Below are 288358 nucleotides of genomic sequence, written 5' to 3'. Positions count from 1 at the left end.
GAGCTCAGTTGAAATATTGTGTGGATTTACTTGTGGGTATGTTCCTGTGTAGTTTTATATTCACCTTTACTCAAATATTTAGTTCATAAAGATGCATCTTGTCAAATTTTTTTCTTGCGACACCCCACACACCTCTGGCAGCTCTCAGCCCACCCATGCCCTACTGATCTGCAAGATTACTTTGAATTCTGTGCAGTTAAATTAATTTCCAAATGAACAGTCTCCAAACCAGTGGGATGAACATCAAATTCTCAAATTTACAGTAACCACTGGTGCTCTGCGCCTATTCCTCCATTTTCCCTTTCTTTTCCCCTCTCCCATCCTAATCCAAAAGTATTCCATCTCCCTGTCTTTGCCTTTTCCCACCCCGTCTATCTCCATATGACCCACACTCTCGTCCTACTGGTTCCCGTCTCCACCTTCCTCCCATTATTCCCTGCTCTACCTCTCTATCAGACTTCATCCCTTTGTCACTTCCACCTATCACCTCTCAGCGACTGGCGTCATTTGTTCCCTCGTCTAAAACCCCCTCACCTTGAACTATTTATCACACGATAGGTCTGGCTCCACCTCACCGCTCCACCTTCTCATAATGACTATCTCCTCTCTTTCTTTCCCATCCAGTTGAAGGGTCTCAACCTGAAATGTGGACTGTATTTCACTCCATAGCTACAGCTGACCTGCTGAGCTCCTCCAGTGCTTTTTGTGTTGCTCCAGATCCCAGTGTCTGCAGTCTCATGTCTCCACTTATTGAAGTAATTCTGCACTGTTAGTTTTCCAGGTTGTTTTGTAAATTGTGTTAAGTGATAGCAGATCCACTGCAATGTTCCTGCTGTCAGTATGAAGTGTGAAGGCTGTCTAAATTTCCCACAGTAAAATGGCACTTAACAAGCCCTCGCCCAACTCATTTTGTGTTGATGGTTTCCCTATGGCTTCTACAAATTGGGCTGCCAACCCAACGACTGACATGGCGATTTGCCTCAGTGATTTTAATCTCATCCTCAGCCAGATACACAAGTCCATGCCCATCTTTCCTCTCAATAGACATCAATACAACAGTGAAGCCCCATTTGTCTCTAAGCATGAAAATCAACTTAGAATTAGGTTCCTCCCCAATTGGTATTCCAGAATTAGCCTAGCATGGAAACTCATTCAGTAAATATTAAAAAGCCTCAGGTTTGTAATCATCCAATAGGTCAGATTAATGCTATTAAGATGATTATTTTACCCAAGTTTTTATATATATTTCAAGCGATACCAGTTTTTATTCCGAAATCTTTTTTTGCTAACGTTGATTCAAAAATTTCTTCATATATATGGCAGAATAAAAATCCTAGATTCGGTAAAATTATTTACAGAAGGCAAGGAAGGAAGGTGGATTGGCATTGCCTAATTTTAGATTTTATTATTGGGCAGTTAATATCCGATATTTGATATGTTGGTTAAAGGATTGGGATTTATCTTTTAGCCCTCATAGGGTGAACCTGGAAACTAAATCTGTACAAGGATTTTCATTGGGTTCTATTTTAGGGTCTTCTCTTCCCTTTGCTCTTTCTAAATTGCAGAAACGAATTGATAATCCAATAGTTAAACATACTTTACGTATATGGTTTCAATTTTAGAAATTTTTTGGGTTGAATCAGTTTGTTTTAACTATTCCTATTGTATCCAATTTCTTTTTTTATCCTTCTATTATAGACCAAGCTTATTCAGCTTGGAAGATTAAGGGATTACTACGATTTTCCGATTTATTTTTGGATAATTGTTTTATGTCTTTTGAACAATTATCTAATAATTATAATTTGCCTAGATTTCATTTTTTTAGATATTTACAGATTAGGAATTTCTTAAATACTGTACTTCCTAATTTTCCAAATCTTGAGTCTTCGGGTATTTTGGAGAATTTGTTAGAACTAAATCCTTCTCAGAAAGGTGTAATATCAAAACTCTACAATATAATTATGAAAATACTTTCAGAGCCCTTCTGTAAGATTAAAAATGATTGGGAAAGAGAACTTAACCTTAATATCCCTATTGAGAATTGGGATAAAATTCTTCAATTAGTCAATTTATCATCTATATGTGCTAAACATTCATTAATTCATTTTAAAGTTGTGCATAGGGCTCATATGTCTAAGGATAAATTGGCTTGTTTTTATTCCTATATAAATCCTATTTGTGACAGATGTCATTCTGAGATAGCATCTTTAACTCATATGTTTTGGTCATGTCCGCTTTTGAATAAAATATTGGAAAGACATTTTTGATATTACTTCCACAGTATTGAACATTGATTTACAACCTCACCCTATTACTGCAATTTTTGGTTTACCGATGATGGACTCAATCCATTTATCCTCTTCTGCTTGTCGAATGATTGCATTTCTTATAATAATGGCTAGAAGATCTATTTTGTTGAATTGGGAAGAAATTAATCCCCCTACCATATTTCATTGGTTTTCTCAAACTATGTTATGTCTAAATTTGGAGAAAATTAGAAGTGTTGTGTTTGACCCTTCTATTAAATTTGAAAAGACATGGAGACCATTTATTCAATATTTTCATATGATGTAATGAGACCCTGTTCCAAACCTATTCATTTTTCCAGTTTTGATTATACATATGTTGAGAGGTTTGGAGTTGGCGACACTGATGATTTTGTATTCTTTTTATAGATATTATAAAAAGCCCATTTTTTTTAAATTATTTTTTTCTCTCTTTTTTTCTTCTTTTTTTCTCTTTATTAGTTATTAGGTTGTTAGATTAGTTTTTTCTAGCATAATTTTTTTTTCTTTTTCTCTTTTTTGTTTTTTTTAAATATATATTATGATATAACCTAGTTTTGCTTTGCTTATATGTTATTTGTATCATTCATGATTTGGGAAGACTTAATTATATTGTAACTATTGCTCGTGTATCCTTTCATGTTTAGTATAAATTTGTAAGTTTGTAATCCCAATATATACTGATAATAATAATAAAAAGATTGAAAAAGGATTGTAATCATCCCGCTTCTATTAAACCGAAAAAGAGGTCAATACTGAGGCTTCTCACTGATATCTCTCTACCTTCAATGAATCTCTCTTCTTATTACCCTTCAGCTTATTTCTTCCCTCTTCCTACTTCCCTCACAGCCTGCCCTTTGCAAGTAGGGTCCAACTATCCCAGTGCCCTCAAACTCTTGTGACCTTCATTGACGAATGTATGCCAACATTGGAGAGAATGACTAATTCAGGTTTCAAATTGATCGTTGCCAATTATTTTCACAGCAACAAAACTGTTTGAAGGATACAATTTTTGTTTGGGTTACTCTTGGTTGGGTCAAACCAGTCCAATATTTTCTAAACATCCTGTTTATTTGGCAACTCTATGACAAAAAGGAGCAGGGGCATTAATAAACACAAGTATTATTCTTAAAATGTCTAAGATTAGTTGTTTTAATAAACATCAAAATTGTGATTTATTCAAAAGCTCTAAATAAAATCTTTGACAATATCCAGTTTTTACTTGCAATCTAAGTGACAGTTCTGCTGTGCTTCTCAGGGTGTCGGTCTGGAGTTCGAAGAGGAAATCTATATGTAGGGCCATCTATATGGTATCTACATTCCACTGGACACTTCCAGTGCCATGAAGGAATCTCAGGGACTATTACTAGATAGGTGCAGAGAAGGAAGGAAAGTTGATTTTTCTATGTCTTTCAATGTCTATTTCTTCAGCAGGTTTAGTTATATTTATTTACCAATTACTATTTGAGTTCTAAACCTGGAAATGACAATCTGCAGCTCGGTCAATTTCTCAGCATGTAATATGGTAAACTTGTGGAATATTCTAATAACCTGAATGCATTCAACAGCTTTTTTTTAAAAAAAAATTTATCCCCAGGTCTGATTAAATTTATCTACATACTGCTTATTTTAAAGCACAATGGATATCAGAAAGCAGTGACTGCTTACAGAAAAATGCATAATGCAGAACTCACAGAAAAATGCTGGTGTTAATACTCTAACATGATTTAAGGTCTTCAGCTCCCTCAATCAATTATTATTGACAAACTGGCATCATGCTCATCTTGTTCCAGCGTTCGTTCTGACAGGCAGGAGCCCATTATACTGAAGGTGAATTCCTGTTTTGCAAGGTCATTATTTATATCTGGTCTTTGGAAATTTTTGGTGTAATCATTTAATTGTAATTCTATAAGAACCTGATTCTCAGCACTATCCTTTTGCCAGTTATCTGAAGACTGCAATATTCCAATATGTTACAGCTGCAGTTTTGTAACAGTCATTAGTAATTTAACTATTAAGTTGTAGCTATTTAGGATTGATTTTCAAGTAAATACCAGATTTTCACATAAATTACAAAGTATATTGAGAAAATATTATCTAAATCCAATAAATGTGTTTATGTGAGCCAGTGACACATATGAAACCCTTGCAGAACATTGGCCAGATTTCAATTTCTTTAATACAACAGTTGGCAAATAAATCATAGCACAGCAGATGGTGAGACGTTGGTGCATATCTAAGCCCAAGGTGCATTTAGAATTGTTGAGTAAATGATACTTAGCCAAGAGATAGGATCCACTTACTCTTCATTTGCCATGATGCTCAATCCTAAGTCAAGACGCCAAAAGAAAATTTTTCATTTGCTCTTTTATGGGGTATACCATTATTTTCCAAAGCCCCATGCCAATAGTTTAATTTCACTGCAAGAAATTTTTAATTTTTGATAGAATAAAGCTACTAATGTTGTATTCATTAGCATTAATTCCTCAGTGAAAATTACTAAAACAGCTTTTATCATCGTGATCACACTGCTGTTTATGTGAGCATTTTGCCCAAAGATTGCTGGTTTGTTTTGCATTGTTGAAATGACCACACTTTCAAAGTATTTCATTGGCTGTAAAACAAGTTGGATGAGCCCAAGAGAGGTATGAAAAGCCCTATGTAAATGAAAGGTATTATCCTTTTAATTACAGTGGATTCCGATTAATTGAGATGCATCCGGACAGGCATATCTTAGCCCAATTAAGTGGCTGCCCAATTAGCCAAAGTTTCGTAGAAATAGTTAAAAGGAATAAAAAAGACAAATTACCATTTAATTGAGTAAAAGTTAATGTATTTAAATGAAATACAGAAAAATTAGAACAGTACCAATGCTCTACAGTACTATAAAACTGTGTATTAGTTTTTAATAGGTATCGATGGAGGAATTCATCAGCTGTGTCCCTTCCATTGACTGTAAATGAATGAGACTAGAACTAGAGGTCATAGGTTAAGGCTGAAAGGTGAAATGTTACAGGGAGCATAAGGGGGAGCTTCTTCACTCAGAGGCTGGACAGGCTGCCAGTGACTGTGGTCGGTGCGGGTTAAATTACAACATTTAAGAGAAGTTTGGATAGGCATATGGATGGGAGGGGTATGCAGGTCTCTGGTCCCAATGGCAGGATCATAGTTCAGCATGGACTAGATGGGTGGAAGGACCTGTTTCTGTGCTGTAGTTCTCTATGACTCTAATATTGCAGCTAAAACATCCACAAATATCTGATGCACGTTTGAAATGTGAAACGTCACAACAGAACCAAGAAACCTCACAAAATGCATCCTGAAGTATATGAAGAACACGCCATAAGTGCTACACCTGTCCCTACACCTCCTCTCTTACCACCATTCAAGGCCCCAGGTGCCAGGTGAGGCAACACTTCACTCGTGAGTCTGTTGGGGTAATGTCTTGCATCCGGTGCTGCTGGTGCGGCCTCCTCTACTTCGGCGAGACCCGACACAGATTGGGGGACTGCTTCGTCGAGCACCTGCGCTCCGTCCGCGGAGACAACAGACAGGATCTCCCAGTTGCCACCCACTTCAACTCTGCTTCACATTCCCATTCAGATATGTCCATACATGGTCTCCTCTACTGCCATGATGAGGCTAAACTCAGGTTGGAGGAGCAACACCTCATATACTGTCTGGGTAGTTTGCAGCCCCTTGATATAAACATCAAATTCCCCAACTTCTGTTAATTCCCTCCCTCTCCCTTCCACCATCCCACTTTCACTCTGCCTCCTCTTCTAGCTGCCCACCTCTGTCATGATTTTGTCTTCTTCTACTAACTATAGTGCTTTCCCCTTACATTCCTTCTTCGCCTTTCCGGCCTATCCCCTCCCTGCTTCCCTTCCCCCACCCCTTGATCTTTCCTCTGATTGGTTTTTCACCTTCCCCCTCCCCCCCACCTTCTTTATAGGGCCCCTGCCCCCTCCTTCTTCAGTCCTGACGAAGGATCTCGGCCCGAAACGTTGACTGCGCATTTCAACGGATGCTGCCCGATCTGCTGAGTTCATCCAGCTTGTTTGTATGTGTTGATTTGACCACAGTATCTGCAGTGTACTTTGTGTTTACTCCTTAACTCTTCATCTTCCAGCCATCCAGTTATTCAATTCCTTCAATGCTTTATTTAATCAAACCTTCTTTCAGCTACACTAAACCTAATGCTTAACGTTCAGGATGTTCTTTCAGTGTTGCAAGACTTATTTCTGAAAATTGCTGTACTTAAATCCATAGCCTCAAACAGTATTGAGTAATTAAGACCATCAAAATTCCAGGTCTGATTCCCATTCTATGAATTGGTTGATTCTACCTGCAATGTCGAAGGAAAATGGGAACTAATCTTAGTAGGTGAGGAAATCAGAAGATACTTGCACTTCTTGTTCACTGCCCATTAACCACCATTTAATGATTGAATGTGGTATTGGTCCTTACCTTGATACTTTGACTTAAATCCTCCCTTATGGCCTAAAATAACAGCCACCAGCATTCAGCATAAACTATTGACTCTATAAAGGCAACTGGTAATTTAAGATACCCATATGAGAAAAGTTTACAAGAAGAGAATAAACATAATGGTGACAATTCTTCTGTCTCCAATACCATTCAGATCTCACCTAGGCTTTATCTGTTCAATTCCTCTTCACTGGAATTGACATCTTCTAACTAATAACATCACTGTAATAAGTTGTTTAATATCTTTTCTGGTTCTTGAAACATCTCTCACTGTGGCAGCTGCCAGAAATGCTCAACTACAGGGGGCTCAACGATTAATAGACAAAACAACAACAACTTGCAAAAGCCCCGTGATCAGATGTCACGTAAGTAGATGTCCTGGAATGACTTCAATCAAAATTGGCAACCCTATTGATAATCCTCTGTTACAATTTCCAATTGGTTGCTCATTTTTGTGTGTGTGTGAGATCAGACAATGAAGCTCGAGTAGGTGTCGTAATTCATAGCCAAGTTCAAGCTGTCCTCACTTCTTCCAGAGGGAGTCATGGGCTGTGATCACGAGTGAGATGCCAGACCTTTGTTTATCCCTTCACAAAAGCTGATAACCATGGTGTCTCCACCAGCCAGAATTCAGCATAGTTTAAATCTGGAAAGGGTTTAGGCTGATATATGTTCAGTTACTTAAGATTTTTCATCATTCTTTTAACATACAAAGATAAAGATGTAATAAAATATGAGAATGTTATGTAAGTAATTGTCTAAATATTAGAGTCAATATTTGACAAAAGAACAGTGAGATGAGAGGAAATTACACAAAGGAGAGAGAAAAGCAATGACTAAAATTAAAAATTTTATCTTTTGTTCACCCTTTTCTCTTGTCTCTATTCCCTCTCTATCCTCCCACAAACCCTAATATTGTTTGTCCCTCATTTCCCTTCTCTCCTTGCTTGTCTGTTTCAAGCACTCCACCCAGCCTGACTCTCCCCTGCCAACTCAAGTAATTGTTAACCAGTATAGGACAGATATGATGTAGTGGATAAAATAGTGGTCAATTCTATGTCTGTGATATAACCAGCACAGTATGAAATTTACATCCATATCCCACACTCCCCTTTCTCCCTCCCCTCCCCATTATTCCCTCTCCCTCCTGCTTGCCCCTTCCTCACTGTTGTTCCCTACCACTCCCTCTCCACCCTTCTTTCCCTTTCCCCTCCACTCACTTTACCTGCCTCCTTCTCTCCACGGCTTTCCTTCCATCTCCCTCAATCCTTCCTGCAGCAACGTCCAACAGTTAACTGTAAAGTTGATGCATCCTGCATTGTTGTATAGGACAAACTACTTCCCACTGGAATAAGAAGTTTCTCATTCCACATGGAACTGCTGGCAACGCCAGAGAGAAAGGAAGGTGATGTATGTCTACATGGAATGCTATGTGTAAGCCTACCATGAATGTAGCAGGTAATTAGCTTGTTTCGGAATTGATTTGTTTTGTTTGGGTAATAGGAAGAGTAGAAACAGCAGAGAATTGAAGTTGTGAATTTTGATACATTTGATATATTTTGACATGGAAGGCTTGCAAGCAAATTTGAAGCCCATTGGATAAAAGTAGCAGGTCAAATACAAAAAATAGCTAAGGATGTTATTGGACCAGACGGCGTCAAATTTGGGGAAGAGGACAAATGCTGTTTTGGATACATATTAGTGAGTTAGAGACAGACAGAGCAATTGGGCATAGCTACAATCCTTTCGGCTCAATGAGTTCATCCCAACTACTGTGCCAACGCGACTGCAATTTTCCACACTCAGCTCATTTCCCTCCAAGTCAGGCCCTCCATGTACAGTACCTACCTAAGTACTTTTCAAATGATTTATTGTACCAGCCTCTAACACTTCCCGTTTCCTCATTCAACACGATTCAACTGTATGAAGCAGTTGCCACTCAAGTTCATTTTAACTCTTTCCTATCTCATCCTAGTTTTGATATCCTCCTTATTTAGATGATGAGACTTAACGTTTTCCTTATCTATGCTTCCCATCATTTTAAATATTTCTATGAAGTCACCACACAGTCTACAACATTTCAAGGAATAAAGACTTAGGTTTAGACAATTTCTCCCTATAACTCAAGCTCTCTAGTCCTGACAACATCCTTGTAAATCTTTTTTGCACTCTTCCCAGTTTAACAACATCTTTCCTATAAGGGCATGAATAAAACTGTACACAGTACACCAAGTGCAGCCTCACCAACTTATATAACTGAAGCTCCTATCCTCAGTGTCTTGTCTAATAAAAGCCATCTTGCTAAACGTTTTTTACACCCACCCTGTCTAACTGTACTGCCACTTTTAACAAACTATGCCCTTGTATTCCCAAGTCCCTCTGCTCCATTACACTCGAGTGCCCTAGCACCCACAGTATAAATCCTACACTGCTTTGACTTTCCAAAGTGCAACATCCCTCACATGTCTGCTTTGCAATACATTTGTCATTCCTCAGTCACTTTCCTGACTGATCACGGTTCCCCTGTAGTCTATGATAAATTACTTCATTATCAACAACACCTCATTTCCTGTCATCCACAAAATTACTGATCAAGCCTTGTGCATTCACATCCAAATCATTTATAAATAACAAATAAAAATGGTTCCAACTCTGACCACTGCAGCACACCACTAGTCCCTTGTCTTTTTTCCAAGAAACATCCACAGCCACCATCCTTTGTTTCCTACCTGCAAGCCAATTTTGAATCCACGTACCTTGCTCTCCTTGGATTCCATGGAACCTAGCTTACCTACCATGTCAAATCAGCAATATCCACCTAGAAACTTCACATATACCTGGGTAAATGTGTGGTGACTTGAAACCTAAAAGGATATTAAGCAGGGAGGAAGACAGTAATAAGCTTCAGGAGATCATAGATAGACTGATGGAATGGGCAATTCTAAATGATATAATTTAGTTTCGGCTGTAGAACTCTATGGATCAACAGAAGCGAAGACTCCTTGGAGCAGAAGGAATACAAAGATAGTTTGAAGTATTTAAGACCATGAACCATTAATTGAGTAAGAAAGAAACTGTTGCATCTGCCTGAAGAGTCATTGAAGGAGCAGATTAAAGCTAACTCATAAAACAGAGAATCAGTTGTTGGGTCCTGGAATGCCTTACTTAGTAGGGTGGCAAACACAGAGTTAGAGTAAGGTTTCAAGGGGAAAAAGCATTGAGAAGGATCAGTGGAGTGGGACTACCTTGACTGTTATTCAAATGACAAGGTCTAAGTTGTGGGGAAAAATGGTCTGCTCTTGCACTTTGCTATTCTATTAACCAAACAGGGGGGCTGATGCAAAAAAAAAAGATTTAAGTCTCAAATTGTGACCTTCCAGAACATGAACAAACCTGGAGATTCTCTGAATCTTCTTCAAATCTTCCATTGTGTGGACATGAGCATCATTGTGAGGCCCATGTTACTAGGGATGGGACATGACAAGGATTCTACCTTCATGACTAATAATGGTCTAGATCCGGTGGTGAAGAATTGACTGTCTCATTCACTATTTCCAATTATACAAGTTTTTTAATGCTCTTTATAGAAATCACAAGTATAGAGGACCCTGTCCAAGGAATTTGTGATGCAAGTGAGAAGGGGAAACAACTAATCAGATTTATAAACTCCTCAACTAATTTGCACTAGCCTGGATATTCTTTTATGAAGTAGTTAGACAAATATCTATGCAGATCGAAAGAGATACCTGTTATTTATGGTTTTCCCTTGCAACAATTTACCAGACCAATAAAGATTCACTGCATGAGTGTGTGGGGTCTGATAGGCAGGTATGCAATGGACGAGTGTCACATTAATGAAAACAGGTCGCTTGACAGAAAGCCAGTGTAAAGAAACATGTGAAGGAGCAGGGATAATTGAACAAATTTCCATATCTAACTAAACATCTCTGGACACCACATGTTGCTTATTCTGGATGTTGGATGTATATTAATACCTGATAAAAAAAAAGTACCAAAGGTCCCTTCACCAATTCTATTACTGAACAGTTGAGATTTAATCAACTCAGTTTCCTGCAGAATTTCTATTGATTAACCTTATCTATGAATAACTGGAATCCTTCCCCAGTCTATTACCATATAACTGTAACCCACATCCCAAAATAATCCAGGACCAGAGTTTGAATTTATTTTTTAGGACAAGGTTAATTGGCACACCTAAATCATTTTCTTCCTCCAGTGTCGCTGAAGAGTAACCATCTGCCATTACTCGTGTCATCTAATTAAATTGTACAGAGCCCTGTAATTATTATAAACCTGACCAAGCAGCAATAACCCCTGCAATTTGATATGATGAACACTGCCTTTCTCCAGATGTTTAGAAACAATACACATTGCAGAGCACCTAAGACGATACTATTGAATTACACTGGCTTTTACTACCAGTCTTTTAATGATTTACCTCACACTTGCACTTGCAAATACAGTGGGTTAATTTACCCTTAATTCTATAGAATTGGCTGAAATCTCAATATTAAACGCCCTCCTTAAATCAAGTTTGCTACCCGCATTGCATAATTGTCATCCTTTAATTTTGACCCCCTGAGTTGCTGTGAGGTATGAACTTCTTGTTTCTAGGCTCACCATCCAGCATAAGAAAATTCTTTAGAGAAGAGTCGCCATACCCCCTAGCCACTGGCTAGATTGCTATGCAAGATCCTGATTTACTGGCCGGTTGGATGTCATGGTGATTAGGAAAGCAAAGATTCTGACCCTCCTTGCACAAGACGCTGACAAAGGGCCTCCTGGGATCAGACTGTGCCCCAGCCCACTGCAGCTGTTGCACAGGCCCTTCCCTAAGCTACTTTGAAAGGACCACTGTTTCCTCGTCACTGGCACCAAATCCTCACCTGAAGCCACAGCAGGGATCTCGTCAGATTGACCTTTTCTGAGTGGGGCTGGAATCCTACCCAGTGAAGGTCAAGTATGGTATTAAACAAAGTATCCAGCATAAGCCCTGCCTTTTGTGTTCCAGCGACACTCCCGACTGCCCATTTAAAAGGGACAGAGCACATTAGAGAAATGGTGTGAAGTTGCCATTTTTCCCATTTTCCACCACTTGTTCTCAAATTTACCCAAACCCAAAGCCAGCCAACTCTTCACATGCACTCTTCATGAGTAAGCCAAAGAGATAGGGTTTACACAGAACAAAGTGTTGGCAAGGAAGACATCCTCCTCCCACTCCATATGGCTGAAATTCAGGTGAGGAAGACCCCAAGCCAGGGTCAATCCACGCAAAGCTGAGGGGCCAAATAACATACCAGGTCAGGGTCTGAAAGACTGCCCAGCCCAGCTAACTGAGGTGCTGATGGGTATTCAACATCTCCCCATTGGACAGTCTGTGTCCCCTCGGTTTTCAAGGTGGGAACCATCATTCTAGTGCTAAAGAAAGGAGACAGTAACCTGACATAATGACAATAACATCAACCATTATGAAATGCTTCGAGCAGCCAGTCATGGAGCACATTAGCTCTTACTCCTGGCTACACTGGTCCTTTTCCAGATCACTTATCACTTGAATCGATCCAGTGACGATGCAATAGCCTCTGCCTTCCATTCTGTCCTGTCATACCTGGAAAATGGGATCTCATATGCCAGGCCACATGTTTATGGACCAGCTTGGCATTTAACACCATCGTACCCCAGAAACTGATGGGGAAATGGTCCTCATTGGGTCCCAATACCTCCCTCTGTAACAGGACCCTGGACTCCGGAAAGGCCATAGTTAGTCCATGTCCCTGGTCCCATTACACTGTGCACTGGCACTCCCCAGGGCTGTGTGCTCAGCCCACTGCAGTTCACACGGCTGATGCATGACTGTGAATGCAGGATCCAGTTCAAACTGTGTCATCAAGGTTACGGATGACACAACAGTGTTGGCCTATCGAGAACAATGATGAAACAGAGTATTGAGAGGACATGGAGCGGCTGGTGGATTGGTGGGCAAAAAACAACATAAGTCTGAACGTGAAGACCAAGAAAATGATTGTGGACTTTAGGAAGGTGCAAATGAACCATCCCCCTCTGCGAATACATGGCTCCTCTACAGAAAGATTTAAGTGCGCCAAGTTCCTGGGAGTTCACATCACCTCAACTGATCCCTCAACATCACCTCCCTGAGCAAGAAGACACAGCAGCGCTTTCACTTCTTAAGGAGATTGAGGCAAGTGAGGGTCCCCGCCCCCAACAAAATCTTAACTGAATTTTACGGGAGCACCATTGAGAGAGCCCCCTGACGAACTGCATCTCCATCTGGTATGAGAGTAGCCGAGCATCAGACTGGAAGTCTCTACAAAGAACAGCAAGAACGACCAAGAGGATCAGAAGGTCTCCCCACCATCCATCGGGGACATTTATCAGGAGTGCTGCGGACACAGGGTGCTTCGTATTTCAAGGATTCCACCCAACCATCCAGCATCCTCTTTGAATTTTTACCATCAGGCTGGAGAGTCCGATGCATAAAAACAAGAGGGGACAGTTTCTTCCCTCAGGCCATTAGGCTTCTGAACTCCCTGCCGCATCGTATTCGAAGCGTCACCGGTTAATCAGTTCTGTACCTGACAATATTTAATTTATGCACTTTACTTTGTTTGTCTATGCGTAATTCATCTGTAGATTTTATCTTTAATTATTTCTAAATGCCTTAGTTATTTCCTAAATTGCTGTGTGTTATATGTGTGCTGTGTGTGCTACCCTGGTTCAGAGATCCGTTATCTCGTTTGACAGTATACACGTATATAGTTTAATGACAATAAACTTGACTTGATTGGATGGATTGGAACATTCAGCTTGTACACACTGCAGGCAGAGAGCTGAAGCTCACTGCTAGAACTGTCTTGAAAGCTAAATGCTTCCCCAGTTATTGTGTTACCGTCTCTGACAATGCTGTGAAAGGACTGGGGTTCCACTTCGCACTTAATCTGCCTTGATATCAAATTTTACCTTAACCTTTACCTTCCTAAACTGTTTTTGTGAAACTGCCTTCAAGGTAATGTGCTACGTTGCAACATAAATCTGTAACTCTCTTATTTGCCACCAGCAGCCATTGCAATTGCACAAATATCTGTTCTCGACCCCCATTGTGCAGGAATACTCCCTATTGGGTTTATTTGCTTTGTATGCCATTCTTGTGCTGCACTGTAGCAGTAGATATACAAATTTTTAAAAATTATGAAACCCCCTAATCATCTGGTTACATTAGCTTTGTCAATAATGGAGGATAGTCGCAAGGATCGTAAGCCTAGTATGCTGCCGAAGCTTTTAATAGATGGGCAAGGATCTGTGTATTCCTGATTCAAGATCACAAGTGCAAATCTATAAATCATAGTCATTGTTTACAGTTTGAAACTCCAGTGAAATTTTAGATGCCATCAGCAATCGGCTTTAGTTTCTTTAATCATCTTTGGACCTTGGACTCATCATTTTCTTGCATATTTAATCAAGCAGATGATTAAATTGAATAATAGGCAGTAATATGACAACTGCTCTAAAAATTAAATGTGACACCTATACTCCAGTTGGGGCATCAAGCCTCTGCATTCGGGGTTCCCAAAGTCAGTCACTTTGAAAGAAACTTGATTGCTGAAATATTAGATCCTGTCAGGTGGGGTTTATTTCAGTACAATGAGATCTAAAATGGAGTGGTGAATGTTAAAATGGCAGCAATGTTTTGTTACTTTTAGCACTACAGAAGTTCATTTGGGTATTCCAGCTCTGAATCACCTGGTACTTAAAAGAGATTAGCTTTATTTGTCACATGTACATCGAAACGTAAGGTGCCGGGGTGGAGATACGTCTCTACCAAAGGAGGTGTAAAGCACTCCTTCCCTCTGCTATCCTGCAGGTCACCCTTGGGCAAGGTGTATCACTCACTTAGCCCCCGATCGGGGTCAGGTGGAGCCATGGGAGCAGGTGGTGGATGGTCGTCTGAGCAGCTGGTGCAAATCACAAGTCCTGCTGATGCGACCATTAATGCCAGGCAGACAACCTCCGAAGAGTGTTGATAATGCTGGGGTCACCCGTCTTGTGAAGGCAATGGCAAACTACTCCCGTAAAAAAATTTGCCAAGAGCAATTGTGGTCATGAGACCGTGATCACCTACATCATACAACATGGCACATGATGATGATGACATCAAAACATAGAGTGAAATCAATTACTTGCATCAACAACCAACACAGTCCAAGCATGTGCTGGAGGCATCCCACAAGGGTCAACACACTTTGGGCACGAACATACCATGCCCACAACCTGTAGATCTTTGAAAAGAGGGAAGGAAGTTGAGCACTTGGAAGAAACCAGCATTTTGTGGGCAGAACATACAAGTTCCTTATAGACAGCAGCGGAAATTGAAACTAGTTCATTGGCAATGGAAGGTGTTACACTAACCTCTATGCTGCTCTACCATCGTACCCGCTACTCTGATGTCATTTGGGAAAAGGAATTACATTGTTCTAATCCTGCTGGAAGACACTCGAAAATAAGAGTAGTAGAGCTACTAGCCCCCTTAAATACAGACCTGGCCTCACATGGGGCTAGAATTTCCCTACCACCTGTTGCTCTGACAACCAGTCACTGCCTAATGATCACTTTCTGATTCTCCATTCATCCCTAAATCCCCACCATTCTCCTACCAGCCAATCACAATCACCATCAACTCCTGGTCACCGTTAACTCCACAATTCTGTACCTAATTCTCAGATGCCCATGAGCACCCAATCAGCACAACTCCTCAAATCTGTCACCACACCCCCACTCCCAATCCTACCCAACTCCTTGATCATACCCCATTCAGGAATAAACCTTGACACTTTAACCACACCACAACTCTGTGACTATTTCCAGACACCCCAGTCAGTCACAGACACTAATTAGTCACACCCTCCAATCACCCTTGGGCTAGCAGTCATCCACGGTAACGTGGTGGTAACATCGTTGCTATTACAGCATGGGGTGTGGGAGTTTGGAGTTCAATTCCAGCACACTCTGAAAGAAAGTTTGTACTTAAATCCCTTGTGCCTTGGTGGGCCAGAAGGACCTCTTCTGCACTGCACCTCTAAATAAATTTCCCAGTCGTACTTAAAGTAAAACAGAATAAAATAGAACACTACAGGAACAGACCTTTCAGCCCACTGCTGCAGCTTCCAGAGGATTGGAAAATGCCAAATGTCACTCCACGCTTAAAAAAAGGAAGCAAGGCAGAAGTAAGGAAATTATACACCTGTTAGCCTGTTCAGTGGTTGGGAAGATTTTGACGTCCGTTATTAAGGATGGATTTTTTGGGGTACTTGGAGGTGCATGGTAAATAGGCCAAAGTAAGCATGGGGAAATAGTCCCCTGATAAATCTGTTGGGATTCTTTGAAGAAATAACACTCTGGATAGACAAAGTAAAGTCAGAGGATGTTGTCTACTTGGATTTTCAGGAGGCCTTTGACAAGGTGCTGAAGATGAGGCTGCTAAACAAGATAAGAGCCCATGGTATTGCAGGAAAGATACTATAATGGACAGAAGATTTGCTGACAGGCAGGAGGCAAAGAGTGAGAATGAAGAGGGCCATTTCAGGCTGGCTGCCGATGACTAGTGGTGATCTTCAGAGGTAGGTTCTGGGACTGCTTCTTTTCATTTTATATGACAACAATTGATGCCTTTGTGACCAAGTTTGCAGATGATGCAAAGATAGGTGGAGGGACAGAGAGTGCTGAGGGAGCAGGGAGACTATAGAACAATTGAGAGAATGAGCAAAGAAGTGCAGGGAAGTGTGTAGTAAGGCACTTTTGTAGAAAGAATATAGGCATAGACTATTTTCTAAAGAGGGAGAAAATTCAAAAATCAGAAGTGCAAATGGATATAGGAGTCCTTGGCACAGGAATCCCTAAAGGTTAACTTGTAGATTGAGTCAGTAGTAAGGAAGGCAAATGCAGTTTTAGCATTCATGTTGAGAGGACTAGAATGTGATGCTGAGAATTTATAAAGCATTGGTCAGACTGCAATTGGAGTGTTGTGAGCACTTCTGGCCCCTAATCTAAGAAAAGGTCCAGAGGAGTTTCACGAGAATGATTCCAGGAATGAAAGGGTTAATATATAAGTAGCGTTTGATGGCTCTGGGTCTGTACTTGCTGGAATTTAGAGGAATGGAGGTGACCTCATTGAAACCTATCACCTATAGAAAGGCCTAGATAGAGTGGATGTGGAGAGGCTATTTACTACAGAGGGCGAGTATAGGGCCAGAGGGCGAGTATAGGACTAGAGGGCACAGTCTCAGATGAGAAGGATATCCATTTAAAGTAGAGATGAGAAAGAATTTCTTTAGCCAGAGGGTGGAATCTGTGGAATTAATTGCCATGAACATTTGTGGAATCCAAGTCATTGAGTATATTTAAAGTAGAGGTCCTTGGTTAGTCATGTTAGATATACATTTATCTCACAAACAACAGAAATCCCAATACCAACTCCCGTGGAACACAAACAATTACAGACCTCCAGCCAGAAAATGTCCCATCGACCACCACCCTCTGTCTTCTATAGACAAGCCATTTCTGAATGCAAACAACAGGTTCATCATTGGTCCCATGCATCCTAACCTTCTAGGTGAGCCTCCCATGAGAGACCTTGGCAAATGCCTTTTACAGAAGATCTACTGTTCTATTTTATCAATTGTATTCATCACTACTCATCAAAAAAAACTCAAGCATCAATAAGACCCAACTTGCCTCACGCAAAGCCATACAAACAGTCAGTGATTAGGCTATAGGTTTCTAATCGCTCATCTACCTTCCTCTCAATCTGTCCACTTTGTCCTGGTGCTCTGCTTCCCATCCCCCTGCCAGTATAGTTTAAACCCTCTCAAGAAGCACTCGCAAAACTGACAGCCGGGACGAAATTTCAGCAACAGTTAAGGTGCGACACCTCCTCACTCAGGTCATCTCTGCCCTAGAAGGGATTCAGCAATCTAACTTGAAATCCTGTCACTCCTCCCTCATACTAGTCTGTCACCCACTCAGTCATCTGTTTTTTGTCTTTCTATTCCCACCCTGATCAAGCACGCAGCACCGGGAAAAACCCCATCATTACTACTTTCAAAGTCTGCTTTTCAGCCTCTTTCCTAATTCCCCATACTTACTGCAAAGGACCTCTTCCCCCCCTCCCCCACTTTCGACCTATGTCGTTGGTAGCAAAGTGTATGACAACCTCTAGATGCCCCTCCTTCCCCTTGAGAATGGTCAGCAGCCACTATGAGATATCCTCGACAATAGCAACCAGGAGGCAGGACACTACCCTGGTGTCTCTTTCACAGCCACTTAATTTCCTGTCTGCCCCCACTCCCGCCCCAACTAACAAGCCTATCACTATTGCTCTGCCTATTGGCAAAGGGGAAAAAACTACTCCCAAAATATTGAGCATGGGTGTTTAGAGGGGTTTGTCTAGGTGGGTGAGTGGGGGACAGGGATGGAAAAGTGGCTGTTTTGATGCTGGTGCCTTGTTTGTTTTTGCTGTCTGTGTCATTCTGTGGTGCATAGTGGGCATACTATGTTGTCACCGGAATGTGTGGTGACATGTGGGCTGCCCCCAGGACGTTCCTGCGCGCACTGGTTGCTATTGCAAATAACACATTTCAGTCTTTGTGTAAATGTGATAAATCAATTAGAATCAGGTTTATTATGTTGAGAAACTTGTTGTTCTGCAGCAGCAGTGCTGTGCAATACATAAAAATACTATAAATTATAATAATATACCATTTATACTAATTAATTAGTTGGAATCCTCCGTGATGGTAGTACTGATAAGAGGGAATATCCCAGATGCCACACAGAGCAAATGAAAACACAAGTAAGACTTCCAGAAGCAGCAGGGCTAAGAATGAGCGGGGATACATAATGATTGACTTAGAAATCAGTAGCCTTGGTGATTGATGTATGGATCTGCTGGAAAAGGATGCCAGCTTCTGTGTCGTCAAGGGCAGCTGAAGAAAGCAACAAGAATGATGATGGCCATGCAAAACATTTGTTTCAGTGAGCTGTAACTTTTCCTTATGCCTAGGATAGGAGTGCGGAGATGACTGTCATTTGCATATGTAGAGAAGTGAGTGGATTGATGGATTGATGGGATTATTCTGAATGCCAGCATCGAATGGCCTCTTTCCATGTTGTAAGGAAATTTAAAGTATGAAGGAATATGGGAAGTCTGGAGATGATGCCTCTGAGTGGTAGAAGGCAGAAGAGGAAATTGAAAGGATTAAAATTATTCCTCAGAGGATTTCTTAAGAGGGGAAGTGATGGAGATGCCATCGCTGGGGTCACTCTGCTGTCTTCACAGGAGCAGAGAGACAGAATTTTTACTTTCATGGTATTTGGTGGAGAATTATATGGGAATAAGATTCACCCAGCGTCTTTGAATTTAAAATGTATCATATCATCAGATCAAAGTCTACCATGTAACCATAGTTGTGAGATAGATTATTTAAGGTATTATGGTTAATTTTTCATTAGCGCTGGACATTGAGGCATTCTATGTGTTTGATATGTGCACATCACAGAGCACTCCAGGATATCTAAGACTCCAAAATACAGATAGATTAGCATCGTACTCCTTGGGGCGGCTGGACCATTTGAACAGGGCTCCGGTTATGTTCTTAGTATAATTTCTTTGGACTGGTCAGCATTTACAGCGTTTACTTCTACTTATTTTAATGTATCCAGCCACTGACCCATTTTCCTATTTTCTCTTTGCCACACAAAACCTTGTGTTCACATGTTAGAGGGTCTGAGAGTGTCATATACCTCCATGGTACCTTTATCTTGGTGGTGTAGTGGTATCAGCACTGGACTTCGAGGTGAATGGTCTTGAGTTCAAATCTGGCTGAGTCCCAACCTGGGCAGCAGTAGTATCTACACAGAGGAAAGGGCTGGCAATCTACTTCTGTGGTCAAGTCACTTTTTATTGTCATTTCGACCATAACTACCGGTACAGTTGATGCACCATCAATAACTCTCTGAGATGTGAGGTGAGATATTGGCTTTTATTGACTGGAAGAAAGAACAAGCAGTAATTGAGCACCATGCTACATCCTTGAGACTGAGGGCAGGGCTCAGGCCTCATTCGCCTTTATACCGGGGTCTGTGGGAGGAGCCACGGTCAGTGGGAGGGGCCACAGGAGCAGTCAGCAGTTGGGGGGGGGGGGGGCGGGTCCAGACAGGTATATGTAGTTCACCACAACAGTACACAGTAAAATCGAGACAACATTGCCACAAAAACCCTCTGAGTCGATGATGATGACTCAATGGCACTCAGCAACAACCTTTATCTTATCATTTGCAGAGATATTTAATTAGGTATTTATTTGCATTTTATAGTTAACAATTAATAGTGGCTGGTGAAGTTTAATAATGTATCCGGCAAAATGTTTCCAAAATCTTCTTTAAACCTCCATAAGTAAATGAGCTATTCAATGTGACACACAGAATAGTTAAGTTACATTCAAAATTCTACACTTAATCACTACTAGGAGAAAATAGCAAGGACTGTATAGCAAAATGCCACCCACAGAACGTGCCAACAGGCTACCTTATTGGCAATAAGTCAGATAATGATTCTGTAACACATGTTTCAACTGTGTCTTGCATGAAACATAGGCTAAAGCAGCAGTTGAGCTTAAGCCGCCACTTTTGCCATCTTGGCTGTTCTTTATCAGCAGAAGCTCTCAAAGTCATGACTGTACAGCGAATTAAGCTTTCAAGAAGAGTTCCTCATCAGATTGCAAAATAACTAGTAAGGCTTGAAACATCCAATGTGTAACAGAGATTTGCAGAGATTCTCAATACATCCCAATACATTTGTCATATAAACTGCTGCCTGCATTGACCACATTTGTATATCAAGATTCACTTAAAACACTGCAATTTTCCACAATTTACTTTATTCTGTTGCATCACTTAACCCATATTTTATGTCCATTAACAGGGTGTGATCCAATCACACCAATGTATTTTGCTCTGTGTTTTCCCTTAGGGTGTGCTAAGTGGTCTAAGTGGGAGGAGAAAGTGGAGTGGATGATTGTCTCCTGGGATGGAGGTCCATTAGCAGTTTATTCTGGGCCAGTTGATTATTGTGTAACTGAAGGTGCCACGGGTATTGAGGCAGTGGCTGCTTATGTGCTATAACCTGAATGGAGCAGATGGTTATCACAATGCAATGTTGTCCTGAAAGACAACACTATCATCAGAAAAGGCTGAATTTTGTTGGACAGATTCAAAGAAAACTGAGAAAGCAAAAAAGAAAAGAGGGATACTTAAGTTTTTTATTGATAAATAATGTCAAAAAATCAGTAAGACTGAAATGGACAGAGATATGAGATTATAAAAGTTAAATCAATAGAATTCCATATAGTGGGAACCAGAGAAAGAAGTGTGCAAATGAATCGGAAAATGAATGAGACCACATAAAATAAAACTAGTGGTACTTCCACCTGTTTCAGATGTACTAGGCCACAGGATACCATCGAAGCTCTTCAGCTAGAGTAAGATGTTAGATTGGTGGCAATTTTGTCCCCTACTCTACCCTCTGACGCTCATGACTGTGTGGCCAGAACTGCTCTACCCACGTCTACAAGTTTGCAGATGACACCAACTTAGAGGTTCATATCTCAAGAAGTGATGAGCTGAGGTAGAGGAAGGAGATAGTCTGGTGACAAGGTGTCATGACGACAGCATTTCCTTTAATGTCAGTCAGCAAAACAAAAGAGCTGGTCAATGCCATTAGTAAGGGGGACTGTGCACATCTCCTGGTTATATCAATAGTGCTGAGAGTGAAGGGTAACTTGAAAAAATCCGCAGATGCTGCAAATCCAAAACAACGCACACAAAATGCTGGAGGAACTCAGCAGGTCAGGCAGCATCTATGAAAAAGAGTAAACAATCGATGTTCTGAGCCAAGACCCTTCAGCAGGATGATCTTGGCATCATCTGCAAACTTTCTGATCCAGTTTACTGCATTATCATTCAGATCGTTGATATAGATGACAAACAACAATGGACCCAGCATCGTCCCTGTGACATATCAGTTGTCACAGGCCTCCAGTCAGAGAGATAACCTTCCACTACCGTTCTCTGGCTTCTCCCACAAAGCCAATGTCTAATCCAATTTGTCACCTCATACAGGATGCCAACTTGGAACTACTTTATTAACTCTGAGTTATATTACACATAACTAACATTGTTAATAACCATTAGTATAGTAATGGTTAAGTGTTAAAGTTCACATTCAAGTTTATTGTCAGCTGATGTACAACTATACAACCAAAAGAAACCATGTTCCTCCAGACCATGGTGCACCCACAAAACATATATCACACACGGCACACAAAGCAAAATATTACCATGAGTAAGTTAATAAAACATTGTTCAAAATGCATATGAATTGCGCAGCACAGATAAACAGTAAATAGCTCACTGTACTAGTAATGAGACCTTGCTGGTGGCAGGTTATTCACTATTCTCACATCCTGAGGGATGAAGCTGACTTCCAGGCTGACAGTCCTGTACTTCCTTCCTGACGATAGAGGGTCAAAGAATTTGTGGGGAAGGTGGTAGGGATCCATTATAATGCTTTGGGCTCTTCGTATAAAACACATCCAGTAAATGTCACAAGTAGGAGGGAGGAAGACCCCGGTGATCTTTTTGGTGGTTTTTAGACCCTCTTTAGCATCTTGTGGTCCAACACATTTGCAGCTTCCTTACTACACAATGATGCAAGCAGACGGGACACTCTTGATGGTGCTCCTGTAGGAAGGGTGTTAGAATGGTGGCACAAAGCTTCAGTCTCCTCAGAAAGTGTAAACACTGCTGTGCTGCCACGACTAATACAGAAGTGATGTGCAGCAAGGTTAGATCATCCGTTGCGTGCTTACCATGGCTCTGCTGTGGAGACAGTGCAAAGAAGTGGACCACAATCACCTCTTGTGCTCTTGTCCACATTGAGACCCAGGCTGTTGTTCTCAAACCACTTGACAAGCCGATCTACCTCTTCTCTGTATGCCGACTCATCACTGTTACCGATCAGGCCAACCACCATCTTCTGTGAACTTGATTCAGTGGGGTCTGGCAGTACAGTCATCAGTCAGCAGTGGAGTGAGGACACGACCCCGGTGGGACACTAGTACAGTCATGAGTCAGCAGTGGAGTGAGGACGCGACCCCAGTGGGACACTAGTACAGTCATGAGTCAGCAGTGGAGTGAGGATGCGACCCCGGTGGGGCACTAGTACAGTCATGAGTCAGCAGTGGAGTGAGGACGCGACCCCGGTGGGACACTAGTACAGTCATGAGTCAGCAGTGGAGTGAGGACGCGACCCCGGTGGGACACTAGTACAGTCATGAGTCAGCAGTGGAGTGAGGACGCGACCCCAGTGGGACACTAGTACAGTCATCAGTCAGCAGTGGAGTGAGGACACGACCCCAGTGGGACACTAGTACAGTCATCAGTCAGCAGTGGAGTGAGGACGCGACCCCGGTGGGACACTAGTACAGTCATGAGTCAGCAGTGGAGTGAGGACACGACCCCGGTGGGACACTAGTACAGTCATGAGTCAGCAGTGGAGTGAGGACAGAACCCCGGTGGGACACTAGTACAGTCATGAGTCAGCAGTGGAGTGAGGACGCGACCCCGGTGGGGCACTAGTACAGTCATGAGTCAGCAGTGGAGTGAGGACAGAACCCCGGTGGGGCACTAGTACAGTCATGAGTCAGCAGTGGAGTGAGGACGCGACCCCGGTGGGACACTAGTACAGTCATCAGTCAGCAGTGGAGTGAGGACAGAACCCCGGTGGGGCACTAGTACAGTCATGAGTCAGCAGTGGAGTGAGGACAGAACCCCGGTGGGGCACTAGTACAGTCATGAGTCAGCAGTGGAGTGAGGACACGACCCCAGTGGGACACTAGTACAGTCATGAGTCAGCAGTGGAGTGAGGACAGAACCCCGGTGGGGCACTAGTACAGTCATGAGTCAGCAGTGGAGTGAGGACGCGACCCCGGTGGGACACTAGTACAGTCATCAGTCAGCAGTGGAGTGAGGACTCGACCCCAGTGGGACACTAGTACAGTCAACAGTCAGCAGTGGAGTGAGGACTCGACCCCAGTGGGACACTAGTACAGTCATCAGTCAGCAGTGGAGTGAGGACTCGACCCCAGTGGGACACTAGTACAGTCATGAGTCAGCAGTGGAGTGAGGACACGACCCCGGTGGGACACTAGTACAGTCAACAGTCAGCAGTGGAGTGAGGACTCGACCCCAGTGGGACACTAGTACAGTCATCAGTCAGCAGTGGAGTGAGGACGCGACCCTGGTGGGGCACTAGTACAGTCATGAGTCAGCAGTGGAGTGAGGACAGAACCCCGGTGGGACACTAGTACAGTCATGAGTCAGCAGTGGAGTGAGGACAGAACCCCAGTGGGACACTAGTACAGTCAACAGTCAGCAGTGGAGTGAGGACACGACCCCAGTGGGACACTAGTACAGTCATCAGTCAGCAGTGGAGTGAGGACGCGACCCCGGTGGGGCACTAGTACAGTCATGAGTCAGCAGTGGAGTGAGGACAGAACCCCGGTGGGACACTAGTACAGTCATCAGTCAGCAGTGGAGTGAGGACAGAACCCCGGTGGGACACTAGTACAGTCATGAGTCAGCAGTGGAGTGAGGACAGAACCCCAGTGGGACACTAGTACAGTCAACAGTCAGCAGTGGAGTGAGGACACGACCCCAGTGGGACACTAGTACAGTCATCAGTCAGCAGTGGAGTGAGGACGCGACCCCAGTGGGACACTAGTACAGTCATGAGTCAGCAGTGGAGTGAGGACGCGACCCCGGTGGGGCACTAGTACAGTCATGAGTCAGCAGTGGAGTGAGGACAGAACCCCGGTGGGACACTAGTACAGTCATGAGTCAGCAGTGGAGTGAGGACGCGACCCCGGTGGGGCACTAGTACAGTCATCAGTCAGCAGTGGAGTGAGGACGCGACCCCGGTGGGACACTAGTACAGTCACCAGTCAGCAGTGGAGTGAGGACACAACCACGGTGGGACACTAGTACAGTCATCAGTCAGCAGTGGAGTGAGGACAGAACCCCGGTGGGACACTAGTACAGTCATGAGTCAGCAGTGGAGTGAGGACGCGACCCCGGTGGGACACTAGTACAGTCATCAGTCAGCAGTGGAGTGAGGACGCGACCCCGGTGGGGCACTAGTACAGTCATGAGTCAGCAGTGGAGTGAGGACAGAACCCCGGTGGGACACTAGTACAGTCATCAGTCAGCAGTGGAGTGAGGACAGAACCCCGGTGGGACACTAGTACAGTCATGAGTCAGCAGTGGAGTGAGGACGCGACCCCGGTGGGGCACTAGTACAGTCATGAGTCAGCAGTGGAGTGAGGACAGAACCCCGGTGGGACACTAGTACAGTCATCAGTCAGCAGTGGAGTGAGGACAGAACCCCGGTGGGACACTAGTACAGTCATGAGTCAGCAGTGGAGTGAGGACACGACCCCAGTGGGACACTAGTACAGTCATGAGTCAGCAGTGGAGTGAGGACAGAACCCCGGTGGGACACTAGTACAGTCATCAGTCAGCAGTGGAGTGAGGACAGAACCCCGGTGGGACACTAGTACAGTCATGAGTCAGCAGTGGAGTGAGGACGCGACCCCGGTGTGGCACTAGTGCTCAGCGTGATGAAGCTGGAGATACTGCTGCCAACTCAGATTGACTGAGGTCTTTCCGTCAAGAAGTGCAAGATACCGAGGGGTGTTGAGTTCCTAAGAGGATAGATTACCCACCAGCCTCTGAGGGATGATCACGTTTAATGCCGAGCTGAGACAGAGGAACAGTACCCTGGTAGATGGGGCTGTGTTTTCTAGGTGGAACAAGACAGAATGGAGGGCCGATCCCATGGCATTTTCAGTGGACCGGTTTGAATGTTAGGTGAACTGGAAAGGGTCCATTATAGCTGGAAGGTGAAATTCTATATGATCTTTTATCAGCCAGTCAAAGCACTTCATGATTGTTGAGGTCCTGGGCAGTAATCATTAAGGCCAGCTACCATCGTTCTCTTCGACATCGGAATGACGGTGGCTGTCTTGAAGCCTGCAAGATCTGCGGATTGCTGCAAGGAGACAATCATAAAGATATTTGTTAAGACCTCTGTTAGCTGAGCCACACAATCCCTCAGCAGCTGACTGGGTATGTTGTCTGGCCTTACAGATTTGTATAGGTTTACCCAGGCTAGGATCCACTTCAGCTGCAGCCAGACAGGGCACCTGTTCCTCACGGGGGAGAGGGGGCTTTCTTCGGTCATCATTCATTGCATCAACTCATGCGTAGAAGGCACTTAGCCTATCAGGAAGAGAGGCGTTGCTGTCACTGATGCACAAAGAGGACTTCTAATCTATTATGGTTTGTATACTTTGTCACTTGCGCCATGTGTCCTTGGCGCCACAAGTGTGGCTGTCAATTTCCTGTGAGTACTCTTGCTTTCCCTTCCTGATGTCATGGGACAGCATGGCTCTTGTTGACCTTAGAGGCGTCCTATCCCCCAACTTGAAGGCAGGAACGCTATCCCTAAATAGCGCACGAGTGCATGGTTTAGTCAAAGAACTAAACCATAGCTTGTTTGCTTTAGTGATTTGCCATAAGACAAGTAATTGTTTGCAGGAAGGTCTTTATACATTTGCAATGGGATTATGATCTGTAAACGGAGAAGACATTCTTATGCTCAGTTACTAGGAGTTGAGAGGAATAGAAGAAGTGTGAGGATGAAGTTTTGCTGAAGGAATTCTTGTTTCTTGGATCACTTCAGTAGACTTTCATTTTGAAGTGTGGATATGGGTTCTATTAAGGACCATTGATGACGCTTGTATGGGCATTGCTTAGGGATCTTCACTAGGACAAGGGCTGTGAGACTTGTTTACTTTAATGGCTTCTCTTTGTTACTAATTGCTTATTACAACTATTTTTTTCAGTCATATTGATTGGATCAGAATTATTGTGCAATTGAACCAGTGTTTTGCAAGAGACGTATAGACACAATGTGGGTATGGGTCTGCAATGGCAGAAGATGGCAAATGGCAATGCTCAGCTCTCCTGAAAACTGTTAGCTTGCAGGTAGTTTGTTTTTATGAGTTATACAAATAGGTTAGTTGATCTTAGGAGACTATGCCATTGGGGCTATTTCTCCTGGTACTGGATACTGCAGAGCACCAGATGTCCACTACAAAAAGCCTCATCTTTTACCAAAGCTGGAGGGAAAAGGAATTCAGGTCAATGCTGATATTTAAATAGGAAAAGAATGGATGGGGCTTGAGGGGAGTATTTCTTCTTCCATAGCGGGCTGTATCACCCTTTCTTACTTTGTGCATTAGATTCCATGACTTCTGCTATTCCTTGCAGTGCCACACTTCTAAAGCATGGCAGGAGATCTGTGTGGGACTAAGCAACTGGAGACACCTTCTGACTGTCAGTCTACTTCCACTAGTTAAACATGATCAGACATCTTGTCTCACAAATCTGTTGGAATTTTTTGAAGAAATAACAAGCAGTATAGACAAAGGAGAATTAGTCAATGTTGTGTATTTGGATTTTCAAACGGCCTTTGACAAGGTGCCACACATGAAGCTGCTTAACAAGTTACGAGCTCATGGTATTACAGGAAAGATTCTAGCATGGATAAAGCAGTGGCTGACTGGCAGGAGGAAAAGACTGGGAATAAAGAAACCCTTTCTGGTTGGCTGCTGGTGACGAGTGGTGCTCCACAGGGCTCTGAATTGGAACCGATTCTTTTTACATTATATGTCAATGATTTGGTAAATGGAATTGATGACTTTGTTGCAAAGTTTGCAGAGGATATGAAGGTAGGTGGAGGGGCAGGTAGTTTTGAGGAAATAGGGAGGCTGCAGAAGGACCTAGATTAAGAGAATGGGCAAAAGTGGCAGATGGAATACAGAATCGGGAAGTGTATGGTCATGCACTTTAGTAGAAGAAGTGAAAGGGTTAACTATTTTCTAATTGGAGAAAAATACAAAACTCTGAGGTGCAAAGGGATTTGGGAGACCTTGCATAGGACTCTCTTAAGGTTAATTTGCAGTTCAGTCTGTGGTACAGAAGGCAAATGTGATGTTAGTATTTATTTCAAGAGGACTAGAACATTCTAGATCCTGGAAAGGTGTAATAATAACAGAGTTGTCATGGTGGGTGATTTTAATTTCCCAAATATCGACGGCATCTCCCTAGAGCAAGGGGTTTAGATGGGGTGGAGTTTGTTAGGTGTGTTCAGGACGCTTGACAGAGTATGTAGATAAGCCTACAAGAGGAGAGACTGGACTTGATTTGGTATTGGGAAATGAACCTGGTCAGGTGTCAGATCTCTCAGTGGGAGAGCATTTTTGAGATAGTGATCATAATTCTATCTCTCTTACAATAGCATTGGAGAGAGATAGGAACAGACAAGTTAGAAAAGGGTTTTAATTGGAGTAAGGGGAATTATGAGGCTATCAGGCAGGAAATTGGAGGCTTAAATTGGAAACAGATGTTCTCAGGGAAAAGTACGGAAGAAATGTGGCATATATTCAGGGGCTATTTGTGTAGAGTTCTGTATAGGTACATTCCAATGAGACAGGGAAGTTATGATAAGGTACAGGAACTGTGGTGTACAAAGGCTGTAATAAATCTAGTCAAGAAGAAAAGAAAAGCTTACAAAAGGTTCAGAGAGCTAGGTATTGTTAGAGATCTAGAAGATTATAAGGCTACTAGGAAAAAGCTTAAGAAGGAAATTAGGAGAGCCAGAAGGGGACATGAGAAGGCCTTGGTGGGCAGAATTAAGGAGAACCCCAAGGCATTCTACAAGTATGTGAAGAGTAAGAGGATAAGACGTGAAAGAATAGGACCTATCAAGTGTGACAGTGGGAATGTATGGAACCAGAGGAAATAGCAGAGGTACTTAATGAATACTTTACTTCAGTATTCACTATGGAAATGGAAAAGGATCTTAGTGATTGTAGTGATGACTTGCAGCAGACTGAAAAGCTTGAGCATGTAGATATTAAGAAAGAGGATGTGCTGGAGCTTTTGGAAAGCATCAAGTTGGATAAGTCACCGGCACTGGATGAGATGCACCCCAGGCTACAGTGGGAGGTGAGGGAGGAAATTGCTGAGCCTCTGGTGATGACCTTTGCATCATCAATTGGGTCAGGAGAGGTTCCGGCAGATTGGAGGGTTGTGGATGTTGTTTTTTTATTCAAGAAAGGGAGTAGAGATAGCCCAGGAAATTATAGACCAGTGAGTCTTACCTCAGTGGTTGGTAAGTTGATGGAGAAGATCCTGAGAGGCAGGATTTATGTACATTTGAAGAGGTATAATATGATTAGGAATAGTTAGCATGGCTTTGTCAAGGGCAGGTTGTGCCTTATAAGCCTGATTGAATTTTTGAGGATGTGACTAAACACATTGATGAAGGAAGAGCAGTAGATGTAGTGTATATGGATTTCAGCAAGGCATTTGACAAGGTACCCCATGCAAGGCTTATTGAGAAAGTAAGGAGGCATGGGATCCAAGGGGACATTGCTTTGTGGATCAAGAACTGGCTTGCCCACAGAAGGCAAAGAGTGGTTGTAGACGGGTCATATTCTGCATGGAGGTCGGTGACCAGTGGTGTGCTTTAGGGTTCTGTTCTGGGACCCTTACTCTTAGTGATTTTTATAAATGACCTGGATGAGGAAGTGGAGGGATGGGTTAGTAAGTTTGCCGATCACAAAGGTTGGAGGTGTTGTGGATAGTGTGGAGGGCTGTCAGAGGTTACAGTGGGACATTGATAGGTTGCAAAACTGGGCTGTGAAGTGGCAGATGGAGTTCTACCCAGATAAGTGTGAAGTAGTTCATTTTGGTAGGTCAAATATGATGGCAGAATATAGTATTAATGGTAAGACTCTTGGCAGTGTGGAGGATCAGAGGGATCTTGGGGTCAGAGTCCATAGGACACTCAAAGCAGTTGTGCAGGTTGACTCTGTGGTTAGGGTGTATGGTGTATTGGCCTTCATCAATTGTGGAATTGAATTTAGGAGCCAAGAGGTAATGTTGCAGCTATATAGGACCCTGATCTGACCCCACTTGGAGTACTGTGCCTCACTACAGGAAGGATGTGGAAACCATAGAAAGGCTGCAGGGGATATTTACAAGGATGTTGCCTGGAATAGGGAGTATGCTTTATTAGAATAGATTGAGTGAACTCGGCCTTTTCTCTTTGGAGCGACGGAGGATGAGAGACGCCCTGATAGAGGTGTATAAGATGATGAGAGGCATTGATCGTGTGGATTGTCAGAGGCTTTTTTCCAGGGCTGAAATGGTTGCCACAAGAGTGGTGAGTGCGTGGAATGGGCTGCCAGTAACCGTGATGGAGGTAAATATGATAGGGTCTTTTAAGAGACTTTTAGATAGGTACATTCTTAGTAAAATAGAGGACTATAGGTAAACCTAGTAATTTCTAAGGTAGGGACATGTTCAGCACAACTTTGTGGGCTGAAGGGCTTGTATTGCGCTGTAGGTTTTCTATGTTTCTGTAATAGGAATGATGTAATGTTGAGACTTTATAAAGCACTGGTGAGACCTCACTTGGAGTATTGTGAGCAGTTTTGGGCCCCTTATCTTATAAAGTATATTCTGAAACTGGAGAGTGTTCAAAGGAGATTCACAAAAATGATTGCAGGATTGAATAGTTTGTAATATGAAGAGAGTTTGTTGGCTCTGGGCTTGCATTCACTAGAATTCCGAAGGATGAGGAGTGACCTCATTGAAGCCTATCGAATAGCGAAAGGGCTTGATTGAGTGGATGTGAAAGACCAGAGGACAGCAGAGTAGACGGGTGTCCTTTTCGAACAGAGATGAGGAGGAATTTCTTTGGACAGAAAATGGTGAATCTGTTGAATTCTTTGCCACAGACAGCTGTGGAGGCCAGGTACATGTATTTTTAAGGTAGAAGTTGACGCATTTTTGCTTGGTCAGGGCATGAAGGGATATGGGGAGAAGGCAGGAGATTGGGCCAGAGAGGAAAATTGGATCAGCCATGATGTAACAGCGGAGCTGACTCAATGGGCCAAAAGCTCCAATATCTCATTGTCTTATATTTACAATATTACTGAAATATTAAATAAACAACACTCTCCATTGTTATTGTCTATTCCTGCAACTTGCTAACTGATACCTTTGAAGCACTGTGTCCCTGTATGAGTAGAGGATGCTACATAGTTTAAGATGCTTGCCTAAAGCTGGCTATCGGACTCCGGCATTGTCTCCTCATTAGCATCTGGAAGATTTTCACCTTTTGTGAACTGCATGCTCAGCATTTATTGCCTGTAACATTTATTGGGTCAGAGAGCAATTATTGCCAGAAGCACTGTGCACGAGGTGAACGTGCAGTGACAGGAGACAAGCAATTAAGTATCATTAAGATGCCTTGTCATATAAGACTGTTAAATGACAGTGTGGGCATGGCTACTTTAGCAACAAACAAGCTGCTGGAGGAATTCAATAGGTCATACAATACCTGAAGGGGTAGCATCAATGTATGGGGCTAAGATCCTGAATCAGGACATTTCCTTTGGCAATGTGGTGCAGTTGAGGTAAAATATGTCACCACCTGCAACCTTAAATAAAAGATGCATAATTTTTTTTAAGTCTTGGTAGAGTGCCTTTTTACAGTTGCCTATTACTTCTGCTATCTTACCAAATTGGCCAAGTTTCCCCTTTAAACATAACCAACAGTCGCTTAGAACTTTCAAAGAACAATGGGATCAAAATATTCTGCTCTAGGCACAGCAAGGAGCAGAGTGGGTTCCATTGAATCAGGACCAGAGATGCACCTTCAGATATATATAAAACAATATGAATTATAGGAAGTCCAATTAAGTAAATGACCACTACAGTATCTATGTAGAAATATACTGTGATATTAAAATATGTAACTGGTTCCAAGGAAGTTCATCAAGAACAATCTCGAATAAAGATGGGACTTGGGGAAGAAAGGAAAGAACAGAAGTAAGATTATTGCAGTGATCATATTGACTTCCTCTGCAAAATGTCACAGGCATTTGCCGTAATATATTATTAAAAATTCTGCATGTGCACTCTGTGTCCACAGACATTAGTTCCTGTAATCCATCTTATGTCAACATTTGTCATGGAAACTTTAAGCATTTATAATGGCTTCAGTACGTCAACATGTTTTCATAGGAAAACCATATGTAAACATTTGACCCTAATGGTTTATTGATGAAATAATCAAATTACCACAGAAAAATTTAAAATAAAATTGTCCACTGTTTTCCAGGGAACCTATTCCTTTTTAAATTTTAAATTATGATTTTAAAGAAACGCTCTAAATTACATATTTCAGAACTTTATTGAATTGTTACATATTCTATTGTTAGGTTTTGAAGGCTTCAGACATCTTGAGCTACATATTGTATTTAATAATTTTGTCCAAAGTGTTGGCCTGTAGACTGAGTATGTCCAACCATTTTAATTTTCCGGGAAATCTTACTGGCATTTACCCAGATAAGAGACATAAACTAAACAGGGAAAAAACAGGCGATAAATTTCCAGAGCTTTTATCTTTATTCATTTTAAATAGTTGCTTTTGATACGTGTATATATGAAAGATGGGTGAGCATGGTTTAATTTTCATAAAATATGTGAATTGATGTTCAAATTATAAACAAATACTTCAGAAAGTTTAAGGTGAGGATATTTTGGTTTACAATTTCCTTTTTCAAAAAAGAAAGAAATTTGACTCCTTATTCAATTAAATCCTTAAAACACGAGCGGAATTAGTTTATCTGGCCCATCGAGTCTGTTCTGCCACTTAGTCGTGGCTGATCCTTTTGTCCCCCTCCTCAGCCCCAGTTCTCGGCCTCCTTGCAACTTTTGATCCCGTGGTCAATCAAGAACCAATCAAACTCCACCTTAAATACACCCAACAACCTGGCCTCCAGAGCTGCCTGTGGTAACAAAATTCACAAATCCTTCTGGCTAAAGAAACTTCTCTGCATCTCTGATTTAAATAGCCGCCCTTCTATCCTAGGTTGTGCCGTCTTGTCCTAGACTCTCCTGCCATGGGAAACATCCTTTCTACATCTGCTCTGTCTAGGCCTTTCAACATTTGAAAGGTTTCAACGAGATTCCACCTCCCTCATCCTTCTAAATTCCAGTCAGTAGAGACCGCGAGCTATCAAACATTCCTCATACGATAAGCCTTTCATTCCCAGAATCATCCTTGTGAACCTCTTCTGAACCTGCTCCAATGCCAGCACACTTTTTTTAGACGAGGAGACCAAAACTGTTCACGGTACTCAATGTGAGGTCTCACCAGTGTCTTATAAGGCCTCAGCATCACATCCCTGCTCTTGAACTGAATGCTAAGATTGCATTTACCTCCCTCACCACTGACTCAACCTGCAGGTTAACCTTTAGGGTGTTCTGCACAAGGATTCCCAAGTCCCTTTGCATCTCAGATTTTTGGATTTTTTTCCCATTTAGAACATAGTCTGCATATCTGCAAACTTGGCAGCAAAGCCATCTATTCTATCATCTAAATAATTGATATATAGAATAAAAAGCAGTCCCAACACCAGTCTCTGCGGAGCACCACTGGTCACTGGCAACCAACCAGAAAAGGATCCTTTTATTCTCTTTCAATGCTTCCTACCTATCAGCCAATGCTCTAACCATGCCAGAAACTTTCCTGTAATACCATAGGCTCTTAACTTGGTAAGCAGCTTCATGTCTGACACTTTGCTAAAGACTTTCCTAGAATCCAAATATACAACATCCACTACATCCCCTTTATCTATCCTACTTGTAATCTCCTCAAAGAATTCCAACAGGTTCGTCAGGCGAGATCTTCCCTGAAGGAAACCACATTGACTTAGTCCTGTCTTGACTTACGTCACTGTGTACTTCATAACCTCATCCTTAATAATTGACTCCAACATTTTCCCAGCCACTGAGGTCAGGCTAACTAGTCTATTACTTTCTTTCTGCTGTCTCCCTCCACTAAAGAGTGGAGTCACATTTCTATTTTTCTGGTCCTTCACAACCATGCCAGAGTTCAATAATTCTTGAAAGATCATTACCAATTTCTCCACAATCTCTACTGCTATCTCTTTCAGAAGCCTAAGGTGCAGTTCATCTGGTCCGGATGACTTATGCACCCTTAGGTCTTTCAGCTTTTTGAACACCTTCTCCCTTGTAATAGTAACTGTACTCATTTCTCTTCCCTCACACCCTTCAACACCTGGCACACTGCTCGAGTCTTCCATTGTGAAAATACATATTTAGTTCATCTACCATCTCCTTGTCCCCTGTTATTATTTCTCTGGCATTTTCTGGTGGTCCTATATCCACTCTCATCTCTCTTTTACTTTATATACTTGAAAAAGCTTTTTCAATCCACCTTGATATTGTTTGCTAGCTTTCCTTCGTATTTCATCTTTTCCCTCTTAATGATCCTTTTAGTCACTTCTGTAGGTTTTTAAAAGTTTCCCAACCTTTATCTTCCACTAATTTTTGCTTTGCTGTACAGAGCTTTTACTTTTACAGTAGCTTTGATTTCCCTTGTCAGCCACATTTATACTATTTTCCCATTTGTTTGGGATGCATCTATCCTGCACCTTCCTCATTTTCCCCAGAAACTCATGCCATTTCTGCTCTGCTGTCATCCCAGCCAGTACCTCCTTCCAATTTACTTTGGCCAACTCTTCTGTCAGACCACTGTCATTTTCCACTGAAATATTGCTACATCAGACTTTACTTTCTCCCTATCAAATTTCAAGTTGAACTTAATCATATTGTGATCATGCCTGATCTCAGCCTGTGGTTGTTCCATAATCTTTAATGCAGTGGTTTCCAAATATTTCAAGCTTTTGAGTTCTGGTTGCACTTCTCTAACCAGGACAGAAATAGACACTGTCAAAAGTGTGTGCTTTACAACCCATAATAATAGATTCTGCAGATACTGGAAATCCAGACTGACACACACAAAATGCTGGAGGAACTCAGATGATCAGGCAGAACCTATGGAAGGAATAAACAGTCAAGCCAAGACCCTTCATTCAGTTTCCAGCATCTTGTGTGTGTTACAACCTACTCATATCTGAGATCTTAGTAAAATAATTTTCAGTTACCTGAAACAAATTTTCATGTTCTGACTCACAGTTTAAAGGCCTTTGCTAAAGGAGAGGGTTTACTTTTTTTTTTGGCCCTATATCTGTTGGATTTTAGGGTACTTTATAAAGCCAGATTTCTGAGGTGATGCTCCATTTTATCAGACAAACTTTCACTACAACTGTTTGCTCAATCAGTCCCCAATGAATGTTTTCTCACCACTAAGGTTAGACTAGCTGCTCTAAATAAATTAGTATTTATCCCTACATTCTTTTTTTGTATAACAACATAACATTTACAAATCTTCAGTCATCGTACACCAATTCTGAATCAAGAGATATTCGAAAGATTACACTCAGGGCCTTGATAGTTTTCTCTCTGTCTTCCCTCAACCACCTTGACTGTGTTCCATCTGGACCTGGTGATTAAATGCAGAAAGCCATTCTAATATCTTTTTTATATTTAGCCCTTCCAGAATCTCAATTATACTTTGCTGTGACTTGAGCAGCATCTCTTTCTTAGTGAAAGTTGATTTGAAACACTCATTCCGTACCTCAGCAATGCCCTTTGCCCGCGGATGTACATTCCTCTTTTGTGTCAGGTCATCTCTGCTTTTCCAAAAAACTTCTTCCTGTTCGTATGCTGACTGAATATATTTGGATTCCTGTTTACACTTGTTGCCAGTCTGTACTCGTATTTCTGTCTGGTCTTGTTTTGCTTTTCACTTCCCCTTTGAATTTCGGTAATGAACCCAGTACTTGTTTGTATTAACAACTTGGTATTTGTTAATTGCCATTTTCTCTGATCTATTATTTTGGTCACCCATGGAGCTCCAGATTTATTTTCTGTACCCTTTCCCTAATGGGAATTACCTGGACTGCAGCTAAAACATCTTTACTTAAAAGGCTTTCTATTCTTCGATGAGTTTACCCTGCTACCCTTTAATAGCTATGTACTTACGTTAATTCAGATTGACTTTTTTCCCTACTGACTGTATTTTCCATTGGAAATATCTATATTCTTTTACACAACCCTACTAAACTACATGAAAGTTTGGTCACTATTTATCAGATGTTCTTCCACATCCACTCCCACCCCACCATACATTTTCCAGTCAGCAAGATATAACGAGTGGAGTGAAACACAGATCAATGCTGCAACCTCAAAATGTTTGAAAATGATTTGGAGAGCATTGATATAAACTTGATGACCAGGATAGGAGGGAAAACAAGTTGGGAAGAGGATACAAGGGGACCACAAAGGGATGTGGACAAGTTAAATGAATGGGGGAGAAGATCTAGCAAATGGAGTACAAGGGGAAAATGTGAATTTGTCCATTTTGGAGGAACCTCTCCAAAACCTCAAGACAGTCTTTAAAATATCAGAAGAATATTGGCTCAGACCACAATGCAACAAGTGTGAATTCTTTAAACCAAACATCACTTACTATGGTCAAACCACTGGTGCACAAGTGACCAATAGTGTTTCACGGGTATTGGGACCAGTGACCAATGGTTTTCCATAGGTCTTTTTATATTATATATCAGTGATTTAGATCACTGGAATTGTTAGCTTTCTGGCCATGTTTGTGGATGATATGAAGATAGGTGGTAGAGTTGAGGAAGAAGATAGTCTGCAGAAGGATTTAGACAGATTGGGAGAATTGGCAAAGGAGTGACATATGGAATATAATGCAGGGAAGTGGATGGCCATGCACTTTGGTATAAAGTTGTGGACTGTTTTCTAAATGGGGAGAAAATTCAAAATGCAGAGGTGCAACTGGGGAGTTTATGATCAGGATTCCTTAAAGGTTAACTTGCAGGTTGAGTTATTGTTATGGAAGGCAAGTGCAATGTTAGTATTTATTTTGAAAGGACTAGAATATCGAATCAAAGATTTAACACTGAGGCTTTATAAGGCATTGGTTAGGACATATTCGGAATACTGTGCAAGTTTTGGGCTCTTTATCTAAGAAAAGGTATACCAGCATTGGAGAAGGTCCAGAGGAGGTTCATGAGAATAATTTCAGGAATAAAGGCTTGACATATGAAGAGCATTTGATGTTCCTGGGCCCCGACTCACTGGAGTTTAGAAGGGGATCTCATTGAAATCTATTCAATATTGAAAGGCCTAGATAGAGTGGATGTGGAGATGATGTTTCCTATAGTGGGAAAGTCTAGGACCAGAGGCCACAGCCTCAGAACAGAGGGATGTCCTTTTAGAATGGAGATGAGGAGGAATTTCTTTTGCCAGAGGGTAATGAATCTGTGGGATTCTTTGCCAGGAATAGCTCGGGAGAGCAAGTCATGGAGTCATACTTAAAGCAGAGTTTGATTGGTCCCTGATTAGTCCAGCTGGGGAGAAAGTAAGAGAATGTGTTTCAAAGGAATAATGAATCAGTCATAATAGAATGGCAAAGCAGACTCAATGGGTCAAAGAGCTCCTATGTCCTATGGTCTTATTAGTCATTCTCCAGATCTCCATAACCTCATCTACAGCCAAAGATGAAGCAAACACATCTGCAAGGGCCTCCATAACTTCTTCTCTAATGTTCCATGTTCAAGAAATGCAACAGCCCAGATCAGAAAGATAGTAAGAGATTTGAAAGTAGTGGGGGGAGGAGGAAATGCGAAATGATGAATTGGGAATTTCACATTTCCCCCTCCCCCCGTTACTTTTAAATCTCTATCTTTCCTTTCAGTTAGTCCTGATGAAGGGTCTCGGCCTGAAACGTGGACAGTGCTTCTCCTTATAGATGCTGCCTGGCCTGCTGTGTTCCACCAGCATTTTGTGTGTGTTGTTGAATTTCCAGCATCTGCAGATTTCCTCATGTTGTCCCTTAGCCGCCATTGATTTCTATAGTTTCATAGCTTTCATATTTTTATATAACTTTTTAGATCCCAGCAAATTCTTTCACCCTGCTTTCCAGACCCCCCTGACCTCAACCAGTTACTGTCTATAAGTCTACATTCTCCACCTCCAATGGGCTATTTTACAAAATCATAGGTTCTTCCCTTGCAAGTGTTTCAGATCAAAAGAATGCTAACAGCTTTACTGAAGTCTAGAACCCCTTTCAGTGGAAGTTCTGCCCCATTTTCTCCCCTCCCCCCACCAATACTGGAATAATTTCACTCTGGAATTTTTAGGGAGATTACTGTATGCAAGGCTAAAACAGAACTATTACCTTCCCAATTACTAAGAATGTGTTGGGACGCCAATATTTTGATTAGAGCTTTCGGTGGAGACCCGGACAAAGGCATTCTGCTTCTCCTGACTTACTGCCTGGGAAACAGGCTGCCGCTTGAGGCTATGAACTAGCTCTCCCTTCATTTTCTGTTAAGGTAAGTTGAAATATGCACTGACACTAACATCTTTTGTGATAAACAAGATTGAAAATTCTGCTGCAGGAACCCTGCAAACTGAAACAGGACATTTTTTTTTTATCCTGACAATTGCTCAATTGCTGCTTGACCCACAGAGTTCCTCCAGCAGATTGTTTGTTCAGATTCCAGAATCAGCAGTCTTTTGTCCTGCCAGAATAACTGCTTAAATGGGTTTAAAAATCATTCTGGAGCAGGAGCTGATCCTTCAAAATATTATTTATTTTGAAATGAACAAATATTGAATTTTGTTTTCAATATCAGACAATGTCAAAGTATTTACTTAAAGCTATAGTTTTTCGAAGGCTCTCGCCTCTGTGAACATGTTTTTCTTCTGTATATTTACCACCAAATTGAAAGTCAACAGTATGAATTTAATGTGGGATAACTGTTTTCCTTGGGTAACCATAAATTGTTTGAGTTTCTTCACCAAGGAAAGAAACCTGTAATGTAAATAGTAGTGTACATCTCTTGAATGTATTGAAATAGTAAACCCAGGTCATATGCAGCCCAGAATTTGGAATGTCTTATAATTAGCTTTCTTCCCTCAGCTGAATAATAATACAGACAGTTCTATTAGCTGTGATCATTGACCACTGCAGAACAGGCCAATGCTCTGGGCTAGTTCTGCTGTTTGAAATTGAATATTTCAGAAACATACAAAATTAAAAGGAACCAGCACAATGAAGCAAAGTGAAAACATTACCGATTGACAAATATTTGCCTTTGGTAGGCCGCACCGACTCTAACAATACAACTCTCCAATTCAATAAATTGGTGGTGTTATCTTGTCTGCTGATATTAACTACTTAATGTGTTAACATTTGGATATCATTGAAGGAATATTACAAATAATTGACATAGGCAGCAAAAGGATGCTGACTGCTGCTGCCAGCCTATATTACAGCTATTTGTACAGTGAGATCTATCTAGAGATGGACCTTCTCGATGGGCATTGGTTAGACCACACCTATAGTTTTGGTATATAGTAGCAGTTTTGGGCTCCGTATCTAAGAAAGGATGTTCTGGAGAGGGTCCGGAGGTTTATGAGAATGATCCCAGGAATGAAGGGATTTATGCACAAGGAGCATTTAATGGCTCTGGGCCTGTACTGGAAAAATGAAGGGGGTGGGAGATTTCATTGAAACTTATTGAATATTGAGAAGGTTAGTTGGAGAGGAAGTTTCCAATTGTGGAAAAGTCTAAGAACAGAGAGACAGCCTCAAAATACAAGAACACCCCTTTAGAACAGAAATAAAGAGTAATTTCTTTAGCTAGAGGATGGTGAATGTGTGGAATTCACTGCCATCGACAGCTGTAGAGGCCTAGTGACTGGGTATATTTAAAGTGGAAGTTAATAAGTTCTTGATTAGTAAGGGAATCAAAGATTACAGGAGAATGCAGGAGAATGGAGTTGAGAAGGAAAATGCGACAGCCATGATTGAATGGCAGAGCAGATCCGATGCGACTAGTTTTGCTCTTATGACTGATGTTTATTCACTTGGCAAGGTGAATTCCTTTAGAAAGCATGCTGCACTCTGTGCCACTATGCTTGGTTTGCAGTATTAAGTGCCTCAGAAATACAGCTCCTTCAGTAACCTTGATATTTTTCTTATGATTTTTATTCAGTTAAAATTAATTAACAATGGCCTCAACATGCTGAGCAGATATGACTGCCTGTTGAGAGATCTTTTGGCCTTTACCTCCCCCTTTGGGCAGCTTGTCCTACCCTGAATGTCCTCTGTTCATTTACCCAGTCATTCTGCTCTCCAGGGTAATGTTTTCTTGTCACCCATCTAGAAACTCTGCTTCAGGCAGAAGGTTTAAAATAAAAAGTTCCTTCCTGCATGCCCTCTTGATTTTAGCACCTCCACCGTGGGGGGAAACAAACTGGTATTTGACCTGAACTGATTTTGCCGGGCCTACTGATTCTTCCTCCCTACATTTTCAGCTTATTCCAAAACTCATTCTATTGACCTTAATAGAAGTAATTTAAGAGGCATGACTAAAAATATTCCAAACATTTGGAATTTATCTGGACTACCTTTAGTTATTTTGAACCAATGCAGCCTAGCAGGTCTCTTGCAAAGCAAATGCTGGAGAACTCAGCAGGTCAGGCTGCATCTATAAAGGGACATTGACAGTAGACCTTTCGAGTTGAGACCTGAAATGTGGACTGTCCATTTCCTCTACAGATGCTGCCTGACTCCTGAACTCCTGCAACAGTTTGTTTATTTCTGTGACCTTGAAGATATTCACTGTGCTCCAGTTTCCTCCACCCCCAGTCCAAAGGTTTACCAGTTGATAGGTTAATTGGTCACTGTAAGATGTCCTGTTAGGCTGGGATTAAACCAAGGGATTGATGGGTGGCATGGCTCAACAGACTGGAAGGACCTATTTTGCATTGTATCCCAATAAATGAATAAATAAAAATTAAGTTGTGCTTCTCATAAACGTGCTATCAACTACACATTCTTATTACTCACTTTTTCTTATTCTGTCCAAACGTGAACTAAGTTTGTTTCACTGCATCTCCGCTTCCACCCATCTGCCCCAACCCATCCCAGCTAAAGTACTGCACATACTGTACCACAGTGGGAATAGGAATAGAGATGGCAGAAGTTGGAAGCAGATTTAGAGAAGGATAGAATGACATCCATCTGTTGCTAAAATACTATTCCCCAGTTTCTCCTCACCCCAATATACCAGTACAGCTCTGCCAATGTGCAAACTCAGTTTCTCCCCATCAAAGCAAATTACATTTGCTTCCACTGAGTTTGCTGAATGTTCTTGGTGCTGTGGTTCCATTCTTTCCGAAGTTTTACTGATGTTTAATAGTTCGCATGATTTAATGGTGGAGTTGATGTCCAAATTATTTTTCAGCATTTCTGTGAGCAGACTTTTACTAGACCATCAGTGAAATGAGGTTTATATTCAAAAGACTTCCCTAATGAAGAACAGGATAAATTCTGCAAGAAGCTTCCGTCAAGAGGGAATGAGAGCCATTGGGCAATCTTCCAAGTGTAAATAGCTCAAGAACCAAGGATTAACTTAATTCATCAAATACATTTACACATACAAGGAGATACTGGTTGTGTTGAATTGCACTGATATGTCCAGGGGAAGATACACTCACTTGCCCATCCATTCAAATATTCCACAACCAATGATCTCACTTTAAGGACTCTTTATCTTATCTCATTCTTCTTATTTATTGCTACTCACCTATATTTGCATTTGCAGTTTGTTGTCCTCTGCTCTGTAGTTGATCTTTTATTGATCCTGTTACAGTAACTATGCTATAGATTTGCTGAGTATGCCCACAGGAAAATGAACCTCAGGTTTATATATGGTGACATATGTACTTTGATAATAGTTTTTCTAACTGCCACAAGTAGTACATTCTCTGCCCAACCTTTTTCTTACTGGAGGAGATAGGGGCACCATGGTTGCATAGCAGTTAGCACAAACTATTACTGCTCAGGGTGTCACAGTCTGGAGTTCAGCATTCAATCCTTGTGACCTCTGTAGAGTTTGTATGTGCTCAAGAACATGTGGGTTCCCTCCAGGTACTCCAGTTTCCTCCCACAGTACAAAGTTGTACCAGTTAAAAGATTAACTGGTCATTGTAAATTGTCCTCAGAGGCTAGGTTATGTGGGTGCTGGATGTTGTGATTTGTTGGACTAGAAGCACCGTATCTCTAAATAAATAAATGTGGTTCTGCCATGAGGTCATGCAAAATGATGGCCAGGAACTGTGCAAACCGTTACCCAGGGTTTTGATGGCATTCAGCTCCAAGTTGTTGGGATTCTACCAGGACACTAGCTTGTTTACTTCCTGGTGGCATTTGGATTTGTTGCCTCTGCTTATTAATTAGTCCTGTTTCAGTTTCTGCAAACTATTATTTCACTGGAGATGCAGTCATTGATGTATAGAAAAAAGAGGAAAGGGGAGAGAACACCCCCCACACCAGTGCTGACCAAGTAGGATGTGGAGCTGTGCTTGCCTGGTTTCACATACTGCTTCCTGTGAGAAAGGAACACACAGATGGGCGAGTTCACCTTAGACTTGTTGGTATTTTCTGGGTTACTATTTAAACAAAGACTGAGGTACTGAGACAATTTTGACTGTTTTGCTTCCAATTCTAATATTTATAACAATTGCTCATTGTGCTATCTAGTTTACAACTATTCATTGCCTTGCAGCCAAATCAGATCCCATTACAGGTTAAGTGCTCACCTTGGGGTAATAACTAACACAGTAACAAGAAATGAATCTGGTATATAAATATTTATCAAGCCTGCAAAGACAAACAGCTGATTGTCCTTATGTTTAAAGTTATTTTGCTTGTCTTCATTTTTCTTTCAACTTTGAGTGGTGTAGGGCAGAATCAACAAGCCAGAATAGAATTTGAAAAACGTATCTATTAAACACCAGAATTTGAAGCTTCCAGATCGTTTCAAACTGAGGTCAGACAATTCTTCCCACAATATTTACATATCCTGTCCTACCTTTTATTCCAATTTTTAAAAAAGAATGATATATTATCAAGTTTCAATGAGTGAGGTAATTTTTACAGTGATGTCCATTACACCATGCCAATATCACATCTGAATTGTTTGAGAGGCATTTGTGGTAATATGTATGCATTAATTCTACCCAGTAATCTTATCAAAATGTTGTGTGTGTAGAATACACCACACATACATTTTAAAAAACATACATAAGCACCCAACTCTTCATATGATTTAATAAGAAAAAAAGGCTGTGTAAATACATAATTCTTTAGCAAAGAATTTCTGTAACAATTATTCACTGCTAGGCACTGCATGGGTTAACTATGGTGGTACAATACAGGAAGACGTTGGAGTTGTGTATAATTTGCTGATAGATTTACAGCACACGTACATGGAGCCCTCCTAAGAAAAGTGCTTGTGGTTGCAAGGCACAACACAACCACAATAAGACATTGCCAAGGATATTTTGAGAAAGGTGTTTGACTTCAGCTTACATGGAGGTAATACATTGAAAAGTTTTGCATTTACTACATTTGAAGTACTGTGATGAACACAAGGCAAATAAAGTAATCAGGTTACTGCTATGTATATAGACCAAGATGAAACGTATTGCACAGCGCCAAACAACCTGCAGAACCCTAAAGTTAACAAGACTTGTAGGAGGTAAAAAAAAATTATGGACAAATCAGACATCCAGAGATTTTTAACTATTTGCTTGCAGCAGAACTTATTGCGAGATACAGCATAAATAGGTCCTTCAAGCCCAATGAGCCACTCTGCCCAGCAACCCACCTACTTAACTAAAGAGAATTTAGAATGATCAACTGATCTATTAACTGGTATGTCTTTGGGTTGTTGGAGGAAACCCACAAAGTTATGCGGAGAACAGACAAACTTTACAGGTGATACCAGAATTGAACTCCAAACTCCCAACACCCCAAGCTGTATGGGCGTTGCTCCAACTGCTCCCATTAAGACCAACTGAGCCTTAGTCAATGTCTTTTCTGTCACCATCTGAATAGAAATGAATGAAGTTATGTCTGATTTGCAGATTTTTGCTTTTTCAATAAAGTTTCATGACTAAAATTGCAAGATCTTTGCTTAGTGCATTAAATGGATAGCAAAGTCAGAGCTAACATCAATAGTTCATGTTATACAATAAAGAAAGGAGCTTGAAGCTCAATTGGTGTTGGGTATTGGAAAAGACCAGAGGCTACACAAGCTACTATTTTCGTATCGAGAGCTGAACTGGCTGAAAAAGTCATACAGAAGTTGCATGAACATGAATAGTGTAAAACATCAATACTTAAGTAATACACCTATCAAATACCATTAATCAGCTTCTGAATACTAACAGAGTGACTATTTTGGCCTATTTAATTTTCCATCCCACTGATTTTGGCTCAGTTTTACTCGTTTCATTAGTACAGTCTAACCACTGGTTACATCCCACAGCTCTGCCATTTCCCATAATCACCTCCATACATTCAATTACAGGCATTACCTTGTCCTATCCACACTGCTCCTCCCACACCAGCTTAATTAACTTTAATTTGTTTCCTACATTCTGCTGGTCTTCAACCAAATCTGCATCACTTTCCACAGATACTGCCCGGTTGGTTGAGCATTTCCAGCAATAATTTTGTGCTGCTTTAGTCAAAGCATTGCAACAAGTTTCCTATAATACAATAACAGTTCTATTTATGCACAAATAGAGATGCTTTACTTTTTCATAAAGTATGTAGCTTCCCAAAGGATCTGAATATGCCTGCATTTATCAGAAGTTCTGACAAAATAGTGCTCATCTGTGTTGAATGGGGCACAGGCTGTAGCTCATTTATATGGCACTGAAGTACTGTTCCAATTATTGCTCACAAGGCAAATTTTTTACAAAGCTAAAGCATGAACAGGACATTGAAGCAATGAGCTGAAGGACATGATTGAACTAGTGACTTGGGTATTATCACGAATATTCTACTGACCAAAGCTTAGTTATTGGCCGTGCACAGAAAAAGTTCTGAATTTTAAAAATACGCTATTTAGTGTTTATTTCCCTCATATTTCATCATCCATAGTTTTAAATGTGCATTAAAATATCGAATAATTAAACTGGTCTTTTCTCAGTGGAGCGTCATTTTAATTTTTGATATTTTAGAATATTAAACCAAATTATTTTCAGATTTAAACCTCTACATCAACTTCCACACATTAATTAGCCAATCCATACTGTTAATGATCACTTTCATAATTCCAGCTGTGGGCCAAATTTTTACTCCTTCCATTGGTTATGTTCTAGAGATAATATTAGGAATGAATAATTGGAGCACCTCAAATTCCACAATGAATTTAAAACTTGCACTCCCCCCCCCCCCACTCCAAGTTTTCGATTTGTTAAATATTTGGCTTGCCCTCATCAAATTCAAACAAAGGCCATTTTTAAAAATTCTCTCTCTTGATGCCAAGTAATTATTCCATACAGTTGTCCTTAGTAGTTCTTATGTTCACCAGTTTATTTAGATTGATTTGAAGATGCACACTCAGACTTGTCAGTTACTCTGGTAACACATTTCTTGTGTGTAGAAATTCTGCTCTCAAACATCTTTTATTGAGGGTTAAAGCTTCAGTTTCTCTGGAGAGTAACATGACCAGGAAAATCTTGTGGCTCTGGTCCTATTTAATATTTGTGAAGAAGGGAGCTGGAACTCAATGGATAGCACCCAGGCTCCGACCGCAAATGTTTTCCATTACATTGGTGACTTCATTAATACAGCCTCCATACAGAACTCAATCAAAATTCATAACCTTTACTGTCTATTTCTACCCTGCACTCACCTTCACTTAGCCCATTTTGTTTCTCTGGGTGAGTAAGTATCAACCAAATTTGCATTACAAAACTTTCTGTAAGGACTCCATTCTAGTCTCCCAAGTTTCTCCATTTCCATTGTATATACACTGAAGAAACTTTTCATACCAACAATGTCTTGTAGTCTTTTTCCTTAATCAACGAGTTTCTTCTACCAGTCTACAGTATTCTCAACTGCAGTTTTTCTATTTCTTTCATTTCAACTCTCAGCCATGCTTCTCTCAACTTAAGCAAGAACCGGGTTTCTTGGTTCTCAGTTTCTTCTTCATCAACCCCCACATACAAAGATCTTCACAATATTAAGAAGAATACTCGGTCTGAGACTTCCTGCTTCACTTTTTTTCCTTAAAAAACAGAGAACTTTTCCATGCATATCTCCTCCCTTTAGAACTTCTGGGTGAAAATAGCAACTCATTTGCACTTCTTCCAATTTGTATATAGTGCTTACAATATGATCTCCTGTACACTGGAGGAACCAAACATAGGTTAGGTAGTTACTTTGCGGAATACTTCCTTTCAAGCTGCATGATCCTGAACATCCAGTCATGTGTCACTTTAATTCTTGCTCCACTCCAACCCGTCATCAATCTGCTATATTCAAAAATGTCTAATGTATGCCTGCATAGAAGCAGTTTCATTGCAGCCACCAGGACTCTATAACTCTTGTCCTTAGCTGATAAAATTTAAAGTAAATGTTAGAACAATGATCTTGGTCTGCATCATATCTCTGCAGTCCCTGTCCCTCAACCTTGCTGCACCTGAAAACAGCCTTGTTTTCCCACTTTACCACTTCATCAATCTAAACATTGATCCTGCTTTTCTATTTGGATGTAACTGTATCCTTGATGGATATCACCTTTTACAATTATAGTGGATTCCAGTTAATTAGGGCACATTGGGAGCAGTACATTTTGGCCCAATTAGCCAATTTAATGGAAATAGTTAAAAAGGCATTAAAAAAAAGACGAACTAGACGAACTGAGTAATAAATTATGTATTTAAATAAAATACAGAACAAATTACAACACAGATGTTACTACAGTACTACAAAACTATTAGTTCCTAATATTTATCAGAGGAATTCATCCAGTGCATGTTGCTGTTCTTTTGACTGACTGTAAATGAACAAAATCAGTGCAAACACAATGAACTGCCTTCAAACAATACTTTTGATGAGTGTATTCTTCAAATCTTCGTTTTCATTGTAACATTCAAGATGATTGCTGATACCTTCAAATTCTTTGTAGTTCCTAACTTATAGTGAAATAATTTCACTTTCACTCTCGTTGTTTCTGGCTTCTCCAAGCCTGAATGCTTGAAACTGCAGAGAGCAAAACAGTTTCGAATTGTCTTACTGCTAATTCTTCATCGTACATCAGTGACAAAAATCACTGCTTTTTGAACACAAACACATGCAACACTTTTTGAAAACTGTTCACTCACAGCATAGAGTAATGTCTAATGGCCACACAAGTGCATGTGATTGACGCTAGTTAGAAACTGTTCAGCAGGAGTCTCCTGTCCCAATTAAGCTGCACAGTGTCCCAAATAAATGAAAGGAATCCCAGCTATTTTCTTGATTAGCTTTTGTTCTTTAAGCCACAAATAAGTGGCTACCCTGATTAACCCTATGGCCCAATTAACTGGAATCCACTCTGCTTGAAACCACGAGCTATTTGAGATCTACTTCTGGCTTAGGATTCAAATGGGTATAAGTAGTCTCTTTTGAAAAACTCTCATAACAATTCGACTAAAAGTCTTTTCACAAATAACACTACTTGAAGTTTGCTGTATTTTAACTTCCAGTTGCTGTACTAAAAACAGGTATCAAATTCTCAACAGATTGAAGCTTAACTAAGTATTTGATTCTGGTGCAATTATTGCTTTAATGTCTCAAATTTATATGATACAACATTTATATAATTATACCCTCTTTCTCTCCCACTCCAGCATTACATTACTATTGCTTAACGGGCTGCATCCAGAAGCCAACTTGCATAAACTTAATTTGTGTTGAATTAAGATTAAAGTTGTAAAGCATTTTGATGAGAAACAGAAGATAGAGGATATTGTAGATCAACTGAGCTCAAGAAGTCACAGATTCAACATCACAAGATATTTTGCACATCGAACCAGAGTGTGACCAGGCTTGAAGTAGCCTACTCCTGGGTTCTCTCAGTACAAGGAACTGCCTTACCCCAAAAACTGTTCCTCATTTATGAGAATGGGTAAAGTATTGGCAGAGATCCATCTGCTGCCATCCTAACCTGATGGTTACAGCAGGAAGTCATAGCAAGCAGAAATAGGCACTTTAATCGATTGTGTGCCTTTTTTGCCCAAGCATATTTGCCTCTGATCAAGTAATCCAACAGTTATTATGAATTTGTTTGGTTTATTCACCAAAACTCCAGAAGGAAAATAAATCACAAATGCTGATGGAGGGATAACAATCAATTATTGCTGATAATGATAAACTCAAATTATACAATGAGAGAAAATTAAAAACACTGATATCATGCTATTGGAAGCTGAGTTTCAGAATCATCTACAATTGAGGATGATAATTTAAGACATTCATGACAGTATCAATAAAATAATGAAAGTTCTAAAGTTTTAAATTATAAGCTGTGAAAAATCAAAGGAAAATCTTCCCTCACATGCTAATCCACCACAGTACCAGGAGAATACTGCAATAGTTTTATAGCTCCTGAGAAGCCCAACAGGATTAGGGGAACAATGCAAGATTTACTGATTGGGACAGTTGGCATTTTAAATAGTTGAGAGGAATAATATTAGAAATTACTTTTGCTGCTTTCCATAACAGACTAAAATATAAATCAGTTACTAATTTGTCATTTTTCACCAATGTTTATGACACTTGGGGCTGAACTGTGAAATATTTGTCTGCTTATTTAACACTCTCCTCTCCCCTTACCCCCAAATATTGCTGCTTGAATTAATTTCTAAATACTTAGTAGGAAATTTTCAGGAAGCCAAATTACTGAAGGAAACTGATCAAAAGCATTGGCAATAACTGAAAAAGTGATGATCAGAAACAAATTTATGGAATTTATTTCAGCAAAGTGCAGTAATTCTTTAAGGCATGACACTGTGAAGCTAAGGGTAAATTTTCTAACCACTGCCAATAACACAACATAAATTATACTGGCTATCAAATAAATTATTTTTAATAGCTCTCCTTTAATGTAGACCTGAAGAGCAGTTTTGCAAGAAATAGTTAGCATTAGTATATAAAGGGACAGATTTCTAGGAGTGAAAATCCCAAGCTTCCCACTTCCAAACAGAACAACTCCTTTAGAAAGCTGCAATACTGGATTTATTATTCACTGATTGTGGAAAAAAACTCACATCACACAAGATATACTGCATTACAATTCCAAAATTTCTTCAAGCAGGTTACTGTAAGAATTGAATTGCATTGTTGAAAATTAAGCCAAGGCTAATGAAATTTAAAAATTCGATTCCATAACAATTTTTTCACTACCTGAAATGAATAATTCCACCAGTTGTCATAAAACAGGATGGCGTTACAGCATAATGAAGTGTAGATACTCCTCACTCTACTTCATTTACAATCCAGCTCATCCACAGTATTCACCACAATTGCTTCTTCCAGCTATGCAATGTGGCACCTGCTCAATGAGAAAGACTTAATTTCTGTTGCTACCAACATTATCGTTACAATGATGCCGTGCAGTATACCATCAGCATTTCTAATAGGTAAGGATAGAACAGAACATAATGAAACCAGGATACCTAATACTGAATTGGTTTAATAATAAAGCTAAATTTCTTTGCATTTTAAGTACATGTATTGTCCATTTGTAAACATTTACTTCACCAATAAACCAAAAAAAAAATTCCAGGAGCCAGAATATGGTATGTGTTTCTATTGCTACTAAGCAATGTAACTAGTGAACACCAATCATAATTTGGTTTCTCTAGAATTTTGCTTTTCTACAGTACATGTCACTGCATATCATGGGTCACTTTTATTAAAAGCATCGTTACTACAGTTGGCAGCAATTTACATCTTATCTTACATGATAGCAGTTTTCAAATTTTTTAAAAAACATCACAACAAAGAAAACATACATTTACAAAGTCATGTTTGTAAACTTCAATGCTAGTAGAACTGAGGTAATGCTGTTTAGCTTTGTGGCTAAAGTAACAAAGTCCTTTCTTTAGAGAAATGTACCTGAATTTTGTTTACAACAGTGCATTACAAGAAAAAAAATCATGAGACAATGCAAATCAACTGTAGTTTATGTCAGAAATTGTGTCACCCTTCAGGCTTTTTATTGTCCAGATTTTTAAAAAAAACATTCAACAGCTGCCAAGTTATTGCTGTGCCTCCGGGGTGAGACCTTCACACTATTGTGGGGATTGTCAGTGTGGACTCTTTTATATACAGTCAAATCTATAGGCAAGATATGTTCTACAATGACTTTTGTCCATCTGTGCTCTTCACAGCAATGTTAAATATACATCTTCATTATTCCTTTATCAGCAGAAACGGCTTCGGTCACTAACAATCTCATGCCATGATCGAAGTTTGTTGCTTATCACAAATTACCATTGGTGAAAAACAAAAAGCAGAGCATTTATTTTAACTTCATTCCTTAAATTCAGACACATTTTTGAACTTGATATCGCTTCTAGGATAATAAATAATGCACTGCATAATACTTATGACCAAGACATCTTTGACATCTGCATAACATGACTTGGAAATTTGCTACACTATGTTACAGAGATAGCTTAAAAAACTATGTGTGGACATTTAATGAATATGTAAACAGTAGGACTACGACTTGAAGAGTTTTAAAACACTTAAGTAACTGGAAATGTAATTAATCCTCATCTTCCTCCTCTTCTCCCTCAACTGAGTCCAACCCTGTTGCCTGTACCAATTCATCTTCCACAAGAGACGAATCTGCTGGCTTACTTGGGCTTCCCACAGGATCACTGTCATCTGAATTGGCTTCTCCTTCAATAAAACTGCTGTCTTCAGTTTTGCCATCTGTCTTATCCTCCTTGTCCTCACTTGAGCTTACAGTGCTCTGCAGTCCAGCCAGTGTAGTAGGAGGAAACCCAGACAAGGTCATTCCCAAGCCAGGAGGAAGAAACATAGATGGGTAGAATAATCCAGGAGCCATAGTGGAAAGCAAGAATGGGTTGAATGCTAGAGGATTGTTGGACAGTCCAGTGGTTGCAGTAGCTGTGAAAGAGCTCGAACTTGCACTATTAGAATCAACTGCAGATTCGGCACTGTTTATTTCTTTATCTTCATTTTCTTTATCATTTTCTTTATCATTTTCTGTCTTAGATGAAATACCACTTTCACTTGGACCCGGCGCTGCTGAAGAAGTACTAGCTGTAGCAGTCAAGGGGTTGCTTAACAAGCTTCCTAGTCCAAACATATTGGGTAGTCCTGCCATACCTGGGAGCATCAGTGGTAGTAATGAAGCAGGATTTTTTGTATCTCCTCCTGTAGCAGCTGTAGCCAGGCCTGACGGGAAGCCCATCAATCCAGCTAACTGAAGACTCTGCAGGTTTTGTAAGTTCTGCAGGCTTGCAAGATCCATTCCAGCAAAAAGACTGTTCATCAGTAGTGGGTTTATTCCTGAAGCCGAAGCAGCAGCTGCAACTGCAGCCTTGGCAATCTCACTCTTAGGCCGTCTTCCCCTCCTACTTGCTCCCTCCTCTCGAACAACTGGTCCAGTAAGAACACGGTCAAACATGGACTCTGGTAAAAATCCCTGGGGGGAGGGGAAAAAACAGGGTCAATACAATGAATTATGAGCAATACATGCAAAATGCTGGAGGAACTCAGCAGGCCAGGCCAGTACTCTTTTCTATGGAAAAGAGTACTGTTGAAGTTTCAGGCAAAGATCCTTCATCAGCCCTGACATTTCGGGCCAAGATCCTTCATCAGTCTTGATGAAAGGTCTTTGCCTAAAAAGTCAACTGTTTACTCTTTTCCACAGATGCTGCCTGGCCTGATGAGTTCCTCCAGCATTTTGTGTGTGTTGCTTTGGATTTCCAGCATCTGCAGATATCCTTGTGTTAATGAATTCTGAACTGCAACAAACTCCTTATCATTGATTTACAGTTTAAAAAATAAATTTTGATTACACACCAATATCTCTTAAGATATTGAAGGCCTCTATATTATTTATTCAATTCCAAATACTGTGCACCTAAAGATAAATGCTTCAGTGCTGCAGTGACAAGATAAGGCTACAATTTCATATCTAAACTCTGCCAACAGTCAACAATGCCAACACTTAGGGAAAACCAATTTCAGTCAAAATTTGATGGATAGCTGCCAAATGTGCCTGATCAGGAACATGATCACATACAGACGTAAGCAGAGAAAAAATAAATTCTATAATCAGAGTATTTTAATAGCTTCCATAACAGTCTGAGCCACTGTTGAATTATCATTCATAAATCACTCCTTTGTTCTACCAAACAAGTTATGACAATGTACATGTCTCAGTGATGGCATTTAAAAATAATCTTAAAGGATCTGCAAACAATTACAACTTGATTAAAAAGAAACACCACTTGATTCACAGCAAAAGGATTTGAGTCCAGGAGCAGGGAGGTTCTACTGCAGTCGTACAAGGCCTTGGTGAAACTGCACCTAGAATATTGTGTGCAGTTTTGGTCCCCTAATCTGAGGAAAGACATTCTTGCCATAGAGGGAGTACAGAGAAGGTTCTCCAGATTGATTCCTGGGATGGCAGGACTTTCGTATGAAGACTGGATCGACTAGGCTTATACTCACTGGAATTTAGAAGATTGAGGGGGATCTTATGGGAACGTATAAAATTCTAAAGGGATTGGACAGGCTAAATGCAGAAAGATTGTTACCGAGATGAGGAAAAACTTCTTCACACAGAGAGTGGTGAATCTGTGGAATTCTCTGCCACAGGAAACAGTTGAGGCCGGTTCATTGGCTATATTTAAGAGGAAGTTAGATATGGCCCTTGTGGCTAAAGGGATCGGGGGTATGGAGGGAAAGCAGGTACAGGGTTCTGAGTTGGATGATCAGCCATGATCATACTGAATGGCGGTACAGGCTCGAAGGGCCGAATGGCCTACTCCTGCACCCTATTTTCTATGTTTCTATGACTTTGATCTGGCCTAACGACTGGGTGATCCATTATTAATCTTGAACAGAAATAAACTCAATTTCCGAAGTCAGAAGGGTAGGAATTCATCCCCTGGCCTACGCACAATGTATGTATTGTGCTCCACTTCTGGAAGTTTGTCCCACTGACTTCAATGGTGCAAATGAAGCAGAGCATAAAAAATACTATCGTTAGAGCCCAATGCCAAAACAAATTTTACCCCAAAACAATTTGTAAAACTCATGACTAATACATTCCTACCTGTGAGTTCTACATTGTTAGAAAGAGGTTCTCAAACACAATTATTTTATTTTGTTAAAACTGGCCATGATGAGAAAAGGCACACTTACAGATTGCTTGACCACATCAGCCCAATCAGGTGCGACAGCAAACTCAGGGTTTTCTTCGAGCCATCTAGGCAATTCTTTCATTGGCGGGGCCATGGCACCACCCATCTAATAAACATGGAGAAAAAAGTTTTAATAGCTTGAATAATGCTTAATATATTTAATTCCAGTTTACATATTTAATGTCACAGAGTACAGAAATAGGCCTTCTACTCATCACATACATCCACAGTGGCCATTAACTACTGGATCTACTCTAATTCCATTTCCCAGCACTTGGTTTGAAACCTTCCAAAGGCTTAGTTTATTTAATGTTGCAAGTCTACTCACCTCCACCGCCCTCTAAGGCAGTGCATTTTAGACTACAAACAGCTGCCGGGTTAAAATGTACTTCCTCATTCGCTTTAAAACAAAGCTCTGGCTTCTAGATTTTGACAATGGTGTTCAAGAGGAAAATAGTTTCTTAGTACCTAGCCTGTTAATGCCCTTCATAATTTTGCATTGCCCTACTATTAACACCCCTCAGCCTCCTCCACTCCAAGGAAAACAAACCTAGTCCTTCATAACTGAAACACTCCACCCCAGGCAACATTTCTGCAAATGTACACTCCATTCCAGGTCCTCTTTTTAGTGTGGTGACCAGTACCGCACGTGTACTCCAGTTGTAGCCTAACAAATTTTACATAAACCTGTGTCATAGCCTCACTGCTCTTATAGAGTTGCTGGGAAAATGCCACCAATTTACCTGCATGTGCTGCCACCTTCAAAGTGCTCCTGTTCCTCAGTGGGTCCAGCTATTCAATGTTTATGTCCTATAGTGAATCATCTTTCATTTATCAGGATCAGATTCCATCTGCCATTGTTTTCCCCATTTTACCAAATATCTGGTAATTTCTTGTAACCTGACACTAAGCTCCTCACTCCACAACACCAATTACTACCTGCATCTGTAAATTTACTAATCAGATCTACATTCATATGCAAATTATTAATGCATACGACAAACAAGGCCAATTTCTGATGTAATATTGTTTAGAGGAAAAGGAGTACATAAATCTTGTACATTCAAAGCCTGTGTGAAAAGTGATCATAATGCAGAATCTTGTAGTAAAAATTAAAGCATGTTAGTTTCATGTGAAATGAGGGTCTTGAATCGCAACAAGACAAGCGGCTGTACAATACACTGGTGAAGCTGTACCTGGAGCACTTGCTAAATTTTGCTCACCATACTTAGGAAAAAAATTTACTAAAACTTTAGTAAACTGGAAACTGTGCAGAAAAGCTTCAGAGGATGTGGCCAGTAGATTAGCTTTATTTGCCACATGTAAATCAAAACATATTGTGAAACGTGTTGTTTGCATTAACAGCCAATACAGTCAAAAGATGTTACCAATAAGTCCAGTGTTGCCATGTTCCTGGCACCAACACAACTTGTCCACAACGTACTAAGCCTAACCTGTATGTCTACTTACAAGGATGAGGGACTGAGTTATAGTAAGTGGTTGGACAGGTTAGGACTTTATTCCTTGGGGTGTAGGAGGCCAAAATGTAATCTCATAAGTGCATAAAATCATGAGGGGCACAGATCTTTCTCCACAGCATTGGGGAATCAGGAACTAGGGGGCATAGGTTTAAACTGAGAGGGGACATATTTAATAGGAATTTGAGGATCAGCAATAAAAAAAAGGGTATATGAAATGAGCTGCCAGAGGAACAGTACGAAGCAGGTCCAACCAAAACTAGAGAGGTTACTGATAACTGACTGCATTTGGTGCTTGCAGACTCTTACTATGCTATAAATTCTGTGGATGCAAAATAAGTACAGTCCAACACAAGTAATTTGTTAGGTGCAAACCATCCTGGCAATTTATTAATAAAATCTTTTGTGCATTGTAAATTTGGCTGTAGTAATACCAGGATATCAGCTTTTGTATTGTTTGGGTAGGTGTCTAGAAACCTCAATATAGTTTAGCATTAACAATAAGCATCAACTGTCTAAAGCAAAATGATCCTGGATATCTGATCACCAATTTTATCTTCAAATAGCGATACCTTTTTCCCATTTCTTTTGTTAACAACAGGCACTCTTTCATCTCCTGTCAAAGTGTTAACATCCAGTTTGTTTGGATTTCTGCAGCGATGCCTCTTCTGTTTAGGTTTCTGAAATGGGGTCAACAGCACTTCTCCACTCTTCTGAAAAGAGAAAAATGTTATATTTTCACTATTGATCATTTTGGTGTCTTACAAAAATAAATTCACATGGCCAAAATTTCAAGACTTAATAGTTGTTCACATTTAATAGTCATTTATTCCATATATTTATTAGATGAGAAATACAAGCATTCCAACTGCTGATTTCCTCTAGCGTTTTTTGTGTTATTCCAACTGAGTGGAACTTCAGTTCTATGTAATTATCATTCATACAAATGTGGAACTTCTACTTTTTAAAAGGCTTGTAAAAGCATATATTCTCAATACATCAATGAGATTTTGGAATGATCGACTGAAATTTCTAAGTTAATGAAGGAACAGAGTGCAGAAAACTGAATTATTGCGATTAAGTTCAATTGATGTCTATGAAAGTAAGTGAGATTAAGGCCTCTTTATGCTTGAGTCTGGGATCCTGCAAAGACAGATACTGCAAAGAATTCCAGGGCAGGTTTTTTTTTGTTAGGCTTTAACACAAATGCAAAGTGTTTTTAAGATTCCCTTGCCAAACCATCCTAACTGCATGCAGTGATGTTTCTATTTACCAGTCACTTAAATTCTACATTACAATACTGAGGATCATCATCTCACCCTACCTTCATAATAAGAACTAACAATACAGACTTTGACAATTGCAGATAACCAGCCATTCCAAAGAGTAGCCAGCAGCCATCTCTCTTCAAAGATGCTGGCTGCCTCACTGTCAGACAGTTCAAGCAATCTCTTTTTCTATCCCATCCCTTTCTGCTGTCTTCCCTCCTTCATCTGTCTACATCTCCCCTATTCAGATCATCTGCCATTAACAAACCTTAAAATCCTTTATCATAGATAACATCCTTTATTCTTTCCACCACTTCTATACAACTTTAAAAGTCTCCTAGTTCTGCTGAATAGTCATTGAAACATTATGTTTTATTCTTTATCGAAGCTGCCTGACCTGTAGATGTTTTCAGTTTCATCTGCTGTAATTTCTAGCATCTGTAAACTTCTGCATTCTCATCAATGGACTGGGAACAAATTATTTTCCAAAAGTGGGAGTCACAAAATCAGCAATGAATGAAAAATGTTATTCAATCTAAATTGGACAAGCCTGAATATTGTTTCAGCTCTTGCTTCATGAAGACTGGCTTGCTGGTTTTTGTGATAAACTGATAATATCTTCCAAACATGACACCCAGTAAAATTTGTACTGCAGTACTTACTGGTACATAACTAGGCATATCCACTGTATAAGCTGGGTGAACTTTCAGCCATTCCACCAAATCTTTATTTTTAGGGGCAGCTTCGCCTACAAGCCTGGTCCCATCTTCCAAGTTAACAACAGGTATGTGTGCCTCTGGGTCCAATTGACCAGGAGATGGAATGTTTCTTAGTTGTGATGCTGTCTGCATGCTCTCTTCAAAAGCTTTGGCCACTTCTGCATCATCCTGCATGTAGAAATGCATCATTACCAATACTATGACAAATAATTGCTTGTCTATACTATAAAACTCAAAAATGCAGTAAAATATTTGGTGCCTTAAATATCTAGAAATGTGCACTGCACACAGTTTTCACCAGTCGATGGATTTTGCTTTACTGATATTGGTCCTGTACAGTCACTCACTACAGTGGCTAGGGTTCAGGAATTAGAACACAGATGATTACAGAGATCATGAAGCAAATCGAGGGAGTGAAGCACTAAAACAGCTGCAGAAGGACATGCATCACTGAGACAGTGAACTCATGCTTTAGAGATCGTTAGTTCAAATCCCATCAGGGCAGTTAGAGAATTTGGATTAATCTGTGAAAGAAAATTTGGAAAGGAAAATCTGAAATCAAGCATCTTGTGTGTTTTTGGCATTTGTAAAACTAATGTAAATAATTATTAGGTTAAGCAGACTGTGGAGAGATAATTTAATGTTGATGGACCTTTCCAAAACAAAAGACCTGAAGGATTCTGGTAATACCTATGCCTAGTAAGATGGCGTGGATGCAGTGGGATCTACAGACCACTAATAAAGACTTTTTTTTTAAAGATGCAGGACCCTGCTGTACATTAAGAACTTAAAGTACTGCAGGAGCTAGGCTTAATACTGACCATGTTGCTGCCTACTACAGAGGTGCATCAGTGCATGAAGGCGGTGTGAGTCCAACAGTGAGTGATTGTCTTGGCTGCTTTCTTTGTGATCACAAGACTCCATTGGTCAATGGTAATGTGGAATTCTGCAAGTCACTGGTTTATTGGCTAGAGAGCTGTGTGGCCTCAGTCATAGCGAGGACTAAGCCTCATGCCACAGTGTCCGCCTGTTTACTGCCATCCAGGAGAGTTGGTGTGCGCAATGTCCAGGCTGGTATCAGTGCTGCCCTCCAGTGTTTGCTTGGTGGAAGACGAGCTGTATTGTATTCTACTGCAGACTGCTGCAACATTCAAGGACACCGGGACTTGGACTATTTTTTATGTGTAACTGTATGTTTGCAGCTATCTTATATGTGCCTTGTGCTGTGTGTGACTGTTGGTACTGTTTTATACACCTTAGTCCCAGAGTAAGGCTGTTTCTTTTGGCTGTATTCATGTCCAAATGAATGACAATTAAACTTGAACTTTAACTTGAAGAAAGGTCACCAACTTGAAAAATTAACTCACATCCCTCTCCAAAGATGCTGCCCGTCTTGCTGAATATTCATGTTTCCATTTTAACCTAAATCAAACTATTGAGAGTGAAGTTTGGTTTTCCTTTTAAGAACAGGCATAAACAGCAATCCAACACATTAATTGAAACAGAGAATTGCAACATATTTATAAAAAATTATCTGGACAATCTAGCTTTGCAGCAACCTGGTAAATCATCTATCATTACTGCACTATATAATAATTATCCAATTAAAATGAACTACTACAAAACTCCAGGGAAGTAATATGTAATCTCTACCCAAGTTGGCCCATGCAATTTCATATCCATAGCAAGCAATCAACTCCTAATTGCTGCACATAATACCCAAATAAGTAACTCAGTTGAATCAAACTACAGCGGTGAATAATAAGAAGAAAACAGACATCAGCCACTATTGACTCGAGCACCAAATACAATAAAGCATATTCAGCCCTATGCCCCTACAAAGTCCCTTTCTTCCTTTTCAAAATAGGGAGAACTGATGCACAGTCTAATCAAGCAAATGTCTGAGAGTCCTACTCACAGCAAACTTATCCATGACCTAGATATAGCCTACCACTGTAGCAAGGTGGGCTGGCTGAAATGGCCATGTGCAAGGAAATCATCTGCTCATTACTATTCACCATCATCCTCCAGCTGTTGAGCCACAACACCTCAGAATATACTCTTGGTGAGGAACTCCAAATGTACATTACCTAATTGCAGCACCATTATTAATTCTGAATAAACAGCAAGAACATTGAAAAAGGATCTAGTGTACACATGGTCAGACAGCGGAACTCTGATTTGAATGAGGACTAACCAATCAGGAGCAACAAGCAATGGTGATATAAATACCACCAGACTAGACATGCCCAGGCATCATTCCGATAAAGATGGCAGAGTTTGTCATCGAAACATTGGTTAAGCTGATACCTGTACTCGGCTGGAAGCCCGAGAAGAGATTATTAGCAAACACATTACCACAACCTGTTACTTCATGTTTCAATATGGTTCTTATTAACATTACCATCAAGTTAGATGGCCAACAGCTGTAGAAGAACACTAGGAGTATCACCAGGTTTAAATAAATATATCGAAAGCAAATTGATGCTAAACAGTGGCAGCAGAACGCTTACAGAAAAAGCTCAGGAGCCCCACAAGTGATGAATCAGATCAAAGCTCTGCAATTCTGCCATATGCAGTCATGAATTAAGCTCAAGGAGTACAAGTACTCTCAGTAACGCCAAGCCCAACAAACATGAGAAGACCATCTTCAGCTTCAGATATCAAGTCGATGACCCATCTCTCCCTCTTCTTAAGGTTCTTACCATCGCAGCATGCAACCTGATTTACACCAGATTAAGAAACACGGTGAATAAAAACACTCTGGTATCCTGATGGTATGATAACAAGAGTGGGATTCTGCAGTTTTCAATGGGTGGCAGTAATGGAGACCTGCAAAAGAGATCTTGCTGTACCAATTACCAAAATTGTTCCACCATGAGAAACTCTTATTTTTGCCCGGCAACAAATCAAATTGAGTCAATAATCATTTCTAATTATCAGCAAAATGATGGCAGATACTGCTGACATGGCTATCAAGTAGCACTTTTTCCACCATCAGATTTGTTAACCAACACAGGGTTTGGATCAGGCAGGCAATAGTTGACTCTAGTTGTCATCATAGTTTTGGCTCAAACATGAACCTAGAAGCAGGATGAGAGTGACATCAAGGTAATATTTTCAGAGTTTAGCATCAAGAACCTAGAGGAGCACTGACATTAATTGGAATTATTGGGAGACATTTCTTTGATTTAGGAAGGAAGAGCTATGTTTGATTGTTTTAAGAGTACAGTCATCCCAGACTCAAGATTTCATTGCGAGATATTGCCACAGCATTGATAGTCAATGTCTTCTGCTTTTCAAAAACTTTCTTTCCATCAATTGAGTTGAACAGTGATGCTCAATGATGAATGCCAAGTGTTTAACTCCATTCTCAAATCCTCACATAATTTAACAATATTGTCCATGTAGTGAGAGCTGAACAACATTCAGGCTTAGGTTAATATGAAGCTGGTAACATTGTATCAAATAGCACTGGTAAACTTCCAAGTCTAATCACTTCCTATTGATATTGAATAATAATCTATCATCACATCAAGATCTTAAGGATCAATGCAAACTGAACATTTAATATTACTGTAGTGCAGTATACAAATTCTGTGAGTCAGTGGGATTCTGCAGTGAGTGAATTGCCTGTTGTCTCTTCAAATCTTCATCCACTTTTTAAAAGACACAAGAATACAATGGAACACTCTGCACTTGTCTGTTAAAACACTTATGAAGCATGACGTCTTTTAGTACAAAACAGTTGACTCGACAGGCAATCTATTATCAGCTAAAATATTAACTCCTTCCACGAGTTCAGCAACTCGCTGACATCTTTGACAAAATACCCATTTCAGACCAATGATCACTGCAACACAGTTGCGGATGGGAATATCATCATCACCAAGTTTCCCTTTAAGCAACTCATGATCTTGACAGAAATATGTCACCAATTCATCATCACTGCATTAAAATCCAGAAAAAAAAACCTATCCAATTGCATTGTGAGAATATATTCAACAAGTTACCTATAAGGTGTTCAAGGTGGTAACTCAGCAGGGTGTTCTCAAGAGTAATTGTGGGTTAGTAATAAATTGAACAAAACAAAAATATATACTTAGGGCAAAAATCAATAATGACATTTTGGCCATATATAATTTGAATATAAAATGTAAAATATTCTTTACATTTATTTTGGATTTCTTTAGAAAGCAGCCCAATTTCAGTGCATTTATTGCCCAAGTTTCTGATTAGAATACACCAGTGCTTCACAACATAACTATAGCCTGAAGCAGAGCATCTTTAGTGGCAAAATGAGAATACCAATACAAAAAAATAAAAGCTTTACAAAGGATGACATAGCATAAAATAGCATGCTTTGTTACCTTTAGCTCTAAACCCATGAGATTCATAAAAAAGTCATAACCATTGCTGATGTCGCTCTGAATCTCTGGCAAGAGTTACAAAAAGTGGAGTGAGAAAAATTTTCCCACTTATTTTCAAATGAGATCTTAAACCGAGACACTGAAAATAGCGCGATACAGATAAAATAACCTACAGCACCATTTCAAAAAGGTTATCATCTGCCTTGGCCAATGGTCTTCAATAATCAACTTTACTAAAACAAATTAACTGATTATTTTGAAGTTGCTATTTGTGGGAGCTCACTGTCTGTAAAGTGCCATATTTTCTATAACCTCACTGTAGAACTTAATTAGCTAGGAAGCACGTTGTTTCATTCCAAACAACTACCTTTTTACAAAGCATTAAACCAAAAATATTTTCTGCCCATCATCTCATATTTACAAAGAAGTGAAAATCCTGCTTAGATTCTAAGAACATGTTCATAGGAAAAAGAAAAGCCATGTTCATAACTTTGAATTGATTTCACTCAAGATGGGGTTGGGTTAGGGAAATTATGAACAAGAAATTCAAAAAAATTCCAAGATTTTTTCCCCTTTAAACATTACTTACAGCATTTAATGTTGTCCGTTTGTTGTTCATAAATAAGAGATCAAGCCCCTCCACATTTTTCCTCCTTCCTCTTCTCCTTTTTATTGGCATTTCCCCATCAACTAGTGAACCATTAATCATAAGTCCAGTTGGTGTTCGTGAAAGGCCTGCTTGCAGCATTTCAACATGGGCTTTATAGGCATCTGATACTGGCACAGAGGCATTCGGCAAAACGTACTTGGGATTAACAGAAGGGTTACTGACTGAGGTAGAACTTCTTGCCTCTCTGGAGGCTTTTGATAAATCCACAGCTCTTTCCTGTCCACTATCTGAGGCTGCCTGGGACTCACGAAGCTGGGCCACCATCTCCATCAGATTTCTTCGTCTTGCAGCTCGCTCAGCTTCTATTTCAATCTTCTTTCGTCGTCTCCTCCGTTGTCTTGGAACTGACAGGTTCATTGCATCATCCTGCAATGAAAAACATACAGATTCAGATAGCAAAGGCAAACCTACTTTCATTCTATTGCATTTACTACCTTAAACAATTGCAAGGGCTCTCTAGTTTATCTGTTTGATTTCAAGTGAGGAAATTAGAGCCCTATTAAAAGTCAATCTTTTTTAAATACAGCCAAATAGGAGCAATAAAGGAGCTGAATTAGAGTACTTATACGTTAGCTAGTTATTACTCTAAAGTGAACACAATGAAAATTAAAATTTCAATAAGCTCATGGCAATATATTGGAGTGGGTTTAATATCATTGGCATATATTGTGCTTATGGTGGTGCTGGTGAAGCTCAGTGACTACTTGCTGATGACAAAAAAAAAACAAAGAAAATTACTATTAAAGCACACTTTTCCTGGTAAACGATCACTGCATTCAATAGCCTGTTACTTCCCTTTTGGAGTTGAGCTTTTGAACGGCCCATAAGACCTGGCATTATTGCAGTGTGAACTGAAGTCTTAAATGTGCAGGATGGTTGCAGTGGCATGACATTTATGGGCCAAATTGAGATGGCACAGGAACAGGGAATGAACCAATATTTAGATATTGCTGGAGCAGATTTGGAGGTGACTCAGTGAGGCAAATTCGAGCAAAGTCCAGGCCGAATTGAAAAGGACAGGTGTGAGTTGAATTGAGGTGGTGGGACCTGGACCAGAGAGCATATCGAGGCACATTGGCATGTCTGAAAGCAAAGAACAACCTGAGGTTTGGACAATTTAAGTGCTAGGCCAGATTGAAAAGGTCAGGGTGTCAGGGCTGGAGACAAGGGATCAGACTGGTTCAGCTTACTATTCCGCAAGGTTTACTCGTTTCTGCACTGAATTGAGGCTGTGGTCTGCAACTAATGGGCTCCTGAATCAGCTGCTGGGTTTGTATCTTTCGTGAATTTCAGTTCTGAATGCTATTTGCTTACTTTTATTGCTTGCACAATTTGTTTTTTTTCTGCACACTGAGTGTCTGATAGCTTTTTAAAAATGGGTTCCATTGGGTTTCTTTATTTCGTGGCTGCCTACAAGGAGATGAATCAACGTTGTACAATATATAGGTTTCAATGGGTACATTTAATGTCAGAGAAATGTATATAATATACATCCTGAAATTCTTTTTCTTCGCAAGCATCCACAAAAACAGTGCCCTAAAGAATGATAGTTAAAACATTGAAACCCCAAAGCTCCCCTCAGTTCCCCCTTCCCACGCACAAGCAGCAGCAAGGCAATGACCTCCCCATCCCCACCAGCATAAAAGCATCAGCACCCTCCACTGAGCACTCGAGCAAGCAGCAAAGCATCAATAAGGACACAGATTTGCAGTACTCCAAAGACTACTCATTCACTTGGTCATTCATTATACCTCTCTCTCTCCCTAATTAAGGGAAAAAGAGATGTCCCCATTTTACAGCGAGAGGGGAGATATAACAAACAACTCGCTGATTTACGATGTTAAAAGACTGTTGTGTCGCTTTTTCCGAGCTGTGCCCAGAAAGTCGGCACCATACTTTGGCATATATATACTTCAATAATAAATGTACTTTGAACTTTGAAATCTGTTGTTTTGTGACAGCAGTACGTTGCAATACATAATAAACTATAGATTACTACATACGTACATTTATAAAACTGCAATAAGTAGTGCAAAAGAGGAACAAATAATAAGGTAGTGTTCATGGGTTCATTGTCCATTTAAAAAAAAATTGATGGCAGAGGGGAAGAAGCTGTTCCTAAAATGTTGATCTTGTCTTCAGGCTCCTGTACCCCCTCCTTGATGGCAGCACCAAGAAGGTGGCACGTCCTGGGCAATGGACTGTTGCCCTTTTGAAGCATCACTTTTTGAAGGTGTCCTCAGTCCTGGGGAAGCTAGCGTCCATGATGGAGATGACTTGAGTTTACAACTTCTTGCTGCTTTTTCCAATCCAGTGCATTGACCCCTCCATTCCAGATGATGTGACCAGTTACAATGCACTGCAAGGTAAATCTGTAGAAATTTGCACGTGCCTTTAGTGACCTACCAATTCTTATCAAACTCCTAATGAAATATAGCCACTGTCATGCCTTCTTTGTAACTGCATCAAATATGTTGGGTCCAGGTTAGATCCTCAGAGATACTGAAGCCGAAGAACTTTCCACTTCTGATCCCTCGACACGGACTGGTGTGTGTTCCCTTGAGTTAACCTTCCAGAAGCCCATAATCAAATGCTTGGTCTTACTGACATTGAGTGCAAGGGTTGCTGTTGTGACACCACTCAATGAGCTGATATATCTCACTTCTATATGTGTCCTCGTCATCATCTGAAATTCCGGTAACCATAATTGCAATTAACAAATTTATAGATAGTGTTTGAGCTGTCTAGGCACACAATCGTGGGTGCAGAGTAGAGCAGTGGGCTAAGGACTCATCCCTGAGGTGCAGTTTTGATTGCCAGCGAGGAGATGTTATCTCTGATCCACACAGACTGTGGTCTCCTGATGAAGAAGTCATGGATCCAGCTGTAGAGGGAGGTACAGAGGCCCAGGCTTTGGAGCTTGTTGATTGGAACGGATTATGGTTGACTATGGTTATGTTGAATGCTGAGCTGTAATCAATAAAAAGCAACCTGAGATAGTTATTACCATCATGGTGCTCCAAGGCAGAGCAGAGAGCCAGTAAGATTGCATCTTTTGTAAACCTATTGCTTCAATAGGCAAATTGCAACAGATCCAAGTTCTTGCTTAGGCAGGAGTTGAATATAGCCATGGCCAACCTCTCAAAGCACTTAATCACAGTAAATGTGAATGCTATTGGGTGATAGTCACTGAGGCAACTCATTGTGTTCTTTTTGGGCACTGTTAAGATTGTCACCCTTTTGAAGCAGGTGGGAACTTCTGAATGCAGCAGTGAGAGACTGAAGATGTCTCTGATCACTCTCACAAGTTGGTTGGCAAAGATTTTCAGAGCCCTACCAAATATACCATCAGGGCCTGCCTTGCGTGCATTGACTCTCTTGAAAGTGTTCTGACATTGGCTTCCAAGACAGAGATCACAGGACCACCAGATACTGCAGGGACTTATACAGATGTAGTTTTAATCTGCCTTTCAAAGCTTGCACAAAAGATGTTGAGCTCATCTGTGAGTGAAACATCATAGTAATTCATGTTGTTAAGTTTCACTTTGTAGGAAGTGATGGCCTGCAAACCCTTCCAGAGCTGATGTGCATCTGATTCCATCTCTAACCTCAATTGAAATTGTTTTTCACTCTTGAAATAGCCTTCCATAGGTCATACCTGGATTTCCTGTATAGTTCTGGATCACCTGTCCTGATCTAGCCCTCAGCAGACTACAGATCTTCTGGTTTATCCAGAGCTTTCGGTTGGGTCCAGTATGTTTACAAGAGGTATACACTTATCCACAAAGGACTTCATGAAGTCAGTGACAACTAGAGTGTATTCATTCAGACTCGAAGATGAATCCCTGAATAATGCCCTGTCTAACGACTCAAAGCAGTCCTATTACAGCTCCTCTGCCTCCCTTGAAGATACCTTCTTGGTCCTCACCACCGGTGCTGCAGTCTTTAGTCTCTGTCTATATGCTGTTATTAGAATTTCAGCCAAGTGATTGGGCTTTCCAATGTGTGGGCATGGGATAGCATGGTAAGCATGGTTAGTGGTGGTTTAACAGTGGTCAGGTGTGTTGATTCCTCTGATTCCACAGGTGATCACTGGTGGTAGTCATTCTGACTTAAGTTGGCCTAGTTTCAATCTCCTGCAAAGATAGGGAGGGTATCAGGATGTGCAGTTTTGTGCCTGCCAATGATGTTGTTCAACTGCCCCAGTGCCTGCCTGATGTTGGCCAAGGTGGAATGCAGACTGCTACCAAGATGATGGTGGAAAATTCCCTCAGCAGATAAAATGGACAACATTTAGCCGCTAGATGTTCCAGGTTGGATGAGAAGAACTGAGACATAACAACCAGGTTTGTGCACCATGATGCACAAATGCACAATCCATCTCCTCTGCCTTTAAAAGACTGAGTTTACTACCTTTGCAGAGAATGGTGAAGCACTGTGTCCAAAATTGCAGCTGTAAGCCACGTTTGCACAGGGAACAAACACAGCAGTCTTTGATGTCCCTCTGGTACAGCAATCTTATTGAAGTCTTCAATTTTATTTTCCAGAGATGGTACATTCGCTGGCAGGGCAGTCAGGAATAGAAGTCCAAAGCCTCTGTGTCTCAATCATATCTGTAAGACCTGCACGCACCTCCCCCCCACCTTCTGTTTTCTTAAAGTATTGGTAACATTTTTAAATACCTTAAAATAATGCTGCTTACTGAAGTGCCCATGGCTGTGACTGTGGACTTCAGCTGTAGTCCTAAATGGGAATATTTGATAATTCCCATTGGAGCCACACACAATAACACCATCACACCAAATGCTTTATCACTATGATCTACGACTCCAAACAGAATAAAATCTTACTCTTTAGCCCTGTTATTACTACCATGTGTCAATCTTAAAGTAGGAATTACTGTATCCATTTGTTATTCTGATTAGAAACTTGCCAGGAAATCTTACCACTTCCCAGTGATTAGTTTTATTTGCCTAACTCCATACTGTTTCCTTTTTCACAGATGCCACTTCATGTGCTGAATGCTTCCAGCATTTTAAAATTTTGTTTTAAAAAGATTTTGGTTTGCAGCATTGCCCTACAATTTCCTGCATCACTATCTATTTTTCTCTCTCCGTATTTAACCAATTATTTGTGAAACCAACTGCTGAATTTCTTTCAGTCATTCAATCATATGATGCGCTCAAGTCTGATCTATTTGTGCTTTGGGCTCTTTCAGAGATGAAGAATTTCTTTACCCAGTGGGTGGTGAATCTGTGGAAAACAGTGACACAGACAACTGTGAGGGACACATATTCCAAATGTAAGTTGAAAGGCACTTAATTAGTAAGGGCATCAAAGGTAATGGGAATATAGCAGGAGAATGGAGTTGAGGAAAAATAAATCAGCCATGAATGTATCAGGCTCAATGGGTTGAATGGCCTAATTTTGCTCTCATGTCTTGTGGTCTTATAACCCCTCAGCATCATGTAAAAGTATGTTTCAACTAACTTACTTTCATTATTTGAAGGTAAATAGATGCTGATAGAATGAGCAGTAAATTAGGTGCATTTAAAGTGCTAAAGTAAGCACCGAATAATATCTACATATACTGGACTAACTGACTTTGTCCTCTAATTCCTTAACCCATAGGTGTCAAATTCAAGGCCCGCTGGCCATATCCGGCCTGGCGTACAATTACTTCCGGCCTGCGAGATCATTTTAGATAGATCTATTATTTTAATTATTAATGGCCCGGCGATATGAAGCCTATGATTGTAAGTTAATACCAATCATAAAAATAATGCTTGCTCAGCAGTCTTCCTCATAAGAAACGGAATTTGTGAAGTGAAACACTTTGTAGTTATAGCAGAGACTGAGACACATGAGAACAGGCTGAAAAAACGGAGGCAATGAAAGCCGCGTTCGCACGCGCCCGACTGATCCGGCTCCCATGAAGCTGCATTTTGCCCAATCCGGCCCGTGACCTAAAATGAGTTTGACACCCCTGCCTTAACTGAAAGGCTTCATTTGGTTTCAACTTGGGTACAGTACACAGAAAATTGCAAGCACTCATGGAGCATCAGTGCTTGGTTTACAGGTTTTAGAAATTCAAGGAAATCCTGAAAATTGAAACAGTTGGCATCAAGGAATTAAGGATTCAAAAGCTTGTAACAAATATACATGTTGCCATAAAATTATGCACAGCCCAGAGGAATAGAACACATTGTTAAATTGAACTAAACAACTCATAGTTTATAAAACTCTTGACAAGCTGATACTATTCTTCCCCTACTTGTAGAAAGAACTTCATGGTTACCAGGATGACTGCTGATTGCAAGAGGAATCAGGCACTCACCCACAGCTTTAGCACCAAGAGTCTGCATCATATCCTTCAAAACCACGAATTGTTTAAAGGCTGCAGCACGACCAATAAAGTTCACAATCTGATTAAGTGATTAAATACTCTCAATGGGGAACTGATACAATGGTCTGACTTTCAATTTTGCTATTTTTCTCCCCCTACCAAACAAACTCAGTTGACTTGTATAAACTAGGACAAGAATGGCAGAAATTAAGTTTTAGCTCCCCCTCCCTAAATATAGAATTTTATTGCTATAAATGAAAATATTTTCAGCAAAGATTTGCTCAATATTAAAGTGCATACATCTGATATAATAAAACAATATTAAGTACTTACCCTTGACACCTGAGGAGAACCTGCTATATCTTCACAGGTACTGAAGCTCCCTTGACCAACAATGGAGAGTTCAGTAAAACTCCTCCTTGGTAGAGGGCTTTCCACTGAAGTAGGGGTGTAGCTGATTATACCATGAAAATCAAATGGCTGGCGCCTATTTATAGGCCACTTTCCCTTGATTATTGCTTCACATATGTTGTCCAAACGATTAATCATTACTCGATCCTGTAAAACAACAATACATTGAATTATATACAAGCTTGCATCAGGGCTCTGGTAAACATCCACTCACACATGAAATTTTGTGCAAATGTACTTAAATCAGGGTTTTTCAAAGTTAAAAGTATAACATGTGCACCCAAAATATAAAAAGAACCACACAATTATAGAAATTTGACCTTTCTAATTGGAATATCAAGGAAAAGCACTATATAAACATTAGATGAAGCGGTCAAATGTAAATACTACTTTTGCATTAGACATATATGGTCTCAGTTTTCTGAGCCTGTTTTCTCATCTCCCTATGTTATCTTGTCCAGATCTTTATCAGATTTTCTGACTTTTAGATCAAGCTTAAGAGAATCTATGCATTTATGCAAATGAATAAAACATAAATCATGCAAATGACTGCAAGCATATTATGTAAGCATTTTATGTATCCAACTGACTCAGTACAGGAAAACCAGTGTGTGATAATATATACACAGATACATAGTCAGAATAATAGAATATCTTCATATAAATGCTATGCTGAAGATTTGCAATGCACTCCCTGACCTACTGTTAATACTCTCTTCTGGTTTGTGATAAAAACAAAAGCATTGTCCAGAATGCAATTTTAAATATCATGGAACTCAATCTTTTTGGTCTTTTAAGGAAGCAATGAAGGTGAAACTAACTGAGCCACAATATATTAATTATGGATAGACAACACAAAAGAAAATGAGATCCTATCTTACTTTGTAAGACTAAGGTAAAGTTGATTGAATGGAAATAAATAGAAGTTAGCAAAAACTTTATCATATTAAATGTAAAAAGAGTGCTATATATTTAGAACAATTTATTGAGCAACAAAACAAAACCATAAGGCGCTGCTCCAAAATACAGGTGTATTCTATTTTATGGCAGTAGTAATGAGTTGTACTGGGTTACGTGTTATTTAGTCTATTATTAAACTGATTTATCATATCACATTACAAAAGGGTTGTTCAAAATTAAATTTCAATAAGTATTTAATATTTAGATTTACCATGCAAGAAGAGATTCTAAAATTCAAGATCTCAAAAGCAGTGCTTTGCAATGGAGTGTGATAAGCAGTTGGGACACTTAGCATCATAATCTATTAAGAAACTCTCAATAATAGAATCTCTCATTTGTCTGGCTGTGGGAACCACATTCTAGCCTACTGGGTTTAGAAACATAGAAAATAGGTGCAGGAGTAGGCCATTCGGCCCTTTGAGCCTGCACCGCCATTCAGTCTGATCATGGCTGATCATCCAACTCAGAACCCTGTACCTGCTTTCTCTCCATACCCCCTGATCCCTTTAGCCACAAGGGCCATATCTAACTTCCTCTTAAATATAGCCAATGAACCGGCCTCAACTGTTTCCTGTGGCAGAGAATTCCACAGATTCACCACTCTCTGTGTGAAGAAGTTTTTCCTTATCTTGGTCCTTTCTCCTTTATCCTTAAACTGTGACCCCTCATTCTGGACTTCCCCAACATTGGAAACAATCTTCCTGCATCTAGCCTGTCCAATCCCTTTAGAATTTTATACATTTCAATAAGCTCCCCCCTCAATCTTCTAAATTCCAGTTAGTATAAGCCTAGTCGATCCAGTCTTTCTTCATATGAAAGTCCCGCCATCCCAGGAATCAATCTGGTGAACCCATCAATCTGGTTTGATGTGGGAAGGGTGGGGTATAGGGTAAGAAGAGGTAGTAGCTCGAAGAGAAATAACTCCGAAAAACTGGTATACTGAGGACAGTCACCTCAGTTGTTTGCCTGCACTTGATGGACTTTTTACTGTAAAAGTTGGGGAGAAAACATGCTGTACTAGCTGAATGTGGAGACTGACAGGCGAATACATCTAAAATTAAAGCCATATGCTTTATTGCAGCCATTTTATGTTATTGTAAACAAAAAATGCCAGACTCTTAATATTGAAAGGAACAAATGTGATTGGATTAAAATATGCATTTCTAGAGACAAATAGTTCCAATTTCATATTTGCAAAGCAAAAATAATAAATCAAAAATAATACATTAAATCTACACAAACCTTTGGCCAGAATGAGAAGGAATATGTTCTTTCATGAAGTAGCTGAGCTACTGTGGGTTCACTATCTTCCATGAAAAACCCATCACGAGTTTCATCACGAGCAGTGCTCAAAGAAGCAATGCTTTCTTCATCAAAATGCTTGCCTTGAGAAATAGTACCAGCTGTGAAGAACATTATGCAATTTAAATACAACAACATTAACCCTATGACCCTGTCATTGAATGAAGCATGAAATTATGAATGGAAGAAATTATTTTATTCAGTTTTATATGAAGTTCAATAGCAAAATAAGAATATAATTTACCATCCAATACTTAAATTACCTTGGCATCATGACTTTCCTACTAGATTGTTACACTGGTATGTCATAAAGAACTGTTAAGCCCTAATGCACTCACATTGAAACAAGGGAATTGCTATACTATCATTTAACTATTTGTGGAGGTTTATTGAGATGCACATGTGAAAGTGATAACTAATCTGGCAGTTCTCATTTTTAACATTATTTCATATTTCCAAATGATGGATGCATCTACTTCAATCATTGCTGGTTCACAGAAACATCACATTTTCTCAGTGTTTTTTTCTTATAACAAGTCTTTTCCAACTTTCCATCATTCCTCCATATTCAACATCTCACCTTGCACAATACTGGTGATTTATAGTATCTGGTTAACCTCTCAATCGGCATATTTTTGGAAGTTGGGGTGTACCTTGGGAAACCCAGAGAGTCACAACGAAAATGTGTAAAGTCCATACAGGCAGCAACTCAACTGTGCCACGCAGTCCTAAATCTAACTTTCACTGATGTTGTAATTATAGAATTCAAATTTCAACAGGGACAATATCTCCAAGTAAATGTTTACAAAGCAAGTACTTTGATTTTACTGGATTACTATAAAATCTTTGAAACTTGAAAACGAAGCAAAAGATTATTTAGCAAGTTCAGCATGCACACAGTTTAATAAAAGCAAATTTAAGATTCAGCTGAGGCAATTTAATAGTGTTCCACTTAGGGATCACTGGATTGTTACACTCAAAAGCTTACAGCAACCTTGCACACTACTCTGCTACATGGAATTAATCTACATGCATTTATTATGGAAGTGAAGTCATGTTCTCTTGACACTTTATGTAACTCTTGTGCACAAGATGGAAATCAACATTTAGTTAACCAGATTAAGCATTATTTTGATTACAATGATAAATGTTTCAAAATTTCAATGAAATCAATTTTAAACATGATTTTGTGTATGATTCATCAGAATGAAAATTTTTAAATATAAAAATATAGAAAATGGTTCCATGATTGTCGTATGACTGCTTTTCTAATTAGCTGAAATAACACAAAATTACAATTAAATAGCTTGCCTCTGAGAGCAGAAGGCACTTACACAAAGCAACAAATCCTTTATTAGGAACACAATTTGTTCACTCACACATAGTACCTTCTGGTTGGGATGATTCTTCTGACTTATCATCAATATCGTCGTCGTCCTCCTCATCATCATCATCATCTTCTGACCCTTTCTCAAATGGTAATTTAGGTCTGAATTCCTTTTCCTCAGACTCAGCAAGCATTTTAGTACCCAGGGCTGAAGTATCGTTAGCATCATGCTCAACTTTCACAGATAAGGGCTCAGAGGTATTCTGACAATCAGAATCAATTTGTATGTTCTCTGCACAATTCGATTCTCCATCATCCTTAGAAAGCTCTGCACTTTGCTCAGCCTGCACTGTTGGTAAAGGACTTTTTAGTTCACCTTCAGTTTTACTATCATCATTATCAGTTTGTTCTGTACATTTTCCTTCCGGAACTGGTGTGGCTGGAGCAACAGAGGATACTTGGCTCACACAAGTTGGTTGGTTTTGGAAAGGTGTACTGATCCGCTGGTTGGCCCCTTTGTTTTGAGCAAAATTTTTATGGGCCTCCAGGAAAGAAAGCTCAGGGTCATTTAGAATGTGATAGTCTGTCCTGCTAACTCCATGCTTTGCAGCACCAATCAATAAATCTTTGTCATGTTTGCCACACTCCCACCATTCAGGCAGGTCCATGCTTGGCTGGCATAACTTGAGTCGCTCATCCAATTGTGCATGGAGCAACACCTGCTCTCGAACCTTCCGGAGAAGTTCTATTCGATACAAGGTTCTAGAAGCACGCTCTTCCGTGATGGGCTCAATGAAAATGGTAGAATCAGGTTCTTTAAGGAGAAAATAAAACAAAAACTGGTTCAAGTCTCCATATTGGTAGTTTCCTGTGCGCAATTCATAAGAGTTAGATTTTATGAATATCCTGATGCAATGAACTCCCACACAATGTAACACAGACCTAGTGCCAGATCAGATTACTGATTAAAGAAATAGATGCAATGACTAGAATATTGGAGTTACACTGTACAAGGATAGGATGAACTTTCATTTAAAAGACAAACTAATCACTTTTAAAAGTCAAATTACCTGAATAATGTTCCATTTCTGCAATACAGCAAAAATCCTGCATAATAATAATGTGAGTATACATATAAAAATATTAACTAAAACTGGCTGGTAGCTGCATTAAAGAGGCATAGCCATTGCCTACATTCAAAATCAGCCTCAACAGATTTCTGGATGTTGGAGAACATGGGAATAGGGCAAAAATATGATACTGAAATAGATGCTGCATCAGCAATGATTTTGTAGAATGACAGAGCAGCCCTGAGAGTCTTGTATGGCCTACCTCTGTCATCATTTCTTTTGATCTACAAAGAAACAATGCTATTCATTTCTTTCACCTTGCAAATGCTGAAAATTTGAAACAGAAAGTGCTAGAAACACTCAGGTCAAACAGTACATCTTAATCAGACTTGACAATTTCTGACCAAAATCATCCATCTAGGATAGCAACTTGCCACTCTCCATTACTACAGCTTGATCTGCTGGGCATATCCTATAGTCCTGCTTGTCAACAACAAAAAATATCATTCCTTTCTAACGGCCCCTTAACCATCTGACCTGATTAGATATTTCAGCCCTCCCACTACCTTAAAAAAAAAGGATCAGTCAGGTTTGCCATCTTGAAACATCAACTGTTTCTCTTCTCATATTTGCTATTTGACCTGTTGAATGTTTCAGCATTTTGTTTTTATTATACATTGTGCATTAATCATCTGCTTGCTTCCGGTCACCATAGTAACATCTTACCTTCATCTGGATTAGGAGGCATACGACATACTTTTCTACACATTGTCACAAAAGAGTTGAAGTACTTTTCCAAACTATCATCAGACTTTTTATCCAGTCTAGCAAAGGCACGGAATTGGCTCCAGTCAAATTGCTTCTTTGTTGGATCAAAAACTATCCCAAAGGTTGATACTACACGGTAGAAGTCTGCCTCCTCCCTCCTAGTCCACCTAGACAACAAAGATATGTTGATAAAAGCATTTCAACATTGAAGTCATGTGGGAACTAACTGATATTGGTATGTTGTCACATGTGCTAAGGTACAGACAAAAGTTTCAGTTTGCATATCATTCAGGCAGATCGACATACAAGTACATTGAGTTAGTAAGAAAAAACTTTAGCTGTCCATTCAAGATTCAGGGAACAGCAGGAAAGCTTAGTGTTAAGATATTGTACGGTTAAATTCAAACCTTGATTGCACTGCATTTTAAGAGTCTAAAGTACCAATGATACTGAATAGTATCAATTGAGAGATGGTGAGATAAATTTTTACTCCAGAGAATTGATAATAAAAACTAGACGTGAACTAGACTGAAACTCTGTTGGTGGTGTTACTCTTTGTGCCTTGCAACGATGCTGAACTTTAAAAACAATAAAGCTCTTTGGGTATCAAGAGCAGGAAATCCACACTGATTTTTTTTTTGGCTTGTATAAGGCAGGAGACAACATTTCCAGATTTTCCACCTTGGTCACTGTTTTGCTTCTCCCAATTTGCAGAGGGATAAGTTTTTGAGTTAACATTATTAGCAAAACCACAAACCCTTGCATATAGACTAGTGATTCACTGCAGAGCCACTGGGCTTTGATCCAAAATTGACTATGAAAATTAATTATTTGAAAGTTAACATTTGATGCAATATCTGCCATGAAAACTAACTGGAAATCAAATCATTGCTCATTCTTTAAACTTTTGCAGGCTTTAAAAGTTTCATTGATTTCTTCTCAAAGAATTAAAACAGAACTACACGATATTCACAGAGTGAATAAGTCCAGACTAGAATGCAGGCACATATAGCATAAAGCAAAAGAAAACCATGTTACCTTACAGCTTTGTTTTAAGAGGTACTAGCTAAAATATTGCTGGACAAAATGGAAACTTTAAGGGAGGAGTGTGGGAAGATGGGAGTTGAGAAAGAAGATTTAGAAGATTTTTCTTAATGTTTGGTTTGATTCAAGGAATTAATGTTTACTAATGGACCCGTTTCTAATGTTGTTAGAATGCTGAATCTCAAATATTATTTTATAACTTATACCCATTACTGAAAACCTGACTTTTGTTTATTTTCCTAGTCTTTACTGAAAGATCTACACAACCAATTTCTACTAAATCCACAAGGTCATTTATAATTATTTTCAGTTTTATCTTGGGTGTCACTTTACTTTGGATTACTGTAATGCTCAGCATGATTTGTTTTTGAGATTTCTGAAAGTTTTCTGTTCTTAAGAAGTAGTTTTCTTCTCAAAAGTATTTTCTCCATCCAACAGCTTCCTTGAAAAAAAAATTGCAGTCTAGGGATCTCTGATTCCAGAACTTTAGAATGAATTATTTTCTGTCAATACATTTCATTAAGAGCTGGACAACGTCACAGTAAAGTATTCCAAACCTTGATATGTACATTGGAAATAGAGTAAAGTGCATAATTCATGGTCTTACCTTTGACGCTTCTCAGATATGGCTGCATTTCTCTCTGCCTCCCGAGCTCTCACTTCATCTCTTGGCCGACGTCTGCGACGGTCACTTTTGTTTAGTGCTTCTAATTTCATCTGCTCCCTCTTGTAACTGCGCTGATAAGCTGTGATAAGCCGGCGCAGGCGTGTTGTTAGAACTGAGGTGCTGGGCCAATAGAGTTTATCCGACTCATCATCTCGATCAGGTTGTTTGTCTATAAAAACATTATATTCAGTAATGCTACTCATGCCTAATCTGTGGATTGCTTAAATCCTGTATTATGACCAAGCAAAACCAAAATCCAAAATCTATTCTACTATTGTTTGTGCAGTTTTTGCTTTATTTGAGTTGTGGAACTCAGTTAAATGTTCATTAAATATGTACTGATATCAAAGTACTAATGATTTGATTAATATGAATTTATAACACAGCTTTAACTTATTTACACATTTTAATAAAAATGTTGTACATGAATTAACTCAAAATATGAAGCCAAACTAAAGCAAAACTAAGTGAATTTAAAATCACAACGTATCTGCATTTTGTTGAAGTTTGGTCAATGCACATGCTTGTGCGCACCAATTAAATGGTGATTCAATCTTTCCTTGGCTATGGAATCTTTTATCATGATTACACCAGCTACAAACAGCAATCCTCTGACATATCACCCATACCATCCAGCTTATGGGTTTCTGCTTGACATCTTGCAATAGCATTCTTGTTTTTAATTCATATTTCAAAACTTGTAACAAGTTTTGCAGACAGTTCTCTAATAACCTTGGACTACACATTCAAGTCAAACTAAGTCTAAGAAAATCAAGAGAGCATTTTTCAAACAAAAATAATGCCTCATTTGATGTTAAAATGAATCCCATTTGAAAATTGCAGTTCTTATGTAAGTTTGTTTATCAGATCGCTATAAAATTGTACATAAATGACTTCAAACTCATTTATCCATGTAGCCACATTATTTTTTTGACTTACCAGAAATATAGAAACTATTTTGGCCTACAAGTTCAGCTTTGGCTCATGTACTTGAACACAAAAGTTACAATAAATTATACAACATGCCTATCAATAACCTTGATACAATGTTAACTTATTTATGCAATTTTAACTTAGATATTTATTTTATGCACATCATAGCCTATTCCGATTTCACATTTTCATTTCACTTTAGGTCTTCTTTCTCACCTACTTTTCTCCTCATTTTCTCACACTCTCTCCTCACTTCACCCCACCGCCACTACCTGTTTTGTCATTAAAAAGCTGAGATTTCTGTCAGGATACCACAGCTTCAAGGTTTAAGATGCTTGTATCAGATTCAGCTCTTTGTTGAAATAAGGAGACTAAAGAAAGAATTAAACTCTTCAACAGATTAACAGCAAGAAAATTTACTAGGATTATATTAAAGTTTAGGATTTTAATCTTCCATTATTGCATCTTGTTAATTCTTGCAACAATACAAAACTAGAAGCAGTTATATGAAAATTTGATTTTAGTATTTTAGATTTACGCACAATTGAATCAAAGAGTTAATTAAATCCAAAGTAATTCCAATTGACAAGCTAAGCTCTAAGGTAGTCTGGTATTCAGCTAAGGGTTCCACACAAACATATGCAGGCTTAATAATTTAAATTACTAGGGACAAACATCTGTAAACAACAGTTGTGAATTCCATGTATGTATAGGGTTGACTGCTTGATGTAAACTCATTTGGTCTAAGCCTGGGGTCACGAGTCATTGGTTACCAGAATGTTTCAATAATTCCCTCATCCTTATCACAAAACCTTACCTGTATTCACAGTATCCACACATTCATCCTTGTCATCTTGTGGTGAATTCTCAAATTCCTGCAAAGAATTAGCTATTAATATTTTTGGAACATAATTTTCTCAAGGATTGTTACACCTTATTCCAAAGTTTATGAAGTGGAAAACACTTAAAGATTCAAAGCAGTATTTTCAAAATATTAGTACATGTTCCTATCAACAAGAATAGGTAAATCAGATAATTCAAATCAAATCTTGCAACAAGAAGCTTATAGGTTCATTAGCAATACTCACATCCATTTCATCTTTGAATGGAATTCGGCCAGGTTTATATTCTGGATCTTCTTCTTCTCTGTCAAAATCAACACTGAAATAGCAGCATTAATTAGAAGTCATATGTTTGATGCTACCGCTGCTTATTGAATACTAGATTGGGGGATTTGGGGGGATGGCAGGGATGTTGGATTATAAAGGTTCTCAAAAGCACAACTTACCCATCACTAACGTCAGCCAGCACATCTGTTCCCCTCTGTTCAGCAGCCATGGCCTTTGCATCAGGCATTCCTACTCGCTCCAGGAAACAGAATAAAGGATCTGCCCTTATAGAATTGTACTTTTCATAGCCTACACAAAAAACGCAAATTTTTAAAACCACATTTTAATCAGGGAACATAACTGTACATAAATCAAAGTTTATCAATTTTTGCAGAATAAAGTATTGATGCACACGGATAAAAAAATTTCCAGGAAATTGAAATGAATAAAAGTTATGATTTCAATAATTCAGTTTACCTCAGTTTGATCATAATTACTTGCAGTGAAATACATAATTACAGTTTGACATTTTCTTGAATATACTTGCCTCTGAAATTAAGAATTAATACTGAAATAAACACTCATTTAATACTTTGCAAGGTATTTAAGTCTGAAGCTAATTACTGAAAGGGAACAGAGAAATGAAACAATATAGCAACAATGATGGAGTCATTGGTGGAGCAGACTTGATAGGCAGAATGGCCTAATGCTGCTCCTATATCTTATGGTCTAATGACTTTACAATAATTCCCTTAACAAAATTTGTGTATAACTAATTAAAACTGCAAAACTTCAGGGGAATTGGCCAACCAAAAAATTAGTCTTAAAATAAGGGGAAATTATCAGCATCTTTTGAGCTAGTTATAGCGCTTCAATTAATACAGAACATTAAAAAATTTGCATGTTCCAGAAAAAAAACTGAGAAAATGATTATCAGGCTAGACTTGCTTCAGTTGGACCACAAGCAATACTGCCTCAGTCAACCAAAAACAGCATAATTCAATTAGGTTCTGCACTGTGACACATTGTTCTTAAGTACTTTTGAGCCTCAAGCCAAATTGTAATCATGAAAGGTTTTATAAGCCATCAGTCTACCCCCCTAGTCAGGACACACACTAGAGAATTCCACTGTGACCTCGAGTGAATTTGGATTATGATTAGGAACTGCTCTTTGTATACATCATGGCTGTTCTGCATCCCAGTGGTTCAGAGTTAACAAGACAGTATTCCACAACAGGGAATGCGAAAGTCTCAGTGCTGACATTTGTGAAATACTACTTGGAAAAAAGCCCAGGAGGCACTTATACAGATTAATAGCAAAGGTTAAGCTACTATTCACTCCAATACAGGGCTAGAGCAGAGAAGCAGAACAAGAGGAGCAGAGCTGGAAGCAGAGATAGTTGCAGTTTAGTAACATAAACATGGATTGAATTTTAAATTATTGAAACAGGTGCATTTTGCAAATAATTATAAAAAGAGCATTTGGAAGATATCCTTCATTATTAGAGTTTCTCAAAGTATTGTGCCTAGCATCCAAGTCATTCAACCAGAAGCATTTAAACATTTCAACAAGAGGCAAAAAACAAATTGTTCAACTTGAAATTTATCACATTTTACACATTAGGTCAATTCGATTCAAATCAGTCTTTTCCTAATCTGAGATTTTATAGGTTGCAGATCTTTCAGCTGTTAGTTTCATTTCTTGCACTTCTGTTCCCAACTTCATCCTCCCTCAGAGCACTGTGAGGATTGCTAGTAACTTTCACATTTATTCGGCATCTTATATTCACCAATTTCTGTGAGAATCAGAATCAGGTTTATTATCACTGGCATATGCAGTGAAATTTATTGTTTTGCAATAGCAGTACATAATACATAGTAATAAAAACAATAAATTACAATAGGTATACATATAAATAAACAAGTAGTGTAAATAGAGAGGGGAAGAAGCTGTTCCTGAAACTTTTGAGTATGTCTCTTTAGGCTCTTGTACCTCCTCCTTGATTGTAACAATGAGCAGAGGGCATGTCTTGGTGATGAAAGTCCTTAGTGATGGACCTTTTCACCTTTTTAAAGACATTGCCTTTCGAAGGTGCTCTGGATGTTGGGGAGGCTAGCTCCCATGAGAGACCTGGCTGAGTTTATGATTTCCAGCAGCTTTTTCCTATCTTGCGCAGTGTGCCCTCCATACTAGAGGGTGATGCAACCGGTTAGAATGCTCACCATGGTACCTCTGTAGAAACTTGACAGTACTTTTGGTATCGTATCAATTCTCCTCAAACTGTTAATGAAATCCAGCCATTGTCGTGTCTTCTTTGTAGTTGTATCAATATGGTGGGCCCAGGATAGATCTTCGGAGATGCTGACAACCAGGATCTTGAAACTGATCACCTTTTCCACATCTGATCCCTCGATGAGTACTGGTGTGTGTTCTCTCGACTTCCCCTTCCTTAAGTCTACAATCAATTTCTTGGGCATACTGACATTGAGTGCAAAGTTGTGGCTACGACAAGACACAACCACTGTATAAACCCTCATCACCATCTCAAATTCTATCAACAATTGTTGTGTCGTCAGCAAATTTATAGATGTCATTTGAACTGCGCCTTGCCACACAGTCATAAATGTAAAGACAGAACAGAGCAGTGGGCTAAGCACACATTCTTAAGGTGCACCTGTGTTGACTGTCAGTGAGAAGATGTTATTTCTGATCCACACAGACTGTGGTCTCCCAGTGAGAAAGTAAAGAATTCAGTTGCAAAAGAAGGCACAGAGGCCCAGGTTTTAGCTGTAGTCAATACACAGCATCACGGCAGAAGTATTACTCTTGTCCAGGTGATCCAAGTGGATAGCCCATCGACCTATTGTGGCAATAGACATATTGCAACAGGTCGTCCTTGCTTGGGCACGGGTTGATTCTAGCCATGACCAACCTCTTAAATGTGAGTAAATGTGAGTGCCACTGGGTCACAGTCATTGAGTTAGCTCACCCTGCTCTTTTTGGACACTGGTATGATTGTCATCCTTATGAAGCAAGTGGGAACCCCCAAATGCAGCAGTGGGAGACTGAGGATGTCTTTGAACACCCCCACCAGTTGGTTAGCACAGGTTTTCAGAGCCCAACCACATCAGAGCTTGATGCTTTGAGGGTTCACCTTCTTCAAAGATGTTCTGACGTCGGCCTCCGAGACAGAGATCACAGGGTCACCAGATGCTGCAAGAATACATATAAAATTCTAATGGGATTGGACCGGCTAGATGCAGGAAGATTGTTTCCGATGTTGGGGAAGTCCAGAACAAGGGGTCACAGTTTAAGGATAAAGGGGAAGCGTTTTAGAACCGAGATGAGGAAAAACTTCTTTACACAGAGAGTGGTGAATCTGTGGAATTCTCTGCTACAGGAAACAGTTGAGGCCGGTTCATTGGCTATATTTAAGGGGAAGTTAGATATGGCCCTTGTGGCTAAGGGATCAGGGGGCATGGAGAGAAAGCAGGTACAGGGTTCTGAGTTGGATGATCAGCCAAGATCATACTGAATGGCGGTGCAGCTCGAAGGGTCGAATGGCCTACTCCTGCACCTATTTTCTATGTTTCAAATAGATATCATTTTATTCTCCTTTTCAAAGTGTGCACAAAAGGCATTGAGTTCATCTGGGAGTGAAGCATCAATGCCATTCATGATTTTAGGTTTCACCTTGTAGGAAGGAATGGGCTGCAAATACAGCCAGAGCTGAGGTGCATCCGATTCTGTTTCTTGCCTCAATTGGAATTGTTTTTTTACTCTAAGATTGCCTTCAATTGGTCATACGTGATCTTCTTGAATAATTCTGGAGTATCAGTCTTGAAAGCCACAGATCCACCTTTCAGTAGACTACAGATCTCAAGGCCATCAACATGGATTTGGTGATCGTAGCACATCTGCCTCTTCACTCTTTGAAAAGTCCATTCCTTTCAGAACTCCCAAATTGCTAAACAGCTCCGTTCAGTCTTCAAATTTCTGTATGGAAGCTCTGTGAGACCTTCTCAAACTGCTCCTCTTCTGTGTTTCTGCTGACCTGATGCAAAGTTTCCTGAAACTTCAATGATCCTCCTCCCAACCCACCCCCCCCAAAAAAAAACCCATACAGATGTCCTTTGACCCATTCACTTTCTCCAACAGTTGTTCCACAAGCTTAATGTTGAGTTGAGTGTCAGGACACCTGCCACTTGGTTTATGCTATCCACTCCACTCACAATAAAATCCAATCCTCACTGCAATTAAAATTCAACCTCAATAACTGAAAATAGCTCTTTTGTCCTTCCATGAATGGTATCTGGTCCAATGAGTTATAGGCATCTGTTAGTCTCGTGAGACCATGGATTTGCGCCTTGGAAGGTTGCCAGGCCACAGGCCTGGGCAGGGTTGTATGGGAGACCAGCAGTTGCCCAAGCTGCAAGCCTTCCTCTCTCCACACCATTGATGCTGTCAACGGGAAAGGCACTAGGACCCAAGCAGCTTGGCACCGATGTCATCACAGAGCAATGTGTTGTTAAGTGCCTTGCTCAAGGACACAACACGCTGCCTCAGCTGAGGCTCAAATCAGTGACCTTCAGATCACTAGACCGATGCCTTATCCACTAGGCCACCTGCCAACACAATAAGTACTTCCATCCTTTCCTATTTTTATTCTTCAATTTATCTTCCCATTTTCAAATAATATATTTGACCTTTAAATTTGTAAACTTTTTTTATCAATATGAATTATGGCTACAATTTTTCATCTGATTATTTACCTCATAATTCCCTCACCCACCCTAACCTTGATATTTAAGTCATTTCAAACCCCGGGCCTTGCATCTTCTTCCCAACATCCACAATATGCAAACCTTTCTGTAATAGTGGCTGGACATGAGCCTGCAGGACTGAAACAAGCTTGTATTCCTCCTATTGCCAAAGATTATGTTTTTTTCCCTTGAAAATTATGATTTAACTTAAACATACCTAGAACTGCATTTGGAGCTATTCCAAGTGACACACTTGGAACATGGAGTGACACATTAAGTATTTACATTTCACACTATGACTGGGGTATTAATAAACAATGCAATTACATACCATGTTTAAATACTCCAATAAGAAGGCATTTATCAGCCTCCCGATCCCACCAATCAGTTGGAAGTTCACCGTGATCGATTTCTGGGATCCAAATATCTATATCACTAAATAGATAAAGTCTCAATGTGTAAATGAAAGCGGTTTCTCAAAAAACAAAATTAAGCTATATATTGAATTCTAAAATATTCAAAAATGCAAGCTTAAAGAGGCAAACACTTTTTCATTTTCATTAATATTAATGTCAAAAAAAATTCAACACAACAAAAGATCAACTACAATTTTGAAAATTATGCCAGTTTCAGTTTTCACATTCGAGTGATTTGACTCCCTTCTCACAGCATTTAATGGAATATAGCATCTAATCAACAACATTTATTACTAAGGTTTTACATTCTTTGATAGAAAAATATTCAGTGTCACTCAAAACATTTCTTAAGTAACAATTTCAAAACATTCTGCTACTGAAGAAAATTGCATCTTATTAAAAAAGCATCTCATTTAAAATCCTTAATGTAAACATGTTCACGACAGCAACATTTATGGAGATCGAGATAAACTTGGCAGAGATTTGAATCAAATCCAGGACTTTTCTGATACATTAAGTACTGTGTGTAGCCACCTTTAATATTAAATTTAATTGGAAACTACTCTAACAAGCAAACACAAGTTAAAGCTGAACTGTGGAAAAGGCTGACACAGGTTGCAGTGTAGACTCTGCTAGCAAGAAGGAATAAAAAGGATGCTTGGCAGCCAGTTTCAAGTCAATTTCAGCTCATGTCAGAAACCTGGCACCTGGCTCACTCTCGGTTCTACTTCAAGTCCATCTGTTTTCCTTTCCACAATTGAACTTAAGTCATGTAAAATGTCTTGCTTATAAGTTTTATGATACACGTGATCAGTCATCCCAGTTGACCTTTATTTTGCACCATCTTCAAAAACGGCAGCCTTTAACAATTATTCACATCTCTGACTGACTAAGCCAGTTGCACATATAGACTGCATATATACACACACACACACACACTATATATATATATATATATATATATGTGTGTGTTTTCAGTTTCTATTGCTAGAAATAAATCCCAATATACCGATGCATTCATATGTCCTTACTAACCTGCACTGCCACTAAAGTATACCTCATTCCGGTTGTCTATAACTCATTCTTTCAAGAAAGCAAGTAATCTCATTTTTCTCCAGCAAAATCAACTTCACGTTTACAGTATACACTGAAATTTGCAGGCTACAAATCCATTCTTAGAATGCATTCTCAAAGGTATACATACATTTTGAAACTGCATTTTCAGTTTACATTTAGGCAAACAATGAACATTAACAGTTCCAGTGCTAATTATACAGCATGTTTCATTACTTATCAAATATAAATCCCGTGAAAATAAAAGAAGCTGCAGATGTTTGAAATCTGAAATAAAAATACTTTAATGTAAACTTTTAGCTGGCCAGGTAGCATCTGCAGTAAGATAAGTGATGAACATTTCAGGTTCAATACCCTGCATCAGAACTGGAAAAGGAAACTATTTTTACATTGCAGAGAAGGTGGAAGAAATATGGGTAGGACAAAAGGAATCTCTCTGATAAGGCAGGTCTAAATAAGTCATGGGTTAAGTTGTAAAGGTCACTCAATGGGGGGGGGGTCAATTGGAACAGTTAATAGAAGGGAAAAGCAGAGCAAAAGCTGAGCTGAGCTGAGGGTAATGAGGGAATGAGTTACAGACAAAGGAGATAAGACCAAGTCCTGATTCAGGCTCTTGACCTGAAAATCATCAAATGCTACAACCCCCCTCCCTCAAACACACACACACACTGCTCGACCTGCTGAATTCTCTCGGTAGTTTGATGTCTTTTAACAAAGGGGTGTGAAAACGTGCTAAATCCATCCCAAATGTCAGAGACTAAACTAATGGAAGGAGTAAAACTGAGCCAGGATCATTTACTGCAGAAATGGCCAGCTCTCAGTTACACATGGTATTCCTCTTCAAACTTACATCGAGCATCAATATGAGAGTACAGGAGGCCACAAGCAGGTCACAATGCAAGTAGGTTGGACAATTAAATCAGCAAGCAACTGGGAGCTTGGAGCTGCTCCTGCAGACCAAATACCAGTGCTCCCCAAAGCAGTCATTTGAGTTTGGCTGTATAGGAGTCCACACCACGAATCCATACATAAATTCAGAGAACTGACATCGGTGGTGGGGAAGATGCTAGAGTCCATTATTAAGGGTGAAATAGTGGCATATCTAGATAGCAGTGATAGGATTGGGCCGAGCCAGCATGGATTTACCAAGGGTAAATCATACTTGACTACTCTGTTGGAATTTTTCGAGGATGTAACCAGGAAGTTAGACGGGGGAGATCCAGTGGATGTAGTGTACCTCGATTTTCAGAAGGCATTTGATAAGGTCCCACATAAGAGATTGGTGGGTAAAATCAAAGCTCAGGGCACTGGGGGGGGGGGGGGGGAAGACATTGACATGGATAGAAAACTGGTTGGCAGATAGAAAGCAAAGGGTAGTGGTGAATGGGTGTTTCTCGGAATGGCAGGTAGTGACTAGTGGGGCACCACAGGGCTCGGTATTGGGAACACAGCTGTTTACAATTTATGTCAACGATTTGGATGAAGGCATTGAAAATAACATCAGCAAATTTGCTGATGATACTAAGCTGGGTGGGAGGGTGACATGATGAGGATGTTAGGAGAATTCAGGGTGACTTGGATAGGCTTGGTGAGTAGGCAGATACTTGGCAGATGGCGTTTAATGCGAATAAGTGTGAGGTTATCCACTTCGGGAGTAAGAACAGGAAGGCAGATTATTATCTGAATGGTGTAGAGTTAGGTAAGGGAGAAATACAAAGAGATATAGGAGTCCTTGTTCATCAGTCACTGAAGGTGAATGAGCAAGTGCAGCAGGCAGTGAAGAAGGGTAATGGAATGTTGGCCTTTATTACAAAGGGAATTGAGTACAAGAGAAAGGAAATCCTCTTGCATTTGTACAGAGCCCTGGTGAGACCACACCTGGAGTATTGTATACAGTTTTGGTCTCCAGGGTTAAGGAAGGACATCCTGGCAGTAGAGGAAGTGCAGCGTAGATTCACGAGGTTAATTCCTGGGATGTCTGGACTGTCTTCCGCAGAGAGGTTAGAGAGACTGGGCTTGTACACGCTGGAATTAAGGAGATTGGGAGGGGATCTGATTGAAACATGTAAGATTATTAAGGGATTGGACAAAATAGAGGCAGGAAATATGTTCCAGATGCTGGGAGAGTCCAGTACCAGAGGGCATGGTTCGAGAATAAGGGGTAGGTCATTTAGGACAGAGTTAAGGAAAAACTTCTTCTCCCAGAGAGTTGTGGGGGTCTGGAATGCACTGCCTCGGAAGGTAGTGGAGGCCAATTCTCTGGGTGCTTTCAAGAAGGAGCTAGATAGGTATCTTATGGATAGGGGAATCAAGGGATATGGGGACAAAGCAGGAACCGGGTATTGATAGTAGTTGATCAGCCATGATCTCAAGATGGTAGTGCAGGCTCGAAGGGCCTACTTCTGCACCTATTGTCTATTAACTGCAAGTTAATTACTGAATTTGAATGACTGGATTGATGAATGGTGGGAAGGAAAGAGGTGAAAAGATAGGTGTGGTATCATCTGAAGCTGCATGGAAATTTTAATAACAGGTGAGACCTTGGAGGTGAAGAGGGCCTACGATTTAGAAAGAAAATGCCCTTTAAAAATGTTGAAAAGAAGATAAAGATCTATGGGTGGTAGAATCTTGCTGAATCTGGCAGAAGTCATCAAAACTGAGCTGTTGATTGTGGAGGCTGACATAAAGAGCTTTTACCATGAGAGCAGAGTGAGAGGAGTGAGAGCAGAGGTGTATGCAAAAGATGAGATGCAGTTAAGGACTTAGTCAAGTACGGCAGAGTTAAAGCCCAGGTTTAAAAAGACAGATTTCAGAGGCACCTATGTGAGAAAAGAACGCAGTCCTTAAAAACTGCAAAGTAGGAGGAAGGTATTGATGAGATAACTTACCTGCATTTTTATCTGGATTCTCCCCAAAAGTCAAGGATGGACCACATGAAGGTGGAAAATAGCAGCTAAAGCCATGATCTTTTTAAAAAAATTTGAGTGCATGAAGCACTATCCCACAAAGGAGCATCAAATATCGAGCCCACACCAAATCCCATAGTTATATATTTAGTGATGTTTAAAGACATGATGGCAAGGCGATGATGAATTCAGCTGGATGAATGAGTCAATTCAGGGGAAATGAAGAGATCTTTATTCAAATGCGGGGTTCTCAGAATACTGTGAAAGAGAAGTGTAGAAATATTGGATATTCATGGTTAAGGCAAAGAAAACCAGAAAAAAACAATGTGGAGGGCACAAAGATATAGATGGGAAGGGACAGGACAGAGAGAAAGGATGGAATCAAAGAGGAAGAAATTGGTTTAGTGGGGCCAAGCAGGCCAAAACTATAATTGTGCCCAGACTGCTTGTGGATCTTTGACAAGATACAGTGAGGTGTGCTATGGAGGGTAAATCTCCCAACAAAATGAGATTTCTGATGGTCTGGGAGGCTATGTCCTGACTTTCATTTGTGGGATCATGGTCTGGAGGGAAATATGAGGATGAGTTTGAGAGCTAATGCTTGGCTTCTGCATTGATAGGCCTGTGTGACGTGGTGTTCTTTGTCCAGACTTCCATCCTCCACTAACCATTCTCTTTCTTTTTGCTCATTGTCGTGCAGCTGCAGGAGATGTCATACCTATCATTTAATATTTTCCATTCTAACTATCCAGAACACAAATAGACCTTTCAAATGTAGCAATAATTGACGAATGTTTTTCAACTCAAGAGTCCTGGATTTGGTATTCACAACATGGTCTTCATGACATACGAAGAATCCATTCTAACCTGTGACCTGCAACCCCTTTTTTATGACACCAAGACAAGCTTGGTGAACAGAACCTCATCATCTTCCAGACTTGATCCTCAATTCTACAACTTCAGATAACCAACTCACTTCATCTGTTGCAAATTATCCACCTGTGAGCTCAGTTTCTCTCTTCAATTAGCAGCCCCTGATCTCTATCACATTACAAAAACCCAACTTAACTTTCTTCTTTAATTAAATGCTTAGGATATTCCAAACAGTGAAAGATGAAGTCTTCAATACTTTCTTATTTCTATAATTCTCCGGATATTCTTTCTTTTGAAATATAGCAATTACATTGCCTGCCGATCCATCTGAGTCTTGTAATGAAAAGTCTATTTTTTTCACCTCATTAATTTAAACACTGGATGGAATAAGCATCCTCTAAGAGGACCACAACCTTGTCACAGAGTTTGGTGGCTTGCGTGCCTCAATGAACCGGAAAGTTATGTTAGCTGGACTCAGGGCCTTGGTGCTTTTAGCAGAGGTCTGGCTAAGATTCTCCAGGTTCGAGGGTTCAGCTCAGGACTAATAATCCGAAATGGTTTAAAAAAAATCGTTACGGAAACAGCAATGAAGAATCTTATATCTTCGGGATTTGTATAACTGATAGCATTGAAGACTGAGAGGAAGCTTCTGGCTGGATGAAGGAAGCCCTGAACTTCGGCAAGTTCATGACCTGGAGCACAATAGAGAAGATGGATAAGGACAGACGGAGATGGAGGACCTCCATTGCTGCCCTAAATGCCAGTGGCGTAAGTGGCATTTGATGATGATTATGTTGGAATTAGCTTAAAGACAAAGTTTGTTCAATTCCATTAATATTGCATTTTGATTTAAAGTATATAGGCAAGCTTACAATCAGTTGGTAAAAAGCAAATCTGCAAGGTTTATCAGATTTGGATTGGACTTTATATTTGCATCTTACTGAGTACAGAGTCACATAATGAAGTGTGTGTCATTCGAACATCCTTGCTCAGGAAAAACATGGACAGAGAGACATGAAAACTAAAAGGGCACTGGTCAATATGAAAACTTTTAATTCATAAGCCTATGATTTAACAAATTTAGTATTCAATATGACTAAAACGAGTTTTGAATTAAATTTACATCAGTAACACTAGGAATGATTAGCAAACCTGGCAAGGACTTTTTTTAGGCAGTGCTCCACCTGGTAACTGGTTATCACCATTCATATTTTAAGATCTAGAAGTTCTTGCATATTAAAAATCTGTTTAAATTTTACCGTAACTTAGATTTTAATGAAAATATATCTATTGATAAAGATTAAATGAACATCAAAAACCATTTTGGATCATCTGTCAAGTTGAGTTTGCAACAGCGCGCAGTCAGACCGATAGAAAAGGCACCAGGCTATAGATCAATTCAGCATTACATGGCCACATGTTCCATTGAAGGATGATGAATAGAGAGTCAAATCAGTAAACTTTGTTTCTTATTCTCAAAATTTTAGACTTAACCAATTAGAAATTTCAACAGAAACTGCTGGCTCGTTTCCCCAATATTTATCTCAGAAATGTAGTGCCAGATCAGTTTGAACTGGATTGCATCTAAGGAATTGGTTTTTAACCATTTAAGCCTCCAGATTGTTCATCACAAATAATGCACTAGATTCATCAAAATTTTTACACTCAAATAAACTTTGCAGGATTGTTAATTCTGCTATTTAAAACACTATCTTACAATAATCATGCCAATCACCCACAATCCCCATTTGTAGATTTCAGGCTGGACAGAGTACCAGAGTACCAAATACATTCAACTATTAGAAAATCTTTCTTTAAACAAAACTAAATATGGGGGCTTACTTTAAATCAAGGAATTTTTTTTCTGTGTCTACATACCAATCAAAAACCACAATAAAGATCCCACTGACACATTTCACTGACCTTGCATCTGCACCATCAAATATCTTGTCTGCTACATCGCCTATCACTTCCTGCCTCAAATAATACAGCATCCGCACCCGCAGTAGGACTCTGTAGAGGAAGAAAGTTTGAACATTAGCACTGTTTGCCAACACTAGCTTTTGGCAGCTGCTTCTGTTCATCCATCATTCTGCCAAGGCTGATTAGCTATGCTGTATGGTAGGCTTGAAGCATGACAGATGGTGGCATATAATCACCTCTGTGTGGTGCTTTTGCTGGCTTTCAACAGCCATGCTTGGCAACCACTTTCAACATACTGAGCACAGTGCTGTGCAGCCCAGACACATTTCTTTCAGTAATGCCTAATTCAGTTTGTGAAGTTTAACGTGTATGTTGCCAGTGCTTCTGAAGTGTTCAAGTAAGTTTGTAAACAACCGAGCAGATGGCTTGCAGTAGGCGTTCTGCTCCATTATCTCATGCAATTTCCTCAGCTGTTGCATACTATCTTCTGAAGCAGCTTTATGTTTAGAATAATGAGCAGCTACATTAGTAGCTGAAAAAGATAGATATGCAAAAATCTAATTTCAAGTGCCTCACTACAAACAATGGTCTATTTTACACCTTTATTGAAAACATGGGTTTTCAAGCAGTATTTAATGCACATTTCTGAAGTAGTTTCCGAAGACAGTAACAAGAAGGCACTTTATTAAAATACTAATCAGAAATACAAATGAATTGTACAAATGAGTCAAAAACGATTAAACTCTTAAATTTAAAATAATGAAAATAAGATTCAAGATCCTTCCTTCAGTTGATATTTACTTTGCCCGCAAACTGTAACTAAAACTCACTTGTTGCAGTGGTGTTTAAGGTGTTTCTTGTAACCATCATCGTGCAGCAAGATATCTGGGTTGCAGCTCGAAAGCCAATCAGCATTTTTCATGATCGGCTGAGTGGACTGGCTTTTAACTTTCTTTCCTTTCCTCCCTCTAGGCACTGGCGCAGACAAACCTATCAGAACAAATGTACAAGTTACAATCATCCTAGCACAGAACACACAAACCCACAAACTAATTAGTGCACAGATTGCATAGTTTTCAACTTCCTGAAATAAAATGTACTCATTGCATTGCTCTTGCTTTAATCTCTTTATTCCTTCCTCAATGCAGCTGTTGTAATATCTTTATTTCTTGATTTTTTTTGTTCTCTCTCCATCAGTATTTGTACTTCTGCTTCTGGAAACTATCTGCTTACCCTTTTTGACTTTGTCAGTTTATCTTCATCGGTTCCACTGATTCCTCAGTTTTTTCTTCACCTGTTCTTAAAATCCACACTTTTCTATCAATCCTGGTCAAGCAAGGTATGTATATCATGGCATCTCTTGCTCCTTTTCTTTCCATTCTCTCCCCTTTGGTCCTCTCAACAAGCTTGATTTTCTTTTCCCTTTATTTGATGTCCTACCTACTTTCTCCTGACTGTTGTTGCCTCTCCAATTGTTCTGCCCACTCTTTCAGATTCACATCTCAAACTGACGACAAAAGCCTAGTGAAGTTGTAACAGCTCAAGAAAATCTATGCTTTTTAATTGATAGCCATTAACTGAGAATTGCAATGAGAAGCAGTAGGAAGGGCATCGGATGAGGCAACAAGTGGGTGGGTGAAGGTTTCAGCAGATATTTTGAACGTGGAAATAAGCAGCCTTGGTGATGGTCTGAATCTCACTTCAGTATCAAATGTGATAGCAAGACTGCTAATGGTCTAGTTCACATTTCAAGATAGCTGCCAAGAGGAACATAATCAGCAGAAGGAATTAGAAAAATCATTAGAAATCTCAGCCCAAAATGTGAACTCTTTATTCCTTTCCGCAGATGCTGCCAGACCTGCTGTTCCTCCAGCATTTTGTGAATTAAAAATGATGGCATCATATTTATGAATACTTCAGCGGAGTAAACCTCATCACATTAGTAGAGTAAGCAAAGTGACCAGTCAGGCGATTTAGAGACTGGAGTCATGTGTCACCATCTTGACATGAAATATACTGCTGTTTCATTGTCACAGATTATAATTCTTTGGCCCAGATTAAAATTCTGGAAGTCCTTGCCTACTACAGGTACTTAATTACCTCCAGAAAGATTACAGAATTTCAAAAAGCTGACATACATCCACCACTGGAATGCAATTAGGGCCAAAATTAGTCAGCGATGCCCACATCCCATGACGGAATATGTAGTGCAGGAGGGAACCAAGTAGGAATTCATGTGGGACACCACTAGTAATTGTGTGGATACAGGAAAATAAGAAAGAGCAGAATGAAGTGTAGTCACACTCAAAAGGACAACAGTGAGCATGATCTCAAGAATATGGCGTAAAACTCAAAAATCAAACGGCACTATTATGGATAGACACAAAGCAGAATAACAATGTAAATCATGGAACAAGATCACTTTAAACAACACAGCAGTGATGTAAGGGCTTCCATAAATATGAATTTTTGTGACATGGCAGGAAAATCCTAAGAATTTTATTATACTTAGATGATGTAATATTAAAACTAGCATGCTGGCATTTAACAAATGTACAATAACTTAATTGATATTCATTGTTAATTAATCAGAACATATTGTCCTTTTATGGTTAAAATAACCTTTTTTTTGTTATTGAAATGAGACTTTACCCATTATGTCCAAATCTTCACTAAAAATATAGTGCCTGATTTGGACACCTCAACCTCCCTCATCATGCTGTTTGTTTACAAAAAATAAAAAAATTTCAACAAGCTCAGTACAGGTGGTCCCCGCTTTTTGAACGTTTGATTTACGACAACTGGCTGTTATGAAAGGCTTACATTAGTACCTGTTTTCGCTAACCAAAGAGGATTTTCACTTTTACGAAATAAAGACGCCCGCTTTATACGTGTGTTTACCCCGACAAAGACTACAATGACTGTAAAGCCTTGTGCAGGCAGTTGTTTGTGCTTGCATGTACACGCGTATACGTGTACGTGAGTGTGCATGTGTGTATGTATGGGTGTACATGCTGATTTTTATTCTCTCCAAATCGATTTTGGTCGCTGCCTTCCCGAGTTTGGTAAGTGAAACTACACCGTACCCACAATATTTCTACTTTATATAGGGTGTAAATTTATATCATTCCTGCTTTTACTATATGTTAGTGTTATTTTAGGTTTTATGTGTTATTTGCTTTGATTTGGTAGGTTATCTTTTTAGTGTCTGGGAATGTTCAAAAAATTTTCCCATATAAATTAATGCTAATTGCTTCTTTGCTTTATGACATTTCGGATTACCAACTGTTTCATAGGAATGCTCTACCTTCGGATTACGGGGGAAACCTGTATACTTTTCATAAAAGGTGGGGTTTTGCACTAAAATTATTAGATTTTTAATTACTAACAGTAATTATTTTTTCTCTAGCAATGACTGTTGATAAAGCGTCCTTGTTATACAGCAATCAGAAATATAGTTGTATAAAACTTATACTAAGAAATTTCATACGTTGCCTGAGTGCCAATGGTTACATGCATGATAGCCTCATTCCACAAATACCTAACCTCGTTGCTTCTTTCATCTGCCCTTCACCTATTCCACCTATCACAACACAGCTTCTTCTTCACCTCCCCTATCTTCTCTCTCATCTGGTCTCACATATTCACCTGATACAGCTTTCTGGATATGGAATTTCATGATTTATTAATGACTCCAAGCTTTGGACCACATAATTGCAGAAGTTTTTTTACACATCCATTTATCACCTAATAACTCTAACCAGTCTGTTTGATCTTTCACAACAGTTCCATTTGACAGATTAACTGGATTTAAACCAGAACTGTTAATCTATTTTGTACCTCTTCCTGTGCACTTACATCCTTTCTGTAATAGACCCGAATTCTATAATATGAACTGAGGGGTCATTTACTATGGATTAGACAAAGACAAATCGGAATATTTACTGATACATTGAGAGAGTTGTAACCATGCAGTAGCAGAAGGATTGAATATCCATACACTTAGATCATTACATGTTCATTAAACACTGGTCTCTCTTATGAGAGTAAAAATTAAATGTTGAGCAAGTTTTGCTCATCTTGTCAGATGGTGCCTGGAGGACTGAATTCAGTTTCAGTTTCACTGAAGCACAAGAATTTATGAGAATGCTGTGATGACTTGACTGTCTGAGTTATGAAGATTGGGAAGGTCAGTACTTCTTGCCCTTCATGATTTTATACACCTTTATATGGTCGCCTCTCAGTCTCCTACGCTTCAAGGAATAAACAGGGTAAAAGCACACAGCCTTTCTCCAAGGGGAGCCAATCAAAAACTAGATGGCAGCTGTTCAAGGCAGGAGGGATAAGATTTATTTTACAAGGGACCTGAGGGGCAAATTTTCAAGCTGCTGGGGGAAGTAATCAAGGCAGGTACAATAACAACAGTGTACGAATAGGAAAGGTTTAGAGGGACATGACCAAATGCATGCAAATAGAATTAGCTTAAGACAGGCATCTTGCTTGACATGGACAAGTTAGGCCTGTGCAGTATTATGCTATGATTCATTTTTGGGCATCAAAGATATTGTATAGATTTATCATAATTGTGTCAGGACCTAAATGACTAAATTCTGAGGTCAAGGTGCAAAAGTTTGGTAGCATTCTCAAGTCAATAAAATTGATTGATCTTATCTGGATTTCAAATAGATAAATGGCTTTGATTTTTCTGGTGAGAATTCAGTACAGAGATCATAACCATAAAATTAATGTATGGTCATTAGCAGCTAAATAATTAAGCATTTTATTCTTCTGCACGGAACTTGTTGAAAACCTCACCGAAGCACTTCACCCAATTGATTGTGAAAGCCACATCAACAGAAATTTAAAATTAGAATCAACAGCTTTAAGAGTATCGAGGGGTGTAAATCAAAGGAGTAGAGATGTATCAGTAATTATTTAATTATCTGATTAATCAGCTCAAGGGGTAAATGTCACAGCCACTATACCTCTTTTTATTATTACAGCTGAAATTTATGAAACATTCTCTTCTGGTTCGTAACTAAAATTTACTTATTTAACTTCTTGGCATTCACAAATGTTCCCTGGAAGCTCAAGATCTGATCAAAGTAATTTAAAAATACCCGAGTGGTTTTGCAGCGCTCGAGTCTGTCCATCCTCAGTAGGAGTAATCAGATCCCATATAAATCCTTTGATCTTCTCATCTCCTCTGTAATGGTTTAAGCAGTACACAAGGATAGTGCGGCAGATGGTCTCCACATCATGTTCTGTCAACTGCCGTTTAAAACGACCATGTGATAGTATGTCACTCCATCGGCCCCAACTGTGGGGAAAAAATAATAATTACATTTAGTCATGTACACTTCATACAGTACAACTTTGATACGGTAGGTATCAAGGGGACCAGAGAAGAGGTGGACCAATTGAGAAGAAAAATGAAGGGTTTGGGAAAGTAGGAGCAGTGCAAGTGGGTAGACTATGCACCCAGATCAGTAAGTTTTGGTGACATGGGTAATGGTAGTGATTTTGAATGGGTACACCAGGGCATCCAGATCAGTAAGTTTTGGTGGCAGAGGTGATGGTAGTGATTTTGAGGAAAAAGGGAGCAAGAGGAAGCAGTGAATGAGAACACAGCTGGAGCAAAGGAAAGTGGGACAGGGATAGCAGCTACAGCAGAGAGTGGGCAAGGAAGTGGCAGTGAAAAAATTCAGGGCAAAAGAGAGCAAACAGAAAGCAAGTGAGGAAGATTTGAAACTAGGTGGACTGACCAAGCAAATGTAACAGCCAATTTATGCACAAGATCCCATAAATCCCAGCATACACAGATCAACTGCTGCCTTCAACTGCCATCTTGGAATCTTGTCTCCATTTACATCTTACTGAGTTTTGATTTAATAATTCATCAAAATCTCTCAGTGCAATGGTTTTTGCCTTTCAAAAAGACTACACCCTTGAAGCTACTTTGTTCAAGCTTTCCACTAACCAAAAAATTTGTTACTATGTTTATTTCTGTTCCTCCATGGTTGCAGTTCCTCCATGGTTGCACTCTCAAGCTTTTTTTAAAGCATGGAACAGTACAACACAGTACAGGGTTTTCAGCCTGTTACACTGACCTTCTATCCTATTCTAAGATCAATCTAACCGTTCCCTCCTAGACAGCCCTCCATTTTTTGATTATCCTTTGGCCTGTTTTAAATGCCTGTAATGTATCTGCCTCTACCAGCAACTGTAGTAGGTGTTCCATGCACTCACCTCTGTGTTAAAAAAATATTGCCTTTGACATTCCCACTACACATTCCTCCAATCAACTTAAAATTGTGCCCCTTTATTAGCCATGTTGCATTGGGGAGGGGGGAGAGAGGAGAATGTCTCAGCCCAACCACTTGATCTATGCCTCTTATTTTGAGCACCTCTATCAAGTCATCTCTCAACCTCCTTTATACCAAAGAGAAAAAAGTCTAGTTTGCTCAACATATCTTCATAAGACATGTTCTCTCACGCAGGAAACATCCTCTCTGAAGTGTCCACATCCTTCCTATAACATCACTACCAGAACTGAACACAATACTCCAAGCCATAAACACAAGAGAGAACGCTGACACTAGAAATTCAGAGCAACACACAAATTGCTGGAGGAACTCAGCAATTCAGGCAGGATCTATGGAAATTAATAAACATTAGACATTTTGGGCTAAGACACTACATTCAGCGCAATACTTCAAGTGTGGTCTAACCAGGGCTTTATAGAGCTGCATGGATATTGAACTCAATCCCCTGACCAACACACCATGCACCTTAACAACTCCATGAAATTGTGCAGCAACCCTGAGTACATTTCCAATTTATGCTCCCAAGTTCTTGCCTATTATATCTTTATTCATTCTCTCCCAAATAAATACTTTTCTATACCCATTTACCTATCCCTGTCAAAAGCTAAGAGACAGCACACCCTGATGCCTTCCAATCATGCAGAGACTTCAACCAGGACGACAAGCTTCTGACAAACTACCACCAACATGTCACATCAAGAACCAGAGAAGCCAACACATTTGATCACAGTTACGCCACCAAGAATGTTTACAGTGCCATCCCAAGCCCACATTTTGGCATATCTGATCACCTGGCTATGTTTTTACCGCCACCATATAGACAGAGACTGAGGACTGGAGCAGTATTGGTGAGAACTGTGAAGGTATGGTCAATGGAGACAAAGGAACATCTGAATCAGTGGACTGGACCGTATTCAGGGATTTATCTTTGCATCTTAATCTGCCACAGCTATCACCAACTTCGTCAAATGTAAGTGGGTGAGTGTGAGCCAGGTACTGAAAACCTGTGCCGACCGACTGTCTGGAGTGCCACCTTCAATCTCGCCCTGCTGTAATGGGAGGCTCCAGCCTGCTTCAAAAGGGCAGTAATCATACCGGTGCCCAAGAGTCTCAACTAATATTGACTAGTGACAATCAGATCTTTCATAATGAGTTCTGCTGAAACATTTACTGTACTCTTTTCCTTAGATGCTGCCTGGCCTGCTGAGTTCCTTCAGCATTTTGTGTGTGTTGCTTGGATTTCCAGCATCTGCAGATTTTCTCTTGTTTATCATAATGAATTCCTTCTTTGGTTGTAGTTGGAATTGACTCTTGCTTGATTATTGCTCAGTATTCAATACAATTAACCCCTTGATATTATTCGCCAAGCTTTTAAACCTTGAAATCTGAACCTCCTGCAAATGGATCCTCGACTTCCTCGATGAAGTCACGACTGGCATGGATCAGTGATAAGAACTCCTCCTCAGAGACACTCAACACAGGTGCACCTCAAGAATATATGCTTAGCCCATTGCTGTACTCTCTCTCATAATTGCAGTGCTAAGCACAGCTCAAGCACCATCTCTGCCCTATTGTGGAGTCATGGCCACTGATTCATAAAATAAGAATAAATCAATTTCTGTGTGGGATAGAGTATGTAAATGGTATGATTTTGCTGAATAACTGAGTGGCTTAAAGAGCTACTACTACTATATTTTATTTAGCTTCAAATCTAGCCAATTTTTCTTGATTTCTCTTTTCACAGATTAAATCTGATCCCTGAAATATATCTAGTAAATTCATCTTACACAAAATACAAGACCTATGAATTCTCTATGAAAATGTGTACTCCAAATAGTAATGATATTATATCCAATAAGGATTCCATTACCTTTGAAGTCCAATTCCTTTACAGTAAAGACCACCATATAATTTGCCTGCTTATCTGCTTGGTGTACTTGCATGTTCGTTACGCAAATAATTATAATGAACAATAAACCTGCATATTATGCATAAACCTCCCTCTGCATATTATTTACCTTTTCTTTCTTTGAGGGAGAAAAATACTCATGTTCATCTTACAATTAAGTTATGCCTGTAACTGCTAGAGTGTTTCCATATTAACAAATGCAAGGTCAGGAATTCCACAGGAAAGTGGAAGTTCTGAACTTTTGATTGGCTGACCTTTGACCCAGAGACAACGGCATTCTTCTGGTGGACTCCTCATGAAACCAAGGGAGGAAGTCTAAACTTTCAGAGATTTCCCAGCCTTACGCAAAAAAATCTTCCTGTACAATCTGTGCAAGTCCAGCAGGCCGATCATTTCAATTGGAAGGAATGTCAGTGCACAGTAGCTCAAATACAGGAAAATCCCATTTTTATTTAAACTGTCTTAAAAAGTGGTCTAGTATTTATCCATGTTGTACTTTGGGCTTTTGCAGTTAACGCTTCCCCTTGATCACAGGCTGAAGTAAAACTGGTACACTTCTCTATAAGTTAACCAAATTATGGCTTTCAGTAGATATGCAATCAAACAAAGACAGAAGGTTCAAACAAACTGCTGAGTGGAAGATCACAGTGAAAATTTTTTGGCACCTTTTAAAAGAGCATTTCTGGCTGCATTAGGCACAGAGCCATACTTGCTGAAACTGACTGCTGTACAAGTTGTCTTCTCTATAGTCCTGAAGTTAACAGTGATACTTCTCAGTTATTATTGTCCAATTCATGCAGATCAGCTCATTCTTTATGGCTAATGATTATAAGGTGTGAAAAATGGGAACATGATATTATGCTTGCAGAAGATAAAATAAAGACCTCAGCAATCAGTTTGTTTACTTCCTGGTAAATTGCTAAGGATCAGTATTCAAAACTGATTTATTTCACATTCCCTTCTTGGTGGTGCCATGTTCTTGGACTCTTACCACTACCTCTCCATTATTCTGTTATTGTCACTTTAGCATTTCTTTTTGCACTACTTCAATTACACTGCAATTTCTACACCCAATAAAAGCTTGTCATTGTATTTATTGGTGTATTGATTATTATAATATACACTGTTTACCCTGTGAACTTCCATGCAATCAAGGACTTTCATTGCATCCTGGTGTATATAAATATAAGCTGACAGCCCTCTAAGAAAACCATCCAGGGAGAGGACATAATTTATAAATTGGGAGTTCTCACTTCAATGCATTCTGTAACTCACCCATATACCAACAGGTTCTTCTCCACTCTAAAACACTCAGTCCTTGGATAACCATGGGACCTGTCCTGTGGTCTACGAGGCTTCCCAGTTTTTTCTTCAGACTCGCTTTCCAAATCAGAAAATTCCATTAGTTCATCTTCCTTGATAGCATTGTAGTGTCTTGTTTGCTTTCTTACTCTTGGCGTATCAATCACCAAATTGTTCTACAACAGGAAACAGCACACATGAGCCAAAATATATCAATCAGCTTTTTATTTTTAAAGTATGATACACAAGACTCAATGTTGCTTACCCTTCCATTTATTGCATCAATATCCAGTTCTGCTTTCTTTGCCCACTTTTGCCAAAAGTTAGGATCATCAAGGGAAATATCTGTTCTATTCCCTGAAGCCACAAAGCTAGCCTGAATAAAACAAAATCTTATTGTTATGAGGATTCTACGCAATTTATTTCACAGCAACTTTATTTAGTATCTTGATCTTTGTACGTTTTTTGATATGCTTCTAACACATCTCCAGATTTATTCTTGGTTAACTATATTTACCTTGGCAAAAGTAGACCCTTTTCCTTCAGACTCTATAGTAATTGTATGAGTACGTCTTAAAAGAATCTGGTCAATATCTTCCTCACAGAATTTTGACCCTTCATCTTCTTCATCCATCAGGGCACCATATGCTCCTTTCCTCAGAAGATCCTCAATTTCCTTTTTGGAGAGTTGCTGCATCTGCATATTTTAAATTTTAAATAGTGCTCTTAATATTCAAGCTACTTACAAATCCAATTGCTTGAGAAATTTAGTTTGAAACAGTGAAACATTATACAAAAATGCATACCCCATTAGCACTATTTTCTCGTCCACTCATTGATTGTAGAACAGCTTTGTCCAATCCAAGCTTAAGACTGGCTTTATCAAACATCTCTCTTTCATAAGAATTCCTTGTTATTAATCTATATACCTTCACTGCTTTACTTTGCCCAATTCTGTGACAGCGAGCTTGAGCCTGGTTGGAATGGAACATTTTTTAGTAGACAATGTCAATCTATCGTCAGGATATAGCATCTTGCTAAAACATCATCAGACAAATGGAAATCTGCAAACAATTCTCACCTGGAGATCATTTTGTGGGTTCCAGTCAGAATCAAAGATGATGCAGGTGTCAGCAGCAGTAAGGTTAATCCCTAAACCTCCAGCACGAGTGCAGAGCAGGAAAACAAAACGATCCGAGTCAGGTTTTGAGAAACGATCTATTGCTGCCTGTCGAAGATTCCCCCTCACACGACCATCAATGCGCTCATACAGGTGTCTGGAAAGTAATTTTTGGATTAAAAATTAACATTCAGCTAATATACTGTATCAAAGTTCAAAAGCTGCTACTTGCCAGATTTTGTTAATATTTATGGTGCACGTAGAAGCTCCCCCTCCCCCATCACCCTCTCCTAGCTTTGGCAATTTGGAATGGGCAAGGCAGGCTGTTCTTCCCAGGAATGAAAAAAAATTTTAAACTTTCCATAAAAGGAAGAATTTTAAATGCCCTGATCATTAGATTTTGAACACAACAATATCTTTGTATACTCAAATTCAACTACAACACATCATTGGTGTCGCCTTAATATAGTATTATAAACATTTAAGAAACTTCTCGATAGAGAACATCTTCAAATTTTACTTCTATTTTAACTGTCAACATTTTTTTTTAAAGAATAAGCACTTGATATGCATCACCAAGTTTGCCATTTATCTGTCTGAATTTGAGGGGAGTATTTCACCTGATTTACACATGAAAGATTTCCATAGTGGTGTGTAAGAATTGCCTGCATTATGAACCTTGAGTTATCAGAACTGTAAAGGACAGACTAAAAATGGACAAAGGTCTCCTCATATCCAACATTTTTATAGGGACATGGAGTGTAGAAATTGTCATAGTTTTACCATCTTTAATAATATATCAATTTAAGGCCAAAACAGTTAGCATTGTTGACGCCTACTACTTGAAAAGTCTTGATACATCTTGTTCTATTCAATAGGAGCTCCTGTTATACTTTTAATAGCAGCTTACATTAACTTCTACCAAAATATCATTTCCTAGTATGTCTTGAGTAAATGCAAAGCCACAGTGAGGATGATCAGTTAATTCTCTTGTCAATTAATGGAAAACAGAACTACAGATGCTGGAATTTGACGCAAAAACAAATAATGGAACAACTCAGCTGGTTGAGCAGCGCCTTTGGAAAGAGGGAGTTCTGAAGAGGGGTCATTATCACTAAACATTCACTGGTTTCTCTTTACACAGATGCAATTTACTGTTTTTTCCTGCATTTGTTTTTTTGTCCTTAAATATCAAGATTGACGAATGCAAGAAATTTGAAATAATTTTCCATTCTTTGCTTTCTTTTACAAAATGTAAACACATTTTTTGTTTCCTCGGGTTTTAAAAAGAGTATTTTGAGCAAACTTACCAAGGTTCTTGAGAAACTTTGGTCTGAGCTTTATCTGCACACAACTTTAACACTTTCTGGCTAAAATAAATTAGTCAATAAATACTTCCATTTAAAAAAAATGGGTACAGGGAAGTGCAAAATGCATTCCAGGGGCAATAACATATTTGAGTTTTTATTGTATTTTACACCTCATTTTGCAATCAACTATAAAATGTACATCCCCCTAAAGCAAAAAGTAAACATATTCCAAACTGGAAACAATGCTTGTACCAGCCTAAAGCAGACCTTCTCACCATGCAGTCCTTCAACACAGCAAAGACAAAACTGTAAAAATCACAAAGGAGCACAGCTGGTGCAACTTTATAATGTACCAATGTTGAAAATTAGTTTTGTGACTTTTTCACCTCTGCAGTCCTGCTAATTTGATTAAAAAAAACTACAAGTTTTTTTTTTGTCCTGGACCATCTTAACAGTTCATCATAGTCTTTTCCATATGCTTTTCATTATCGATAATCTTATATTAAACCTGTACTTTTATCTGAGAAACTACAAATACAAGTTGTTTTGCATACTTTAAGCATCCATCAGTTAATTTCATGCAATTCTTAGTGGTTTCCTGTTTTGCAACCAAGAAAAACTATTAATTTGCCCACAATATCATAAGGCAACTTTAAGAACATTGAAGTTTAAATTGGACACAATGAGAATTATTTTTGTTCCATTTGCCTTTTATGCTGCATGATAAAAGTTTAATGATGTATTTCAACAGCATACTGTACATTGTCAGATTTAAAGGAACTCAAATTATTACTGTGGATGTAGGGATTGGAAATTAAGCTAATGAATATCCAATCTCATAAGGGAAAAATAAATAACATTAAAGCTTCAAATCTATTCCCCAATTCAAATGCTGGACTTGTGCAGTTACAAAATTAGCAAGCAGTCATGAAAAGGCACCCTAACTTCTTAAAGTAGCACTGAAAGGTACTAAGTTTATTACTTGATATTTTTTACTTCAACAGCACAGATCTGATATTGTGCTTCTTTAAATAAACAACGTATTAAAATTTTAGTTTTTGGACCAACTCACAGGCATCAATTAATAATTTTCATTTAGAACACCACTAGTCTCACCTTCTCTGAATGAGGTAGTCCTCAAGAATATCCAAGCAGCGCACCATCTGGGAAAATATAAGCACCTTGTGGCCACCAGCCTTCAGTTTTGGCAGCAACTTGTCAATCAGCACTAGCTTACCAGCAGCTTGAATCATAGCTTGAAGCTGAAAATCTGGTGCATCAGGATTATGAGTTTCTTTAAATTCTTCCAAAATCTTCTCTTCAGCACCTATGTAAACCAAATATGAGAAAACAAAACCAGAATTATATTAGAACAAACAAGTTATCAGAAGCCAATATCTTGAGACAAATTTACAAAAGCAACAATCTATATAATTAGTTCCTGTAGTACATCCCCTCATTCATAATACATTCATTAGGAGGAATTAAGTGGAGTAAAAATTCAATATATATTTAATAACTTTTCACATATGGGGCAAAAATGATTGCCAGTGCTGTCAGCAAAGAAGAAATTGCCAAGCAAAAATCTGACTCGAAAGGCACTTAATGCAAGTCACCCATTTAATTCAACTCCAGCTATTAAACCAAAAAAGCCCAAGTCCAAGTTGTTCTAGTGCTATTGAATGATGTTGTAGCGGTGTGCTACAAACAGCGCTAAAATTACGACACGGAGTCGGTAACTGCAGTCGAAGGAAAAACTTTATTCGAAAACTTCAGCCTCACTTTTAAGCCTCTGTCAACCGGCCCCCCATGGCGAAGAGGCTCCAAAGCTCTGTGCTCGCAAACCCCCGTAGGCTATCTAATTGTGAGTCGGTTCGCATACGCTAGGAAATGAGCCGCCACATAACCCCCCCCCAGAACCGGCGATACACCCCCCAATGTCCACAGCCTGGGCCAGAACCTGCTTGGGAGGTCGGCCTCTGCGCCGAGGCGCCGGAAACTCGGCCGGTTGCGCCAGGTCCACATGGGCCGGCTTGAGGCGGTCCACCGTGAAAACCTCCTCCTTCCCCCCAACGTCCAGCACGAACGTGGACCCGTTGTTCCGGAGCACCGTAAACGGCCCCTCGTATGGCCGCTGCAGCGGTGGCCGATGCCCGCCCCTTCGTACAAACACAAACTTACAGTTCCGTAGGTCTTTGGGTACGCAGGTCGGGTGCCGCCCATGCTGTGAAGTGGGTATGGGGGCCAGGTTACCGAGCTTCTCGCGAAGTCTGCCCAGGACTGCAGCGGGTTCTTCCTCTTGCCCCCTCGGGGCTGGTAGGAACTCCCCGGGGACGGCCAGGGGCGCGCCGTATACCAACTCGGCCGACGAGGCGTGCAGGTCGTCCTTGGGCGCTGTGCGGATGCCGAGAAGGACCCAGGGAAGCTCGTCCGCCCAGTTGGCTCCTCGCAGGCGGGCCATGAGGGCCGACTTCAGGTGACGGTGGAAACGCTCCACTAGCCCGTTCGACTGTGGGTGGTAGGCAGTGGTGTGGTGCAGCTGAGTCCCCAAAAGGCTGGCCATAGCTGACCACAGGCTGGAGGTGAACTGGGCGCCTCTGTCGGAGGTAATGTGGGCTGGTACACCAAAGCGGGATATCCAGGTGGCGATCAGGGCTCGGGCGCAAGATTCGGAGGTGGTGTCGGTGAGCGGGACCGCCTCTGGCCATCTTGTGAACCGGTCCACGATAGTCAGGAGGTAACGCGCTCCGCGCGACACTGGCAGGGGGCCCACGATATCCACATGAATGTGGTCGAAACGCCGGTGGGTGGGATGGAACTGCTGCGGTGGGGCTTTGGTGTGCCGCTGAACCTTGGCCGTCTGGCAGTGCATGCACGTCCTGGCCCATTCACTGACCTGTTTGCGGAGTCCGTGCCAAACGAACCTGCTGGAAACCATCCGGACAGTTGTCCGGATGGAGGGATGCGCCAAGTTATGAATGGAGTCGAAAACCCGTCGCCGCCAGGCTGCGGGGACGACCGGACGGGGCTGGTTGGTGGCGACGTCACAGAGTAGGGTCCTCTCACCGGGGCCCACGGGGAAGTCCTGGAGCTGCAAACCAGAGACTGCAGTCCTGTAACTCGGAATCTCCTCATCTACCTGCTGTGCCTCTGCCAGTGCCTCAAAGTCTACCCCTTGGGAAAGGGCATGAACGGTAGGGCGAGAGAGCGCATCCGCCACGACATTGTCCTTACCCGAGACGTGCCGGACATCCGTTGTGTATTCAGAGATGTAGGACAGGTGGCGTTGCTGGCGGGATGACCAGGGGTCGGATGCTTTCGTAAACGCAAAGGTAAGCGGTTTGTGGTCCGTGAACGCGGTGAAGGGCCGACCTTCTAGGAAGTACCTGAAATGCCGGATTGCCAGGTAGAGCGCCAACAGTTCCCGGTCAAAAGCACTGTACTTGAGCTCGGGTGGCCGCAGGTGTTTGCTGAAAAACGCCAGGGGTTGCCAGCGACCTGCGATGAGCTGCTCCAGCACCCCACCGACTGCCGTGTTTGATGCGTCCACTGTGAGGGCGGTAGGAGTGTCCATTCTGGGATGTACTAGCATTGCGGCGTCAGCCAAAGCTTCCTTCGTTTGAACGAAAGCGGCGGCGGACTCCTCGTCCCAGGTAATGTCCTTGCTCGGACCCGACATCAGGGCGAACAGGGGGCGCATGATCCGGGCAGCTGAAGGGAGGAAGCGGCGGTAGAAATTGACCATACCTACGAATTCCTGAAGGCCTTTGACCGTGGTGGGTCGGGGGAAGTGGCGGACCGCATCTACCTTAGCGGGCAGAGGGGTTGCCCCGTCTTTAGTAATCCTGTGGCCCAGGAAGTCAATGGTATCAAGTCCGAACTGGCATTTGGCAGGGTTAATTGTAAGACCGTACTCACTCAGTCGGGCGCAGAGTTGACGGAGGTGGGACAGATGCTCCTGACGACTGCCGCTGGCTATGAGGATGTCATCCAAATAGATGAACGCGAAGTCCAGGTCCCGTCCCACCGCGTCCATTAACCGCTGGAACGTCTGTGCGGCATTCTTCAGGCCGAACGGCATGCGGAGGAACTCGAAGAGGCCAAACGGGGTGATGAGAGCCGTCTTGGGGACGTCGTCAGGATGCATCGGGATTTGATGGTACCCTCGGACAAGGTCGACCTTGGAGAAGATCCGGGCGCCGTGCAGGTTTGCCGCAAAGTCCTGAATGTGCGGCACAGGGTAGCGGTCCGGTGTGGTAGCCTCGTTCAGCCTGCGGTAGTCGCCGCACGGTCTCCAGCCCCCCGTCGCTTTGGGCACCATGTGCAGGGGGGAAGCCCAGGGGCTGTCGGACCGCCGGATGATCCCCAATTCCTCCATTCTCTGGAACTCCTCCTTCGCCAGTCGGAGCTTGTCCGGGGGAAGCCGCCGAGCACGGGCATGGAGGGGTGGTCCCTGTGTCGGGATGTGGTGCTGTACGCCATGCCTGGGCATGGCTGCTGTGAACTGCGGTGCCAGAACCGATGGGAACTCCGCCAGGACCCTGGTGAAGTCGTTGTCGGACAGCGTGATGGAGCCGAGGTGAGGGGCTGGCAACTGGGCCGCGCCCAGGGAGAACGTCTGAAAGGTCTCGGCGTGTACCAGTCTCTTCCTGGGCAGGTCAACCAGCAGGCTGTGAGCTCGCAAAAAATCCGCACCCAGAAGCGGTTGGGCTACGGCGGCCAGTGTGAAGTCCCACGTGAACTGGCTGGGGCCGAACTGTAGCTGCACCTGACGGGTGCCATAGGTCCTTACTGTGCTGCCATTCACGGCCCTCAGGGGGGGACCCGGTGCCCTGCTGCGAGTGTCGTAACTTGTCGGAGGTAAAACGCTGACCTCAGCCCCAGTATCGACTAAAAAGCGGCGTCCCGACCTGCTATCCCACACATACAGGAGGCTATCCCGATGGCCAGCCGCCGTAGCCATCAGCGGCGGCTGGCCCTGGCGTTTCCCGGGAACTTGCAGGGCGGGCGGCAACGGCGGGCTTCTGCGCCCCACCGCTGGTGGTAGAAGCACCAGTGGTCATTGGGCCGGGGGTTAGTGGGCTCTGCGGCCGGGCCTGGACTGGTTTGCTGCCGGGAGCGTGGCTGGGAGATCTGTGCGATGGACGCCCCGCTCACCTTTTTGGCGTTCCACAGCAAGTCCGCCCGGGCTGCCACCTTCCGGGGGTCACTGAAATCCGCGTCGGACAGCAGCAGGCGGATGTCCTCGGGCAGCTGCTCCAGGAATGCCTGCTCAAACATGAGGCCTGTGTGTCCCTCGGCCAGAGACAACATCTCGTTCATTAAAGCCGATGGAGGTCTGTCGCCCAAGCCATCCAGGTGCAGTAAACGGGCAGCCCGCTCGCGCCGTGAGAGTCCGAAAATCCTGAGGAGCAGAGCTTTGAATTCCGTGTACTTGCCGTCTGTCGGGGGCGACTGTACGAACTCCGCGACCTGGGCAGCTGTGTCCTGGTCGAGGGAGCCCACCACGTAGTAGTAGCGGGTGTCTTCTGAGGTGATCCGGCGAACGTGGAATTGGGCTTCGGCTTGCTGGAACCATAGGTTCGGTCGCTGTGTCCAGAAACCCGGCAGTTTCAACGAAACCGCATGAACAGAGGCGGCGTCGGTCATTTCTGGTCCAAAAATCGTTTGGACCGTCGGGGTCACCAATTGTAGCGGTGTGCTACAAACAGCGCTAAAATTACGACACGGAGTCGGTAACTGCAGTCGAAGGAAAAACTTTATTCGAAAACTTCAGCCTCACTTTTAAGCCTCTGTCAACCGGCCCCCCATGGCGAAGAGGCTCCAAAGCTCTGTGCTCGCAAACCCCCGTAGGCTATCTAATTGTGAGTCGGTTCGCATACGCTAGGAAATGAGCCGCCACAATGTAACGATTTTATATGCTACTTACAGGCTCCTACACTTTTGCTAAATCAAGTCAATTAAGATCACTCAGCAGAAAAAGATACTTAATTATTAGTAGACAATAAAATAATTTAAATAGAATGCTGGTCAATAAGCAGTAAACCACAAAATCACTATAAGTTGGCAGAACATCTAAACTTTACAAAACTGACTTCTTTACTAAACCAATTGAAACCCACTTTTCATTTATTGGGTAAACCTACTGAAAATTTCTGGAGTATATAAGTGAGCTCTTTAAGCACAGCTTTTGCTCTGAAGAAACTAAATCTAAAATTTCATGCTACTTACACCAATTTTTCCTGGTGGTTTATTTGACTTCACTGTCAATTTCATACAACATAAATCAATATTGCTAATTCAAAATAGTAAAATTTCAAATGGCAAATTGTTATTCTTGAGTTCTTTTGACAGTTTTATGGGACCACTGAAGGCTTTGTCGAAAAGATGAGGTTCAAGAAGGATTTAGAGTGGAAATGAAGCGAAATTCAAGAGGTTAGAAGGGTTCTTTCAACAGTGAAATAGCATTGACATTAAAGGCAATTCAAAATATCAACTTGAAGCTTTCAAGAACATCTGTAACTTTTAAAAGCTATTGTGCTCATTTTAACCGCTGCTGGGACCTGCTGCCACAAAACGGCTTGCCACGGCTTTTGGCACTCTGCCTTACAGACGATATGGTTGGTCTCAAATAAAATTACAATGGAACTATTTTGTTGTGGTTTAATCTCAACCTATTTCTAGCAGTGACTCTGTTTTCACTCTTATTCCCCTTTTTCAAATTAAAAAATGGCTAGGAGGGAGGAAGTACTAAAGGCATCAGTGCTCAAATTCCCTCATGAATACATTTAACCACAATTAGCAAAGCCTAACCCTAAAATGCAGGCCTGTCACAATATTGTCATTCAGTACAGAAACTAGCCCTTCAGCTCAACTTGTCCACGCTGATCAAGATGCCCATCTCAGATAGTCCCATTTACCAGCAATTGATATGTATCCTCTAATCTTTTCAGTCCATGTAATTGTGCAAATGCCTTTTAAAAGCTGTTATTGTACTTACCATAACCACATCTCTGGCAGCTCACTGCATATGTACATCACTCTCTGTGTGAAAGTGTTGCCATCCAGGTTCCTATTATTTTTTTCTGCTCTCACCTTGAACTAATGTTCTCTAGTTCTTGATTCCCCAATCCTGGGAAAAAACTCTGGATTTTGTGTTCCTGATGATTTTACGTACCTCTAAGAATACTTCACAGTCTCCTATGCTTCATGAAATAAATTCCCAGCCTGCCCTTGAGTTCAGGGAACATCCTCAAATATTTTATTTACTCTTTTCAGCTTTATAGCATCTTTCCTATAACATTGTGACCAAAACTAAGAACAATGAACAATACTCCGGGTGTGGAGTATTACCAATATCTTGTACAGCTGCAAAATAACATCTCACTTTTGATACTCAATACCCTGACCAATAAAGGCCAGCATGCCAAAAGCCCTTTTCATCATTATACGTTACTTTATCTGTCTTGAAAAATTGCAAAGAACACCAAAACAACTACAATATTCAGGGAATGAGGCATTGCATAATGCACAAACTTCACCACCCACTGGCCCCAATTACCAACCCAGTTTAATAAAACTAATAAGATCTGATGACACCTATTTACTAAAGGAAAGTAAATACTCTTGCATCAACATCCCCAAAAAAAATCCAATCATTCTGAGTATATGCAAATTCTCTGCCACCATCACCCCCTTAATAATGGACCCTCAAAGCAGCCTGTAGGATTTCAAAATCAATTTGTTGTGAAGTCCTTTAAACAGAAGTTTCAAATTTAATTTCTTTCCATCTTAAAATTCAGCAGAGAAAGAATACATATAAAAGTATGCATGTTCAAAGTAGATTTATTATCAAGTACATACATGTCACCATATACAACCCAGAGACTTATTCTCTTGTGAGCATACTCATAAATCTAACGACCATAATAGAATCAATGAAAGACCACAGCCAACTAATGTGGAAAAGACATGAAACTGTGCAAATACAAAAGAGAAAACAAATAAGCAATAAATAGAGAATACAAGATGACGAGTTCTTGAAAGCAAGTCGATAGGTTATGGGACAGTTCAGTGATGAGCAAGTGAAGTTTAATGAAGCTATGTCCACTGGTTCAAAAGCCTGATGGTTGAGGGGTACCATTTCCAAAAACTTTAGATTTTGGTTTTCTGTGAATACAATTTTCCTCTCCACATATATTAACACTACAAAAGTACGCTGGTCCAGCTTATAAATTAAAACATGAGTTTAGCTTACTTACAGGTGGAATATACATTGTAACCTTTAGAAATAGTGAAAACCATCCTTTGAATTTAGTTCTTTTCAGAGCTACAGGTGGCCCCCATTTTTCGAACGTTCACTTTATGACATCTTGCTGTATGGAAGACCTACATTAGTTACCCATTTTCACTAACAGAAGGTGTAATCACTATTATGATAAAAGGCAGCGCATGCCCTGAGCAGCCAAGCTCCTCCCCCGGAACTGCATTCAAGCCGCCAATGCTTAAACACGTGCCTGTGAGCATCTGTGCTTTATGTCCATTTATTTTGTGCATCCATTAGCAAGGTGAGTTCTCAGGTATCGGAAAAGCCTAGAAGAGCTCGTAAGGGTGTTACACTTAGCGTAAAACTTGACAGAATTAAGCGTTTCGATCGTGGTGAACGAAGTAAGGACATAATGAGTTTGGTTTGTGGAAGTTGATGAAGATGATGTTGAAGAGGGTTTGGCACCCCATGACCAAGAACTGATAGATGAAGAGCTGATGCAATTGCAAGAGGAAAGGGTAACAATCGAAACCAAATGCAGTAGTGAATGGCCCGAAAGTGAAGTCATCCAGGAACTGAACGTGAAGCAATTGCGTGAGATTTTTGCTGCGATTGACAACGCTGCAATGATTGCAGAAAAGTATGACTTTAATTTTGAAAGGATATGTAGGTTTAGAGCATATTTGCAGGATGGTTTGAGTGCTTACAAAGAACTGTATGATAGAAAAATGCACGATGCCTTCCACATCAGCCACAGCAGATGATGAACTTCGACCTTCAACATTGAGGCAGGCAGACATAGAAGGTGACCTGCCTGCCCTGATGGAAACACATGACGATGAGATGACACCCCAGTCTCCTCTACCTCTCACCACCCCAGCCTCCAACGACTCAGCCTAACACACCAACATCAGTTTGCTCACTGTCTTCCCGATTCTGGTAAGTGTAACTACACTGTACATACATTATTTCTCTTTTATATAGGCTGTGTATTTTTGTGTTATTTGGTATGATTTGGCAGCTTCATTGCTTAAAGGTTATTGGAGAGAGTGCTTCTGTTGAGAGTGCGTGTGTGAGATTTTCGCTACGCTAGACAGCGCTGCAATTATTGCAGAAAAGTATTTCTACTTTGTATAGGCTGTGTATTTATCATATCATTCCTGCTTTTACTATATGTTACTGTTATTTTAGGTTTTATATGTTATTTGGCATGATTTGGTAGGTTATTTTTTGGGCCTGCGAACACTTACAAATTTTTCCCATATAAATAAATGGCAATTGTTTCTTCACTTTATGACATTCTGGCTTATGAACCATTTCATAGGAATGCTCTACCTTTCGATAGTGGGGGAAACCTGTATATTAATATACAGTATACCCATATGTAAAAATATTAAAAAATTTCTACCCATCAAAGGCTTCAAATAGCAGAATATGTTTTAATCCAGCACGGATGCTTGGATGCAGCGGACTTGACGCACTCTTGCTTTTCCGAGCTGGAAAATCTAATGTGCACCATTGAGTGCATCTACATGGAGCACTTCTGCAGAAAAGCAGCATCAATCATCAGTGACCCCTATTATCCAGGCCATGCTCTCTTCTTGCTTCTGCCATCCAGAAGGTACAGAAGCCTCAAGATCCACATCTCCAGGTTCAGAAAAAGTTAATACCCCTTAACCATCAAGCTCTTAAACTAGAAGAGATAACTTCACTCGCTCCATCACTGAACTGTTTCCACAACCTTTGGACTCTTCATCTCATGTTCCAGATATTTATTGCTTACTTTTTATTATTACTTTTTTTCTTTGGATTTGCGGTTTGTTATCTTTTGCACATTGGTCACTTGACCACCTTGTTAGGTACAGTCTTTCACTGGTCATTGATTCTATTGTGTTTCTTGTATTTAATGTGAATGCCTGCAAGAAAATGAATCTCAGGGTCGTATATGGTGACATATGCACTTTGATAATAAATTTACTTTGAACTTGATGCAGTAAAATTTCCCAGTAATCAGGGATCCTTAGACATTTGACAGTGTCAAACTAGACTTTCCAATCCACTGGATGCTATTCTTATTAATACCCAAACACTTGCAGATCACTTTTTTAAAACCTGTTACAGAATAGTATATAAAAAATTCCACTGAACCCAGTGAGTTCAAAAGGTGTAGGAAACATTCAGCACCTCTATTTCCTCAGAAGACTAAGGAAATGACCCTATGACCCTCACCAATTTTGTACTGATGCACCACTGAAAACATCCTGTCTGGATGCATTATAATTTGGTATCACAACTGCTCTGCCCAAGATTGTTGTGAATGAATCTCAGTCCTTCATGAAAATCAGCCTTCCTTCCATTGATTACATCTACACTTCCAGCTGGCTCAACACATCAGTCAACATATTATACAAGGACCCCTCTCACCAGGATCATCATCTCCTTTCCCCTTCCCATCGGGCAAAAGATACAAACGCTTGAGAACACATTGCACCAGGCTCAACGACTGCTTCGATACTGCTGTTTTAAAACTCTTGAGTAGGGTTTTCTCCAGGTGCTCCAGTTTCCTCCCACATTCCAAAGACTTAACAGTTAGTAGATTAATAGGTCAATCTTAATTGTCCCATGAATAGGCTTAGGTTAAATTGGGGTTTGCTGGGCTATGCAGCTCGAGGGGCTGGTAAGGACCAATTCCTGCTATAACTCAATAAATAACGATGAACTTTCCATGTCTGGCCACTCCGTCATGGCCTTTACACTTTGTCTACCTGCACTGCACTTTCCCTGTAACTGTTAGAATATATTTTGCATTCTTTTCTTCTCTCTTTTGTAATGTAAATGAACAATCTGCCTGGATGGTACACACACAGAAGCTTTTTCTGTATTTCAGTATATGTGACAATAACTATAAGCTTGATTTTTTGGCTGTAGCCATACATCTCACTTGCATTCTGCATCCCCGGATCTAGACTGACGAGAAAGACAGGTACTGAACAGCTGGGATTTCCAAATAATCAGACGCCACATCACTGGAATTTTACTGTATGTTTAGTGTCATTTAAAGAGCTGATGTACCAGAGGTATAAAATTGCTCATAGAATGGTCAGTAAAAAGGAGCTTACCATTAATTAGGTATGGATGATTACAACATTTTCTCAATTCCATCATGGTATTCAGAAGGTTCGGCACATTAGTTTGACCAGCTCCTTTAGAGAGAAAAGCGAAGTTTCTCTCCAAAATAGCTCGGTAATATTTCTTTTGAATGTTGGTCAATTCTACTTCAATTATGGTTTCTTCTTTTGGAGCCAAATTTTTCTCCACATCTTCCTTCAAGCGTCTTAACATCATAGGTTTCAGAATAGCTTGGAGTTTTTGCACCTGTAATAATTATTCAAAAAAAAAGCAGAATACCACTTAACAACATCGGAGGGAAATACACGAAGACAAATTACAGAATGCTGGAAGAACTAGGCAAATAAACCAGCACTTCAGGAAGCAAAAGGAGCAAATCAGCTTTCTGTTTCGAGACCCTGCACCAGGACTTGCAGTTATTATGTAAGCATTTCAAAGTTGATTTCTGGAGACCAAAACCTTTTGCCCCTATAGATACTGCTTAGTTCTTACAGCATCATTTATTGCTCTGGAAAAAAACAAAATAAACATACTTGAAGATAACAAAATGCTCTGATCTGACTTTATTGCTTGAGTAGTAAAGGAAATTTGAAAAGTTTGGATAGACAAGAACCGACAATGGGTTATAGATCACATTTCTTCAATTTATCCCACACCTCATTTCTAAAATGCCATACACCATAGATATTACTAAATAAATGCTCCAAATACCATGTTGTTTGTAGAAATACTGTATTGTGATGATCTTATAATAATTTAGTGACTATTGCAGATACTTCTATATGAAATATTAAGTCATATACTCCAGCATTTAGCATTGTCCTGAAGGAATTAAAACTTATAGGTAGAACCTTCACATAGATTTAAAACTATCTTGGGGCTCATTTTCTGTTACCATTAAATCACTACTTGTTTGCATCCACTGGACAACACCACCTGCAAAACTAGCCCTGCCCCCCAATATGGCAGAGTGCAGTAGGGAGGCTTTTTCAAAGAATACAATACAGTATTGACAATAGTTGAAGGCTCATAACTGCAAAAGGTCCCCCTCATTGCTGAGTGCCTAAGAACCTCTGACTTTCAAAAATACAGAATCACTAAAATGTCATGCTCAATGGCTAAGCGATGTTACGTCATGCTTAAATTTAGAGAAGATTCATTGTTCAATTTCTGAATCAAGACTAGACTTTCTAACATTGTGGGTACCTTTTTTGAATTATTTTCAAAATCTCTGATTTGTTATCGTGCAGATGTTGGCTAATAATATGTTTTACTATATAATAAGGATTTTTTTTTTTCCTTTTTTCTTTCTTTACCAAACAGCTTTTCTTGGTAGTGGGTTTAGATTTTTTTTGAATAATAAAATTATTACTTTTGAATAGTACGATTTAATTTATATGAATATAGGGTAATGAGACTATAAGTTTGATTCACATATATTGTAATTGATATGTGATATATATCCTCCTGTATTCTTTTTTGTATCAATAAAAATATTGAAAAAGAAAAAAACAATTATTATTTTATTTAAAATGAACTAGACATTATATTTAAATGATTTGAACTAAGTCAAAAGCTCCACTTAGTTTCTCTCACCCTCAGCAGCTTTTCTCCCACTCATTAAGTGGGATTACTGGATTTGCACAAAGTCTTTCTCTGATTCACTGAGATCTCTCAACCTGCGACATGGGAAAGCCTGCAATTGTTCTTGCAGCACAAATTCACTGGGTGGGAAATACTGTTGCTGAAATGAACACATATCATTGGACATTTAGTTACAGAGCTTTTGTAGAGGAAGTGAGGATAGGAAAAGTTAAGGTGAATATGGACCAAATTTGGGAAAATGGAACTAACTTAGATGGGAACCATGATCAGCAGAAACTAAATGGGCATAGGGACTTGTTTCTGTACAAATGTCTTTGAGTCCCAGCATTAGTGTGATCCACCCTATTATAATGGAAATAGACTTGAGATATGATCAGATGCTCACTGGTTGCTCCATTTTATTCCATGAATTGCAAAAGACTTTGCCATAGTGAATATACTATAATAACATCCTCAGAAATAAATTTAAGATTCATTGAATACCTGTTCTTCAGTTTTCAAATCACCAAACTCTTGCAAGAAGTTAGTCTCCGAGGGGAATCTCGAGGGTTCCAAGAAATTCAGCAAACTGAAAAGTTCTTCGACAGTGTTTTGTAATGGTGTCCCTGTCAGCAGTACCTTGTGCTCCTGCAGCAGCAAAAATGTCATTACATTCATACCTGTTAAATAACTGAACCTGAATAACATAATTAAAAATGCTGTCCATGTTCAACAAAATTACAAGCTAGATATTATTTGTCAATAATATACAATTCATTTATCACATGCACAAGGAAACATAGAGTGAAATGCACCATTTCCATTAACAACCAACACAACCTGAGGATGTGCTGGGGGCAGCACATTCTGGCACCAACATAGCATTCCCACAATGGTCATTATTACAGAAAACATACTAACCAGATCCATTAGCTTTAGTCCTTCCAAAAGCTTGCAGTTTCTGTTCTTCAGTCTGTGGGCTTCATCAATTATCACACAGCGCCATGCAATATTGCGAAGTTCTGGGCAATCAGTTAAAATCATTTCAAATGTTGTGATGATGGCATGGAACTTGTATGCTCCCTGAATTATACGACCCTTAAGACAGGAAATGTTGAATTAATTTATTTTCTGAATTCAGAACTTTGATTAAAAAGCTGCTGAAAATAATTAATTTACTATATGTATATTAAGCAAGAGACCACATGACCGGGTCACCATTTATCTATTAAAGACGTTGGACAAGAAAAGTTACTTATCAGGTGTCTCATCCCTTATTGCTGCATGTACAATGACCTACTTAATGTTCTATGGCCAGATATAATTAGTTTACAATTGTACAGAAATAAGATTTTCTGGTGATGTAAGAAATGAAACAGCATCTCAACAACTTTTCAAATGCTCTTAACACATTTGTAAGATATTAAAAAAACACTATTTTAATCCACTTATCAGGCATTACCATTCCAATATACAGTATATTATTCCCCATTACGAATCCTTAAGTCAACTTTGAAAGTCATAGAGCTAGAGCAGCTGCATACAAAATAGGCTAAGGGAGTGAAAGCAAGGAGTCATACTGAAATCAATTCTCTTCTTTCAAGTTGGAGAGAAAATAGAGATTCCATCATGGGTCACCATTAAGACATCTTCAGGGATTAAAGTTTTCTGATTAGATAGGGAAAGTGAAAGCAACAAATTTCAGCAAGTTATGGGTGAGGCAAGGTAAGGCAAAACAGATGGAACTTAATACTTGTAAGAGTTAAGAAATTCATTTTTATAGGGAGAAGAAATAGAGAAACATAAAATAAATAAATCATTAAATAGATGAAGGAATAAAGACACCTGGGCATGTACAGAACTCTGAGTGAACCTGGACAAAGCCACAAAGTAAGCATTAGGGAAAAATCAGAAAATTTTCAACACTACAATCATGACAATATCTCAAAAATGTTTAACTGGCTGCAGGTGCATTGAGACATCCCAATGTAGCTGTGAAGTTGATAAATTCAAGTCTGCTTCAATATTAATGGAGAAAATTTTGCTACTGGCAGTAAGCTTAGCAACCAAAGTAGATGGGGACAAAAACAGAAAAAGCAGCATGACAACATTTACTGCATACCAGGCAGTACGATTTGCAATACACTGAATGAAGAGGAACTAGATTGAATAGCACCTTCCAAAAACAGACTGTACATACATTTGGAGGAAAAGAAAGTGGGACTAGTTGTATAGCTCTTTTAAAGACAAATGAGCATCCTTCTAAACTACATCATTCTATCAACACTTGAATGCTGCAGGTGACACAAAGCTGGGTGGCAGTGTGAAATATGAGCAGGATGTTAGGAGAATGCAGGGTGACTTGGACAGGTTGGGTGAGTGGGCAGATGCATGGCAGCTGCAGTTTAATGAGGATAAATGTGAGCTTATTCACTTTGGTGCCAAGAACAGGAAGGCAGATGACTATCTGAATGGTGTCAAGTTAGGAAAAGGGGAAGTACGATGAGATCTAGGTGTCCTTGTTCATCAGTCACTGAAAGTACGCATGCAGGTACAGCAGGCAGTGAAGAAAGCTAATGGCATGCTGGCCTTCATAACAAGGGGAGTTGAGTATAGGAGCAAAGAGGTCCTTCTGCAGTAGTACAGAGACCACACCTGGAGTATTGTGTTCAGTTTTGGTCTCCAAATTTGAGGGGGGACATTCTTGCTATTGAGGGAGTGCAGTGTAGGTTCATGAGGTTGATTCCTGGGATGGTGAGACTGTCATATGTTGAAAGATTGGAGTGTCTAGGCTTGTATACACTGGAATTTAGAAGGATGAGAGGGGATCTGATTGAAACACACGAGATTATTAAGGGATTGGACACGCTAGATGCAGGAAACATATTCCCGATGTCGGGGGAGTCCTGAACCAGAGGCCACAGTTTAAGAATATGGGGTAAGCCATTTAGAACAGAGTTGAGGAAAAACTTTTTCACCCAGAGAGTTGTGGGTCTATGGAATGCTCTGCCTCAGAAGGCAGTGGAGGCCAATTCTCTGGATGCTTTCAAGAAAGTGTTATGGAGCTCTTAAAGATAGCGGAGTCAAGGGAAATGGGGAGAACGCAGGGACGGGTTACTGATGATCAGCCATGATCACATTGAATGGCGGTGCTAGCTCGAAGGGCCAATTGGCCTACTCCTGCACCTAATCTCTATTGAAAGGGCAACTTTCCACAGAGTTTTCATTTTAAAAAAAATTTCAGCTCCCCAGTTATACATTATAGACTTCCAACTGCACATTAAGACTCCAATAAAGCCTGCACTACAGGAAGATACTGATAGCATTACTTTATCTACTCCATAGCTCAGGAAGTATGTATGAAACGAGAAACAGTTAAAATTTGTAGCACAGTTGGAACTGAGTTCATGTAATAGAATTCAAGGTTGATGCTCCTACTAATTCAATAACCCTGACCTGGGAATACTTCAGTACCAGATAAAGACGTACAAAGAAGCTGGATGAACTCAGCAGGTCGGGCAGCATCTGTTGACTGCTCCTTTCAATGGATGCTGCCCGACCTGCTGAGTTCATACAGCTTGTTTGAATGTCTTTATTTGAGCACAGCATCTGCAGTGTACTTTGTGTTTACTTCAGTACCAGAACCTTTTTTCATCCACAGATTGTTAACATCCTTCAGTACTAACATAATTCCACTGTACATATGGAGTGCTCCAATTCTGCAATACATTAAGATGAATCAAACCAATTCGCATGTGAAGAACACTGCAAAACATTTTTGCATGAATTTAAGACAATTTAATGTTTGCAATCCATCCAGTAGATGGGCTCAACATCCAGTAGCTCTTTAATTAGTGTGGCACAGTAGCACATCACTTTACAGTGTAAGTGTCCTGGGTTCAATTCCTGGGGTTGCCTATAAGGAGTTTGTACATTCTCACTGTGAGCTTATGGGTTACCTCTGGGTATTCCAGTTTCCTCCTACAGTCCAAAGATGTACCAGTTAGTAGGTTAATTAGTTATTGTAAATTATCCTGTGATTAGGCTCAGATTAAATTGGGGGTTGCTGGGTGGCACAGCTCAAAGGGCTGGAAGGGACTATTGAGCACTGTATCACAATCAATCAATAAATAAAATGTTGAAACTTTTTATATATGCGCAAATCAATCAGTTACAAAAAGGATGTGAAATAAAGACATTGGAACGGTAAGGACTGAAAAATATTGATAATGCCAGCTTTTGATAAAATGTTTGTAGCACCAAAGTAACAAATTGTTTTAATAGTTAAGTAAAAGTATTGGATAAAGTCAACTTCCCCTTTGACCTACATGACTCTTGCCAAAATATTTTAACAACTCAAATGATAAGGTTGAGAGCTAATGCAAGATAAATAGCTGAAGAGTAGTTACAGAAACACTTTTTAATTACAAAATTCAGACAAATAATGGCTTTGTATTAAAATAATATGTAGAACAATTGAACGTCTTGACTGAGGGGGAGATAATGTAAATGAAATCAAAAGACTACACAATTTTAATTTCTGATTAGTGCACAAGAGGATAAACATTTCCACACTGGTTATCAACTATTCAGTCATAAGAAAGAGTTCCTCCAAGTCTGAAATCACTTATTTTTGAGCATTTAAATCTTGCTGGCATTTCCTACTTTTATGCAAACTACTGTTTCTGAATATCTTGCTAACTTTATTTGGACTATTTTTGTAGATCAATTTTTAACCATTCTAAGGATTTCTCCCTATTCTCACATATAGTTTACAATATCATACCATAACTGGGCTGAAATAGATGCTCTGCTGTTTCCTCATATTTCTAGAAATAACTGGGTAAGTTACACTCGTTTGCATAGCTAGTTTTTTGTATAGATATTGCTTCATTATCTGCTCCTTCACCCCAAGCCAAAAGATGATAAGCCATAAAGCACTTGAGCACTCATTTCTGGAATTAGTATCCTATAATTGAGCAATGGAGATTTTACGGTAGTTATTCAGTTCGCCTGATCAGATAAACTTCCCTGAAGTCAGTTTGGCCATCAAGGACAAGAAAACATTCATGCCTAAAAATAATGCAGAGAAACAGACAGAAAGTTGACCATCAGATCAGGTAACAGGAAAAAAAAAGGGCAGGAAAATATCTGTCTTCAGTTTTGAAAGCAAATGAACTTAAAAGGAATTCATTAAATTATAGTAGATTAGTAGAAATAGTAAATATTTAAAGCAGTAAACTTGAAATTCATATCTCCTGGGAAAAAAAGGACATAACTATAAAGTAATAAAACATAAATTCAGAACTGGCATCAGGAAACAAAATGCATTAAGTTCTTGAAGGCAGTAAGAGTTAGCAGTAACAGATTTCATTTTTGTTACCAGTTCCAGTTTTTCTGTGAACAGCAAATGTAGTACAATTATAATTTAACAGATTTACCAAGTCACATAATTGAGTTAACAGAAATAGCTATTTACTAGCTGTAAATATTTCAATGCTGGACGGTGGTGTAATGGCATCAGCATCGGATTTCAAGGCAAATGGTCCTGAAATGCTACGGAAATTGCAAAAGTGCAATTTCGGCCCAATGTGCCACAAGGTGCGAAAAGAAACAACAAGTATTTCAATAGATGAAGTTTTACAAAACTAATCATTTGAAATAATAATTATGCCCTAGAATCTCTTAACAATACAAGTATTTACCTCAGATTTAATAGTACACATACTGAAAGATTTTATAATCTGTTTTCCTTACCTCAGCATCCCGGAAATACATCTCATATGCCTGAATCATTTGGCGGCTAGCCTGGCTGCCATGGTACACGGCCACATTCATTGCTGTCCATGTGCGGAATTCCCTCTCCCAATTAGTGATGGTGGAAAGGGGTGCAATAATCAGGAAGGGGCCTTGAATTCCCTTCAAGTACATTTCATACAGAAATGTAATAGATTGAATAGTCTTTCCTAATCCCATTTCATCTGCCAAAATGCAGTTTTGGCTGGAAAAAAAAACAAAAATTATGTTGATATAAAAATAACAGTGTATAAACTTAAAATTATTTTATGATGTGTAACTACAATGCAGTACAAATATATGCAGTTCCTCAGTACAGGTGATTCTTGGCCTGCTTTTCAATTTAAGACAGAAACCAAACATTATCAAAAGCATTATATTTAATACATTTAAATCAATCTTCAATTTTTTTTTCAACATAGAAGAATTTTAAGCAGTGCAAAACAGTTTGAAGATGGAGGGAAGGAGGAAAAAGAAGTTTACCTCCACATTGACAATAGGAAAATGTAATTCTATACAAGAATTCTATTGATAGCTACGCTTTTCCATTGCGTAGTCCATTACTCTAAGTTTCCTTCCTTTCATAAATATGGTTTTCTGATTCTGGCTGCACTTACTTAATAAAGGTAACACGGGACAGCAATTTTTTTCCCCCAAAAGTGTTGCTTCCTCAGAATTTTTTGTGTGGTTATGATAGACAACTTGAAGCTGAACACAAATACAAGTTCAGACGAGTTGTATCAGTTAGGAATTTGGAGAGTCAAGAATTGAACTTTTATTGAATATAATGCATTTAATTGCATAACGGTGCTACCACTTTGCTATAGTTCAACGAAGCTAAAAGTTTCTTGTTGATTATTTTTATTTGTACTCAGTTTCTTCTGCTTTTGGTATAAGTACCCAATGATTATCAGACATCTTTGATAGAGTCCAGTGGCCCTGATACAATTTTTCATGACAGTAATGTCTTGGTGAAACCTTTCACCATGCTCATCACCTGATAGCGGTATGATTTGAAAGGAGGTCTAAATGGAAATGCAGAAAATTAATCTTTAGTGATATTTTTACACTTTATGGTTTTGCATACTTGAAGCATGTTGTCAACCAGCTGCACTTAGTTTGATGTTCTGTAGTTGCAAAGAAAATTTTCAACGACATCTTTAATGTCTTCCATGCAATTTTCCCTGGTCCCACTAGAGCAAGGGTCGGCAACCCGCGGCTCTGGAGCCGCACGCGACTCTTTGATCTCTGTGCTGCGGCTCCCCGTAGTTTGTTAGTTTTTGAAATGTAATTTGAAATTTGAAGATTATGGTGATCTTGTACAATCTAAAAACGTTCTGGAGACCCCATTTCCTGGCACATCCGAACTGGCTCACAATTAGCCACTGTTCCGGCTAACGGGGGTTTGTGAGTACGTGTCTTTTGGAGCATCCGCGCCCACGGAGACGGGTTGAGGGAGGCTTTAAATCAAGGCTGTTTAGTTCGAATAAAGTTACCTTTGACTGCAGTGTCTTTACTTTAGCGCTGCGTGTAGCGCTACACTGCTACAATGTGTTTTTTATCACTATTAATATACATCACCACTGCCAATGCCTGACACCCGCCAGTGCGCGCTTTCTTTTAATTTTTCGATCCAAGGTAGGCTACCTATGGAGTAACCTTCAACCCAACGTCTTTTTTTCGGAGTTCAAAATGTTTTTGTTGCATGCAGAAATGTAATTTTGTTTTCTCTGCAGGAGTTCATCAATTTCATAAATGCAACACATTATAGTTTGTTTATACATAGCATAAAGGCAAAAAAAAAACCATTGTATGCAGTGTAATTTCATTTTAAATGTTAAACGGGTTTTGTGGCTCCCAGTGTTTTCTTTTCTGTGGGAAACGGGTCCATATTGGCTCTTTCAGTGGTAAATGTTGCCGACCCCTGCACTAGAGGCTCCTCAAATTGCATGTCATTGATGACCTGTTTGATTTGTGGACCAACAAAAATGCCTTCCTTAATCTCGGCATCAGTTATTTTGGAAACACTTGTCTCAAATTTTGAAATCCTTCACGGAAATTTTTGTGCCTGGTGAGAGCAGATTCCATCCTTGCAGTCTTGAATCCAGTAATTCTGCTTTTGTCTTCGACAAATCAAAGCCTCTGACCAGGACATTCAACTCAGATCAATGTGTCAGATGAGGCTTTCTTGTTCAGAATCTGTATCAGTGTCATTTTCCATTCCTGGCTCATGCATCCTGGCATCTTCATCTCTCTCCTCCAGTCTCCATGTCTTTGGTGGCTTCAGTACTGGAAAACAATCGTAATGTGGCACTGGTCTCATGGCCGAAGAGATTGGGGTATTCAATGGATTTCTTGCTTTTAGCAGACACAGTGGTCAGACAGAAATAGCAGTCTGTCATCCTTCTGCTCTTGCCATATCATCACTCCAAGATTGACAGCGCATGTTGCGCAACAAATGTGAGGAGCCCAGGCTTTGATTGTCACCAACTTTACACCCAAAGTAGAGCTCATAGGCTTTCTTAATAAGGGGAGTTATGCTTGATCTTTGAAACTTAGGCACATACTTGCCACAAATACAACAAAGGATTGTAACTGTTGCAACAGTGGTGAGGCACTTTGCTATCACAAATGTTCCTGAAAATAAATTACTTTATTATGAGTACACACAATATGGGATGCACATAGAGCATGCACATCAATGTGATCGCCGATACAAATGTAAATGCAATGCGTAGCACAGTGTGTGCATGATGCTGTTATAGCCGTTCTAAAGCCTGTCCTGCTATGGAGCATCTTCCCTGGACAAGACAGAAAACTTTTCAGTTTACATTGTGGGCAACATTTTAATTGACTTGAACTATGAATTGAAAGATCAAATATAGGCAATATTTAAAAAGACGGTGATGTGGTTTTCATGATCTGCAAACCAAAATCCATAAGATATACCCAAAAGTATTTGGGAAGCAAAATATTTTTTTCCAGTGTTTTGTTTCATCCAATTTCACTTAAAACTCAAGCAAGAATCTACTAAGATTTAATTCTGAGAGTTTTTTTTTGAAAGCTTCAGACTGCCAAATAATTTGAGAGGGTTCAAAACCCTCAAAAAATAATTGGAACGATCTGGAAGATCCACATTTTTGCTTCAAAGTACAATGTTGTCGGCATCACAGAGTCATGGTTGAAAAAAAGATCGTAGTTAGAAGCTTAACATCCAAGGATACACTGTATCAAAAAGACGTTTAGGTAGGCAGAGGGGATAAGGTGGCTCTGCTGGTAAAAACTGAAAACAAATCCTTGGAAAGAGTTGTCATACAATCCTTATGGGTAAAGGTAAGAAACTGCAAGAGTAAAATGAGTCTGATGGGAGTTAGATACAGGCCTCTGAACAGTACCCAGGTTGTGGGGTACAAATTGCAATGGGAGATAGATAAGGCATGTAAAAAAGTCAGAGTTACGATAGTCATGGGGAATTTCAGAATGCAATCATGGGGTCAACCATGGATGTTGCATCCTACGCAAGCCAGAGCACTATGAAAAGGAGAGCATGTTGTTGCCCATGCAGCAGGCTCACCACGCAGCTGATCAATCTAAAGGATAGGCAGCATTTAGCACCAGCAGCATTGCAGAAGCTGTCAGTCAGCATTGAACTCAGCATACGATTTCTTTGGGACTCCAACTCTGGATATTTCCTCGGGGTTTACTCCCTAAGTTTTCCCCATGAGTGGGTATAACTGCATGGCAGCAGAGCATTGAGTTCAGACATGAGCTGCCCACTATGGCTGACAAGCCTCATCTGCCCGGAGCAACTGGTTTGAAGGTGCCAGTAATCCACCTTTGCCCCTTCTTCTGTCTGTAGAAACTGTTCTGCTAGGCTTAGAAGTTAAGCTACACATGAAGGCCAGTAGCTGGGCCTGGTTGTCAGAGGCTATTTAAGATAACACGCAACTGGGAGCACTTAACAGGTAGTGGGAGCTTATCCCTACTACTCCCCTTTGTTATGACAAACTTAAGGAATATGCAGATAGCTGACAAGATGGCCTTTAGAATGGCTGATGGTTGATCCCACTAGAGGAAAGGAAATCTGGATTGGATGTATGAGTGAGGAGCAGGTTGACGTTGATTGGAAGGGGATACTAACAGAGATAACAGCAGAGCAGCAATGGCTTGAGTTTCTGGGGACAATTCAGAAGGTGCAGGGTAGATACATCCAAAAGATGAAGTAGTATTCTAAAGGGAGAATGATGTAACTACGACGGACTAGGGAAGTCAAAGACAACAGAAAAGCAAGAGTGGGCATACAATATAGCAAAGAGTAGTGAGAAGTTAAGAGGATTGGGAAGTTGATAAAAAACAAAGTAACAATAAAAGCCCGAGTAAAGAAAATATAAAATATGAAGATAAGCTGACCTATAATATAAAAAAGGGCACAATTTTTCCCCCACAGATATACAATAAAAAGAGACAAGCGTCGATATCAGGTAGCTGGAAAATGGAGCTGAAGAGATAGTAATGGGGGGGGGGGGGGCAGAAGAAATGGTGGATGAACTAAATGTTGCCTACATGAATTTTAGCAAGGCCTTTCACAAGGTCCCACATGGGAGGTTGGTTATAAAGGTTCAGTTGCTTCCATTCAAGTTGCGGTAGCAAATTGGATTCGACACTGGTTTTGTCAAAAAGATCAGAGAGTATTTGTTGATGGTTACCACTGACTGAAGCCTGTGACTAGTCATGAGCCACAGGAATTGGTGCTGGGTTCATTGTTGTTTGTCACCTATATCAATGATTAGATGATAATATGGTAAACTGGATCAGCAAGTTGGTGGTGACACCAAGATTGGGGATGTAGTAGACAGCAAGACAATCAAAGCTTGTCTTGATTGGAAAAGGAAGATAGAATTTAATGCAGACAAGTGTGAGGAGTTGCACTTTGGGAGGATCAATAAGGGTAGTTTACTGAGTGCAGTACAACAGAAGGATCTGGGAATACAGATCCACAATTCCTTGAAAGTGGCACCACATGCAGGTAGGGCTGTCAAAAACACTTTTGGCACATTGGCATTCATAAATCAAAGTACTGAGTACAGGAGATGGGGTGTTATGTTGAAATTGTGTAAGACCTTAGCGAGGCTTAACTTGGAGCACCGTGTCTAGTTTTAGTCACTGATCAATGGAAAAGATGTAAATAAGATTAAAAGAATGCAGTGAAAATTTATAAGGACGTTGCTGGGTCTCAAGAACCTGAGTTAGAGTGAAAGGTTGAATAGGTTAGGACTTTATTCCCTAGAATGTAGAAGATTGAGAGATTTGATAGAAGTCTACAAAATCATGAGGGGTATAGAAAAGGTAAATGCAAGTAGGCCTTTTCCACTGCGGTTTGATGAGACTTCAACTAGAGGTCATGGGTTAAAGGAGAAAAGTGTAACATTTAAAGCAAACATGAGGGAGCAATTTCTTCACTTAGAGCATTGAGTGTGGAATGAGCTGCCAGCATAAGGATGCAGGGTCGATTTCAACATTTAGGAGAAATCTGGATAGATACATGGATGAGAGGAATGTGCAGGGCCATGGAATGGGTGCTGGTTGATGAGACCAGGCGGTTTAATGGTTCAGCATGGACTAGATGTGCCAAAAGGCCTGTTTCTAAGCTGTAGTGCTCTATGGTTCTGTGACTCTAAGTCACCTGGACCAAATGCACTATACCCCAGGGTTCTGAAAGGGGTAGGATGTTGAAGCATTAGTAATGATCTTCCAAGAATCACGAGATTCTGGAATGATTCTGGAGGACTGGAAAATTGCACATGTCACTCCACCCTTTAAGGGAGGGAGGCAGAAAAAGTAAATTATAGGCCAGTTACCTTGACCTCAAAGGCTGGGAAAGATATTGAAGTACATTATTAAGGATGAAGTTTCAGGTACTTGGAGGCACATGATAATAGGTCAAAATCAGCATAGTTGCCTTAAGGGAAATCTAGCCTGACATACCTATTGGAAATCTGTGAGAAAATAACAGGACATATAGACAAAGGAGAGTCAGTGGATATGGTTTATTTGGTTTTCAGAAGGTCTTTGACAAGGTGCTGTACATGAGGTTGCTTAACAAGAGCCTACGGTACTGCAGGAAAAATACCAGCATGGATAGAAGACGGGCTGACTGGCATGATTAAAGAGTGAGAATTAAGGGGCCTTGTCTGGTTGGACGACAGTGAATAGTGGTGTCCACAGTAAATTTATTATTGAAATACATATACGTCACCACATACAACCCTCAGATTCGTTTCTTTGAGGGCATGCTCAGTAAATCCAAAAACCATTAATAGAATTAATGAAAGACTACATCCAAAAGGGTGGACTAACAACCAATATGCAAAAAACTACAAAAAAAGACTTTGTTTGCGAACAAATAAGCAATAAATAGAGAACATGAGATGAAGAGTCCTAGAAAGTGAGTGAATAGCTTGTGGGACCACTCAATGATGGGGCAAGTGAAATTGAGCAGAATTATCTTCAGTGGTTCGTGGGCAATAACTTCATGAACCTGATGGTGTGAACCCTGAGGCTCCTGTACCTTCTTCCTGATGGAAGCAGCGAAAAGTATCCATAACCTGGGTGGTGGGGGCCCCTGATGATGGATGCAGTTTTCCTGCAACAACACTCCGTTTAGATCTGATCAATAGTAGGGAGGGCTTTACCTGTGATGGAATGGACCATATCCATTACTTTTTTTTGTATGGTTTTCTATTCAAAGGCATTGGTGTTTCCAGACCAGGCTGTGATGCATCCAGTCAATATACTCTCCACCATACATCAATAGAAGTTTCTCACGGTTTTACATGCATGCCGAATCTTCGCAAACTTCTAATGATCCAGAGGCACTGCCATGCTTTTTTCATAACTGCACTTACGTGCTGCGCCCAGGGCAGGTCCTCCAAAATGGTAACACTAAGGAATTTAAAGTTGATGAAACTCTCCACTTCTGATACCCCAATGAGGATTAGCCCATAGACCTCCAATTTCCTCTTCCTGAAGTCAATAATCAGCTCTTTGGTCTTGCCGACATTAAGCAATGAGCATTGACATTGAGGATGTTGTTGTGGAATCATTCAGCCAGATTTTCGATCTCCCTCCTATATGCTGATTCATCACCACATTTGATCCAGCCAACAACAGTAGTGTCATCAGCAAACTTAAATATGGCGTTGGAGCTCCGCTTAGTCACACAGTTATATGAGTAAAGTGAGCAGAGCAGAGGACTAAGCACACAGTCTTGCAGTGCACCTGTGCCGATGGAGATTGTGGAGAAGATGTTGTTGCCATTGTTCTGTAGGGGTTGGTGTCGGGACTGTTTCGTTTCAAGTTATCTGTCAATGATGTGTATGACGGAATTAATGGCTTTGATGCCAAGTTTGCAGACAATGTGAGTAGTGTTAAGGAAGCAGAAAACTCAATCTTCAGAAGGACTTAGACAGAAATAATAAAGAAGTGAGGTACTGTTCATGGGCTCAATGTCCATTTAGAAATCAGATGGCAGAGGGGAAGAAGCTGCTCCTGAATCGCTGAGTCTGTACCTTTAGGCTTCCGTACCTCCTTCCTGATGGTAACAGTGAGAAAAGTGCATGCCTTGGGTGATGGGGGTCCTTAATAATGGGCACTACCTTTCTGAGGCACCACTCCTTGAAGATGTCTTGGATACTACAGAGGCTAGTACTCATGATGGAGGTGACTAATTTTTCTACTTTCTGTAGCTTCCTTCGATCCTGTGCAGTAGTCAACACCACCGCCCCCCCAGTGATGTAGCCAGTCAAAGTTCTCCACACCACATTTGTAAAAGTTTGAGTGTTTTCGTTGACAAACCAAATCTTCTCAAACTCCTAATGAAATATAGCCACAATAGGTCTATGGCAGAGGCATTCTTGATAGTTGCATTGATAGGTTGGGACCAGGTTAGATCCTCAAAGATACTGACACCCAGAAGCTGGAAATTGCTCACTTCTGATCCCTCTATGAGGATTGACTCGAGTTCCCTCGTCTTACCCTTTCTGAAGTTCACAATCAGCTTTTTCATCTTACTGACTTGGAGTACAAGGTTGTTAATGCAACACCATCCAACTAGCTGGTATATCTCACTCCTGTATGCCCTCTCCTCTTCATCTGAGATTTTGCCAACAATGATTGTATTATCAACAAATTTATAGATAACGTTTGCGTAAAAGGCATTAAGAATGTCTGGTAGTGAAGCACTGTTGCCATTCATGATGTTGGGTTTTGCTTTATAGGATGTCCTGCAAACCCTGCCAGAGTTGACGGACATCCGATGTCACTTCCAAACCCACCTGGAATTGTTCGTTTGCTCTTGAAAAAGTCCTTCACAAGTCAACCTGGCCCAAACTTGCAGGAGTTTAGGAAAAAAAATGAAGGGGGTGGGGGGGGGGGGGGAATCTTATTGAAACCTATTGAATATTGAAAGGTATAGAACAGAATGAATGTCAAAATTTCCTACAACGGAGGAGCTGAGCACCAGAAGGCACAGCCTCAGAATAGAAGGCCATCCATTTAGAACAGAGATGAGGAGGAATTTGTTTTGCCAGAGGGTAGTGAATCTGTGGAATTCATTGCCATGGACAGCTGTGGAAGCCAAGTCATTGAGTATATTTAAAGCACAGCTTGACAGGTACCTGATTAGTCAGAGCATTAAAGGTTACAAGGAGAAGGCAGAAGAATGCTGTTGTAAGAGAAAATGGATCAGCCATGATGAAAAGGTGGAGCAGACTTTGTGTCTTACTGCCTATTTGTGAAAAAACCTGTCATAGATGATGCTTGATAGTTCCAAACTATTAATTACTGCAAGTTTTTGTTGACAGAAGCAATTATTATTACATTCCGGGCATAAGGTCCACATTCTCACCTCTCTTTAAAAAAAATTTTGACCATCAAGTTCATGCTTTGCACCCAGGTGCTTTGCCAAGTTAATAGAGTAATTGTATTTTTCATTTTTTGAGATACATTGTGGAACAGGCCTTCCAGCCCTTCGAGCCAGGCTGCACAGCAAACTCGAGTTAACCCTAACCTAACTCAAGGAACAATTTACAATGACCAATTAACCTACTAACTGGTATATCTTTGGACTGTGGGAGGAAATACAGATTCCTTAGAGATGTCTTCAGAATTGAACTCCAAACTCTGATGCCCGAGCTGTAATAGCAGCACTCTAACAGCTACACTACTGTGATGTTCCCTTATTAATGTGAGTTGTTAAGTTTCTGTCCAATACTGTAGCCAAGCAATACTAGTCAGGTTTTAGCATTTAAGTTACCAAATACGAGTCTTCAGCAGAACTGAAGAGATTAAACAGTTTCATTACATACTCCACACTATTTTGAAATCAAAACAACCCACCTGTTGTACCAATTGAAGAGTAGCCAGTTTACGCCCTCCAGCTGGTATTCCCTGAGTTGATTGCCGTTTTTATAATCTCTAGAATGTTCCAACTTGGTCCAGAATTCTGGACGTGGTCGTTCCTTTCAGACACAGGCAAATATTAATATTTTTATGGAACTGGGCCAGACATGTAAAATTAACAAGGGTGTCTCTTTTTCATCAGTACACATTACTCTCTAATCAGCTTCCGACCAAGTTCCTTAATTAATTTTCCAAATCAGAATCCAAAAGCTTTTGACTCCTTTAAGCTCCCTTTCTGTCTGGTTTACTGATAACTTTCTCAATTACTGCAAAAGCCTAAGTATTTCTATACTACAACCAAGAATGCATCATCATTTCAATAATATTCTAAGCACAGCTGGCAAATATGTGCTCCATTAAACCAAAGCTAGGTCTTCAACTCAACTTACTAACCTTACTTTGCCATTCTCAAGAAATCCTTTGAAAAGTTTATCCAATAACAAAATGCTTTTCTTTCTCTCATTAGCGCTTATGAGAAAGCATTCCATGTTCTAATAACCTCCAATAAAGACGCAGAAACCAACTTCTGAATATTCTTTTGACCATTACCTCTAAAAACTTTAAAAACCTCTTAAGATCATTATTCTTTTTCAAGCCTCGGCCTTGATACCCAAGTGCTCCTAAATGGCATTCAAATGATTTAAACCAAATCATTTTCAGGACATTAATCACTCATCCATTAAAAGTTTCTAGAACCGTGTAGAATATTTCAAGATCTCAATTGATGGCATGTAAAGCTTTAATAACACTTCCTGATTTTTATCTCCTTCAGAGAAACTCAATTCTCTATTTTCCCCCCAAAAAGGACTTCTTTAAAAGAAAAGATTTCTTGGAGCTTTAGCAGGAAGCAGAGTTGGCTGTTTACTTCCTTGTAGCTGCGTGGCCAATAAGTAAGATAATGGCTATCTTAATTCTGTGCCATCTTTCATCATTAACACAAGAGCATAATAACAGAGGAGTGGGCCACTCGCCCCTAACCCCACCATGATGAAAGCTTATACGATCCAGGTTCACTCAGTGCCATTTCCTAAGCCCTCAATTCATTGATCTTTCCAAAAACTTGTCCGCTTTCTCATTAATACAGCCTCCATAATGCTCCAGGTAGAGGTTCATCAGCCCATACAAGTGATCCCAACATGCTTAGTTTCACATTGCAATACTCCAACTGTGTCACTTTATTTGAGATATTGCCACTAATGAAAATAGCGACATTTACCATGTCATACAGATCACCTCTCGTTCTTATAAACTTTAAAACATATAGGTTTATTTACTTTAACTGTTGTATTAACACCACACTCAATTCTATTAATTTCCAAAAGTTTATCAAATCAGTTGAGCAGCATCTGCCTGGGTGGTATTTATCTGCAGTGTGCACCATCTACAAAGTTCAGTAACACCTCATGAGCTTATTCAGTGACTAAGCCAAAGTGTTTCAGGTTCCATTTCAATAATGAATGAGCACCACTCAGGGAGAAACTACATCCACAATTTCTAGACTTCCCAGTTATTAGAAACCTCGGCCCAGTCTACTTAATCTCTTCTAAAGGACAAACCATTCCACTCTATCCCTAACTCTATGCTAGGAATTAAGGTAGTTCTTCCTTACGTTACCTCAATCACATATCCTGGTATATTCTTCCCAGAATGGGGCAGAAATTTTCTTTTCTTTACATTTAATCAACTCTACCTCCCTCTCCAAAATACCAGCAGACCCCTGTTTATTGAATTTGTTCAAATCTTATCACTTCAAGTGGAGGTGATTAATACCTCAGGATCAGAAGGATTTTATAGGAAAGCCAAAAGTCAACTATGTGCAACGACATAGCAACATCACACTAGCGGAATGAACGACAAAACATTGTTGGAATGGATGGTGCTAGACGAGAGTGGTTGACCTAAGCAGTTGGTCTTTTGCTGGAGTTTAATTAAAATGGAAAACTTGTCATATGTTTAAATAACAGCATTATCACAAGGATTTTAAATATCGTGCCCCACTAAACAAAATCTGCTGCCACTGTAGATCCCAGAACTTTGCATTCTAACCCTTAAGTTGAAATTGCAATCCCATATGCTGTAATTGTTGTAAGTGTCTTATCTGGCACTTATGAAATACATTAGTTCATGCTCAGTAACAAACAATTGATGTAAAAAACAATCTTTAAGCACATTTTACAAATTCACAAATACATTTAACAGTGCTTAGCTCACCCTTTAAGCGTTGAAAAAAATACAATTTTTGTTATGAATAAACATTTAATGTCAAAGATTATTTTTTTATGGTGCCAATGATTTATTGATTGGTCATTATTTACTCATTTCCACAAGACTCTCTTTTCCCATTAAACCAACTTCTGTTCATACCCAAATCAAACCTTAAGTTTTAAAAAAAAAGAAGCCTGAAACACAAACACAGAATTTTGATCTTACCATATACTCTGTTCTTGGTGTCATGGCTTGTAGCTGCTGAAATTCTTCAATTTTGTCTTGGTCTGTGTCAAGTTTCAGTTCCCAGGTGCTTTCTTCATATGGAAGAGAACACCACTTCACCAAATAATGGGTGACTGGCTGTTTTGAAGACCATTAGAATTAATCTATTTGGGATTAATAATCTTATGTGCATACATTTATTTTGCCAATATTAGTTGAAACTACAAAGCAAAAGTTAAACTATTTAAGAAATCACAAAATGAAAAGGAAACATTTTTGGCAGAAAATTACAAATAAATTTGTTGTATAGGAATATTTAGAAGTTCATGAATAGGGAACTTATTTTGCTCTAAAACTGTTATAGATTCTATACGATTTAATCAATTCTTTACCTTCCTATAATTTTCAAGTGACCAACTTTCTCTATTTTGAAGTATAATTGTAACCATTTAAAATTGATTTTCTTTTTATTTATGAAATTAATATTTTGTACATCTCACTGGCACTTGTGGATCAAGTTCAGTTCTCTTCCAGTCCATTATCTCCAAATAAGACCACAGCTAGGTGAAATGTTAATAACCTCAACAAACATGCTTGATTTGCTTTCACTTGAGAAAGTATAGGCATCTCAGAAAGAAAATATCCAATGGACATCCAGTATGAGAGCATAAAAGTTGGGAAAAGTTAGTTGTACAAAATGTTGGTTGGTATGCACCTGGGAGCATTCTGTGCAGTTCTGGTCTCCAGACTAATGAAATATGTAATTAAACTAGAGAGCGCAAACAAGATTAACATGGAAGTGGCCTGGATTAGAAATCTTGAGTTTAATTGTCCTGCAATTAGGACATGATTTCATTAGTGGGCTGCTGGCCTTCATAGCTCAGTGGGCTGGAGAGTCCTTAACTGAACTGTATCTCTAAATAAATAAAAATAAAGAGAGATTGCATGGACTTTGTTCATTTTCCCCCAGAATGAAGAGACTTGGACAGGAGTAGTCTGAATAGTGGCCCTTACTTTTAGTAGTAGAGGTGTCTAAAACTGAAGGGCATAGGTTTAAGTTGAGTGGGAGGAAGTCCAATGGGATCCGAAGTATATATTTTTCATACAAAAATTTGTAGTTTTCTGGAATGAACTACTATTTATGGCAGAGGCTGGAACAGTAACAATACTTAAGACTTGAATGAGCAGGGTGCAGGGGATTTGGAATTAATGCCATCAACTAGGATTAGTATAGCATCAGTTGGTGCATTAGTAGACCTTGGAATCCAGGAAGGTCCTTAGCAGAAAAATCGTCTACACGATTTCAAAATACCCTAGTAATTCCTGGTCTTAAAGATAATAAAGTCAATATGTATTTGTTCAATTGATAGCCATTGATGTGAAAGCAAGAATATATCAAGCTCAATGAGACACAGCAATCTCTAATATTCAGAATTGCCCATACTGATCATTGAGATTATCAAACTACATCATTAAAGAAAATGTTATACATCTTACTAAAGCACGTAAAAGAATAATATCCTTGCAGATGGCAATGCTTGTAAAGCAAAAGTGAAAAGTAATTAAATACATCACTGCTGGAATGACCACATCCTTCAAATACTGTTTTAAAATAATCATGAAATATTTTATTCCTTAAACAAGAGAAATCATTAGCTGGAACACAGATTGGTATGCATATATAAAGCCCATGACAATAGTGAATGGGATTCTGTAATTGCTTTCATATTTGCAATTACAAGCCCAAAGGAGGTATATCATAATTGCATTCGATAGTATCTGGATTTGTCATACATGCAGTCCTGCATACCCCTCTATAGAAATAAAAAATCATTAAAATGAATGCACAAATTAAAAATATTAAGGTGTGAAATATTGGAGCTTTTAAAGTATTCCAGAGATTATTTATAGCCTACAAAAAGGGATATGAATGCATATGGTTTGACCAGCATTTATATTTAAAGTGGTAGATGGTCCAGACCTCTGCAGTCTTAAGGATATAATTTCACAGTAACTTTCGATGTTGTTGCTGGTTTAAGACCAATAATTAGGATACATTTTAAAATCAGGATGCTGTGAAGCTTGAAGAGAATTTACAGGTGATAACACTCCCATGCATCTTTTAGTTTTTCACGAAATAAACAGCCATGAATATCAGATGTTCTACTGAAACCTTCATGAGGTGTTACTTATCTTTGTAGATGGTGCACATGCAGTTAACTACCACACAGGCAGATGCTGCTCCTGGCCCAGTTTTCTAAACTCCTCCAGGGCTGCTCAACTGATTTGATGAAAAAAGTTGCAAATTGAACTCTAGTGTCATCAGTTATTATGGAATATACAGTGCCTATAAAAAGTATTCACTCCACCCCCGTAAGTTTTTCATGTTTTATTGTATTACAACACTGAACCAGTGGATTTAATTTGGCTTTTCTGATACTGATCAACAGAGAAAGACTCTTACTGTCAAAGTGAAAAACAGATCTTGGCAAAGTGATCTCAATTAATTACCAATATAAAACACAAAATAATTGATTGCATAAGAATTCATTCACCCCCCCCCCTTAATATAACACAAAATTATCACTGGTGTAGCCAATTAGTTTTAGAAGTCACATAATTAGTTAAATGGAGATCACTTGTATGCAGTCAAGGTGTTTCAATTGATTATAGTAAAAATACACCTGTATCTGGAAGGTCCATATACTAGTGAGTCAGTAGCTTCGCAAAAACTACACCAAGATGACAAAAGAACATTCCAAGCAACTCTGCAAAAAGGTTGTTGCAAAGCACAAGTCAGGAAATGGATACAAGAAAATTTCCAAGTCACTGAATATCCCTTGGAATACAGTTAAGTAAATCAGTAAGAAATGGAAAGAATATGGCACAGTTGTAAATTTGCCATCAAAAACTGTATGACTGTGCAAGAAGGGCATAGTGATGGAGGCCACCAGGAGACCTATAGTATACAAGTTTCAGTAGTTAAGATGGGAGAGTGGTAAAGAGAAAGCCACTGTTGGAAAAAAAAAGTCCAGTGAAGGCATGTGGGAGTCCCTGAAGTCAGCTGTAAGGTTTTACGGTCTGATGAAACTAAAATTTAGGTTTTTGGACATCAAACTGAACTCTTATGTTGGCATAAGCCAAACACCGCACATCATCAAAAACACACCATCCACATCCCTAACACCATTCCATCCCTAAGCATGGTGGTGGCTGCATCATGCTGTGTGGATGCTGTACTTCAACAGGCTCTGAAAGACTTGTGAAGGTAGATGGTAAAATGTATGCAGCAAAATACAGGGAAATCCTGGAGGTAAAGCCTGATGCAGTCTGCAGGAGAACTAAGACTTGGGAGAAGATTTGTTTTCCAGCAAGACAATGACCCCAAGCATAAAGCCAAGCTACACAGGAATGGCTTAAAAACAACAAAGAAGGTCCTTGAGTGGTCAAGTCAGAGTCCAGACCTCAATCCAATTGAGAATGTGTGGCTGGACTTGAAAAGGGGTATTCACTCACAATCCCCATGTAATCTGACAGAACTTGAGCAGTTTTGTAAAGAAGAATGGGTGAAAAATTGCTGTGTCCAGATGTGCAATGTTGATAGAGACCTATCCACACAAACTCAAGGTTGTAATTGCTGCCAAAGGGGCATCTGCTAAATACTGACTGGAAGAGGATAAATACTTATGCAATCCATTATGTTGCTTTATATTTGTAACTAATTTAGATCACTTTGTAGAGATCTGCTTTCACTTTGACATGAAAGAGCCTTTTCTGTTGATCAGTGTTGAAAAAAAACAAATTAAATCCACCGTGATTCAGTGCTGTAAAACAATAAAACATGAAAACCTCGGGGGGTGGGGGGTGAATACTTTTTATAGGCACTATAGTTGTGCTGTTGCTGATGATTTACACTGGATCATGAACACATAGCTTTGAGTTGCTAAATCTATATTGAATCTATTTCACTCAGGATGATAAATGCCACATAATAATGCCTGCAGTTCACATCGCAGTATTTTGTCTCCAAGGTTCGTTTAGTAATCACTTTTATCAACCATGCAAGATAGATGTACCTAGAAAGGATGAAGTAAATTTATCCCATGTTGGTCCTCCTGACTCCTGCTCCAGACTCTGCCTCAGCCAGCTCAGGTTGTGTTGAAGACATCAATGTATTTTATTAACTGGAGGGCAGCAAGTAACCATCACATGATTAGATGGTCTTCTAGGGTTTGAAGTCAATAACAACAGTTTGCAGGATTTCTCCTAAAATCATCTCTGGTGGGTCTACCCTAACTGTGAAGCAGGATGCATCCAGAAATCATGATTAATAAGTTGGAAAGCAAGTTGAAAGGTATAAATCTGCAGTCGCTTGATGAGTATACAGCAGTCTGGGTACTAGTTCACAGATGCTCAGCACCCTGAAAGTCCATTAAGAGATTCTCTCAAGATTGCATAACATGCTACTTAGACAAATTAGACTGCGTAAATATTTTCTATCTGCATATACTTTTGTGGATAGGTATACAAAATTGAGAACTACTAGAGCTCATGAGAGTAGGTAGGGTATATAATTATTTTTATGCCACTGTCTGTTGTGGCTGTTACACAGATAACTGCGTGAGAGGATGAAGCAATTTCAACTTTTCCCTTTGTAAACATATGTGAAGGGGGAAGGAAGAAAGTATCAAATAATCACAGTAAGGGGAAAATATTTTATCAGTGACAATACATTAGAAATATTAACTAGATGTTGCCTGCTTTGGGTTCAGCCACATTCATTCTGAATGATAAAGAATGGATTAAAGAACATGAAAGCTCAAAGCCAATAAAATCCAGTGCAGATATCAAGCCCCAATCTCGTGTTTCTGGAAATTAAAAAAAATTGACTCAATTGCGAATCAAAATAAACAGTTTGTTTCAGGATGTTCCATGAGGTTAAAAAACCTGAGAATTAAGGATAAAACAGAAAGTTTTGGCAAGTCAAGGATTTTGTTGGTTAAAGGCTCATGTGGATTTGTATAACATGAACAAAGTAGTGAAGCTGTTAATTATGATTAGGAGGCATCCAAGGAATTTATAGAAGTGTTGGCTGAAATTATTTGAGAATTTTCTTTTTCTGCCTAGACAAGTGCTTAATTGTAACAAGGCAGGGTTATTTTTGGAACAAAATGTCACATCCCTCTCACATTGATTGGAGGTGAAATGAATGCCCAGATTAAGAGCAACCAAGGACTGCTACAATTTATGGTTGGGCAGCAATGCAACTAGGAACTAACTACATGTTAAAGCCCCATCAGTGTACTATGCTGAAATTTCTCGGTTATTGAAAAGGATTAGCGCTCTCCTTTCAAATGGGTGTCTTTGTTATCTTCTTTATTATTCAAGGGATGCTGGGTTAGCCTGCGAAGCCCCACATCTAGTTGCCCTTGACAAATTGATGGCAAGCTGCCTTCTTGAACCAGTGCAGTCAATGTATGGGTTCTTACCTACGAAGCTGTTCTGGAAGAGCTGCAAGGCTTTGACCCACCAGTGAAGGAATGGCAATGTACTTCTATGTCAGGAAGATGTGTAGCTTTGGAGGTCAACTTGCAAATGGCGGTGTTTCCACTGTCCTTGTGACTGGTAGTGATCATAGCTTTGGAAGATGCTGACTTATTGCTGCAGTACATCCTGTGTATGGTCCAAACTGCTGCTACAATGTGATGGTGGTGGTGTGAATAATTGTGAATGATCATCAATCAGGCTGCTATGCTCTGAATGGTGTTCAGTTTCTTAAGTGTTATTGAACTGATCCAAGTAGGGTACTCAATAACACCCCTGGCTTGAGCTTTGTAGGTGGTTGCCAGGCTTTGGGGATTAGGAGGCAAATTACTCACCAGAGCATTCCTAGCTTTCCATCTTCAACGGGATCCTAACTCATCTTTCCCTCCGCCCAACTTTACCCTTTCTACAGGGATTGCTCCCTCCATAATCCCCTTGTCAATTAGCTCCTCCCCATTAATTTCCCTCCTGGCACTTATCCCTGTAAGTATAAATGTGACACCTGCCCCTCCACCACCTCCCTCACCTCCATTCAGGGCCCAAAACAATCCTTCCAGGTGAGTCAATGTTTCACCTAAGAATCTGTTAGGATTGCCGACTGTATCCAGTGCTCCCAAGAAAGCTAATGGCATGCTGGCCTTTATAACAAGAGGAATTGAGTATAGGAGTAAAGAGGTCCTTCTGCAGCTGTACAGGGCCCTGGTGAGACCCCACCTGGAGTATTGTGTGCAGTTTTGGTCTCCAAATTTGAGGAAGGACATTCTTACTATTGAGGGAGTGCAGCGTAGGTTCACAAGGTTAATTCCCAGAATGGCGGGACTGTCATATGTTGAAAGATTGGAGTGACTGGGCTTGTATACACTGGAATTTAGAAGGATGAGAGGGGATCTGATTGAGACATATAAGATTATTAAGGGATTGGAAACACTGGAGGCAGGAAACATGCTCCCGCTGATGGGTGAGTCCAGAACTAGAGACCACAGTTTAAGAATAAGGGGTAGGCCATTTAGAACAGAGATGTGGAAAAACTTTTTCACCCAGAGAGTGCTGGATATGTGGAATGCTCTGCCCCAGAAGGCAGTGAAGGCCAGTCTCTGGATGCATTCAAGAGAGAGTTAGATAGAGCTCTTATAGATAGCGGGGTCAAAGGATACGGGGAGAGGGCAGGAACGGGGTACTGATTGTGTATGATCAGCCATGATCACAGTGAATGGCGGTGCTGGCTAGAAGGGCCAAATGGCCCGCTCCTGCACCTAATGTCAATTGTCTATTGACCTCCTCTACCCTGGTGAGACCCATCGTAGATCGGGGGACTGCTTTGTTCCATCCACAAAAGGCAGGATTTCCTGTTGGCCAACCATTTCAATTTCAAGCCCCATTATGACATGTCAGTCCAGGGTCTCCTCTTCTGGTACAATAAGGCAAACCTCAAGTTAGAAGAACAACACATTATATTCCATTTAGATTAGCTCTAACTTCCAGTAAGTTGTCTCCTCTCTTTTTTTTTCATACCCTTACTCAGGCCCTCCTCTTAACTCTTCTTCTCACCTGGGTATCACATCCCCCTTTTCATTCTTCCATTGTCTCCTCAAATTAGTTTTTCTACGGCCCTTTGTCTTTTACACCTACCTCCTCCTTGTTTCTTAATTCATCCCCCCGCACCCACCGACCTTCACCTATCACCTTCTAGATTGTAAACTTGTCCCCCCCACCTCCTTGTTCTGGCATCTTCCACCTTCCTTTCAATTCCTGATGAACGGTCTTGGTCTGAAATGTCAGTTATTTATTATTTCCACAGATGCTGCCTGTCCTGCTGAGTTCCTCCAGCATTTTGTGTGTGTTGCTCTGGATTTCTAGCAGCTGCAAGAATTTTTTATGTTAACCACTTCATGCTTGTTTTGAACCCCACCCCCCCACAAATCTCCACCCATCTCAATCTTTGATTCCACCACCTCATTTTCTTCCAGATTTGTTGCACACTTTTGTTTTTGAGGTTTTACTTAGGCATTATCTTATAATGATGTTAACTAGTTAAGCTCTTCTTCACAAGTAGAAATAATCACTCTGCATCTTCTAGACCCTTGAGAATGTTATTATTTTATGTTCGTTATTAACCTAATTTTATAGATTGTGTCTTCACATTTATTTTACTTCTCCCAAATCCCCTCACGTTACACAGTCCTTGGCTACGTACATAATATAAGCTTCTTTTCTTATCCTTAGTTATTGCCCTATTTCTTGATTGAGTCATGAAGCCCTATTATTGCTGTTTGTTCCAGTCTTATAACAGAGAATTTTTTTTACTGCACCTCTGAACTCCACTTTAAATGTTTGCCGTTATCATACTACATTGATTGTCAATATTTTATGCTGATGGCTGGTCACTTTTCTGTTAATAAGTTTATGTCAAGACCCTCAAAATTATTATTTTATCTAGTTTATTAACATTATGCTTCTGATATTTGTGTCTATCTCCATGATCATTTTATGGCCTTAATGTCCACCTACTTTAACTTCCTTGTTGCACTGGTTCATTCCTCATTATGGAATCCAGTGGAAGACCCTCCATTATTGAAAATACGTAAAAAGAATAATTCTCTTATATATTTTATCTGTTTTGATGACTTGACAGAGGTGTACAAGGTAAGATGCATGATAGAGTAAATAGCCACAGTCTCTCTCCACCTCCCATTCGCTACTTCTTCTAGGTCCTGTCTGTGTAAGTCCCATCAGTTAATGGCATAAAACGGTTGGGAACCCCCTCGTGTAAATCCTTCCGCAGACTCACTGCTTTCTCAACACTAACTACCACTCCACCTATTTTCATAACATCTGCTAATTTGTCCAAAAAGCCATCAATTCCATCATCCAAATTATTGACATAGAACGTGAAAAAAATTGGTCCTAACTCCGTCCTCTGCCAGCAGCCAACCAGAAAAGGCACTTTCTATTCTCACCCTGCCTCTTGCCAGTCTGCCAATCTTTTATCCATACTAGTATCTTTCCTGCAATACCATGGGCACTTATCTTGTTCAGCAGCCTCATGTGTACCACCTTGTCAAAGGCCTTTTGAAAATTCAAGTACACAACATCCACCAATTCTCTATTATCTATTCTGAGTTTTATTTTTGCATAAAATTTCAACAGATATGCTAGGCAAGATTTTCCCTTAAGGAAACCAAGCTAACTTTGGCCAATTTTATCATATTCTCCTAAGTACCCTGAAATCTCATCTTTAATAATAGATTCCAACATCTTCCTAACCACTGAAGGCAAGCTAACTGTTCTACTATTTATTGTCTTCTTGCCTCTCACCCTTAAGAGAGGAGAACATTTTGCAATTTTCCAATCCTCTGGAACTATTCCAGAAACTAGTGATTCTTGAAATATCATTACTAACGCCTCCACAATCACTTCATCTAGCAATCTAGGATTGGGGTGCATTCCACCTGGAATGACTTAGCTACCTTCAGACTTTTCAGGGTCCCAAGTACATTCTCCTTAGTAAAGTAATCACATTAATCACATTTACTTCTGCCCCCTGACACCCTCACACTTCTGACATTCTGCTAGTGACTTCCACTGTGAAGACTGATGCAAAATATTTAAGTTTGTCTGCCATTTCTTTATCACCCATTATTTGCTCTCCAGTGGTCCAATATCCAATTTTACTCTTTACCTATTGGAAAAAAACATTTTGCATCTTCTTTTACATTATTAGCTAGCTTACTTTCATATGTCATCTTTTCTCCCCTTATGGCTTTTTAGTTGCCATCTGTTAGTTTTTAAAAGCTTCCCGATCCTCTACCTTCCAGCTAATTTTTGCTATATTATATGTCCTTTGTTTTGATTTTAATCTTTGACTTCTTTTGCCAGCCACAGTTCCCTTATCCTCCCTTTAGAATACTAATCAATCTTTGGGATTTATTTTTTCTTCACCTTCCTAATTGCTTCCAGTCTTCGCTGTTCTTCTGTCATCCCTGCATATCTCTCATTCCAATCAATTTCGGCCAGCTCCTTGCTCATGTCCCTTTTCTCCACTGTAATACTGATACATCTTACTTTACCTTCTCCCTCTCAAACTGCAGAGTGAATTCTATCATACTATGATCACTGCCTCCAAAGGATTCCTTTACCTTAAACTCACTAATCAAATCTGGGTAGTTAAATAACACCAAATTCAGAATTGCTGTTCCCCAATTAGGCTCAACCACAATCTGCTCTAAAAAGCCATCTCATAGGCCCAACACATTGATGTAATTACAAGGAAGGCACACCAGGAGCTCTTTGTTGGGAATTTGAGGAGATTTGTAATGTCATCGTAGACCTTTGCAAATTTCTGGAGAACATTTTGACTTTTTAATCGTACCCTGTTATGGAACCTCAATGCACAGAACTAAAAGAAGCTGCAGAGGGTTACAGATTCAGCCAGTTCCATCACGGGCAGAACCCTCCCCTACCAGAGAACACTTTCAAGAGTTGGTGCCTCAATGTGGCACCATCATTAAGAAACCTTAGCATCTGGGACATGCCCTCTTCTTGTTACTGACTTGAGGTACAGGAGCTTGAAGACACTCAAAAATTTAGGAACAGCTTCTTCCCCCACCACAATCAGATTTCAACATACTACCATATAACCATTACAACATGGAAACAGGTAATCTCGACCCTTCTAGACCATGCCGAACACTTTCTCTCACCTAGTCCCACCAAGCTGCACTCAGCCTATAACCCTCCATTCCTTTCCTGTCCATATACCTATCCAATTTTACTTTAAATGACAATATTGAACCTGCCTCTACCACTTCTACCATCCTATATTCTTTGCACTGTACTGCTGACCCAAAACAATAAATTTCACATTGTGTCCATAATAATAAATCCGATTGATTCAATTAAAGAGTTCAATTAAGTTAACAAATTAATTTACAATGAATACAATTTCTTTTTAAGTATGACATAATGTTTAGGTCATCCCATACACAAGATTTAAGTGATAAATGAACACACTGCTTCAAGATCAATTTCACACCAGTCTTTTCTTCAAAACATTTATTGCCTTTTTTCCAGGTTTTTTCATAACTTGCTCTAATGGAAAGATCTTCGTTTTTCACAACAATCTTATTCTTCATGGAAATTCAAATTTGATCTTCACCTACTCACTGCATAAACAGCCCATTTTGGGGCTTTCATGTACATACTTCCAATTGAATTCTAGCAACCTGAAACAGTAGTTTCTCATTCCTAAAATTCAGACAAAACTAACATCCAGTCGAGTGCAGATGAACTCCACCTGAGTTCGGCACAAATTAGCAAGGTAAAGATTTTCTTGCTTATTCACACGATATGAGTACTGCTGAATAGGCAGTATTGTTTACAGTAATTCTAATTGATCCTGAACTGAATAGTATTTGAAGATGGGTTGACAGTCATCTGTTTTGTTACAGGTCTTGGGTCATCAATGCCAGATTGCTATGCAGTGTTTTATTATTGCATTGATTCTTATCATAACATTTATAATAATGATCTCTTTACATCAACACAGCAAAAACTCCATGCTATATTTTGAATGCATCCACAAGAGACATACAAATAAAAGCAATAATCCTAGATATAGGCTACAAATGAATGGCAACAATACTACAAGTTGGAATAAAATATACACTCAAGTTGAAAAAGTATTGAAGTTGATAAACAATTGAAAGTACACTTCAAAATTAATACTGATCTTCAATTCCTGACTATGGTTATTGAGTGAAATTCTCATGTGAACCATCCAAGAATTTTAAAGATGCTTAGTTGGGAGTCATGGGGAGAATAAATTAATTTAAACAGTATTTTTCAAGAGGAAACGTTTGTTAACCAATATTGTTCACTGCTCAACCACATGTAAAAAAGTGAAAATAATGGCCTTTGGACTTCAGTACACATTAATATAAGATTTAGTTCATCCTAAAAATAAGATAATTCTTTCAATTGTCACTTCAATGAAACTGATCAAATTGCACCACGCTTAATGAAGTCAAAGAACTACACCCAAATAGGGGAAATGATATATGAAAGCACCTTTAATTCTTGATTTCTTGCAAAATAACATTCAGAAAAGTCAGTAAAAATGTAAGTTACCTCTCCACTATCTTTATCAATGCTATGTGAGACATCAAGTATTCGATCCACTTCCACATAATCTGGATTAAAAGGCTCATCCTCAACCTGAAAAAATAGGTGGGACAACAAAGCACAAAGAATTTATTTTTCTTATTTTGCTGTGCATATTAGCTTTCAACAATGTGGACATGGCTACAATTCAGCATGATCACTACCCATGAAACACACACCTCTTCCAGATTTGTGTCCTATACCACTTCATTACTCTACAAATTTTCTCAAAAATTAAAATATTTTACATGCTGTGAATTATAATACATGAATGGGCAACATTTGAGAAATTATGCAATTTCCAAAAAGCTGAAGCCTTTAGAAGTTAGTGCTATGACTGTCAAATCTAAATGATGCCCTGGAGTTAATTATTTATATCTATATGGAATTTTCACCATTATGAAAAGATTTGTTACAAACATTCATATTGCCATTTAAATTTCACAATCAAAAATATACTTTCAGTCATGGTAATTAGGATAAATACACTTCCCAACTATTGGCAAAGATTGCAACTATATTGAGAACACCCAATACAGTAAAAGATCATGGTTCAACTCAGCTTGCAACTGCTGTCATTCCTCCAGTTTCTTTACTTCAGTGTGCACAATGTACTGCCTCTATACTGGAGGAACCGAACACAGACTGGGCAGTCACTTTGCAGAACACCTGCATTCAGTCCACTGGAGTGACCAAGTTTCCAGTTGCTGGCCACTTTAATTGCATATCCCGCTGTGACCAATATACGGCCTCCATAATGTTACACTGAGGTTCTAAGCAAGCTTAAGGGACATTTATACTCCCATATGACACAATGCAACTTTCCAGACTCTATATTGTATATTGTTAGGTGACTAACTTTTTCTTCAGAACTTTTTCTATCTCTTCCCCTCCCCCCCCCCTTTTAGTAGAGCTAGATCTGCTGGCCACTTCATAGCCCTGCAAATAGCAATACATACCACAAAACAGCATTATCACTTGCCATTTATCCTTTTAACCTATTTGATCTGGTCTCACCTTTTCAGATATGCCCTTTGTCCATTCGCTCCCTCCTGACACTTCTCAGCAATTTAAAATTTCCTGCTTTTTTTTTTTAAAAAAATCACTTTTTCAGACCTGAAAAATTCTCTGACCCGACATGTTGACTCTTCACTTTACAGAGATGCTGCCTGGCCTATGGACCGTTTCCAACAGTTTCTGATTTTATTTCAGATTTACAGACTCAACTTTAAGAAAATCAAAGATGTCCATTGCCTGCCATGTTGCTATCCACTGACCAGTCTGTGATATCCTATAGCGTCACATAGAGGCACAATACACACAAAGTACAACAACTCGTTGTCGGTTTCGGCATGTTGTATCCTTCTAGAATTAAGAAACAATTCCACAACTTCGGATAAATCAATTTTCCTACATATATCAAATGTCCATCTGTGATTTTGGCTGTCTACCTCTGCAAGGAGGACCTGTTGACATGTCTTTTGGCTCTACATCAGGGGTGGGCAAACTTTTTGACTTGAGGGCCACAAAGGGTTCTAAAATTTGACGGGGGCCGGACCAGGAGCAGATGGACGGAGTGTTTTGGTAATACACCTCATAAGAGAAAATAAAATATCATGGTATATGTAGAAAACATGTGCTTTAATTTCAATTGAAGATGAACAAATGCATTACAACAAAATATCTGTCTTTGAAGTCCCATGGTATTTAGCTATTTATTGAAATGACTTTTAAAACACTGAAAATTAAATGAATAAAATACAGCTTTTTTAAATTGTAACAGTTATTATTTTAAAGCACTGAAATTTCTGTTATCCTTCAAGATATTATCATCATCACTCTCCTCCTGACTGTCTTTATTTCAAAAACGGTAGGAGATGCAGGTCTACTTGTCCTGCTCCTTCTTATTCAATTGTCCCCTGTGCCAAAACTCAACAACGACCCGCAGAATGACAAAGCAGGGAGAGCGCGCCGGTATGCGGAGCTCTGTGCTCGCAAATCCCCGCAGGCTATCTCTCTTAGCCGGAACGCTGGCTAATTGTGAGCCGGTTCGGATGTGCCAGGAAATGGGTCGCCACAAGGTCACAAAGTAAAGCGCAAATGTGGAGTAATACGCTGCACCTCAACAAAGGTCAATGTATAAAGAGTGCGTCATCTATTGGGAAAACGTCAGAATTGCGGGGAGAAAACGTTAACAAGGTTTATTAATATAATTTCATCAAGTTCTGCGGGCCGGATTAAAAAGCTTAACGGGCCGCATATGGCCCGCGGGCCGTAGTTTGCCCATGCCTGCTCTACATCCTCATTCTCTAATGGCTCCTATTCACTCAATAACCAGATAAACTTGTTTGCAGTTGATCCCCACAGGCATCCCAGTTTCACCCTCCTATCTCCACAATGTAGTTTCCTCTCTCCTCCTCAGTTCTGAGAAATATTAATTGCTTCTCTTTGGAGAAATGCAGCCTGACCTGCTGAGCACTTCCAACATTTTGACTTCATTACAGCCTCTGCATATTTTGATTTCAATTGTCTTGAATAGTGATGGACAATTAAATGGCTAAAAAGGGAATTCATGAATATTGCAACTCTGAATGACAGCAGGGCCCAGCACGCGAGTGCTAATGGCTGAAGCATTCACAACCATGTTCAGCCAGAGGTGGAGCAGAGTAAGTAATCCACCTCAGCTTCCTTCTGACAAACCATACCCTTGCAAAAGGTGCTTTCCTGCCAATTCAGTTCATTCCACCTGCTTTCAAGAAATGGATGAGCGTGCTGGATACAGCAAATACAAAGAACACCATATCACTGATGGGAAGTAAAGACACTTGCTCCCGAACTAGTCAAGACAAGAGATAAGTTCCAGTACAGTTACAACAGAACAATCTACCTTGTGAGGAAAATTTACAATGTTTCATGGCCCATTCAGAAAAGGCAGGACAAATTCAATCCAGCTAATAACGAGAAGGAAGCTGTCACCAATAGTGCTTTTAAGCAGCACTTCATCACCAATACCCCGCTCAACAATATCAAGCCTAGTTGTTATTACAACCAATCTGCTCCAGATGTGATCACTGCCTGGGCCAAATATGCAGTAGAGACCTGAGTAATGCAATATGGAAAAATTTAAAAGATGTTTTGTGTGGTTAAAAAATTGCACTGGCTGAATTCATATTTCATAGAAAAGCTGAGTATGCTGCTTGGAGCACCAGGACATCAATGCACGAGTTTTTCAGAGCAGTGTTCCGGGCTAATCATGTTCAGCTATTTGATAAATGACCTTGCTTCTCTCATGAGCTCTTAAGTGGAATGACAGCAACGTTCAATATAGTTCACAATTCCTTACTCAGCAAATGAAGCAATCCATGCTGATGTGCAGCAAGACCTAGACAACATTAACACATAGTCTGAAAAGTGGCAGGTAACATCCACACTACATAAAGCACCAAGTAATGATAATCTCCAAAGAAAGTGGCTAAGCTTCTGTGTCCCTTTCAATAATATCATTACAGATTGCCCACCATCAACTTATTAGGATCACCACTGTCTAGAAACCCAATTGAACCAGCCAGAAATACTGTGGCTAAAGAATAGATAATAGAGCTGGACATCCTGCAGTGAGTGACTTACCACCTCGTATGCTAAAAGCCTCTCCACCATCTACAAAGGCACAAACCAGGAGCTTAATGGCATACTATCATTGTGTCTTAATAAATGCAGATCCAACAATTCATATTAAGCTATTCAGTATTAAGCAATCCAACTATCAGCCACCTACCACTCTAACCATTCAGCTCCTTCATGAGCACAGTGGCAGCAGAAATCACTGCATAAACTTGCCTCGGCAAGTCCAACAGCATCTCCCAAACCCATAACCACTCACTCGCCTCAAGGTGGAGGAAAATGGTATAGTAGGTGCTGGGAACACCAACATTTAAAGGTTTCTCCTGTTGTATACCGCCCTGACTTGGAAGTATATTGCTGTTCCTTCATCCTCACCCAATCTCCAGAACTCATTGCAGAGCTGCTGGAGTACCTCACACGAAAGGCCAGAAGAGCGAAAGGCAGATCACCAGCATCTCAGGGACAGTTAGAGAACTATGAATGCTGAATTTGGAGTGACAACTGTATCCTGGAGAATGAATAAAGTGGTGAATAGGCTCCATAAGACCATAAAACATGGGAGCATAATTAGGTCATTCAGACCATCAAGTCTGCTCCACTATTCCATCATAGCTGATTTATTACCCCTCTCAACCCCATTTTCCTGCCTTCGCCTTGTAATCTTGGACTCACTTACAACCGAGAACTTATTAACCTGTATTTTAAATAGTCAATAACTCGGCATTCACAACCATCTGTGGCAATGAATTCCACAGATTCATCAGCCACTGGCTAAAGAAATTCCTCCTCATCCCTGTTCTCTGGGACATCCTTTTCTTCACAAGCTGTGCCCCCTGGTCCTGGACTCTTCCACTATAGGAAACATCCTCTCCACGCCAGGTGAGAAAAGCCCAATACTGATCTGGCGTGCTTTTATTAGATTGTATTTGACAGTTAATAGTGTGAGACACTTAAAACCTATTCAAAAGAATTCAAGTAACAACATCAGGGAATATTAAAATAAATTTAGAAGCTCTTTTACAAAATAGAAATAGTTAAGTCTGTTAAAATTAGGTAGACTAAAGTAAAATACATTATCTGCAGTTACCCTTTCAATAAAAATAGAGGCTATGCCAACAGCTATTTCTTGTATAATGCTCAAGAAAGTGAAATGCATTTGGAGCCTCAGCTTAAGACACTGCATACTTGGCAAGGACTGAGTGCTAATTCTAGTGGTGAAGCACAAGGTTAGATGTAGCAGAACCTGACCTCTAGTTCATTTCAAAATTCTAACAAGGTTAGATGTAGCAGAACCTGACCTCTAGTTCATTTCAAAATTCTATGCTGCAAAGAATAGTCATGGAATGACAGAACTGACATAACTGATGTTCTAATACAAAGCCACCAGCTGGAAAGTAACACAATCCAGCTCATTAAATTATTTTGTAAGTGTACTTCTTGAAGCAGTACCAAAATTGCACTTGCTACTTGAACTGAATGTTTTGCTTCAAATCTCAAGCATTTCCATTCTTTTCTCTTTTCTGATCTCTGTCCAGTTCTGATGTAGCTCAGTTTTTCTCTCTCCACAGAAGCTGACTCACTTGGCTTTCCTAGCATTCTTGATTTCACATTTCCAGGAACTGCTTCACCTGGGTTCCAGCTTTTTATTTTTCTCCTCTGTTCTTCTATTAAACATCTTCCCTGAAAAGGTTTATATTTCAAGAATATGCCTTTAGCATATCCTCAGGGTTGACAATAGACAGTGTCACTCATCTTGTTTCTATCTTATCAAATATTATTCACTCCTTTTCCCCATTGCTCTCCACTACCTCTTGCTTGTCTACAAGTTAAATATATCAGCTTTCAAAATATGTCAACATCACACTGAAATGTTAACTGTTCCTTTATTCACAAACGACATCTCCAAAATGTTTATCTTGCATCTCCAGCTTCTGCAATTTAGCCTACAATTTTTAATTACAATATGCTAGATAATCCCAGCTATATTTTAAGAAAATATATTACACAGTCATCTTATGCAGGAGTTACACCAGATTCATCAAGCCAAACAGTAAAATGTTACAGATCGAAGCTAACATTGTGAACTGCATTTTGACCTAAAATGAATTGTTGTACCAAAAACTAACTAATGAAGTGACTGCAGAAAATTGCCCATTCTGGTAAGTTTATTAACAAAAAAACATAATTAATTCAATGAATTAGATGTGTACAAAATGATTTTCTTTCTCATTAGATTTTGTAGGTTCTGTTCCCAGCCACAAGTCATTGCTGGTGTTTCAAAAGCAACAAGAAACATTTTACTTTATTTTACTGTGGCAAGTGCACAGTAAAATAAAATCGGAGCAAGTATTATTACAAAATTTGCAACAGAAACAACTTTGGCACAGTAATTTGAACATGGGCTTTAAGTCATATATAGTAAAAACAGAGGGCTGTATATGCTTTATAATGCCATTGATATTAATATAGTGCCTCTGGATTGCATAATTTCCCAAAGGAACACTGCAGATAAAAACTTGAGTTAACATAGGTAAAGGAGAGACCAAAAGTCCAAGTTAAAGAAAGGCTTTTAAGTTTCTAAGAAAGAGATGCAGTAACATAAAGGTTTAAGGAGTGAATTCTACATCAAAGCAGCTAGCAGTCTGAAGCCATGATCAGCTACCCTGAGTGAAGACAAATGACAAGTACTGAATAAGAGGATGAGGGGAAGAGGGGTGAGTGCATGTAAGGCTTGAGGCTATAGGAAGAACATTGAATACCAAGATGCAAAGCATGCGATATTTGGAAGTAATGTATGTTAAAACAGTCATGGGTAATGGATAGTCGGGGCTTGATGTTGTGTTGGGATATGTTCAACAGATTTTCTGATGGAAGACAAAGGCTAAGATGTCTGCAAGGGGGGGCAATGGAGACTAGAAGTAATGGAGACATAAATGAGAGCTTCAACAGGTGTGCTGAGTCAGGGCAGAGAAGGTAACATTACAGAATTAGGCAATCACAGATGCCAAGAGATATCATTGATTGAATTTAAATGGACAAGGTTGTAGTTCAATTCCAACCAAGGCTGTTGAGTGAGATAGGAACGATATGGCAAGAATGCCAGGCTTATAGCATGGAGCTACAATAATAACTTTAAAATTTTAACTAAAAAATAAATGGCACTTGATGAGTAGGAGGCATCCTCCTATGAAGGGCAATGTTACAATAGTCAAGGGGGATTTTAATATACAGACAGGTTCAGAAAATAAGGTTGGTACTGGATCCCAAGAGGAGGAATTTGTAGAATACCTACAAGATATCTTTTTAGAGCAGCTCATGTTGAGCCCACAGGAGATATACTATTCTGGATTGGGAGTCATGCAATGAACCAGATTTGATTAGAGACCTTAATGTAAAGAAACCCTTAGGGACCAGTTCTCATAATATGGCAGAGTTTACCCTACAATTTGAGGAACAGCTAAAGTTAGATGTATTACAGAGTAAAGGGAATTACAGAGGAATGAGAGAGGAGCTGGCCAAAATCGTCTGGAAGGAAACTCAAGTAGGGATGATGGCAAAGCAGCAATGGTTGGAGTTTCTGGGAGCAATTTAAAAGGCACACAGGATAGATACATCCCAAAGTAGTAGTAGTATTCTAAAGGCAGCATGATGCAATTGTGGCTGACAAGTCGAAGGCAACATAAAAGCCAAATATAGCCATATAACAGAACAAAAATTAGTGGAAAGTTAAAGGATTGGGAAGCTTTTAAAATCCAACAGAAGACAACTAAAACGTCAAAGTATAAAAAGGTGGAATATGAAGGTAAGCTACCCAACAATACCAAAAGATATATAGAGTATAAAAGAGGCAAGAGTAGAAATCGGACCACTGGAAAAAGATGCTGGAGAGGTAGTAATGCGGGATGAACTGAATAAGTATTTTGCATCAGCCTTCACTGAAGATACAAACAGTATGCCGGAAGTGTCAGGGGCAGAAGGGACTGAAGACATTGTGGAGGCATTAGTAATGATTTTTCAATGGATTCTAGCATGGTTCTGGAGGAATGAAAATCGCAAATGTCATTCCACTCTTCAAGAAGGGAGAGAGGTAGAAGAAAGGAAACTATAGCTCAATTAGTCTGACCTCAGTAGCTGGGAAGATGGTGGAGTTGATCACTTAAGGATGAGATTTCGGGGAACATAAAGGCATATGATCAAACAGGCCAAAATCAGCATGGTTTCCTCAAGGGAAAGTCATGCCTGAAAAATCTGTGGGAACTCTGAAGAAGCAACAAGATAGACAAAGGAGAATCGGTGAGTTTCTTTGCCTTTGGCAAAGTGTCCCACTTGAGGCTGATCAACAAGTTAAGAGTTCATTCTATTACAGAAAAGATATGAGCATGAGTAAAGCAGTGGCTGATTGGCAGGAGGCAAAGAGTGGGAATAAAGGGAGCCTTTCCTAGTTGGCTGCCAGTAACTAGTGGTGTTCCAAGGGTTAGAACCACTTCTTTTTATGTTGTAAATTAATAACTGAATGGTGCAATTGACAGCTTTGTGGCCAAGTTTTCAGATGATACCAAGATAACTGAAGGGGCAAGCAGTTTTGAGAAAGTAGAAAGGTTACAGAAGGACTTAGATTAGGAGAACGGGCAAAGTAGCAGATAGAATACAGTATCAAGAAGTGTACTGTCATGTACGTTTGTACAAGAAATAATTGTGTAGACTATTTTCTAAATGGAGAGAAAATTCAAAAATCTGAGGTGCAAAGGGATTTGGGAGCCTTTATGCAGGATTCCCTAAAGGTTAATTTACAGCTTGAGCCAGTGATGAGGAAGGCAAATGAGATGTTAGCATTCATTACGAGAAGACTACAATACTAAAGCAAAAATGTAATGCTGAGGCTTTACAAGGTGATGGTGAGGGCTCACTTGGAGTATTGAGAGCAGTTTTGGGCCCCTTATCTAAGCATGTGCTGACACTGGAGAGGGGTCAAAGGAGATTCACGAAAATGATTTCAGGACTGAAAGGTTCATCATAGGAGGGCTGTTTGATGGCTCTGAACCTGTATTTACTGGAATTTCGAAGAGTGAGGGGGATATCATTGAAAGGTATCAAATAATGAAAGGCCTCTATAGAGAGTGGATGTGGAGAGGACATTTCCTATGGTAGGGGAGTCTAAGACCAGAGGACACAGCCTCAGAAAAGAGGGATGCCCATTTAGAAATGAGATGAGGAGGAACTTATTTAGCCAGAGAGTAGTGAATCTGTGGAATTTGTTGCCACAGGCAGCTGTGGAGTACAATTTATTGGGTATATTTGAGGCCAAGTCATTGGGTATATTTAAGGCAGAGTTTGATACATTCTTGATTGACCAGGGTAAGGAGAGAAGGCAGGAGACTGATGCTGAGAGGGAGTTGGATCAGACATGATAAAATGGCAGCACAGAATCAATGGTCGAATTCTGCTCCTATGTCTTATGGTCTTTAGTCTTGAAATTGAAGTTAATAAAAAGTAAAATCAGCCAGTGTACAAAAAGGGTTGGCAATTCACTAAAAATATCAACACCTCCACTATACCAGCTTGCTTGTCACTGTTAAAAATAAGTGGATGAAGTAATATGAACAAAGAAACAATAAGTGAAAAGAAAATGCTAAGAAAAACTTGAAAATGTCTAACTATTTTCTTTAAAGTGACTAAAACCAAGACACAGCTTAATGCCACAGAGGAAAGGTACTAAAAGGGGAAAATGTGGCCAAGTGTATCAAAGGAGCTGTGCAACGCATTCAGGTCACCAAAAGATTATACATGATAGTGAATGCAAAGAGTCAAGAGAAAGCATGGGGGAGGCAAGAGGCTCAGAGCAGAAGAAAAAAAAGGGAACAGAAATAGACTAAGAAAGGTAGGCAACAATGCAAGAAAATGAGAGTTGTACTGTAAAAGTCAGGCAATGCAGACATCAAGGGATGACAAATGAAACAAAACAATGAGTTGGGGTGGAGCCTAGATCATGAAGAAAGCTTACTGAATAAAAAAATTCAAAAAAGTATGCAAGTGCATGGATTAACAAGAACATGAATATTGAAAATGCCTTAGAAAACAATTTGAGCAACACAAAGATAAATTTACTAATCTATGAAAATAAAATGCTGACCTCAGTGAGAAACTTATTCATTTGTGCTTGCTTTGCTTTGAAGCGTTTAATCTTCTGATGGATTCTCTTGTCCTTTGCCAGTTGCTCCACAGTGGTCCACTGACAATGAAGGTAGGAACTGAAGAGTGTGGTTGAGGAGAGGGATAGGATGGTAAAAGAAAAAAAAAACACTCAGAAATCACATCACCAAAATTATGAATACTTCAATTATTACATTGAAGCAAGAACAACCCAATTATACTTGCCTTTGGTGGGGTAGGGGAAGGGTTAATATTTTAATTCCTCTGAAATGCAATAGAACAAAGGTTCAAAAATACTTGTGCATAATCAAATTAACGCAACATAACAGTCTATACAGAGAATTATTTTTCAGAATGCCACGACTTTTTTTCCCCTCTTTCATAGGATTTGGAGACTGTTGGCACACACCACCCAGTCCCATCCTAAATGACCTTGAGGTGAGGTGCTGAGCAACCCTGACATTTTGCAATTCACCTGGTGTAGATACGTCAGAGCTAATTGGTAGAGTTCCAAAATATTTGTCCAGTACGTCAAGGAAAGAATGTGTGTGACCACCACTTTATGCATTTGTGATTCTAAAATTGTAGTCACAAGTTTAAGGGGCATCGTCAAAGCAGCCTTACAACATGCATGTACAATGAAACAGTAAAAATATTTCAGTTTCAATGGATTGGTGGGAAGAAATAACATTAGGGAACGGATGCCAATTAAATAGCGAGTTTCAAAAATTGAGGTTGCCAGGATTGTTGGAGTTGCATTGATGTGGATAAATTCAGAGTAATCTATCAACGTTCAAGAACTGTGCTTTCTAGATGGTGGGAATAGTTTTGGGGAGTTATGAACTGAGTGAATACAAACCATGAAGTACATGACCTGTTTTCACAGCTGAAAAGTTTGTAGTGTCCCAATTAAGTCCAAGATTTTAAATGGAGGAGAGCCAGTCATTGAAGCTTCAGGAGAGATTGTTTGAATATTAAGACAAGTTAGTTGGGTGGCACTAGTATGATATGAATGTTACTTCCAATTCTTCAGCCCAAGCATATTGTTCGTAGTACTTGGAATTGTAAATGAAATTTCAGAAAACAGGGCAGCACAGCAACATAGTGGCTAGCATTACGCTATTATACCTCCAGTAACCCAGGTTCAATTCCATTACTGCCTATAAGTTTGTACTTTCTCCCCGTGACTGTGTGGGTTTCCTCCGGGGCCTCCAGTTTCCACATTTCAAAGGTGTATGAGTTAATTGGTCACATGGGTGTAATTGGGTAGCAGAAGCTTATTGGGCCAGATGGGCTTGTTACTGTGCTGTATCTCTAAGCAACTGCAATTATCTATTAAAATCTTTATTTCTGCTATTATGATAGACAAAAGATCACTATTGGCTTTGCCTAGCATAACATACTGGGAACTGCAGAAATATGCTTGAGCTTAAATGAATGACATTAAATGAATGACATCCAATTTACAATCATCTTCACTTTTATTTAGCGCAGACATGATTCCTTAGTGGAGAATTCAATTTTTACTTAATATCCATCATGCTAAGCAGTCAAATGCTGCCTTGATGCCAATGAGATCCACTCACACATTGCCCATTTTCAACTCTTCCCAACCCCCCATAATTAAAACTCAATTCACTTCTTCACAAACCCTCCAACCTTTTCACTAAAATATTGATTCTGATTGATTCTGCAGCTAGGAGCCTTCCTTTAGATACCATCTTGAACCTTCATAATTTCTGGATCCCTTTTCTCTCGCCTCTAACCCTTTCCCAGATCTATGACTGTAAAATGTGAACCTGACACTGGGTATTTTTCCATTCCATATACTCACACCTACATCACTACCTCCCTCCCAAAACTCCAGGACTGTGCCAAAGACCAATCTGCTGACAATGGTTCAGTTGTATAGTTTGGGAAATCCCTACCTTGCAGAGTCCAAATGCCAGTTGTTACACTTGCTCCTTCCATACCATGAACCCACCACATCTGGCAGATGGTTACTGACTATATTTTCACTAGATATGACCTCTCTACAACTTTCAGCCACAGTCCCCCAATTATACAGCTTGCTTTTACCTCCACCTAAAGATCGAAAGCAGGACTGTTTAGCAAGACCCAACATTTCAGCCTTCTCTTGTCCAGTAAAATAAATTTTTGGCAACACACTTAAATGCTGGAAGAACTCAGAAAGCCAAGCAGCATCTTTGCAAAAAGTACAGTCAACATTTCAGGCCAAGACCCTTTTGCTGGCTGGTCTGCTGAGTTCCTCCAGCATTTTGCGCGTTGCTTGGATTTCCAACATTTGCAGATTTTCTCTTGTGAAAATAAATTCCTGGTCTAATCTCATCCTTCCTACAGTTACAACATCTGTGATACACTGAATTTATAATTCTTCTGGATTTAACCAGCTCACTTTCGGGACGGATGGTCAAACCATTACATCTTGTTCTAGAATTGCTCGAGAACCCTTCATACCTTTCTCAAAACAGACCACCCTCTAACTTGGCTGAACTTTTCATTGAAAACTACTCCTTTAACTCCACACACTTCCTCTAATTAAGTAGCATAGCTTTGGCGATGTGTATGCATGTAAGGCTATGAACCTTTGGGGAATACGTAGAATGTTTCTTCACTCAGTACCCATCCACCTTGTCCCAAATGTATTCCAGTGCAGTGATGACTATCGCTATTTCTGCCCTTCAATGGAACTCAAAAATCTCCAACACCTTTGCTACCAACTTTCACCCTGTCCTCACTTCTGTATATGACGGATGCATTTCTATTACTTCCCTCCCTCTCCTTTTTGCATTTTGTGGGTGATCCAATATTCACTATGTGCTCACAGATTCCCACCCTGCTTCCTGCAAGGATCCCATTACATTCTCCATTACATCTGTTCAGAAAATAAAACTTCCACACTGGTGCCTCTGTAATGTCTTTATCTCAACTGCTTCTGTTCCATTTCCTGCAGTTCTGTTGATTCTACCTGGAACAAAAACAAGGATCCACTTATCCTCATTTTCAGCTCCATCAGCTGACTTCAGTCATGTTTTACTGTCCCCATGTCAATGCCAGCACAAGGCACATTGCCACCACCCTCCAACCTCTAAACTACCTTGCATCATTTTGAAGAGGCACTTCCCTCCAGGATGGTCTTGCACAAGAGAAACCCATGTCACCACATCTTCCAACATAATTACAGATGAATTAACACCTATTCTTTTACAACTTCCCTTCCTGTGACAATGAAATTAAATTGCTTCTGAACCTACCACACACAGTTGACTATTGTGGAAAACACCTGATTAGCCCACTTGGATGACCCTGACTGTTCAATTTCTAGTCATTTTTAATTTGCCATCTCATTTTTCTGTTTTCTCCTCTTCTGGCAAAATCATATTTCAATTTATCTTCTCCATTCACATCCCTGTAGACAAACCTCTCATTAATAACTTGCCTTTACAATTCTCTTTCAGCTAATAACACCAGTGCCATTCAACCTCTTCAAGCCTCCAACCAACAACTGAATTCCACTTTTCTTTCAGACTTCCCTGTCTCCCTGCAACTCTCCCAGCTCTGATGAAACACTACCAATTTCTCCCTCCACAGACACTGTCAGACCGAAACTTTGTCATATTTCAGATTTCCAGCATCTGAGGTATTTTGCATTGTGCAACTCAACTGTTAGTTTGACTGAGGAAAATGCAGAAACATCTCTTGCAGAAATAATTCTATTTGTTTTTGCTCATAAATCTATTGGACAAAGCAAAATTAGGCCTGACTGACTAAATGGCAAAGTACTGAGTAAAATAACTATTCTGTAAGAGACATGCAGATCAAAGTCCAGATTTAATCTAGATCTGAGTAGAGACTCAACTGAAAGTCAGTAGTTGGTAGTAGTTATTCCCAACTCAAGAAATATATGAGTATCAATCAGCTGGTCAGCAAAGAAGCCAGTCCATACTAATGTCACAATACAAATGACACACTAACCTCAACTAATGTTTATACATTTAGTGCACATAACATTAACAAAATCAGATGATTGTGGAAACATCAATGCAATAAGCAACAGTTAACAGTTCAAGTGGAAGAAACTTTGTTAGAACTCAGGCTCTTCAACCAGAAACATTAACAGTTTCTCTTTCCACAGATGCAGGCTGACCTGCTGACTATCCCCAACATATTGTCAATTTCAGATTTTCAGTAGCTGAATTTTTTTTAATATTTTCATTTAGTACAGATATCAACTATACAAATGCACTGGTCTTCCTCATTTTATAGCATTGCCAATGAGTAGTTTCAATAAAGACATTGATCATAGAAGGCTCTGGACGACAAACAGTCAGGAGTTTAAATTATGTTCAGCTTGTGGATTCAGAGTCATATGAAACAAAAACAAACCACTGACACTTTAAAGTGAGCTGTAGATTGCCGGTCTCTTCGCTTCCCAGAGTATAGGAAATCATTTACTTCAAAAAAAAAACTCTTTTAAACACTCCATGCAATACCACTTTAACATAAAATCCTGAAGGGTAGGGCAGAAAGCCAACAACTTAAAATAATTTGGGATGGGTAAGGCTGTACATCATGTATATCACCATAGTTATATTTGGAAGTTTTACCCATACTCATTGATGTATGAATTAAAGAAAAGAGAATCTATTATGCATTGTAGTGATGAATAAATTCCAGAGTAACATGCATATTTGTGTTGGTGCATTTATAAATTACAGGTGCAAATGGCAAATGATGATAATTTCACAATTCTGTACCCGTTGACATCCTAAACCTTTTCACTCTGAACTAGGATGTAATGATCATGTTACCAAATCAGTGGTAAAAACATTGAATGAATATCTTTGTGGAAAGTATAGTCAAATAGTAAGTCTATTTTTATCATATGCAAAATAGTGAGATGCTGGACATCTACTTTCAATTCATGGCAACAATCGTAGAGGAATTTAAATTCTTCAGAGTTATAATTTCAGAGGATCTGTTCTGGGTCCAGCATGCAAGAGCCATTTCCAAGAAAGCACAACAGCACCTCTACTTTCTTAGAAGCTTGCGAAGATTTGGCATGTCATCTAAAACCATGACCAACTTCTATAGATGTGCAGTGGAAACTATATTGACTGGTTGAATCATGGCCTGGTATGAAAACACCAATGCCCTTGTACAGAAAAGTCCACAAAAAGTAGTGGAGATAGCCCTCTCATAGGTAATGGCAGCTAATCACTGAACACATCTACACAGAGCATTGTAACTGGAAAGCAGCATCCATAATCAGAGACCTCTACTGCCCAGGTCAAGCTCTCTTTTGCTTATGCCATCAGGAAGGTGGTACTGGAGTCTCAGGACCCACACCACCAGGTTCAGGAACAGTTAGGCTCTTGAACGAGAGGGTATACATCAGTTGCCCTATCACTGAACTGTTCCCACAACCTAGAGATTCACTTTCAGGGACTCATCTCATGCTCACAATATTTATTGCTTATTTATTTACTTTTTTTCCCTTTTTGTATTTGCACAATCTGTCTTTTGCACATTGGTTGTTTGCCTATCCTGTTGGTGCACTTTCATTGATTCTGTCATGGTTATTAGTTTTATTGAGCACGTCTGCAAAAAAATGAATGTTGTGGTTGTATATGGTGGCATATATGAACTTTGATAATAAATTTACTTTGAAGTTCATTCTTCTCTTAACTCGTCAGATGGTCTATTACATTTTATATTATTAAAGGTTATTGGAATGCTGGACCTTTAATATTCCCATTTCTAGTTATCGACAAGATGTTCAATTTAAAAATATTTAATTCCTTTCACTAATTTAATTTGTCTCCCTTCTGCTTGACAATTAGCTTGCTACTGAAGCTTTATTTTTTAATCTGTTGCTACTTGTTTATTTCCTGCATTTTCATTAGTCTGTTTCCTTCCTTCCTGCTTATTTGCAATTCTTTAATCTGTTAATGAAAATTATACAGCAGATAACTGTGCAAGACTCAGAAATACAAAATGTGCAGTTCCTTAGTAAGAAAGACAAAAGCTTTGAGGACAATGTTGAGAGGAACACTAATTGAGATAGAGGGTACTTTATTTTCCGTTTAGTGCCTTTCAAACTCTATGCAGGGCAGTAACCCTCATGGGTATCAAAGTAAATAATTTATAATCTTTGTGCTACAGTTTGATCCAGTTTTAAAATGAATCCACCAACATACTTACTAGTTTTTGTATTTAACAAATAGTTCTTCTACTTCAACTTCTTCTCCAGACTCGGTCTGAAATCACAAGCACATTTTAGAACCCAATGTCAACACAAACCATTTGTCATTTAAGTCTCCAGACACTTCACCACCATGAAGTGGTTAGGGATGCAGTTGTAATGTACTTAAGTAGAATTAGAAAGAAAAGAACACCAAAAGTTTCCTTTGGCGGAGATTACTTTTCCCCCTGCAATACCCTGAAAAAAAGCTATCAATTCCAACTACTCTGCTTACTGTGTCAACCAACTCATGAATCATTTTATCTCCTCCTTAACCACCAGCTACTCCATTCACAATAACCTGACCTTGACCTGGCTTCCTGCCAAACCCACAGTGTTAAGCAGATGCCAAATGTACCATTTCCTGAGGCAGCAGCCAGTTTACAGCTGCACTACTGGAAGCCACAAGTATTATTGTTGGCAATCTTGAAAACTAATCTCAAAATGTGTTGGAATTTAAAATACAGCCCCTACCAAGGAAAATTTATAACTCAAACAGAATTATGTATTCTTTGCAGAATAAGAACATTTCACACCGATCATTTTTCAGTACAAGGCCAACCATTCAAATACTAAATTGCAGTCAATCCATATAATCAACAGCCGCCAAAGGATTTTAATATGCTCAAATTCTATATTGCTACTGTTACATGGCCACCAGCTGTTACTAACAATTCAAATGCCTATAATACAGACTGAAAAGTGAGAATTAGGGAAAGAGCTACATGTCAATTACAACCCAGATACTGCACCTTAAGACTTTAATACTTACTGTTTTTTTCACTATTCGCATACTCATGATCTTCTCAGTAACCGGACCAGTTGACGCATCCTAAAAAGACAAATTTTAATATCAATTGTACACATCTTTGACGTCCAATCATTTGCCTATATCTGCAGGCTCCCTGCAAGTAACCTCACAGAAGCATCACCTGAAAAAATTTAGCTGAATGCACTCCCAGTAAACATATCAAATAGATATAGGGCAAGGACAATTAAAATTTAGAAAATGGAAACAGAAGTGGTGCACTGTTAATTAGATCAAAGTAAGCTGTTTAAATCCAGACCTTATATTTTGCACACAATAGTGATTTAAAACCAGTAATATTTATCATAATGCCAATTTGTTTCACTTGTTAGCTCTAGACAGATGGTTCACTTGCAAAATTTGCATATTGCAGTAGTTCTTTAAGGAAGTGGTTTGCAAACAAAATACCTTGTAAACTTGCTTAGCAATACTCCAAGACAAAGTAACAATTTCAAGAGAACTTTTAATGAATTTACTATAGGTGTTGTACTTACTGCATGGGATTTTAAAAAGCACAGGAATTAAAACATACACAATGCAAAGAACTCTCAACAGTGCATTGAGAAACTGCCATGGACAATTCTAAAATATTCAGTGGTTTTCCTAATATTATTTTAATATCACACTTCCGAAATTTCAATAAGCAGTTAAGACTAAAAGACAAACCAAACATAGCACAATTGTATTGCATTAATTAGCTACAGATTTCAGCTCCTTTCCAAAGTAAACAGTGCTGTGAAGTACGCTCATGTGCGCAGGAAATTACAGGCCAGGCCCTTGACCAGCAACAAAAGATCAAACATTCATTCCACTTTGTTTACAGAAATCTTAGCTGCAACAATTTTATATTTTTATTTAGAGCCAGGAACGAAAAAGCACAATAGGGTTTGGGAAAATTGGTTAGAAAGAGTGAAACAGATTTTACACAGCTCTGGTAATATACCAATGAGGCATCTCCAGGATTTGAAGGAAAAACAGATCACCAATGGCATTATAAATTTAGTATTTTTTCCTAATTCAAATTTGAAATTGCAGTTAAGAAATTAAGCCCACAAATTTCTTAACTAAGAAATTTCTGTTGCAAACAGAAATAGCAGAGGCATTAAAAAAAAGCCCTCAAAAGATGACAAAAAAGTTGCGTTAGCACCTTTCCCAATCTTCAACTGTTTCAAAAAACCCTCAAAGGGTTATCATATGTTAAGCATATTGCCAGCACTTGTATTTGTATGCACTCAACACCTGTACATAGATTCTCTACCAATCTTCGCACACTATATCACAAATACCTCAAATGATATTGGTTCATGGGAAAACTACAAAGATATGGGCCACTCTTAGAAAAGACAAATATCACTTATAAAATTTATAGGGTCTTCAATGCACCTGCACAGCATTTGGTCAAATAAGGCAAAATATATTTGAGGATAAAAAACACCAGATTTAGACTGTTGAATTAGAGCCCTATTACATGCTTTTGAGATCTGAAACCAACAGCAGGCACCTAACAACATTGAAACATTACTAATCAATGTAGTCTCCAAAATCCTCTAAATTCACTGGAAAAGTAAGCACATTCTCACTCAGAAAAAGTTTTAAAAGATTGGACGGTTTAAAAAGGAAAAAAAGAAAATTAAGCAGGTCTTAAGTTTCAAAAGAAAATGTGGTACAGAGACAGGAAGAGAGAAGACATGCCCATTTAAAATGCCATTACGGGACATCCACCTGTTGGCACATTGACATTCGAACATTTGTAATTATTCAAGTTTTATTTCTAAATAGATAAAATGTGTGCTTAAATTGTTAATTTAAATGCAGTATTTGTAACTCCAATTACAAAATTGACATTAGCCAAAACATGTACAGCAATAGCAATGCAATCCCATGATTTTTTTTGTACTTTCAAATGCTGGCCACCAAGTGTCACTATGGAGTACCATTTACCTGTCTCAATCAGTGGCCATGTTGTAGATATACAAACCAAATAACTAATTGTTTCAAGCCCTTGACAGACCCTCCTTCTTCCCCGCTACAGATTTCAATAGGGCTATAGGAGCTGCTTGACCACATTTATCCTTACACATATAGTTGGCCAACCATACACGTTCCCACAGATTTCTGACATACCCTAACCCTTGCGTTCACCTGAAATAATCAACTCTGACTTTCACCTTTGTACCCACCCATGTGATGAAGAGACAGAATATGGAAGATATCCTTCATCACATCCTTTCTTCCTGTATTCTTTTTTGAGCTTCTCCCTTTCCTTCACATTAGCAGTCGTCACTTCCTTCCCTCTCCTGCCTTTATTTCAATTCTTCTCTAATCCAAAGATCTTATCTCTGAATTCTACATGCATAATTCAAAGATAATTTATTTTAAGTATTAATTTAAGCACCATTCAACCAAGTTCAATATTAATTTCAAAATTTTAGATCTGTATATTCTCACTGAGGTCTACATTTATTCCCATTCCTGGCAAATCCATGGATTAATGGAAGGTTTCTTGTAGTGGCAACAAAACCTGGCAAGAGATGATTTCTTTCTTCAATGCAAAATTTAGCTTTGGATAAAAAAGGTTTAAAAAGGGTTCTAGAAGTAAGCCTAGCAATTATAGACCTGTCAGTTTGACATCAGTGGTGGGTAAATTAATGGAAAGTATTCTAAAGATAGTATTAATAATTATCTGGATAGACAGGATCTGATTAGGAGTAGCCAGCGTGGATTTGTGCGTGGAAGGTCACGTTTGACAAACCTTATTGAATTTTTTGAAGAAGTTATGAGGAATGTTGACGAGGGTAAGGCAGTGGATGTAGTCTATATGGACCTCAGCAAAGCCTTTGACAAAGTTCCACATGGAAGGTTAGTTAAGAAGGTTCAGTCGTTAGGTATTAATGCTGGAGTAATAAAATGGATTCAACAGTGGCTAGATGGGAGATGCCAGAGAGTAGTGGTGGATAATTGTTTATCGGGATGGAGGCCAGTGACTAGCGGGGTGCCTCAGGGATCTGTTTTGGGCCCAATGTTGTTTGTAATATACATAAATGATCTGGATGATGGGGTGGTAAATTGGATTAGTAAGTATGCCAATGATACTAAGGTAGGAGGTGTTGTGGATAATGAGGTGGGTTTTCAAAGCTTGCAGGGAGATTTATGCCAGTTAGAAGAATGGGCTGAACGTTGGCAGATGGAGTTTAATGCTGAGAAGTGTGAGGTTCTACATTTTGGCAGGAATAATCCAAATAGAACATACAGGGTAAATGGTAGGGCATTGAGGATTGCAGTGGAACAGAGAGATTTAGGAATAACAGTGCATAGTTCCCTGAAGGTGGAGTCTCATGTAGATAGGGTGGTGAAGGCGGCTTTTGGAACGCTGGCCTTTATAAATCAAAGCATTGAGTACAGAAGTTGGGATGTAATGTTAAAATTGTACAAGGCATTGGTAAGGCCAAATTTGGAATATTGTGTACAGTTCTGGTCACCGAATTATAGGAAAGATATCAATAAATTAGAGAGAGTGCAGAGACGATTTACTAGGATGTTACCTGGGTTTCAGCACTTAAGTTACAGAGAAAGGTTGAACAAGTTAGGTCTCTATTCATTGAAGCGTAGAAGGTTGGGGGGGGATTTGATCGAGGTATTTAAAATTTTGAGAGGGATAGATAGAGTTGACGTGAATAGGCTGTTTCCATTGAGAGTAGGGGAGATTCAAACGAGAGGACATGATTTGAGAGTTAGGGGGCAGAAGTTTAAGGGAAACACAAGGGGGTATTTCTTTACTCCGAGAGTGATAGCTGTGTGGAATGAGCTTCCTGTAGAAGTAGTAGAGGCCAGTTCAGTTGTGTCATTTAAGGTAAAATTGGATAGGTATATGGACAGGAAAGGAGTGGAGAGTTATGGGCTGAGTGCGGGTAGGTGGGACTAGGTGAGATTAAGAGTTCGGCACGGACTAGGAGGGCCGAGATGGCCTGTTTCTGTGCTGTGATTGTTATATGTTATATGATAAGAAAATACAACTTGATGACAAGGAATGTCATTGAAAGGGCACAATTAAAAGTATTAAAATCTTTACAAAACTTTAGCATACAAGTAACATTAACTTGATGGGGGTGGTCCCAGATTATTAATCCTTTTAAAAGAAAACTTTCAACCAAAAAGGTTTGAGAGCCAACAGCGATTTGGTCCAGTTTTCTCAGATCAAATCCTGGATGACTTACTGCCCTCTCAGGTAGTATTTTTAAGTCAACTAAACTCTTTTAAGAAACACTAGCTCAAAGTGAGTTTACCACTCATCATGCATGGTGAAAACATGAAGATGATGCACGATTCTTCACCTCATCATTTCCTTCCTGCATTAATTCTATCCAAAATATCTAAAAATTTGTTAACTCGTTAAATACATGTAGAAATTGAGGATCCAGATGTTTCATGGATACCGAACTCTTGTTTCTCTACCGCAAATATAGACCCTTTTTAAAAAGGCACTACCATATTTACATTCAATATTTACAGAATGTACATCAAATTATAACAGTCAATTGCACCCTAACCCTTATAACACCCAGCAGCCCTGAAGTACATCGTCTTGTATAGGGAAAGCAGAGCTGTACACAATACTGCACACACAGCCTCACCAAGGCCCTTGTGTGCAAATCCTCAATGTTCTTGTACTTAAATCCTCTTCCTGATAATGTTAGATCTGGCAAGCTGCCAATTTTTGAGATAGCGTATTTGTGGGGTGACAAATACTATTTTATTTTTAAAAAAGCGAGTAGAGCAAAAGTCAGATTAAAATTCTATAGTACGTCAAAAGATAATTTTATTGTTTTTATTCAGATACAGTGTGGAATAGGCCCTACCAGCCCTTTGAGCCACACCACCCAGCAACCCATCAATTTAGCCCTAGCCTAATCTTGGGATAATTTATAATGACCAATTAACCTACTAACTGTAGGTCTTTGGACTATGGGAGAAAACTGAGCACCAAGAAACCCACGCGCACACAGGAAAAACATACAAGCTTGCCTACAGAGGACATCAGAAAAGAACTGTCGTGCTAACCGCTTTGCCACCATGATATTGCAATAGTGAAGGCTTTTGGCATACTGGCTTTCATAAGTCAGGACACTGAATATAAAAGTTGGAAGCTGTAAGTGATTTTAACTCATAAAATGACAACTCTTTCCTCATCGGTTCACTCATGCCAAGATAGAGAAAACTGAAATGCACAATTAAACACACAAAAACCATTTACATTATTAAAACTTACAGTTAAACAGTTAGTGGTTACTGATATAAGATAGATACCTGTTCTGATTGTGAAGTGTTTAATGGAGAATCCTTTCCTGCATCATCATCATCAGATATTTTAAACTCTAAATCCTCTGTATATCGTTTTCTTTTCACTTGTCGACTAGAGCGACGTTTCTGGAAAATATAGCAGATGAAAAAATTTCAGATGTGGAAGTAGCAACAGCTCGCTGACAATTTCAAACTTGCACCAATTGCAAATGGGTAACCTAGGATTTTAAGTCTTTGGTCAAAAATTGTGGGCTTAATTTACAAAGGGTGAATTTTTTGTTACATGCTTGGTGGAACTATTTACACACAGCAGAAATATATCATGACACCACTCAGGAACACCTCGACACATCTGAGTGTTTTGAAAAGTTACTTCTCTTAATGTCTATCAGCAAGTTTAAAATGAACAAAACACTCATCATTAACTTTGGTGCAGAACCTGGAGGAACCCCTTTACCCAAGTACCTGCAACATGAAACTTGCTACGAGATGCAGCCAAGAACAACTTGTCTACGTTTAAAAGGAAACATGGATAAGGTCAGGTAAAGAAACAATGGACTGCCCATATACAATAATCTTCCAAGACCAGTGAATTGTGATGCCAATGTTAACCATGATGTTTTTATACTCAGCCATGAGGAATGGATCCATCTTCTGTGTATTTATGGGGATAACAATTCAAGTCAAGCAAAGAACTGAAAAACACTAATTTATTTCAACCCCTGAAAAAGTTCCCATCTATTCCTTACCCATTTCTTTCTCTTTTACATCATTTCCATATAGCTTTAATCTGCCAAAATGATCAACATCCGTATTCCCACCCGATACAATTTATGGTCATATACCAGTACAGGCATTAGGTGATGTTGATGCATTCTGTTTCTCCGTCCATAAAATAAACTGTACTTTTAGAAATCCTCCTCCATACCAAACTTAATTTAACCAATCTGAAATTATAAAGCATCCATGGTGTGTGGGATGAGCATGACTTTGTCTAGCTACCCATTTCATACCCAAATATGATAGTTCAATAAAGATACAGCGCTATAGAAAATACCTAAGATAATTTGAAAGGATACTCATGCCCTGTGAAATCATAACATTCACCACATGCTCTTTCACAATCACTTCTTACAAGACAAGCAAATGCAGTGAATTCCAGTTAGAACACAGAACTAGTAGTTTGGCCCAATTAAACAGCTGCCCCAATTAGCTGAAGTTTCATGAAAATAGTTTAAAAGATATAAAAAAGACAAATTACTGTTTAACTGAGTAACAAATCATACACTTAATTGAGAACAAATTAGAACACTACAAATACTACTGCAGTATTATAAAGCTTCAAAGGTTCATTTTATTGTCAAAGTACATATGTACAATACAACTCTAATCTTCATTTCCAGAGAGCAATGAAATCCAGAAAGACCACGGTTGTTGTCGAAAGACATCAACTTCCCCCACACGAAAGAGAGAAACAAAACTTATAAACACCTGAAACCCCCACCCTCTCACACAGAAAAAAAAATCAGTGACAAATCCCCAACACTGTACCCTGCAGAACAAAATGGCAACAATAGCATCAAATCCCCAAACTTCTCCCCCGCAGGAAAAGCAGCAATAAAATCCATGACCCCCTCACTCACAGAAATGAACGGCAACAGCATCAAAACCCCCAAGCAAACCCCCCCCACATATAAAAAGCTAACAGATCACCCACCTGCCAAATAGCCACAAGGAGGAAAACACCAAAAAACTGAAGGAGACCTAAATAAAGTACAGCTCGATAATCACAAATCTCAGAATATCGAAAGCATCTTTCCATTTGAGAACAGCTGTCACACAAACTCAATCCTTCCATGAAGAGCACCTGTCATGCCGTCCAAATGCCGCTGACTGTCATCACCACGGTGGCCTCTGTTAGAAGCAATTGTTGACCTCTGCATTCACCTCAATGCTTCAATCTTCCTTGATGCTTGAAATTGAAATAAAGTATCTGGTCTTCTCCGGACACAGCACTAGATCATTCAACCAAATTCCAAATTGCACGTCGTAGTTTCCGTAACACAATCAAGACAAAAAGAACAAGCAGAAGATGCAGAAAAAGTGAAATAATTGAAGAGGTTGGCTATCTGAAAGATATCACCCGAGGAATCGCTGTTCACTGGCACCAACTTGACCGGAAATATAAAACTGTTATAAGTTCCTAAGGTACCAGAGGAATTCATCCAGTGTATACTGCCATGTTCTTTTGATTCACTGTAAATGAATAAAATCAGTATAGGCAGTGCAGATAATCAACTGCCTCCATACAATGCTTTCCATGATTGCATCCTCCAAATCTTTCATAGTTCCTAACCTGAAGTAGTGAAAGCATTTCATTTTCACTCCCAGCTGCTTAAACCGCTCAAAGCCACAGTGAGAAAAACAGTTCTGAATTGTCTTACTGCTTGGTTCTCGGCAACAAACAGCAACAAATATTATTGCTTTTTGATGCTGTTTAAAAAATGTTGGCTCTAAGCATGGTGGAATGTCTAATGGCTACACAAGCACACAGGACTGATGCATTAAAAACTGCTCAGCAACAGTCTCGTCCCAATTAAGCGGTAGAGAGTCCCAAATAAGGGAAGAGAATTCCAGCTACTTTCATGGTAAGTTTTTGTTCTTTAAGAGTCGGCCTAAATAAGTGGCTGCCCAATAAACTGGAATCCACTGTACATTGAACAGTGGAAATCAAATTTAAGTTGAGTAATATGAATTTGTGCCATAAGTACTTAGTTTAGTTCCTAAGCATTTCTGCCCAGTTCAGAAAAATTTGTTCTCTAATATTTTCCACTCTAATTTCAAAACGCCAAATAAAACTGTACAGCACCCAAGACAAACTAGAGGGAGGTTTGTCCTTGGTTTGATTACCTTGGTATTGAAGCATGGAAGTAAGTCTATTACAAACTTAATTATGAAAAGGTATTGTAATATAATGGAGAATGTAAAATGAATTCATTAAGCGAACGTAGGAAAAGCAGATGTTAGCTTACATTATATCACCCCGAGAGTGCCTAGACAATCCCTACACATGGAAGAATATAACTATGGATTGGATGAAAATACTGACAAAATAACAGCAAATCTCACCAGGTTTTAAAATGAGAGGTTTTCCTGAAGAAGCACTTTCCCTGTTAGTGAAAAGTCATAATTAGCATGACTTGGTGGGCAGTTTTCTCTGTTTGTGCAGAAGACAAGAGAAAATAGGACCAAGAACATAAACTGAAAGATGAGGTTAGGGCTTGAATGCAAAAGCTGCTGGAACTAGAAAGACGAGTATTGGAAAAGTGGATGAAAAGGGAGACTTATCTTTATACTAAACATTATGACAGAGCAAAAAATGGTTTTAGAATGAATGAAAAACTGACTTTAACTAGAGCCCATGTTATAAAATAGGAAGGGATGAAATAAGTGTGATAAACAGATTTGGAAAATAAGAGGAAAACTAGTAAAATTTTCAGCTGTTCAGCCAGCATAAAAATCCAAAAACAATAACATACAAAGAAATCTGTCCTTGTCCATGTTACCTGGATTCCAATACCACAAGAAAAATGGATTAGAAAGCCAAGACCTAAAAGATGCAGATAGCTCCTAATTAACTGGTTATTTTGCTTCCAAAATTTCATAGATTAAGAAAAATCTATAAACAAACAGGTATATGGAAGAAAGGCTTCTTGGCTAAAAGAATTTGGTCCAAGTTTGTTACATTTGCCAAATTTTGTTATTTAACTTGAGGTAACCATGGAAGCATCCATCCAAAGCTGGATACTCAATCTTAAAGTAAAATGGCTTCAGACTGCCTTCAAAAATAAATGCTCAAGCTTTGAAGTTAAATGATTGGTTGAACTCTAGATGTCACAATGCCTCATTGGAACAAATCAATATTTCCCACACTTCCTAACATTATAGTTTTAGAAAGCGTAGTGGATAAGAATGTGCTTTCCTGAAATGAATGATACATGGCTTACATTTGGCTGTGAAAATTTTTGCCTGTTTAAAAAATAACTTAAATGGAAAACTTAAGTATTGTGTACTTAGTAAATCCAGAAGTAATCATGCCTCTTCTTCTCATGATTCGGCATTTAAAGATAGACCCTACAAGCACACAAATTTCAAGAAATTTCAGCTTCAGCATTTAAGTAACACTGCATCCAATATCAGTTACTGAGGTTCTCCACTTATACCCATTACTGCCAGCAGATAAATGCTTTTACCTGATAAATAATATGCAGACATAAATTGATGCGATGTAAAGCTGTTTACCAATCTTAATAAAATGTTCATCCCATGGAGGATACAAAATTCAAGTTTTGTATTCTATGAGCATGCATGGGGAAGTTTAAGACCAAATTCACCTGCACTCCCAATTCATCCTCTTCCTGTGGTGACGGAGGTGGCGTTTTGTCCATATCTGAATTTTCAGGAGAAGATTCATGTTTCCGTTTTCCTTTTTTCTTTCCAACAGTTGATTCTGGCATATTTTTCTTGTTGCTGTAAAACATTAATTTGTGTTAATATGACTGAAGATTTCTTTACTTTTTAATAAACTAATCAAATCCCCAAACTCAGTAACTTCACAAATGTGTAATGAAGTTTCACAACACGCAAACAAAAACCTGAATAACAGACATAAAATGGAAAATAATCATCTCCCGTAAAAGAAATCAATTAGCTTTGATATTCAAAACATTACCATTGCTTGGTTCCCACCAGTCAAGGAGGGTTGGGGCTTTTCACTAGTGTAAAACAATATCGGACACATCAATGTGATAACTGGCCCTTGAATAAAAATCTTGGATGGATGAATAACCTAATTGTAGTTGAATTTTCTTGTGGAGAAATGAACACCGAACAGAACAGCCTGGAAGTATTTAAATCAATGAGAATTTATTTAATAGAATGCAAAAACAGTTTATATAATTTATGCTCTCATCTGTAAACTAATTTTTAATACAAATAATTCTGGGCTCTCAAGTTGATTTCACCCAATTTCAGCCAACCTTAAAAGAATTTCCATTTATAAAACAGCTGTAAAGAGCAGAAATATTTTTTCCCCGAATAAAACCGGTGTCAAGACAAGTACAAACACTTTAAGACAGTTCACAAAAAGCTTGGCCAAAGAGGTAGATTTTAAATGATTGCGCACAAAAGGAGACAGAGATAGCAAGGGATTTTTTTTAAGCATGGAGATGCGTAGGAAGTGGGAGCTACCATTAGTGGAGTTTTAAAATTTACCTTGAAGATGAAAGGGCTGGGGAAAATTACAGAAATAGTAAGGGGGCAAGACCATAAAACAAGAGCAACACACACAAAAACAAGGATGTGTTCAATTGAAGCTTTACCAGGAACCAAGCCTTGATCAAGAACATTACACAGGGATAATGGGTCAACAAAGCTAATTTTGAATAAGTCAGCAGCTCTGGGTGACATCATATTTACAGAGTAGAATGATAGAGGCCAGCTGGGTAACATGTTTATTTACTCATGTAGAGAAGAAACAAGATTATGGATGGTTTTAGCAGATGAATTTAAATAGCTAACCATCAATTCAAGCCTTGAAACATCAGGAAAAATATGGAAGTACAACAATAATCTAGTATCTTGGACTGACAGCTTTTCTGTAATGTTAGGTTTTATCTGGAGATCCCAGTGAATTTAAATGGAGCACATTAAACAGAGTGGGTGAGGCAGATGCCAAAAGATTTTCTGAATAGTAGTATTGTGGACTATTGGAATTTTACCGAAGTTTCCAAAGGGCAACATGCTGAAAAACAGAATGGAGGGAAATATTTTTCTCTTTAAATCTCTTCACATTATCTAGCTCCAAATCCAGGGCCAGCAATCATCTCAGAAAGGATTTTACTTTAAATCATTGTGTCAGGTTGGTTACCTTCCGGTACCATTCAGATCCAAGCAATATAAAAGCCTTGTTCTAAACATGGACTGAGGAACCAAAATCCTGAGGTAAAGTGTAAGTTATTACAGGGAGAGTCCCCAAGTCATTCAAGAATTTTGTTTGCTATAACTATTTGCAAGCCACTTTGTTTGCAGTTTTCCATTGGAACCTAAATTGTATGGCTCTATTTCTGTATCCACAAAACATATTAATATTACTATCTAAAAAATTGCTTCAAAATGCAAGAGAAAATTTGCATAAAGTCAGTTTTCCACAAGTCTGGTCATATGTAACCTAGAGAGCCCCTATATTCTTGGATTTTCACGTTGAGTTTACTATTAAAAATTTTAGTTGGATCTGTCAATATTTGGACTATTCAGCCTCATTTTATAAATATTCACAAATGTACAAAAATGTACAGCTACCTCAATGTCCCAAAAATAGTAACAGCATCTGACCAAGTCTGGCACTGGTCAATGTACATCAAGGGGAAAGATAGTCCAATGGGTGAAATTGTAGTTGTAATTAATCATCCTGACCTCTGAATATCGCTAAATAAGTTGCTCAGTGTAGTGGCCTGTGACCTTCCTGCTGTTCTGATGGATGGAATGAGGAATGTTCTGATGTCTTGACCATATTGAAATCTATTTGCAACTGACACAGTAGTGTCAAGAAAACAACTTCTCCCTCAATGTTGCAAGAACAAAGGACTACAAGAGTAATGGAGACAGGCTAGCCCCTATTGAATGGAGACAGGCTAGCCCCTATTGACATCAATGGATCTGAGATTGAGAGAGTAAACAGCTTTAAGTTCCTCGGCATCCACATCACCGAGGATCTCACGTGGTCTATACATACTGGCCGTGTGGTGAAAAAGGCATGACAGCACCTCTTTCACCCCAGATGGATAAAAAAGTTTTGGTAGGGGCTGCCACAATAAAGACATCATGACTGGCTGCATCATTGCCTGTTACGGCAACTGTACTTCTCTCAATCGCAGGACTTTGCAGACAGCCCAGCGCATCACTATATATACAAACTTCCTACTATTCAGGATATTTACAAAGATAGGTGTTTTAAAAAGATCCGGAGGATCATCGGGGACCTGAATCACTCCAACCACAAACTGTTCCAGCTGCTACCATTCAGGAAACAGTACCACAACATCAAAGCCAGGATCTACAAACTCCAGGACAGCTTCTTTCACCAGGCCATCAGACTAATTAATTCATGCTGACACAACTGTATTTCTATGTTATACTGACTATCCTGTTGTATATATTTATTATAAATTACTATAAATTGCACATTTAGACAGATGTAACGTAAAGATTTTTACTCATGTATTTGAAGGATGTAAGTAATAAAGTTAATTCAATTCAACTTTTCAAGAAAAAGTTATTGTTGCATACAAAAAAAATGAGAACCTGCGAGCATGGGCTGATATTTTCCACTTCTGAGTACACCAATGTCCATTTAGGACACTACCAATTCTGTTACCTTACTATCAACATTGTCAAGACCACCACTGACGCGGAACTTAATTAGAGCATGTAAGAGATTGCTGAAGTGGGTCAGAGGCTAGTTATCTTGGGCAGGTGACTCACCTCCTGACATCTCGAATGTAGTTACTTACCTAGTCTCCTAGATGAAACAGAGAACTTCCATCACCATGACGCACAAGGGAACACCAGAAGGATCCCCAAGTCACAAATGATCCCAACCTGTAAATATACTGCTGCTCCATCATTACTGGGTCTAATACCTGAAACTCCCTACCCAACATCTGAAAGACTGCAGTGATTTAAGGTGGTGGCAGCACCACCCTACTTCAGTGACACACTTCCTGAAAAAATACAAGTAATTGTAATGACGGGGAAAAAAAACAAACTGCAGGCAGCATCTGAGGCAGAGAAATAACTAGCATTGGGACAGAGAATAGATGGAAAGATAGCTACGATAAAGGGGTGAAGAGAGGAATAATGCAAGAACAGACAGGCAATAGTTGGAAAAAGGCAGCTGGAGTAAGGCGAGGGGAGATAAAGACAGAGGCTAGAAGGTAAGAAGTGGAGGGAAAAAATGGCTGTGAATTCTGACAGTGGTGAGGAACTAAATAAAGGAGGAATAAAGGGCAGATGGAACCAGTAGGGATGGGATAGGAGACCCCATGGAGTAAGTACGTGGGGGTAGGCAGATGGTGCCAGGTGGGCAAGAGGAAAGAAGCTGGGTGACAGGGGTTGGAAAGTGAATGGTTAATTACACAGAATTTGTAAACTTACCGAATGAGATCACTTAGCTATTCTCTACATTGGAATATTCATGTCAAGGCCACTTTCAGCCACAATGGCAACATACCAATTTTGACTAAAATGCAATTTCTATTAAAATGATTAAATAATTTTATTAAAGTAATAAAGCATGTTGGAGATGAAATACAAAAGCAAGGAAGATATAATGAAGGAGATTGCATTAAATTCTGATCAAATTTTCCCTTCAACTCAATAGATTCCTTTGGAAAAATATTTCTTTTAGCCCCACATAGTAAATTGTGAATGGTGCCTTCAAATCAACTCTAGGCCATGAAATCACAACTCCAGTGACTGAGGTTCAATCCTGACCTACGTAGTTTACACATTGTCCCCATTTCTGCTGAGTGCTCAGATTTTGTCCCACATCCCACAGACATGCAGATTGGTAGTTAAATGTCCATCAAAAAAATATCCCAAGAGTGCAGATGAGTGATAGGATTGGGGAGAGCTGATGAGAAGCTAGGAGAATAATATGTGATTAATGTAAATGAGTGTTTGTGGGCCAGGTGAACTCTGGTGGAGGTTTAGAGAGGAATTACACAGCTGAGGAGCCAGGCAAACAAAGGCACATCTCTGTCAACGGCACAACAAACAGCAGATTCACAAAACATCAAAATTCAGAAGGCATTTCGCTGGGTTTCAGGCACAGCAAGATAAAGGAATACAAAAACAAGAACATTTACAATGGAATTATTGCCAGCGGAAACCAAGGCAGGTACTAAAGCGCAGACAGTAGGGGAAATTAGAGTGTAGGATACTGAGGAAATAATAGGTGGATGCATGTAAAGTGGGTATCAAGCAGCAAGAATGGAAAAGTCATGCTTAGACATGGTCAGTGACAATCCGATGGAAGAGTGCAGAATCGACAACGTTACAGTAAAGTGGTAGGTGGCCGAGAGAGAGAGAACATATGGTATCGGAGCTTAGCCAAGAGTCAAACTGCAACACAAGGTTCCAAACAATATGAAAGGGATTCCTTCAGTTTTCTCAATATTCAAATGCAGGAACTGTTTCTTCATGTAATATTCAAATATGAACCAGACAGCTTCAAGAGACAGTGCTTCAAGGTGGTGCTTTCCATCAGCAGTGATCCTCACCATCCAGAAAACACCCTCATTTCATTACTACTACTGTGGAGATTATACAGGAGCCTGAAGATCCATACAATGATTCAGTAACAGCATCTTTCCCTTTGCGATCAGATTGCTGAATGGTCCATGAACACTACCTTGCTAGTCCTTTCTTTGCATCTTTATTTTTTTAATTTATAGTAAATTAGTGTCTTTGCACTGCAGCTGCAAAACAACACATTTAATGTTATTAGTCAGTGATAAAAGTTCTGATTCTGACTTGAAAAATCCTGTAGATGTTGAGACAATTAGTAATAATAATAATTATTTATGGATCACATTTCTTTTAGAGAAATTTAGTGGCTCTAATTAATATCAAGCGCCCTTGACTTTACTTTTGAAGACCTTGCTTCAGAAACCAGTTTTCATATTAGCCCAAAAACAAACATTGCAAAAACAGAAAATCTAGTATGAAGGAACTCAAAATAAAAACACGGTCACAGTGCAGTAGTTAAAATATGACTGAAAGATATATAATCCTTCGGCGGAAGCTGAGGGGAGATCAAATAGCTGTTTATAAGATTATGAGAAAGAGTAGACAGACAGCATCTTTTTCCCAGGGTTGCAATACAAGGGTCTAATACAAGACGGCACACATTTAAGATGGGGAGGAGGAGCAGGAAGAGATAATTTCAAAGGAGATGTGAGAGGCAAGTTGTCTTTTTTCTCTACACAGAGTGGTGGGTGCTTGGAATGCAATGCCTGGGGTGGTGGCAGAGGCAGAAACATTAGGGACTTTAAGGGATGTTTAGTTAGACACATGAATGTGAGGAAAATGGAAGGATATGGCCATTGTGTAGGCAGTCAAGATGAGTTCAGTTAGCCATTTGATTAATTTAGCTTAACACAACACTGTTGGGCGAAGGGCCTGTTCCTGTGCTGTATTGTTCTATTTCTATAATTTCACTGTCAAACTCAATGAAATTGATCCAGTTGAAACTACTGGAACATCATTAAACTTAAGATGGAAGATTAAGTCTTCATGTGAATTTAAGTCAGTTGAAACTTGTCTTGAAAATATTTTCCACAAGAGATCAGTTAAGGGCAAGTTATGAACATAATAAATTGTTAAACTAAGAACAAAAGTAAGCCAATTGGCCCCTTGTACCTGCATTACTACTACAACTCAAGGCAGATATTTGAACTTTAGCAACACTTTCTAGCATGAACCCCATATCCCTTGAGTCGTTCAATAGGTTGCAGCCTTACTATTCAAGCCACAAATAACAGCCAACAAATTCTGGGTTCACTGGTCCATGTGAACACATCGATTCTTCTGCTTAAATGATTTAGAGAAGTACCATGAAACCAAAAGCAAACTAGTCTATATGGCAGGCTAAGTTATTATGTGCAGGCCACATTACCAAACTCAGCTATTATAACTGGATGTAATTACAAATGAAGCAAGCAAATGTGCAATTCCAGATATGAACATTTTATTGTCTATATCCTGGCAGCTGCACTTTGTGTAAACTGTAAATGTAGCTCCCAGGTATGCCCTAGCACACAGACTAAATTAACTTTAATAAAGTGGAATCCCAAAAACTGATTAATCATGCTTTATTGTTAACCGCCTAATGTTGTCAATAGTAAAATAGTAGTGATTGTTAAACATCGCTGGTGTGCAAACTGGGATCCACCAGTCTATACAACTGTCCTAGAATAGGCTGAATCCTCTTAGACAAAGTGTTTATAAAATAATTAGCTGCTGGGAACAATGCCCATGTTCAAAGAACTCAAATTCATCTTATTAATATGTAGTCGAGATGTAATGACCAAAAGATATAAAAAGGCATGCTAAACCATACACCAAGCTGAAAAAAAAATCCATTTCACTTAATTTTCAGCCCTATTTCCACACCAATTATTTGAGTATTTACTAAACAGTGCCATCAGCTTCTCTTGCCATGAGACTCCATTTCCAGCATTTATTTCCGCTCTAACGGCCACAAATTATACAATACTACAGCTGAACACTGGGGCCCCTTTCCTTTCATCTGCACGCCAAGAGCAATAAGATTACCCTGGTAACCAGCAGTCACATGACCAGCACCTGCTCTTTTGGCTTGATGCCACTGACTAAAGCCATCTGCTTCCCTCAATTAGCCATCAACATTTGCAACACCTGCGCAGCAGCATTTTGCGGTTTCTTTTAACAAATCAGTGCGAAAGGTGTTTAAAGACATTACACGTTTCCCAAAATTTGCTTAAATCAAAAAGAATGGCCAACTGTTTGATCCCTTGCCAAAACCTTGTATTCTATAAGCAAGGTGATCACTCTTTCCAACCCACACTCGATTTAGAGTTTCAAGACTGCACTGAGCAAATAGGAGGAAGCAAGTTTTAAACTACTTTTAAAAAGAGATATAATAGATAATTAGCAAAGAGTGTCACTATGGGTGGTCCTGCATTACAAATTATGCACATTTTCAGTGGAGTATCAGCTTTGTAACAAAAGTCAAACGAGATCAGAATTTGTTACTAATCAAAATAAAATGCACAAATAGATTGCTTTCATCCATATTACAAGTCTTGAAAGTTAGATAATGTATTTTCAATCACACCCTGCTAGGACACTTTCTGAAATTAGTACTTTTCTTTAAGTCAACACTAACAGTTGACACAAACTTTAATTTTGAATTCCTCTCCCAAATGTTGTCCAGCATCAACTAACACTGCAACAGTGCCACAATACAACTTAGTTGAGAATGTTTCTGTGCCTCCCAAATCCCATCCAGTTACTGCACAAGCAATTGAGGAATATTTGGTATATCAATGCTCTTCTGCCATCATTCTGCAGAAATATTTCCTTAAGACATAGGAGCAGAATTATGCTATTTGCCCCATCGAGTCTACTCCACCATTCAATCATAGCTGATCTTTTTTCCCGTCCTCAGCCCCACGTCCTGGCCTACATAATCTTTGATGCCATGTCTGAAGGTACATGTATGAAGGCACATATATTCAATATAAAGACATCATTTTCTTAAAGAACTTTCCAAAACAGAGTACACTTCAAGGAACAGACTGAACTATTAAATGACTTAAGTGTTTCCCACATCATTATCAGTCCAACCTTTGGGATAACAATTTTAGACATTCAAAAGGTACATTTTTAGCAGTTGACTTCCTCAAGCTAAAGAAATTTGGCATATCCCCTTTGACCTTAGCCAATTTTTTTGATACAGGATAGGTCGCATCCTATCAGGATGAACATGGCTCAGTATGGCAGCTGCACTTCCTGTAATGCAAGAAATTGCAAAGGACACAGCTCAGTGCATCATGGAAACCAACCTCTCTCCTCCACAACCTGTCTACACATTTCGCTACCTATAATGAAAAATCTTTAAAAAAGATACCACCAAGCTCAGGGACAGCTTCTAATCCAGCTGTTAAAAAATAAAGAATGGTCATCAAGTATGATAAGATGGACTTGACTTTACAATCTATCTCATCACCTTGCTCTTTATCGTCTGCCTGCACTGCTCTTTCTCTGCAACTGTAACACTGTTCTGCATCCTGATTTTTGCTTTTCCATTGTAGTACCTCAATGCCTTGTTGTAATGAAAGATTTATATGGATGTCATGCAAAGCAGTTTTACCCGTGTACCTTTGTACATGTGAAAATAATAAGCCAATTTTCTGTGAGAAAACAATATAGCAATAACAATATAAATATTTCATTAAAAAATCAAATTTCCCCCATAGTTCACAATTTTAGCATGCTATTTCCCATGTATTACTAACAAATGAATGAGCATTCTTAACAATTCTTAGTTTCTCCCTCTGTACCACTGGATCCTCCCCACCAAATCAGAGGTCTGATACACCATGGATGCCCAGATATACTTAGCTGCATCTTAGCACCAGGCAACTTGCATCACAGACATGGAAATAGCTGTAAGTCAAGGAAGACTACAGATCCCGTCAACATCCTATGCACCAGGACTGCTGCTCCCTCTTTCCAACTAAACAGCTCTTGTACTTGCAAAAGCTTCCATTCATGCAGAACCTTACCCATGCTTCAGTGTAGTAACATACATAATTACAGGGCAAATGATCAGAATGTTAACTAAAGGTAGGAGGGCACTAAGGGAAGTCGTAAAGCAGCAGAATGAGTTAGAGAGCACTGACGGAACCCTGATCCATAGTGAAAAGTGCTGGAATCAAGGGAGATAGTGCAGTTCCTCAGCTGGATGTTGTACTACATTAATTATGCAGGAGCAAGTGAAGAAATGACAGCTGGAGATGTTCTGCCTCTGATTGCAAAGCTTGGAGTGGAAACAAGACCCAATCCTCTCAAGGTAAGGCAATGGAAGGGAATTTGTACACAAAATTTCTGATTAATTAATTTACTGATGCTCTCTCAAAATCATTGAAGCGATGAATAAAATTATCTACTGTGGAATCAACTGAATATATTTACTTACACTTGGTTTGAAAGGTGCCAGAACCATACAATTCTGGGAACCAAGAAAAAAGTTGTCCGAGAAACAGCAAAGAATTAAGTACCCCTATTTCCACCCTTCATCCCAACTGAATACACAAAACTTTAGTTCTGTCATGGATGTAATGTTAAATAAATACATATACAGTTCCTGTTGCTATTGAGTGTAAGGAGTGTGATAGAATACTCATTCACCTGGTTGGGTACAATACTAAAGGTTTTCAAATTGGAGGTACACCGTATGATTGCCATAGGCCTTGATACACAACTGTATCAACTTCCTCAGCGCCACAGTGCAGTGTTCACCATCTAAAGGTACAACACCAGACTCCAAAATACTGAATATTGGTGTGACTGGACCACTGCAACCATACAGTAAGGGTGCACCTGTAAGTGGTGGAATAGGTGCTGCAAGGCAGAGTCTAAAGGCAGTGAGAAGGGAAAGATTGAAAAAAAAATCATCACTGCTGCAGAAAAGGAAGAATTCATTAATTTTAGATTCATATTCAAATTCACTTATCACATGTACATCAAAACATACAGTGAAATGCGTCATTTGCATTAACCAACATAACCCAAGGATGTGGGGGCAATGCGCAAGTGTTACCACACATTCCAGCACTAACATAGCATGCCTATCATGCTCAGCAACACAATCAACACAACAAAACAGCAAAACAAGCCCCTTTTCCATTCACCCACTCAGAATTAGGGTTCAAGTGGCACATCAATTGTATCATTTTTGATCAATCTTGTAGTTCTCACTCACCAACACTGTGGAAGCAAGTCTGCAACTTAAGGGAAAGGCTAAATAATATCCCCTCAAACCAGACGCAGATAAATAATGAAAATGAATATTGCTAAAGTGATCCACATCCCAAAAAACAAAATTATTTCAAGCAATAGAGGAATCTAGAAATTTAAGCAATTCAGTTTAATCCTTGGCTGGTTAAAAAGATTGGAGTTACAGTCCAGCAATATGAGGACTAACTTTTCTCAAGATATAATTAAAATGATAAGACACACGAGACTGTAGATGCTTAAAATCTGGAGGAAGTCAGAAGGTCAGGCAGGATCTATGGAGGGAAATGAACAGTTGACTTTTAAAGGCAAGATGCTTCATGACTAGAAAGAAAGGGAGAAAGTGACGGGAAGAAGAGGTAGAGCAAGGGCTGACAGGTGATTGGCTGTAAACACAGGGAAGTCTGCAGATGCACCAAATCCAAAACAACACACACAAAATGCTGGAGGAACTCGGCAGGTTTGGCTGCATGTATGGAAACAAATAAACAGTCGATGCTTTGGGCTAAGACCTTTCTTCAGGTCCCCACTCAGGTGATGTGGGTGGATCCAGGTGAGTGCGGTGACATAACATTAGACTGCACTTGCTAGAAATTGTGTAAACATGTTTGATCAATGTAATCAAAATTACATTTTAATTAAGTGATTGGCAAAGAACAGATGTTAAAAACTGATCTGTAATTGATAACCTGTAATAATTAAAAGTTCAATGTCTAAACAAGCACAGTTTGCATGGTAAGGTTATAAACAAGACAGTAAAGATGGAAAGGTTAAATGATGAAGGATTTTGACCCAAAACATCAACTGTTTTTGTTTCCATTGGTACTGTGGAGCTCCTACAGCATTTTGTATGTGTTACGCTGGATTTCCAGCATCAGCAGAATTTCTTGTGTTAGAGGATAACATTATTCTGCTTTTTTGCTTGAACATGTTAGAAACTACAGTACTATGCAGAAGCAAAGGGGTAGGGAATGGCGAAGGTGGAGAACCCTGGGATGGTGGCACCCTGACAGGTGGCAGAGGAGTGTCAGGAGCAGGGCATGGCATGGGCACAGACACACTCATCCCTGAAACACTAGGCAGGAGCATTAGTTTATTGATCATTATAGAATGTCTCTCTGGTGCTTTCCACTCCTTCCCCTCTCATTTCCCCTTTTCTCAATCATGATTTCCTCTCTCCCTGCACCCCCTTCCTTCTCAGTACACAATGGAGACCCATATCAGAATCAGGTTTATCACTCATGTCATGAAATGTGTTCGTTTTTGTTGCGGCTGTACAGTGCAGTACATACTATTACCACAATGTGCAAAAGTCTTTAGCACCCTAACTATATATGCACCTAAGACTTTTGCACTGTACTGTATATTCCAATGCCTCTCACAACATATTCAAAAGTTTTGAATGATTTTACAAAATGTATTGCATTTAGATAGCTTGCAATACATCTTTATAATACTATTCAACATTTACTCACCACAGCAACGATTGTAGTTCCAGAGCAGCTCTGTACACTGGCAGAACTAAACCCGTTTTTATATTTGCAAAATTATTTAGAGATTGTAGACTTTTAATCATGTTATAGCATTATACTATTAAGTTATTTAGCTTACATATGTGGCAACTCCTGTGTTTGTCAGGTTATTTTTCTTTGCATGAAGCACTACTTAAAATCCAATGGAATTGGATCAATTTGTTTTTCAAACTGAACTAATTATTTGAAAAGAAAAGTCAGATTTTATCTCATCATTTAAAAACAGGAGTATGCAAAGTTTTACAGTAATCTTCAGTCTTATGCATTTTGAAACAAGACCAATTAGCATTAAGACTTAGTTTTCCCCAAACCTTTTGAGTAGGTGGGGAATTTTTCCACTTCAATTTAAGCAGGCTTTCTTTAAACACTGAAGTTCTTAATTCACATACAAATTGGAAAAACTTATCCCACTTGAGGATGCAACAAGAACATAAAAACCAACAAAATAAAAAAACTGGTAATTCATAAATAAAAATTAACTTGATTTCAAATTTTAGTAGACAATAGCCTGACTATCCAACCCAAGCCCAACCTGAATATACATGACTGTTGCCAATTCAGCTCAAGTCAAGGGTATATTCTGAAAAACCAACCCCAGCACAATTCAGTTTTTTTTAACCCTGATTCATGATCAATAGCAATGGTGCAGATATTTATTTTCTGCAACCAGGTCTGGTTCGGCAGAGAAAGGCAAGTAAGTATTCATGGTCTAGTCAGTTCCAGCTCAGGTCAAGTTCACAGTTCACATATTTGTTCATCATCTTGACATAAAATTACATTAAATACAAAGCTGAATGTTAATTCCAGCAGTTGAGGGTACAAAATGGGTCAGAGTTGATATATTTAGTTTGTTAAAGCAGCTTTGGGAACATTTCAAACAAGAGAAAATCTGCAGATGCTGGAAATCAAAGCAACACACACAAAATGCTGGAGGAACTCAGCAGGTCAGACAGCATCAATAGAAAAGAGTACAGTCAACGTTTCTGGCCAAGACCCTTCATCAGGACTGAGTCCCTACACAAGACCTGATGAAGAGTCTCAGCCCAGCATTGAAGTTTTCAGAAGGCCTTCAACAAGATGCCAGCATGAGGCTGCTAAACAAGATAGGAGCTTGTAATATTACAAGAAAGATACTAGCATGGATCGAGGATTGGCTGACTGGTAGAAGACAAAGTGAGAATAAGAGTACCTTTTTGAGTTGGCTGTTGGTGACTAGTGATGTTCCCTAGAGGTCAACATTGGGTCTACTACTTTTCACATTATAATGATCTGGATGACAGAAATTACTTTGCAGCCAAGCTTGCAGATGATTAAAGAATAGATGGAGATGCAAGTAGCTTTAAGGAATCAGGAGTCTGTGAGACTTGGGTAGATAGGGAGAATTAACAAAATGGCAGCTAGAATAGAGTGTAAGAGAGCATATTGCTTTGCATATTTTTTGTAGAAGGAATAAATAAATAGACCATTTTCCAAGAATTCAGAAATCAGAGTTCCAAAGGGACTTGATTGAGAGCAAAATTCCCTAAAGATCAACTTGCAGCTCGAGTCAGTAGTGAGTAGGGCATATGCAATTTTAGTATTCATTGTGAGTACTAAAATAAAAGCAGGAATGCAATGCTGAAGCACTTCGCTGACGCCAAAGAGGAAGGCTCCAGAAGTAAGGGACTGCTCTCAATCAGTGGACGGGCCATGGCTAAAGACTCAGAGGATCTGAACGAATATACCACAGTTGTCACATACTTTATAAAGGCTGTCAGAGAATAGTGTCCTCACAAAATCAAACAGAATCTTCCCCAACTGGAAGCCCTGTATGAATTAAGAGGTCTGCTATCTGCTGAGGGCCGTATCAGTGGCATTCAGGTCTGGTGACCAAATAAAACACAGGAGGTCCAGGTATGACTTCTGGAAAGCCATTTCATATGGGAAGTGGGAACTCTGAAACAAACTGGAATCACAGAAGGATGCTCAATAATTGTAGTGCTACCACCTCCTACAAAGTGAAACCAAGTGACATGAGACAACAAGGTCTCACTTCCAGATGAGTTCAAAGCCTTTTATGTTTGCTTTCACTGACAAAACATGGAGGCACCTCCACAAACTAGCACAGCAACCCCCCCCCCCCCAACAACCTTGTACTTTAAGTCTCAGAGGCCATGTGAAAGCATCCTCAGGAGGATGAACCCACGGCACACCTCTACCCCAGACCAGATACGCGGCCGAATATTGAAGACCCGTGCCAATCAACTGGCTGGAGTGTTTACTGATATCGTTAACCTCTTGCTTTGACGGTCTGTGGTGCCTACCTGCTTCAAGCAGGCTTCAACTATACCTGTGTCCCAGAAAAACATGGTAACCTGCCTCAATGACAATAGTCCAGTAGCACTGACAATCACTGTGAAGAGGTGTTTTGAGATCAGTGATGAGACATATCAATTCCTGCCTGGGGAGCTGCTTGGATCCACTCCAATTTGCCGACCGTCACAACAGGTCAACAGTTGATGCCATTTCACTGGAACATCTGGACAGTGAAAATGCACACATCAGAATATGCTTCATTGACTACAGCTCAGCAGTCAAGACTATCATCCCCTCAAAACTAATCAATAAACTCCAAGACCTAGGCCTCAATACCACCTTGTGCCACTGGATCCTCGATTTCCTCACATGCAGACCCCAGTCAGTTTGGATTGACATTTCTGCCACAATCACCATCAGCACCACAAGGCTGTGTGCTTAGACCCTTGTTCTACTCACTTCATACTAATGACTGAGAGGCAAAGCACAGCTGCAATCCCATATTTAAGTTTGTGATGACACCACTGTCATTGGCCAAATCAAAGGTGGTGATGAATTGGCATACAGGAGTGAGATTAAAAATCTGGCTGAATGGTGCCGTAACAAAAAAATTCTCACTCACTATCAACAAAACCAAAGAGCTAATTATTGACAACAGATGGAACAAACTGGAGGCCCATGAGCCAGTCCTCATCAGGGTTCAGTGGTGGAGAAGATCAGCAACTTTAAATTCCTTGGCATCATTTCAGAGGATCTGCCCTGGGTTCAGCACGTAACTGCCCTTACCAAGATGGTATGGCAGTGTCTCTACTTTCTCAGGAGATTGAAAAGATTCAGCATTTCATCAAAACAAACCTTGACAAACATCTATAGATGCACATTGGGAGTGCATACTGACTGGTTGTATTGTGGCCTGTTACGGAAATTCCAATGCCCTTGAACAGAAAATCCTACAAAAAATAGTGAACGCAGCCCAGTCCATCATCATTGAACACATCTACATGGGGTGCTGTCCATCATTAAGAATCCCATCATCCAGGCCATGCTCTTTTCTCATTGCTGCCATCAGGAAAGTGGTCTAGGAGCCTCAAGTCCCACAACACCAGGATCAGGAACAGGTATTACCTTGAACCAGAAGGGATCACTTCACTCATCCCAACCCTGAACTATTCCCACAACCTATGGGCTCACTTTCAAGGACTTTTCATCTAACTACTTATTGCCTAATTATAATTATTTTGTTTCTTTTGTCCTCTTTTTGTATTTGCGCAGCTTGTGGCCTTTTGTACATTTCTTGTTTATCCATCTAGTTGTGTGCAATTTTTCATTGATTCCATTGTTACTTTGTATTTACTGTGAACACCGGCAAGAAAATGAATCTCAGATTAGTTACAAGGTTCGGAAAGATTTTAAAGTAAAAAATAAAAAAATGAAGTTATCAAATATCGTTGGTTTTTCTAATCGGTGTATGTCAGCCCAAATGGATAACATAAAATAAGTACATACAACTGATGTTATCTTAAAACTGTTCACTCTAAGCATGGTGTAATGCCTAATGATCACACGAGTGCACATGACTGACACTAGTTAAGAAGCTATTCATCAACAGTCTCCTGTCCAAAATAATCGATGGCCTAATTAACCAGAAACTACAGTATTTAAAGTTCAAGTCGATAGGTTCTTAATTTGTAAATGCTTCAAAGGTTATGGGAAGAAGACAGGAGAATGATGTTCAAGGGGAATAATAAATCAGCCGTGATTGAATGGCACAGCAGATATGATGGGCCATATGGCGTAATTCTGCTCTTAGTCTCTTATGGGTTAAGTGTTTCTGTGGTATTATAATCTTTTGCTTTGAAGTAATCTTGCCCCATCAGAGAAAGAGTTGATACTGACTAATAAAGCCCACAAATTCAGGAATTCCAGTAGTGGCACCATTGCCTTGAAACATGACAGACTGGAGACAACCAGCTCTAAAAGAGTATATATACCTTCTGGAAGAGCAAACCAGAGGAGGAATGCCATCTCCATGTGATGGGTTCTGCTGTCAAGAATGAGTTAGCCCAACACGTTAGCATCTCACTTCTTATGTTTGTTTGTTACATGCCATATCATATAACGTAGGCAATCCTGGTCTTTTCATGATTGTTCTTGGAAAACTTTTCTACAGAAGTAGTTTGCCATTGCCTTCTAGGAAGAGTTTTTACAAGACAGCTATTATTAATACTCTTCAGATTGCCTCCGTGGTATCAGCGATCGCACAACCAGGACTTGTGATACTCACTAGCTGTTGATATGACCATCTATCACCTGCTCCTGTGGCTTCACAGGGCCCTGATCAGGGGGCTACACCTTGCCTGTGAGTGATCTGCAGGCTCGCAGAGGGAAGGAGCGCCTTACACTTTCTTTTGTAGAGACACATCTCCACCTTGCCACCACATCTCACTTTGGGATCAGCAAATATCATATGACCTTGTCATTCTTTGTAGAATTAGCCAGCTACAATCACCTGGACATGTGCTCCCACCTTAGTACTATTGCAGGAACTCTCCTTTGTAATTTTGAAGAGTATCCCTATTTCAATCTTGAGAAAATTCTGGCCCAGGTCCTACAAGGCAGCAAACAAATCCTCCTGGGCAAGTTAAACTGTTATCAGAAACAACAAGCCTCAGGAAAAGAATGATTGGCAAGGAAAGAGAAATCCCACAAACTCCAAAACAATCCTCCTCCAGATTAGAGGCTCTTGCCACGATTAGTTTCCACAGAGAGAAAACCACAAGACCACTTGGCCAGTGTCAATCAGGGCACAAACAACTGTTACATTTTAATCAGCCAAGCAAAAGGCTTCAGGGATGTCAGTTTCAACGTCACAAGAATTATTGACTACTGCTTTACTCATTGCTATTTCCATCTTTCAAAAATAATGGTAGCAGAAAAGCTACAAGAAAATCCAAAGCTTCCAGGATCTCTCAAAGTGTGATTCTCAGACTGTTCCTCCGGAAGTCCTTAAAGAGCAGAAGCTACAGAATGCCCATGGCTTGCACGTTAGCAGGGCTGTTTCAAAGAGAATGACTAAAAGTTAATTATGAACAAATCACATTCTTAGAATGGAAATTCCAGTATGCCTGAAGGGGAAAGTCAACATCTAATCTCTACAGAAACAAGGGAAAGATTCAATAGGTTAAAAATGATCTAAGTATCAAATGAAGGTAAAAACGACACTGGAAATTCAATAACTCACCAAAAAAAAATCACAATGTACTCTTCAGTTAAGACCGACTATTGCTCAACCAAAGGTCTACCCTGAAGAACATAGGAGAGCCTGAGGATTGTGAGGTAGGACTCAGACACTCATGGTGTAAAGCAAATGATTTACTTTTTGTATTATCCAAACAACAGATAGTGGCTACTGCCTAAATACAAAATCTTGAACACACTGCAATACCATTAACAACTTTTCCTTTCTCATAGGCAATTTAATGTTCTCAGACAATTTAATGTGTGCTGAACTGGAGGTCACCCTACATCATTGATTGCAAGCTATCATGCTTCCCCATTCAGAAATGTGCTATCATTATCATACCGACTGAGTCACTGGAATCTACACAAAATATTTGTCAACTTTTGGTCACAAGCACGGAACTTTAATTCACCACCCAGCTAAATAATGAATTGCAGGAGCCCCTCGCCAGTACAGCTGAGTTTTCACATATCCTTCTACCTGCTTCTAAGCCCTAGATGGTCCACAAAGCATTTAAGATGTTCACCTTATGTTTTTTTAAAAAAGGGTGGTAGAAATATAATAGTTATTTTCTTTAAAAATATTCAGGTTCCCAAATGTGAGACTGCAGAAATATGAACAATGACACAAATGCTCACCTAGTTATCCAGAGAACCTTCCCTTAAGGATACCACTGTAGCAAAACACAAGTCTTGACCTGGAACACACACACAAAATGCTGGTGGAACACAGCAGGCCAGGCAGCATCAAAAAGGAGACACCTTTCAGGATGACAGTGCTTCTCCTTATAGATGCTGCCTGGCCTGCTGTGTTCCACCAGCATTTCGTGTGTGTTGTTAGAATTTCCAGCATCTGCAGATTTCCTCGCATTTGCTCTTGACCTGGAAAGTGACTTGTTAATCTTGAACCAGGCAAGTGATATTTTGACCCTTGAATTTCTTACCAAACAGCTTAGATATTTATATTAATTCCTTGCAATAAGTAAGGAATTGCTGCATATAAAATGTGACAAAATGAAACAAAAAGGTGATTTTATGGCATGGAGCTGATACTCCACCACTGGATTGATTTTTAGACATGACATCACAGTTTATAACCAAGCTGAAAGTTCAATTCAATTAGCTAAGCAAAACAAAAAGCATTTCATTTGGATGCATCCAAGAGTCATCCACATATCACTTTTCCCACTTTGGTGACTTTAGTCACATCAAGCAGAATCGCTTATTTTTAAAATGGGGCAAAGAGAAACACGCACATGTCATGCTCCAATATAATATCACAAATGATTAAATGTCTATACAACAGCACAGTAGATCTGATAAAATTACATACTATACCCCAAGCTCAGTACATACTTATTGTACCACACACAAAATGCTGGAGTAACTCAGCACGTTAGGCAGTATCTATAGAAATGAATAAGGAGTCGACATTTCTGTCTGAGACCCTGCTTCAAGACTGAGAAAGAAGGGGGAAATGCCAAAATAAAAAGCGGGGTGGAGGGGAAGAGGCTAGCTGGAAGGTGATAGGTGAAGCCAAGTGGGTGGAAAAGGTCAAGGGCTGGAGAAGAAAGAATCTGAACATAGAGGAGAGTGGACCAGAGGAGAAAGGGAAGGATGAGGAAACCAGGAGGAAGTAATAGGCAGCTGAGAAATAGTAAAAAGGTCAGAGTGGCGAATGGGAGGGGAGGGGATGGGGAAGAAGATTTGTTAATCTATTTTGCATGATACAGTATTATTTTTAGGAACTCTACTACAACGAGATCAATTTATATTCAAATTAAACTTTTAGCCAACACATCGCCTAGCAGTAACACAGAAAAAGGTATACATCAAAAAGGCATTATCTGATAACTTGTGGTTATGATTTAAGAAAGTACCTCCTGATGATGAGTCACCTTTTATCAAGCTACCACTACTTAACAATGTGCTACAATAATGTTTGCCATCAGGACTGCTCAGTGCTAATTGTATAACGTATATTTTACACTGGATGGAATTTTGAAACGGATTTTACCAGTTCCAATATGAATATTAACACATTTGGTAAAATTAAACTGTTTAAATGTATTGCTGCCATGAGAAAGGTTCACTATTTTTAAAGAATGTGGTATTTGTTCAAGCAGATGTTAACCACTGCTTATAAGCTAGCATCCTATGCAGATAAAAATACTAATTGTACCTGCTGGAAACTATGAGTCACCTTTATCTCAAGCTGTTACTGTCTAGCAAAACACAACTAGCCTAATGGCAGTAATACAATCTTATCCACTGAACTACAGTTCTGTAAACAAATTGTACACCAACTGTAATAATGCCCATTGAAAATTTCCTTACCATTTTCAAAAAAAAAATTATGTGCATAAACTTTGTCCTAGGTTTCTGAGAAATGATCAAGATTGAGAGTGATATTTGGATATAATTATATATCATTCTTTCTTACAAGTTCTGGACTTTTGCACTTCAAGCATTTACCGCATGCTGGGGCACAGGGAAAAATGCAAAACAGAAACAGAAGAATGTGCGACAAAAACATGGTGACACAAAAGGACAAAATTTTTTAACTTAAGATATTGGTGGGGGGGGGGGGGGGCAATCTGTTGAGACAAAAGCAACCAGCAAGGAATTGTCCTGACCATCATATTCCATATGCCTATATCACATTCATGAATAAGGGAGAACTCAAGACCAGCAAGGATGCAATTGAAGAAAGAGTTCAGAGTAACAAGTGCATGCATAAATGATTAAGTACACGAGAGTTGAAGAACTTGTTACTTTATCAGATGAAAGAAGGTGTCATTGTGAGAAAGGGATTAAAGGCAAGTCATTTGGATTTCAGGCAAAAAGCAAGTGGGTTTCTTTTGAGGCAATGAGGCAGTGTGAAGCAGTGGAGAGAAGCTGCAAAGAAGAATGTGAGCTTAGTGCTGGGGTGGGTCTAAAACTGAAGAGCTTCACCTTGAGCAACTGAAGAGGAATGCAGTTTTGAAGTTGTTCATGGAGAGGACAGAAGAGATTTAATAGTTATAGTGAAAACTGGTTATTCTGCATTACTAAATGGCACATTCTGTTAAACAACACTCCAGAAGGAACAACTGGGCAAAATCAGGGCACTGTCTCAGACAGAGTAGATAGGCATTGAGTACAAAACGAGTACATTCTTCTCAGGTTGCAATATCTAATACTACAGGCCATGCATTTAAGATGAAAGGGAACCGGTTTAAAGGAGATGCGCAGGGGAAGATTTTTCCCCCATGGTGTGGTGGATGCTGAAAGTGCTCCAAATGCTCCACCAGAGGTGGTGTTGGAAGCAATGTTTAAGAGGCTCTCAGAGAGGCAGGTGAATATGCAGAGAACGGAGGAATATTGTCTGCACAACATTGTGGGCTGAAGTGCCTGTTCCTGTGCTCCCATTGAGGGTGTCCTTAGGGAATGCCCAGGCTAAAATCAGGACATCAGGGTATTCACTACTTCAGAATTTTTTTTAAATGACCATGGATAATACCAATTGTAAATTCATTTGTGTCTATAGCTAAATAGACACATTTCATTACCATAACTATGTGAAAGTATAACTGGCTAACCCATATTTTTCACTAACCAGCAACCTTCCATTCTTCAGAGCTCTTACTAGAGTTGTTGGGAGCAGTTTAAATTAATATAACGGGGGATGAAAATCATATGATAGAGCCAAGGATGAGCCAGCAGGTTTACAAGTAAATAATGGATGTAACATGAACGCAAGGACAAACCAATGACTGGGTACAAATGCAGATAGAGAAGAGTTGAATTGTGTCACAGAGGCAAAATTCAAAAGGGGGAAGAATGCAGGACTGAAGGTGCTGTATTTAAATGCACGTAACACTTGGAATAAGGTGGATGAACTCGTGGCGCAATTAGAGATTGGTCGGTATGACGTTGTGGCTGATAGGCGGTCAGCTGGGAGCTTAATATCAAAGGATATACTTTGTATCAAAAGGACAGGCAGGAAGGCATAGGTGGTGGTGTGGGTCTATTGGTAAGAGACGGAATTGTATCTTTAGAAAGAGGTGACAGCAAGTCAGGAATAGCAAATCATTGTGGGTGGAGTTAAGAAACTTCAAGGGTAAACAAAACATTATGGGAATAATATATAGGCCTCCAAATAGTAGCCAAGATGTGGGGCTGAGATTGCAAAGGGAGCTGGAAAAGGTATGTAATAAGGGTAATCACACAATTGTAATGGGGGACTTAATATGCAAGGGGATTGGGAAAAATCAGGTTGGCTTTGGACAGCAAGCAAGGGAATTCGTTGAATGCCTAAGAGATGGCTTTTCAGAGCAGCTTGTGCTCTACTCAAAGAAAGACCATCTCAGATTGGGTGTTGTGAAATAACCCAGATCAGGCATGAGAGAGGAGCTTGCCCAGGTGGACTGGAGGAGGATGCTGGTGGGGATGACAGCAGAGCAGGGATAGCTGAAGTTTCTGGGAATAGTTCACAAGGATAGATATGCCCCAAAGTAGCTTTTAAATGGCAGGGGTAGGCAACTGTGGTTACAAGTGGTTAAAATTTAGGGTTTAGAAGTGTAAAAGACTGCCCCCCCAGAAATGTTAATGTTTTATTGTTTTACAACATTGAATCACAGCAGATTTAATTTGTTTTTTTTTGACACTGATCAACAGAAAAACTAAACCATGAAAACAAAAGAACATTTCAAGCAACTCTGCAAAAAGGTTATTAAAAAGCACTAGTCAGGAGATGGATACAAGAAAATTTCCAAGTCACGGAATATCCCTTGGAGTACAGTTAAGTCAATCAAGAAATGGAAAGAATATGGCACAACTGTAAATCTGCCTAGAATAGGCCATACTCAAAAACTGAGTGACTGTGCAAGAAGGGGACTATTGAGAGAGGCCACCAAGAGACCTATGACAACCTTGGAAGAGTTACGAGCTTCAGTGGCTGAGATGGGAGAGACTACACATATAGTAACTGTTGTCACATTCACAGCATTATGGGAGAGTAGCAAAGAGAAAGCCACATGAAATCTCAGCTGGAGTTTGCCAGAATGTATCTGAAAGACTCTGAAGTGAGCTGAAGTTGTGTGTTTTGGCTATCAGACTAAACGCTATGTTTGGCGTAAACCAAAACCCATACATCAAAAAATACACTATTCCTACCATGAAGCATGGTGGTGATTACATCATGTTGTAGAGATGCTTCACTGCAGCAGGCCTTGGAAGGCTTATGAAGGTAGGTTCATCCAGCTCTAGGTGAATACACCTTTCACAGCTGTAGTCATCAGGGACACTGGACATCCCGCAAGAGGAGCATTCCACTATCCTGCCTGGTATCTCTACTGTCCCAGCTGAACAGATATAAAGAAGGGAAGGGGGAAAAAACACCTTTACCTCTACCTTTTCTTTTGGTTTCTCTGACTGAGGCTTCTCTTCACTGAAACCTCGAAGAGCTAAACCCTCAAGATCACCGCAATGGACACTGTTGACTCAAACAACGACCGCTGCACTTGCCCGTGCCTTCCTTTAATTTGCTCTTGCTGATTAATCTCAAATGCAGATTGGCCACTGGTCAAGGCTCTATTTCACTATAGTGATCCATTGCTACTTTTTCTACTTGGGCAGTGGACCTGAGTGAAATCCCCTTCTGATGTCAGGATTAACCACTTCTTGAAGCTCCTTCTGGGGAAAAAAAATCCCCCCCCCCCCACTTTCTATTCTCCACTCTAGCCTCTTGTCTCTTCTTATCTTCCTTTCATCCTTTCATCTCCCCGGGTCTCCTCCTCCTTCCCTTTCTATGGTCCACTCTCCTTTCCCATCAGATTCCTTCCTCTCCAGCTCATTATCTTTCCTACCTACCTAGCTTCACCTACCATCTTCTTTCTATCCTTTTATCCTGCCTCTCACCTTTTTATTCTGGCTTGCCCGTACTTTCCAGTCCTGAAGGATCTTCCGTCCTAAACGTTGACTGTTTATTCATTTCCATAGACTCTGCCTGACCTACTGAGTTCATCCAGCATTTTGTGTGTTGCTCAGTGGAAAAAACCTGTTTGCATGTATCCTATGTATACCCCTCATAATTTTGTATACCTCTATCAAATCTCTTCTCAGTCCTCTACAGTCCAGGGAATAAAGTTCTAACCTAGTCACTTAGCTTATAAATCAGGTCCTCCAATCCCAGCAATATCCTTGTAAATCATCTCTGTACTCTTTTAACCTTATTTACATCTTTCCTGCAGGTAGGTGACCAAAATTGTATACAATACCCCAAATTAGGCCCCACCAACGTTTTATACAACTTCAACTTAACATCCCAACACAACACTTTGATCTTTAAAGGCCAATGTGCCAAAAGCTTTCTTTATGACCCTATCTACCCATGACACCACTTAAAATGCATTATAGACCTGTAGAGTCAAGAAGAGAAGAAGAAGAAGAGTCAAGAAGACAAGCAGAGTCCACTGCCAAGGCGGCCCAGATCCCAAGATCTTCAGTGATGTTGACACCCAGGAACTTGTAACGGGTCACCCTCTGCACCTTTTTTCCTTTTACTAATTTTTTATTGAAACATCAACAAATTACATTCAATACATATTGACTGTTTAACCCAGCCACCCCCCAACCTTCTTCACCATCACCCCTCTACCCCTCTCCCCTCCACCCACCAACTGAATAGTAGTGCATACACAGACAAAGCATTCCTATTTTAACAAAAGATCTTTTAAGTTAGATATCAAATTGGTCCACATTAAGATTGAGTTTGGTCGTGCATCATTTACTCTTGCTGATGAAAGTTCCAAGTAAGAAATGTCCAGAATGATCCAAAGCCAGTGAGTATATGAAATATCATGGGGAGGTTTCAAACGCTGGACTACAATCTTCTAAGCTGCAGTTAGGCCTGCCAGCCAGACATTGTGTGTTTTTTCCGTAAGGGAGAGGTGTGAGTCATCATTTAGAAGATGTACAGCGGGGTCCATGGGTAATCGTACCCCCATTAGCTCAGTAAGAGTACCTTCCCCCACAAACCCTCTGCACTTTTGATCAGGACTGGTTTTGTTCACTCACATTACTTTTCTTACTGAAGTCCACCATCAATTCCTTGGCCTTACTGGCTAAGTGGATGGTTGCTATTGCAACACTGCTCAACCAACTGGTCTATCTCACTCCTGTATGCCTCCTTGTCACCATCTGAGATTCTGCCAACAATAAATATGTCATTGACAAATTTATAGATAGTGTTTGAGCTGTGCCTAGCCACACAGCTGTTCGTGTAGAGAGAATAAAGCCGTTGACTAAACAACATCCTTGCAGAGTGACAACCTTCACTGCCAGTGAGCAGGGGATATTATCTCCAATCTGCACTGACTATGGTCTTCTACTGTGGAAGTTAAGGATCTAGTTGCACTTTGGGGTACAGAGGTCCAAGTTTTGAAGCTTGTTGATTAGTACTGAGGGTCTGATGGTGTTGAACACTGAGCTCTAATCAATAAATAGCAGCCTGACACTTGTCCAGGGCCAGGTGAAGAGTCAGTGTAATTGCACACAACTATCGACATGTTGTGACAGTTCAACTGTTCAGTTACCATAAAGTCATAAATATATTCAAAGTTTAATCTATTAGTAGAATAGAATTGCTCCTTCCATGATATTGTTGAGGGATACAAGGAAATGGAGATTCAAATATAAAGGAGATAAGGAGCAAAAATCACAACCAGGTTCAGGAGTCCCGATAAAGGTTAACTGTTTTTCTTTTTTCCATTTATGCTACCTGGCCTGCTCAGTTCCTCCAGCAATTCTGTGAATTTGTTTGTATTGTTTTGGATTTCCAGCATCTGCAGATTTTCTTGTGCTTGCCAACATCGTCTTTAGCCCTTCCTGTAACAGGCCAGTGATTTACATGTTTTACTCTTAATTTAGAAAGGGATAGATGATGTGGAAATAACTGCAGTTAGGATATAAATGCATGGAATAACAGATACAAATTTGTAAGCAATGGACACTGCCTTGCTCCCTAAAATGATAGCTACAATGAAGCAATCAAGGTATTCTGCAGATGTCGTGGTATCTTGATGTTGATCTTGAGGTTTTGATGTTCTGATGAAAATTCTTAGCCCAAAACATCCATAGATGCTGCCCAACTTGCAGAGTTCCTCCAGTATGATAAGGCTGTAGCTACGGTGAAAGTTTTATTATCTAATATATGGGTTAGCTGTTATAGCTTCACATGATTAAATATAAACTCAGATGAGGTATAGCATCTGTACAATGTAATTCCAAACTTAAGAGATTTAAAACAATGGACAATACAGAATAAATGTTAAGATTTTATTTGTACTGATCATTTTTTCTCTCTGCAGTGGCCTTTTATTGAATTTCATATGCATATGTAGATAACTAGTCAATTCTTTAGAGAGTATACAATTATAAGTGTGAGATACAAAATGGGCTCAGGTAAAAAGAGTATTTAACACTATAACCTGCTTGCATTCACTTGTTCCTTGGTACACATTAGGGATGCAGAAACTGATCGCAGGAATGATATAATTAGTAACCTAGTTTTGAACTTATGACTTGATAATTAACCTTTCAATGTAATTCATCTAGGCTAAAAGCTCTAAATTTAAATTCTATACATGTAAAGAAAATGCTTATTACTACATTCCAATCTAGCCCTCTGCCACATATGGATATGGATATGGTATGCTTATTTCCCATCCTCAACCTTGCGAGAATAGGTTGAATGCCTTTTCTCCTTGCAGTGACAGAAGAGGAGAGGTGACCTGATAGAGGTATAGAAGTTGATGAAGGGCATTAATCGTGTGGATAGCCAGAGGCTTTTTCCCAGGGCTGAAATGGCTAACACGAGGGGGCATAGTTTTAAGGTGCTTGGAAATAGGTACAGAGGGGATGTCAGAGGTAAGTTTCCCTTGGTTCCAGCCTTCACCAACCTTTCTTCCATTGTTCCTCCACCTCCATCACTATCTCCACTCTTCCTTCCCTCCATCTGGCTTCATTTTCCAATCAAACCTTCCTTTACTGGATGCACCTTATTTGCCCCAGCCCTCCACTTCACTGCTTTGTAATGGCCATCTCCTCTCCACTCTTTCAATCCAAAAGGGCACTGACTAAAGCATTACCTGTCCATTTCTCTCCACAGATATTCCTCCACCAGTTTGTGATTTTTTTGCTCCAAATTTCTGCACCTGCAGTGTCTCATCTCCGATGTTTTTAGGACAAGCAGGACTTCCACTTTTGCCTTCCATACAACAAAAACAACTCTGCTACACCAGTGAGTACTGCCCAGACCTAGCAGAATTTCAGCTAACAAAGACAAATATACAAGTTTGTGCAAAGCTGTATACCACAACCAAAGAGGATCTAACTCAAATAAACCTATCATCATTTTGCTTAACAAATTGCCAACTCCACAAATTTTGCTGAGGTATTGAGAAAATTAGGTATGCCCAATATACAAATTCTTGAATGAATGTTGGGCATCTGCTCCAATTTAACCAGATAGTAAGTTTGCTGCCATTTATCCAGTAGAACAAAATTGAATCATCTCCTGTTGCACAGCAAGAAAATAAATCAAGACAACAAAATAGCTAACCTATCATTTGTGCTGGTGGACTGTGTAACAGCTTGGTCTATTTCTTATTTCAGTGACCTGTTTTTTGCAAAACACTTGTTGCCTGCCACCTTAAAACACCATTCCTTTCTTTTTACAATATTTTTATTCAGGAGAGAAAAAAAAACAAGATTTACAGAGTGCAACACATAGATACATCTCAACATAACTTGTGTACATTCATATATTGTAATAAAACTGATCAAAATGTTATAGCATAACACATAACGGTATACCACTCTGTAATCAAAAATTTAAAGATAAGACGTACATCATAAAATAATTTTTTTTTACATAAAAAAAGTCAACCTCCTACCAACTACCAAAGAAAAAGCTGATGGATGATAATGGATAACTAGAAAAAAAAAGACATATTCGCTTAAGAGGAGAAGATAAAAATATACATAAAAGCCTGTGCACAGTTAAACTTTATAAATTGGAACATTAATTTAGGAAACATCCGCAGAAATCATAAAGATTGCTTCGAATTTAAGACGAAGCAGCGAAATTTTTCTAAATCTAAATAAGACATAATATCACGTAGCCATTGAAGATGTGTAGGGGGGTAGACTCCTTCCATTTAAGCAAGATTGCTCTTCTTGCTAAAAGAGCAAAACACCATTCCAATCCCACTGTGACTTGTATCTGGAATCCTGGTCTGTTACAATGAATGCCTAACACAACCTTAAGGAACACTGCTCATTCTCTTTCTAAAGACAATAAAGCTTCAAGACTTGATATTGAATTCTTCAACTTCAGGTAACCGTTCTTGTCAATATCAGAACTGCCCATTTGGTTTTGTTTTTCTTCTTCTATTACATGCTGGTCATGTCACATAGGTTTGCTATTAGCAACACAAAATAGAAGACATGCTCCTAAGTGCCACCAAGTCATTCAATCCCATTGTCCCCCACTTCCCACCCACACTCTGTACATTTGAAAACTCTTTTCTCCTTCCCGGTTTTAACAAAGGCCAATGATGGAATGCCAACTGTCTCCTTTCGTAGATGCGGTCTGATCTGATGAATGTGTGTGGCATTTTCTATTTTTATTTCAGATTTCCTGCACCTGCAGTTTTTGATTTTCAAAGCAAAATCACATTTCATTGATCCAATGCTCATCTTTGAAAGACCACACCTCGTTAAGCACTTTCTTATCTTTACCATACAATCATAATCAATGTCAAAATAACCATAGACCTTTTTTTTTTAAAAGAAAATTATTTTTATCTTTAATATTCTAAGTTAAATGAAAGGATCACTTTGGCAAATTTACAAAGCAGAACTGATGAATATTTTTAATGCAACACCATACAATGTCAGTTTTTCCTTTTACTGTTGTCTTAACCTCTGGGTAAATGCTGTAAATACTGATTAAGATCAAACGAATTAATGAGTATTACAGCACTATGATTTTTATGTAGCATCCTTCTTTTCTTATCCTTTCCTATAACCCCGGCCTCGTTTTTTTTTTGACGGGGATACTTGCAGTTAACAGCAAAGGTCAACTAGCCCAGCTTTGAAAGCGACTCACAAACCAAATTTCTGTGTTGACAACCTAATTCTTTCAATTGCCATCAATGATCATTTGAAAAGTATGCCCAGTGTCCAAAAGTTTTAATATCATGCTGGCTAAGCACCAGATCACATTAAATAATCTGTGACAGCAGTTTATTGGGCAGCAAAAATTATACAGGATGCTAAAAGTTAGGAGAATGGAAAGATGATACAGATTGAAATCATAAACAAAATTAAAAATCCTATGTGAAATAATTACCATACAAACTCACCTTTTAGAGAAGTATTAGTCTGAAGTATATCATTTAGAATGTCACTAAAATCTCTCACTTTGCTTTATAAAGTCTATATAAGATATTCAAGATATTTACATTGAGCATTTTATAAATAACTAATTCACGTCAACTGAACTGTGCATTCAAATCTGCTAACATCACAATCCATAGAGGAGCCCTGATAGTAACTTGGAGATTTCTGTTAAACTGCACATGCATGGAAATCCCCAAGTACTGTAGCTGTCAATTTGTGAGCAATGATGATGAATGATGATACTAATGTTACAGTACAACAAGGGCTACTAGGTATAGTAGTACTCTGAATTAATGCGTGTATGTGAATCCACTTACTTTGTAGGTATTTTTCCATTAGCAATAACTCTCCACACTTCGATTATTTTCATTTTTGATTATGTAAGGAACTGCTCTTATGAGCTTGATAAATTATATCAAAATGTTCAACTTCCCATACTATGCTTTCTCAACAGCTTTTATTTCTGATGAAATATTTATACAGGATATTATTTTACTTCTGACACCTTGGTACAATGGAAATGAATCACTTGGTTGGAGGAACTGCCCCCCTCCCCACAAGCAAAACATTTCAGCAGCTTCTAGATATGACAAATTTTACCAGTAAAAAGCACTTCAAAAAGTTCTGTACTACGATAAAACAGGATTTACTTTCCTACCTTGCATTCTTGTTACTTTTGATCTTAGTGGTTGCTGTTGACTTGGGTTTCTTTTCCTTTGCTTCTTTGGACTCCTTGGGGTCTTTCTTTTCTTTTGGTTTTTTCTTTTTCTTTTTCTCTTCTGTTGAATTATCCACTGCTGTGCTAGAGATTACGAGTTGGTCAATCACCTTGGGAATGTTTTGCTCACCCCGAGCTTTAGCCTTAGCAATGGCCTCAGCTACAATGCGATTGGCTTTCTCTTGCATTCGCTGCTGATCCAGTGACTTTTGTCGTTCTTCTCCAGTTGCTAATTGAGAGTTTTGCCCACTAATCTGAGTCATGTCTGACTGAGTATCAGCCAATGTATTTGAAAGCAACTAAAAAGATGTGAAAGAAAATAAAAGATAAATTAAAAAGGCACGTTAATACTGTTTGAAATAGTGAACAAAACTTATTTGTCATCAGATAATATAACACTTAGTTTTATATTTGACAAATCTTAGCCCATTCTCAAACTAGATTGAATTTGCAAAATATATCAGATTAAGAAGGGGTGGGTTGGGTCTTTGACCAAATATTGTAATTCTAATTCCTCTGTAGTTATCAAAGTAACCCCTAAATTTCAACCAGGACTTCTTAAAAATAGTCCTCTCAATGATTTCCACCTTTGCCCACAGATGAAACAAAAGTAACTTAGTAATACAGTTCCACAGTCTAGTTTGTTCATAAAAGTTGGAGACTTCCATTTTTTGTATTTATGGTGATTTTCATTGATATCACTTTGATATGTATCATAAACAGAACATTTAAAAAACCATCATGATTACTGAATGTGGTGATTTTACCAATAACCATTGCAGCATTATACATTAGCTATTCATATAATAATTAGACAAAAATGACATTTGTGCCCCAGAATTTTCTCTCCTGAAAATACTCACCTACCTCGATCTTTCACTTCACAAGTTTCACCTTAACTTAAAGTTCTGGTCATTGTTCAATGTTTAGAAGTGTTAATCACAAGAAATTAATAAAATTGCACATAAACAGTTAACACTACAAAAGAAAAAGCATCAAGACCACATATCCAAGTGAGCAACCAATGTAGTCTAACTACTCATTCACAAGAACTATATATCTTGTCTTATTTTCTATCAATGTGTGCCAAGGAGGGAGTGGAAGAGAAAGAAAAGATCACAATTAATGCTATAGCATGAACTATCACCATCTAAAGAGAATTCCAGTCTTTGCAATGCTAGTCTCGCTCAGCCCTTTGCTCGTTTGCCTTTACAAAATATGTATCTTTACAACTGTCACCTGACAGCGGATTCTAGATTGTATTTATAACACCTTCCTGTTTTTGTAGCATGTCCTCGCATAGAAGGATCACACACCATATTCTAGTCACTTTAGAACATAGAATAGTACAGCACATTACAGGCCCTTCGGCCCACAATGTTGTGCTAACCCCCACCTTAAATTCCTCCATATACCTGTCTAGTAGTCTCTTAAACTTCACTAGTGTATCTGCCTCCACCACTGACTCAGGCAGTGCATTCCACGCACCAACCACTCTCTGAGTAAAAAACCTTCCTCTAATATCCCCCTTGAACTTCCCTCCCCTTACCATAAAGCCATGTCCTCTTGTACTGAGCAGTGGTGCCCTGGGGAAGAGGCACTGGCTGTCCACTCTGTCCATTCCTCTTAATATCTTGTACACCTCTATCATGTCTCCTCTCATCCTCCTTCTCTCCAAAGAGTAAAGCCCTAGCTCCCTTAATCTCTGATATAATCCATACTCTGTAAACCAGGCAGCATCCTGGTAAATCTCCTCTGTACCCTTTCTAATGCTTCCACATCCTTCCTATAGTGAGGCGACCAGAACTGGACACAGTACTCCAAGTGTGGCCTAACTAGAGTTTTATAGGTCACATACCCGGTGGCTGTAATGTACTAGCAATGTGCTCCAAAATTATTTGCCTACTTTGCTGTTTAAACCTATCTCAGTGAGAGCACCATGAGTAGAAAGCTGTCAAAAAGAGAGACTACTTTAGAGACTTTGACTGAAATGATTCAACAAATGTCAGAGAAACTTGAAAAATTGGATAAACTGGATGACTTGGAATCCAAGTTTAATTTGTTACAGAATTCCTTCGACCTGGTTAAATCTGAATTGAAAACGCTTAATTGGAAACTTGGAAGTATACAGCAGACTGTGAATGACCACAAAATTCGTATTAAGCTACATGAAGAATCTCTGCTGGTGTTGCAGAAGGATATCAAAGGTTTCAAGAGAATTTCTAAGGAACAACTTAAAAAATACGATGCGTTACTGAAGAAACTAGAGTTTTATAGAGCTGTATCATTCCATCGCGTCTCTTAAACTAAAATATCAACATCAACATATCAGTGAAGTACCATACTTGTCACCTTTGCTAAATTCTCTAAGTGGGATGCCAGCATAGGTGAAACAAGTATGTGAAGGACAGGCCAACATCCTCAGTCTGATTGATACTAGGTTCTTGAAATGCTCAATCCTGAGATCTGCAAGATATTGATCTTGTCAATATTGATAAGACAAGATCATGTATTCCACACTCCACACTTATCAATATTGATAAGACAAGATCATGTATTCCACACTCCACACTTATCAATATTTCCATTTAACTGTAGCTTGCCTTGCTGAACAACTGAAATGCATTTTCTTACTTTTCCTTGGTTCAAATACATTTGCCTCTCATCTGTGCAGATAATCAGACAATCTTATCCTCCTGCTATCTAAAGCTTTTCTCCAATCAACTGCACAGATTTTATTTCATCTGTAAATTCTGAAATCAACATTTAAATCACTGAGCTTTGTGGAATCCTCGTAACATACTTCATAATCACAAATATACGCATGGCACCATCCCAATGTTGTCTCCACTTTGTTGCTTTTCATTAGGCTCATGTGCCTTTGCTTTTTTTCACCATTTGGAAATAATTTAAACAAACAGTAGATTTGGCTAAAGGCAAATCTATTTTAATCAAACTTTCACTTGAAGCTCACTACTCTTAGAGTGCACAGCAATGAGATCAGTCCACATGAGACAGGGGTAGTTGGATTTGCATATACAAGTATACAACTGTGTTATTGCTGCTGAGTTTAAAAGTAGATGTGCTTTCCAGAGCCAAATACTCTGTTTATTTTCTATCCTGTAGTCAACAGTTTAAAAAATATTGGGATTTCCTGATGACAACCCTGTTAGAATATTTCAGCTTTCCTCTCTTCAAAGGTCTTCCAGCAAAAGATTTCCTTGCATGCAAGGTATGCTTTTGCTAGACTTGCAATTACTGCAGCTGCAGTCATCTTCCTGCATCTCATTCTCCCTTCTATCACATACCAAATGTGAGCTCTTCCTCTTCCCACTTTTGCTTTGACAGTAATTGAATTTTAAGTGGATCTGCCATAGAAGAGGCAGATGGCGCTTTAGGGAAGGATGGTTGGGCTTTCAGATAAATTGTATTCTATTTCCAATATTCTGTTATCCCCCTTTGCACTCCTGACACAGATTTGAGATGTGCAGAGTCTTTTCAAACTCCTCTACTTTGGGCCAGGAATGTTGCATTTTTTCATGAGGTACAACATTTGTGGAGTTTTCTCTGCTTCCCACAGGAAATATCTTGTCTTGCAGATCTCAGGATTGAGCATTTCAAGAATCTAGTATCAATCAGACTGAGGATGTTGGCCTGTCCTTCACATACTTGTTTCACCTATGCTGGCATCCCACTTAGAGAATTTAGCAAAGGTGACAAGTATGGTATGTTGATGTGCCTAATGAGATTACCCATGTCTCTGACACAGGAGAATGGAGATCATCGTTGTTCAGCAAACCATACAGCTTGTGGTGGATTTGAGATCTTGACAGGCACCGACACTGCTTTAGTCAACTGCAACAATGCCTGTCTGTGCTAAAAGTTGTCTAGGTTAAAGAATTGAGCAGTCTTTTCAGGTGACAATATAGATATCAATTATTGACAGTGGAGATATGTAGAAAGGCAGATTGGTGAAGTACCTTTGACTTTGGACATTGAATGTAAGACCCATCTTTTTATGCTTCACTGAGCAATGATGATTCAGGATCAGCCATTAAATGAACACATGAAAGTGTTTCATAAAACCACAAAACATAGGAGCTTAACTAGGCCATTCAGCCCATCAAGTTTACTCCAGCATTCCATCATATCTGATTTATTATCCCTCTCAATCCCAGTCTCCTGATTTCTCATAACTTTTGACATCACGACTAATCAAGAACCTACCAACCTCTGTTTTAAATATACTCAATGGCTAGCCTTCACAGCCGTTCAATGAATTGTCACAGCTGTAGCAATGAATTCCACAGATTTACCACCTTTGGCTAAAGAAATTCTTCCTTATAAATAGACATCCTTCTGTTCTGAGGCTGTGCCCTCTGGTCGCTGACTCACCCACCATAAGAAACATCTTTTCCATATTCACCCTATCTAAGCCATAAAATATTCAATAGGTTTCAATGAAATCTCTTCTCCCCTCATTTTTCTAAACTCGAGTTGAGTACAGACCCAGAACTAAATGCTCCTCATACATCAACTCACTTATTTCTGGAATTATTCTCGACAACCTCCTCTGGACCCTCTTGAATGCCATCACATCTTCTCTTAGATAAGGGGCCTGAAAATACTCATAAATTTCCAAATGTGTTCTGATCAATGCCTTGTAAAGCCTCATTACCCTTGCATTCTAGTCCCTATATGCTATAGCCTAATGACCAAGGTTAAGGTGATTATGATTCTGGAGAGGGATAAGAAGGGCTTTAACATTTTCCCATGTGGTATACTGGTCAGCCCCACTCCAGCAGGGAGCTTGCTCGATGTGAAGTGCAGTTTTGCAGTCAGAAGCAAAACTGGTGAAATGACACAAGCTTGCATGAGGACTGCATCTGGTTAGGTTCAAGGTTTGTATGTCATTTATGTAATATATGCAGAATTTTAACAGCTTTCACATGACAGCCAAATGAGGATTCTTTATAATTTCCATAAAGGCTTCTGTGAAGTTAATAAAAAAAAGCACAGCGACATGTGCAGCTTTTTGCATTTTTAAGACACTGGATTTGTTGCATGATGGAAAATTTGTTCATTTACCACTTGGACAGAATCAGCAGTAACAGTGGAACGAAGCATTTGAGAACAATGTGATAGCTTTTCGTGTAGCAGATGGCAAGACTGCCCTCTTCAATAACTACTACTAGTAACTGGTAGTCTGTAGGCATCTGTGCCATGGCCTTACCGCTAAATCAATAGCTTTTATAACAAGGAGACAACAGAGATACAAAAATCACAGATGAGCAGAATGGCAGGTAGTAGAAATTACAAAGAAATGAATAGATTACACAATGGTCAAAATCTGGACAAAGTCTGCCTGTTATATAGACAAACATCATATATCCTAGACCAGGGGTCAGCAACCTTTACCACTGAAAGAGCCACTTGGACCCGTTTCCCACAGAAAAGAAAACACTGGGAGCCGCAAAACCCGTTTGACATTTAAAATGAAATAACACTGCATACAACGTTTTTTTTGCCTTTATGCTATGTATAAACAAACTATAATGTGTTGCATTTATGAAATTGATGAACTCCTGCAGAGAAAACGAAATTACATTTCTGCATGCAACAAAAACATTTTGAACTCCGAAAAAAAGACGTTGGGTTGAAAGTTACTTTTAAGTAAAATATTCAATGTCTATTTGAGTCCTTCTTGTATTTATGAAAAACGCCGAACTTAAATTTTCCGCCAGCAGCAAACCAAAAATAACGTCAGCCAGCTGTCATCCTGAAAAATGAAAGGACTATTTCACTGAACAATGAAAAAATATGAATATGAGTAAAATAATAGGCAATTAAAATATTTATCATACTTGGTTAATGGGATTTCTGCTCCTGGACCTCAGCGCACAGCGTCTGCACATCAGGGCTGTATGATGTCACCTTCATCTTTACACAGGATCGCAAGCTGTCATCTGTGAGGTTTTCAATATCACTCCATTTGTGTTTCTGAGCAAGAACGGCCTTCTGACGGGCAACATCTTCAAGGTCTGCTGTCAAGCGTCTAAACTTGGACACCCATATGTCTTTGTCGGCTATGTCGGCCAGTTCCATCTCAAGATCAGGTTGACTCACACCTGCCAATGCAGTCGTATTCAGTAGGGAAGGATCGATGCTTAAGGGAGTGACCGGGAAGGATAATGTGTTTTTTTCCTCTCTGAACTCACAGAAGCGTTTCCCAAACGATGTTTGCATTGCGATGATTGCAGAATGTAAATACTCCGAAATTATCATGTCGTGACCTTGTTTGAACTCTCTCAAATTGGGGAAGTGAGACAAAGTGCCTTTCTGTAAATCTCTGGCAAGCACTGTCAACTTGCGCTCGAATGCCAAAACATCCTCCAACATGTGCAGGGCTGTACGTCCTTTCCCCTGAAGAGCTGTGTTCAGCGTGTTCAGGTGCGCTGTCATGTCTACCATGAAGTGTAGCTTTTCCAGCCACTCTGGCTGTTCCAGCTCAGGAAAGGTGAGCCCTTTGCTGCCCAGGAAAGTTTTCACTTCTTCCAGACACGCGACAAAGCGTTTCAGCACCTTCCGTCTGGACAGCCAGCGATAAAAACACGTTGTAGCGGTGTCAGTAAACTGCAGTCAAAGATAGCTTTATTCGAACTAAACAGCCTTGCTTTTCAGCTTCCCTCAACCCAGCCCCCATGGACGCAGATGCTGCAAAAGACGCGTACTCACAAACCCCCGTAGGCTATCTCCCTTAGCCGGAATGCTGGCTAATTGTGAGCCGTTTTATGATGTGGCAGGAAATGTGTCGCTACACTTAGGTTGTACAAGATCACCATAATTACATTTCAAAAGCTAACAAACTAACATAAAATACATTTTAATTAAATACTGACCAATTATTTCCCAAAGCCACAGGGAGCCGCAGCACAGAGGTGAAAGAGCCACAAATGGCTCGGGAGCCGCAGGTTGCCGACCCCCGTCCTAGACCAATAAGGATAAAACAATATTCCCCAAAGGATGGAAGTCTAGAAGTCAATTTGAGGAACAATGTATTGATCTTAAAGTACCACTAATAATTTTTATTTTAAAAAATCAAAAACGCTCAATTGACCTTAATACCCAAGGTGCTGATACCCAAGCCCAATTAGGCCAAACCTGGAATAACAGGAACAGCACTGGGCATATTGAGAGTATATGATCTTTGAAGGACTGTACTGTTAAATTCGTCAGACTGATAGCTGGATTTCCTGGGTGTGGTCTTCTGTATATCAGAGAGACCAAATGCAGGTTGGGAGTCCACTTCACTAAGCAATTACACTCCATCCGCCAGAAGTGGGATCTCCCATTGGCTATCTATTTTAATTCCACTTCCCCTTCCCATTCCAATGTCAATCCACGGCCTCTACTGTCTCGATGACTCAGGTTGCAGAAACAAAACTTTACATTCCATCTGGGTAACCTCCAACCTAATGACATGAACATCAATTTCTCGAACTTCTGGTAATGCCCCCCCCCCTCAACCATTCCCCATCCCCCTTTTCCTCTCACCCGACCTCCTCACCTGCCCATTGCCTCCCTCTTCCCCCATTTTCTTTCTTCCACGGCCATCTGTTGTCTCCTATTAAATTCCCCTCTCTCCAACCCTGTATCTCCTTCACCAATCAACTTTCCAGCTCTTTACTCCACCCCTCCACCTCCCAGTTACATCAATCATCTCTTGTTTCTTCCTCCCCTCCCCATCTTTCAAATCCACTCATCTTTTTTTCTCCAGTCCTCCTGTAGGTTTCAGCCCGAAACATCGACTGTATTTTTTTTGACCATAGATGCTGCCTGGCTTGCTGAGTTCCTCCAGTACTTTGTGTGTGTTTGCTGGATTTCCAGGTTCATTATAAAGAATAACCTCACAAATTTACATGGTACTTCAGGAATTGGTAAACTTGAGTGCTTTGTTCAAGTTCAAGATAGAAAGGGGGACCTTCAAGATAACAAGAGGCAGCCTTCTTGGGAAAAAAAATACAATGCCAAGTCTTTCAAGACTGAAGTTTGAAAATACCTCCAAAGACAGGTAGAAGTATTGTGTAAAGTTTAGTTTTCTCAAATGGCAATTGCCAGTTTTAATCTGAGACTGGTAAACCTTAAGCAAACAAAAATGTTAGGGATTAGGGTTTAATACGGGTTTGGAGAAATCAGGACTGATGAAGAGTCTCATCTCGAAACTTAGACACTTTATTCCTCTCCATACATGCTGTCCAACTTGCAAATCCTTCAGTATTTTGTGTCATTGCTCAAGATTTACAATATCTGCAGAATCTCACATTATGCAGATTGAATTGAATTGACTTTATTAGTTACATCCTTCATATACACGAGTAAAAATCCTTACATTACATCTCCATTCAAATGTGTAATTATAGTAATTTATAATAAATATTATGTACAACAGGTTAGTCAATATAACAGAAATACAAATTAAGCAGACTGATGGCCTGGTGAAAGAAGCTGTCCTGGAACCTGTTGGTCCTAGCTTTTATGCTGTGGTAGTTTCCTGGATGGCAGCAGCTGGAACAGTTTGTGACTGGGGTGACTCAGGTCTCCAATGATCCTTCGCGCCCTTTTTATACAACTGTCTTTGTAAATGTCCTGTATAGTGGGAAATTTACATCTACAGATGTGCTGGGCTGTCCTAACCACTCCCTGCAGAGCCCTGCGATTAAGGGAGGTACAGTTCCTATACCAGGCAGTGATGCATCCAGTCAAGATGCTCTCAATTGTGCCCATATAGAAAGTTCTTAGGATTTGGGGACCCATAGCAAACTTCAACCATCTGAGGTGAAAGAGGCGCTGTGTGCCTTTTCACCACACAGCCAGTATGTACAAACCACGTGAGATCCTCTGTGATGTTTATGCTGAGGAATTTAAAGATGTTCACCCTCTCAACCCCAGATCCATTGATGTCTATAGGGGTTAGATTTAGGTCAAGAACCAAACACAATCTTCTTTAATGGCTGAACAGGCTTGAAGACCTCAAGGTCCTATGCAGAAGGGCACTTCTCAACCAAAAAAGTCCTGAAAATTCATTTGTATTTGCTTTCATTCGTGTAACTGCTATGGGCTTGCAAATCAACCATGGATACAAGCAAAATGCCTGTTACAGTGAAGACTGGTATTATATTTGCACACCACACCGTGTCCCTTCAGTAAATGTGTGGCAGATTTGACCTCTGTTCCAGATGTTCTTCAGTTTAACCTCTGACATGGCCCCAACCCTCCCAATTCTGGTATGACTCTTCTCTGGGCGAAAGGATGGCAGAATTGAGCAAGTTGTTTGGTAGATGCACTATCAGTAACCATTCAAGTATACCCACTACTGAATATGTTAATTGTCACTTAGATGGTATAATTCACACTTCATGAAATGCATGGATTCAAGCTCTACAAGGGAGAGCATATAATCCCGACAACACTTTAGCATAGTTCTTGGGTACTTCCACAGGTAGAATTGAAAGTTTTCAAGTAAGTTTTTATGCAAAGTTACATCAGCTCCCTGGCAACTGCCCAAAGCTTCCCCACAGTATCCTAATATTTAATCATTAGGATAAATGAAAAGAATCCAATTACTTTATTGTTGTACACATTGTCTAGTTTCTACACTATGACAAGTGACTATATTTCAAAGCATCTAATTGGATGGCTCAAAGTACTAGAAAGCTGCAGATCATGAGGACACAACACTTTCCTGAAACATTTCAACTAAGGTAACGAGGATGTATTATCTGATTAGTAGCCTAGAGAGCAGGGCTACTAATGCTGAGATGCAAATTCAACCCACTGTGGCATGTATGGAATTTAAATTCCAGATTATGAACCAAATTTTAAAAAACTAGTCATTTGTAATGATGACCACACAACCACAGAAATGTCATAAAAATTCATTTGACTTGCTAATATCAGAATGCTCACCAGATCAGATTAGCCATTGATTTTAATGAATGGCGGAGCAGACGTGACAAGCCATATGGAAGGTAGAATAGGAAGTCACTATCTCAAGGAAGTAAGCAGATAGACAGCAGGAAATATAAACTTCCTAGCCTGATAACTATGACAGGAAAAGTGCTGGAACCCATAACGAAGTAGATTAACATATGGAAATAATGCTGGAAAATGGCTCTGTGCACAAGATTAGTCACAATCTTCATGAATGGTGGGAAAGACTCAAGAAACTGGATGGTCTTGTCCTGTTCCAAATGTCATTCATTTGTTTCACATCCACCCAAGTAGCCTCTATGTACTTGCTCCATGGAACAATAACTGCTGGTGAATTATAAAAACGAGAAAATCTGCAGATGCTGGAAATCCAAAGCAACACACACAAAATGCTGGAGGAACTCAGCAGGCTACATAACATCTATGGCAAAGAGTGAACAGTCAAAGTTTTTGACCGAGACCCTTCACCAAGACTGGAAAGGAAAGGGGAGAAGTCCGAGTGACTTTGATGAACCATACACAATGGCAAATAATGAGCCTTGAATGTTGGAAAAAATACATTCCACCAAAGGCTGCAATAGGCTTGCACAAAATATCACAAGTGCTGCTACATGCATCAAAATGGACAATGATCGATCAAGCATATAATTCATACCTGTTGAACTCTGAGGAAATAACAGGCAGTATAGACAAAGGAGACAGCAGTTGTTTATTTGTATTTTCAGAAGTCATTGGACAAGGAGCCACATGAGGCTGCTAAACAAATTTAAGGAACACGGTATTACAGGAAAGATACCAGCATGGACAGAAGATTGGTTGAATGGCAGGAACAAAGAGTGTGAATAAAGGGGGCCTTTTCTGGTTGGCTTCCTTTCACATTATATGTCAATGATTTGGATGACAGAATTGATTGATCTGTAGCCAAGTTTGCAGACTATATGAAGATAGGTGGAGGAGCAAGTAGTGTTGAGGGAGCAGGGTGTTTGCAGAAAGACAAAGGCATAGACTATTTTCTAATCAGGGAGAAAATTCAAAAATCAGATGCAAATGGACTTGGAAATCCTTGTGCAAGATTCCTGACAAGTTAACTTGCAGGTTGAGTCTAGTAAGGAAGGCAAATGCAACATTAGCATTCATTTCGAGAGGATAAGAATAGGAATGCATAGATGTAATTCTGAGGCTTCATAAGGCATTTGTCAGACTGCAGTTGGAGAATCATGGGCAGTTTTAGGCCCCTTATCCAATGAAGGATGTGCTGGCATTGGAGAGAGTCCAGAGGAAGTTCACAAGAACGATCCTGGAAATGACAGAGTTAACATACGAGGATTGTTTGATGCTTCTGCACTTGTACTCACTGGAGTTCAGAAGAATGAAGGAGAATCTCATTGAAACTTGTTGAATATTGAAAGGCCTAAATAAAGTGGATCTGGAGAGGACATTTCCTATAGTGGGTGAGTCGAGAAAGAGAGGGCATAGTCTCAAAATAGAAGGACATCCATTTTGAACAGGGATGAGGAGGAGTTTCTTCAACCAGAAGGCAGTGAATCTGTGGAATTCACATAATTGTTGTCATCTAAGCCTTACTATTAGAATTGCAAACAAGCAGCACAACCTTTGAGGTCTTTCAAAGGCCATGGGATTGAGTGATAATAGGGCATAGCTTAATCTTGTATTGCCTCCAAAAATACAATTCAAACAATGCAAGCACGAGAAAATCTGTAGACGCTGGAAATTCAAGTAACACACATAAAATGCTGGTGGAATGCAGCAGGCCAGGCAGCATCTATAGGAACAAGTACAGTCAACGTTTCGGGTTGAGACCCTTCGTCAGAACACCTATGCTCTGTCCGTCAGAGGAAGCAGGATCTCCCAGTGGCCACACATTTTAATTCCACGTCCCATTCCCATTCCAATGTGTCAATCCATGGCCTCCTCTACTGTTGAGATGAAGCCACACTCAGCAACACCTTATATTCCATCTGGGTAGCCTCCAACTTGAAGGCATGAACATTGATTTCTCTAACGTCTGTTAATGTCCCTCCTCCCCTTCTTACCCCACCCCTAATTTTTAAACTAAAATTTTTTTCCTCTTTCCCTCTCCCAACAACTCATTGCTTGTTCTCTATCTTCTTCTGGTGCTCCCCTCCCACATTCTTTCTTCCAAGGTCTTCCATCCTATGATACTCCCCATTCACCAGCTTTGTATCCCTTTTGCCAATCAACTGCCCAGCTCTTACCTTCATCCCTCCCTCTCCTGCCTTCTATCATTTCAGATCTCCCCCTCCCCCTTTCAAATCTCTTACTATCTCTTTTTCCGTTAGTCCTGACAAGGGGTCCGACCCAAAACGTCAACTGCATTTCTTCCTATAGATGCTGCCTGGCCTGCTGCATTCCACCAGCATTTTGTGTGTGTTAATTCAAACTGTGCTTGGCTGCTTTAAGTGTCAAGAGTAGATATCTTCTTCAGTTCCTGCCAAGCAGCACATTTCTCAGTTGAATGATTGGGGAGAGAGCAAAGATAGTACTTTGACCTCATCTTCGATGATTCCGTCTCTATTATATCCCTACCTCCAATATTATAGAAAGAGGATAAAGTTTCTGTTATTCTCTTCACTGCTGCTTTGCTTTTTGAAATGGTGGAAATAGGAAGCTCTGCAAGACAAATGTCCCAGATGATAACACGTCTTTTCACCTGTTTCCTCCCTTTTTACAGTATTCAGGATCATCTCTGGGATTAGGGCATCCCATTTCTTCACTGGCATAGATGATTAAATGCAACAGAATGAGTTTTTCACCTTTGTTTTTAGCAAAGATTTAAATAAAATGTTTAACTGTACAGTAAATACATTAAAAATTTCAAGGTAATAAGGACCACAAGGCCATAGACATAGGAGCAGAATTGGACTTACTGAGGCTGCTCCACTATCCCAACGTATTATCTCTCTCAACCCCATTCTCCTGCCTTCTCCCTGTAACCTTTGAAGCTCTGACCATTCAAAACCCTATCAACTTCCGTTTTAAATATAACTAATGACTTGGCCAACACAACCATCTATGGCAATGAATGCCACAAGTTCTACAGTCTGGCAAAAGAAATTCTTCATCTCTTCCTGCCACCTTAACAGGGATACAGTTCCACTTGGTGAGACCCGACATAAATTGGAGGACCACTTTGTTAAGTGCCCCCACTAAGAACAAAATTTCTGGCCAACCATTTTAATTCCTATATCCTTCCCATTCTGGCATGTCAATCCACAGTCTCCTCTTTTGCCTTTGGTGATGCCATTCTCAGGTTGCAGGAGCAACACTTACATTCCTTCTAGGTAGCTTCCAACCTTAATAGTATGAATATCGATTTCTCCTTCACATAATTTCTTTCTGTACCCCTTCCCTTTCCCACTGCAGACTCTTACCTCTTCTCCTCGCCTGCTTATCATCTCCCCCCTGGTGCCCCTCCTTCTCTCCTGCTCCCATGGCCCACTCTCTTCTATCAAATTCCTTATTCTCCAGCCCTTTACCTTCCCATCCATCTGACTTCACCTATCACCTTCCGTACTAGTCCCCTTTTTCCTTCCTCCACCATTTTATTCTGGCATCTTCCCCTTCCTTCTCAGACCTGAAGAAGTGTCTTGGCCTGAAATGTCGACTGTTTATTCATTGCCATAGATGCTTCCTGACCTGCTAAAGTTGCTCCAGCATTTTCTGTGAGATGCTCTGGATTTCCAGCAACTGCAGTATCTCTTGTGTTAATGATAATTACTAACCCCTTTTCTCTTGCAAGTACGTTTTGAACAGACATTTTCCCTTGGCACTAAACTACACTTATACAGCTTCCGTAATGCCTCTAGTACTTAATCATTAAAATTTATGCCCTAAACGAGAGACTGCTCCATGTACTTTTCATTATTCCTCCAAAATGATTTATGCTACATTCTTAGAGAATCATCCATTCACTGCTTGGAAAATTATGACATAGATCAGTACTAATCTGACAGATACCCCGACAGGGGTTCCCAACCTGGGATCCATGAACCCCTCGGTTAGTGGTATGGATCCAAAGCATAATAAAGACTGGGAAGCCCCACCCTAAGATAACTCTTAGGTACTTCCCTCATCTTTTGTAAAACTCATTTTGTTTGTAAACATTGTATACATTTAAGTGTATTTGTCTTTATACTCTAAAGCTCCTTTTATTGGCTTCACTTGCACCTCATCTGAACTCAAAACATCTGAGCTGCATCCCAAACAGTAAATCTAAGCACCTTTTAGGAATAATGAACAGACTTATCATTAACACTCAACATGATCAACCACTTGAATTGCAGCACATTCACATACTTTTACAGTATTATACAAAAACCCTTTCCATTCAGGACACATCATTGAGCCATAGGACAATCCTGAGAAAAGCAAAAGATTTCATGTACATGGAAGAAAAACAAACTATTGGGATATGAAATATTGCATATGATTCTTTTTAAAAAGGCTTATTTCTACTGGAAAACAAATTCCGATGGATCTTGATAGTACATTAATGTTCATTACATCTTTTATTGATTGTTGGTATCTAAAGTTCTGCAATTTTTCCAATTTAGCTTTCAAGGTAATCTAAAAATTGTTATAGATTTCAAAATTGAAAAATCCTCTGTGCTCCCTTTAAATCGGGCTTTCATTAGCACTAATAAATAGCCCCAAAGCTGTTTTAATAACTGATTCTCTCATACCTTATTTTCTATTGATTTGGGAAATCTGAAAAGCTCCAATTCAGTTTTAATCTACTTCAACTAAATTACTGGTTTCACCCACTTTCTACTAGCTGCAGAACCAAACCAAGAGGGCAACTAGAAAGTTACATTATATGGAAAAATGTTTTATCATTGACCTAGACGTATTCAAAAAAGTTCATCACAAATAAATTTTTAGTGCAATTTCCCCAAACTGAAGCTCTTGGTCCACCCTTGACACATCAAAATAATAATAGGCAACCTAACTATTTAAAGCTGCCTGCCATTCAATATGATCGGAACTGATCAAAACCAGGCCTCAACATCCCCTTTTATGCCACATCCACAACTCCTCAATGCACTATACTTTCAAAAACTTATCTACCTCCATTTTAAGTACTTATGGAACTAGCTGCCACAATTCTCTAGAGCAGAATTCCAGAGATTCAGCTTCTGAGAAAAACTATTTCTATATTTCTCCAAATGATCAATCCCTTCAAACAGCTTCCTCTTTTGAGACCCTATGCTTAGTCCCTACAACTACCTCAACATGTGCCCTTGGAATATAAAGTGATCTTACTGAAACATCTCTTTTCTGGGCTCAAAAACAAAATGCACAACCAATCTGTTTAGCTGTTCTTGTCAATCCCGGGATTGACTTGATGAATCTCTTTAGAAATGCCTTCATGGTTACTATATCCTTCTTAAGCAGGGGAACAGAACTTGTACATAGTACTCCAGGTGTGGCACAGAAACTGCAAAGTCCTCAAGACACAGAATTCACAGAATTCCTTCTGTCACCCTGATAGCCAAAGATACATCATTGAAAGCTTCAGGTTTGAGTGATCCTTCTGCACATACCCAAAAAAAATTGACTGAAAATTTTCTGCCTATGTTGAAGAAAAAAAGTGAACAGCAGCTGACAAATAATGTATAAGCAGAGGAGAGAAAAAGAAAATCAGACAACAAGTGTACAAATGTGAATACTGAACAGGTTACAGCTGAAAACCCATCTGTCAGACTGAGTGTCATTTCTGTCAGGTTCATTTATACTTGGATTTTAAGATTATGAGCAAACAAATGTGGACAGGAACCTGCACAATGCTATAGGAAAGAAACTGATTCAGATGACCATTCCTTATAAAATCATAGTAAGTTCAGCAACTTGTTCCTCAAAAACATAAAAATATACAGATATCACAAAGCAGTTCAGACATTTTCAATGTTTAATTTTATAATACTGTAGGTTCATTGATCTATAAACCAAAGATATAAGAGTACACACTCTCACGCGTCATTAGCAGATGAGGAAAATATTTTGGACAGATTGTGTTTATAGAAACAGCATTTCAATTCAGTCACAATTTTTACCATTATTCAGATTCCCCATACCAATGAAAGATCTAAACTGTTCCAATATTAAATGAATATTAATTTGCTATAATTTCTTTTAAATTGGAGAAAGCTAAAACTATGCATGCAAACTTACTTACAAATAATTATATCTCAAAATGATACAGTACAAAAGGACCATCCAGCACTGTACCAACTGCAGAGATTTTTAAACAAATGGCTACGGCTTAGTCAGGTGTCAGATTTTTTTTGCCATTTCACAGACTCAAACAGAATCTCAACTCAAGGCAACATTACTCAAGGATCTGTGATTTAAGATCAAGACAGACCTCATCAAGAAACCAAAACAAAGAATTAATAGTGTTCCCCACAGATTAATGACATTCTGCCAGCTTGTTACCAAATTCATACTCTGGCCCAAAGGAATATATTGGAACTTTTAAATGCAATTAATATTATACACAGCATTATCATAGTGTATGGGACCAAATTTCCCATATACAAGTCAGGGCAGTCCCTCAGCATCAAGGCTATTTTGCTTATACTCCAGTTTTGTGGGTTCCATGTTGGCTGGTGAAGTCAATGTGTAACCCACATATCCTTCCACTGACGAGGCAGATAATGCTTGGAAGGATAGCAGATAAGTGATCTAGGGAGTAGTACTCTACTCTTAATGTTCATGCAGGGCATCTGCATTCTCCCAATATAGGACCTGAATTTCCCATAATTACCTTGAATGTTCATTTGCCATTACCCTACCTGGCTGATGTGTTGTGCCAAGGTTACACATTGAGGCTTTGGAAACATTCTTGAATCATTTTCCAGGACACACACCACTAGGTTTAGAAACAATTATTATCGTAAACCATCAGGGAACCCTTGAACCAGAGGGTATAATATAACTTCACTCACCCCACTGAACTATTCCCAGAACTGATACACTCACTTTCAAGAGCTCTTCATCTCATGTTCTCAAAATTTATTGCTTATTTATTATTTGCTTGTTTATTTTAGTTCTTCTTAGCATTTATTGTGAATGCCCACAAGAAAATGAATCTCATGGTTCTATATGGTGATATATGTAACTTTGGTAATAAATTTACATTGAACATTGAATTTTCTTCATCACCTTCATTGTTGCCATTTTTGGAATAGCAAGAGCTTTAACAATCTGCTGTCGGGCATACAAATCATATAGCCTGTCGACTGTAGTTGGTGCAACACAGACAAAAGGCTGAAGGAACTCACCAGGCCAGGCAGCATCTAAGAAAAGAAGTATAGTTGACGCCTTGGCCTGAAATGTGGTCTGTATCTTTTTCCCTTCAATGCTGCCTGGCTCACTGAGTTCCTCCAGCATTTTGTGTGCTCTGCTGGAAATCCAGGCATCGGCAGATTTTTTCTTGCTTGCAACTGTAATTGGCACTTCGATGCCAACGATGGTGGCTTTTAAAAGGGTGCTGACTTAGCTCATATTTCTCACCGGTGGATTTCAGAAGCATACAGTAATGACAAAAATTAAAGAAACCAAAGGTGTATTTCACTGCCAACAATAGCCTTTGCTAAGAGCTTTCATCTGAGATATGAAAAAGTGGTTAATATTTTCCAGAGCCTCGAGTGTAGGTGCTGTTAAAAGAGGCAAATTTGTAGCAGTTCGGTGGGCAGGAAGGATCAAAAAGATGATCTTTGTAATGTGCAAGGTCCTTTCCTCTGTGTTTCAGTCAATGAGTCAGATACTGAAAACAGGAGCAAGCTCCGTCTAACACGATCATCACTAACCATCAACTTCACTACTTTTCCCACCTTTTTCATCCCTTAAGTACTAACATAACAAGTTAATATCTTGGAGCTCACTCTCCAAATAAGCACAACTGCCATGCTCAGTAAAAGAGATTATCAGCAACAATATTGTGGGTTAGGAAGCTAAAGGTAAAGGAATCCTTAGTGGGCGGTGATCATAATATGATAGAATCAATCCTACAGTTTGAGAAGCTAAAATCAGATGTATCAGTATTACAGTGGAGTAAAGAGAATTACAGAGACAGGAGAGGGGAACTGACTAAAGTTGATAGGAAGGGGACACTAGCAGAGATGACAGCAAAACACCAACAACTGGAATTACTGGGGGCAATTTGGAAGGCACAAGATAGATACATCGCATAGATGAAGAATAATTCTAAAGGGATTAGTGGAGTGGATTAGTCGATTAGTGGATTAGGGATCGGTGACTAGTAGAATGCCGCAGGGATCTCGGTGACTAGTGGAGTGCCGCAGGAATCTGTCCTGGGACCCCTGCTATTTCTGATTTTTATAAATGAGCTGGACGCAGAGGCGGAAGGATGGGTGAGTAAGTTTGCGGATGACACGAAGATTGGAGGAGTTGTGGATGGAGCTGTAGGTGGTCGAAGGTTACAAGAGGATATAGACAGGCTGCAGAGTTGGGCAGAAAAGTGGCAGATGGAGTTCAATCTGGACAAGTGTAAGGTGATGCAATTTGGAAGGTCAAACCAGAAGACTGAATACAGGATTAATGGTCAGTTACTTAAGAGTGTGGATGAACAAAGGGACCTTGGGGTTCAAATCCATACATCCCTCAAGGTTGCTGCACAGGTTGATAGGGAAGTTAAGAAGGCCTATGGGATGCTAAGCTTCATTAACAGGGGGACTGAGTTCAAGAGTAGAGAAGTCATGTTGCAACTCCACAAATCTCTGGTGAGACTGCACAGAGTATTGTGTTCAATTCTGGTCACCTCATTATAGGAAGGATGTGGAAGCTATAGAGAGGGTGCAGAGGAGATTTACCAGGGTGTTGCCTGGTTTGGAGAACAAGTCATATGAAGCAAGGTTATCAGAGTTGAGACTTTTCTCTTTAGAGCGTAGAAGAATGAGAGGGGTCTACTAATAGAGGTCTACTAGATTATGAGGGGCATAGATAGGGTAGATAGTCAGTACCTGTTTCCCAGGGCACCAATAGCAAACACCAGAAGGCATATGTACAAAATTAAGGGAGGGAAGTTTAAGGGAGACATCAGGGGTAAAGTTTTTTTTAATATAAACAGAGGGTTGTGAGTGCCAGGAATGACTTGCCAGGGACGGTGGTGGAGGCTAAAACATTAGGGGTATTTAATAGCCTTTTGGACAGGCACATGGATGAAAGAAAAATGGAGGGTTATGGGGTAGTGTGGGTTTAGTACTTTTTTTTTAAAAAACGATTATATGGATCAGCACAACATTGGGGGCTGAAGGGCCTGTACTGTGCTGTAGTGTTCTATCGTTCTATGGAGAATAAGGAACTGTGGCTGATAAAGGAAGTCAAGGATTACATAAAAGCAAAAGAGGGCATATAATGGAGCAAAAATTTGTGGGAAGTTAGAAGATTGAGAAGCTTTTAAAAACCAACAAAAGGCAACTAAAAAAGTTATCGAGAGAAAAGATGAAATATGGAGGCAAATTATCCAACGACATAAAAGAGGATACCAAAGCTTTTAAAGATATATAAAGAGTAAGAGAAGCAAGAATGGATATCGGACCACTGGAAGATTATGGTGGAGAAATAGTACTGTGGGACAAAGAAATAACAGAAAATATTGTGTATTTTGCGATATTCTTCACTGTGGAAGACACTACCAGTATGTCAGAGATTGTCAGTGGACAGACAGAAGGGAGTGAAATTGCTATTGTTCAGGAGAAGCTGCTTGGGAAGCTAAGGTCTGAAGGTTTTCAAGTCACCTGGACCAGGAGGACTACATCCTACAGTTATGAAAGAGGTAGCTGAAGAGATTGTGCAGGCATTAGTAACAATCTCTCTGGAATAGATTCTGGAATGGTCCCAGAGGACTGGAAAATTGCAAATGTCACTTCACTTAATAAGAAGTTAAGCAGACAGACAGAAGAAAGGAAATTATAGGCCCATTAGCTTAACTTTAGTGGTTGGTGTCCATCATTAAGGATGAGGTGTTGGGGCACTTGGACACACATGATAAAATATGCCCAAGTCAGCATGGTTTATTTAATGGGAAATCTTGCCTGACATACCTGTTGGAATTCTTTGAAGAAATAACAAGCAGGATAGACAAAGGAGAATCAGTTGATGTTGTGTACTTGGATTTTCAGAAGGCCTTTGACAAGGTACCACATGAGGCTGCTTAACAAGATAAGAGCCCAAGGTATTACAGGAAAGAAAATAGCATGGATAGAAGTTTAAACACGAGGAAATCTGCAGATGCTAGAAATTCAAACAATACACACAAAATGCTGGTAGAACACAGCAGGCCAGGCAGCATCTATAGGAAGAAGCACTGTCGACGTTTCGGGCCGAGACCCTTCGTCAGGACTAACTGAAAGGAAAGATAGAGATTTGAAAGTAGGAGGGGGAGGGGGAAAATGTGAAATGATAGAAGTCCGGAGGGGGTGGGATGAAACTAAGAGCTGGAAAGGTGATTGTCAAAAGGGATACAGAGCTGTTGAAGGGAAAGGATCATGGGATGGGAGGCCTAGGGAGAAAGAAGGGGGGAGGGGAGCACAAGAGGGAGATGGAGAACAGGCAGAGTGATGGGCAGAGAGAGAGAAAAAAAAACTAATTATATCAGGGATGGGGTAAGAAGGGGAAGAGGGGCATTAACGGAAGTTAGATAAGTCAACGTTCATGCCATCAGGTTGGAGGCTACCCAGCCAGTATATAAGGTGTTGTTCCTCCAACCTGAGTGTGGCTTCATCTTGACAGCAGAGGAGGCCATGGATAGATATATCAGAATGGGAATGGGACGTGGAATTAAAATGTGTGGCCACTGGTAGATTCTGCTTTCTCTGGCAGACAGAGTTCAGCGAAACTGTCTCCCAGTCTGCGTCGGGTCTCAACAATATATAAAAGGCCACACCGGGAGCACTGGACGCAGTATACCACACCAGCCGACTCACAGGTGAAGTGTCGCCTCACCTGGAATGACTGTCTGGGGCTCTGAATGGTGGTGAGGGAGGAAGTGTAAGGGCAGGTGTAGTACTTGTTCCGCTTACAAGGATAAGTGCCAGGAGGGAGATCAGTGGGGACGAGTGGACAAGGGAGTCGCGTAGGGAGCGATCCCTGCAGAAAGTAGAAAGAGGGAGGGAGGGAAAGATGTGCTTGGTAGTGGGATCCCGTTGGAGGTGGCAGAAGTTACGGAGAATTATACGTTGGACCTGGAGGCTGGTGGAGTGGTAGGTGAGGACAACAGGAACCCTATCCCGAGTGGAATGGCGGGTGGATGGGGTGAGGGCAGATGTGCAAGAAATGGGAGAGACGTGCTTGAGAGCAGAATTGATGGATAGAAGTTTGGCTGACTGGCAGAAGGCAAAGTGTCAGAATAAAGGATCCCTTTTCTGGTTGGCTGGTAGTGATTAGTGGTGTTCTGCAGGGGCCGGAGTTGGGACCAGTTCTTTTCACAGCACATGCCAATGATTGTGATGACAGAATTGATGGCTTTGTGGCCAAGTTTGCAGAGGGGCAGGCAGTCTTGAGGAAGTAGGAAATCTGTAAAAGGACTAAGAATGGGAGAATGAAAAAGTAGCAAATGGAATAGAGCATTCATCATGCACTTTGGCCCTTGAGATAACAATACTACAGCAGTTGATGGGTGACCCTTCCACTGTTACCATGATGCTCAGTTCAGGAAGATGGCCATAACTACAGCATCTCTCATGCCCCGACATGTCCTGCTCTTTTTAGATATGGGAGATCACAAATCATCTTCTGAAATTAATCTTCCCCAGTTTTTTTTTTACTACAGATGGGCTTGTGTTGTCAGACTATTTCCCTGATATTTTTCAAGAGCCTCTTTACTTACGTGTCATACTGGGCTGGTAAGAAGCCAGAACCTCATTTTTTGCTGGCGGGTGGTCAAGGAAAGAGACAACCAAAGAGTTCTTTGAAATGCTTCTTCCAAAACCAATTGTGTACTATTGACCCATTAATAATGACTGCTCAGTTCTTGAATCTCAGGAGAGACTCAAACATTTAGATCATGGAAGACCTTGACAGTGTTGCAGAATTTGTTGTCATGGTCAGTAGCAAGCTGCTGGATATCCTGTGCTTCTCTCTATATAGATTAATTCAGCACAGTACAGGGTCTCCGGCCCACAATGTTGTACAGACTTCTTGACCTACTCCAAGCACAATCTAACCATTATCTCCTACATAGCCCTCCACTTTTCCTTTCATCCATATGCATTCTAATAAATTAAGGATTTCTCTGTTGAAATTTCCCTTGAGGTGGGTGTACAACAGCTATGTTTGGAGATCAAACAGTTCCAACAGTATCATATAACATTTATGGTATTCTTCTGGGAGAGAAGGCAAATGTCCATTAAACATTCAATCACATTTTACCCTTCTAGAAACATAGAAAACCTACAGCACAATAGAGGCCCTTTGGCCCACAATGCTGTGCCAAACAGGTACCCATAGCCCTCTGTTTTTCTAAGCTCCGTGTACCTATCCATGAGTCCCTTAAAAGACCCTATCATATCCGCCTCCACTACTGTCGCCAGCAGCCCATTCCACGCACTCACCACTCTCTCCTTAAAAAACGAAACCCCTGATGTCTCCTCTGTACCTACTTCTAAGCACCTTAAAACTGTGCCCTCTCGTGTTAGCCATTTCTGGGGGAAAAGCCTCTGACTATCCATATGATCAGTGCCTCTCATCATCTTATACACCTCTATCAGGTCACCTCTCATCCTCCGTCACTACAAGGAGAAAAAGCCAAGTTCACTCAACCTATTCTCATAAGGCACACTACCTAATCCAGGTCACATCCTTGTAAATCTCCTCCACACCATTTCTATAAGTTTCCACATACTTCCTGTAGTGAGGTGACCAGAACTAAGCACAGTACTCCAAGTGAGGTCTGACCAGGGACCTTGGCTCTTAAATTCAATTCCATGGTTAAGGAAGGCCAATGCCTTCTTAACCACACAGTGAACTGCGCAGCAACTTTGAGTGTCCTATGGACTCTGACTCCAAGATCCCTCTGATCCTCCACACTGCCAAAGAGTCTTACTATTAATACTATATTCTGCCATCATATTTGACCTATCAAAATGAACCACCTCACACTTATCTGGGTTGAACTCCATCTGCCACTTCTCAGCCCAGTTTTGCATCCTATCAATGTCCTGCTGTAACCTCTGACAGCTCTCTGCTCTTTCCATGACACCCCCAACCTTTGTGTCATCAGCAAATTTACTAATCCATCCCTCCACTTCATCATCCAGGTCACTTATAAAAATTACAGAGAAGGGGTCCCAGAACAGATCCAAGGCACACCACTGGTCTCCAACCTCCATGCAGAATATGACCCATCTACAACCACTCCTTGCCTTCTGTGAGCAAGTCAGTTCTGGATCCACAAAGCAATGTCCCCTTGGATGCCATACCTCCTTACTTTCTCAATTAGCCTTGCATGGGGTACCTTATCAGATGCCTTGCAGAAATCCATCTACACTACATCTACTGCTCTTCCTTAATCAAAGTGTTTAGTCATATCTCAAAAAATCCAAACAGGCTCGTAAGGCACGACCTGCCTTTGACAAAGCCATGCTGAATATTCCTAATCATATTATGCCTCTCCAAATGTTCATTAATCCTGCCTCTCAGGATCTTCTCCATCAATTTACCAACCACTGAAGTAAAACTCACTGGTCTGTAATTTCCTGTGCTATCTTTACTCACTTTCTTGAACAAGGGAACAATACCTGCAACCCTCCAATCCTCCTGAACCTCTCCCATCTCCATTGATGATGCAAAGATCATTGCCAGAGGCTCAGCAATTTCCTCCCTCACCTCCTACAGTAGCCTGGGGTACATCTCATCCAGTTCCAGAGACTTATCCAACTTGATGCTTTCCAAAAGCTCCAGCACATCCTCTTTCTTCATATCTACATGCTCAAGTTTTTCAATCCACTGTAAATCACCCCTACAATCACCAAGATCCTTTTCTGTAGTGAATACTGAAGCAAAGTATTCATTAAGTACCTCTGCTATCTCCCCCGGTTCCATACACACTTTTTCACTGTCACACTTGACTCGTCCTATTCTCTCATGTCTCATCCTCTTGCTCTTCACATACTTGTAGAATGCCTTGTGGTTTTCTGTAATCCTGCTCGCCAAGGCCTTCTCGTGGCCTCTTCAGGCTCTCCTAATTTCATTTTTAAGCTCCTTCCTGCTAGCCTTATAATCTTTTAGATCTGTATCATTACCTAGTTTTTTGAACCTTTCCTAAGCTTTCTTTTATTCTTGACTAGATTTTCAATAGCCTTTGTACACCACGGTTCCAGTACCCTACTATCCTTTCTGTCTCATCGGAACGTACCTATGCAGAACACCACGCATGTTCCCCTGAACATTAGCCACATTTCCGCTGTACATATACCTGAGAACATCTGTTTCCAATTTATAGTTCCAAGTTCCTGCCTGACAGCTTCATACTTCCCCTTACTCCAGTTAAACGCTCTCCTAACTTGTCCGTTCCTATCCCTCTCCAATGCTATGGTAAAGGAGATAGAATTGTGATCACTATCACCAAAATGCTCTCCCACTGAGACACCTGACCAGGTTATTTCCCAATACCAGATCATGTACAGCCTCTCCTCTTATAGGCTTATCTACATGTGTCAGGAAACCTTCCTGAACACACCTAACAAATACTACCCCACCTAAACTCTTTGCTCTAGGGAGATGCCAATCAACTGGGGAAATTAAAATCTCCCACCACGACAACCCTGTTATTATTACACCATTCCAGAATCTGTCTGCCTATCTACTCCTCTATATCCCTGCTATTATCGGGTGGTCTATAAAAATCACCCAGTAGAATTATTGACCCCTTCCTGTTTCTAACTTCCACCCAGAGACTCAGTAGACAATCCCTCCATGACTTCCTCCTTTTCTGCAGCCGTGACACTCTCTGATCAGCAGTGCCATGGCCCCACATCTTTTACCTCCCTCCCTGTCCTTTCTGAAACATCAAAAGCCTAGCAGTCGAAGTAACCATTCCTGCCCCTGAACCATCCAAGTCTCTGTAATGGCCACAACATGATAGCTCCAAGTACTGCTCCACGATCCAAGCTCATTCGCTTCGTTCATGGTGCTTCTTGCGTTAAAATAGACACATCTTCAAACCATCAGTCTGAGCGCATCCCTTCTCTATCACCTACCTATCTTCCCTCTCACACTGTCTCCAAGCTTTCTCTATTTGTCAGCCAAACACCCCTTCCTCCGTCTCTTTGGTTCCCAACCCCCAGCAATTCTAGCTTAAACTCTCCCTTCTTTCTACTACTGAAATTACAAGACCTGTTCATTTTCATCTTCAAAACATGGAAAAGTACTATTTTTAATGCAAGATACGCAAGTTGAATCAGCAAATTGAAATAGATTCCTTCAACTATTCACAAAAGCTGTAGATTTTCAACTTCTTTACTCGTTGGTTTGAATAAAATCTGGAAGTTACACTACTAATCCATTCCTGCTATTTTCAAATTTATATGAATCAATGTCATTTCTTTACAATCAAATGACGCAACACAGCAAATTGTGTATTTACCTAAAACAAGGCAGGGTCATGTTCCATATGATTTAGACTGTGGTTACTTGTGAAAGTGAAAGAGAATTGGAAATCAGTGAATTTTCTAAGAGATAACATAACACATTGTCCAGAAGTTGTAGATAATGGCAAAATTGATTTTATGATTGTCACATAGAAACATAGAAAACCTACAGCATGTTACAGACCCTTCGGCCTACAAAGTTGAGCCTAACATGTCCCTACCTTAGAAATTACTAGACTTCCCCATAGCCCTCAATTTTTCTAATCGTATCCACCTCCACCACGGTTGCCAGCAGCCCATTCCATGCACTCACCACTCTGTGTAAAGAAACATACCCCTGACATCTTCTCTGTACCTACTCCTGAGCTCCTTAAACCTGTGTCCTCTTATGGCAACTATTTCAGCCCTGGGAAAAAGCCTCTGACTATTCACATGATCAATGCCTCTCATCATCTTGTACACCTCTATCAGATCATCTCTCACCCTCCATTGCGCGAAGGAGAAAAGGTCGAGTTCATTTAACCTATTCTCCTGGCATACTCCCCAATCCAGGCAACATCCTTGTAAATCTCCTCTGCACCCTTTCTATGGCTTCCACATCCTTCCTGTAGTGAGGTGACCAGAACTGAACACAATACTCAAAGTGGGGTCCTTGTTCCCTTGTCCGTTTGTTTCTCTGCTCTGATCTCCCTCGTGGCACTTATCCTTGCAAATGGAACAAGTGCTACAACTGCCCACACACCTCCTCCCTCACTACCATTCAGGGCCCCAAACAGTCTTTCCAGGTGAGGCAACACTTCACTTGTAAGTCCGTTGGGACCATATACCATGTCCGGTGCTACCGATGTGGCCTCCTGTATATTGATGAGACTCAGCGTAGATTGGGAGATTGCTTCAATGAGCACCTGTGCTCCGACTGCCAGAAAAAGCGGGATCTCCCAGTGGCCACCCATTTTAGTTCCACTTCCCATTCCGTTAAGTCAGTCCATGACCTCCTCTGCAGTCGTGATGAGGCCACGCTCCGGTTGGAGGAACATTGATTTCTTGAATTTCCAGTTATGTCCCTCCCCCTCACCATTCCCAGTCCCTTTTCCCCTCTCTCACCTCATCTCCTTGCCTGCCCATTACCTCCCTCTGGTGCTCTTTTCTTTCACCCATGGCACTCTGTCCTCTCATATAAGATTCCCCCCTCTCCAGCCCTGCATCTCTTTCACCAATCAACTTCCTAGCTCTTTACTTCACCACTCCACTTCCCAGTTACACCTTCAGTTTCTTCCTCCCCTCCCCCCACCTTTTAAATCTTTTGTTCTTCAGTTCTACTGAATGGTTTCGGGCCGAAATGTTGACTGTACTCTTGTCCATAGATGCCGCCTAACCTGCTGAGTACCTGCAGCATTTTGTATGTGCTGCTTGGATTTCCAGCATGTGCAGATTTTCTTGTTTGTGACCATAGAAGGGAGGCTGGTTTGCATGATAAGCAAGTTATGTCCACAACCCTTTAGTTTCTTGCAGAAACAGACAGAGCAGTTGCTATATCAAGCCATGATGCTCCCTGATAGAATGCCCTCTATGGTGCAACAACAAAAATTGGTGAGGTCAAAGGAGACATGCCAAATTTCTTTATCTTCCTGATGAGGTAAAGACACTGAGTTTCCTTGACCATGGTGTTAATGTGGTTGGATCAGGACAAGATATTGGTGATGTTCATTAGGAACTTGAAGCTCTCAATTCTCACAAGTCACCACCATTGAAAAGGAACATGTACATACACTCCCTTGCCTGAAGTTAAGGATAGCCCTTTTGTTGACATTAAGGGAAAGGCTGCTGTCATTAACACAATATTACTAGCTCTATCTTTTTCCTATTCTCTGACTCATTGTTATTTGAGGTACAGTCCACTACAGTGGCATTATCTGTAAGCTTGTAGATGGAATTAGAGCAGAATCTGGCCATACATTTTATGAGTGTAGTCTGAGCAGAGTAAGGGGCTGAGGGCACAACCTTGCGGGACACCATTGTTGAGAATAATGTTGTCAAAGGGATTTGTGCCTATCCGTACTGACTGGAGTCTATTCATCAAAGATCCAGTCAAAGTCAAAGATCCAGTTTCAAAAGGAAGTGTGAGCTTGCAGATACATTTGCTTGAATTAAGCATCTCTCCACCCACCTCCCCGATACCCTAGAGATGACTGCCAGGTAGATGCCATCTGCCATAAATTGCAATGGGTCAAAATTTTCTGGGAGGCTAGAGTTAACACATGATCAGCATCTTGTCACCTTGTTTTTCTTAAGTAACAGAATGACAGTGGTAGTCTTAAAGTGAGTGGGAACCTCAGTTGAAATAGTGAGACATTAAAAATGCTTGCAAAGAGCCCTGTCAGCTGATCTGCACCATATCAAAGGACAGGGCCAGAGACAACATCTGGGCTAGATGCTTTTCTTGGGTTCACTCTTTAGAAGACAAATTTTAATTCTATAACTGTGATTGTGGGCTCAGATGCACAGAAATGTAAGAAATTGTTAAAGTGATGGTAACAAAACTACATGGTTAATGCAGGAAGATCAAACTGAATACACCAGCTGTATCAAGACAGCAGCAAAAAAAAAACACTAGAGAGGGATAACTTTCTGTCAGTCTGTCAGCAAAACCACAAATTCAAATGTGAATTCACCTGTAATGTGGCAAAACATCCCATGGTACTTTCATGGAATGTTCTCAAGGACAAACCAGGCTGCATTAGATATTAGAATTAATTACCTAAAGTACTTCCAGAAAGTTATGTTAGATAAAAAGAGGTAGGACTTGTTTAGAAAAGGAATTTTTTGTTACCACCTACAAGCATGGATGCGTTACAGTATTGTACTTTTTCTGGATACTCTAAAATGGCGTACCAACATGAATGACGGATTCCTCAGTTGCCCCAAATTACTATAATTATTTATGTAGAGCTTAAAGCCTTGGCAATTGAAAAAACAGCCACCAGAATTAGAGTAACAGTGGCATCTGAAAACTATTCCACAATTGGAGATTACAACAATAGGGAGGGTCAAGACTGAGAAATCTGAAAACAAGGGTAAGGACTAAGCGAGACATTGCTTCCACTGGAACCAGTATAGATCAACAGGCACGGATGGGTACATCAGCAGAACTGGTAGGCATTAGGCTACAGACAGAGCTCTCGGTGACATATTTATGAAGTAGAGAACAAAGACAAGGGTCAAAAATTAGATAGTTACAAATGAACATCTGAGCAAATAAAATGAAGTGGGGCTCAAGGCAGAGTATTACAGGAAACTGGCAAATCTTTGTGATAGTATGGCCATAGCATAAATCCAAAATCTGTTACAAAATATTTTTATTAATATTGCTCTTCAGAAAGGTTATGACTATTAAATCTGTTAGACTGCATGAATATTTGAGATGTAATATAATTTGATTTTGAAGCAAAACCTCAATGACTTGTTTCTGAAATAAAAGGTGTTGAGATTAAAGAAAGTAGCTCATTAGCTAGTAAAATACTCAGTAATTATTGATCAGCTAACCAAGATTCACTCATCAGAACTCCAATTTCAACATTTACAAAATTTTAAGTAACCTATCCAAATTGGTAAAACTGATGCAGATATCTTTCAAATAACTAGATACTTGATAAACACAAGTAATTTAGCACCTGTGTATAATGAAATACACCAACGAACAGGAGCCATTAATAGAATCGAGACACACTACTTCAGAGTAATTTCAAAATGTACAATCACACGCACTGTCAAAAAGAAGGACATCTATAGCTCAGACAGAACATTGAAATATTAAGATTAGGGATATTATTTCCACCAATCTTAACCTTTCAGATACTGGTAACAAAAACGGAGAATTCTAAGTTTTAGATTTTCCCTTTAGGACAGACTGAAAAAAAAACCTTAAAATATTAGTTGAAAGTAGTATCATGTAGTATAATATCAGGTTAACAGAATCTGGAGATTACTAGCTAAACAAAATAGCTTAACTAACTTTAATCTAAGATTCAACATAGAGCAGAGTGCCACCTAGTGTTTTTACCTATATGAAGTATTGGAAGGGGAAATGGATGAATTCTGGAATTGAGAAAAATCACTAAAAGTATTCAGATGAAATAAACCAAAAGGTTTTAAGACATCCGAAACATTTTAATGCTATTTGAAGGGTGCAATTTCTTCAATGGCTCGATGAAAGGCAGATGACATGGTTATTTATGAGAACTGTTGGTCAGATGAAACAGTCTTCAAAATGGCTGCTGCATTTCTACATTACAGTCAGTAGTGTCTTAGAGTGATTAACATCATGAAGTGAATTAAGGGAATATGGTGTATAATTTATTAAATGATCAAATGAGTTTCCAATACAAACAGACTGGATAAATTTTTCCCCATGTCTACATTCAAATAAACTACTTCATTTTCTTTTCAGTCACCATTAAGTTCAAGTGGGAAGGTAATTCTGGGAGATAAAACTGCTTTTTGTACTGTCATAACACATTCCAGTTTTCTTTCAATTAAATTTTGAACAGGAAATGCCAATTCATTTCACAGTAATTTCAGCCAAATCCATAGGTTTCACCTAGAGTCACATTTCTAAAATGAGAATCAGACGCTAAGGCTTTGAAGATCCACAATCTCTCTGATAACCAAATATTAAAAAAGCTATCCTAATGACCTACTGAGAAAAGTAAACAGCAGGTAGACAGCAAGGTCTTCAATCATGACTGCTAAGTGAGCAAGAATAACTGTATAACATATTTACCGAGGAAAGAGAAGAAATTTTCACCCAACTATTCAAGAATACTTTGAAAAGCATAAAACAGAACAGCCCCTTCAGCCCATAATGCATGTGCCAATGATGCCAATTTAAACTCCACATCTGCCTGCTCATTATCTATCTCTCAGTACCCTGCCTGTTCATGTGTCTCTCCAGATAACTCAAACATTGCTCTACAATTCCACCATTTCCCTCGAGTGCACTGTAGGTACTTAGCACTTTGTAAAATAACATGTCATGTAAATTTTCTTTTAATGTTCTCTATCTCACCTAAACACTATAAAACACTACTATTTGATATTTTCACACTGGAAATAAGATCCTGATTATCTATCACGTCTTTGGCTCTGATAATTTTGTATAGTTCTATTAAGTGGGACCAGTTGTAATGAAGCGGACTGGTTTCATTTTGTTTTCTAGCTGACCTGCAAGTTCACCAAAAAGAACATCCATTTTGGTCGTGTGATATTTATGCTATATCTTCAATGAATAGTGTGGGAAAGTGAGTATAAGTTGCTCACCCGGAAATGCTACATATTAATACAATCATACATTTGCGAGAAATCAAAATCGGCAGTCAAATCACTGGAAAAAGTAGTAAACTTTTACTATTAGAAAACTACATAATAGAAGGGACAAAAGCAGAATTCTTAACATTTGAATGCTTGATTTTACTTATATGAAGAGCTACACCAGCTCCTGTCTATAAACAGCTCCCAGACACATCTAACATTCAACACATTGACTTCAAGTCTGGGTACTATCACAACCTGATGGACATTCATGGACAAGAACAGAATTAAGCTGTTAAAACTCTCATTTCTCCTAGCCCTACTTTCAATGCCAATACTCCAAAATATTACTTTGTATGCCTGTAAAGAATTATTGACAGGTCCTTTTAACTGCCCTGAACATCTTCCCTGCAGTGTTGTAGCAGAAAAGCAGTGTACATGGATCAGATTGTAAACTGAATAAGCACTTTCCCTCAAGTTACAGCAACCACATACAACTTTGATTTCAACACAAACTGTTCTGAAAAAAAAAATCCATTTTGGCATTTCCTGTCTTTTCAAACTTTAGTATTCACACTCCAAAAACTGCCATTTCCTGTTAGGTAGTAGTCATAGATTCTTAAAGAATACTTTTGCAAAGTTTTTAATGTTACCACAGAAAGTAAACCCATTTGCAAAATGAACAAGATTCTTTCCTCTAATAATCATCTTTTAACACCTGCGACTGAGGACTACCCTGAGAATGCTCTAAAAATTCTACCACTTATAGGATTCAACTTGCCAAAGCTAGTTTAACTCAAAGAGATTTGAGTAAACCTTGCAATTTCTTTACTGTACTACAGGTGGTTTTTGTTGGAGCTAGAAAATCAAAGAAAAAACAGCAGTGCATGCTCAAATAGTTAAGTAAAAAATATTATCAATGATTTGGCTTCCATCAAAAGCTTTTTTAAAGCTTTCATTAGCTATCACAATGCAATTATCTGATGAACAGAAAATGTTGCTTGACTGCATTTTCTATTTTCCATTTCTATTAGTACAGACATGCAGGTCAAGTGGATGGATTTTCTGATAAATTTCATGTAATGCAAGTTTACACAATGCATTGAAAATTTACTTCTCCATTTCAATTGTCAATTAATTGACAATTTCAATTGACAATTTTGTCATATTTTGCATCAACTTACAATTGGCATATTAATAAATATAATACATTAATATTAAGACCGTGAGATATAGGAGCAGAATTAGGCCATTTGGCCTTTCAAGTCTGCTCCTCCATTTCCCTCAGCCCCAATTTCCTGCCTTTTGCCCCATATCCTTTCATGTCCTGGCCAATCAAGAATCTATTAACCTAACCCATTGACTTGGCCCCCACAGCTGCCAATTCCACAGATTCACCACTCTCTGGCTAAAGAAATTCCTCATCTGTTCTAAAAGGGTGCCCCTCTATCTAGAGGCTGTGCTCTCTGGTCTTAAGAGTAGATTTGGAGAGGATGTTTCCTATGGTGGGGGACTCTATCAAGGCCTTTCAACATTCAATAGTTTTCAATGAGAACCCTCCCCCATTCTTCTGAATTCCAGTGAATACAGGCCCAGAGCCATCAAACATTCATCATATGATAAGCCTTTCAATCCCAGAATCAGTCTTAAGGAACTTCCTTTAAACTCTCTCCAATGTCAGCACATCCTTTCTTAGATAAGAAGCCCAAAACTGCTTAAAATGTTCTCTGAATAAATGAACACAGTATAAATGAGAATTTTATGTCTAAAGTTTTTCTTATATTAATTCAAAAACAAGCCTGTTCTTCAACTGGTACCAGATTGATATACAAACTACAACTGTTTAAGATCAAACAATATATACCTAATATTTCCAGTCTGCACCCGCATCACAAGGGGGAAAATTGTACAATTTTCACAAAAGTAGTGTATCAGTCAGAATATTGCTATAAATTGGGATTTGTAGTCCCAAATTCACCAATTGCCTCTTCCAGTACACTAAACACTACAGGACATTTCTATGCACAACAGCACAGATCAACATTAACATTTTGTTCAAATTGTAAATTACCCTATACGATGAAGATTGCAAAACCTGTTTCAATTATAAAACTATTTAGAGACAGGAGGTTGACACACACCTGAATCTGATCACTATTTCTATCACAGCAAAACAATAAGAAATCTCATATACAGGAGAAAATAAAAAAACAGTAACATTTAGCATACTAACATGCCTAATCTCCCAAATTAGGCTATATTTTAATGTTGAACTTTGAAAACAATGTGCAGATTATGTGTTTTCAGCCTACTACCTTGATAACTATTACCAAATTCTTTAATAGTATTTTTTTCTCTTTGACACATTGCTGAGGGTTTGAGCTTTAATGAAGCCCCTTGAAATCATCCCTTTATAATTGACAAAGTATATTGTACTACCTCAGCACAAGACTTTGAATCCCTCTTGCTAATATCTTATTTTGTAATTTTTTGAAGTCGTATTAACAATTTAGATCAATGGTTCAATGCTGTTCACAAGTTAAAGCTTCACACAATTGGGACATAGTAATTTTAGAACATAACTGACAAGTTGCTTCATACCAACAGAAATAGGGATATGGCACACAGCTCATCAGGTCTGACACCAAGATAAAAGGAGATCCCATTCACGCAGGATTTCCTGCCCAACTCCCATAACCCATTTCTCTTCACGCGGAAAAACTGTCAATTAATCTCATACTTGAATCTACTTAAAAACCATAAATAGTCTTTGGTGAAAATGAATTCCTAAGATGACAAAACTACAAAAGGAATGTTGCTTTATCCCAGTCCTAAATTTCAAGGAAGGGCATTCTTAATGTCTTATGGATGAGTTATGTTTCCTGACTCTGGACTGCTGCCTGAAAAAACCCTTCTTAGCATCTCCCTATCATTATGTCCTCAAATGTTCCCCAATTTTTCTCAAACTTTCACTCTTTCCATAAGAGAATGACCCCAACCCCCCAAATCAGAAATATAGATGTGAATTTATACTCCAGCAACTCCAAATATCTTTACGTAGGTACTGCAACCAAGAGTGTCGAGTTTTCAAACATGGCCTCACCAAATCTCTATACAAAATTAGCAAGACTTCTCTCCGTTTATACTCCAGCCTTTTACAATTAAGATCAAGATACCTGCATCCCTAATTGCTCATTGTATTTCAATATTTATATGGTTTCTGAACACATCAAGATTCTACCACAAAACTAATTTCCAGTTTTCATTGCATAAAGGAAAGCTTTTCTACTCTTCATGAAGTGTATTGGCTCTGATTTTCCTTAATTATTATTTACTTGCCAATTGTCACTCATTTTGTCAATACTCTTCTGCAGACCATGTATCCTCTTCACTAACAACAGAAAATCTGCAGATGCTGGACATACAAGCAACACACAAAATATTGAAGGAATTCTACAGGTCAGGCAGCATTTATAGAAAAGAGTAAATGGTCAACATTTTGAGCAGAGATCATTCATCAGAATTCTCCTCACTGTTTACCTTTCCAACTTTCTTGTAAGAGATAGTATATTCAAGATGCCATCTTTAAACATCTTTCCACTTAAATGATCAGGTGCCACTAAATATCCTATGACATTACTGTATTATATTTTTCTATTATTCAATATACATTAAGAGGTCATTCTTTTCGATAAACTCTGATACTGTTGTAAAAAATACAATTCCCATATTTAACTACATTGCAAATATGACTCCACAGCCAATGTATTTTGACATTACTAAACTGGATGCTGCATGATACAAAATTTGACCTCTTAAAATAATTTGAAATTTCATGATTTTATAGAGATTATTACCATCCTGTACAGATTAATCTTCAAAACAGATTTTTAGTTTAAAAAAAACAAATTTTTGACATGAATATTTCAAAGGTGTCAAGATAGAACAATCCAAGACACATAAAAATCAAACACCTGGAATTTCAGAAAATTAGCTTTTTTTCTTGCTCCAGTCTTTGGTAGGTATTGTATGTTGAAACAAGGAACAAAAGATCAAGATTTGGCAAATGTGCGGTTTTGCTTCACAGTTAAAATTCCACTAGGTTCAAATTGACTAACAGGGCTGTTAATATTTTGAAAATCAACAAAAATGCTAGAAATCTGAAACAAAAGCACAAAATACTTGAAATACTCAAAAGTCTAGAGAGAAAAAAATTAACATTACAGATTCCTCTGAAATTCCCTGGTCCTGTCAAACTTGGAAAGGCACCGTAAAGGCCATCAGCTTACAATGTTAACTTTTCTTTCCATCCACAGGTGCTGCCTAACCTGCTGAGTATTTCCAGTACTTTCAGTTTTAATTCTAGATTTGCAGCAACTGTGATTTCATCGTCATTTACATAGCTGCCATAGATCAGCTCTAATTAACATACTTCACATCTTCAGTAACATCTCTAAAGTGGTGCAAGTACCATTTTATGTCACTCAGTCCCAATCTCCACCCTACTACTGTCGTACCTAGAGTTCTCTCCAACTCATCCTCTTTAGAAGTAAGTTTGTTACAACGCACCTGGATCAGGTACAACATCACCAGCTGAAAACATTTGCACAGATGCTGCTTGACCTGATAAATATTTTGAGCACTTTTTGGTACCATTGCAAAACTTTTCTTAACAAAAATGCCACTTTTCCAATAAGCAAAAGAGAAACAAAGTAATCATTCAAATTCCATGTACTCATTCACCTGACATAAAAGTCCAATGATTTAGGTGTGATGTTAAATGACTTTTGAAGCACAAAAAATATGCAACATGGTATAAAAGTATTTTTTTTATATATACAGCAATGGACAATGACATCTGGCTGAAAATCAAATGCAGTTACATCTATACTACAAAACTTTACAGCTATGGCATTGGGAACAGGAACAAACAATATGGAATCAAATTGTTTCTTCAAATATTTTCAATGACATCTAAAAGTAACCAAGTCTTGAAGCAGAAAGGTACAAAGCAAGTCTTGTAAAAATTAGATAACTAATAAATAAAACCTGAATTTTTATTTTAAGACATGAAATTATTGGGAGAAGTTTGTTTTATTTTCCCACCATTTTGGGATGAGGAACTAGAATGGATAGTTCCTCTTCATTTGGAAAAGAAAATATTAGTTTTCAGTACTTAGCATACTTCGGAGCAGAATTAAGTCATTTGGCCCATTTCATTGTGTCTGCTCTGTCATTCCATCATGGCTGATTTATTTTCCCTCTGTACCCCAGCCTCCTGCCTTCTCCCCATAACCTTTGATGTCTTTACTAATCAACCTATCAACTTCTGCTTTAAATATACCCAGTGACTTGGCATCCACAGCTGTCTGTAACAATGAATTCCACAAATTCACCACCATCTGGCTAAAGAAATTCTGCATCTCTGTTCTAAAGGGACATTCTTCTATTCAAAGCCTATGCCATCTGGCTCTATACTCTCCCACTTTTTGAAGCACCCTCTTCATGTCCACTCATAAGTAATTCATTGTTTGGTAAAAACTGATTCTAAAATGATACTGTACCATAAATGAATTGAAGTTTTGAAGAATTGATTATGATGAGCTATTTCGCTTTCTAAGGTTTGTTCAGTTCTTGAAACAGCTAAAAAAGTTCTCTGAACATTTGAGCTAATATTGGCCCTTAGGAAAATATTCAGTGCATCAGGTTTCATTTGTGCAATGGGTTTTTGTAGGCATTGATAATGTTTAAATTTATTTTAGCTTTAAGATGATCAGTGAATCAGTCTTCAATGATGCAACTTTTCAAAGCATAATCAATATTTTTGTTTGGCAACCAGCAACACCACCCCCACATCCTTAAGGAAACTTTAGGCAACAATATCTTCCAAAATTGAGAACAATGAAGTATGACAGGTACTGAAAACTAACATTTTCTTTTCCGAATGAAGAGGAACTATCCATTCTACTTCCTCATCCCAAGATACTGGGAAATAAAAACTTCTCACAATTTTCTGTCTTAACAAAATTCAGTAATGTTCAAGTGGTTATTTAAGTAGTACTTCCCCAAGTCACTGAAAGAAAGGTATTTATATGAACTATTTTATGCTCAAAGGGAAAATAATGTACTTTCAACAAGATTATAAGATTAATGCAGGAAGCTAATGAAGGGACTTAGCCCGAAACATTGAATGTTTATTTTTTTCCATAGACGCAGCCTGACCTGCTGAATGCCTCCAGCATTTTGTGTGTGTTGCTATTTTTTAGCACTGAAGATTTTCTCATGAGTTGACCTTAGAGCAGGGGTTCCAAACATGGACCCCTCAGTTAATGGTTAGGGTTCATAGTATAAAGGTTGGGAATCCCATCTTACAGACAATTTTATAAAATCAGAGGTTACAGGATATTAATTTGATACTGTAATTATAACAGGTGAGAAGAAATGAAGTTGGTAGCTCTAAAAGCCATGGCCATGCAGTGAATGCGCCAGAGAAAATCCAAATCTATTTATGTTGTAGATACAAAGAATGCACATGCTGGAATCTGGAGCAACACAGGCTGAAGATGCCCAAGCAAAATACGACGTGCTATTCCTATAACTTGTGTTGAGCCTTGACTCAGCAGTGCTGGAGCAGAGGTCAAAGTAAACTATACAGATCCTTCTATCACTTTATTCAGCCAAAAAAACCAGCCAGATCTATAGCCATTAAAACAAAACCATTGATGCAATATCTCCAAGGCAGTGAGCTGCAAGAGTCCAGCAAACAGTTGACCTAACAGGAAAGAGGTTTTATACTAATAGAAGTTCAATAACAAAGCATACAAATTCAACATATATAGGCACCTTCAGTAACAATATAATCCTTCTGTTAGATCACACAAGGTGAATAAGGAGCTGCAAAATACTGGAATAGTTGATACTGAAGTGGTAAGAAAAAATTGAAACACAAATATGCAAAGGAAAAAGACTGCCCCCAATAATTGACCAATTGATCCTTGGAAAAGTATGCAATGCAATTGCAAACAGATTGAATAGGCTAACAGAAATCATGGAACACCACTCAAAGTTACAATGCATAGAAGAATTTCAAAGGAAAGGGAAGGTTGGAGATTGAGTAATAAATTGATCATATTTCCTCAGGAAAATTGCATGAAGGAAATAAGCACAATGCACAAGACTGACGAAATTTAAGTAGAGCCAAAAGAACCTGCAGAAATGGATGAGCAAGGTGCCTTCCAGGAAACCTATACATGAAGAGTAGTGAGGAGGAGATTTCAACAGTAAATAAGCATCAATTGTAAGCTTCAAAAGAATAGGGGCATGAACAATATCAACAGCACAGACATAACCACAGATCAAGAACACTGGTGAATACTATAGCAGAGTCCTCACTATCCTAGTTACTGGAGCACTTAATTGACCTGGGGATTTCCACACTGAAATAAGCTTCCCCATTTCAACAACACACCAACATGTAGATTTTCTTCAATTGATTGTAAAACATTAATGCCAGCCGTATGCAAATGAAAATTTCAAACAGTTGATAATTACATTAATTCACTTGCAACCCTATGCCCCAACTTTAACAGAAATATTGATAAGCTTTTATACTTTAACAGCTAATAACATGCAATAGAGAAGCACATTTTGATTACTCACAACTGACATAATTCAGGCAGATCACTCACCTGATGTTGGGCAGACACCTGTTGCGAAGTAGCCTTGGGTGATGAATGCTGTGACTGTACCCATGGCTGATGCTGATGAGGTGAAGGAGAAGTTTGATGGTGCACCGTTGGATGTTGTTTCACTGGTGGACAAGTTGGCAACTGAGGCTGAAAAGGCTGATTTGGGTGCTGTTGGCCAGACATGATGCGTTCCTGCATCACCTGATCTGTATGATTCCCACTGGGACCCAATGCGCCGACTGGTCTTGGAAGGCTCCCAATATCACGTGGCACAGAAGGGCTCATGTACTGTGGTGTCTGAATGCTTCTGGGACCCATACTCCTCTGTCCAAGTCCCATGGTACCTGGGGACTGATGTGGTTGTTGTGGGAGAGACATGTTTGGATAGCTTCCAACTTCAAGCTGCATTCCAGCACTGCCTGGCCTAACCTGTGGTGGAGGGGTACCAGCTGGGTTATTCATAGCTTTCATAGGTGACATTGGAGATGGAGAAGCATATGTTCCCTGAGACTGTGTTGGGTGCATAGTTTGTGCGTTAATTTGGTTAAGTGGACCACTTGGATGTATAGGCTGCTGGTGCATTAATCCTTGGCTGGTTCCAGCTGGGAATCCAACAGTATTTGGATAGCGGGGTATTGCCTGATTCACAGATGGGTTATTATTAAGGCCTAGGTTTTGATTGATCCCTGTATTACTGTTAACTAATCCCTGATTAATGTTACTATAAGGATATTGTGAATACTGCCCTGAGCTACTTACAGACTGTGAAGGTACTGCCTGGCTACGCGAAGTAAAATTTAAGTTTTGCTGCCTGCTACTGGCTTGCTGAGAAGGACTAGGGGAAAATCTAGGACTGTGAGCAATGGAATCCCCATGGAGAGTATTCGGTGGAGGGGGGTGTGGGTGGTATTGCTGTGACGGAGTATGACGCAAGGAAGGGCCCATGTTGGGAGTTTGCTGTGGCATGCGGGATAAGGGACCTGGCCCTGAAGTTCCCATGAAAGGATTTCCCTGACTAAGAGCCTCTTGTGCCTGAGTGAATTGGTTCACCCTCTGCTGCTGAGGCTGGTTGTGCTGTTGCAAAGAATAATCACTACGCGTCAGGTAATTCCCCATCTGTTGCATATGTTGAGCATGTGCTTGCCCCTGAGGTGGTGGCTGTTGCTGCTGCTGTTGCTGGAAGGCAGGTCGTGTCTGGTCTGGCACTGGGACAGCTCGTGGTCCCCACATGGAACTGCTGTCCACAAACTGCTGTCCACACCTTTCATTCTGCATAGTTGGGTATACTCCCATCTGAGCTCCACTGTGAGGGACTGGTGGAACTGAGGGATTGTGGTATTGTGAATGAGGCGATGCCATGCCATTCCCAGGAGTATTACCAATCATTCGGTTAGGCTGATCTACTAGATGAATTTTCTGCTGTTCAAACGGACCAAAATGATCATAATGAGTCAGCTTAGTTTGAGTCTGAGTAGGTGGGGGATGATGGAGGGGAGACTGCATGGAGCCAAATCCTTGATCCATTGGTAGTTGTTGCCCAAGTGCATTCACTGGATTCTCTGAGAAACCACATTCTCCGAGACCTTCAAGCCCTTCACTGAAAATGTTCCCATCATCACCAAACAAACTCAGCATACCAGGATCTGCCATCTTCCTTGTGTTTGTAGCTCTCCTAGTGGCACAAAAAGTGAACTATTCTGTTTCACCTCACTTGCTTCCTTTCGAGGTGTACGTCCTGAAAGCCTTAAATCCTATGACTAATCTCCTGCATGTCACTCCATATTTCCTTAATTCTTTTGGACAATTCAGTATCAGGCAAAGTCTGGATAGAGGTCCTAGGGAGAAAATGAAAATAAAATAAAATTGGGGACAAATGGAATGAATAACGTGACACAGACAATCATTAAGGCAGTGTTAAAATGACCCCTTCCTCTGACATAAAGTAGATCCAAAACTTAAAACTTTATAGAAAGAAAACTAACAGTACTGAGTAGTTTTCTTTTACATGTAATTTCTACTAGAAGCATGCTATACAATTTCAAAACTAATGAAAACAGTAACCTGGCCCATTAATTAGTTCTTCATTACACTCCTCAGCTCTACGTTCTTGGTTGCAAAACAAAAGAACAGAAATTGCAGCCACAGCAGCTGCCACCACACCAGGCAAGCAGCTGTATGAAAACAGCAGAGTACTCCATCTGCTACAGTAATGCCTAGAAAATGTTCCAACCTCTTCCACTGTGACTTTAACCTCATCAGCCCTATGTTTAGAAATGCAAGCAGAATTATTGGTGATAAAATTCAACCCTTCTACATGGCTACATTTTTAATGAAAATTTGTAGAACACATGCCACAAATATCAGAGTCTACAACACATATGCATGACCCACACGAAGTTTAGAATGCTAATTGACCGAAATATTTATCTAAATTCATCTTTTGCAACCATGCACTTTCTTCTAATTCAATATATACAATAGTTAGTACACTTGTGAATATTTGACAGGTTATTTAGATAGATAAAGAGAATAAGCATGCTCCCCATACAGCTGATTTTATAATTAGTCAACATAATGGATTTTCAGATTCCAGGCCATATTTTTGAAATGATCTGAACAAAGGAAGCACAGCCACAGGGTTCATCACTCACCTCCAGGCAAACAGATTATCAGTGATGTAACAAGCTCCATTTGTGACTAAGTGCAAGCATGCTCCATCTGGAGTCTCTGGCCTATTACTCTTTAACTACTACTTTACCAGTCAGATAAATCTGAACAAGATGACCATTTATTAGTGAATGCTAACACCTACTAAGTCAGAACCATAGCTAACCCCTGTAAGACCATGGAGAATTCAAAAATGTGATCCAATTAGTCCTTTTAGCTTTGTTTTATAAAACATTTGCAATCTCAGAGCCAAGTTGGTACTTTAGAACCACTTCAATGAATCAAACAATTTCTTGAACAACACAGTCAAGTGCTGCTTCTACTTACTCCACTAATCACTTTGTCCCCTCTTCTTATCAAGAAGGATAGGGCTGACAAACACACTGGTTTTCTAAATACTTTACCATGAATTTGAACAAGAGCACCATCTCTCAATTTGACACTGTACATTGCTCAACATCATTTCAGAGCATTCTGGTCTGCTATGACATTCACAAGTACAATTGCACAGCATGAAACAAAACAGCTTCAGAACCATCTGCCCGAACTGACCTATTTCTTTATATTCAAGTGCAATTATGCTTAATCACTTCTGCTGGAGGAGAATGGCTGCACATAGAAAAATAAGTACAAATCTAGAAAACACAGGGCTGGAAGATTCAAGGGTGTAGAATGACCAAAAAGCAGAGGCTCACCTCAGCTCATTATTCATACAAAGTATTTTAATATGCCAGTGCAATGCATAAAGTGGGTAGAGGGAAGGAAGGGTGGAGGTAATTTCACTACCATATTCTAGTGACAGCCCTGCACCAACAGATTTCCAGGCAATTATATTTGTTTATAAAGCAGAGACTAAATTACTAGGGCACTAAGGGGCGGAGCCCAATGTCTACATGCTGAGGCACAGGGGAAAAAAACCACAATTCACTGTCAACAATGTTCTTCTTAGTTTGTGCAACAAACCAATTATTTCATTGTGTACCAAATACTCTTCAAGAGGTTTTAATCATCTATTTTAAAGGGCTGTCCCACACTTTCACAGGGCTCAAACTCAAATAAGCTTCCTTTAAACTCGCCACCACATTCCAATTTATTCTCTCCCAGTGCCTACTGTGGTGGAAAATAATTTATCTGCTTTTTTATTGCAGAGTACAGCTTACATGATAGAGAGCTACTTACCTTCCATGAATAGATGGCAGTACAAAGACAGCACGAGTGCCAGAGGGCATAAATGGACGAAGGTCGCCACTGTAAACAGACTTTCATCGGCCGCTAGCTGCTGTTAAGAGTGGCCTTTTTCTGGCTAGTTATATTGTAACTGATACAAAAAAAACCCAGACCTAACATAGGGATATCACTTTGACCACAAACTGTACTGGTATACTAAGGGCAGTTGTGCATTTCTAGAATTTGTACAACTGCATCCACTTCATCATCCCCAAATCCCCACCCCCTCACAGTAATCAAATGCCCCTGGGCCTTACTTTTCGAGGGAGAAACCTATTCAACTTTCAACACTGAACCTTCCTTGAATACAAAACAATCTGCCCAACATACAAGAAGAAATATCAGTTCTAAAATGCTTTCAATCTTGACTCATTCACACAATATTAAAACCCACTGACCAGTTTATGGAATATCATAAATATAATTTACAGCCCTTGACCGTTCCCAGTAAAAACATAGAGTCTACATATTTGGCATTGAAATAGTATAGTCATCCCTTGCTATCCGCGGGGGATTAGTTCCAGGACCTCCTGCGGATACCAAAATCCGCGGATGCCCAAGTCCATTATATAAAATGGCGTAGTACAGTATTTGCATATAACCTACGCATATCCTCCCGTATGCTTTAAATCATCTCTAGATTACTTAAAATACCTAATACAATGTAAATACTATGTAAATAGTTGTTATACTGCATTGTTTAGGGAATCATGACAAGAAAAAAGTCTGTACATGTTCAATACAGACGCAACCATTGTAGCTCTTCCGGGAATGCTGATACTGCCTTAGCATCAGCCGATGCCGATTCTCCCATGATCTTTAAATTCTTGAGGCTGTAGCGCTTTACATAGCTAGCCAGCCATCCCTTTCTAGCCTTAAACTTCTTCCGCTTGCTCACAACACAAGTAGCGATCGAATGAGACGTGAGGCGAGCAATGCTCTAATGAGAAGTGCTGGAGAGAAACTGAGGATCTGTGAAATGGCAGGAGGCTACAGCAGGGTATGCCTCCACATCACTTTACTTGTGTGGATTCAGCATAAGTGCTTGGCACACTGCAAATTCAAGTTTTGCTTTTTGGAACTTTCTGGAATTTTTTTCCGATTATTTTCAATCTGTTGAATCTGCAAATATGTAACCCACGGATACAGAAGGCCAACTATATACACTCGGTGACTACTTTATTCGGTACAGGAGCGGAACCCAGTGTGGCCTTCTGCTGCTGTAGCCCATTCACTTCAAGATTCGACATAATGTGCATTCAGAGATGCTCTAATGCAGACCACTGTTGTAACGGGTGGTATTTGAGTTGCTGTTGCTTTCCTGTCAGCTTGAGCCAGTCTGGTCATTCTCCTCTGATCTTTCCCATTAACGGGGCATTTTCACCCTCAGAACTACTACTCACTAGATGTTTTTTGTTTCTCGCACCATTTTCTGTAAACTCTAAAGACTGCTGTGTTTGGAAATTTCAGGAAATCAGCAGTTTCTGAAAGACCAAACCACTCTATCTCGCACCCACAATCACTTAGATGACATTTCTTCCCCCATTCTGATGACTGGTCTGAACAACAACTGAACCTTGACCATTTTGGCACATTCATATGCATTGAGTTGCTGCCACCTGAAGGGTGATTAGAAATTTCCATTAACCGTACAGGTGTACCTAATAAAGTGGCTACTGAGTGTACACACAGGACAAACACTTGCTGCAAACTATAGACAACATTCCTGTTGCTGAATAATTGAATTGCAAACTGAAATCTTATCTCCATGTCACCAGCTGTTTCATAGGCAGAATTTAAGCTTGTAAAATAAATTTGCTAACACAAAGATACTTCAATCGTCAAATTCAGATAAATCTATCTAACCAAGCTATAACAAAAATCACGTTATGCACTGTTTTTAAGTTACCACTACGTGCAGAAATGTACTTCCAAGTAAGATGGTGGCACGCTGGAATGCGGCAGCCTCTCTGGGTCCAAACAAAAGTGTAATTGTTTGGCCTTTACATCCTTTTTACACTGCTGGATATCAAGAACACCAAGTACTACAGGTCTACCCCACTAGTCAGTTGCTAGATAGCAGTGGAGCTGGACTTGTGCAAAATGTTGCAGCTTGCTTCAGACACCCAGGGAAGATGGCATTGGAGGTGGTACGTAATCAATGAACGGTGAGAGTCTTGGATGTTTTTGTCGCAATTGCAAGACTCTGTTGGACACTGGTAATACAGAATACTACAAGTCAGATTCACCGGTTTATTGCTGAGATCGACAATGGAGGAGTTGTATCACCTCTGTTGTTGAGCAGACAAGATCCTCTTTCCTCAGGGTCACCTCTTGCAGCCACCGGAGAAGGAGACACTAGAACTGCTCTCCAGTGTTCATTCGGTGGAAGACAAGCTGGAATGCATTTGACTGTGTCTGCAACTGCACCCGCGTGAGATAAACAACTGCTACTGGCTTACCCTACAGAAACTGGACTCCAGAACAACAGAGAAACATAGAAAACCTGCAGCACAATACAGGCCCTTCGGCCCACAAAACTGTGCTGAATATGTCCTTACCTTCAAAATTACCTAGGGTTACCCATAGCCCTCTATTTTTCTAAGCTCCATGTACCAACATCCATGCACCATCAACCTACAAGCCATGACACTCATGAACTTAGGCTTATTTTTTTTTATATATACATTTCTTTAACTATGCTATTCTGCTAACATAATTACGTGCTATATGTGCTGTGTGCAACTGATTTGCACCTTAGCCCCAGAGGAATGCTGTTTTATATGGTTGTATTTATGTGTATGGTTGAATGATAATTAAGCTTAAACTTGATATAGATATGAGAAGTCATGGTTTTTATTTCTAACATAAAATTTGTAAATATATTGTTTCTGGGGAAATACCCTGACAGTACGAGATCTCAGGAAGTAAAGACACAATTCTAGTCGAGGACAGGGGAATATTAAGCTACAACTGTAATGTATTTGGCTTAAATTCTGCAGAAATTGCAAGATTCACATCTGATACTTGCCAGTCTAATCAAACTTCCTGTTCACACTTAAACCAGGTCAATTAACAAGTCAACAGGTAAAAATTCAGTGCAACAATGTACTGTAATCAAAATGCAAACAATCTAAAAATGTAAGATAACTTTGTATAACTAAAAATTACATATGTTTAAGGCTATATTCCCATTAACTTATGCAACTGTTATACCCATAATCAAACAGCACAAAAACAGGCCCTTATCCATGCCATCTGAGGTGCCATACTGCACTAGTCTCACATTTGGCCTTAAACAACCCCCCCCCCCCCACCAACTCCGTACCTGTCTAAATGTCATTTAAATGCAAATACACCAGCTTCACCTAATTCCTCTAACAGCTCATTCGACAAACCCACCCTTTGTCTGAATAAATGTGCCTCAAGTCATCCGTAAATTTACTCCAACTACCTTCAAGTCTATGTCCTCTAACTTTAGACTTAATCATCATGTGCCATGTTGTATGACATGGACGATCGTGGTCTCATTACCATGATTTTTCTTGGCAAATTTTTCTACAGAAGTGGTTTGCCACCGCCTTCTTCTGGGCTGTGTCTTTACAAGACGGGTGACCCGCCAACCATTACGAAAACTCTTCAGAGTAAGTCTGCCTGCATAACCAGGACTTGTGATAGATGACTGTCTGCCATCTGATCCCATTGCTTCACATGACCCTAAGCAAGTACTACACCTTGCCCAAGGGTGACCTGCAGGCTAGTGGAAGGAAGGAGCACCTTTGGCAGAGACCTCCCCACCCTGGGAAAAGGACTGTGACCATTCAGATTATTTTGGCCTCTCATGACCTTTGTATACCTCTGTTTCTGTCATCTTCAATTTCCTACCCTCTGAGGAAAAACCTCAACTATGTAGTCTTCTTATAGCTCAAGCTCTCCAGTCCCAGCAACATCCTCTTGAAGCATTTGTGCATTCTTTCCAGCATACTTCCTCCTGGCAGGCAATCAGAGCAGCAAATATTCAAATAACACTCTACAAGACATGGCATTCCAATCTGCACTCAAAGCCCTGATCAATGAATGCATGCACGCTAAAGGCTTCTTCACCATTCTGCTTACTCATGTTGCCACTTTCACGGTGCTCTGCCATCACACACTCATCAGGGATCTTTCATTTACTGTGCAAGTTCTCTCCCATTTTAAGTTACAAAATAAATCTTTTCACATTTGTCCAAGTGAAATGCCATCTACAATTCCTGAGTCCACTTTCTTAGTTCATCTCAATCCTGTTAAGTAAACTTAAGTAACTTTCTTCTCTGTTCACTATACCTTCAATTTTAGTGTCATCTGCAATTTACTAACAACATTTTTGCCCGAATAGTTAACATAGATGAGGAACAACAGTTGAATCTAGCACTAATCACTACAGCATACTAATGGTCACAAGCGTCTAATCTGAAAACAACCTCCACTATCGCCACACCAATTTTGTATGCAGTCGACTGTTTATGCTACCTAACTTTCCAGACTAGTCTATATAAGATTCAATCATACTGGCATGACAATACAAAACAGTTTTGCCCTTAATTGTGAAGTTACGTGCTCTTTGTCCACTGTAAAGGCAAATCGACAACTTTAGTGTTGACCAATAATGCTCTCACCACCATGCTTTCCAACCGCTGTGGATGTCTTTACTTCACAAAGTTTACATACTTTGTGTTGTCAGTCATTTATTTTTTACTGAGAACACAGGTGTAAAGTAATTATTCAATGTGTCTGCCATTGCACTATTTTAATCCATTCTCTGGAGTATAGAAGGAAAAAGGAAAGGAATTAGATCAGTTAGCCTAACAGGTGTTGTCAGGTACTTAAGGTACTTAGGTGAACTGTCAGAGACACCCAGTGTAATTTTGGAAGGATAGATTATTCATAAGACTAAGGAATTTCTGAAGAACTGTCTAATGTGCTTGACAGTGGCAGAACAATGAATGTTTATAGAGCTATTTAAAAGACATTTCAAAATACATTGATAAAGTTCCTCACAATTGGTTAATTTATGCTAAAGCCATTGTTAAAGATGAAAAAATTTGCTTGTTTAGAAAAGTACACTGTGACAGGAGACAGAATAACGATGATGGGTAAGAGACTCAACTTGTCAAAATATGATAAAAGGTGGTTTGCATCAATTTTCATTGGTCCCTCAAATTCTCACCGATTATAAATATTAAATTATCCACTGTGCATTTCCTAAATGGGAAGAGATATGAAATTTATGAACACAGATGAAAATATCATCAATGTGTACCAACTAAAAATGAAGACAAAGAGCAATGCATATAGCTGTGCTACAGCAATGTAAAACTTAAATTGGACTACAAGTTTAGTGATTAGATATGGGCATATTCTAAAGGAGATATTGGCCTTAAGAAGGAATGCAAAATAAATTTATTAGAACAAAGGCAACTGGACTTAAATAATGAGGAAGAAGAGATTAAATGGGTTATTTAATGTCAAGGTATTGAGAGGAATCATTGGCATGGATAGAAAGATATGCCCTTAGGGGGCAGGACCAAAGCTTAAAAGTACTTTATGTAAAAAAAATCACAAAAGCTTGAAATTTTACAATGGACATTTATGCAAATATCAATTTTAATTCCACTAGTTACGCTAGTTATACAAACTTCCCATTAGATCTAGCAATACCTTTGTACAGACATAAAATTTGAGGTAGACCATATAGTGTTGAACAGTTTTTCCACTCCACTGGTAGAGCACCTTTTTAAGATTACCACCAATAAACAATTCCTTGAAAACATCAAGCATTGAGAAGTCTTAGAAGTCTTTGATGAGAGATTAACCATAACCCAATTGACTGACTGAGCAAATTACACAGCCCAACTGGTTAGTTTGTGTGGGAAATTATAAAGTTGATGATAAAACTGGTAGATAACCTTGCCTCCTTAGTTTAAACAAGGCAGAGCGCACCTCTCCTTATGATCTCTTCACAAGCATTTACCACATTTCTTCAATTATGTGGCATTAAATGGGGCTTGCAACTCTCTTCCATTACCTGCAAGTCCAAATTTGCTACAATCCTGACAGCAACTGATTTCTGAAAAGTATTGCTCCAATGCTGAAGAAACAATCCCTTCCTACAACCACCAAAACTAACATGAGGTAATCTGAATAGTTTTAGCAGGTAGGCTCAAAATAGTTCTGGAAATCTGCAGCCATACAAATAGAATCATTGAATTCATGCGAGGACAATAGCCACAAATGACACAGTATATTAAGTGCCATTAAGTATGCAACAGGACTGAGTTCACAAGGAGAAATGCTTAAGTATAGCTGACTGGTTCAACTAATCCTGATGGTTGATAATAAGATGGAAGATGGAAGATAATAAGCAAAAATTCTGACAACCCTCGTCTCAATGTCTTTAATTCCTGGGCCGTGGGTGTCACTGGCAAAGCTAACTAATATTACCAATTTCAAAATGGCCTTAAAAAGTTGTCAGAGCAGTAAACTGTGAACCACATTTCAGTGGGTCTAAGGTCACACTGAGACCAGCAGATGCAAGAGCAAAATTCCTTCCAAAAATACAGAATTCAATCTGCCAACATTTAAAATTTTCCTTTAGTATGCAGTGAAGCCAACCATTTTGCCAGCCCTACATGAACAGGATGCATTTTTTGTAAAAGAGACAGTTTCTTAGTCACTATTACTATCTTTTTGCTCCCATTTAATTCAATTTAAATCACCCCCCCAATGAGATGTAATTTGTTTCAAGATCACAAACCCTAGTCTAGATTACAGACTCACTAAATTAAACAATGTACCAGCAAAATGCTGAAGTTAACAGCATTGTCATTCCAGTTATGCAGTTATTTCCTTCTGTGCCAATTGCCATCAATCTATACTTTACAGTCTAAAATATTCCACTAAAAAATTCAGTCTATATTTAATTTCATTCATAGAGCAACATTGAATTACTACTTCATTTCCTTCTCTTCAATTTCAGTTATTTTTTTCCTGAATGCTCCAAAGCTTGTTAAAATAGAAAATGCTGAAAATACTCAGCATTTCAGTTTTAGATTATCAGTATGAAAAGTTAATTTTATTTCTCCCAACTGACCAGCTAATTATCACCAGCATTTTGACTTTAGTTCAGATTTTCTGCACCTGCAGTTTCTACTTCTAAAAGTAAACAAGTGACAATAGTATTTAAGTACTGTATTTTGCGAGGCCTGCAACAAAATCTGTTAAATCCATGTAATAACTGTATTGTACAAAGAAGCAGGACTGCAGCAATATTGTTTCTTGCTTTGTATGCATCTTTGGTGCATATTTTCCAATGCAACTACTGGCCTTTTAGAATATTTACAGTGCTTTGAAGTAGTATTCCCAGCCCACATAAATGGGCTTTAAAATCATGGTTTTGATCTATTTAACTGAGAACCTTTGTTTGTGAATCACATCCTCCTTTTTCACAGTAGCAAGGAAAATTGTAAAGCATGAAAAACTAAAAATTCAAAAACTAAAATGTCAGTTCACAAGTATTCATTTTCCTTTGCTAGGTACTTAGGTGAACCACCTCTCATAGATATTACAGCCAGAAGCCTTTTTGGTCTCTATTAGTTTTGAACAATGTGATAGAGCAAAATCTGCTCACTCCTCCTTGCAAAATTGCTCAAGCTGTGCCAGATTAGTTGGGGAGCAGTGGGAGACAGCAGTCTTGAGGTCTTGCCAGAGATGTTGGATTAGGTTAATGTCAGGACTGACTGGGCCACTCAAGAATATCAATATTTTTTTTTAAAGCCACTCCATGGTTGCGTCTTTGTCCTGCTGAAAACTGAACTTCCTCCCCAGTTTAAGCTTTCTGGCACTGGTTAGTAGGTTATCATCCAGAATCTGTATTTAGCAGCATTCATCTTCCCATCAATCCTGACCAGATTTCCAGTCCCTGCTACTGAAAAGCATCCCTACAGCATGATGCCTTACCTGGCTGATGTACAGTATTAGATTTACTCTACATGGACTAAAGTTCCACTTAGATCTCATCCAACAAAAACCTTCTTCCACACCTTTATAGGTATCTTGTGACACTTCGCAATGTCTTTGTGCACAAGGATATGCTTGTTTTTAATATATAGCCAGGGCTTCTCCCTTGACGCTCATCCATAAATGCCCGTTTTGAGCAAGGCCTTAGATTCTGTGGAGCTGTGAACTTCATCTCCAGTTCAGTCACTGATTTCTGCAGCTCACTCAGACTGACTATTAGCATCATAATAGCCTCTCTTACAAGTTCCATGACTAATTTTAGAGGGGCATCCTGACCAAAGTAGTTTTTTTGTGGTTTCATATTGTTTTCCACTTTTTTGTAATGGACTGCACCGAGCTCCAAGATATGTTCAGGGCCTTTGAGATGGTCTTTTACCTTTCCCCAGATTTGTGCTTCTCTATTATTATTTCCCTGACCTGTCTTGAATGTCCTTTTGTCTTCATTTTGGTTTGGTCTGTTGAAAATCTACCATTCTGTTGGACCTTACAGAGAGGGGGGTATATTTATTCTTATGATTCATTGAAAGCAGGCGATTCTCCAATTTTCTACATTAACAAATTGGGTAAGTTGGTAAGATAATACTTTATATTGAACTCAAAGAAAGTTAGCATAGTAATTATAAAAGGGGTGAATACTTTTTTGGCCTTAATTTTGGTTTTCATTTTCAGCTAATTGTTGACAGGTTTTGAAATTTTTCTTTTAATTTGCTATGCACAATATTTTGTATATGAGCTCATAAATATCCTATTTCAATATATTTTACACTTGGAAGATGGCAAGAGTAAAATGTGAAAGCAGCTACAGGGTTGAATACTTTTTCAAGGCACCTTAAGTATGCTTATTAAACTATGGTATAAATTTTGACACTCTATTAAGGTAGAGTTGCATATACAGTGTTACAGCATGTGGCAAGGACAAATTCTATAATATGCAAATCAAAAAAAGTGTAGCTATTGGAAATCCAAAAACAGAAAAAGGATACACTCAACAACTCAGTATTATGTGCTTATTCCTATATTTTTATTGAATTATGCATTTTCATTTTAAGATACAACTAAGTAACAACTTAATCTTGGTTAATATATAGACATATAGGAACTTAAGAGTATTATGATAAGGGATAAATTATTAAATCAAGGACCAGCATCTTAGATGGAGGGGGACCAATGTCCTTGCGGGAGGATTTGCTGTTACTGCTACGGGGGGTGGGGGGGGGGGGGGGAGCTTAAACTAGAGTCGCACGGGAGCGGGGACCAAAATGGCAAGGCAGTAAGTGGCGAGAGTATGGGGAAAGTAGATGTTAACCCACAACACAGAAGTTGACTGATTAATGAGCATGGTGGGGCTAATGTTCTCTGAGATGCATCCATTTCAATGCAAGGAGATTCATAAGTAAGACATATGTACTTAAGAGCATGGATTAGTATGTTGAATTTTGATGTTAGAGCTATTAGTGAGACTTAGTTGCAGGAAGGACAGAATTAGCAACTGAATGTTCTGGGCTACTGATATTTTAGACATGAAGGAGGAGAGGGGTGCATTATTTATAATGCAAGTGGTAGGTCATGTCTAACTAATCTTGTTTTCCATGTACATTACCAGTGTACGTTGTCTACACTGACTTTAGCAAAGCCTTTGATAAAGTCGCAAATGGGCTGGTCCAGAAGATTAAGTTGCCTGGTATTGACTTAGTGGGAATAGATGGTTGCCTCTCTGATAGGATGCCTGTGACTAGTGCTGCAGGGATTGGTGCTGGTTCCATTGCTCTTTGTCATCTTTGCCAACAATCTGTATGGTAAACAGGATCAGCAAATTTGTGGAATGCACCAACACTGGAGGTGTAGTGGACAGAGGAAGGCTCTCAAAGCTTGCAGCATAAAATTGACCAACTGGAAAAATGACCTGGAAAAAATGGCAGATGGAATTTACTGTAGAAAAGTGTAAGGTGTTGCACTTTGAGAGGACAAAGCAGGGCTTAGTGAACAGTAAGGGCACTGAGTACAATATAACAAAGGAATCTGGGAATACAGATCAGTAATTCCTTGAAGCTGGCATCAAAGGTAGATGGTGTTGTAGAGAGATCTTTGAGCACATTGGCCTTCAACAATCAGAATTCTATACAGGGTTTGGAATATTATGAAGTTGTATAAGACATTGGTGAGGTTGAATTTAGAGTATTATGGCCACCTACCTACAGGAAGAATATCAACAAGCTTGAAAAACTGCAGAGAAAGGTTGAATGGATTAAGACTTTATTCTTTAAAGCACAAGAGAATAAGAAATCTTAAGACACATACAAAATTATATATATATATATATATAATATATAAGTGTGTTTGTGTGTGCGCGCGCACGAGCGCGCATGCTGGCTTTTCCCCCTCAGGTTGGGCAAGACTAACATTCGAGGTCACAGGTGAAAGGTGAAATATTTAGGGGAATATGAGGGGAAACTCAAGTGTGAAACGAGCTGCCAGCAGAAGTGGCAGATGTGGGTTTAATTTAAGATAAGTTTGGATAGGGACATAAGATGGGAGCAGTTTAGAGGGATATTGTCTGGGTGTAGATAGATGGAACTAGGTTTAAAAAAAATCAGGTCTGTATGGACTAGGCTGGCTAATTGGTCTGTTTTTGTGCTGTAGTGCTCTGTGTCTAAATTAGATGTCAGAATTTGCAATATAAAAGCATAAAAAAATTTCTACCATTTCCCCATAAAAATGGATAAAATCTGCCCATGACTCCAAATGCCAGTTCTAAACATTGTTTTGTACTTTCCACATCAAGAAGATTGCAATGCAAGAACTGAAGATAACAGCATTTAAAGTTAATGTCAATTTGGTAAATGATTCAGAAGTACACAAAAAACAATAAATTTGTGATGTACTGCCATAAATTTACTTTGTTATAGCTGCTCAACTGTAGTGCATCACTGGAATGCTTTACAGGTTAATTTGATGTTAAATATTGCAAATAGCAGCATCGAGCATTGTCAGAGAATTAATACTATTTGAATATACAGTTGTTCCTAGCAGCAGAGGGGTAGCAATATGAATTTTGGCAGTAAATTGCCAGAAATTTATTTATTCATTTTACACTAATATCAATTTCATTTTAGCCCAACTCCATAAAAATACAAAATTTCCCCCTTCCTTTTGCTGATGGCAATTAATAGACAATAAAACATATACTGTTTTTGAAAACTATTGAAGTAATACACACCAATGCAATGAAATTACAAATAAGACCCAACAGATGGACACAGAAACAGACTTTTACTAACACAAAAAGCAAATCTCAAAATGTATCTCAGACACTTCTCAGACACGAGAAAACACCTCAGTTCTAATCTTTTAGAACAAAACAGAGTTCTTTGATAATTAAGTTCTTCCAATCTAATTATCTCCCTGTACATTTATCCCCATTGTATATGCAAGCACAGGCTGTTATTTAGACATACCCTGTCCCTGAGAATTGCTTGTTTATAGCTTCCACTTAGGTCCTGCCTCCAAAATATAATTGCAGGAACTTACCTTTGAGGGAAAGCCCAAATGAACCTTATTCCAATCCATAGATATGCTACTTAAACTAGACTTGGAATTTTAAATTTGCGTTAATCTACACATATACAAAAAGAATATAGTAAAATGTTATGTCCTTCTATTTAATGAAAAGGAATTATACTGCACCGCAGAGTGGAAATGGATTTCAAATGAAAACACCTACCAGACCATCTAAACTACATCACGAGAGCCAAAAATCAAACATTTCAAACACAAGGCAGAAAGTGAAACTATTAAGGTGGTGGCATCAAGGACAGAATGCACAGAAGTTGTTCTCGAAAACCTGGCAACAAGAGCAGACTGCTTTTGGTGGAAGCTATAGAAGAGCTTGCCTGGCCACAACTCAGCTGCTGAGAGACAAAGTTAACTATCACAAAGAATTTATTTTAGAGAAATCATGATTCTACAAAAGTTTAATATTTTCCTTTACATCTTTTCTTGTTGTTCAAGGAGACAGCAGTTTTCAACTCTACAAAACTAGATGAAATGTAAAGTAATGACATCACTATCTGGTTCCTCATTACAGAAATAACCACATGGCTTCTAAAATCAGAAAACACAAAAAACTAATCCATTTATAGTATTTACTAATGAAGTAATGAATTATCTAGTCAAATTGCAGTTATAGCATTTGATCTCCAATTGTAGCTCCAAGTACTATTCAGACATGATGAGGGTTTAGCCCAGGGGTGGGCAAACTTTTTGACTTGAGGGTCACAAAGGGTTCTAAAATTTGACAGGGGGGCCAGACCAGGAGCAGATGGATGGAGTGTTTTGGTAATACACCTCATAAGAGAAAATAAAATATCATGGGATATGTAGAAAACATGTGCTTTAATTTCAATTGAAAATGAACAAATGCATTACAACAAAATATCTGTCTTTGAAGTCCCATGGTATTTAGCTATTTATTGAAATGTCTTTTAAAACACTGAAAATTAAATGAATAAAATACAGCTTTTTTTAATAGTAACAGTTATTATTTTAAAGCACTGAAAATTCTGTTATCCTTCAAGATATTATCATCATCACTCTCCTCCTGTCTTTATTTCAAAAACAGAAGGAGATGCAGGTCTACTTGTCCTGCTCCTTCTTATTCAATTGTCCCCTGTGCCAAAACTCAACAACGACCCGCACAATGACAGAACAGTGAGAGCGCACCAATATGTGGAGCTCTGTGCTCGCAAATCCCCGCAGGCTATCTCCCTTAGCCGGAACGCTGGCTAATTGCAAGCCGGTTCGGATGTGCCAGGAAATGGGTCGCCACAAGGTCACAAAGTAAAGCGCAAATGTGGAGTAATACGCTGCACCTCAACAAAGGTCAATGTATATAGAGTGCGTCATCTATTGGGAAAACGCCAGAATTGCAGGGAAAAAACGTTAACAAGGTTTATTAATATAATTTCATCAAGTTCTGCGGGCCGGATTAAAAAGCTTAAGGGGCCGTAGATTGCCCATGCCTGGTTTAGCCCCAACCATCCTCTGCCATGAGCACAACTCCCCTTAAATCCATGCTTCCCTAGCTTTGATCACAAAGTGAAAGAGACACAAAGTTTTCCCTCTGCTTTCTCCATTCCAAATAGAATGTAGATTCACAAGTCTTTTTCCACTGGTACAAACTTCTAGTTCTACCAATACCATTGAAATTGTTTACTGAAAAATAGGAAATCAAGCCAAAATACAATCACTACAATTCACCCAAAACCATATATATTTTACATTTTTCTTATAAAACCAGATTTAAAATATGTATTTGGTCCACAAACTCAGTTAAAATTAAGGAAGGCTGTGAAAAGGCAAGAGGAATCAATCAGATACATGAATCTTTTGACATTTGTACCTTTGTTTTAAGGCTAGTGTGGAGGCAAGCCTGAGATCTCTGAGGAGGAAGTTGGGCCATATGACATTCCCTGCCCACCCCAAATCACATTGAAAATTGACATATTCATATACTAACTTACAACATACATCATTCATTCCATCAAGTCTGTTTGTTCTCAAATAAATCTCATTAATTCCATGCCCACATTCATGTCCACGTAAGCCGGTTATCAATTTGTCTTCTGATTTGCCCATGAGCTATAATGGATAATTTACAGCAGCTAATTAACACACCAATCAGCACATCTTTGGCACATGGTAGTAAACCAGACACCCTGGGGGGGGGGGGTTAGGAGGAGAAGAGCAACCTACAAAGTTGCACAGGGGGAAAAAACCCTGCAAAATGACAAAACTGGTACTCAAGATTAAAACCACAGTATAGCAGTACCTGCTGCACCTCTGCGCTGTCCTATTCTTGTGTTAATTCAACAAGTTATGACAATGAAGCAAGCACACAATGAATGTGAAGTTAACATAAATTGAGGGTATCAATATCCCACAGGAGTAGAAAATGACTACTGCATCTAGCCAGTTCTATTGACTCCAGTTGATTTCAGCTGACAAGTTACAACACAAAACTGCTTACAGAAACCAAAATGTAATCCAACAGACAAAGCAGAAGACTGATGAAAGGCTACCTGAAATAAAACCATTCCAAGTGAGGAAGTCAAAAAAAAAGATGGAATAAGTAAGGGCAAAAGTAGAGAAAAAGCTTGGAAACTGGAGGCAGAAAGAGGGTTAAAGTTATTTACATAACGTACTCATATGCTTAGGACTTTCCAAGTCATTTTCACAGCACTTAGTTGAAGACGGGCATGGCCAATGACTAATGAGATTTATGGATTAGTGAAGTTTTGGGAGCTTGTTACGCTTCTTTGTCCAAATGATACATTTTTAATTATCAACTGAACTGACAATGTCTTGGTCACTTCCTGCTAAAAAGGAAAGGAATATTCTTGCTTCAGTATGAGCCATCATCAGCAGAGAAATCTCAAATAAGACTGTGATGGGTTCACACCTTCAATAAAAGTTTCATATTACACAGTTCTGACCCAGAATGGAATAGTCCTTTGCTGAAGTCAATGGCGTTGAGGGAGCATCTTCAGCATCAGGACACTGATTCAGGTCACCACCCTCAAGGACACAGAATAAGGACCTCACTGGCAATACCCAAGAGAATTATAAATAAAAATACATCTGCACAGGCTTAAAATGCTGATAACCATTGTGATCAGCACAATGCTGCTAAGCACTGCACAATCACAGGCATCATTTTTGATTATCCATGTTGTTCTGTCATATTAACATTAATATTCCTCAATGATGTTGGAACTCAGCAAGAGGACCTCATCCTATATTTCTGTCCATTTAGCAAAGCAACCTAAGATAAAAAGGTACAAAGCTAGTATTCTACATCTGTCACAAACAAAAAAAAAGAAATCCCAATTTCTTGTGTACTCTTAAAAAGATCTGCATTGCTAGTTGGTAGTCAAGTGAAAATATAGATCATCAATGCTGGGTTGAATATAAATAAAAAGAGACAACATTAAAGTCTGTCAACATCACAACTTCTGACCGTATAGGTATAATGCATAATAATGAGAATTGGCAGAGATAGCCCATTTGGATCATATGATCAACAATGTCATTTCTGTTCTACCTTGCTGCACTAATATTCTTTATTATTCCTTTGAACATTTCAAAATGCATCAGTCTTGAATATAGTCGGCAACTGAATTTTCAGACTTCTCAGGTAAATATTTTGCAAATTCCAATAATCTCCAGGTGAAGACATTTTTCTTAAAGTGCTAACTCCTAACTTGGAGCCTCTGGTTCCAATCTCCTGAGGCAGGGGAAACATCAGTTCCATACTATATTGTATGCTTCAATGAAATCATTCACTTGTTCTCAAACTGAACAGTATAGGCCCAGTCTGTTTCATCTCTCCTCATAGAGACAGATGCCAACTCAAATCAATCTGGTAAATTTTCATAGCAGAAAGATAGAAAATGGTTGGTTAAATTACAAGTATATTTTCTTTAGGTGGGGAAGTCATCCCTGAGTACAATACCAAGATACAGCCTCAACAGGACACTGCATAATTGCAATCTAGCTTTTCTCTTCCATTCAGTAGATGCCAACAGTCTATACGCTCACAAAACTCTTTGCTACATCCACATATTAACTACCAGTGATTTGTGTATAAGAATACCAGGTCCGTCCAAACTAGCTTCAGTGATGCCCAATGGTATATTACTTTCATGCAAATTATTACATTTCAAAATACAGGTACTGGTCACCAGCAAATGTCTGTGCAATATGTCAAACTGCCCTGAGGAAGGAGAGACAAATCAGTAATACTTCTAGTCATATATACATTTGACATAGATATAGTCACTATATTTGGGATAATATAGTAATATAAAAGTTGTAACAGTAAACTGTGTGGAGAAAGTTTTTAGTTTTTAAAATTAAGTATCACAATGGTGGGTTTTTCCCACCAGCTAACCATAAATTTACACTTTTCTTCACCTCTAAGATTCAAATTATCAAGCATTTTTAAATTTACCTACCAAAATGTCCATTCCAAATGTTAGTCACCTGTTGCAAGAACTTTGATACATAGGTCTGAAATTTCATCAGCTTGAACCCATGACCCCTTATGCAGTCTGTTTACCCTGAAGTACTAATGGTTTATTTTTGAATGGATTTGAAGTGTTCTGGGCTTCCATTTGAGGAAGATTAGATATTTGTGGTAGGAATAATCATTTCATGATATTTCATGCTCTTGAAGACTTAAGTTTTGACATTTGTGTTTGAATATACAGACTGGATTTACTACCCTGAAGGTGGCAGTATATTATGCCGATATTCACAATCTGTTTGGATTTTCTTTTACGTAGCACACTAAAATGTTTGGCAAGAATTAAGTATTCATCTCCAGCTCTGCTTCCTTTCCTCTAGTGTTATAATTTAGACAGTGCAAGCAAAAGCTAAAAGGCTAAACTTTCATATCAGGTTTGAACAATGAAGAAATAACAGAAAACCTGGACAGTTCATCCTTCAAAAAAAAGATAGCAAATGAAGGCCTAAATCCAGCAAAACTCAACTTTAGAAGAATCAGGAATAGAGAAAGTGAAGCAAAAATTGAAAACAAATACACATTTAGCTCTTGCCAACCATTTTAATGGGTTTTGTATTTTAATGGGTCTTTTTATTCTGGAGAACCCAAACAGGCATTGTGAAAATCTGAACAAAATGTCCATTTATACTGCCACCTTCAGGGTAGTAAATCCAGTAAACACATTCAGGTGCAAATTTCATTGCTTTAAACCCCAAGAATAAAATTTTACCAAAATGACTATCCTATACCTAGTAATTTTGGATGTAATTTTCCTACTACATGTTATATTCAGCACTTTTTAAATTAATGCAATGACAATCAATTTATATTTAATGGCAAATCTGTGCTGTAGTGTCACAGCTGAAAGTAAACTTAGTATTTATTTGCTTTCCGTAGCTAACCCTTTTGATGGCAGGAACACCAGCAAGGTTTATCCTGACAGATAAACCTCTTTTCTTTAAAAGATGTTCACAAAACTGCTTCTGCTCCAAATTTCTACTAAAATTCAAGTACAAGAATCATCTTCAATACATTTTACGTAACTTTCCATGCCTCCAAAGGTAGTATTTTACTGCAACCTGAACTCAGAAAGATTCAATACTCAAATATTTCAATAGCATAATTATCTTTTTAAAAAAAAAACAGATATACAGCAAACATCAGTAACTACTGAAATTTGCAATGGATCTTCAGCTGTAATAGGAGTGAACATCAATTAAGCCATTCAGTTCTGTCAAAAAGTTTTCAGCCTAAAACTTTAACTTTTTCTTCTCCCAGAGCTGCAGCTTATATTACTGAGTATTCCCATTTTAGGATTCTATTATCAATTAAGCTATTCTATATATTCCCGCTGCTTCATGCCAGGTTTTCACATAGCTAGGCACACAATTTTTCATCCAAGTAAAATCAAGGAAGTGATTATGTTCTGACACCCAAATTGAGTCAATTCATAAAATGCCAATTCTTACTTTAGACCACCACCCAATAATGTGGAGACAAATAATTAAAAAGTATACAAGTTTATTAACTGCTAACTCAATCTGCTTACTCATCAGCTAGTTATTTGGCCAAACAGGAAACAGGACAACAAACATTTAAAGCTGCCAGCCATTAAAACTTGTCCCAGTGTTCCACTGCTTCCTGGTTTGATTAATATTAATCTTAAAATCAGATATTTGGAAGCTTATTTGACAAATCAAAGACTGAGAAAGGGCAAGCAGATGATAGGGCAAAATATTAGTCAGGGATGAGTGTAACATGGGTGTAAAACCAAAAAGGGAATACACAGGACTGAGAATGTTATATTTGTACAAAATTAAGGTACGTATATGATACTATAGTGGAATTAGAGATCGGCAAGTATGAGTTTGCGGCCATCACTGAGTCATGGCTGAAAGATCATTGTTGAGAGCTTAACATCCAAGGATACACAAAAGGACAGGCAGATAGAAAAAACATACAATAAGGACAATGTTTTAATGTCATGGGGGATTTCAATATGCAGATAGATTGGAAAAATCCAGCCAGTGCATGATCCCAAGACAGGAAATTTGTAGAATGCATATGAGATGGCTTTTCAGAGCAGCTTGTGGTTGAGCCCACTAGCAGAAAATGCAATTCTGGATAGGGTGTTGTGAAATGAGTCAGTTTTGATAAGGGAGGTTAGGGTAAAAGAGCCCTTAGGAGTCAGTGATCATAATATGATAGAATTCACCCTGTAGTTTGAGAAGATTAATTCCCCATTATTCCACTGTAATGCTAATATATCTGACTTTCAGAGGTGTGAGAGGAGCTAGCCAAAGTTGACTGGAAGGAGAAACTATTTGAGATGATGGCAAGAACAGCAATGATTGGAGTTTCTAGGGGGAATTTAGAAGGCACAGGATAAATACATTCTAAAAAAAAGAAGTATTATGGACATGGATGAGGCATCCATCGTGACGAGGCAAGTCTAAGACAGCACTAAAGCAAAAGAGAGGGCATACAACATAGCAAAAATTTGTGGGAAGTAGACAACAGGGAATCTTAAAAATCAACATAACATGCCTAAACAAATCCATAAGAAGAGAAAAGATGAAATTTGAAGGTATGCTAAGCAATAATATAGAAGAGAATACTAACAGTTTTTTCAGACGTGCAAAAAGTAAAAGAGAAGCAATGGAACACTGGAAAATGATGGGGGAGCAAAGCAATGGGGGGGGGGGGGGGGGAGTATGCTCATTTTCTGAAAGTATATTCCAGCAGCAATTTGAGGAAAAGCTTCAAAGATGGAAAGGAACAAAACCAGTGAGAGAACATATCAGAGTAAGTAACTAGAACAGACCAAATAGAGACTGTGCACCAAATAAGTATTCATTACACAAAGTGCAAAGAACAAACTGATTGGCTTGCAAGTATAAATTCAACTGAGGCAGCATCCTAGTAGCCATCTGAGACCTGGTAGCAAACTGAAGATCAAAACCAAAACATCCCAGATTATAACACCCACAGGAAAAAAGACAAATGGCTGGGGAGGGGTGGGAGAAAGGGAAGCATTGGTTATGAAGGCTCTAATGACTTCTGAAATGACAGATTTTTAAAAATATACAGGAAGACTTCATGGGCCAAATTAGCAGACAGACCATCATACTTTGTTTAGAATACCTAGTAGCTGTACTTATCCCTCCATGGTACATGTGAACTGGCAGACTGGATTCAGAAATTAGACAAATGCAAGACAAGGGTAGTTTATTAATCAAAATAATCAGACCAACTTCTCTGAAAAACGATGCAGTTCAGGTGTCAGTGATTGCAGGTTTTTGCAACATGTTCCAGAATCTGCAAGAGAACTAGTCACATTAGATTTTGTATTGCAATGAACCATATTTTGTTTACACATAATAGTACACAATGTTTCTCTAATAGAGACAATATGTTTATTCAAAATAATCTCAAAATCTTTACAAAGATTCAATATTTAGGTGTGGCCAACTTCATAGGCTAGAAGCTAGCATATTTGCCAGTAGACAGAAACAACAGGGTCAATGCAGAAGCAGTTTTTGGCAAAAGTGACGTGTTCTACATGGCATAATTGAAAAGGTTAAACATGAGAGAAAACAATGCAAAAACAGGACACTGATGATTATGAAAAATATAAAAAAGGAACTAAAATGATGACCAATGATTACAAAAATGAAAAAACTTACAAAACTCAAAAGCAAAAATGTTCACCAGAGGAAAGGACCTTTAATAAAGGATTAATAATATTGTAAATGAAATAAGGAAATAAGTGTTGAATAATTACTTTGCATCATCATTTACAGGAAAGGGAGAGGATAGCACTACGGACTTTGAAAAAATGTTGAAATAAGAACAGTGATTCATCAAAATTAAGTAAACAAAAGTGCTAAAGAATAGCTGTTCTTGGGACAGATTTTCATCCCAGCACTTTACAGGGGGTAAGAACTTTGCAAATACAAGTTCCCAAAATTCTCTTGATTCAATATAACCAGTTAATTCAGATTAGAAATTTCACTGTTAGGAAAGATGAGAAGGAAAACATCATTAAGGTTCGGTAATATAGCATCACCATACATCTTGATAGTTAATTAGAGCCAACATGAATTTATAATGTTGGTCATTCCTTACTAACTGAAGTTTGAAAAGATGATTAAAAGGAAGGATAGGTGACAGTCTATAGATGTTATAAACCTAGACTTTCACAGAGATTGGTTATGTTTCAAACCGATTTCATGAGAGTAAGCTACAAAACATTCACACAATATTCACACCAGGTGGTACAATGGAGCTCCAAATACAGTTAGAAAATTTCTTTCCCATAAGCCAACTGATGTTGGGTTCATTGATAATTTTAATGCTGGCCAAGTACTAAAGACCTGTACTGATCAACTGGCTGGAATGTTCATCGAGATCTTTAACCTCTGGCTTTGGCAGTCTGAGGTACCCAGCTGCTTCAAGCAGGCTTCAATCATACTAATGTCCAAGAACATGGTGACCTGTCTCAATGACTAATATCCAGTAACAATTGCATCCACTGTGATGGAGATTTTTTGAGAGGTTAAAATGAAACTTATCACTCCCGCCTGAGAAACAGCTTGGATCCACTTCAATTTGCCTACCAGAGCAACAGGTCCACAGCAGCTGCCATCTTATTAGCTTTTCACTCAACGTTGCAATATCTGCACAGCAAAGGTGCATACATCAGGATGCTCTTTATCAACTACGGCTCAACATTCAATACCATCATCCCCTCAAACCTAATTAATAAGCTTCAAGATCTGGACCTCAGTACCTCCTTGTCTAATCAGATCCTTGATTTCCTCACTTGCAGATCCCAGTCAGTTCAGATCGGTAACATCCCCTCCACAATCTCCAACAACACAGCTGCACAAGACTGTGCACTTAGCCCCCTGTTCTACTTGCTTTACACTTACAATTGTGGTCTAAGCACAGCTCCAATGCCTTATTCAAGTTTGCTGATGAACACCAGTGTCACAGGCCAAATGAAACGTGGTGATGAATCAGCATATAGAAAGGAAATTGAAAATCTGGCTGAGTGGTGCCATAACAACAATTGTTTACTTAATTTCACCAAGACCAAGAAGCTTACTATAGACTTCAGAAGGAATCTAGAGGTCCATGAGCTAGTCCTCATCAGAGGGGGAGAAGGACAGCAACTTTAAATTCCTTGGTGTTATATTAGAGGACCTGTCCTGGGTCCAGCACATGAAAACCTTTACTTCTTAAGAGTTTCCAAAGATTTGGCATGGCATCTAAAACTTTGACAAATATCTGTAGATGAGTAGTGGAGAGTATATTGAATGGCTACATTACATCATGGCATGGAAACAGCTGTGCCCTTGAATGGAAAATCCAACAAAAAGCAGCCCAGTCCTTCACGGGTAAATACCTCCCTACCATCAAACACATCTGCACAAAACTCTGTCACAGGAAAGTAGCAACCATCATCAGGGACCCCCACCATCCAGGCCATGCTCTCTTGTCTCTGCTGCCATCAGGATGGTGGTACAGGAGTCTCAGAGCTCACTACCAGGTTCAGGAACAGTTACTACCCCTCAGTCATCAGGCTCTTGAACTAAAGGGATAACACAACTTCCCTTGCTCCATCACTGAAATGTTCCCACAACCTACATACTCACTTTCAAGGGCTTTTCATCTCGTATTCTCGATATAAATTGTTTATTTATTTATTATTTCTTTATGCATGAGCACAGTTTGCCTTTTGCAGACTCACTGAACACCCAAGATCTTACATTCTTTCTGTTATAGTTATTATGCTATGGATTTATTGAGTATGCCTGCAGACAGTGACATTACAAAGCTAATATAAAAAAAATGTTCACCCCCTTGGAAGTTTTTATGTTTTATTGTTTTACAACATTGAATCACAGTGGATTTAATTTGGCTTTTTTGACACTGATCAACAGAAAAAGACTCATGTCAAAGTGAAATAGATCTCTACATCATGATCAAAATTAATTACAAATTTAAAACAAAGAATTGATTGCATAAGTATTCACTCCCTTCAAGTCATTATTTAGTAGATGCACCTTTGGCAGCAATTGCAGCCTCAAGTCTGTGTGGATAGGTCTCTATCAGCTTTGTACATCTGAACATTGAAATTTTTCCCCATTCTTCTTTACAAAGCTGCTCGGGCTCTGTCTGATTGCATGGAAATCGTGAGTGAACAGCCTTTTTCCAAGTCCAGCCAAATTCTCAATTGGATTGAGGTCTGGACTCTAACTGGGTCACTCCAGGACATTAACATTGTTGTTTTTAAGCCATTCCTGAGTAGCTTTGGCTTTATGCTTGAGGTCATTGTGTTGCTGGAAAACCAATCTCCTCCCAAGTTGCAGTTCTCTTGCAGGCTGCGTCAGGTTATCCTCCAGGATGTCCCTGTATTTTGCTGCATTCATTTTACCCTCTACCTGCACTAGCCTTCCAGGGCCTGCTGCAGTAAAGCATCCCCACAGCATGATGCAGCCATCACCACGTTTCACAGCAGGGATAGTGTGTTTTTGATGATGTGTGGTTTGGCTTATGCCAGACAGTGTTGAGCCTGATGGCAAAAAACTCAATTTTGGTTTTATCAGAGCATCAAACCTTCTTCTAGCTGACTTCAGTCTCTCACATAGCTGAAATTTCATTTGAATTTTTTTTCTCCAAAGTGTGGCTTTCTCTTTGCCACTGTCCCATAAAGCTGAGACTGGTGAAGCACCCAGGCAACAGTTGTATGCACAGCCTCTCCCATCTCAGCCACTGAAGCTTGCAACTCCTCCAGAGTTGTCGTAGGTCCCTTGGTGGCCTCCCGCATTAGTGCCCTTCTCACACAGTCATTCAGGTTTTGAGGATGGCCTGCTCTAGAAAGATTTATATGTCTTGATTATTGACTTAACTGTACTCCAAGGAATAGTCAGTGACTTGGAAATTTTCTGGTATCCATCTCCTGACTTGTACTTGTCAATAACCTTTGTGGTATTGCCTGGAGTGTTCTTTTGTCTTCATGGTGTAGTTTTTGCCAGAATACTGACTCATCAGCCATTGGACCTTCCAGATACAGGTGTATTTTTACAAAAATTCAATTGAAACACCTTGACTGCACACAAGCTCCAAAGCTCCATTTACGTAATGTGACTTCTAAAACCAATTGGCTGCACCAGTGATGATTTGGTGTGTCATCTTGGGGGGGGGGGGGGGGGGGTTGAATAGTATGCAACGAATTACTTTGTTTTAACTCTGTTTTCACTTTGACACAGAAGCGTCTTTTTCTGTTCATCAGTGTCAAAAAAGCCAAATTAAATCACCTGTGATTTGATGTCGTAAAATAATAAAACATGAAAACTTCCAAAGGGGGTGAATACTTTTTAAAAAAAAATCGGCACTGTACAAACTTAGAAACTTTAAAAATCAGAATGCTGACAGTTACATCACAGATCAACAATCTGTTCATTGATAGGCTGAGTAGAAAGGAATAAGGGATAAATACCCTCCTCCTATTCCTAGTGTCAGACAAGATGTAATTGAGACAAGATGCCAACAGCTACCCAATTTTACCTACCTATTAAAAACCAACACTAACTTTAGGAACACAAGGAATCCCAGAGAGCACTAATATTGAATTATTTTATATAGTATTTCAAAACCAAACTGAAGACAAGTGTACCAAAAAACTAAAAACAATACACTTAATGCACTGATACTAGAATAACATTGTAGAAATCTTCCACCTTCAGATATTTGAACAATCCATAAAGACATGAACACTAATGCTTTATTCTTTTTATCCTTTGTAATTTGTAGCTTTGTCCTTGGACTGTACTACAGCTACAAAACAATTTTCACATCATAATCAGTGACAATAAACCTGATTCTGGTCGATTCAGACTTATACCAATAAAAAAGAATTGCAAATAATATCCAAAATACCCAACTCCGTTTTAATTTCTACAAAGCAATTTACACTCAATGTATACCTAAACCAAAATCATCAAGTGCACGAGTTCTGAAAAAAATCAATAGTAGAAAGTGGAAGCAAAATGATTAAGGGCAGTAACTAAGAACAGGTAGGTTCAGAAAATAAAGAATGTGTTCAATTTATACAGCACCTTTCACAACCACAGAACACCCAAAGCATTGTATTGCCAATGAAGCACAATCATTGTTGTAATCAAGGAAACACAACAACTAATGTGTGAACAGCAAGCTCCAGCAAACAGCAATGTGATAATGACAAGACAATCTATTTTAGTGATGTTGATTGAGGGATAATTATTGGCTAGGATACAGAGGACAACTTCCTGCTCTTCGATATAGTGCCTTGGGGATCATTTACATCCATCTGAGAAAGTAGATTGTTTCACATCTCAGTTAAAAGTCCACATCCCCAACCTATATATTTATTAATATTTTTGCTCACATCTCTAGAGGTCAAATTGAATTTAGTGACAATAATGTCCACAAATAAGCCACAACTGATTCTCAATAAAGTGCTACAGAAGGAATAGGAAATCCATAACTTGGAATTTAGAAAGTCTTGGTTCTATAGGGAACATTGGGGGGGGGGGGGGCTTCTTCACACAGAGTGGTGGGAGTGTGGAATGAGCTGCCAGAAGAAGTGGTAAATGCGGGCTCACTTTTAATATTTAAGAAAATCTTGGACAGGTACGTGGATGAGAAGTGTATGGGGGGATATGGTCCAGGTGCAGGTCAGTGGGACTAGGCTGAAAAATGGTTCAGCACAACCTACAAGGGCCAAAAGGCCTGTTTCTGTGCTGTACTGTTCTACGGTTCTATGGCAGAGACTGTAAAAGTGCAAACAAAAGTTGGAACAGTTAGAAGTGCAAACAAAAAAATGGAGCAAAATGTAAAGGGAGAAATTGGCTGAAAAACAGTATGTAGTGACTTTGCAAAAGGATTTAATATTAACATTGTATTGAAATGGGTTCAGCAAAATTCTTTATGAGATGTGCTTCTGGAGTTTTGAGAAAAATTGTAATTATCCAGAGTAAGCTACAATTATGTATAAATTGGACTAAGTGTCAAAATATTGAGAGGTGAACACAAAAATAAGGTTGTAGATTTGGTAAGGCCCGAGATTCATTTTAAAGGACTTGAAGTGCATACAGTCAGATTCAATACGAGGGATCAATCAAAATTGTGAAAGTTGGTTAAGCTTCATTTGAACATTGTGCAAGGTAAGACAATTCTTCCATGATCAGAACTTAATTCACCAGACAACAAAATTGCACCTGTGGGATTAAAACCAACAGCAGTAACATTAAACAGCATGCAATAAGCACTTGTTTAAGCCCAGGTGCCCTCAGCTCAATTAAAGGATTCAAGGATGGGAGAAACGGCAAAGAGTTTTCAAGAAAGGTGGCAAGTCACCTCTTGAAGGAGCATATTCATGGATCTAGGTTGGACTTTCAAAAATTCTGATCCTGGTTCCATGACAATGAAACAATGTATGTTCCATGTTTCTTACTGACATGTCATCCTACCCAGTAGTGATCACAAACCTGGGAAAGCACAGAAAAAAACTTATCGAGTTACAGTTATGCATCTTGCAGAAGGCACTCACTGCAGCCACAGTACATCAGTGGCAGAGGGTATGAATACTTAAATTGAAGGATGAGATATCACACAACTTGGTCAGAATGACATTGGCCTTTTCAAGTATAATTAGAGCAGCATTTATCCTGGTAACACCTAATATATCATCAAACTCCTAACTTGAACCAAGTAACAGTGCAAGGGCTAGTAAAGTCAGGATGTGTTACTTGCCATAAAACATAGAAGAAATAGGCTATTTGGCCTTCCAAATCTGCTCCATCATTCTATCATGATTTATTTTCCCCCACAATCCCATTTTCCTGCCTTTTCCCCATAATCTTTGATGACCTTACTGTTCAGGAGCCCTTAAGCCTACCTAATCAATCAACCTACACAGCATCTGTAGCAATTCCAGAGATTCACCACCCTCTAACTAAAGAAATTCCTTCTCTTTTCCGTTCTAAAGGGACATCCTCATATTCTGAGTCTGTGCCCTCTGGCCCTAGGCTCTGCCACAACTGGAAACATCCTCTCCATATCCACTCTATCTAGGTGTTTCAGTAATCGACATTTTTCAATGGAACTCCTCCTCATTCTTCTAAACTGCTGCGAGCTAGCAAATACACCTCACACATTAATCCTTTCATTTTAGGTTATTTCTTGTAAAATTCTTCTGGACCCTCTCCAATGTCAATACACCATTTCTTGGATATAGGGCCCAAAACTGTCTGGTCAATGACTTGAAAATCCTTTCTTTTATATTCTAGGCCTCTTGAACTGAATGCTAATATTGCATTTGCCACATTCTCTGAACTAACTTTACTTGGATGGAGAAATGTATAATGACAGTCATTTTCTTTATTGGAGGTGGACTGCAAAAGGCAGAGACATGAATGAATGTAAGTTTTTAAGAAACTCTATTTGTTATCTCATTTTCATTTTCCCCAAGTTTTAGAATTTTCTTCGAAACACTAAGATACACAAAGCAAATATCTAGAACAAATCTAGGAAAATCATTAACAGCCATTGGCATCAAGATGCTGAACTTAGTATACACACACAAAGACTGATGCGAAGATACAATATGCAGTTAGTCTAATGGACAGAAACATAAAGCCCATAAGACATAGGAGCAGAATAAGGCCATTCAATCCATTGAGTCTGCTCCACCATTTCATCATGGCTGATCAATTTCCCTCTTAACCCCATTCCTCTGTCTAATCCCCATAACCTTTCACATTCTCTTTAATCAAGAACCTATCAACTTCTGCCTTAAACACACCCAATGACTTGGCCTCCACTGCTGCCTGTGGCAACAAATCCCACAGATTCACCTCTCTGACTAAAGAAATTCCTCATCTTCATTCTAAATGTAAGTCCCTCTACTGAGACTGTGCCCTCTGGTCCGAGAGTCTCACCCCCATTAGGAAACATCCTCTCCATATCCTATATCTAGGCCTTTCAACATTTGATAGGTTTTTAAATCTCTCTAAATTCCACAAGCAAAGAACCAGAGCCATCAATTGCTCCTCATACACTAAGCCTTTCAATCTCAGAATCATCCTCATGAACCTCCTCTGAACCTCTCCAATGTCAGCAGATCCTTTCTTAAATAAGGGGCTCTAATATGCTCACAAGAGTCCAAGTGAGGCCTCACCAGTGCCTTTTAAGCCTCAACATTAAATCCTTGCTTTTATATTCTAGTCCTCTTGAAATCAATGCTAACATTGTGTTTGCCTTCCTCACCGACTCAATTAAAATGCTGCAATAGTTGTTTCAGAATGCTGAACTGTTTAATTGCAATACAACAGATATTATTACTATGCATAAATGGATAGCAAATCCAACAAAAAAAGTCTTGTATGTTTAGAGACCAAATATCTTTAACTGAAATTTTCTATTTCTGTGTCCTTTCTTTCAAGGAAATATTGCCTAACGAAAAGACCATATAGTGGTCAAGGAAAAGGTAAAACATTGCTAATTATATTGATAAACATTTTATCTCAACTTCATAAAGCAATACATTGATTATAAATGTAGAAATCAAGAGATATAGAATAACAGCACATAATTTTCTGTGAAGTATAGATAGTTTTAATTATTAAAAGCTCTAAAGGTTCATAGCAAATGTTAGAATTAGAGAACATCTGGATACTAGTGCATGGATGGTACTGGGGCTAGAACTGCTGCCATGGATCTCTCGTGACCTAGGCTTAATCTTGACAGTTTTGTCAGTGCGGGTCTGAGTTCCTACTACAAGATGGATTCACACACATCTCAGGTTTTTCCCAAATACCAAAGACATACTGGTAGGCAAGTTCATTGGCTACTGTAAATGACCACTTTGCAAGTCAAGTATCAGGAGAATCAGTGGGAGTTGATGTGCATGCAAGTGAGAATAGGTTAAAGATAAGTGGGGAAATTGGAATCAGGACCTAGAGACAACACAGGTTCATTGGCCTTTATGGCCTTGTTTGTGAAATAAATAGACATGAAGTTAACCCCTTCCAGATTAGCACAGCAAATCTTACTGGATAAAATCAAAATCCTAATTATTCACTATTTCTACTTAAACACTTCAGAATACACATTGCCAATAACTTACATTAAAGCTTAAAATCAAAGACAATAAAGAACTTCCCCAGCACCTTTACTTAATATATTCCAGTAACAGTTTTTCGTTTCTGCATTTCAATTTAACTGATTGATAGTCAACAAGTACACAAAAATGTCACAATTTTATGTAGTTCAAAAACAAACCTTAAATCTGTACAGCTATTCATAAAGTTGCTTTATACTCCATTTAGAAGGCCTTTTAACATAAAATTTACAATTAAGCAACAGATCAGAAATGCCAACATTTCACTAGCCCCTTTCAACAATGTTTCAGTCAGTCTCTCAATGTATTCTTTCCTGCCTTTTCTGTTCATAGAGCTTCTTCTTACTTCACCTATGCAGCCTTGAAGTGGAGATCAAACAGGAGTAGATTGATTGGTGGAGAAGGACAAGGATCACATCTAGCTCTTTTACATCAACAGCTTAACCATTCTATATGTGAAGCATTAGTCATAATAACAAACACCTCAGGAGGTTGTGCATCTGCCCTAGTTCGGAGACTAAAACCTCAACACCACTGAAGTCTATCAGAATTAAAGTAAGGGTGCAATGTTGAAGACTGGCTTGTTCATATGAGATTAAACCAGGGCTCCATGAGTTCATAAACTGAAGTACCCCTTAGGACTATTGCAAAGAGCAATAGGTAAATTATTCTCTCAAATCAACTGCACAAAAACAGATTTACTGTTTATGACAACTATTTGTAGGAGCTTGCTGTGCACAAAATGACACATCCTATATTGCATCATTGGCTGTACAAGAAACAAGTACTTCACTGCTGTTTAAAGCTCAGGGGCACCTCATGACAGGAAAAGGCATTCTCATCATTAAAAAGGAAAACAATTCGGGGTAAGTTAACTAATAGTGTAAGATAGTGGGGGGAAAAATCATTGATTCACCTAGTACAGAGATGCATAAAGGAATCCCTTATTTGAGTACTGATGCTTTGAGTGATGAAGATTAGTTGAGGAATCATAACTTGTAAGTCATAAACTAGTTAAAAATGTCACATTCAATCCAAGTAAATGAATTCAACCCAAATATAACCCATTACTATACACAATTAAACCTCCTTAAACCAAATTTTTTTCTATTGTTTGGATATCTGAACTTCAGTTTAGTTACCTCCGAATGGAAACAGCTCAAGTATTTAGGAAAGGTTATTCCATTTCATATTTTGTACATTGGATTACAAGGATCTTACAAGGAATAAAAACAAAGTGGAATCAAATCTCTTGCAGTAGGGCAACAATTGTATGATGCTTAATTTAGATAACTAGCATGGAAAATATTAAACTGTAGCATAGGTATGCCAAAGTGTCACAGGAAAATGTTTATTAAATTCATATCTTAAAAATACACTTCCAAATTTTCCTGTTTAAACATAGTTGATATGCATCCAACAAAAATTATCTTAAAGCTCTCAAACTAATAGACCACACGAGATGACTGAAAACCGAAATTCTACTGCAGATTACCGATGCATTATGAACATTGTTCACTTAATTTAAAAACACTAAGGAACGTTGTAAAAAGTTGAGTCACACTGCAAATGTCAGTGTCAGTTATTTATTCAATCCATAAACTAATTTAAACAAAGCTTTAAAAAGTTTAATATTTTGTATTATGTATTAATAATCTAAATCAGCCTACTGTAAATTATTCTAACAATGTTCCATGATTTATCAAAAATTGAATATAACTCTTTCCAAATCTGTAGTATATCTAACATTTAAAGAATTATATGCAGATAACTTAATATAATTCATGATCACACTATAAATTATAATTTAGGACACCTGACAAGAGATGAGCAAGATCTTAAATGCAGATATGGTCTAAAAAACTTCAAATGAAGTTTTCTAAAAATAATAAAAAAAACAAATATTCCATTTCACTAAAGAATGATTATCCACCACCAAAACTTAGCTGCTCAAACTTAATTCTTTATAGGCATGGATCCATTCAGTTGTCAAATAACTACCACTTGGTCAAATTTAACTGCCCCAACATCACAAATAAAGCCAAATGTGCACTTCAATTTCATAAACACAGATCGTACATTACAATATTTTCAACTTCCATAGGTAGAAGCCAAGCACCTACAGCCTTCCACGGTAGCCAGCTGAGCAGGTAGATTTCTCCAAGAATGCCACTCATTCAATACATTATCAGATTATTTCCAGTTCAAAGTCACTTTCTTAAAACAAAGGTTTAAAAAACCCCACTAATCATTGCACCACTAAAAGAAAGGCGACGCCGCAACCCTAAAAAAATCACATGCAGTCTTAAATCCAGCAGGATGGTGGGGGCTTGACGGAGCCAAAGGACGGGATAGCTTGAGTCTTTCTTATAATTACTGTCAATGACCGGAGTCAAATTAAGCTGCCATCTTAGGTTAAGAGCGATTCTTTGTGTACAGGCTGTCCAGAGAGAAAACGCTGACCAAACAAACGACTGGAGAGCTCCCATCCTCCTCATGGAAAAAAAGTTAGTTTACTGAGAAATGCATGGGAATAGTTTTATAATTCATTTAATATACAGTGGGTTAAAGAAATCTGAAAGCTAACCTGCAAGTTTTTTTTATTTTAAAAAGTGTGCACGCATGTTTTGCCCCCCTCCCGCCCCGAACAAAGAGGTTTACAATGTGTGAATGTGTGTGTGTCCTTGCCGCCGAAGACAACGACAAACATGGATGATTAAGCCTTGATGATGGTGAAATGTTATGCCAGTGCTCGAGTGCCGTGTGGGATCTACCCCTCCCCTTACATTCCCTATTGCCCCCTTCACCTTGATTTTTTTTACTCCTTACGTTTTCACAATTGCACGTGTTTTCAGTTTTCTCTTGAACTCAGTTTTGAAATATACAGTCACATGCGCACACTTAACAATTTTAAAAGAAACAATCCACTTATTTTGAACAGTGCAAATGAATGAATGAAAAAGTAGATCTAGATCTACAGTTTCACGCATAGCTTGGGCTTTACAGTAGCGCAAAGTGTCTATAAAGCCCAGCTTACCAAAAACACACTCGATTCTAAAGACCCGAGGTCTTCTTTCAGACCACATTCTTCATCAGACAAAAATCACTGGCTGGTCCAAGAGAACAACTAACCAGGACTGAAACCGACCACAAAGAGAAGCGCCTTTTTAATCTCAGCCTTTTGGTGGGTGTTACTCAAATACGACTGGCAAAGGAAACAGTAACGGAAACATTAAACACGCTGTTTGAGCTGAAAGTTAAAACAGTTCAACCCTGCTCAAAAATAAATATTTTAAAGGCTCTTCCATCCTTATCGCAGCGCTGCCAAGCTCCATTATCTCACAAGTCTGTGGCCCTCACAGCCCTCTCGGTGGCCAGTGCTACCCCCACCCCTCGACCCTCAGCGGCGGCAGCTGTGTATGTGCGTGTAAGTGTGTGAGTGTGTGTATGTGAATGTGAGTGTGTGTGTGTGTGAGTGAGTAAAAGAAACAGAGAGAGAAACTAGCTCAAACCATTCGAGTCCACTCCGGTGACCTGTGGGAACCACGAGCGCCCAAACCACACACACATACACAGCGAGAGAGAGAGAGAGAGAAACTTAAACTAACCCCACAATCAGAGCACACAGAACAGGACGGTACACCGATACTCAATTATTACAAGAGAGGGACAGCAAACTCACTGCTGGCTATGAGGACAGCACAGCTCTATTAATGAAATGTTAATGGCTGCTTTTGCCAGCGGCAACGCACTCTCTCCAGTAGTGGTAGTTAGTAATCTCGCTGACCGCCTGCCCCCACCTCCTCCTCCCCGTCCTTTCATGTTTATTTACAGTCAAATTTCCTCTAACTCGACCCAACCGCCGACTCTCACACACTTTCTCTCTGTACTTACTTTGTTGGTGTTCCTTTTTTTAAAAAAAAACCAAAAAAAAATAAATTGTTTTTTTTTCCACACTCTTCTTTCGCTCGTGCCTTTTTAGATATCGTTAATTTAAAAAAATGGTTTATTTTTTTATTTTTCAAGCAGTTTATTAGTCTTTTTCCCCAGCGGCGCTTCACGCGTGTTTTATAGTTGTGATAATCTCCTCGCTCGCCGCCTGTCCTCACTCACTCACTCCTTTGTGTTATTTCTCTCTCACCAGAAGTTGGAGCCCCGGCTTCCCCCGCGCGTTCTCGCCGCTCCTCTCCTCCTCTTGTCCCCCTACAACGCGCGCCACGCCGTGCGTGCGCGACCCCGATTCCGCGTTTACGTGCTCAATGACTCACGTCAGCGACTCTGATTTGCATTTTTCTATGAGGCCTCCGGATTGGACGTCCACCTCCCCCACCCGAGCACGCGGCCGCGAACGCAGAAAACGGGCCCCGAGGAAATTATTTCAAACGTCAAGGCTCGCGCTTTTAACGGCTCTGTCCGCCGGCCGGCCGCGGAGAGGGCTTTCGCTTCTTTCCATTTCTGGCTCCGGAGCTTCAGAATGATTTTTATCTTTCGGTTTTCAAATGCAGGAGAGTGAAATAAAAAGGAAATGTGCCCTCTCTTACGTTTACCAATGGGGTGGAAGGTTAGTGCTGTTGACGCGAGCCCCTGATGGATCTGAGCCAATCGGCCTTGACGTATGTTTACACGTCCAAGGGCCCGGATTTTGCCCCGCTGTGATGCCCGTTATGTTACGTAGATGAGCGTGTGAGGGGATCCTGAGGCGCGGCCGCGGCCGCGGCCGGCCCCGATAGGCAAACTGTCCCCACAGCAATTACCGTCCCGCACGGGGACAACCAACCAAGCCAGGCTCGGGGGTCGCGCACTCTCCCCTGTCTGGCAGAGCCTAGGTTCCACCCGGCTGCGCTCCGTGTTGTGTTGTGTGGCCATCATTGTTTATTCCGGCTACCGGCCGACGGAGGCGTGAACAATAAAATGGACCCGCGCCCTGCTCGGCAAGCCTCGCAAGTTCCTCGACACCAGCTGTAGTTTAGTACAAGCAGGTTGATGTTGGGCTTAGTTCTGTCAGGGGCGTTCGAATTAAACTCTGCGTGGTGAATGTACATGGGTTTTTCAACAGATGCAGACTACCTGGCCACCACCTGCTGTTCTCTCCCGAGGACAACTTTGCGACAAGTGACCGTTGTAAGCCCAGCTTTTTTTTTGGACGTAAGTTAACGTGGCACAAGGTGCAATATCCTTTCGTACAGCAGGTGCACAGTACGCCTTGGGGCAGCCATTTCCAAGTGTGCGCAGTATAAAACACTTGTAAATGACACGCGTTTTATTTTGTGTAATAATAAGTATTACGTATTATCTCGGACGTTATAAAATAGAAGTAGGATTCTGTAAATTCAAGCTTAACATAAAAGAACAAGTTGAGTTTAAGTAGTAACTTGTAATGTCTAACTACTCAAGCAGCTTCTGCGGAGAAAAGAAATTAGTTTCGTCCTTCACAGACACTGTCCAGTGTTGCCGGCATTTTCGTTTTACTTTCTGATTATAACACAGTGTTTTGGGTTTCATGAAAAAGCTTTTTCATACCTGGTATATGTTCAGAATATATTCTAGAAAACAACATATGAAACGATGTGTATGAAAAATAAATTTACCAAATTACCAAGCGTTAGAAATGAATTAAAATTATATTTCATAACCAGTAATGAGTAGATGGAATCAATGAATATATAGGTGATAAAATGGTCCAGGAGGGAGGGATATAGATTTCTGAGCCTTGAGAGTAATTTAGACAACCTTGTCCTCAGTTGATGGGAATCCACAACTTTTTTTTCTGGGACGTGAAAATTAGGGGAGATTTTACCTCAGTAAGAATTAGTACAAGTGTTTTATACTGTGCTTCTGAATTCCAAAGTAAATCAGACAGGAAAGTGCAGGTTAGAAAAGTAGTAAGTGAAATAAATAGACGGTCAACATGAAATGGGGTCAAAGTACAGAAAGTGCCGATGATACTAAGGTAGGAGGTGTTGTGGATAATGAGGTGGATTTTCAAAGCTTGCAGGGAGATTTATGCCGGTTAGAAGAATGGGCTGAACGTTGGCAGATGGAGTTTAATGCTGAGAAGTGTGAGGTTCTACATTTTGGCAGGAATAATCCAAATAGAACATACAGAGTAAATGGTAGGGCATTGAGGAATGCAGAGGAATAGAGAGATCTAGGAATAACTGTGCATAGTTCCCTGAAAGTGGAGTCTCATGTAGATAGGGTGGTGAAGAGGGCTTTTGGAACGCTGGCCTTTATAAATCAAAGCATTGAGTACAGAAGTTGGGATGTAATGCTAAAGTTGTACAAGGCATTGGTAAGGCCAAATTTGGAATATTGTGTGCAGTTCTGGTCACCGAATTATAGGAAAGATATCAATAAATTAGAGAGAGTGCAGAGACGATTTACTAGGATGTTACCTGGGTTTCAGCAATTAAGTTACAGAGAAAGGTTGAACAAGTTAGGTCTCTATTCATTGGAGCGTAGAAGGTTGAGGGGGGATTTGATCGAGGTATTTAAAATTTTGAGAGGGATAGATAGAGTTGACGTGAACAAGCTGTTTCCATTGAGAGTAGGGGAGACTCAAACTAGAGGACATGATTTGAGAGTTAGGGGGCAGAAGTTTAAGGGAAACACGAGGGGGTATTTCTTTACTCAAAGAGTGATAGCTGTGTGGAATGAGCTTCCTGTAGAAGTAGTAGAGGCCAGTTCAGTTGTGTCATTTAAGGTAAAATTGGATAGGTATATGGACAGGAAAGGAGTGGAGGGTTATGGGCTGAGTGCGGGTAGGTGGGACTAGGTGAGTTCGGCACGGACTAGGAGGGCCAAGATGGCCTGTTTCCGTGCTGTGATTGTTATATGGTTATAAAAAATGTTAAAATGGCAAATAGAGCTGTTGGAACAAAATGCTCATAGTGTTCAAGATCAAGTAAATTAACTAATACCATATATGGAAGTAAATGATATGAGTTAATTACTCTTACTGAAATGTGCTAAAGGTTGACCAAAGATGTAACCTCAACATGCAAGGATATTGATAATTAGGAATGCTCGGTGCTATGAGAATGAGTTAAGTAATAGTGGTTTCCGGTTAATTGGAGCAGCTGCTTATTTTGAACATTTCTTAACAATAACAAATCAAGAAAATAGCCAGGATTCCTTTCATATATTTGGGACGCTATGCTGCTTAATTGGGACAAGAGACAGTTACTGGTATAACTGCTAGACATTACACTGTGCTTAGAGCAAACAGTTAACGTCAGTTGTATGTGCTTGTTATGTTTGGGCCACTGGATGCTGATTCAAAAAGGAGTGATTTTTGATCATTTTGTTTTTTTATTATTTTGACTTTTTTTTAAAAAAACTTTTGAGATCCTTACTAAGATGCCACAAAAAGATTTAATACAAACCAAGGGTGTGCGTGTCAGTACACAATGTTATAAAAACAAGTCAGCCTAGCTGAGAAGCTGGGTCACAAAGATTAAAAGCAACAGATGGTTGTCTTAATGGAAATGTAGGCACCACATTAAATTCAAGAAAGCACATGGTGAGAAAGGTAGTATTGATACTGTAATTGCAGAAACGTGTAAATCTACAAAACTCCTGACTTCCTTTAGAACTTTTGTGCATTTGATATCTATGACACCGACAAACAGGCCATGCTGGATGGTTCGTTTTGCGACAAACACACAATACTATCAGATTCAAAGAAAAGAATGGATCAGGTTCAAAGAAGACTGTTCAAATATGTCAGAAACTAATAAAAATAAATTGTTGATTATCAGGAAAAGTGTTAAATCTCAGTGCTTTAAGGGGCTAAGAATGGGTGATTTACCAATCGATCACTGTGCTACTAAGAATGTGTGGATGACTTCTGAAAATGTTTAAGAAACGGCTAATGAATTGGGATACAGAACTACAGTGGAATTCTTTTGCTCATTGACAGTCGTGCAGACCACCCTAATGTTCTACACATTCTACATCCTAATGTAGAATGTTTGAGAAACTTCCTGCCTGCCCATACAACAAACATCCTTGGTGTAGCCAATTGACATGAGAAGCAATAAAAACTTAGGCATGGTATTGTGGTAAAATTAGTTAATCATATTTTCAAAGCAATTGTTGAACATCTATTGGCATTTCAACAACCAAAGAAGTGAATGCAAGGCTTAACCTTTTACAGTTTGATAGTTGGTGAGAAATAAGCAGCAAGACAATTCAGAGCTCTTTTGCTCACTGCGGTTTCAAGCATTCAGGCTTGGAGATGCTGGAAGTGGCTGGGAACTTCACTACTTTAACAAGTTAGGAACTACTAAGAATTCAAAGGTATCACCTTGAATGTTACAATGAAAATGAAGATTTAGAGAATGCAGTCGTTGAAAGTCAGAACATCAAGGCAGGGAATATGAAGATGAGAATAGTGATGGCGATCACACAACTGACGAGTTAGTGACTATACAAGATGCCAGTAAATTTATTGTTTGATTATGACACTACTTCATGCAGGAAGGAAATATTAATCTGCACGAAATGTCATCTGTTTTTGTTAATTTACGGTCAATCAAAAGAGCATGCCTACGTAAACTTGATGAATTCTTCTGTCAATAACCATTACAAACTAATAGTTTTATGTTACTTTAGTAATATCAGTAGTGTTGTAATTTGTTTTCCACTGTTTAAATACATAATTTGTTACTCAGTTAAATGGTAATTTGTATTTTTTATACCTTTTTAACTATTTCCATGAAACTTCTATTGGGGGCAATTATTCTGATATGTTCCAATTAACCAAAATTCACTGTAATTGTTGTAAAGGGGCCTATGGAGAAGAATGGCCATAATAAGGTAGAAATTTACAGTGAGCTTGGAAGCAACGTAGTTAAGTCCTAAAGACTATTAAATCTTAACAAACTATGAACATAAGGAGAGAAAGTCCTGCGATTGATTGGGATGGAAAGCATTTAAACTATTAAGGATTAATTTATTGCAGGGGGTGGAGGGTATTTTCCTTTTTGAGACACAAATATCCAACAGAAAAAATGGCCCCCATCTGTGGCTGACAAGAACTCTAAAGAAGAAGGAGCTTAAAATTGCCAGAAATAACTGTAGGCCTGAGGATTGGGAGGATTAGTACTCGATGGAAAAAATATCAAGAAATTGATAAAGGCAAGATACAATATGAGAGTAAACGGGCAAGAAAGATTGAAACACTCCATCAGAGCTGCTGTAGCTGTGTAAAAAGAAAACAAAAAAGCAAATGCCTTTGGCCTTAAAATTTGGCAGAATAATTTGTATTGAAGCTTAAAACAAAAGTTAAGTAACTGTTTTGTGTATGTTTTCAGGGATTAAAGGCATGAAAAATCTTCAAGAAATACCAAAGAACCAGGTTCAAATGAGAATGGGAACTGAAGGAAATGACTACCAGAAAAATTAAAATTAAGTTGGTGAGACAAAGCTTATGAAACCCAAGTACCTGATAATCCACATACAGGAGCTTTGAAAGAAGTGGCAAGAGAGATTACAAATCTTGCCGTTATCATTATCCAAAATTCTATAGATTTCTGGAATGTCTGGTTGGAGGACAATGTATGCAAGTCAGCTAATTAAGTGAGGGAGGGAGGGAGAAAATTGAACAACTGACCTGTTAGACTAATGATAGAGGAAAAATTGCTTGAATCTATAGTGAAGGATGTAACATGAGAATAACCTGAAAATAATAAAAGGATTGAGCAGAGTCAACAGGGATTTATGGGGGGAAAAGAAAACCTTTTGACCACTGGATGTGGTGTATAATGGATATTCCACTTAGTGCTACCTTCCAGAGCACTGATAAGTTGCAGTGCTCTTAGACCTGCAGTCCAAACAGTTACTGGTACTTATCCTACCTAGACATTTCCTTGGGCTCTCCCGTGTTGTTCCGTGAACCTGGAGCATTTTTACCCTACTTCTATATACAAGCACTGTGTAAAAAATCTTAGCTACATTCTGTATTTGTCAACGTGGAGCAGAGAGCATATTTATAAATCTGGTGGAAGCAAAGGATGTTGGGAATGGTGGGTGGTGCACCGCAGGAAGAGTGTGGGACAGGTGGCAGAGAAGGAGTGCTGGGCAGGAGGGTGGCACGAGTGCAGATGTTCCCAGCCCTAAGCCACCAAACAAAGTCATTTGATTCCAAACAATTGATTTATTGGTCATTACAGAATGTCTCTCTAGAGTTTCTCGCTCCCTCCTCTTTTGCTTTGTCTTTTTCCAGCCATGATTCCCCTCTCCTTGCCCTCTTCCCACATTTAGTCTGCAATAGATACCCATGTCAGAATCAAGTTTGTCATCACTCACATGTCATGAAATTAATTTTTTGTTGCAGTAGTAATAGTGCAATACAAGAAACTACTACAATACAGTCCAATTGGATATGAAAGGTAAGCTTGCCGCTACTATCACATTCAAGAAATGGTCACGAGCTCCACATCTCAATGCTGATTGGCTGTAATGCTTGTCCCAACCCTGTCGTTATTATCTGCCAAAGACAGCTTTTGTACATTGCCTTGGTGGTTCACTCTACACAGTACCATGTTATGAGTTCTCAAGAGCGCCAGTGGAGGGTGGGGATTTTTTCCAGAATCTTAGCAGAACAACGTTATAATCTTCCCTGCTTGCACTTTAACAACTTCTGCAACTTGCACTTGCAGACTCATTCCTGTGAAGGCATGGTATGTACTAGGCAAGATGGGCAGTATATTTGATTATACAGGAGGTTGGTTAAAAAGGTAGAGCATGCAGAACTGGGGTTAATCTACTGACATGGATTGAGAACTCTTCAACCTAGAATGTTAACTCTTTTTCTCTTTTCATAGATGCCTCCTGATCTGCGGAGAATTTCCAGCATTTCTGTTTTTATTCTCATTTTCACAGTCTGATGATATGCAAAATGGCCAATGTTGCAACAGCCACAATTTTCCATTATATTTGTGGCAAGTATATGCTCAAATCTCAAAGATGTAGCATGAATCCTCTTAATAAGAAAGCCAATGAGCTCTATTTTGCATGTAAAATTGGCAACCAAGACAAAGCCTGGGCACCTCACATTTGTTGCACAATATGCACTGTTGATCTACTTACGAAGTAGTCCATTTAGAATTGAGATGAAAAATTACTTCATGTAGTTGGTGAATCTTGGGAACTTTGTGCAATAGAGGGCCACAGAGTGTTAATTATTTAATGCATTTAAAATGAAGATCAGTAGATTTCAATATATCAAGGGAATAGAGTGATATGGGCGATTGCATGATCTTGATGAAAGGTGAAGCAGGTTGTGCCAATTATTAATCTCGTGCTTCTGTTTTTTGTGATAAATTATTGGATGCAGTATCCAGCACACATTCTCTACCAAAAATATAACAGCTCACTGTCTCATGAGCATATAGAGATGAATATAAAATGTTCATATGCTGTTAATGCCCACATATGATGTGGGAATTCAAAGCAAACTGCAGTAATGTCATTCACTGCTTCTTCATATGGTAAATTCATAGTTCAATGAGTGCCAGAGGAAGCTCATTTCTAATACTGGTTCTGGTAGTAAAGGAAGATTAGTTCATAGCATGGAAATGACACCCTTCCCTTCTGATGACAGAACAAGTACAAACTCTCAGAAACCCCGTAAGTATTTATAGTTATTGTTTAAACAATGATGAGACTTTCTTTAACCATAATTTAGTACTACACTCTCAAATCCAGTTTATTCTGGATGCTATTCTAATTCATTATTTGTTTTGAGCCTTTGGGTGTTTTATCAAATAATTCAAAATTATATATGAAAATTAGAATATTTAATTTAATTGATATGAATCTGGATTTACTTGCAGAACTATTGTACCTGGTTCTGAACAGCATTGCTAAGACGTACATCCTCTATCATCACCTAACAATCATCCTCAAAAACTTTGCTTCAAGAAAATGAAATATTTCTTCAAAACTGTATTTGAGTAAATTGCATCTGCTCACCTTCATATGTCAACCCTTTTGTCCCTATAATCAACTCCATGAACTTGGCTATATCCATTGCAAACGCATTTTCATAAACATAAAAGATAAAATTTTGAACGGTACTCCAGCTGTAATTTAATTGGTGATTTGCAAATTGTATCAGAACATCCACTTTTATGCTTTGTACCCTGTGCAATAAGGTAAACATTACATACTGTACTTGGATGCTAACTTAATGTTTTATATATTTGGACCTGCAGATCCAATTATATTACAAGTGTTTATAGTCTTATTCAAATAATAATTTGCTTTGTTTTTTTTTAAAAATAAGCCTGCATTCATGTACCTCATCTGTAGGCTTTTGCAGATACTTACACACTTTTAAAATCTTTTTAGTCCTCATCTTTTTAACCAATCTTACTAGCGACTTTGCTTACATCCTATTCACTAAAATAGTATTGATCCCTGCCACAATCTGGTGTGTGAATTAGTTTTGCTGTGGTAATCCAGTTGTTCAGAAATGTCTTTGTATCATTTTGTAATTTAAAAAAGCTCCTCATTAATGTCGGGTGGCACATCTCTAATTTTAAGACTGTTCTTTTCTGGACTTGTTTTAGTAGGGACAATAAAACAGTACTCTATTTGAAGTCATTTTCTCTCTCCAGATGATTGGATTTCCAAAACTGAGCACAGTGCTGAATCAACTAAAAGAATTTTCTTTGAGTTGAATTCTAGCTTGAGGCATTCTTTAAGTTTTTGCATCCTTACCTGTTGGCTAGCTTATAGTGAATTGTGTGTTTCCATATGCAAGTTCATTTGCATCGCACTGCTTAATCTCACCTTCAGCAATTAAATGAATCCGTAGAACTTTGATCTGAAGTGAATGATGTCACTTAACATTGCAATGAACTCCATCTACTATGGATTTGTCTAGTGAGAATGGTCATGTAGGAAAATATAGCAACTCTTGTTGTTGACCATGTCCCATAAATAGCAATGAGTAAAATAACAGCCAATCTTTTTAATGATTTTATTGTACAATTAATATAGATTAAAACACAGAGAAATTCCTTTTTTTTCAAGAATGCGGTTTTATTATCCATGTGAGAGTACATCGGTTTATTAAATGAAAAAAATATCTAACTTCTCATTATGAAATATCCCCTCAGCCTGGATTATCTGTCTGCTGAAGTGTCAGGAGTACACCTTAAATGTATGATCTAATTTAAGGTTAACATGTCACAAATTACACCTAGTTTCTTTAGCGGACACTGACACAGGCTTGTGTTCTGAATAACATGTTGTTTGGTCCATGTTACTAAGACCTGAAATAAGTTGATAAACAGAAATTGTGCCAAATCTGTTAAAATAATTGGGTGTGTAACTGAAGAACCAGTTGATTTAGTACTTTTGGATTTTGGAAGGTATTCGGTAAGGTAATATAGTATGTTGTTACATCATAACAATATTAATAGGGATTGAGTAGGAACAGAGATCAAGATTTGTTTAATGGGCTGGAAACAGGAGGAAGAAGTTGATCATTTTTGGAATGACTAGGTGTAACCAGTGAAATATCAAAGGGATTCTTGTTATTTTTAAAATCTCTATCAATAACTTGAATGAGAGTATTGAATACAGGGCAATCCTGTTTTGCTAATATTGCAAACTTGGGTAGAAAGTTGGTTTTAGGAAGATTAAGAGGGTATTTTGACAGGTCAAATCATTGGGCGAGAAAATGAAAGATGGAGTGTATGAAGTTGTGTATCGGTCTTCAGAGAGATGTGTCTGCAGTTGTTACAGAGAATTATCTTTAAAATACAGCAAGCATTTAGGAGGAGAATGACTTGATAGTGTTTAGTACAAGGGATTTCATTTGGGCTTCAGTAGGATCACATTTGGTATATCATTTGTAGTCCTCATCTTCTTGAGGGTTAGCAGAAGTTTGCAAGATTGAGTCCTGAAATGAGAGATTTGTCATATTGTAGATTTAGTAGAAAAGGTTTGTGTTCTAAAGCAATTAGCAGCATGAGGTTTTTTCTTTTTTTAAAAAAAACAATTCTGTCTAGGCCAGGTAGATGCTTGCAGGTTCTTTCCTTTGTTGAGGTGACCATAATCAGATAAATGGCTGCATTTGGGACTAAGAAGAATGAATTAAATGCCAGGTGCAGGTATAGATTACAACTGAGGTTTCAATGACAAACTGCCTCTATTTCCACTGTTTCTGAAAGGATCACCAGGATCCTGAAGAATGACCTGATTAATACCATTCACAAACAAAGGAAGCTCATCACAGCTTATGCAGGTGAAAGTTGACCTTCGACTCAGGTCAGCTGGCACTTACATGATTCCTTGGGAATGTGGGATGCACAGGGGACACCTGCATCAAGGAGCACAGGTGTATCCATTTGGGTTACGTGTAGAAATTGGCAGCAGAACATTGCATTCACAATGGGCATAGGATTGACTCTGACAGCACAAAACTACTGTGCCGCACAAATGGCTTTTGGGACCACCTGGTAATGGAAGCTATTGAAGTGGAGGAAAAGATGAAGGCATCACCCCTAAGAAAGAACTGGAATTCAAATGTAAACTAGGTGGGAGATAGTAATCTTTTGGATGATAACTAACCAATCAGGAGAGACAGAATATGGGACTAGACATGCCTAGGCATCTTCCTTGATAAAGGTGGCAGAGTTTGCCAATTATTGGTTATAATTGACATCTGTACCCATCTGGAAGCCAGAGAAAAGTTTATTCATCATATGCCAGGAAAGCATTTGATCGTTTTTCAGAATGATTTCTCATTCAAAGGAATGCAAGTTTGGAATTGCCTTGAACAAACCACTGTTGAAGGTCAATTAAAGCTTGTATTGAAGACATTTTTTTAGGGTACAGGTAGATTTAAGCATTGAAATGGAACAAGGGGACAACAGTGATGTAAAACTGATTGATGTGAAGCTTTAGTTTTATTAAATAATGAGGCCAAACCACAAGCCTTATTCATGTTTCATCTATTTTAACCATTATGGAAAAAGGGTTAAAGTAAAACCAAATCCATTGGTAATTAGTGAAGAAAATAAATTTCCACTGACTTTCTGTATTTCTCATGTAGATAGAGGCTGATTATTACAATCCCAGGTACATTGCAGAGTTCCTGAGGACAGTGACCTTGGCCCAACCATATTCAGTGGCTTTCCTTACAGCATTAAGGTCAGAAGTAGAAATGTTTGCTTTCAGGTAGAACAGTCCTCATTAAAATAGTCTTTGAGAATCACTTGCATTACCTGGCACCTCCAGCAAGAAAGGTTAGCCATTACTGCTCTTAATTCAACAATCTCATAAATAATATCCTGGGGGTGAAAACCACTTAACTAATGGCTTTGAGAAGAAATATTCACATTTTTGTTCAATTCCTCCCAACACAGTACATTCATGTCACCATATACAACCTGGAGATTCATTTTCTTGTGGACATACTCAGTAAATCCATGAACCATAGTAGAATCAAGAGATGACTGCAACCAACAGAATGGACAAGCAACTTAGACTTCCCAAGGAAAATCGAGCTGAATTTATAAAATAAATTATTTTGCACAGAACTTTGTTATACTTGAAATTTTGGCTGTAATATACCTACTTTTAACTTTTGTTTGAGCAAGATCTTGTTAATGACAAATGGAAGTGAAAAGTTGTAGAAATGGCGACACTATTAGCACTTTAATAATGGAAGAGTGCATCGCGAAAGTACAAAAACTAAGGGTTTTGTTGTAATTTTCAACCAAAATGTATAATTCTCCACTCACGAGATCCATTATTCTAGAGCCAGGTTTAACCCCCAGAAAGATCAAAAACAGAGACTTCAGATTTTAATCCATGCTGCACAAATAATAAAACATTAGCAAAGTTAAATACCATCAAGTAGTACTTAAGTGCTGCTGATTCATTGGTCAATTTCTAACAGGATTGTTATATTCTAACCCTAATGTAGTCTTCATCTAAACATGGACAAAGGAAATGAATTCATACGTGAGAGTAACTGCTCACTTTGTAGCAGCAGTGAAGCAGTTTTACCAGGCTGCCTATCAATGCAGTTGGAGCTAAAGTAAGCTTAAAACATTGCAATATCCAAAGCCTAACTACCTTCAAGGTAAAGAGTAAAAATAAGGATTTACTGTATTAAATCAATGATTTTGGAGTTACTGTCTCAAGTGTAGAGACCTAGGTTCAGAATTAGGGTCATTACCACTGTCATGTGTCATGAAATTGGGTAACAGCAGCAGTTCAATGCAATACATGACACTATAGAAAGAAATAAAAAATTGCAGCAAGTATATATATATGTATATTGAATAGATTTTTTTAAATGTGCAAAAGCAAAATACACATTCATGGGTTCAAAGTCCATTTAGGAATTGTATGGTTGAAGGGAAGAAGCTGTTCCAGAATCGCTGTGTGTGTGCCTGCAGGCTTCTGTACCTCCTTCCTGATGGTAGCAATTGAAGAGGGCATGCCCTGGGTGATAAGGCACCAGTGTGTGGAAGTGTTCTGGGTTCTATGGAGGCTAGTATCCAAGAAACAGTTGACCATAGAAACATAGAAAATAGCTGCAGGGGTAGACCATTCGGCCCTTCGAGCCTGCACCACCATTCAGTATGATCATGGCTGACAATCCAACTCAGAACCCTGTACCTGCTTTCTCTCCATACCCCCAATCCCTTTAGCCACAAGGGCCATAAATATAGCCAATTCCTCTTAAATATAGCCAATTCCTCTTAAATATAGCCAATGAACCGGCCTCAACTGTTTCCTGTGGCAGAGAATTCCACAGATTCACCACTCTCTGTGTGAAGAAGTTTTTCCTCATCTCGGTCCTAAAAGGCTTCCCCTTTATCCTTAAACTGTGACCCCTCGTTCTGGAATTCCCCAACATCAGAAACAATCTTCCTGCATCTAGCCTGTCCAATCCCTTTAGAATTTTATACATTTCAATAAGATCCCCCCTCAATCTTCTAAATTCCAGTGAGTATAAGCCTAGTCAATCCAGTCTTTCTTCATATGAAAGTCCTGCCATCCCAGGAATCAATCTGGTGAACCTTCTCTGCACTCCCTCTATGGCAAGAATGTCTTTCCTCAGATTAGGGGACCAAAACTGCACACAATATTCTAGGTGCGGTCTCACCAAGGCCTTGTACAACTGCAGTAGAACCTCCCTGCTCCTGTACTCAGAATACTTTTGCTATGAATGCCAACATACCATTTGCCTTTTTCACCGCCTGCTGTACCTGCATGCCCACCTTCAATGACTGGTGTACAATGACACCCAAGTCTCGTTGCATCTCCCCTTTTCCTAATCAGCCACCGTTAAGATAATAATCTGTTTTCCTGTTCTTGCAACCAAAGTGGATAACCTCACATTTATCCACATTAATTTGCATCTGCCATGAATTTGCCCACTCACCTAACCTATCCAAGTCACCCTGCATCCTCTTAGCATCCTCCTCACAGCTAACACTGTTGCCCAGCTTTGTGTCATCCGCAAACTTGTAGATGCTG

General features: G+C 39.4%; 2 protein-coding genes across 6 annotated transcripts; both read right to left on the bottom strand.

The window, feature by feature from the left end:
- Positions 1-49553: 49553 nt before the first annotated feature.
- chd7 (chromodomain helicase DNA binding protein 7) lies at positions 49554-275223 on the bottom strand. Of its 5 annotated transcripts, none has more exons than XM_059981663.1 (38): positions 275113-275223; positions 238659-240493; positions 199961-200319; positions 170560-170695; positions 166172-166291; positions 160832-160891; positions 160020-160075; positions 153775-153892; positions 143991-144077; positions 132321-132458; positions 129828-129949; positions 120393-120636; positions 115557-115733; positions 115140-115283; positions 113042-113297; positions 102773-102983; positions 100308-100503; positions 100033-100200; positions 99744-99923; positions 99492-99602; positions 99200-99402; positions 94810-95009; positions 90520-90679; positions 89690-89779; positions 82829-82932; positions 77913-78042; positions 77713-77785; positions 77442-77499; positions 75632-75860; positions 73939-74147; positions 72195-72956; positions 70756-70916; positions 68476-68700; positions 61716-62162; positions 56700-56924; positions 55342-55482; positions 53293-53397; positions 49554-51562 (listed from the first exon to the last, which is right to left on the bottom strand). In XM_059981663.1, exons 2-38 carry the CDS (start codon positions 240306-240308, stop codon positions 50654-50656), a joined length of 8964 nt encoding a protein of 2987 aa, XP_059837646.1. In that variant the 5' UTR covers positions 240309-240493; positions 275113-275223; the 3' UTR covers positions 49554-50653. The 5 variants fall into 5 exon arrangements, with proteins under 5 accessions (XP_059837646.1, XP_059837638.1, XP_059837629.1 ...); XM_059981655.1 differs by lacking the exon at positions 275113-275223 and adding an exon at positions 274986-275047; XM_059981646.1 differs by lacking the exon at positions 275113-275223 and adding an exon at positions 274739-275041.
- LOC132400598 (general transcription factor II-I repeat domain-containing protein 2-like) lies at positions 205456-206999 on the bottom strand. The gene is made up of 2 exons (XM_059981702.1): positions 205885-206999; positions 205456-205799 (listed from the first exon to the last, which is right to left on the bottom strand). The coding sequence occupies exon 1, from the start codon at positions 206489-206491 to the stop codon at positions 205889-205891; it is 603 nt and encodes a 200-aa protein (XP_059837685.1). The 5' UTR covers positions 206492-206999; the 3' UTR covers positions 205456-205799; positions 205885-205888.
- Positions 275224-288358: the final 13135 nt, after the last annotated feature.

This window comes from Hypanus sabinus, chromosome 1 (assembly GCF_030144855.1).
Source record: "Hypanus sabinus isolate sHypSab1 chromosome 1, sHypSab1.hap1, whole genome shotgun sequence".
Taxonomy (NCBI): Eukaryota; Metazoa; Chordata; class Chondrichthyes; order Myliobatiformes; family Dasyatidae; genus Hypanus; species Hypanus sabinus.
The sequence above is the reverse complement of the archived record's forward strand: the minus strand, read 5'-3'. Positions and strand labels throughout refer to the sequence as shown.

Excerpts from the sequence above, each read along its gene's own strand:
- LOC132400598 (XM_059981702.1), bottom strand. The coding sequence starts at position 206,491 with ATGGTAGACATGACAGCGCACCTGAACACGCTGAACACAGCTCTTCAG.
- chd7 (XM_059981663.1), bottom strand. The coding sequence starts at position 240,308 with ATGGCAGATCCTGGTATGCTGAGTTTGTTTGGTGATGATGGGAACATT. Across the intron at positions 100,201-100,307 it reads ACCCACAAAATGATCTCCAG|GCTCAAGCTCGCTGTCACAG; the intron begins GTGAGAATTGTT and ends CATTCCAACCAG. Across the intron at positions 72,957-73,938 it reads GCCTCCTAATCCAGATGAAG|AACCTGATTCTACCATTTTC; the intron begins GTAAGATGTTAC and ends TTCTCCTTAAAG.